Raw genomic sequence first — 288,358 nt, 5'->3', positions numbered from 1 at the left:
AACAAATTGACCCTGAAGCTCAACAAGTTATTTTAATCACATCCCTAAGAGTAAACCTTGGGATATAAAAAGATACAACATAAATTGGAAATATGGCAGCATTTAAAATAGCTTTTATGTTCTTCATAATGCTAAAGAAACTATGTCTGACATTTTATGGTGCCTTGTAGAGTCCATTTAACTTTATGAAGTGCTATTCTTTTATACATAAATGGCAGGACAACAAATTTGTTTTTATAATATATACATTTACCAATCACTTTTATACCAATTGGTTCCAGTGAACCAAGAATTCCTTCTGTGTGGATCCCAGTGATGTCAATTGGATTGTGTCTCTGGAGGGCAAAATACTTAGCTCACTATAGATTGATTCCCATGACCATTTCAAAGATGAAAAAGCAGAAGTGCCCATTGCAGGGAGGGAGTCATCCCAACAAAATTAAAAGACCAGTTTCTGAATATATACACTTTTAAATTGCCAAAAAGAACAAGTATCTGAAGAGAATTTGACTGGTGTTTTTTTTCTTTAGACAATCAACTAATCACTAAAGCACCTGTTTCTCCAACGTTTTGCTCCCCCCACCCAGTCAACATTTAGCAAAGGTTGGGAATTGCCACTAGGCTCCACAGCAGTACCAGATTCCCACCCCCTCCTTTTTTCCAAGGCTTGGCAATCATGTAACATCATCAGAAATCTCAGGTTGTTGAATGCATCTGACCTTTAAGTGCACACACAATTGTCTCCTGCTGTTCCTAAATGACCTCAAATGAACGTAACAAAATGAAACAAATTTTTTTCTGGATGATTCCAAAGAGGACAGGATCACTAGTTACCTTGTCCTGATTTTGAATGGTCTTCATGTCAAAACTGAGTCTTGCAGTAAAATCTTAAGCATGTCTACCCTGAAGTAAGTTCCATTGTATTCAATGTGGCTTACTCCCAGGAAAGTGGGTACAGGGTTGCAACCTTGTAGTGACCAACACAGTGATCATTTCGCAACAGAAATGTAGATGAAAATTGATGAGAAAAATAACCACATGGTCATTCTCCCTACTCAAAACAGTTTAATGAATTAATCTCAATTGTTCCCTCCCCCATGCCCTTTATAACTCCTCTAGGCCAGTGGTCCTCAAACTGGTGGGTTGTACACCTTTTCTCTTTAAGGGGCGGGGCAGGGGGAAACAATGACACGATCCCCATGATCACGCTGCTGCGGCAGAAGCAGGGCTTTGTTTAAACCTAACCTACCTGCTGCTGGGGTCTGGGGGATGCAGGGAACCCCGCGGAGCCCTCTGCAGGGCTTCCCACAGCTTGTAGACCACAACCCACTTCCTGGATGCGATTGCAAAACCGGAAGTGGGTCGCAATAATTACTTTCACTTTCTACAAACCATAGGGAGCCTTGCATGGGGCTCCCCATATCCCCAGGCCCCAGCAGTGGATCCTGGAGATCATGTCGCTGTCAATTTTCCTGCCCCTGCCAAAACTTATGTCAGAAGTTTTACTCCTGAGAAGTTTGAGTACCACTGCTATAGGTACACATGACTGTATGTGAACTAAAACAATACATAATTACAAGAGCAATTGCTCTGAAATATTAGAAGATTATATACAAATATTCCATCCAGGAACCATTTACTTAAATTATCACCACAACAAAACAATGATGTTGCTCGATGAAGCAATTTGGGCAATAACTAAGTAAATGTTACATTTATTTTCAATGGATCAAATTCACCAAAAGTCTATTGTAGCATGATTTCTTCCAAATGGCAGTGAATAGTAGTGATGATGCCTATATCTTGAGCTATGGCATATTCCAGTAGTTCTCACACATTTAACACCGGGACCCACTTTTTAGAATGAGAATTTGTCAGGACCCACCAGAAGTAATGTCATGACTGGAAGTGAAATAATCAAGCAGCAAAATTTTTATAATCCTAGGCTGCAATCCTACCCACACTTACCCAGGAGTAAGTCCCATTGACTATCATTGTTAAAAGAATAGCTTGTTAAAAGTACAGGTCTGAAACATTTTCCCAAATGCAGTCATATACCATAGTAGCATCAAGACTAATATATTAAAAATAAAAATTGAAATGAATGGGAACCCACCTGAAACTGGCTTGCCACCCACCTAGAGGGTCCCAACCCACTGTTTAAGAAACACTAAAGTTGTAATGACAGGGAGATCCATCCCCATGTTCATTTGTTGCTGCAGACACTTGCACATGCATCAAAGGGAACCAGTTCTAAGCAGATGCATTCCTAAGAAGCACCCACACATTTGTCTTGCCACAGAGTGAATGTTTGAATGCTATTGTTGTAGCTTAAACCCTACCAGTCAACAATCTGTTAATTGTAATAATTGTAATTATATTGTATATTGTAATTATAATTGTAATAATTGTAATAATATTTCTGTTATTTCCTTACCACAGACATAATTGCATATTAAATCTTGAAATACATATACTATAGCAAAAACAAGGCAATACTTTAAGAATCTAACACATAACCATGTGCATCAAATCTCGTACATTCCCTATCATTACAGAATCGATTATAGCTTTTGTTGACAACTAAAACAGGTTCTCTTATGCCCCTTCCACAATGACATAGACTTGGTGATTCCTCTCCCAAATACTCCCAGATCCTTAAAGAGCCATCAAAATTATGTATCTGCTTTTGGTGGGCCCTGCAATAGCTCCATCTCATACAGAGTCATCACTGGATGCAGTGGCACTCGGGACAATGTCTCAGTGTCATGACAACATGACACTGTCAGAGTCTTTGGATGCTGAGAGCCTCCGAAGGAGAAGGAACAGGTGGTGGCCAAATTGCGGGGTCACCTGCCACCAGTGCCACCTCCTCAGGTGGGTTTTTGTGCCCCAACCTTGGCTTAGGACCTGGGGCAAGTGCCCCTCAGCCTCAGCCCTTGTTAGAAGTACAGGTCTGATCACATACAACATTTTTTGCATACAATCAGTGGTGTTAAAACTCTTCATTTAAGCAACTATGCTTTAAGCCCATTTCAGAAGCTAGATGTACTATTCATAGTCACATTGCTTCCAATCACTTCCAGCTATCCTTATTATCAATGTTTATTAAAGTTAGTCCCAAAGTGGTTTTTCACCCAAGGTGCTCATACAAGCAGCTGCTTGCTCGGGCATGTTGGCATGGCCAAACGGCACACCATTTGCTGTTCCAAAACACCAAAACCAAACCTAAAAGAGCAACAAAACATGTCAAGGCCCCCCAAAACCCAGATTGGTAAAACAGCGAAAAGAGCTAAGTTAATGTTAGCACTGTTAATTTGTCACTTTGACTTTCCTTACCTTTTTATGTCCTCTTCTGTTCTCAAGTGAGCCACAATAATGGTAAGATGCATAGTCTGAACAGGAATTAGAGCTCTCAGTAAATTTGGCTCTTTAGTGAATATAAGTTCTTGAACATCTTCAATTTTGTCTAAAATCTAAAATATTTTTTTTTAAATTAACAGCTTCAGATTTGTTGACATGAATTCCAGATTAAGAGACAATTTACAGCCCAATACTAAGCTTCCCGCACCCAGAGAAACAGCGGCACCAAAATGAGACCACTGTATCCCACAGGAGTGGGGAAGCTGCCAGAGATCTCCTCAGGGGAAAGAGTAGTTTCATCCCATTCCCCTGAGGAAAGCCCCAGGCCCCACAATGGGACTTCTCACATCTGCACCAGCTGTTTTACCAGCGCAGACTTGAGAACTTCTGTGAGAACCATTTCAGCTCAGTATGGAAAATAGGATCTGGTGAAGGAGGCTTCCACCAGTCCCACCCCCCTCCCGGGCCAGTTCCAACCCCCACCCACTCTCTCCCCACCCCAGAACACCTTCCCCCTCCCTGAAAGGCTGCACCACTGCCCAGAGGTCTTTCTTACCTCTAGCATCCCCATGGCATCCTCCTCCCAGCTCTGAGCCCAGTACTTGCACTCCCTTCTCCCACAGTGCCAGAAACATGCTTTACAGCACATTTATAACAACTAGCGCTGGTGCTAGAGCTCAGTGCTGGCACTAATGACCCATAGGATCAGGACCTTAGTTGGCACCTGTCATTTAAGATTCTAAAGAAAGCCCAAGAAATGGGCTCCAGGAACACACATTCCATTCTCCAGGAATACACATTTTTGCCACCCAACTGTTTGTCTTCCTGGAAACTGGCTCAGACAGTAAATTTAACTTTGGAACACGGTTGTACCATTTTTCAGAAAACAAGATTTCGAATCCCTGCCTAACAAACACATTATTGAGAAATAAACACAATTCTTAGTGCAGCTTTCAAATCTCTAGTTAAGTTTTATAAACTTGACAGAATTCAGAACACATTTTCACAAGTCAGCCAGCATGACAATAAGATGCTTCCCTCAATTTTTAATACAAGGCCTAGGATCTGCTTGCATTGGCTCTGAATCTCAATTGCACAGCGAGTACAAAACCAAGAGAAGTGAGCAAGTATTAATACGATCTTTATGCAGTTGTCAAATTGTTAATAGACTGTGAAAATTGAAAAGCATTTGCATAATTAATCATGTGCTACTTTCTGATTACAGAAAGAAACTGATGTCTTTTCCCAAATGGGAAATTCTGGTGGAAAATAAATCTATTCAGATGACTACATTTGCCATTCTTAAAGACACTGTTTTACTGTTTTACTGAGCTGCATGGCCCATTTTTAGCTTTTTGGGAAGTCTGTTTCATCTACATGGTGCTGACTTACAGAAAAGCCAGAGGAAAAAATTATGCCTTTTGAAAGAAACTTCAGTAGTATATTTAGGATTAAGATGAATGAATTCAAATTCGGAGAAAGTCCCAACAGACAGATGCTTTAGCATACAAAGAAAACCATGTTATAATTCTGATGTGTGCAATGCAATGTTTTTCACTATCACAGGCCAAGTGAATTATGTTTTTGAAGAGTCAAAAAATGATCTAAATTTTCCATAATTTAAATCATTTTAAAGTTGCACACTTCCCATTCAGGGCTCTTGGGGTGACTTTGTGTATCATTGCACACATATATAATAGGTTAACACAGTAGATTAATCAATGACAGTTTTATAGCATAAACTATGCATGTTTAACATGGAAGAAAACCCCATTGAGTTAAATGAGGTTTATTTCTAAATAAGTGCGCATAGGACTGAATCTCAGCTTCATTAATTGGCAAGGACAAATTTTAACTGAGGAAAAAAAAGAGTTCAATTTTTTTTTTTTTTAGCAGATTTGGGTTCTGGTGAATTCCTTCAATACAGAATGAAAAAGATGGTATAGTATTTGACATGCCTTTCTTTATAAGAACGAATGGTGAAATTGGACTGTAAGTTTCCTTCGTTTAATATCCCAAAAAGGCACATATTTTGAGGCTTGTGTAATATGTAGTTTTTCCATTTAATTGGTTAAAAAGCAGATTCCCAATTCTTTAATCAATTATCAATCCTAATTAATATATATTTCATAACAGTTTATGTCAGTGCAGGTCTTAAATATTTTGCACCTGAAACGATATCCAACTTAATCCAAAATTGAATTCTTTTTGTAGAACTACAGAGATACATTTCTAGACCCTGGCATCAACATAGAAACATAGAAATTTCATGAAGGAAGCACATGTTGCATGGAATCTCTTTTCCTACAGCAGCTGTTTTATCTTATGTGACATGTCAGACACCACCCCTTTTTTCCTATCCTCCTTTCAATCTACAGTCATTCACGACATTTTGGGCCCTGATCAGTCAACGTACTTGATTTTGACAGATCAAAGTGTAATTTTTCAGAACAGCTCAAGTGAAGGATCATGTTGCTATTTGTTTTTGGTGCAAAAAATACCCAAGCCACAGAGTGTCCTAACATATAATTAGAACTGTTAATTGATTAGAGAATGCTGGCAAGTTGCCAGTGATTAGTTCCATATTGTGGAAGAAATAATAATAATAAATAATAATATACAGTATTTATATACCGCCTTTCTTGGTCTTTATTCAAGACTTTATTCAAGGCGGTTTACACAGGCAGGCTTATTAAATCCACGCAGGGATTTTTACAAATTGAAAGAAGGTTCTCTCTTTCAAGAACCACCACGTTCAAGCTGTTACACTCCGATCTGGTTTAACATTCTGGCCTCCATCCTCCCACGCTCCGAGCAGATGGAACAGCTCAGCTGCAGCTTGCCAGCTGCTTCAAGGTCGCACGGTGCCGGTGGCCTCGAACTGGCGACCTTGTGGATGTTAATCTTCAGGCAAATGGAGGCTCTACCCTCTAGACCAGACCTCCTGCCCATATATACTGCAGTCCACTGCAGTATACTGCAGTCCATATATCACTTCTTGTAGCATAGAGCCACAGCCTTTTTACAGGGAGGTCATTCTCAATGAATTATCCATTTATGGCTTACCAATACAATAATTTTTAGTTTCAAGAAAAAAACAGATGTATATTAAACGTGACAGAAAAAAATACAAGAATGTGTCCTTCCAGTGTCAATACTGGAAGCAGCTTCCAATCACATCTGGAAGGCCTTCAGAGCCCGCAGAAGTCAATGGAGTAGGTCATTGGCTAGCATGACCTGGAAGCAGCCTTATTTGGAAGGATGCCAAATAAGGTTTTGGGAGGCAGATCTGAGCATTGGGTCCTGATCCACCAGTGAATCACAATATACAGTTTAGGAAATGCTGGTTTATAGTATACAGTATATTCCAGAAATTAATAAATGCATTTTATGAAAGGACAAGTATGGGAAAACTCACCTATAACAAATTATGCAGAGGGTATGCTCTTCAACCATGTAAAATCATAAAGATTGCATACTCTGCTCAAAACATGGTCCACTCTAGACACAGATTTTATTACAGCCTAGAACAGGTACATGAATGTTGGGACCCCCTTTAATTGCAACCCAATAAGGATGACAACTTGGTCCAAATCCTGAAATTTCCCAAGCTAAGCAGCCTCAAATGTTCTGAAGACTGAGCACTAGACATTGGATGTCCATTAGTTTAACTACGTAAGATACTAACTGCATCAGTGTAGCTTCATTTTTAAACAAATATCAATTGCTGGTTGCAGGTATCCAGCTCAGGATGGGGGGGGGGGTGTAATCCTTTGTTCTCACCATGCTCCCAGTCCAGAACATTGTCTAGTTTTATAGAGGGAGTAGTATCAAGAATGTACTCTAACCTGGCACAGAGTGGGGGAAAAAAAAAAAGACATGAATGTTTTAAAACCTTAGCTAGACACCCTGCATTTTATCCCTGCGTTGTGGAGCTGTGGCGCCCAATGTGAAACATTTTGCATGGTCCCCCATAGGGCTTCTCTACTCACCAGAACCACCAGCAGCAGTGAACCAAGGGCCCACTGTGCCCTGTGCAAAGTGCAGCACCTGGAGGCAGGTGGCGGTGACATGATAACGTCACTGCCAACTGCTTCGGGGGGCTATTTTGAGCCACTGAAACCAGGGCAGTGGTGTAGCTAAGGGGGTGCAGGGGGTAGCAGTCACACCGGGGAACAAGCTTTGGGGGGGGGCAATAAGCTGAGCTTCACACTAGTGGCCAAAATTGTGAAAATCTTGGTAGGTACAAATAATGTCATCATGTTATATATCATTGAAAAGGTAATTTAATGCAGAATGCAATGAAACAAACCATATCAGAATATCTGTATTATATCAAAAGTTACGGCCAATTAACCAGAAAACAAAAACACAACTGCCTTAAGGAACAAAATGTGGATTTCTTTAATTCAAAACTGACCTATGAGACTGATTGTTCAGAGAGCCAATGACATGTTGTTGTGATACAGCATGGACCAATAAGGTTTTAATACAGAGGAGGCCGATTTCCCCCCCCAATTCACACTTTTTAAACAGCCCAGGTGTGATGTAACTTCTGGTTGTGACATCACTTCCGGGGCATCATTTTGCACTCCACACTGGGCTACACGTTCATTAGCTATGCCGCTGACTCAGGGTGAGAGGGATGTCCAGCAGCAGTGCTCCACTTGCTGCACTCTCCTCACAACACCCCTGCACAGAATATACCATGCCAGAGCATCAGCTGCAGAGCAAGGTGCCGACTGCAGGTGGTCTGTTCACTGCTCCACCATGGGGCTCCTCTAGGCGTGGGGTCAGATTCGCCCAAATTGCTGGGCACGGCTCTGAGACCAGATGGGACACATGTGCTTAACAAGTGCTCACTTTGGTCCAGGCAGTGTCTCTTCTGCCAGCTTGGCACGGTGTGCCTGGAAGTGACCTCTCAGACACAGAGAAGTGCCACAATCCATTGGCCTCATGTGGGAGGCCCTTGGGAGCGGGACCCAACGTGGCCCAAAGCCAGCCCTGATTGTGGGGAACAGAGTCTAGTCAAGTCTTTAAGGAGAGCTGCAGCCTCATTCACAGCTGATCATGAATTAAGTTAACTTTTGTATATATTAGCCAGGTACTAATCAGAAAGGAAGGTTTCATTTTTAACCCAAGTTATAACATTCTGTTATAATTCTGTTATAACATTCTGTTGTTAAAGCAACTTCCACCTACCTGATCATTTGTTATTGGGATTGCAACGAAGTAGTTGGGTGCCTCCCTCCTGTGTGTCTTAGATACTGGTTGCTCTTCTTGCCTTTCTTCCTCCGCCTGCTCCTCTGCAATCACCTTTGGGGTTCCTTCATCAGAACTGAGCCTTGTTTCTTTCCCTTCCTCGGTCACACTCAAGCGATAAAGAGTTGTTTGCTTTCCATCCTGGCTGACAGGATAAAGTGGATCTTCAGTCTTCACTGTCTTCTCTTCCAGCATATTTTCTTTTTGGTCACTTTGTACCAGGTTTAGCTGCTCTGAGTTTTGGCCCCACCTATACAGCTGTGGCAAGCTCTTCTCCACCAGTGAATCCTTTGCACCTGGCTGAAGAAGTTCTGAATCAATCACATTCATCCTTTCCTGGTTTTGTTGCTGAGGCTCCATTTCTGGGTCCATCATGCCTTCCTTGTTATGGGCCTGTTGCTGATCTTGTGTCCTGCAAGGTGCAGCCTCATAAGTTCTGGTTTGCTGCCAATTGACATTGTCATATGGAACATTTTCTTCGGGACTCTTATGCTGTACCTGCACAGTCACACATGAACATGGCAACTCCCTTTCTGCCCTCTGCTGCTGCACCTTCACAGTCACACATGGCACCTCCCTGGTACTCTCCCACTCCTGGTCCACCTGAACAGTTACGCATGGCACTTTTGTCATTTGTCCCTGCTGTTGAACTTGTACAATCACCTCTGGCACCTCTCCTCCTCTGTTCCACTGCTGTTGAACAGTAATAGTCACACATGATGCATTCTCTCTCATCCCCAGCTCCTGTTGTACCTGAACCATCACACACGGTGCCTTCCTTACTTTGGTTTGTTCATGTTCGGTCTGCACAGCTACATGGGAGGTGGGTCTTGTTTTGCCCTGTTGCAACTTGTCTACTGTCATTTTTTTACCTTCATCCAATTGTTGCTTTGGCAGCTTCTGACCCTGTTCTTTTTCTTCACATAGTAGCAACTGTTTTTGGTCCATTGCTTTTGATCTATGACACCAGCACTTCCTATTCCAAAACAGGTCTCTCCTTCACAGTCTCTTCCTTCTTTTTCTAGGCCTGAGATCAGTTTTGTAAGGAACTGGAAGAGATTGAGAAGATGACAGTTGCCAACATCAATATACCAAACACAAGGAATAATAAATCCCTCTGAATGTGTATCTGTAGTACATACTAAGAAAGACTAAACCCAAGAAAACAGTATGCTTGAAGTCAGTGCGGCTATGTTAGTCCACTACCATGGAATATACTTATTCTCTTCCAATGTCACACACTTGTTGAAAATTAAGTCCTAATAGTCAAGAGCTTATAGAGTCAATTGCAGCACAATCCCATGATATGTTTGCTCAGTAGTAAGTCCAATTGTGTTTAATGGGGAAAAGGGTGTATATAGGATTGCAGTTCCAGTCAAGCTCCAGGCAAAACTTTGAGCTATGATCACGAGAATATGCGATATGCATGAATTGGACCTTAACATGGTTTCTTAACCTAATGTAGTTAGAAAAAGAGGCCCTGTAAGAAAAAGCTGCACTTGAAAACTTCACAGGGGAGAAAAATACATGTAAATTAGCATGATACTTACTTTCAAATATTTTTCTGATGTCTGCTTCAATAAAGGGAATATCATCCAGGTCTATGTTCTTCTCACCCTTTGAGCTGGAAACTGAAAGAGAGAGTCACACCATCATCCTATAACCACAGCTTTCTTCAACTTGTGGGTTGTGACATCAATTGGGTCACGAAACCTCATGGAAGGGGTTGCTGCAACCTTTCTAAACCTGTGCAAGAGAGGGCATGGATCCAATTCAATCAGGGTACTGCCTTATCAAACTGAGTTCTTAATATAATCCTACAGAGCCTCTTATCACTGTCATGCCCTGCAGCTCCTATGGCTGGGCTTGCTTAGGCTTTTACCTCACAGGGTTATTGTAAAGACACAAGAAATAGGGGGGAAAAGGGAGGGTGGGAATGGGAGGCAGTGGGGTGGGCCCTGGGAAGGCAGATCAGTGGTGGGCTCCCAGTCTCATACATTATTTATTGGGGTTGTGGCATGAAAAAGGTTGAAGACACCTGCTATTACACACTACTAATCTATCAGAAACAATATCACCTGTGTGCAATCATCATCAGCGGTCCCTCATTCTACAGCCAGAAGGAAAAGCCTGCTTTACCTTGAAATATACCCTTAGAACAGTGTTCAATCTTATGGGTGCCGTGTAGCTGCTGCTGAAAACAGCAGGCCTGAGTCTTCTGCAATCATCTCAAGGTAACTTAAGATGAACCTATAAAACACAGGTTTTGCTGTTATTTTCCTAGCCCAGTTTTACTTCAGTTACTGCCCATTACAGGTCCAGAGAAACTTACAGTACAGTGAAATCGGTAACATCAACAGAGTTTGAGTCACCTGGTGCAGGAGGTCAGTACATCACCCCCATGATGGACCTCCTCCCTTGCAGTGGGCAGGGCAGTTCCCCAGGTGGTAGGTGTGGTGATGCCCACCCCTACTGGTTTTTTGGCTATAACTTGATGGAATAGAGATACTTCAATGTGGCTTGTTTCATTGCATTCTGCATTAAATTAAATTTTATATAGCATGATGGTGTTATTTGAAAATACCAAGATTTTAAAAATGTTGGCCAGTAGTGGTGTCACCCTCCCCCTGGTCCACATCACCCAGTGTGGACCGCACCCCCCTAGTGATGCCACCGAGTGAAATAACTTCCCATGTCTTATATTACTAGATATTATGAAGGGAAAGGAGGAGGAGATGATACAGAACCAATGCCTGCAAAGCCTTCATGCATCTTCTGTAATGTCTGAATCTGGTCTCGTGCTGTTTCCAGATTGCAGCTTGAAGCTGTACTAGGCAGTAACAAAAATCAATTATTCCTCCCCCGTCAATAGAAATGGGATCAGAGTATACTTGGAATGGCAGAGAACTTCCTAGCAGAATCTTTCCTGGGAAAGTATAAAGGAATCCAAAGGACCCTGACACACTTAATAAACATAAAGCACCTCTCCTACCTACATCTAAGGTTGTAATGTTACATACAGCAGCAGTTGCAGACTGCAAGAGTCACATTCTTGAGCTAGCCCACCTATTATGGGTTAAACTGTTATATAGGCCAGCATCTCTCATGAGCTAGAGAGCTAAAAGAAATTCTTCACACCCTAGATATGCAAGACAAAATTTCTTTTTTTCCAGATGGCAGGGAAGAGATACAGATATATGGAGTTTTTGATGTAGGAAATATCTCCTGTCTCTTGCCAGCTGTTTAAACATAACTAGTGAGCCTTTGCAAAGTTTCCAACAAATGAGAGATCTGAGAGTTTGTATGCTGAGAGGCAAGACTGTGTAGCATGCCAGAGATTTTAAAGGGAAATTTTTAAGGCAAGGCAGGCATCACTACTACTGTTTGGGCCTTGGAGAATCTCTGCCTAGTTATTTAAATATTCCAAACAGTGCCCTCTCAAATGAGCCATAGGATAATGGCACAACTAAAGTACAGGAATCCTTTTGCATCAGGCCCAGGCTCATTTTTTATGGCAATTATACAAGCTTCCTTAGTTTAGGACAGAATTCAAGTTAAAACTGAAAGGAACAAGTTGAAGTCTATGGGCAGAGTCTAGCCCTTGTTCGTAACAGAAGGTTCTAAAGTTTAAATAACTGATGGCCGCATTACTGCATCCTTCCTCCTTTTATCTTACAACTAAAATGTAGTATTTCTAAGACTTCATCTTTTTTTTCTTACTGTGTAATAGTTTTCTTAGAAATAGGCTCTGCTCTCACTTCAGAGATACATCCCACTTCTGACCACCTGGCTAACTAAACTGGTAGAAGGCTGCAAGTCACAAGTTTTTGATGCTGCAGTAAGACTGTACTACATGGACTCTATTGTTCTGGGCACTCATTTGTCTCAGCCAGTGATTCCAGCACATTGGTTCATATGCAGATGTCACCTGATCCCTCAGCTATCATCTAAACCAGGGATGGCCAGCCTTTCAACTTTAGGGCTCCTGGACCTTTAACAATTGTGTAGAGAAGGGAATTGCAGCTTATCATGACAAGCTGAACCTGCTGAAATACCCTCCTCTACACGATTGTTAAAGGTCCAGGAGCCCTAAAGTTGAAAGCCTGGCCACCCCAATCTAAACAGATTTTAAAAGAATATTTCATCTTAGTTAGATAAAGGTTGTTCCTGGATCCTACTCAAAATGCAAATTGGTTGGTGGATAATAATCCTTTTGGTACAGACCTGATCTTGTACCTACAAATCTCTTTCTCTCACTTGATACTCATAGTTGTGTGTTTAAAGAGCCTATTTCTTTTTTTTACTTCTTCCTCTATATTGGGACAAATTAAGTCCAGATGAGCCCTTATCTTCCTGCCCATCAATAATTGGTCTAGGCTTGCCTCTGTAATTGCTTATGGTGCAATTCTATATTTTAAAAGGAATCAGACCAGCTTTGTCTTCAAACTCAATTTTTTCCTGCAAGATTCTTTTCATCTTGTTTTCAAAGGTGCTTTCAGCATTTTCAACTAAGCCACTGGATGCTGGATAGTGTGGTGATGACGAGATGTGTTTAATTCCAGTTTTGCTCAGGAACTTTTAAAATTCCAAGCTGCTTGATCCATTATCTGTAACCAGAACTGTGGACAGTCCATGGGTAGTAAAGGTTTTTCAGAGTTTTTCCCACAGGTGGCTGCTGAAGTTGTTGAACCCATTGAGTGCACTTACAAACACTTTGAGTGGGTACCTACTATAATCAAATACCTGAAGCGTCCTGCAAAGTCTAGATGCAATCTAAACCATGGTTCTCCTGGCCACTCCCAAGAATAAAGTTTCCCAGTGCTCAGGTCTGTTGGTGCATCAGATATTGGAGACACTTCTTGACTACCTGTTCCAAATCTTCATTGAAGGGCGGCCACCGAACAGAGCTATGACCTAAAACTTTCATGCATGAAATTCCTGGATGGACTTCATAGAGCTCTGTCATAGAATAGTGTTGTCCTTGTGCAGAAACAACCACTCAGGAACCCAACAATACACAGTCATCCTCTATGCTCATTTGTGTTCTGCTGCTCCAAAACGGAAGGTGTTATTCTCCTGGATTGTTTTTTGACCAGTCCTAAAATGTATACTGCATTACATTATAGTACAGGATGAGACTATATTGGGCAAGAGGCACTTTTTCAAGTGGGTGCTCCTCTTTTTAGCAGGGGGAGAGTAACTGGCCCATCTCACCCCAGCAGTGTCTGTTCTAGTGGCTGTCTGCTGGTGTTCTTTTTGCATCTTTTTAGATTGTGAGCCCTTTTGGGACAGGGAGCCATTTAGTATTTGATTTTCTCTGTAAACCGCTTTGTGAACTTTTAGTTGAAAAGCGGTATATAAATACTGTTAATAATAATAATAATAATGAGACCTTGTCCAGTCCATATTCTCATCTGAGAAACCTTCACTGGGCTTTGAGCCGGATGTTCCACCAACTGTTGTCCAGCTTCCTTTGGCATCTCCTCAACTGGAGAGGAGACAGATGGCAGTCTGCTCAAGACATCAGTGTTGCCTTGCTGGTAGCATCCCCTGTAGATTGTCTTGCAATCATATGCGGCCAAGTCAATGTCCAATGATTCATTCTTCCTTAGTCTCATTTTTTGGGGCACAAAAATGACATTCTTCCATATGATGAAGAATCACAGGACAGTATTAATTCCTTTCTGGAGTCAAAATGAACCAAGAGCTCTGAGCATTTGAATAACATCTTAGAATACTTGTTTGTGTTTGCTTTCTCCAGTACTGCACAGTCCGTTTCCTCAAGAGCTCTAAAAGGGTTTAAATATGTGGGAAGAACAAATGATAATAGTTTAAGATAACCAAGTACACTCAGCATTCTGATGCATTTTGTGGAGCAGGTGCTTTTTCAATTGCTGTGAATGTATCTGCTATAGGATGAACTCTGTTCTTGTCAGTCTTGCAATCAAGTACTATATTGCTGGCTTCATAAAACAGAAGAAATGGTTTTTCAAGCATAATTCTTCTTTCTTTAGAGATTGAAGTAGCTTCTCCAGTGGTGAGAGATGTTCCTGATCACTTTTACCAGTGATGAGAATATCATGAATCCTCACCCTACTCCAGGAATCTCCTACAACAGAGTTCATGGCTCTCACGTGTCTCTCAAGTATTGAAGAAGCTCCACAGGATTGTATTGATATAAATTGTACTGATATAAATCCTTGTGGGTTTATTGTGGTAAATGTCTTACAGGCCCTCTCCATTTCCATATGCTGGAAGGCCAGGGATCTGTCCAGTTTGCTTTTAAAAAAAAAATGACACCTTCCAATCACTGCCAATAAGTCTTCTGTAAGTTGAAAGGGATAGTTGCCCAACTGTGCAATCCTATGCATGTTTGCTCAGAAACAAATCTAATTGAATTCAATGGGGCTTACTCTCAGGAAAATGTGTACAGGATTCTGCTTCAAAAACTCAATTTACTATGATTTTAGTTATTATTTAATTTCTGTCACTTTAACTTACTGTGATAAAAACTTACCATAATTTACTGTGATTAGTCCCTACAACTGTGGATTGTCTGGTCTAGCTTAGCCACTGGCTTCAGTGTTACCCATTCTTCTGTTGCTGTTGCTAATTTCACAGTTTTTGCTCAGGTCAAGTCTCTTTTTACTCACAACCACTGGCGTAGATAGGGGGTGGCGCACTAAGTTTTGCAGGGAACCTCCCCGCAGCATGCAAGCAGCTCCACCCCCTCACCTTGGGAGCTATTCCCCTCCATTTCCCCCCCAAGGGGAGGGGGAGGAGCCACTTGCATGCTGCAGGGAGGCTCCCTGCAAAACTTAGTGTGCCGTCCCCCAGCTATGCCAGCGCTCACAACTGCCTTGAATTTTCTCACTCCCCTCCCCCAACAAACCTCCTTCTGCATATCATCCAGATTCCAGTGCTCAGTTAGCTTTATGATCTCAGAGGCATATTTGGAGGTAGGATAAGGAAAGGAGAGCTTATTGTGGAATTTGAGTCCCACTATAAATGTTTGGTGTTGGAGAGAAAGTTCTGTTAAAATGGTTTGCAGAGCCTGGTGAACACAGAAAATGCACAACAGACTTGTCAGAGTACCATCATTTTGAGAGTTGCCTTTTCCCTTGCCAAGCGAGTGGAGGTGTGGGGTCAGGGAATCAGCTGTAATGGTTTTTTAAATTGCATGTTTCAGTTCAGGACTGAACTGAACAGCCTTGTATGAATCACCACAATCGGTCACAAAAGATATTCTGTTTTGTTTCCAATTAAAACTAAATGCAAGGATATGTCACTAATTCTAAAGACAGAATTTACTAGAATAGAGCTTTTAATGTGGGTCAGTTTTTTATTTCCCAGTGTGAAAAATAAAACTCATTGGATTTAATAAAAGATAGTAGAGAGGAGAACTTTAGAGATTCAAAATAAGCCAGCTACCCAGTAGTAGGGCAATTTAGAATCAGCAAAGATGACGGCAGTGCCCCACATCCATTATCATTTCTATTCTTACTGTATTGCTAACAGTTCAGTATCTGAGGTGTGGAGGAAAGTGGGGCTTTGTATGGACACTGAAAAGAAATTGACAAAGATCTAAAGCAAGTGGAGTGCAGAAAGCGCATCAAACACACAGTCAATGCATATGGGTTTGCTTACTCCTGCAGGCTTGGCTGTTCACACGCACAAAGGTTTCTGCACTTAGGATGCAAGCCTAACCTACTCTCCAGCACCACCATAAGGGCAATGCAGCTCCGAGGTAAGGGAACAGACATTCCCTTACTTTGAGGAAGCCTCCATGATTACCACCCAGCTGCAGGATGCAGTATACGCCCCATCGGCACAGCTATGCCAGTGCTGGAAAGTTGTTTAGGATTTGGGCCTTAGTAACATGGAAATTGGGGCAGCCATCCTTCTCTTCCCCCCCATTCAAAATGTGTGTGTCTTACATGACATGAATCTGATTTTCCATATCACATATGTGTTTTTGGACAAAATTAAATGAAGTGTTTCTCCAGTATTTGGGCCAATGGACCACCCAACCCAATAGCCTCCTATTTCGGAGGATGCCCTGATGCAAATTCCTGTGTACATAAAGTACAGGTTATGAACTGTCATCTATTGCCCACCATCTGTTCACACCCTCCCCTGCTAATACCTGCCAATGCTTATCTTCTATGAATTCCCATGCCTTATGGAAAAATTCAGTTCTGCCTGAGAGTTGCACCTTGTCCCTTATCTACATTTAAAAGAAAGCATGCAGCTGCTTGCGGTATGTTCATACATAGCTACTTTTCCTCCCGAAAGTCCGTAGGACATAGACTTGACAGCTGGGTTCTGTCATTAACATAGGCATGGTTGGCAACCTTCAGTCTTGAAAGACTATGGTATAAGCCTATAGCACCCGGTATTCCCAGGCAGTCTCCCATCCAAGTACTAACCAGGCCTGACCCTGCTTAGCTTCCAAGATCAGACAAGACCAGGCATTTGCAGGGTAACAGTTGCTGCTAACATAGGCATAGTTTCATAATTATCATAATTATGATAATTTCATAATTTCATAGTGTATCATAATTCAGACTTTTAGGGCCCAATCCTATTCTTTCCTGTCAATACAATGGTGCCAAAATGGCAACTGCTACATCCTGGGGGGGGGGGGGGGAAGGGGGCAGTTGCGTAGATCTCTTCTTGGTAAGGAAAAAATAGTTCCCTTACTCAGAGGTAAACCTCAGTAGTGCACAAGAGTCTATGCTGACCTACTACAACTATTTTGCTGGTTCAGGTCTGCATTGACCTGCACTATAGAATCGGGCCTGGGAATGGGTTAGGATATCAGCAGTGCAGATGTTGCCCTCCCACCCCCTTCCCAGAACAAAATCTGCCTGCCTTGCCCCCTCTCCATCTTTCCCTGCCCTGTTTCCCACCCTCCCCCACCTCCCCCATCATTTTACCTGCTCCAGTGATTGGGGGAATGGACAATGACACGGGCAGGAAGGCACAGGCCTTACCACCAGCACTGCAGGCACCACACTAAGGGTGCAATCTTAACCTGCACTGGAACAGACTGGGGCACAGCTTGGAGTAAGGGGAATCATTTCCCTTTACCCTGAGCAACTCCCCAGGTTGACCTATGGAGCTACCTAGATCTGCGCCGCCTAGATCAGTGACGTAGAATCAAGCCGCTTGGGAGCAGGGTTAAGATCAGGCCCAAGAGCTAGATCCTGGTCCTACCTCCCCAGGGCCTGGTCTGCCTGCCACCCACCCTCCACCCATCCCAGAACACACTCCTCATGCCCTCCCCAAACCCCTGTGCTGGTGGTGCACTGTTGGTGCAAGTTTACCCAGTTCCAGCACAGCTTTGACACAGCCAGGCTGTCACACATTTGTGCGCTGGCCTCACCTGCTCCTGAGTTGGCACAAACGTGCTTTAGGGTACGTTTGTGCCAGCTGGTGCCAGCTTGGGAAGGGTTAGGATTGCACTGCCCCTCACCTGCTGTTGGAGCATGTTTTGCAGCAGGTGCTTTGCAATCACAAGGGGGAACCAAGGACATGTGGTTCCCTGCTGCATGTGTAAGATTGGGCTGTCTGCCAATCATTGGAATTGTTTTTTTAAGTGGCTCTATGTGGTCACAACAATAACTAAGATCATGCAATATTTAGAGGGTATTGATGGATGAAAACTATTTTTTCCATAACTCAGGACTCTTTTATTTGCACAATCCTTTTAAATCGAATGTGGAAGTCCAGCACTTCTGCAACTAAAGAAATTGCTTGAGGAGCATGGTAAGTGTCTGCTGTTCTGTTTTTGTTTTTAATTGTGTAGAGGTAGTGGACCCAAGGTCCAATGCTGTATTGGGCAGCATTCCAGGTTGTGCTACTGCTGCCGGTAGGACCTCACCCAGGTCATTTCACTATACAGTACCAGAAGAGCACTGTAGTTTCTTAAGGACTTTCTTCCCACCCCCAAGTAATATTAGATTATACTCCCATTCTGCATATGATTGAAGGGAAAAAGAAATGGGGCTATATCTATTATAGGAAACATAATGTACAGCCAGGTAATAGATTATTCACAGTGCCAGGGTTTATTGTACTAATGTTCTATTTCAGCACTCTCCCCATTGTTTTGGACAAATTAATTTTGTCCAATGCATAAGTTTCTGCTTGTAGCTATATCACTTTTATACATACATTTCAAAAGAATTACTATGATAGCATATACATTTTTGTTGTATTGTATAATGAAAGAGTACATTAAATATTCATGTTGAGAAGAATGAACATTATCCAAATAAAATAACTTCCACTGTGACAAGTTCTTAGGATATTGGCAGGATGGAAAGAGACCAAGACAACTTTTGGGGTCATATGGGCTTGTTCAATTAAAACTGTCAACTACCATACCCACCTCATAATTGGGGGTGTGATTTATATGTTAAGAGCCGCAAAGCTTTAAAAATTTCTAACAATCTAATGAGTTTTCTTATTATTAAAATTTAAAATAACAGTACTGTCATTTTGTGCTTGTATGACAACATGTCTACACCTGTTGGGTATGTATCCCCAACAGGTATGCTGGGAATTGGGCAAAAGATGATGGCAAAATGCAAGTTTTATTCAAACAAAGATGACTACCAGCTTCAAGAGCTACATCTGGAAGAAGACTATGATGAGTGTCCATCACCTCACTAAGGAAGATCCAGCATTAAATTGAGGCACTTCTGTGTTAGAGTGTTACCCAAGACTCCTGCAACTTCGGTCCCAGCTATTGTGAAGACTTAACACACATTTCCCTTACCTGGAATAAAATGTTGTATGTTAATTCTTAGACTGGGAGTGGTGGACTATTTCCCCAGCCAAAAGAGGAAACAGACAGGATATTCACAACATGACTCAGGATGCAATCCTAACCCACTTTCCAGGATAAGGGCAATGCAGCTCCTAGGTAAGGAAACAAAATTCTCTTACTTTGAGGAGGCCTCCGTGAGTGCCCCCCAACAGCAGGATGCAGCACTTGTCCCATTGGCACAGCGATGCCAGTGCTGAAAAGTGAGTTAGGATTTGGGCCTCAGCCATGACAGAGAGGTTAGCATGTGCTTTAATTTCTTCCATATCAGCATCAATGCACCTTTGCCTTACTTCATCCCCTACATCTGTCATTAGGGAAAAGAGCTTTCAGAAGTCGTGTGTATTTCAGAAGACACCAACTGATCCACTGTGATCCTCTCCGATACAGTGTTCCATTCTACTGAACACAATGGGGCTTCTACCCAAGTAGGCAGTTCTTGCAGCACAAGCCTACGTGTATTTGTTACAAACTGTCAAACTGTTAACAAAAACATAGCCTGAAAGAGTACTGCAGAGTGTGTGTGTGTGTGTGTGTGTGTGTGTGCGCGTGTGTGTGAGCCCAGAAGATACAAAGATTATATATATCTTTAGATATAGATATCTTTAGAAGTATCTTTTTATATATAACTTTATCTATCTATTTATCTTCTGGGCTTATCTCACTCCTGAATCCTTGAGATGCTGATGTAGCAATTGGCTACTGCCTGAAAGCTGTGGGTACATTACAGACTTGAAGGGCTGCAATACTGCAGTAAAACTGCTTGAACTCAGTAGTCCTGGCATGAAGCTCCTGCTGAATCATGCTGTAAGACACAACAGGAAGAAGCTGCTTCCAGACAACCACTGGAAACCCCTATTTCCTTGTCAGCATTTAGACTGCCACTTCCACCCCTCCCTTTGCTCAGCTGCATCTGGACTTGTCTAACACAAACAGTGTTCTCTTCACACTGCCTATATTTCAAGGTTTCCTGCAGTTAGGAACACAGCCAATTTTAAACTATTTTGCAATGAAATGGAAGTCAATGAATTGTAACTTACATGCAATTTTAACAGAAGTGCGGTGTGGGGCTCAAGTAATTACACTCCATCCTGAGAAATGTCCAGGCCACTGCATGGTTGGAAGCTCTTCTGGTTTCAGTGGGACCCCAACTTGAGCATGTTTAGCATAATAGGTGACAAGCCAGCCTAATTACAGTCTGGCTACAGTTTGCCTTGGAGAAAAGTTAACCTTTTTACCTGTATAGAAAAGGCATACTGTTCATTTTGTTAAAGAATGCAACTTAATCCTCTTAGCTGTACACAAACAAAAATTGTTATTCAGATATAGACATATGATCCAAATTCCACATATAATTGGACATGCTATATTGGATACAGTCTTGGCAAGTGCTTTCGGGCATCTAAATTCCCAGCTCAATTTGGGCAGCTCAATTTTACAAGTAAATTTGAAACATTGCTGCGGCATCATGCTTTATCCACAATCAGCAAAAAGATTGACTTGGGAGATGAAATAAGTATAGCAAGTCCTACCAAATCAAAGAAAATGAAGAATCCTGACTTCCTTCAAATTCCACATGCAACAACTCAGGCTTCAAGATCTGCATCCAAAAATCTAACATCATGGGCTGAATCCAGCAGGATATTCTCTTGAACAAGTCCCACTGAGATGAACCAGAGGCTGCATGAAAACAGTCATTCTGCAGCTTCCCAGACAAGACAGCATACCCAGGAACCCCATGGCTTTACTCCCCCTCCTTACACATGCTTGATACAAATCATATAGTAAAAAAAAAAAAAAAACCAAAATCACCACAAGCAGCAAGCACTTTTACTAAAGCAAATGGAATCAAAACAGAGGAGATAACAACTAAACCAGGACAGCCCAGGAAATGACCATTGAAGAGCCAGCTCTTTGTCTCTGAAGGGAAACTGGCAGAGAGTAAGCCAGGTACACATTCGGTGGTAGGAAAGTCCAGAAGATGAGTGCCACCACTGAGAAGTCCCTCTACATGTTATTGCCAGCCTAGCCTCAGAAGGTTGCAGGACAAACAAGAGCACCTCCCTCTCTTATAAGAACATAAGAACAGCCCCACTGGATCAGGCCATAGGCCTATCTAGTCCAGCTTCATACACCTGAAAGAGTCTTATGACAGACTGAAAACCAGACAGGTGTTTCATTATCTCATGTTTTGTCTCCTCCCCCACCTGTTGATATGCCAGCTTCCCCCCCATCAAGAAAACAAAACCTATACCCTTCATAGATGCACTTCTAATGAAAATATTAGCAGTGTTCAGTCACATGAGATCTCCAGGGATTCATATTATGTAGCCATGGGATGTAATAACTCCAAGTTCAACAAGGATGTAATGCTGTTAGCTGAGCTAGTTCAGTGTACATGTGAAGCTAGTGACAATAATGGGCTTGGACATGCCTTGCCTTCTTACCATCAAAGAAAAAGACCTCTCAAAAACTGAAAACCATTATTTGGTACTGGAATACAAGTGATGAGATCCAAATCCACTGGGAAAATCTTGCACAAGTTTTACATGGGTCTTGGAAGTTATTTGTCATAGTAAATACCCATCTGAAAGACAAGTACAATGTCTCTGGGTGCATGCAAGCTGTCTTTGGCCTCTGTTCTCATATGATAGTTTGACTAATGTGCAGATATTACAATCTTTTAATGGTTTTCATATTTTGATGGATTTGATGCATCTTAAATCTTGCTCCAACAGCAGGGAGCAACAGAAAATTTGTGGATTGAATATAGCCAGACCACATAGTACAGAGTGGGGTAACAGAATGGACATCATAGCAAATCACAAAAAGAAGTCATTTAAAGCTATGCTAACTGCCAATTATGCAGTAACACATGTCAATATTCAAAACAAGGGGCTCTTTCCTGTCAACTTTTATTTCCCCCTTCCTGGCAATGAGGTTTATTAAAGTGATGGGAAGACCCTGTTTTGCTATCAACATAGCAGCATGGATTAAATTGTCCCCCTCAAATGAATATCTATTGATTTCTTATGAGACTGTAGCGAGAATGGCACCGATTTATGTGCCCAAGATAATCACACTATCTCAAAACAGAGACACGGACAGTATCCTACTGCTCTACCTGCATGAAGGAGACATAAAAGTGAAGCATCAGCAGTTTTTATAAAAAGCCAGGGAGACTTCTACAACAGAAGCATCCATCAAAGAGAGCTGAATGTTTCACACACACAGTGGGACTTGGAGGCACAGAAAACTACTCTAGGAATATAAACCTAGCACATTAAAAAGGTGGATGAGCCTTCTGTGGCCTTTGTTTTGTAGCAAGTATTGCAACATAGTGTTTCAGCATCTCAGACTATCTGCAATCAATCCAACAGGAAGACCTCAAAAGATTTCATCAAGACTCCAAGGTCTGATCTAGTCATCCATACATGCACCAGAATAAGGTGCTAGCAGGCTGAGGTGCTAGAATAGGCTGTACCACTTCAAACGGTGAGGGAAGAATCCCATTTGTTTTTAAACAAAACTCCATATTAACCTTGTCATGCAAAAAGAAAACCAGCACTGCAGGCAAAGGGCCAGAATAGAACCCATCTCACATGCAGTCATTTTCCATTTTATTTATTATTATTATTATTATTATTATTATTAGCCACTTTTCAGCAAACAGTTCACAAAGAGGTTTACAGACAAAGTCAGATAACTAAATGGCTCCCTTTCCCAAAAGGGCTCACAAGCTAAAAAGATGCAACACCAGCAGACGGCCACTAGAAAAGACACTGTGCTGGGTTGAAAATGGATAGTTACTCTGCCCCTGCTAAATGTAAGAGGAGTACCGCTTGAAAAAGTGTTTCTTGCCCAGTTAGTAGGGGAACTTTTATTTATAGGGAGGGTTGTACAGTAGTAGTTTTGTGTTTTTTTTTTAAATCTGGAGAAGCATTCAAAAGTGGCCATCCGAATTTATAATCCCAAATGGTACAGTTCATTCTCCCTATATCATTCTACTGCATCTGTAGTCCGAGCCTAAGTAAACCTCAAGAATTAAGGTTAAGAACTTTTCTACAGGTCATTATAGATGACATCTGAAGATTATGTTTCTGTTAAAGACCCAAAGGCAATCATGTTTATTGCCATGTGATCAAAGTTTCATTTGCTGATTTGTGCCTGTCTGGTTGTTGCAAGAAGAGCAGGTCATGGCCAATTAGTTGGCAACCTTACCAAGGGTGCAGAACAACAGAATGTGTTTGGGCATCTGTTGCAGGACCACATAGAAGGAGTGGCTTGGTCCACCAAGCAATCATTTCAGCAAGTACCCTGTAGTGAAATTGCCTAGTGTGCTTCACATCACAGAAATTTTCCCACTGATTGATAAATCTCACTTCAGGAACAGTCTCCTGCTGAGGCTGTTATTTCTGACCTCATTTGAGGAAAATGGTTCCTTAAGGCAGAGAGAATAACTCAGGGGCAGAGCATAGGTTTTGTATGCAGAAGGTTCCAGGTTCAGTCCCTAGTATCTCCATGCTAAAAGACCTCAGACAGTCTGATACTCTATTGATGGCAGTTCTGAATATTGATAACAGGTGGACAGAAGGAGCAGGCGATAGTCATGGTCATAGTCAAGACAATGTTCCTCTGCCTGAAAGCTCTGACCTAGACAGGCTTCCTAATCCCAGAATTTCAGCAGCACTGTTTGCTCCTCAGGAAGGAAATGCACACTGAAAGTTCTCAGAGTCTCTCTTCCTTGCTATTAATTATTATTATTATTATTACTATGCATGTTCCAGGATTGAAAGACATTAAAAACAAGTTCAGAGACAGAAAGGAACCTACAAAAGTATTGATGCATCATGATACACTGAGAAGGTGATAAAATCAGTTTTCCTGAGGCACACCATCAGTTTTTTGACAATTGACAAGGTACACCACTCTGCTGGTGGAGGGGCTCACATCCCCCAATGGCCCTACTAACACACAGCCCTCCCCAAACTCATGCAACACACCTGCAGACCATTCATGGCACACCAATGTACCATAGTACTGTGGTTGAAAATGGCTGCTCCACCCTTTCATTTGAGATGTCACTGGGTATAGAGCAGTGATTTCCACAGCCACAACAAGCTGTATGTTTACTAACAGTCCACCACCTCTCATGCTTACTGAGAATGAAGTTCCACAAAGTTCACTTGGCCTTAATCCCAGATATCACCCCATTTCTGATGGGTCATTTGCAGTTTTGTACGCAACAGCTACTTGCTTTATGCCAAGGAAGTAGGAAGATAAGAAACCAGTTACCAACATCCCAATCCTATCCACCAGCAGGAATGACATGGCCCCAGTGTTGGAAGTTATGCTCCACCCTTGTCACACCCAAGAAAGTTCTAGGGAACAGCCCTAGTGCCAATGAAGTAATGCTGGTGGTTGGTCTGCAGCTGATTTGCGTTGGCACTGGGTTTCAGGACCACTGCACCAGCAACTGGTTTCTGTCCATCGGCACAAGCCTTCTCCTGCCACCAGATCTCCAGTTGTACTGGCAGATCATATTTTCCACCAATGTTTCTCATGGATAAGATTGGACCGCTATGTAACCCATTTTTACCTGGCTCACAGGTGTACACATTTGGTCCCTGTTGAGCATATGAAATGTTGGGCATACATGGCTTAACTACCCACCCACCCACCCACCCACCCACTTCACTGCTGGAAGTGACATTTGAGTCGGATTCCTATGAAAGATATTCTGGAGATGGCATCGCTGATTACTAACCCTTATTGGTCCTATTAGGTTACCATTACTCCCTGAGGTAGGCTTTAATATCCAATCAATAACAAACTGCCTGAATGTTTCTTTTGTACCTTAAAAAGCCTGACAGTCCACATAAAGGAAGAAACTGAATCCATAATAATCTAATGCAGTGTTTCTCAAACTGTGGTTCAGAACCCACTAGGTGGATCGCGAGCCAATTTCAGGTGGGTTCCCATTCATTTTGATATATTAGGCTTGATGCTACCATGTTATGTGACTACATTTGGGGAAATGTTACAGACCTGTATTTTTAACAATCATTTTAACAATGATTGTAAATGGGATTTACTCCTGGGTAAGTGTGGGAAGGATTGCAGCCTAGGATTGTAAAAAATTTTCCTGCTTGATGATGTCACTTCTGGTCATGACATCACTTCAGGTCACAATATCACTTCCAGTGGGTCAGATTCTCATTCTAAAAAGTGGGTCCAGTGTGAGAACCACTGATCTAATGAAAAACATTTTTGTGTCAGTTGTAACAATATCACTCACACACAAGTTAGGGCAAATAGTAAAACCAGATTGGGGAGACAATTTTCACTGGGAAAATGGCATAGGAGAAAGAGTTAAATTATTTGAATCTCACCTCATAAAAATTTAAATTTACGGGAAATCCAATCACAGATCTCTGTTGTCTCATAGTTTGGCCCAATTTATGCTTTCATGAGCATGTGCGTTTGCAGATGATGTTTTTAATGCAAAGTCATTCCTAATTTGATGTTAGTTTAGTGGCTACAAATGCAGCCAGCTAATCATTAATGAACTTGAACCTGTTTGAACTGGGTTTAAAATAAAACAATGATCTGTTTCCTTTAAAAACCTCTTATCAGTTTGTACTTTTTTTCCTAAAGCAAATTTTGAGAACAGCCACTCCTCTGCCCAAAAAATTGTTCCTATTTTGATTTGCCTTATTAAGCTTGGGATATGAAATCAAGCTGAGAAAAGAGATGCTGTGTAGTAGAAAAATGCCAAGGAAGCTGCGTGACTGCGCTGCTGAGGGGTTTTTGCAAAAAAACTGTATTTCTCAATTACTGCTATTACTGACCATTGATGTGTAGTTAGCCTGTGAAACACAAGCTACATAATTACTTTGACCTTTCAGAATGGTCAGACTGTGTCCTGTAACAGTCTGTGTTCTTACTTACTGATGTCCTGACCCAGAACAAGCAATGCCAAGAAAAAAACAAAAAAACTCCATCACAATGGGGTCCAAAGCAGTGTTCTTTACTCCAGTATAGCACTATTATCCATTTTGACTTATTTCAATTAGCTTATGTCTAAGGAAGTTGGTTTAGAGCTACAGCCTTCCTGACAAACTGCACCTGAAATTCTACATATTTATTTCAATGATTTGATGACTTTCTGTCCCACTCAAGGGACCCTCACAGCAGCTTACAACGTAAATAACCATGAAAGATGGAGGATCCCCACCTTTCCTTGCATCAGATTGTATCTCAGTTGCATACCGACTCAGAAGTGTCTGCTTCTGTGTAACTCAAACCACATAAGGTGATCTCAATCATGGAGCCTGTTGACAGGAATCATTTTACATAAGCCCAGAAGAAACTTGGGTAGGCAACAATAACAAGTGCCAATAACAAGTGCCTTTAGGATTATGCACTATGACATATTTGTGTACAAGCCTATTTTTTCTTTCTCTAACCCTAACTTCTGCTCATCTTAGGAGATCAGAAAGACTTCTTGGTCTTCAAACCCCTTTGCTATGATCAAGTGGGACAAGAATAGGACTGATCATACTGATGTATCTCTGCTTAAGTCTATTCCCAGTTTGGTTGGTACATGACAAGCGATGTCAGCTGGTCGACGGAAATTAAATGCCTCTTGTTCTTTAAGTAATTTAACAGTGATAACAAGAAGTTACAGTATGCTGCAGTATATCCCAATGCCCCTGACAAGATCAACAGCCAATAAAACATAAATGAAACAGATTATTTTAACAAGTCATACAAGTGTCCCACCATACAACAGATAGCATTCAGTTTTGGGGTTGACAACCAGTCCCAAACCTTTGTATTATAGAGCACAGCAGGAAACAATTTACTTTACCCAGAAGTTCCCCCTCCAGTTTTTACTTTTCTCTAGATCTTCTAATATTCCATTGAGAGCCTAGAAGCTCATAGCACTTTTCTGGTTGAGAGTGTTATATAACCTTACAGCTCTGTTCTAGGTGCACTTACTTGTGAGAATAGACTATTGGATAGAATGTACTTATAAACAGACATGAATAGGATTAGTTTACAAAGCAATCCTGTGCAGATTTATTAAGTAGTAAACTTGAGTATGTTTTATGCAGTTTACTCCCTACTTTTTAGGATTGCAGCTATGCAGCCCAAGCCTCGATAGGTCTAAGTTCAAAGAGATTTACTTTCTAATAAGCATGCACAGAATTGCAACCTTGTAAGCAAGACTATGCATGTCTACTCAAAAGTAAGGTCCACTGAATTCAACAAAGTTTACTTTCAGGTGAGTATGAATTGGATTGCAATCCTAATCTCTTGTAAATCAATCATGAAAGGACTAGACTAGGTTTATATTCCCTTTGCTAGGCCTCAGATTCCATTAGAAGATTTTGATACTATCCATCTAGGTCTAGGATACCACTGAAAACCGATGCCAAGTGCAGAATAAGTCGATTTCTCAACTATTTGCAGCATATAGTTCTTAGAACTTGGAGTTAGCCATTTTAACATCTTCCTTGCTTACATTAGTTTCCTATTTCTGCCCAAGATAACTAGCAGCTAGAGACAGTGAAGTGTATAATTTCTGACAAAAATTCAGCGGATTTCTCATTAATGTTAATAATACACCGAAGAAATTACTACACTGTATTAGAAAGCAAAATAGGAGCTCCCAAATAAAGACAAAACCATGTCTTCTACAAAGAACCTATGGTTAAATTACGTAAAAACCAAGAAACTATACTAATTTGCCACAGAGGCCCACATTCCATTTCTTGAATAACAGTGAAATTAACATGAGAGTGTTACTGTTTTATCTTACCTATTTTATAGTTCTGCATGCCTGGGAAACTACAGGGGCAGTCTGTGCTTCCATATGTAGAAGGCTGCCATTTCTGACACACTTTTACTAATTGTTTCTTCTCATGAATAGTCTGGAACGCTAAACACTTAACTCTTCCCCTCCCTTTGAAATCGTAGCCCACTCTCCTTTTGGTTCAACTTTCAATGTCATTAACCCTTTGCTTGCCCTTCCCCATCTGTATTCTGAAAGAAAGTTATTTACTTAGATAATTTATTTTAGTCTTTTGCTGCTGCTTTCCCCATAGGATTTCCTGTGTTACCTTTAACAACTAGTCACTTAATAAGAGTGATATGCTAAGAAATCCCAGGCTAGAATGGCCCTTCTACCTTCTCTTCCCAAATTAAGTGTAGGTAAGAAATGTATGTCATTTTATAGTTCTTTACATCAAACGTAGCTTCCCTTTGTATCTCTTTCTTAAATTCACCTTGAGAGGCATGACATTTTCCTAACTTCTTTTGGTGCTTGTTATGGAACCTTTGGCATGAGCAGTTTGATATGATCCTGAAAGAGCATTGCTATTAATAAGCAAATTAATACCATTCACTAATGAGTGGTGATATTATTATTTTTCTCAGTAACATTAAGGCTATTCCAGATATTCAAGCTGAATTTGCAACATAGGATGTTGAAACTGGCTTGAAACTTATCCCAGGCATTTTCCATTAACATTGATCTGGCAGTCCAAGCTAATTTGCAACAATTAAGTAGTACACAACTTGTTTCCACTACCTTGAAATATCTAAGGGTTAGTATTCCCGAAAGCTGTTTTTAAGGAAGATAATGAGCTTGTCTTCTAGTGTGAAGAAGCGGGAACACATGAGCAGAGGCAAACCATGATGATCAACTGCCTGAGGGCCCAATCCTATCCAGTGCCAATGCAGCTGCAATGCTGCCCAATGGTAAGGAATGTTCCGTTACCCTGAGGAGGCCTCCATGACTGCCCCACTACTGGGTACAGTTCATGCCCTATTTGCATGATTGCTGCACCAGCACTGGAATGTTGGATAGGATTGGGCCCTGAAACAGTGACTGATTTGCCACTAGCACACCAATTCTACCACGCCCTTTCCACGCTAGCACCAGTCAGTTCCTCTTCTACCACCTCCTCTTCTTGTGATGTGTTGAACTGGAAGGATAGTCCCACCATGTTGTAAGAAATACAGTAAAGAGTTAAAGTTTAGGAGAGTGCTCAGAAAAATGATGGCAGGGCAGAGGATGAACTAGAATAGGAACTAACCTTCCCCCCATGTCACAAGTGCTCAAAGTCTGTGAGAAGAGAATTGGGCAGGCTGGTGGGTGGCACCCCTCCCACCAGCTTGCCATCTCCCTCAATTTGCCACTCAATGTGGCACTCAATGGCCACTCAATGTGGCCATTTCAGTGAGCTCCATGGCTGGGCTTCCTCTAAACATGAGTTTGGACAGGGGTACTTTTGTTTATTATCATCTAAAACATGGTTAATACATTTTTCTCAATCTACTGGGTAGCATTTTTAGATTGCAAGCTGGAAATCTGCACTGTACAGTTGGCCTGCATCTTCTGTGAGGATTTCATTCCAAGGTCAGCGCATAAAGTCAAAATCACATCTATAGTCGAAACTCCCTTAAAGCCAACAAATGTGCTATCTCTTTAAGAACTAAAAGCACAATTCAAGAGAGATGTGCAGGAACTGAAGGTTCATTCTCCCAGTTCAGAATCACTCCTGGGTGTAAACAGAGTAAGTGAAATGGCAGGCAGAGTCGCCCATACTATTTAAACTGTGGTTTTCTCTGGTGGATCAAACATTGAATTGTGTGAAAGATATGGGCTGACTGTATTTTCAAATTTTCCATTGTAGCTGAAAATACGGTTATTATGTCAAACTGGGATGAGGACAGAAGTCACAGTTCCACTTCTTCCAATGGGAGGCTGGGAGGAATGGATAGGATAAGCTGCAACTGCATCAGGGAATATAGAGGCATAGCACAAATCTTTGGCTTGTAATTTGGCAGCCATGCCAAACTTGCAGAAATTTGCAACAAAACATTTTTGGGGAAAGACTGCCTGTTCCATGGACACTATGACATCATGTACAACTTTTCAAAACTAATTAGCATGCCCAGCAGCTTTTGCCAGTCAAAATAGCAGCATTTGGCTGTTGGTGTTCAGGTCACACAGCCACAGATCTTAGCATAAAAGAGCCCCCATCTCAACAAGATCTCTTAAAGCCTAGTCAAGGTGTCCTGTGGGGCTCAGGAAATCAATTATGGGGATCTTTTGAAATCATCCTTTCAAACTTACTGAAAAATTGTAACCCTCTAAGACTAGAGTTAGTGGGATCAAGTTGTTCATTTACATCTGTGTAAATCATAGTTAGCAGTCTTACCTGTTAAAGGTACAGTACTCTAATTCATCTCAACATCTTGAGTACCTTATTTATATTTGTTGGTCATTTTCTATAGTTTAAATTGTCACCTGGTTGTAAAGCCTTCATGTATTCACACATAACTAGTTTCAACCCATTAAAGCAGTGGTTCTCAACCTTGTTAGAGGCTGCAGCCTGATTTATAAATGCCAAGGGGTATGGCTATAGTGGTGATTGGGCAGCAGTTCTCCCCCTCAAGTAGCAGCTTGTTTAACCCTTGATGCACATAGCCTCATCTGCCTTGTCAGTTTTGTGAACCACCAAAAATTGGGTCATGACCCACTGGTGGGTGCTAGACTCACAGTTTGAGAACAACTGCATAAGAGGGTTTGTGACAGTAAAGTAATATTTTCCTAGTGCAACAGGACATAATTTGTCTCTGCCCTGAGCCTAGAATAAAATGTAATATATTCAAAAGGAGAAATGGTTCAGTTTCCAAGTTCAGTTCTGAGCTTGACTAGTTCATTACGGGCACAATCCTAACCCCTTATGTCAGTGCTTTCCAGCTCTGGCATAGCGGTGCCAATGGGATGTGTGCTGCATCCTGCAGTTGGGTGTCACTCACGGAGGCCTCCTCAAAGTAAGGGAATGTTTGTTCCCTTACCTTGGAGCTGCATTGCCCTTAAGCCAGTGCTGGAAAGCACTGACATAAGGGGTTAGGATTGCGCCCTACATCAGACTGAAGCCCTCCCTCACAGCCCAATCCTATCCACACTTTCCTGGGAATAAGCCCCATTGACTCTAATGGGACTTACTTCTGAATAGACAGGCAGAGGGCTGGGCTGTGAGTCTTCAATTCTAATTCAAAATGTGGGGGCGAGCAGGAACCCCAATGGTTAGCCCATTTTGTTAACTTCAGTTGTTTGTGAGGGTCTCAAGTTCCTGGAAAATCATTTATCTGCCTCTGCTCAAGTCAGTTTCATGAGATTCCACAGCTGCAGAAGCCCATTGCTGCTTCATTGGGGAGGAAATCACTACATTATTTCAGAACTCAGCTGTTTGAAACATACTGAATGCAGATCCATTGGTAAGTTACAATGTGTTAAATTACCCTAATTAAACGCTTATGTAGCATGACAGGGTTCATGATATTTCATTGCAAATTACAGATCAAGCACCTACTCTTGTAAGCAAGTGTTGTATCTGTTATCTTTCTTCTTCTTGTTCTCTGCAGTAATGAAAAAGAATGGAAAGAATTAAACTTTTGAAATTAATTGCCTTCTAGAAAACATTTTTTTCCTGTTTTTGAAATATCTTTAGGCGTCTCTGAAGGAATCGGAGATGATAGGGAAAAATGATGCATAAGATCATGGTCTCTTCTGATGTACTTATTTATTTTATACTGCAGTGGTTCTCAAACTTTGAGGGAGCTTTACTCCCTCAGTAAGTTCTTGCAGGGGAGGGGCTGGGGGACGACGAAGGGGGGTACTTGTGACATGTTATGTAGGCAGGGCTGAAGCAGGCTGCAGGAGGTGTGGGGAGCCCTATGTAGTGCTCCCTGAGGCTTGGAACGTTCACTAAAAGTGGGCACAAAGCATGTCCTGCAAAACAGAAGTGCTTTGCGCCCATTTTTTCTGAAAGTTCCAAGCCTCAGAAAGCGCTGCAGAGGGCTGCGCAGGGCTCCCCGCATCTCCTGCTGCAGCCCTGCCTATGTAACATAAGTCACAGCTCCCCCCCATACGAACTCGATCCTGTGGATCGCTTCCCCTCCTCTCCCCTTCTCCCACCTCTTAAAGGGATGGGGGAACCTTTACACGAACTGGTGGGTCGTGACCCACCAGATTGAAAACCATTGTTATACTGCATCTCTGTGGAAGAGTAGACTGGGGCTTTTTATTTATTTAATAAATTTTAACCCTGCCTTTTCCCCACTGCTGTAGGCACCCAAGGCAGGTTACGTAACATCATAGGTAAAGCATAAAGGTAAAGCATCATAGGTAAAGCATAAAGCATCATAGGTAAAGCATAGGTAAAGAATATAGCTACTCTGAGCTATATTCCAGAGAAAATGTAGTCACCGAAGAAGCACTGAACAACATTGAGTGCCTGCCTGTGCTGGAAGAGCTTGACAGTGAACCAACCCTAGAAGAACTTCACGTGGCCCTGGACTCCCTTGCCTTTGGCAAGGCACCTGGAAAAGACAGCATCCCTGCTGAAGTCCTAAAATGCTGCAAAGAGATCATCGTCACTGAGCTGCATGAAATCCTCTGTCTCTGCTGGAGAGAAGGTGGAGTACCTCAAGACATGAGGGATGCAAACATCATCACGCTGTACAAGAACAAAGGTGACAGGGGTGACTGCAACAACTACCGCGGCATCTCTCTCCTTAGCGTTGTAGGAAAGCTGTTTGCCCGAGTTGTACTAAAGAGGCTCCAGGTACTTGCAGAGAGCGTCTATCCAGAATCGCAGTGTGGATTCCGAGCCAACAGGTCCACCACTGATATGGTATTCTCCCTTAGACAACTGCAGGAGAAATGCAGGGAACAACGACAGCCACTCTTTATAGCCTTCATAGATCTCACAAAGGCTTTCGACCTGGTCAGCAGAGACGGCCTCTTCAAGATTCTCCCCAAGATTGGATGTCCACCCAGGCTCCTCAGCATCATCAGATCTTTCCACAAGGACATGAAGGGCACTGTTGTCTTCGATGGCTCCACGTCAGACCCTTTTGACATCCGAAGCGGAGTGAAGCAGGGCTGTGTTCTTGCACCAACCTTGTTTGGGATTTTCTTCGCTGTCCTGCTGAAGCAGGCCTTTGGAACTGCAACAGAAGGCATCTATCTCCGGACCAGATCAGACGGAAAGCTCTTCAACCTCTCCAGACTGAGAGCAAAATCCAAAGTCCAGCTGAAATGTCTGCGTGACTTCCTCTTTGCCGACGATGCAGCTGTCACTACCCACTCTGCCAAAGATCTCCAGCAGCTCATGGATCGTTTTAGCAAGGCCTGCCAAGATTTTGGACTAACATTCAGCCTGAAGAAAACACAGGTCATGGTTCAGGATGTGGACTCACCTCCCTGCATTACAATCTCTGAGCATGAACTGGAGGTTGTCCATGACTTAGTGTACCTTGGCTCAACGATCTCCGACACACATTCTCTCGATACCGAGCTAAACAAACGCATTGGTAAAGCAGCTACCACGTTTTCCAGACTCACAAAGAGAGTCTGGTCCAACAAGAAGCTGACGGAACATACCAAGATCCAGGTCTACAGAGCTTGCGTCCTGAGTACACTTCTGTACTGCAGCGAGTCATGGACTCTTCGCTCACAACAGGAGAGGAAACTGAGCGCTTTCCACATGCGCTGCCTCCGACGCATCCTCGGCATCACCTGGCAGGACAAAGTTCCAAACAACACAGTCCTGGAACGTGCTGGAATCCCTAGCATGTATTCACTGCTGAAACAGAGACGCCTGCGTTGGCTTGGTCATGTCGTGAGAATGGATGATGGCCGGATCCCAAAGGATCTCCTCTATGGAGAACTCGTGCAAGGAAAGCACCCTATAGGTAGACCACAGCTGCGATACAAGGACATCTGCAAGAGGGATCTGAAGGCCTTAGGGATGGACCTCAACAAGTGGGAAACCCTGGCCTCTGAGCGGCCCGCTTGGAGGCAGGCTGTGCAGCATGGCCTTTCCCAGTTTGAAGAGACACTTTGCCAACAGTCTGAGGCTAAGAGGCAAAGAAGGAAGGCCCATAGCCAGGGAGACAGACCAGGGACAGACTGCACTTGCTCCCGGTGTGGAAGGGATTGTCACTCCCGGATTGGCCTTTTCAGCCACACTAGACGCTGTGCCAGAACCACCTTTCAGAGCGCGATACCATAGTCTTTCGAGACTGAAGGTTGCCAATACCAGGTAAAGCAATATAAAAACACTGCAGCAATAAAATAACGAAAAGCCAGATGTTTTTGCTAAATGGATTGACTGCTATTGGTAAGGCCTTAAGTACATTAGCAAGGCATTTGACTTACCATTACCCATGTGCAGAGTTGCCAGGTGTACCCATGGTATTCATGGGGGTCATAGTTAGTGCACTTGCCCAATTTCAACACTGCAGCCCACTGAGATGCATGAGGGCCATTCATGGGGACCACCTGCTAGCCTAACTTGCCCATCACTGGTTTAAAGGCTGTATGATTTCTATATCAGCACACAAGAGGGAGGTCATTCAATCTGCCTGAAAAGAGTTCATAACTCAGTGGGAGAGAACATGTTTTGCAGGCTGAAGCAGGCTGAAGTTGGCATCTTCATTTTTGGCACTTCCAGTTAAAACAGGGATGCTCAATAGGTGGATCGTGATCTACCGGTAGATCGCGAGGCAAAATGAGTAGATCGCGGAGTGCCGACCCCCCCCCTTTCAGGTGCCTCTGGGAGGAAACGCCGGGAGTAAGGCCCATTGTACTCAATGGGGCTTACTCCCAGGTAAGTGTGGCTAGGATTAGCCTCACAGCCTAATCCTAGGCATGTTTACTCAGGAGTAAGTCCTGTTATACCCAGTGGGGCTCAAGGCACACCAACATACATTGTACACATAAATGTTATATGTTATGATGGTGCGAACATTGTAAAAAAAACTCTGGTAGATCTCCGGGCCTTGCCGGGTTTCAAAGTAGCTCTCAAGCCAAAAAAGTGTGAGCACCCCTGAGTTAAAAGGATCCTAGAAAAATACATAAATTATGTTACATGCACAATTTGGTCTTGCATGCTTGTTTTCTGTTATGTAAATAGCAGAAACATCAGGACTGAGGGCTTAATCCTATCCAAGTTTCTGGCACTGATACAGCTGTGCATCCTTGGGGGAAGGGGTCACAGAGGCCTCCTCAAGGAAAGGGAACATTTGTTCCCTTGCTTTGGGGCTGCATTGCAGCTGCATCAGTGCCAGAAACTTGGATAGGATTGGATCCTAGACTGTGACATGGGGAAAAGGGAGAATAAACCTTTCTTTTCCCATGGTCCTGGCCCAGTGCAGTGACCCCGGTGCGATTTATTTGCTATTTTGGTATTAATGGGAGTTTCCATTCCAGAGACACAGCGGCTAAGGGGCTGTGATCCAGCTGAGGACTACAGTGTGGGGGTGGGGGAGAAAGGGGTAAAGTTCCACACTGTGGAATGTAAGCAAATTGCATCCATTCAAAGGGGAAAACCCCATCTGGATGAAAGACTATGCCATCCAATCTTCTGCCTTCAGTCATGGCAACCTGTGCCTCGGAGATGGCAATGTGGAGAGGCCCTTTTTTATTTCAAATAAGTCATGGGAGGAATAAGAATGAAAATTCCAAAATGCAGCATGGAAGTGGTTGAGTGATCCTCATTAAATCAACATACACAACAGGAGTGGGTGTGTTGTTCTTCCTAAATATATTGACCAGTTAATAATCAGTAGTAATGATCACAGATTACAGCTGTTAATTCACTGGCCCTTCACATCCTTCAAGCCAATTACACATTACTGTCCATGTTCTGTGGTAGCTCTTGTTGAGTCACGTTCTTTGTAGGACTTCCCATCACCTTCATTTTCTGCTGCTTCTTTTCCCACACAGCATCTCATAATGCTATTTATGTTAGCATACATAAAATAAATCAGAAATCAAATGTTGACAAAGATTAGGCTGAGTTATCCTATCGATTGCTGTGATACCACTTACAGGAACATGCATCATTTATTTGCTTGATAGGCGCTTAAGAGGATATTCAATTTTGCCTGTTTTCACATTTGTACTAAGTTCTTGGCAAGTTACCTCTTTGCTGGCGTTCCAGAGATGTCATCCATTTATGCATGACACTTCTTTGCCTAAGAATTTAGGAATAAATAGATGAGACACAAGATTCGGGGGTTAAATAAGGACTGCAGCTTTAGTAATTATAACAAGACTATAGTGTAGTCTTGTTAACTTGTATACTTGTTAATTTGTACTATGTATTGTATTGGCAACCTTCAGTCTCGAAAGACTATGGTATCGCGCTCTGAAAGGTGGTTCTGGCACAGCATCTAGTGTGGCTGAAAAGGCCAATCCGGGAGTGACAATCCCTTCCACACCGGGAGCAAGTGCAGTCTGTCTCCCTGGCTATGGGCCTTCCTTCTTTGCCTCTTAGCCTCAGACTGTTGGCAAAGTGTCTCTTCAAACTGGGAAAGGCCATGCTGCACAGCCTGCCTCCAAGCGGGCCGCTCAGAGGCCAGGGTTTCCCACTTGTTGAGGTCCATCCCTAAGGCCTTCAGATCCCTCTTGCAGATGTCCTTGTATCACAGCTGTGGTCTACCTGTAGGGCGCTTTCCTTGCACGAGTTCTCCATAGAGGAGATCCTTTGGGATCCGGCCATCATCCATTCTCACGACATGACCAAGCCAACGCAGGCATCTCTGTTTCAGCAGTGAATACATGCTAGGGATTCCAGCACGTTCCAGGACTGTGTTGTTTGGAACTTTGTCCTGCCAGGTGATGCCGAGGATGCGTCCGAGGCAGCGCATGTGGAAAGCGTTCAGTTTCCTCTCCTGTTGTGAGCGAAGAGTCCATGACTCGCTGCAGTACAGAAGTGTACTCAGGACGCAAGCTCTGTAGACCTGGATCTTGGTATGTTCCGTCAGCTTCTTGTTGGACCAGACTCTTTGTGAGTCTGGAAAACGTGGTAGCTGCTTTACCGATGCGCTTGTTTAGCTCGGTATCGAGAGAATGAGTGTCGGAGATCGTTGAGCCAAGGTACACAAAGTCATGGACAACCTCCAGTTCATGCTCAGAGATTGTAATGCAGGGAGGTGAGTCCACATCCTGAACCATGACCTGTGTTTTCTTCAGGCTGATTGTCAGTCCAAAATCTTGGCAGGCCTTGCTAAAACGATCCATGAGCTGCTGGAGATCTTTGGCAGAGTGGGTAGTGACAGCTGCATCGTCGGCAAAGAGGAAGTCACGCAGACATTTCAGCTGGACTTTGGATTTTGCTCTCAGTCTGGAGAGGTTGAAGAGCTTTCCGTCTGATCTGGTCCGGAGATAGATGCCTTCTGTTGCAGTTCCAAAGGCCTGCTTCAGCAGGACAGCGAAGAAAATCCCAAACAAGGTTGGTGCAAGAACACAGCCCTGCTTCACTCCGCTTCGGATGTCAAAAGGGTCTGATGTGGAGCCATCGAAGACAACAGTGCCCTTCATGTCCTTGTGGAAAGATCTGATGATGCTGAGGAGCCTGGGTGGACATCCAATCTTGGGGAGAATCTTGAAGAGGCCGTCTCTGCTGACCAGGTCGAAAGCCTTTGTGAGATCTATGAAGGCTATAAAGAGTGGCTGTCGTTGTTCCCTGCATTTCTCCTGCAGTTGTCTAAGGGAGAATACCATATCAGTGGTGGACCTGTTGGCTCGGAATCCACACTGCGATTCTGGATAGACGCTCTCTGCAAGTACCTGGAGCCTCTTTAGTACAACTCGGGCAAACAGCTTTCCTACAACGCTAAGGAGAGAGATGCCGCGGTAGTTGTTGCAGTCACCCCTGTCACCTTTGTTCTTGTACAGCGTGATGATGTTTGCATCCCTCATGTCTTGAGGTACTCCACCTTCTCTCCAGCAGAGACAGAGGATTTCATGCAGCTCAGTGACGATGATCTCTTTGCAGCATTTTAGGACTTCAGCAGGGATGCTGTCTTTTCCAGGTGCCTTGCCAAAGGCAAGGGAGTCCAGGGCCACGTGAAGTTCTTCTAGGGTTGGTTCACTGTCAAGCTCCTCCAGCACAGGCAGGCACTCAATGTTGTTCAGTGCTTCTTCGGTGACTACATTTTCTCTGGAATATAGCTCAGAATAGTGCTGCACCCAGCGTTCCATCTGCTGCGCCCGATCCTGGATGACCTCGCCTGTGGCAGACTTCAGAGGGGCAATTTTCTTCTGTGTTGGACCTAGGGCCTGCTTGATACCATCATACATCCCCTTGATGTTGCCCGTGTCAGCTGCTATCTGTATCTCGGAACAGAGCTGGAGCCAGTAGTCGTTAGCACATCTCCTGGCAGTCTGTTGGACTTTGCTGCGAGCAGTTCGGAGGACCTGCAGGTTGCGCTCACTGGGACAGGCTTTGTATGCTGCTTGAGCTCTCTTCTTTTCCTCAATGACTGGTGTCAACTCCTCAGAGTGGGCTTCAAACCAGTCTGCCGCCTTGTTGGTCTTTTTGCCGAATATGGACAAGGCGGTGTTGTAAACGGTATTCTTGAAATGTTCCCATCTGTTGGATGCGTTTGCGTCGGCCGGGCCTGGAAGAGATTCCTCAAGCGCTTGTGCAAATTCCTCCACTTTTCTCTGATCCCGGGTCTTGCTGGTATCAATGCGAGGTCTTCCTTCCTTTTTCGTGTGATACAGTTGCTTTGTTTGCAGTTTCACTCTGCTGCACACCAGGGAGTGGTCAGTGTCGCAGGCAGCACCATGATAACTGCGTGTGATCTTGATGCTGGGAAGGCTGGAGCGTCTGGTGAGGATCAGGTCGAGCTGGTGCCAGTGCTTTGATCTTGGGTGTCTCCAAGAGACTCTATGTTGGGGCTTTGTGTTGAAGAACGTGTTGCTGACACAGAGACCGTGATGACAGCAAAACTCTAGCAGGCGTTGGCCATTTTCGTTCATCCTCCCAGTGCCAAACTGACCTAAGCAAGTGGGCCATGAACTGTTATCAGCACCAACTCTAGCATTGAAATCGCCGAGGATGAACAATGGCTCTTTTACAGGGATTTTCTTGACAGTGGTGGCCAGGTCATCATAGAATTTGTCCTTGGCTTCTGCTGGAGACGACAGAGTCGGTGCATAAGCACTGGGGGCTGGGAGCTAAGAATAGGCCCTCAGTTTGGCTGTACTTGTCGTAAGAGGCGACTAAACAGCCACCGGGTAGATGGGACTCGTCAGCCTAGGAAGGCAGCTCATCTAAGAGAAGGAAACTCTGACCTCAAACCTCCACTGCCTTGTGGCTACATCCAGTTCTGGAAAAGGCTTCAGGAGTCAACCTCGAGGCAAAATCAGGAGCCGGAGTCCCTTAGGCAGTTCATGGCTGAACACAGTCACGTTCTGGCAACTCCTGCGACGCCGCTGGAACCAACCGTATTGGCTTCTGCCTTTCCATTGGACCATTCCAGCGACGTGGAGAGGGGGGATTTGCTGCATAGGTAACAGCCTATCCTCCATACCTTCTTTACCCAGGCTTCGCGCACTGGAGAGGACACTCCAACTTCGCCATACGGCGTTGGCACAACACGGGAAGCAGCAGTTTACCGGTTATAAGTCTTTGCTCGATTGGCGTAGAGCATGACGCCAGGGGCTGCTTCCGACGGTGGCAGAGATCATTGCATCTCATTGGGCAGCTACCGCCCGCCTTAAGCTGGGCAGTCCCCAGCCAGTAAGGTGTTGCCTCACCACGGTCCGTTAACCTCATGGGGTGCGTGGGGTTTAGGGTGAAAACCGACAAGCGGATCGACAACTCTGCACCATGCAACAGAAAACAGAAAACTACTGCCCTAAAGCTGGGCACCTGGAACGTTAGGACAATGACACCTGGCTTCTCTGATGACCTGCAAGAAATAGACGACGCACGCAAAACAGCTGTCATCGACATGGAGCTGAGCAGACTGCAGATGGACATCGTCGCCCTTCAAGAGACTAGGCTGCCAGATTCCGGATCTGTCAAGGAGAGAAATTTCTCATTTTTCTGGCAGGGAAAACCACCAAACGAAACCAGGGAACATGGCGTTGGCTTTGCGGTCAGAAATACCCTGCTGAAATCCATCATCCCACCTACTGTGGGAAGTGAAAGAATTTTGTCCCTGCAGCTCCAGTCATCAGCAGGACCTATCACTCTCATTTGTACTATAGTTATAGTGTAACATTACTATAATTTAGGAATTATAACAAGGGGGTAGCCTTGTTAGTCTTTTGCAGTATGGATGAACCAGTTTATTGTGGCATAATCTTTTGCTGGCTACAGTCCACATCATTCCAGAGATGATGATTCCAGACCACGTCAGATGATGATGCATGACCTGTCATCAGATAGCATGGATTGTGGTCCACCAAAGTTGATACTAAAATATAATGGTTAGTCCCTAAGGCAGCAATTTTCAATCACTGTGCCACAGCACATTGGTGCCATGAATGGTCTGCAGATGTACCGTCAGAATTTGGGGGAGGCTCATATATTGTGAAGGCCATTGGGGATGTGAGCCCCAAGTTGTCAGTGAGGTGTGCCTTGTCAATTGTCAATAAACCAATTGTCTGCCTTGACAATTTTAGTGCCCTCTCAGTATGCTGTGAGATGAAAAAGGTTGAAAATCACTGCTCTAAGGTGCTAAAAGATTCTGCTCCATTTATCTGAATCTTTATACTGAATGACCATCTTAAAGGATGACCTTCTCCAGTATGAATGGACCTGCACATTAAGATCTTCCCCAGGAATTTTTTCTGTGTGCTCTTGCCATCTGGCAGGTGATAAAGCTTTTTCAGCCATAACACCATACTTGGAACTTTTCCCCCTAGATCTCTTCTGCTTTTTCCCTTTTTCCCTTTAGGAATTTGACAAAAAAAAAAAAATTGGAGGGATTTTAAATTCTGTGACTCTTTAATTGGTATCTGTTTGCTGCCACTGATAGTTTTGATGATCTGCAGGACTATTGCTAATTATATTTTGCTGCAGTTCTGATTGTTGTTACTATTTTAAGGTTTCTATTGTGTTTGGTTTTTAAAAGAAATTATTAGCTGTCTTGTTGAATGAAATGATACAAATGGTTCCTGATGGATTATGCTGAAAGACTTTCACTCCCAGCAAACTTCAGTAACATAGGCCCAAATCCTAACCAGCTTTCCATCACTGGCATAGCTGTGCCAGCGGGACTTGTGCAGCATCCTACAGTTGGGTGGCACTCACAAAGGCCTCCTTAAAATAAAGGGATGTTTGTTCCCTTACCTCGGAGCTGCATTGCCCTTATGTTGGGGCTGGAAAGTGGGGCTTATGTCGGGGCTGCACCCATATTTACTTAATTTTCATTTACAAATCATTTTTACAGCTCATGAATACAAATCAGTGAAAGGCTGCATTTTTCCCCAGTGCAAAACACTTGCCAAGTTTTGTGCAAGAAAAGTGTTCAGGTTTGAGCTGACAAGAAAGCCACAACTTCCCAGGTATCCTTAAATTTATTTAGTACCTTTTGTAAAAAAAAAAAAAAAAAAAAGTTTTGATTAATGAATAAGCAACGTTAGCTTAAGCGGCAGCTGACTTTACAGTTTGCTGACTAATGCAAAGCTACATAATAAAAGCTACATAATAATTAAGTTATGGAAGAGAGGCCATAGAAAGAAAAATTTCCAACATTGTGCTGGCTTATATAAAGGGGCGGCGTCTATTTCCAGATCTGATTTTTTAACATTTCTCATTCTGGAGAGGTTGATGCCATTACATTTACATACCTAATTCCTCTCCATGCTGATTTTCTCCCTGAAAGTTCTCCAAATCCTGCTAATTTATTTGTCACATAGTATAGGTTGACAGAAATGGTGGGAGTGTGGGGACTGAATCAGTGAGCTGATGCACCTGGGAAACACAATCAAGCCAAGTTTCAGTTAAGCACAGGTGCACTGCCCTCATGCAGAGTCCCACCCACTCATGAGAGCATTTTTTTCCTGCTCCTCCAACAGTGTTAGGGGTACAAGGGGGCCATGGCCGGCAATGGTTGGCATGCATGCTTCCTCTATCCACGTCAACTATCCATCTCTGGCCATGCCAGTTACTTATGCTCTGTTTCCTGCAATGCTTACATGCACTTGTCTTCATGGGAAGGCTAAGGAAATCAGGGGTCCTCTGCATGCAGAATGCCCATGTTCAATTACACTGTGCCTGGAGTTTCTCATCCCTACTAAGTCAGCAAATTTTCTATTTGTCTTGCATTTAGTTTGGTTAACTTTGCTGTACTAGGTAAATAAGTATGCATTTCCAAGAAGAAAATCTGAATTTTCCCAAGAGATTATTCTGTTAGTTACATAGATAAAAATCTTGTAAATACGACTATCTTCTGTTGGCATAGGTATATATTCCTGACTGCTGCTGTCAATTCGTCCTCTTCCAATCCAAGGTTGACTCAACTGTAAATAATAGATGTATTGGCCGATAACAATTTAATATGGTTGGAAGAAGACTCATAGCCCATTTCGACCATATAAATTGAATTCTACCTTCAGATTTGTAAATTTTTGAGATAGTAATGCTATTTGATATAATAAACCACTCTTAAATCGTTCTCATGCAGTGCAACCATTGTTTACCCCAGCAAGCAAATTTATTTCCTTTGGTCTAAATGAGATGTCATTTAAAACTACTGCATTTTCAGTAGAGTTTGGCATTCTTTCTATACATCTAATGTTTTTTTTTCCCCAGCAGAGCAAAAGCAAACTGTAAAATTCCTCTTGCAATTCAGTAGAGTAATTGCAACGATAAAATAAAATAAAATGCCATTGTGCATTCTAAGTAGGGAACAAGACTTACCTTTACAAGCAAGGAAGTAGAGTTCCACACTGCAGGTTTTTTGTTCTCTTTATTGGTGAGGATGTAAATTCCCTATGCAAATTACATGACTGCCATTTAGATAAATGGTTAGAGAGAAGCAAGAAGGACAGCACCAAATTGCATTTGTCCATCTCAACAATCCTCTTAATGAATTTTACTTACAGAGGCCTTGTAAGTAAATCTTGCCGTGTTATATTATCACTTCAGCCACAATCCCATGGTTCTGAAATTAGTTTCCACCTAGTGCAGCAGGCTATGGTAACGAGGAGGGTTATAATAGAATGGCCATAGTGGAAACCCAGAGCTGTCTGAGCTGATATTGTTTTTGTTGCTAGTGACAGGCTGTTAAATACCTGAATTGTTTTATTTGTCCTTTCTGAATGTGTGCTTAGTTGCTAATGCCAGGAAACTAATGTAATAAGGTCCCTCACCAAAGGCTGGTGCCAAAGGGCTCACGGTCCCTGGTACAAAGCCAAAGGGCTCACGGTCCCTCACCAAAGGCTACTGAAAAAACTCCACAGTCAGGGAATTAGAGGACAGGTCCTCTCATGGATTGAGACCTGGTTGGAGGCCAGGAAGCAGAGAGTGGGTGTCAATGGGCAATTTTCACAATGGAGAGAGGTGAAAAGCGGTGTGCCCCAAGGATCTGTCCTGGGACCGGTGCTTTTCAACCTCTTCATAAATGACCTGGAGACAGGGGTGAGCAGTGAGGTGGCAAAGTTTGCAGACGACACCAAACTTTTCCGAGTGGTGAAGACCAGAAGTGATTGTGAGGAGCTCCAGAAGGATCTCTCCAGACTGGCAGAATGGGCAGCAAAATGGCAGATGCGCTTCAATGTAAGTAAGTGTAAAGTCATGCACATTGGGGCAAAAAATCAAAACTTTAGATATAGGCTGATGGGTTCTGAGCTGTCTGTGACAGATCAGGAGAGAGATCTTGGGGTGGTGGTGGACAGGTCATGAAAGTATCGATCCAATGTGCGGCGGCAGTGAAGAAGGCCAATTCTATGCTTGGGATCATTAGGAAGGGTATTGAGAACAAAACGGTTAGTATTATAATGCCGATGTACAAATCGATGGTAAGGCCACACCTGGAGTATTGTGTCCAGTTCTGGTCGCCGCATCTCAAAAAAGACATAGTGGAAATGGAAAAGGTGCAAAAGAGAGCGACTAAGATGATTACGGGGCTGGGGCACCTTCCTTATGAGGAAAGGCTACGGCGTTTGGGCCTCTTCAGCCTAGAAAAGAGACGCCTGAGGGGGGACATGATTGAGACATACAAAATTATGCAGGGCATTGACAGAGTGGATAGGGAGATGCTCTTTACACTCTCACATAATACCAGAACCAGGGGACATCCACTAAAATTGAGTGTTGGGAGGGTTAGGACAGACAAAAGAAAATATTTCTTTACTCAGCGTGTGGTTGGTCTGTGGAACTCCTTGCCACAGGATGTGGTGACGGCATCTGGCAGTCAGAACAGACAGTGCTGGGGTGAGGTGGGCCAGTTACTCTCCCCCTGCGAAAAAAGGAGCACCCACTTGAAAAAGTGCCTCTTACCCAATTAGCAGGGGTATGAGCAGACTTTAGTTCTCAAGAACTAACATCAGTCCATGCTCAGGTTGATGTTATGCAAGCCAATAAGGGAACAGGGAGAAAAAGATAGTTGAAACAAACAAACAAACAAACAAAAAAGTCTACTATTTGCAGCATGAACGGCAGGTGTCTCATATGAGGTAAGGATGTGGGCGCTATCTTTCTCTGTCACCCAGTGTGGGGGAAAATGCATATGCCAAGCACATGCACCAGGAAAAAAAATGGTGGCATAGACACATAGGAAACATATAGCCTTACTAATGTGCAGAAATGAGAACCAGATATCTCCTGGTAGAATATGCTACTGAGATCCTTTATTAGTTGTTGTAAGATACTCTTACCCGTCTTCTGACTTTTTAATGTTGAATACTGCAAATAGTGTTTAAGAGTTTTTGTCACCAGCAATGACAAAGCACTATACAGAAACCAAGCTGGCACCGTCACTGGATCATCCTACTGAATACCGTTCATGAAAAACGTTAACAAACCTGTCTCTAAATTTACCGAATATAAATTTGATATGAATGCCAGCTGGAAAGATTAAGCTTTGCAGTGACTGCCTGTTTTAAAACAACTTTCTTCTAGTCTCTTTTAGGACAATGGAAAACCAGCTACTTCCTCGCTTTATCAATGAATGGTTCCTATTCCTCTCATTATTTCTGTAAGGACACAGTATTATTTCTTATCTGTCTTAAAGAAGGATATGATCACATCAAAGGCATAATAAACTTCTTTGGTGCTGAATATTCTAAAAGTGCTATCTATAAGTACTCCTCCTTAACAACAAGTACTCCGGGTAAAGTTTGAATGTTTTCTCAAAACAAGGGCAGAGGGGTGTGTGTGAGGGGATGTTTAAGAGAGTGCAATTAATGATCTTACAATCCCAACTAATCAGATAGGATAATTTAGTTCTTTGGATACATTTATTTCTTCTGCCCTTCTGGCATTTGAAAAATGTTCAAAGCACATGATATCAGTTTATTTTCTGATAAATCAAACTAAACTCCGCTTCATTGTTATCCATAGCTAGTGAAATTTGAAATTAATTACTCAGATTTGGAAACCTCAGTGGCAGAATACAACTTTTTTTTACCACTAATTCGGAGCCCAATCCTATGCATGTCTGCTCAGAATTAAGTCCCACTATAGTCAATGGGTCTTACTTCCAGGAAAGTGTAGATAGGATTGTAGTCTCAGTGCATTCCCTAGGTGCCTCTGGTGTTGCGCTTTATCTTTCTACCTCTTTTAAATTGTGGCTGTCTTATTTGGCATGGGGGAGGGGGCCACTGTCCATATTCATCCCAGATTAGCATCCTTCTCCGCTGATGTTTCCGGGGGGAGGGGGTGTCTCGTGTTTTTGTTTTTTTTTAAGTTTGTAACTTGTTTGGACACGGAATGATCTTTTCATTTCTTCTGCCATGCAAACAACTTCATGAAATTTTTTTTTGTTGAAAAGGGGATAGAAATATGGCAAATAATAATAATGCATTTTCCCCAAGCTAAGCATGTCATGATCCCAAGTATAGATTTTCCTCAATATAGGATGAGAGATAAAATTCAGGGGACAGGCTGGAGGAAGGGGAATCTCTCAGATAAGAACCTTGGTCTCCCCCTGACCTCCTATTGGGAAGCCATAGTATGACAGGACCCACAGGAGCCTGAGTTACCTACCCTGTTATGTGAAAATCTCCTTTTCCCTTCCAAGTTGTGATTTTGTATGTATTATGGACTAAATTTCATGCAGGTCAAACCTCAGAATACAGGACACCCTTCCCCCAGTACACTTTTCCAAGGCCCTGGTAGAAGTCACAAGTTTGCACAACCTCTAGCAATGCAGGGATGCCTCCTGATCCAATCACTGTTATGCAAAACAAGCATGCACCTCCGAGGAAGAAGTCTATTGTTGTAGCTTTATCACTCTTAAGCACCTTATGCAAACTGCCTCCCTCCCCCAGGAGGCCAGTCATGGCTGATACCCAGTCATCCTTTTCTTGCATGCTCCACGTGTCCCACTGTGTGTAGTGAGCATGCGCATCCAGGAGGCCACATCCGGGTCATTCACATCCAGCTTCCAGGTCAGCAACAACCCTTTAAGAGAAAGCTCCGGCCACATGGTCTCTCTCTCTGGCTGCCTTCCAAGGCACAGGTCCTCCATAGGACTCTTCCACCCTCCCCCCCAACTGCTTCCCAGGACAGGTAACTATATCTTGCATCTGAACTATATCTTTTCCCTTCTCCCCCCCTTTTTCCTCCCATTCTCTCCCCATCTTAGTTAGCAACTGGGCTATACAGACCAGGGACCCCTAAAATCCTTCCCTATAACCTATCCTTTTCTGATTCCTTCTTGGATGCACCAAATACACAGCACATGCAACCACCATAAAGCTAGGTACACTAGACACAAGTACTAGAAACCTATACTTATCAATTCTCCATGAGCATTATGTTTACCTATGTGTTTTTGTAATAAAAATATAATCGTTGATTGAAAGTTATCTTTCTCCCAGTCTCCTCTTTAAGCTACAAGGGATTATCTCTGCATTACGCTGTCTTGTTATCTAGCCTGCGATCCTGAGGTTTCCAAAAGGGTAATATAATAATTCCCCTTAAAACATAACAGCCCTTTTTGGTAACAACCCCACTTTGAGGACATTGCTTTGCCCTTTTCATTGGATTGCAAGGATTCCCTAGAAGGCCCTGCATTTGAGTCAATATTCTTCCACCACTGTAGGTGCAAAATTGGACAAGAATCTTCTAACACAAAGTGTTTCTTGGAGAGAAGGAGTCGAGTCAACCACCTTGACAGATTGATATTCACAATAATACTCTCATACTGCAGTGGCTATGTTCTTGGAAAACAGAGCACTGTGTGAAACAGTGCTATTGGAGACATTGTTGAGGATAAAGCAGGAAATGGGCACTGATTGGTCTGTGCTTGTCACAATACATTGTTGCCATTGGCTGTAGTGGCTCTCAGTCATACTTAAGAGTACCATAATAAAACAGTGATAAAGGAGAGGTGAGCAGCATTTGGAGAGGTAAGCATCTGGGGCAACATCAGAACCTGCTTGAACAGCCAGTGTGATTGCTCATCTCCTCTTGGAGCTATCCAAGGTTCTGAGAACCTGTTTGGTCTCCTGTCTTAACCCTCCCCTTGGAGTTGTCTGAGGCTGGGATCCCCTGCCAGGCCTTCCCTCTCTGGACCTCTGCTCAGGCCATTTTGGCACTGATGGGAACAGGACAACATGTGTAGGTTCTCTCCCCACAATCTTTATTCTCAATTTTTGATCTGGTGCACACTACAAAATATAGGAACTGTTGCTAGGCTTTCAATGCTATTGCAACAGAACTGTTGGAGTGGTTGGTAAGCAGAGCACAGTGACACGAATAGAAGAAAGCTCCTCTTGTAATCAAAAATGACTTAATATCACCAGGCTGCTTGCTATTAAGACAGATGCGCATAAGGGATAAAAACGGAGGCTGAGGTAAAAGATAAAACAAATACTTTGAATCACAAATACTTATGGCATCTGGTTTAGGACTAGAGATTCTAATAGCATTGAACACGTAAACATAACCTAGTTTATCTGTCTTAGTTTGAGAGTACTAACTGCTGAAAAAAGCTCAGCAATGCATGTCCATCTCTCTCTAGAAGTTCAGGTAGAGACAGATAAATTGTCACAGATAATTGACAGGTTGGTATCTGTGGCCTCATGGAACACTCCAGCGCACAAAATGCTGTATCATTCTCTGCAGCTTCTATAGCTGATGTTGCTTTTATTTCTAACAAGAACTTACCACTTTTCCTGATATTTCAAGATATTTCTGCTCTGTGGTTGGGTAGCAGCACCCTTTCCCATTGGTTGCATCAGCGTACCAGCAAACCCTCTGTACAGGCAAGCCGTGCTGTTTCAGAGGCACATGAGCATGGGGAGGGACTGAGAAAGAAGCTGAATTTCTAGCTTCCCCTCTTGCAAACCAGGGCTAGGGAACTCATGTGCCCTTCGTGACAGCACAATGTTGTTGCAAGGAAGTTGAAAATGCTTTTGGATATAACTGAAGCAGAGATGAACAGCTGGGCCTCGTGTGCAAATCATGTTCAGGATGCTCTTTTATCAGCCAAGCAAAACAGGTGAATGGGCTGCCAATAGAGATTTAAGTTCCAAAAAATGTATATATTATAAATATTTTGTAAGGCTACAGAAAATAAAAGTGAGCACATATGTCAGTGATGGTACAAAGATATCCTCAGCCAATAAAACTATAATTAAGCCATTTCTGCCCAAAGCTGCTTACCTGCAACAGGAACCAAATGTGTACACCTGTGGGTTGGGCAAAAATGGGTTAATTAGCATATTCCCACTAAAAATCGCAGCTGAAAGTCATCTACCCATAACAGGATCCTTCTGACTCCCACCCATTGAACTCCCACCCATTCCAGTCATCTGCCACAAATCCCCCCATTTGCTGATATGTAGGGTGGGAGAAGGCACTGCCCACTCTTCTCACTACTAAGATGGGAGGGGGGGCAGTGCAGGCCCTTGCCCAAGAACACTGAGTAACCTAGCACCAGCACTGTATGTTAAGATTTCATTGCTTTTTTAATGGTTCATTAAAGGATACTTTTCTTGCTTTTTCTGCTAGCACAGGAAAACTCCTCCCATTTGTTTCCCTGCACACACAGTACTTTAAGCTGCCTGGTGGCCAATACATTGCAAACCTCGATTCATATATCTAAATTGCTCTCTGTTTTCTCATTATTTTAGCGTTCCATAAAAGCACAAACTTCCTAGTAGAAGGACTTTCTAAGGACATGGAAGTTTTATACAGATGTTTCTGCAGGAGAGAAGCAACTGCAGGTATACTAGCCTTTTTCTCTCCTAGGCATGCTTGCATTTTATTGCATTCATTTAATTCTGTTTCCTGGTGGAGGAGTGAACAAGAATTCTGTAAGCCACACCCAATTAACTTTAGCTACTATGCTGCTTATTGGATTAATTTGAAATACTCATTGCCTTTTTCAGCATGTACAAACCATTGAACAAAAGATGTCTCCATTTCTTTGTTGCCTTGCAGATGGCTGCTGCTTCTGTTGGAAGCACAGAAAGCATCTTAAGAGTTTTACTATGAAAGCAAAGTATCCATGATTCTCTGTGGAGTATTTTTTAAATAGATATAATTGTATTGCCAAGTGTTTGCATTAAGGTAGGCTGCTAAAGGGGGAAATATACATATGCCAGGAGATTCAGGCAGTTGATTATACTGTTTTATAAAATCATATTTCTCCAGCTCCTAGTAAACGATGGCATTGAAATCTCATATTGTTCCAGAAAAGCAAAGTCAACTTGGTGTTCTTTCCTATAACAGAACCTAAAGAGGATGTCAAACCAGAATACATTTTGTCTGTGACTAATGGTACAATTGTATCGTGTCTCTATGCCGGTGCAGCAATTGCCCCGACAGTACAGTCCGTCGCAAGCATGCCATAAAGCACACTGTGCAAGTGTGCCAGTTAGTAGAACTGGCAGGAAGTCCTGTGCCATCCCACCAGCACAGGGAACAGTATGTGCCAGACATGTTAAGTTCCATGCTGGTCAGTGCAGGGATGGGGAAGAAATGGAGTGTAATGGGGCAGAAGAGGGAAGGAGCAGGGTGGGCAGATCAGGCCTGGGAGGGGGTGGGACTGGCAGCAGTGGTGCATGCCATAACTAATCCCCCTTCCCAGGCCAACATGGGGCAACACAGTGATTGAGCAGGCTTAGATTTTCGTTGCTCCATTGCCGCTGCCTGGCGTTTCCCTGGGGTGAGGGAACAAATGCTCACTTACGTTGAGTAGCACTCCAGCACACAAAATTCCCCCACTGGATGCCATGCAAGCTGCACTGCTGCCGCTTGATCAGCCTGTGGGAAATAAATTAGGATTGGCTGTAACATGAAGAATCCTTTGAATTCTTCTTTGAATTCTTTGCTCAGTTCATGAAGAAGTTTGAACTTCTGCCATCATCCCAACTCAGGTCCTTACAACAAAACCATATTAATAATACCAGCAGCCTGATCCTGTCTGTTAAGGCTTGACAACTGCATTCCCTTACCTCAGAGCTGCATTGCCCTTAGGGCGGTGCTGGAAAGTGGGCTAGGATTGTACCCTTAGTTCTGCGGCTTTCAAACTCACAGGGAGTTTGGATCCCACAGTAAGTCTTTGTGGGAGCGGGGGCGGGAGGCAGCAGCGCGATCCCCAGGCTCACCCTGCTCAGGGGGCTGCAGGGGCTTGGTGCACTTTCCCAAGCCCCCTGCAGCCCCCCGGAGGTACGGGGAGCCCTGGGCGACCTTCAGCAGGGCTCCCTGGGTCAGGGAAGGTAACAGCGGAGTGTTCACTCCCAACTCCACTAAACCAGAAACGGTGCGCAATCGCTCCTCTTCCCCTTTTGACCAGGCTGCAGGGACTGGGGTGCACCCTCCAGTCCCTGCAGCAGCTGTCCCTGGCTGCAGGGAGCCGGGTGCGAGCGCCTACAGGGCTCCTCGGGTCAGGGAAAGTGAGAGTGGGGCGATCGTGCTCCGCCTCCACAGGAAGTGGAGCGCGATTGCCCCACACTTTCCCTGACCCAAGGAGCCCTGCAGGCGCTCGCGCCCGGCTCCCTGTAGCCAGGGGTGGCTGCTGCAGGGACTGGAGGGTGCACCCCAGTCCCTGCAGCCCGGTCAAAAGGGGAAGAGGAGTGATCGTGCTCCGCTTGGGGTGCGATCGCTCCGCTGTCACCTTCCCTGACCTGGGAAGCCCTGCCAAAGGTTGCACAAGGCTCCCCGTACCCTCCTCCCTGCCTCCTGGCTGCCTCTGTCCCTTAAGGGGAAAAGGATGAGGATCCTCAGGCTGGGGCGTCACGACGCCCCAGTTTGAATACCACTGCCTTAGTTGTTTCATGAAGGTTGACATGTTTATTAACTGAAATTCTCCTGTGAAGTAATCTTTCACATAGATCGTTTCTGCTACACAGTATTATGTTGATAATATTTTGATTTTGTCAGTGAAACCTGCATATATTGAATTATGCCCATCCACATAATTGGCATTCCAAAAAGCTGAGACATTCATGAAGGTATAACAAACGGTGCCACATCACTGGCTGAACATTCAGTTGCTGTAATGGTCTCTTGAGCGTCCGCTTTGCAGGATTTTTTTTTTTCTCTCCCCTCTTCTGCAGAAGAAGCACCTTAGATACCCTAGCTGGCCTGCATCAACTTTTTTCTATGCAGAGTGTACAGCTACTTAAATGTCACCTGCTGACTGAGACACGTCGGCAACCTCCAAAACCATTTCCTCTTGCAGATGATGCAAGATATGATTGCGGGAGAGTGAAATTTCTCTTCAAGATTGCATGCATTGCTGTTTCAAGTGGGGAGTAATCTTCTACTTACTCTGCCATAAGAGAATGCTATAAAATTCTGAGTGGTTGAGCTTGTATAAGTTATTGAGAGAGAGAGAGAGAGAGAGAGAGAGAGTAGTCTTTAGCTCAGATGATACTTTTCAGTTGACTCACTCGGCCCATCTTTACTTATTTGTACCCTCCAATTCATTTCAGCAGTGCTTGTTTTCAAATACCACTCAGAAGTTTTGCACTGGGGCCACTGAAAGAAAAACAATTTAAATTAAAATCCCTGAAATGTCAGCATCTTCATTATGAAGAACATTTAATTCCACTCTTTTTGCTCTACAGTGTTAGGCATTACAATGTAAATACTTTCTGGATTCTAAAAAGTTATCATGCTTCAGTAGCAATTTAATATCATTTGTGAACTGATAGTTCTCAGGTTTAATGTATTTCCTGGGGTTTGTGGGGCCAGAGTGGAGGGTTCTTTCTCATTTCGTTCTTGACTTTCCTGCTTCAGGTAGAATTTCTCTATGCACTTGGGAGACGGATGATAAATTTAACAGAACTGAAAGTGGTTTGAGAGTGATTTTATCATAGGCAGGGCCGAAGGGGAGTGAAGACGGGGACAAGTGCCTATCTTCTGCTATCAGTTTGATTGGATGACCCCTGTTTCTAATATTGTAAGAGAAGGCAAACAATTTATCACTCTCCACACTATCCGTGATGTTATACATCTCAATCAGATTCCTCCTAGTTGGCTTTTCTTCTAAAGTAGAGGAAAGAAAAAGAAAAGGCTCTTTTCATATACTCAGAGTGCTTTTCCTTGTTATCAATAAATATATATATCAACAGCATCACTGTATACTGTATATGTAAAGAATAGTTTCCCATAGGTTCACTTCTGTTTATGTTTAGGATGGGGAGCATTAATGTGAAGTACACTGCTGTTTTTCTTCCCAGAATCTAATATGTGGAACAAAGTTCACTCCCACAGAAATGCACTTTGCCCACCCTTTGTCCACCAATATGATTTTTTCCCATGCCACCAATGGGTACTGCTTCCTATGGTGTATTCACATATTTATTTTGTCCTTTGACTAGTAGTCAAGGATGATGATAATGGGATGAATGTACACACAGTACACCTTCAGCTTTTGGAGATAAAGAATAAGTATTTGGCCTTAGGCCCAGGGAGTCAACCTGAACCCTAGTCAAAAAAGTATACATTTTTTGACCTGAACCGGAACAGAACCTGAGCTATTACTTGGAAATATCTCTGGGTAATGGGAGTGGAAGATAACTTCAAATTAGTTTAAGGTCACTGGTTTAGAATAAGAGTTCTACGAGTTCTACGAGTTCTATGGTTTAGAATAAGAGTTCTCTCGTACTAAAAGAGAGAATAGCCTCAGCTGGAATGACTCATGAATACATAAAACCAGTATCTTAGAAGATGTGTACATGTTATTTTGTCTAGTTGACCAAGTTCAGGCACTGGGAACCAGCAGTCAGGCTAGTGGCTTGATGCTTTAAGGCCACCCCCCCTCCCCCTGCAGATGATAACGTTACTCTGGTAGAGAACAGAGAAGAAGGGAACATTTCTCTATACCTCAAGATTCTCCTTCCACATTGTAGCGCTCAGCCAGATGCTATCATTGTGAAAAGGTTAGGGGGAAAGATTTCAAACACAATTTTAATCTAAAAACCTTCAGAATGCATTTTCTTACATAGCTGCCCTTGGTACACATAGAGTGGGGGGGGAGCTGCTTCTCCATGGCACAATTGTATGTCATTGAAGAATGGGAATACGTGAAAACGGTCCCATGTAAATTTTGTGTGTCTTTCCCAAACTACAGCAGCCCAGATGTCAGTTGGATGAGAAAAACCAACAAATTAGCTACACTCTCACTAATGTGTTTGCATATAACATTTACTATTCTGTAAATAGCATTCACCAAAATATTACTTAACTTTCTTTCCTTTCTGTCAAAACATTTCAGTAATGAAGGGTAATGCAACTAGAGACACCACCTGATGTCACTGCTACCTTGAATCTGCTGCAGCCACTTCTGTTGTGGCATACTTAAAACACACACACACTCTTCCTTATATGCTCCATTGGGCGTATGCTCACAACCTAAGAAGTTCAGGATTTCTGGATACATTTAAAGGAACTGCACAAATGGAGATCTTTGTTCACGCAATCCCTAGTAAATCCCACATTTACAGCCTTGTGAATACCTACGATGGAGCACAGTAAGGAAGCAGATTACTCTAGTGAGCAGGAAATGGATCTGTGTGGCTCTCATCTGTGACAGGCTGGAGGGTGCCAAGGGCACACCAAATCTGCCCCCCACACCTGCCATCTCTTGTTGATGTAAGCCACATCAGGTTGCCTCATGGCTGGGCTAGCTGTGACAATACTGTACTTCAAAAAAAAGGTAAGAAAAACATCTGAAGAGATCAGATCTGCAATTGATCTTTATGGTTTGAAATACATCTCAGTTATTTAGATTGTGTCTAAATAAGTGTTTTTAGATTAAAAATTGGCATTCTTAATTCAATTTTCCCAATTTCAGTACAAGCAGCACAGCGGGTTCCTCTCATTTTCTTGTGTCTAAACTTACACTCCACCACACCATCCTGAATTTCAATTCAAAACACTCCAGTGTCTCATCTTATTGAAAATACGGCAGCAAAGCAGAATTTGGCAAGTTCTAACTTGCAAACAGCTGAAATGCTTAATATATCTACCTACCATGAGACCAAAAACAAAACAGAATCACAAACAGAACAGAATGGATTTTAGCTATTCAGGAAAGGAAGGGAGGGTTATCTATTGATCAAGGTCCTGTGCTCTAGGTGGGAAAGGAAGGCCATGAACTCTCCTTCTATCAGCATTACTGTATTAACTCTTGCACATGTTTTCACTCTGATTTTTCTGTAACATGTCCTGGTCTACACATGCAGCAGAATGAGGTTGCAGAAGTCTGAGAATGGTCTGTGCTGTTTCAGGTTAGGAACTGACAGCAGAACCCTATGTACATCTAGTCAGAAGTAAGTCACATGGTGCTCAATGATGCTTACTCTTAGGAAAGTGTGTGTAGGATATCAGTCTGAATTTATGAATGGGGAGGGGGGACCGACAGTGTGCAAGTGGAAACTACCACTGCAGAATAAAATCCTGTGGAATTCAAGACAGCTGCAGATAGTTCCTTCTGTGTTGGCATTCCAAAGGGAGAAGTTAATGGCCAACTCTCTTCCCATAGGGCAGGAGAGTTTGGACTGCTGTAAGTTGTTGTGGGGGAGTTGTTGTGGGGGAGGGGCAGCACCAGTGTTCCCAGGATTATGCCAATGCCAGGGGGGAAAAGTTCTGTTTTTAAACTTTAAACACTTATCAGGGTTCACTGCTGCTTCCCAAAATGTTATCAGGAGCTATTTCTGGTTTTTCAGATGGAAAGGGGGCAGTGTCAGAACTTCCTCGGCTGGGGTGTTGTGACTCCCAAGTTTGGGAACCACTGCAAGAGAGTTTTTGTCAATTTCTGTCCTGCTCCTGTTGTTGCTTGTGGATTTGGATTTTTATTTTTTTTTATATTGTGTTACTACTTTGTTTTGTTTTTAATTTTGTAAACAGGGTCTTGCTGGATTGAAAAGGTGGGGTTTAAACACTTTAAAATAAACAAAAATGTCTCCCTGTTGCAATATGTCTATTTGCATTGAGTCTTCTTACACTCAGGAGTATTAAGAAATGGATTCTCCCAGGGATCATCTCAGGGTTTAATCAGGCCTTGTACTGGCTGAGTGCCCACTCGATGAGGCTGACCCTGATCCCTCAGCAGGAGGTGACTGGACAGCCCATGGGGATATGGTGCAGGGTTTGGCCCCAGGACCCACAGCAATCTGATGTCAGCACTGGTATCTTCTCTTTCCCCCCCCCCCACATTTGAATTGGTGCACTCCATTCTACCAACTCAGCATCCTCCTACTTCATCCATTGCACATGGACTGTCGGATATCTGCTTCATCTTGTACATTTAACCTGCAAGGATGAACTACCAATCTGATGAACAGACTCAGTCAGTGCTTTTAATTCTAAACAGCTGTGAGGTTAAAAGCACATACAATTGTGGTCAGAAGCCCATCCAGATCTCATCTGTTTAGGCAAAACCAGAAAAAGAGAATTTCTTGTATTTGTCAGATGTTGAAAAAGAGAAGAGGAAATGGAAAGGAGGAGGGGAAGCTTTGATAGCTGCAATAAGGCAAGATCTAATTATAGCTGAGAGGAGAAAAGATCAATATTACATTGCTGTCTTTTGTTCTTTTTGCTCACAATAGCATTAGATTACCTCTTAAATAAGAATGGCTCTACAGACACAGTATGCCCCCCAAATCAACATTTCATCTGTCCCAGACTGATTCCAAGCCGTCAGGCACCAGTCTGGGTTGGAATTCCTCCCCACAGCCAATCTCTGGCAGCATCTTCCTCCCCTTTCCTTCCTTCAGATATTACTCACCTCTCTCCTGCCCCCTTTGCATCACTACTGCTGCACAACGTTCCTGCAAAAATAATCTTCTCAAAGCAGTGCTGTGGATCCCTGGCAGCTGGCTTTGGGGCATCTTCTTCAACAGTGGAGGCATTTCCATAGGATCAAATGAGGCTCAGCCCCTCCAAAAGAAAAGGAAAATGTGCATTTCAATACCCAAATGCATTAAATAAATCCGTTAAAGATCTCTGTGTGACATAGGGTAACCCCAGACTGGTGAGGGAGGGATGGTGTGTTTCGTAGGTTTCATGTTGTAAAAACTGGTCACTTGTGTTTAATAAATTGGCCCAAGTTAAAACCAAGTCATAGTCTGGAATTTTCATTGGGGGGTGCAAGGGTGAATAGAATGCCAGATGTAGGGGAATGGCAGAGAGATGCAGGTATCTTGTGGACTTGTGTGCTCCCTGAGGCATTTGGTGGGCCATTGTGAGATACAGGAAGCTATACTAGATGGGCTCTGGGCCTGATCCAGCAGGTCTCTAAATATGTTCTTACCTAAATCCCCACATGCTGATGCAGAGGTGCCAGTGTGGCCTCTGCTGCATCCCACAGGGGAGTTTTGGCTGCTGGAAGTTCTGCTCAGGGTAAGGGAACATTTATAAGCCCCAGAAGCTGCTATGGGTCAATGATATCACTAGCGCAAGTCCATGTTGACTTGTGCAGATGGGTCAGGCCCAGGCAGGGAGCTTGGATTTGGCAGATGCTATCAGCCCACTCCTCCCAGGCATAACCTGCCCATCCCCTGCTCCACCTCCTCCTTGTTCTGCCCACACCTGCAGAAGTCAGGAGGCATACTTCTGACTAAAGTGCCTTTCTGTCTTAAAAATGGCCATATATTGGATGGCAATCTCAGTTAGAGTTGTGGCACGTTCTCTCCTTGTGCTGTTTTTATCCTGAAAAGTGTCCTGCCAATGAAGGGATGTGCCCTTGATGGAGACAATCCCCAGCACTATGTGATCCTCCCCTTCTCTTGGAGAGCCCTGTGCCAAGAAGGGAAGATAAATTGCACTCTGAGGAAAAAGGCAGTTTTTTTCTACAGAGGCACTGTCTACAGAGAACACTTTCCTTCCCATGAAATCATACCTTGTACTAATGGTGTCACTAGGGGGTGCAGACCACACCAGGTGATGCACTCAGGGGGGTGACACCACAACTGGCTAAAATTGTGAAACTCTTGGTATTTTTTGAATAATACCATTATGTTAAATATAATTCAAAGGCTAAGTTAATACAGAATGAAATGAAACAAACAGCACTGAAATATCTATATCAGTGGTTCTCACACATTTAGCACCCGGACCCATTCTTTAGAATGAGAATCTATCAGGACCCACCGGAAGTTATGTCATGACCAGAAGTGACATCTTCAAGCAGGAAAATTTGTAACAATCCTAGGCTGCAATCCTACCCATACTTACCCAGGAGTCAGTCCCATTTACTATTATTGTTAAAAGAATATACATAAAAAGAATAGGTCTGTAACATTTCCCCAAATGCAGTCACATACATGGTAACATCAAGCCTAATATATTTAAAATTAAATATTGAAATGAATAGGCACCCACTTGAAATTGGCTTGTGACCCACCTAGTGGGTCCCGACCCACAGTCTGAGAAACACTGATCTATATTCTATCAAAAGGTATAACCAAATATCTAGAAAAGGAAAACAAAACTGCCCTAATGTAACAAAAAGTAGATTTTCTTTACTCAGAATTGACAAATAAGACTGAGTGCTGTTCCAAGAACCAATGGGGTGTTATTGCGACGCATCAGGGAACCAATAAATGTTAGTATGAGTCAGCTCTCATTTCTGTGTATCAGAGCAAATACTAGAACTCTTATTCCATTCTGTGAGTGTCATCAAGTTGGCCACTGATTTTGTTTTGGTTACTGATTTGTTGAGTAACCTCTACTGTTATATATTAAAATTAAGTTAATGGGGGTTACACCAAGTCATGCAGTGGTGCCACTGGATTTTGGCAGTGCAAATGATATTGTCATTTATTCTGTATGGTCTGGTGCAGGAGGAGGTCCATCATGGGCGGTGACACAATGAGCTATTGCAGTGGTTCTCAAACTCTCAGAGAGAGTTTGAGAGCCACTAAGTGTTTGCTGCAGGCAGCAGGTATGGGGGGAAGGTGGAGATGTGATGCCCATCATTGCGCCTCTGATCTGGGTGCAGGGGTGCACTGCAACTCACCGCCGCCTGCAGGAGCCTCCCGCGGGTCGGGGGAACCCGGCACCAGCCTCAGCAGAGCTTCCCACACAGCGCAGACCCTCCAGAAGGTAATCATGACCGCTTCCTGTTTTGCGATTGAGAAACAGGAAGTGGTCGCGATCGCCTTCTGGAAGGGTCTGCGCAGTGTGGGGAGCCCTGCTGAGGCTGGCGCCAGTCTCCCCCGACCCCCGGGAGGCTCCTGTAGGCAGTAGTGAGTGGCAGCGCACCCCTGCGCCCAGTTCAGAGGCGTGATACTGGGCATCGCGTCTCTGCCTTCCCCCTCTCCCCGCTCCTTAAGAGAGAATTGCCCAGGGCTCTCAGGCTGAGGAGTCGCAACGCCCCAGTTTGAAAATCACTGAGCTATTGCACTGGGTGACACAAACCCTAGTGGCACTTCTGCTTGCACTGTGAACAGCAAAATAGATGCTTGGAAATTTGGTTAAAAAGCTAGTTTAGAGTTGAGTAGGGCAAAGCACCAGAGTCTGGGAAGGAGCCTTGCATATGCTTTGTGCACAGCATCGAACTGCAGTCCCTGAAAATGAAAGTTTGCAAATCAGCAGGGTGAGATAAGACAGCACTGTCAACGTGCTACAAATATAGCCTACATTTTCATCAAGTCACCTAGACAGGAAAATAATAGAACTGAATCTCTGATTCAGTCAAAAGAATAATAGCTTAATTCTAGACTCTGCCGGCTATTGGGAATTCTGCAGATATTTAAAGAGACATAGATTGCACTCTGTAATGTCAGTTTTAAACACCATTTGTTTACAAGTAAATCCTTCTGATTTCTGTGGAATATATTTCCAAGTAACTTGATCCCATGCACATCAGTTCCACTGCATTCAGTTGAACTTGTCCTTTGCACAAGCACCCAAAGACCTTTGCATGGACTGCTTGCTATCTTCTGGTTTCATAGTGGCTTATAAATTCAGGGAAGGCAGTGGGGGGGGGGGAGCAACACAGATTCAAGTATCCCTTTTCCATGGCAGTCTAAGCAGTTCCATGTGTCCAAAAGGGTAAGCCCATTCCTTCTGTGACTGGAGGTCCTTTCCATGTGCTGGAATTAGGGAACAAGTTGAGGAGGGGTACAGAGGTTGGTCTTAGAAGAAGAAAGCAGGGGGCTGACCAAAAACCCACAAGAGCTCACCCTTGAGTGAGCTTCTGAAAGTTCCTAATGAGCTTTCCTAGAATAGTTTGTTCATGTCCTATAGTTCTGGGTTACTTTTAATGTAATAAATTCTACTGTTTTGTTATTTAAAACACACACACAAAACAAATCCAATCTAATAAAATCAAGCTGAATACTGTCTATGATGGCACATATTTGTAGAACTCTTTTCCTAGAGGCCTGCCTGGCACCTTCAACATTATCCTTTAGGTATCAGACTAAGCCCTTTCTGTTCTTCCAGGCCTTTTAAGATGTTTAACTGTTCCGAAATTGGCTGGGACCAGAGTTCAGTGTTGTTGTTTTAATGCTGTTGTCGTATGTCAGATTTTACCGCTACTGTTTTGTTCTGCTGTTGTGTTCATTAATGTGTCTATTTTAATTGTTGTAAATTTTGTATTCTTGTACACAGCCCTGACATAATATGTTAAATTTAAAAAGTCATGAAAGGCTAGTTCAGGTTCTCATCAATCTTCCTTCTTGGAAGGAAGGCCAAACTTTTAGCTTTAGGGCTCCTAGACATTTAACAATTGTGCAGAGGAGGGGATTTCACCTGTGAGATGACAAGCTGCACCAGTGGCGTCACTAGGATTCGCGTCCCCCGGTGCAGGAGACCTATGCATCATCCCATGTAGTGGGCGGGGTAACGCCCCAGGTGGGCATGGTGATGTACCATTGCCCCGCCCCCACTGGTTTTTTGGGTGTACCTTTTGTTAGAACACAGATATTTCAATGTGGCTTGTTTCATTGCATTCTGCATGAAATTACGCATTGATTGATATATAACATGATGGTTTTATTCCTCCAAATTCTGATTTTAGTGATTTCAAAAACTTGTAGAGTCTCACACACACACACTCTGTGCAAACTTACTAACACCTTATTGCAGCAATTCTCAAACTTTTAGCACTGGGACCCACTTTTTAGAATGACAATCTGTCCAGGAAATAATTAAAATAAAATAATTAAATAAGGGGGAGTCAGTCCTGTTCCACCAAGTGAATCTACTCTGAAGTAAGTCGTATTGTGGTCAATGGGGCTTACTCTAGGGAAGTGTGGGTAGGATTGCAGCCTGTGAGCCCAAGCCTATGCATGTCTACTCAGAAGTAAGTCGCATAGTGGTCAATGGAGCTTACTCTGTAGTCTACCTGCAATAACAACAGCCCAAAAAGAATCAGTGAGCTCTTCAGCCCTCCCAGTGCTCAGTTTAAAGTTCTTCTATTTCAGACACATCAGAATAAAGACCCACCTGGCTTCACAAGTGCAAAATAGAAAACTTTCCCCTTAGCATTCAAGTCTCTTTTTTGTTCTTTTTAGGGGGGATAGGCTGCCTTCTGGAGCTGCCTTCTGGAGCAGCTCCATCAGATCAGGATCCTTCTGGTGTCCTCACATTCCCCTTTGCCTGGCCTGACCACTACCCAAGGCACGTCTGCCTACTCATGAGTAAATGTGACTGTGAGGCTGCTTTGCTTTCCATAGGGCTCCATAGACTGGGAGGGAGGCAGCTGGGAGGGAGGAACCTCCTTCTCTGGTGTTTTGGGGGGCTGCACTCATTGAATGAGGACCATTCTGACGTCCTTGGAGCCTCTCCGCCAGCCTGAACCAAGGCAAGTTTGCCTACTCACGAGTAAAGGCGACCATGTGGCTTTGTTTCGGACTCAGACTTTCAGCTGGGAGGGGAGAGCTTCTCTGGTGTTTTGGGGGGGCTGCATTCATTGGATCAGGACCATTGTGGTGTCATTGGATTCCTCTCAGCCTGCCCTTTCTGACAGTCTATGGCAAGTATGCCTACTCGCGAGTAAACGCGCGATACAGCTCACTTTCACTTTCCATAGGGCTCCATGCATTTTTTCCTTCTGGTTTTTTGGCCATAACTTTTGAACCAAAGGGGCGATTTCAATTCTGTTTTTTGCACCGCACTCCACAGGCCATTCCACATCCAACGGTGTATGGCATGATGCAGTAACTCCTAACCCCACAATGTTAGCGTGTCCTCCCCCCAGGGTGCATCACCCCCCCAGCGCATCACCTGGTGCGGCCTGCACCCCCCACACCCCCTAGCGATGCCAGTGAGCTGCACCTGCTGAAATTCCCTCTTCTACACAATCATTAAAGGTCCAGGAGCCCTAAGGTTGAAAGGTTGACCACCCCTACTCTAAGGGATCTGTACTCGTGTGCAGACCCCTTCTTCTGGCACACAGCTTTGAAACTGGTCATGATGCCATCCCCAGACACTAGCAATGCTATCACATATTATCGCCAAACTTCCAGGTTGCCAAGCTCTGTGCTGCACAGACCTTCATTTGGAATTGTGCAGCCAAGCGGCCCTATAACTGGCAAGGAAACCCGGTTTTCATCAGAACGTGAACAACAGCTTATTGGCCTTGGAAGTATTGAGTTAAAATATGATGCTATTGTAAAAACTGAATCCCAGCATCAGCCCAGCTAGCCATTTTACTTTCAGTAGCAGAGACACTACAAGGTTTTTCCCATTCCTACTACCTGCTTGCTACAGGTTGCGAACTGGGAATCTTGCAGATCAGATGCTAGTCCCATGCTACCTGTGTTGCCAGGACTGTTGTCTGGAGGAGACAACTGCAGGCAGTACCTGATAGGAAGTTGTCATCATTGCACATACTATTCCTGACACTGAGAAACCAATCCAGAGTGCTAGTAGCAAGAATAAAGGCTCTCGGGTCTGCTAATTAACTCAGTATGTGCAACATATTGCTGTGGGAATATGCAGGATGGAAGCAGCCATCCTGACAGAATGGCACCACCACCACTAGGATCTCAGAGGCCAAGCAGTGAGCACTCCTTTCCATGGTTCCCTAGCCCTGTGGGTGGTGCTTGCATACACTGTGCCCTGATCATGCCCCAACACCAGAGGAAAGCAAATGGGGAACAAAAAGATACTATCTTTCTGCTCCCTTTTCTCTGGTGACTGGGGGACAACCCAGCAGGGATGGGAACGTATCACCTGGTAAGTCCAATGGGAGACTTACCAGGGGCTGGTGGGCAGCAAGCAGCCACCATCGGATACTTTTCCCTGTTTGTATCCTTTTACCACATGACAAACTGAGTTTTCTAAACTGGGGGTGCCAGGCATTTAACCTAGGACTTCATGCGTGCTAAGCATGTACATCACTGAGCAATGAGGTAACCTAACACCTAGCCGTTCCAGTTAAAATGTTAAGAGATTATTATTAAATAATTCTCTGCTGAATAAACAGCTAGTGTGATTATCCTTCACTCCAGCTGCCTCACGTGTCCCCAGTGAATGCTAGAAGCACCACCTGTCTCCCCTTGGAGGTTGCCAAATGAGTCCTTGTCAACTCATTGTGCAAGGTGGCACCTTGCAGGGTATATTAAAATAACCTGCCACACTGAAAATGGACTATTTAGCGAGGACAGCTAATTAGGCTAAATGCTGAATATTCAAGTCAATCAGACAAGAAATATTGCTTTGGATGGAAACTTTATCTTCTTCGTAAGGACTTTATTGAAACAAGCATTACTGAAATTGGTCTGTGGCTGCCATAAAATTGGCATCTGTTCCACCTGTGTAAACCAGGACAAACCTGGCTGTAGGGTTTTTAGCTTAGTTTGTCTCCGAATATGTTAACATGACGCCTAAAAATTAAAAATTGATACTGCTTTACAGTGCACCGTAGCCTGGATATTTATCTCAGAAAGAGACAGATTGCTCTTTTCATGGGTTTCCTTTAAACTACTTGGATGCAAATGTTGATTGAAATTCTTTTTCACCAAATAACAGTAAAAACAGTAACTTATTTTTTACTAATTTCAAATGCCATTTGTTGTGTCTTTTTTTTCCTAATCGTCTAAGGTGGAATCCTGCTCTGATTTTAAGTTCACAAATCTTTCAGTACCTCTGGAGTGTGATGGAATAGCATGTTCCCTGACAAAGATTTGCACATTAATTTGAGTATAGTTTTCCCAGAATGCACTGTTTGCCATTCCCATCACGCAAATGGTCAGTTGCACGTTTTAGCTATACAATACAGATATTGCTTACATCTCTATAGCTGCAATTTATTTCTACCTATTGTAGAAATAGAAATTTGCAATAGGAAATGAATCAAGATACAGTGGTATTTCATATAGTAGTAAAATTATGGTTTCCTGAACAAGCTTGGCCCTGTCCTGTATGGACTGAGCAAGTTCCAGGGTGTCATAAGGAAAAATGGAGTGCCTTGAAATACAGATGAACCAAGAATCTTGACTATAGCAATAAGAGCATGTGAACAGGTATCCTCAGTGCCAGATTCAAGAGTCAAACGTGCAATTCACTTCTTTTAAAAATTTGTCAAAGACACTGATGAATGGAGCCAGGGTTCAGATTTGAGGTCTACACACATCAAAAGTAATGTGTATTCTGGACATTACTCATATTAGTAAACTGGTGTATGTGTAACATACATGTAATCCTATTCATGTCTGGACATGTGTGTTCTGGACATTACTCATATTAGTAAACTGGTGTATGTGTAACATACATGTAATCCTATGCATGTCTACTCAGTCCCATTAGAGTAAATGGGGCTTAATCCCAGGTTAGTGTACATAGGATGGCAGCCTGACTGCCCAGTCCTGGCTGGCGCTGGGCTAGTGCCGAGCAGCCACCAGAGTTCTGCCACTCAGCGGTCATGCAGACTGCCGAGCAGTGGTGAGATAAGTGGGGGCGTGAGGGGAGGTGGGAAGGAGGCATTCCAGGGGGGAAAGAGCAGGGAGGGGGGAGGCGGGACGAGTGGAGCTTTGCTCCAAGGGTTCCAGAGCCTCCGTATTAGGCTCACTGCCCAACACAGAGGTTCTTGATTCACCACCGACCTTTGGGTTGGTGGTGGATCAAGTAGCCCCATTGCAGTGCTCCTCTCTTTACCCAGCAGAAGGGGACAAAAGTCCCCTTCTCCTGAGGAGCTGGTGCTGGCTGCTTGTAGCATGCAGCATGCATGTGGCGGCAGCCATTTTCAATGCCGCTGGAGCCCTGTGCCCCATGCAGCTCAGGATTGGGCTGTGAGTTTTTTGGTGGTCATCGATAATTTTGGTGGTCATCGATAAAATCACCTGCACAGAATGAGAGCCTTAGGGCGCAATCCTAACCAACTTTCCAGCACTGGCATAGCTGTGCCAGTGGGGCATGTGCTGCATCCTGCAGTTGTGGGGGCAATCACAGAGACCTCCTCAAGGTAAGGCAGTGTTTATTCCCTTACCCCGGAGTTGCATTGCCCTTACTTGGGTGCTGGAAAGTTGGTTAGGATTGCACCCTCGTTTAAATTTGAACATGAAAAATAAAGACTCCAGTTCAGCTAAGGAGCTCAGCTTCACTAAAAAGGTTTTCACACGTGTTGCTTGCTGAATTGGAAAGGACAGACATAAGCAAAAGTGTATCTAGTGTACATCCAACTATGGATGCCATCTATCAGCATTGCACTGCTTTGGTATTCAAATGTATATTCCTATCCACATTCTGGTTATACTAATCACACATGAACTCCTTTTACGCATGACCAAAGTTGAATATGGACAAGGTTTTTAATTTCAGAAAAGTCCAGATGTGAATAAAAATGCATCCATTCCTTTTTAATAGTGAACTTGAACTACACTTACATAAAATGTATCACCAATGTGAGGGATACGGTATGCCTTCTGTAATCTGGAATATATCTTAGCTATGATTTAAAAAATAATAACTCTTTTAAAGCAGGACTTGCTTTTTCCCCCAGAATATAGTGTAAGTTGTTTCTCTTGACAGGACTACCTCCATATGGTACGCCAAGCGCAATGGGTTAGATTTGTCATCGTTCCGAAATGTTCTGCTATAGAAGAATAACATTTAGGGCCGACAGTGCTGAGAATATTTCACAGTGTCACAGCTCCTTGTGCAATCAAGCCTTTGAGATAGTTTCGAGAATTCTATATCCCTGAAACCTGCTGAACCGTCATATATCAAGTTCATGGCTGAAAGCTACCTACCTCTGGTTCACCCTGCTGCTCAGCCATTGGTCTACAGAGATTAAAAGGTAGTGGAATTGACAGTGGCATCACACTTGCAAAATAAATGGGTATTTCTTAGTAATTCCAGTCTGATAGGCAGAAAGTTTAGGTTGCCAGAACAAAATTTAAAAATTAACTGTTATTTGGGAATTCTGTCTAAAGTAGATATATCCTTTATACCTCATAGATGTATAGAATAATGGAGTGTGTTCTGGAATAAGGAAGGATCCTTTAAAATAAGAGGCATTTGTAAAAATAGGGTAATCTGGCAAACTCACTTAGAAGAATTATAGTGCAAAGAGTGAGATGCTTTTCCAAATGGGCCTGTTTCTTTGTAGATCCAGTCAGAGGCATAGCTGACGGGGGCAAGGGGTGCAAATGTCCTAGGTGCCAGACTTGGGGGGGGAGTGCCATGCCACCATCCTCTCCTCCCAGTTGTGCCCCCTCACCCTGCAGCACACAATTGGCACATCAATCTGGGGGCACTTCCCTGAGAGGTTCTGAGGGCTGGGGAAGCCATCCATAGCCTCCCCAGCCCTCAGAAGGCCTTGAAAGGCCAAAAACGAGAAGTGAAAATTTTTGGGGAGGCTGCACACGATGAATGCCTGGGAGTGGGCATGGGGAGTGGTGCTTCCAGGTAGGGGGTGGCACCCTGAGGATGTGCCCCGGGTGGGGCCATGGCCAGGAATGCCACTGATACCTGTAAGACCACTCTTGTTCAAAATCCAGAAGGAACAGGGCAGATCAGAAGCAAGGAGGTGAAAACACTGCACAAGGTGGAAAGCAGAGGTCTGAATAGACTTGCTATGAGGCCACTCAGCTTCCCCTATGGGGCCTGGAGGCTGGGGTATCAACCTGCCCACATCGATTCCATGTGGATCTTTTACACATGTAAGACTAGATAACAGGACAATATAAGGGCTCTCTCAAAAAGAAAATTCTTATTCAAAAGACAAGTTGTATGACTAGCAAGCATTTAAGAAAAACCCCTGAGAAAAACATGTCAAAGTATGTGGTTCACAGTTGCTTCCTTGGTTATTGGTCAGTAAAGACAACAGCCACAGTATGAAGACACTGGAGGAGAATGCTCCATGCACTGTCCTGCAGGCCAGATCTGGTGGACTGCTAAATCTGTTCCCCGGAAGAGCGGAACGCTCAGTTCCACCAGTGAGCCTCCTCATTGCGCCAGCAGTCTCCCCCAAACTGCACACAAGCCAGCTGTTTCTGGGGTCCATTGCTTCAGTAGGTTTTGTACGTGGATTTCTGAGCAGAAGCAATTGGCCTGCATGCAGTTTGGGAGATCAGCAGCAGGGCAAGGAGGCTCCCGGGCAGAACGGAACGTTCCATACACACTGGCGATGCCTTTTTCAGGATGGAGACCACTGCACTAGAGGGACAAGACCTGCTTAGCTCATTAACTGTCAGTGTTCCAAAAAAAGACTATAAAGAAACCAATGTTTGTTCTATATCATCACTTAAGGTGCTGGTAGAGCTGACATTTTTACCCTGCCTTTACCCCCCACCAAAAGGGGTGCCCATATTATAAGAATAGTAAGAACATTCAAATAATACCTTAGGGTCTTTTTTTCCCTTGATAATAAGTGTAATGAGACCATATTAGGAGTGTCATCAGGATGTCAGGTTGCATGAAGTTCTAAACAGCTAGGGCTGCAATCTTGTACACTCTTACCTGGGCATACATTCCATTTAATTCAATAGGACTTACATTTGAGTAGACACATATAGGTTTACACTAAAAATGTATCTTTGTAGGTTTAGAATCTAAAACCATTAATAAACTATGGGCGCAATCCAAAGGTGCCCATGGGCCAATGCCAAGTCCCTTGTGCCAGCCCAAGAAGGTCGCAAATGTGCGCCAACACATGGAGGCTGAATCCAGCCTCCATGGCGGCTTCCTTCAAATGCCTTGTCGGCTTGGATGTGCTGACGCAAAGCTATGAGGTAGGTGGGGAGGAGGTGGGAGGGAGGCATTCCTGGGCAGGGGGAGGGCAGACGGTGGGCGGCCCCAGGGGTGGTAGGTGAGCGGGCGGGGAATGTGAGGCGGGACTTCAAGCCCCTCTGCTCTCCTCGAATTTGTGCCACTTCAAGAGGTGGCACAAGTCTGAGTAGACCCATAGGACCCGCAGCCCTTACCCGGAGGTATGGGGAACTGTTTCCCCTTGCCTCTGGCTGAGCTGCTTATGGCCACTATCCTGTGCTGGATACAGTGCAAGCCTCCTGGCTTGCCTGTTCCAGCGCATGATAGGATTGCGCCTTATGAAAAATATTTCTTCTGCTATTATAATTTTCATTTGGTTTCTTTTTTAGCAATAAAAGACCAAGGAAGTTATTTTTATTGTATTTGAACTGCTGTATTGCTGTATATCTAAGGTCTTTCCTCATCAAAATGCATTGAAGAGCTTAGCTTCTCACACTGTTCACTCATTGCAGTTAGTCCTAGGAAAGGTTTCTGTAGTCTAAAGACTATGAGAGAAAAAAGACATTTGTTTATAATTCTGTCTTTGGTGAGATTGTTCTTTCCTCTCTCACACACAGATACAAACAATAGTTCACAGTGGTCTTAACACACACACACACACACACACACACACACACACACACACACACCCCATCACAAGAAATGGCAAGCTACTTTTCAAATAATATCTTGAAAACAATAATCATGTTATTTAATGAACTTATAACGACAATTGGGAATGTACTTCTCTCTTCTACACTGAAAGGATATGTGTGTATAGTAATAATTCTCTCCATTATAGGTGTTGTCCAAAACAGGATCTCAGAATTTCACTTCTAATTATAGCAAATTATATCTTTTAGTATCTTTACCTGGTATGATTGTCTCAACAATTTAGTGTTTCACTGCACTGTGTTACACTCTATTGAAATGCCAAATCACAACGATAATTCATGATATGTTTTCTTAAGGTGTATAATTTTTCTTACATTAGTCATATTGGGGAGTTTACAGGTGAACCATTTTCAGTCTGGCTTCCAACCTAGTTCTGAGATAGATACAATTTTGATCACTGGAGTGGGTGACCTATGCTGGAACAAGGTGGCTGGAGAGGGATCTCTTGAACTTTGGGCAGCCCAATTCTAACCTGCACTGGAACAGGTGGTTAGGTGCACACTGGAGGCCACCTCAGGGTAAGGGGATGTTATTAGCAGGCACAAATCCGAGCAACCCATATGGGCCAGGGGGCTCAGCGGTCACTCTGGATTGCATTCTCAGTGGTTTTTAATATCTTCACTCATGACATCCTTCTAGATTGTGTTGGAGAAGCCAAGAAGGCACAGTTTTGCAGAGTCCGTGCTCTGGTTCCCACTGGAGGGTCAGTCACAGAAGGTGGTGGGAACTGGAGAGCTCCTCAAGCTAGGGAGCTCCAGCTTGATGCCATGACCTTTGGTTTACAGTGTCCTGCACAGTTCTTTATTATCCTCTATGCTGTTTTAACATCTAGTCGAAACCACTTGGGAAGGTTATCTAGGGCAGTGGTTCTCACTCATTTAGCACTGGGACCCACTTTTTTAGAATGAGAATCTGTCAGGACCCACCAGAAGTGATGCCATGACCGGAAGTGACATCATCAAGCAGGAAAATTTTAGCATTCCTAGGATGTAATCCTACCCTCACTTATCCAGGAGTCACTTATCCAGGAGTAAACTATTTACTATCATTGTTAAAAGAATATACATAGTAGCTTGTTAAAAGTATAGTTCTGTAACATTTTCCCAAATGCAGTCACATATCATGGCAGCATCAAGTCTAATATATTAAAAATAAAATATTTAAATGGATGGGGACCCACCTGAAATTGGCTCACGACCCACCTAGTGGGTCCCAACCCACAGTTTGAGAAACACTGATCTAGGGGTTATAATCAGTATGCTGATGACATCCAACTTTATCCATCGCATCACTAGCTGGGGAGGTTGTATCTGCAAACTGTATATCATTTTGTACTTGTTTTTCATCACAGACTCCATTTTAGTGTTTCATTTATAATTAAGACTCTTAAACTTTGATGGCCACAATAAATCTGTTAGTCTTTAAAGTTTCACAAACCTCCTCACTGCTTTTGCTGCAATAGGCTAACATACTTCTAGAACTTAAAAGAAATAATACAAAAGTGTTCTTACACAATGTCACAGGGGTAAATTTTGAAGTGCAAGAGCTCATCATGAGACTCCCATAGCTACACCCCACCAAGGGCCAATCCTATCCCATTTTCCAGTACCTGTGCAGTTGTGTCAGTGGGGTGTGTGCTGTGTTCTGTGGTGGAGGGACAGTCACTGGGGTCTTCTCAAAGTATGGAGACATTTGTTCCCTGACCACGGGGCTGCATTGTGGCTGCACCAGTGCTAGAAAGTTGGATAGGATTGGGCCCTAAGACAATGCAGCAAAAAACTCAACTTTAAATTTCCTTATTAGCATGTTTTCTGCTACTACCATTTATTTTTAGTTTGAAACTTATTATTTTTCATTTAAAGTCTAGCTTGTTTTATAAGAAATTCTACGAGTGAATTGCAATAATTTAAAACAAAATGAATAAACATTGAAAAACAAGATTTAAAAATATCCCACATAAATATAAAAGTTATGTTAGAGTGCTAGCCTATGCATGTTTATTCAGAAGTACATTTCAATGTGTTCAAGAAGACTCACCCCTAGGTCAAATTTCATAAAATTGTACTGTAGTTATACAGTGCTTCCTATGCGTGGCTATAAGGGAATAAGTTCTATTGCATTTAGTGGAACCTATCTCCCAGGTTAGCATAAAGGATTGTAAGTCCTATTGTAATATGAGTTACATACTGCCTCTCAGGTAGCCCTTAGAGAAGACAGCAGCTTAGCTGAGCCAGGTGCAGTGGTGTCACTAGGATTCAAGTCACCCCATGCAGTGGGCGGGGCAATGCCCCAGGTGGTGGGTGTGGTGATGTACCATCGCCCCCGCCCCCACAGGTTTTTTGGCTGTACCTTTTGTTAGAACACAGATATTTCAATGTGGCTTGTTTCATTGCATTCTGCATGAAATGACGCATTGATTGATATATAACATGATGGTCTTATTCCTCCAAACTCTGATTTTAGTGATTTTGAAAACTTGCAGAGTCACACACACACACACCCTGTGTCAACTTACTAACACCTTATTGCAGCAGTTCTCAAACTTTTAGCATTGGGACCCATTTTTTAGAATGACAATCTGTCCAGGACCCATTGGAAGTGATGTCATGGCCAGAAGTGACATAATCAAGCAAATTAAAATAAATAATTATAGATAAATTAAAATAAAATAAATAATTAAATAAGGGGGAGCCAGTCCTGTTCCACCAAGTGAATCCACTCTGAAGTAAGTCCTATTGTGGTCAATGGGGCTTACTCTCAGGAAAGTGTGGGTAGAATTGCAGCCTGTGAGCCCAATCCTATGCATGTCTACTCAGAAGTAAGTCCCATAGTGGTCAATGGAGCTTACTCTGTAGTCTGCCTGCAATAACAACCCCCAAAAAGAATCAATGAGATCTTCAGCCCTCTCCAGTGCCCAGTTTAAAGTTCTTCTGAAAACCCACCTGGCTTTGCAAGTGCAAAATAGAAAACTTTCCCGTTACCAGTTGAAGCCTCTTTTCTTTGTCCTTTTGGGGGGGGGGGGGAAGGCTGCCTTCTGGAGCATTTGTTGCACTCCAGCTCGATTGGATCGGTGCCATTCTGGTAGCCTCACATTCCCCTTTGCCTGGCCTGACCACCAGCCAAGGCACGCCTGCCTACTCACAAGTAAACACAACCGTGAGGCTGCTTCGTTTTCCATAGGGCTCAATAGACTCGCAGTTGGGAGGGAGGCAGGGACCTCCTTCTCCCTTTTGTGTTTTTGGGGGCCGCATTCATTGGATCGGGACCATTCTGGTGTCGTTGAATTCCTTTCAGCCTGCCCACAAGTAAATGCGTGTGATATGGCTCACTTTCCATAGGGATCGATGCATTTTTTCTTTCCAGTTTTTGGCCATAACTTTGAAGGAAAGGAGCTATTTCAATCCTGTTTCTTGCTTTGCATTCTGCTGGATATTCCGCATCCAACGGTGTATGGCATGATGCAGTAGCTCCTAAAATTGCAATTTTAGCGTGTCCTCTCCCGGCGCATCACCCAGTGCAGCCCGCACCCCCCTAGCAATGCCAGTGGCCTGGTGATTCTTCTCAAATAAGATACTTTGAAAGGGAAAAATGAATAAATAAAACTACCTAAATACTTCTGCTGACAGCATCACCACTCCTGCAGTGGAGTCTTGCAAATCTGGGCTCCACACTTCTGTTTGCAAGCACACATCTTCCTGAATAATACATAAAGCCTAGCTGCCCAGTGGCCAGTCCTTTCAAATCCCTTGTCAGAATGTCTCCCCTACCAACAACCTAAGCATAGGTGCCACACACACCCTGCCATACCTTTTGTCCATTCAAGAACCTCCTCAGCCAGCATTCAAGCAAGCCTTTTTTGCTTTGCTTGAAGGACACACCTTCACTCAGTCAAGCTCTGGAAACTCCTGGCTGCACGACCAAGAGGTGTTCAAGATACTATTATTTGTTCAAAAATGCTTTTTTATTCTTTGTTCAGACCTGAGACCCCTAATCTATAACTGCCCTTGTTCTGGAAGCAGCACATTATCATTTTCTTTCCTAATGAAAGTGCCCATGCTGTTCATTTTGGTAGTCTCTCTCTCTCTCTCTGCAGCAGAGACTACAACTCAGCCCATTTCATGGAGGTTTTTCCCCCTCTTGGAAAGCCTCTAACCATAGTGGTTGCCCTCACCTCTGGAAGAACATAGCTGTCAAGGGGCACCTTTTTGGCTGCATTTCTCCATTTTTCCCAGGACTTGAAGCTATGCAGCCTGACCTCACTCTGAAGAACAGCATTCCTAAGGGCCAGTAATTTCCCTTCCCTCTATTTCCTACAGTTTCTAGAATCTCAGCAAACTCCCTTCTTCCTAAAAACTCCATGAAATACTCTGCCCTCTACAACCTTGCCCCTTTGCTAAAACCCTCTCTGTGTCCTAAATCCCTTGTCTATCCTCCTTGCCCACTCTAGCTCTTGCTTTTGAACTTCCTGTCAGTCTCCTTCTCTCCTCCCATTGGGAAGCTCTGCCCATGTGGCAGACTCCCTTTCTTTCCCTCTACTCTGATTTGAACCCTTGCCTATCCTGATGAAACGATTGTCATATATCTTCTGCCCACAGCCATTAATACAGTTGGCAATTAGTCTTAAAAACAAAAATATGGCCTTTCTTTGTCCTCTATACCTTTTCCATAAAACCAACTGTCTTTGAAAACTCTGTCTCATGGTTACTGGTAGCCTAACTAGAGGCAGTTGGAGGTTGTTTGCTCTACTACCCAGCCAAGGGCCCAGCAACAGCCATTCACTGCTTCCCCAATGCATTGGCCACTCTGATTACTGAGCTGAAGTTTCCCCTATTTGGTCTTAGCTTTGGGGTGGACAAACCTGGACCAGATAGTAAATCTGCATATGCTGCAGGGGAGAGAGAGAGAGAGAGAGAGAGAGAGAGAGAGAGAGCAGTGTTGACGGCAACACCTTCAATCACATCCATGTTCTTATATCTAGGAATGAAAGTTAGGCATGAAGGTCTTGATGTATTTGATCACCTGATTAAATCCAGCCCTACCCAGGAAAACATGAAGATATCCTTAAACATTAGCTTAATTTTTTTTTGAACAGGAATTTTGCATTATCTAAATTGAAAGGCATAAAGCCCTCCTGTTATTTAATCAGCTTTTTAAACATGGTAAATATAAAATAATTAAAAAGCTATAAACCATAAAGTCAATTCCTTTGTATAAACTAATCCAGAGCCTACTCTAAGCAGAAAGTTAATGTTCATGTAAGTGTAAATCTATTGAAGACAGTGCCTGGAGCACAAAATACTGATGATCTTTACAAGACATTTACCCCTGCATGTGATAACCTGAATGGATCAATGCTCAGCTTGTATGTAAGTGGAAAACCAGAGAATTAAACTTAGAAAGAGGTCTAAAAATGTGTTCCATTCTCTCAAAGAGCTTACAGATGTTTAAAAAGAATGAGAAGCTATGTTCAAACAGTTGGTTAGGTGTTGGTCTGATATGAAAATTTTTACCAAATTTAAAATATTTGTGGTGCTTTATAACCAGGAAAAACAGCATTGTTTTAGTCATGAAGTGCCTCGCCAGAGGTGTGAGAATAGCCATTAACTGGTTGCATTTTTAATTACACTGCATTGTATTATATGTTGCATCTTACATTATAATATACTGTCAGATTAATAACCTTAAAATGATACATCTTGTGTGGTGTTCAAAGGTAATAACACTATATTGGGAGTGAACCCTAAGCTTTTACAAGGCATAACATTAAAGGCTGCGGTTATGCCATACAGTCAAGCTATGGATGCTGCCAGTGATTTAATGTTGCATTTCCTGGTGTCAGAGTAATTTAAACAAAGGGGTGAGAGCAGGCCTGCATTCTCTCTAGCTTAACTGTAAAAAAGAAATACAGCCACACTCATTTGCACAAAAGAGCTCACCACCTTTGTACTGCAGAAACACAACACCTGCTGCAGTGGATTCCACCCAGAGATCCTGTGGATTTGGTGACATTGCTGTAGTGAAATGAAAATGTTCAAAATAGGGCTGTTTAAAATGACTCCTATTCAAGCTGGGTATTTAGTAGCAAGAAGAACAGAGCAAAATTCAACCCAGAGGACCAGGAAACCAGGTGTAAATTTCAGATCCAGAGGGACAGCTGAGAGGGGTGACACTACATTCCCTCATTTTCCGAGCTTCCTCATGCATTTCACATTCACTGAATGCATGTATAATCTATATACAGTGTACCTAGATGCCCTGTACAGATGTGCATTAAGTATGTATTCCAACATGTGGTCGCATGGCAGTGAAAGTGCACTGGCTAGCCCCTTCTCTTTACTAACATGCTCAGAAGCCTCCCACCACCACCACCACCACAACTACACTACACAATCACTATACTGGGAGAAGTCTTCCCCTCCCTGACAATCACTGTACTCAGGGACAGATCTACGGATGCTACTCTTTCTCCCTGCTCCCCACCAACACATACCTTACAAATGTCTCTGCAAGGCTAGACTTGATCTGTACGTGCCTACACTCACACATTATTATTTAATGCACATACTGAACTACACACAATCTTTGCCCTGCATTTGGGGGGGGGGGTCCAGTCTCTTGTTATTAAAATGAATACAGTTATTCACATAAAAGCATGTATGCATATGTGGGCACTTGTACACCTGTACAATGTAATTGTCAGGGTGCCCTCCTCCCTGCCAGACCCAGACTTACCTTGCAAGGGGGCCAAGGAGACACAAGGGGAAGGTAGCTTGGCCAGGCAAGAGGGAGAGCTGCCTGGCTCAGGCAAGTCTGTCCAACAGCCTCCCACATCCCCACCTTGTGGGGAGAGACCTGCTGACAGGGCAGCTCTCCCTAACTGGAGCATCTGGTGTTGGGGAGAAGGTGGGAGGCCTGAAGGACCTGACCCAGTAAGAGGTCAGGGAGAAGGGAGAGACAAGGGAGGTAACACCAGAAAGAGAGGCCCTGGGCCAGGTCCCCTTTATGCCCTTCCCAGTAAGGAAGGGGGAGGCTGGAGGAGGAAGCAGCCTATATAACTGACAGGAGACCCATGATAAGGGCAGAAAGCAAGGACAGGAGAGGTAGAAGGTTGTGTCTCCAACAGCACCTGCCTAGGACTCAGTCTCTAGGACTATGCCAGGGAGGAGAACCAGGGTGACTTAACCCCCTCCCCCTGAGCCATCCTGAGGCCTCCTGAAAGGCCCCAAGGTCCCAAACTGGGACCATCCCCAAGCAGAAGCTGCCTTCTCCCCCAGCCTGCCTGACACCTCTACAATAATATATGAATAGTTCTTTAGAAAACCCTGTGTCAACAGTGTAATCCTATGGATATCTATTCTGAATCTCTTCTATTCAGTTCAATGGGACTTACTCTAAAGGAAGTGTATTTAGAATTGTATCCTAAGGAAGATTACAGTCAGACCTTTGTCCTGTTGGTCAAAAAGATAACAGGTAAGGCTGACTGAAGTTAGAGAGAGAGAAGCATTTGTAAGTTGCTGCTCTACTACTGATACATTGCAGGACTTGCTTTCTCCAGTGGTGGAGGGGAACACCTTTTGCCTTCCTTGCAGTATCCTTGTAGACTGCTCCAGGAAATCAAGCTGTCACGAGCATCTGGAGACCTCAGTTCACAAATGGTGACACATGTAATAACAGCAAGAGAAAAGCAGTGGCCCGTGCAAAGGACTGGCCTTGTAATCATCAGTTCAGAAGCCAAATGGGTGGATTAAGAGGATGAATTAAAGTGAGGATTTTCAGTCAGCAAATTCGTCTTCCCGTGCCACAAACAATTCAGCTGATAAAATGTACTCCTGAAAGCTGTTCTTTCTGAAGAGCAAGAGAGAGATACGGAAGATAACCAGTTGCATAGCGTGATGCTCTCTTTGCATTGAAATAACAGGTGTCTAAAATGATACATTCAAGAAATGAGACCACTTTAAAATCATCAGGCTGAGAATATTCATAAGGCTAAAATGCTATTCACACACACAAAAAGTAGATGTCTCTTTATTTCCTAAAGCAGGTCCAGATTGTTAGCAGAACTGCAGGAAAAAAAACATTCACAGCAGAGCTGAGTTGTACAAAGCGCTTTTATACTGTATTGTAAAACGTGGTTAGGCAGGAAGCACACTGTGGCTGCTGAGGGCTGTGGCTGCTTAGGCAGGAAGCCATAAGACAACAACAGCATTGGCGGGTGGTTCTCAAACTTTTAGCATGGGGACCCACTTTTTAGAATAAGAATTCGTCAGGATCCACGGAAATAATGTCATGACCGGAAGTGACATCATCAAGCAAGAAAATTTTTTACAATCCTAGGCTGCAATCCTACCCACACTTACCCAGGAGTAAGTAACATTGACTATCATTGTTAAAAGCATATACATAGTAGCCTGTTAAAAGTACAGACATTTAACATTTCCCCAAATGCAATCACATACCATGGTGGCATCAAGGCTAATATATTAAAAATAAAATATTGAAATGAATGGGAACCCATCTGAAATTGGTTGGTGACCCACCTAGTGGTTCCTGACCCAGTTTGAAAACACTGGCATATGAAAAGAGACTGAGAAGTCTAGTCAAAGTAGTAAAGAGCTATCAACAAATATCTCACAGCGGCCCATCAAATGCCCCAGGGAGCACACCAGATAACAAGAGACCTGCATGCTGGTGCCCTCCCTTGCATTGGCATTCTGACATAGTCCATTTCTAAAATCAGGAGGTTGCACATATACATCATGGCTTGTAACCCATAATGGATTTTTCCTCCAGAAACTTGTCCAATCCCCTTTTAAAGGCATCCAGGCCAGATGCTGTCACCACAAGGAGTTCCACAGACTGGCCACATGCTGAGTAAAGAAATATTTTCTTTTGTTTCTCCTAACCCTCCCAACACTTAATTTTAGTGAATGTCCCCTGGTTCTGGTGTTTTGTGAGAGTGTAAAGAGCATCTCCCTATCCACTTTATCTTTCCCATGCATAATTTTGTATGTCTCAATCATGTCCCCCCTCAGGCGTCTCTTTTCTAGGCTGAAGAGGCCCAAACACCATAGCCTTTCCTCATAAGGAAGGTGCCCCAGTCCAGTAATCATCTTAGTTGCTCTCTCTTGCACCTTTTCCATTTTCACTATGTCCTTTTTGAGATGTGGCGACCAGAACTGGACACACTACTCCAGGTGTGGCCTTACCATCAATTTGTACAACAGCATTATAATATTAGCTGTTTTGTTCTCAATACCTTTTCTAATGATCCCAAGCATAGAATTGGCCTTCTTCACTGCTGCCACACATTGGGTCGACACTTTCATCAACCTGTCCACCACCACCCCAAGATCTCTCTCCTGATCTGTCACAGACAGCTCAGAACCCACTAGCCTATATGTGAAGTTTTGATTTTTTGCCCCAATGTGCATGACTTTACACTTACTGACATTGAAGCGCATCTGCCATTTTGCTGCCCATTCTGCCAGTCTGGAGAGATCCTTCTGGAGCTTCACCACTCGGAAAAGTTTGGTGTCGTCTGCAAACTTAGCCACCTCACTGCTCAACCCTGTCTCCAGGTCATTTATGAAGAGGTTGAAAAGCACCAGTCCCAGGACAGATCCTTGGGGCACACTGCTTTTCTCCTCTCTCCACTGTGAAAATTGCCCATTGACACCCATTCTCTGTTTCCTGGTCTTCAAGCAGGTCTCAGTCCAGGAGAGGACCTGTCCTCTAATTCCCTGACTGTGGAGATTTTTCAGTAGCCTTTGGTGAGGGACCGTGTTGAACGCCTTCTGAAAGTCCAGATATATAATGTCCACGGGTTCTCCCGCATCCACATGCCTGTTGACCTTTTCAAAGAATTCTATAAGGTTTGTGAGGCAAGACTTACCCTTACAGAAGCCATGCTGATTCTCCCTCAGCAAAGCTTGCTCATCTATGTGTTTTGAGATTCTATCTTTGATGAGGTATTCCACCATCTTACCGGGTATAGATGTTAGGCTGACCAGCCTATAGTTTCCCAGGTTCCCCCTCTTTCCCTTTTTAAAGATTGATATGACATTTGCTATCCTTCAATCCTCTGGCACTGTGGCCGTTTTGAAGGACAAGTTGCATATTTTAGTCAAGAGATCAGCAACTTCATTCTTTAATTCCTTAATAACTCTTGGGTGGATGCCATCAGGGCCTGGTGACTTATGGATCTTTAATTTATCAAGTAGCCTTGATCAAATACACTTGATATCAAGTGTATATAGTGTGTAAGTGTGTGTGGTAAGTGTGTACAGAACCGCAGCCTAAACCAGCTAAACCAGCCTAAACCAGCTACAATGACATCATAAAACAACAACAATTAAGACAGCAGTCAAAATTGGGAGCTAAAAACTGAGTAGTGCTGGGGAGTCAGGTTTGGGAAGCTGGCTACTAGCCTCAAACCTGAGCATTTTATTGCTATACATAATGGGAGGATGGGCATTCTGCAGTGTGGGAAAAGGAAAAGGTTCCCCCATTCTTCTTAAAACATCTCTGTATGTTACAGGGGGGGGGGAATAACTTCATGGAGCACCTCCCCTGCAACTAATTCTCCTCTCCAAGAAACTTAATACAAGCACTTAGAGGCTTGATTTGACCAATTCCCTTTCTTCCTCTGCCCTTCTCCATAACCCTGTGTGTTTTTCTTCCAGTTTTCTGGCACCTTCAATTTCATACTGCTCTCAACCATACACTTAACTGCTGGACTCACACAGCCTGCCAGATTTTTGGTACCTTTAGGTTCATTTTTTCCCCTGGGGTGGAAGTAAGAACTGCCCATACAAAACATTCCTTCTTTCCTTCCCCTACTTTCTTTTGCTGTTTTCAGATCTTTATTTTTATCTTTATTTTTTTAATTGACACCTCAATGTTCCATGGTTACTGGGAACAGAGCATGCTCAGTTAACATCAGGCTGGGGTTTTGTTTTCTCTGTCTTTTAATTTACGAATTAATGTACTTCTCTGTACCTAAGGGTGTACCACTGCCCTATTTGGGATATTCCTTCTTTGCTTCCAATGTGATATGCACTCAAAGTCCTAAACTCACAGTTCGGATACACAGATGAGCATGTTTGATAATATGACCTTTTGTATTTCACATGTGAAAATACACTCATGTGCCTGTGACTTAGGACCAGTGAGATGCAAATTGGATTGCTCAATTTTGAAAATCTACACAAAAACAAAAACACTTCAACCCTATATTTTGTTTCAGGTACCTCATTCTTTTTACACTTCTTGAGAGTAAAAAAAAATATTCTCACTTTGTTTCCCAACATTTGTCTTATTTTCAACCAGTTAGTTCAACTAATTAATTGAACTAACATTTGTCCCAACATTTGTCTTATTTTCAACCAGTTAGTTCAACTAATTAATTAGTCTTTTTAATTAAAATTAACTAATTAATTAATTAGCTCAGCTAATTAATTTTAAAAGGCTAAAAAAGACTTTCATGTGTCATGTAGAAGATACTGAATTTTGAATGTGCATCACTGGTGGATCTCTGAGAGTCCAGAAACGTTGTGGACAAAATCCACCAAGATGCTGTCCCAGTGAAATTAATGGGAACTGCACAAGGTATCCTTAGCCACTCACAATTTGACATCTTTATTGAATCTAATGGAGTGGTAAAGAATGACTTCCCCATATATACTGGATGCTAATGCTTTTACACCCATTTAAAATGCCATCGTGATCAAATGGGACCATAACTGGCACCAAAAGTGAAAAGACAATTTGGCATCATCCAATTTAGGAGACTTCTTTCCCCAGACCAGCAGTTGGACATTTTATAATTTCTGCTCAGAAGTTTATATGAGGGTCAAATTAGAAATTACACTAACAGCCGGATCCAGACCTGTTGTTGTGCTGATACAGGCTCTCTGCGAAGGCCCAGGAGTGTAGCAGACATGCCATAAGTATGTTTGTGGCTACTCCGGAGCTGGCAGCGTCAGCGCAGAGGCCTGCACCAGCTCCTGGAGGTCAGATCCAACCTCAGGCAGGGTAAGTTTGCAATGGCCGAGGGAAGCTGGCATGGAGGTGGATGGGACAGGGTAGCAGGACGCAGGGCCTCTGAGATGAATTTTATCTGGGGTACAAAGTTTTGTTTGGGCTCCTTCCCAAAGGTGGAAGGAAGGGGATGAAACAGAGAAGGAGAGGATGGTGACAAGGGGAAGGGGCAGAACAGGGGTGGGGAGAAGGCAGAACAGGGCAGGGGGAGGGCAGCAATAGCCAGTAAAGTCTTTGGATCCCAGGTCTACCAGGCTTCCAATGCAGAGCCCGGGTCTACCCACTTGTGCAGCACCAGCAGGTAGATACAATTATATAGAAAACAAAACATACTCCTAAGTCTCTCTAAAAAATTTTAAATATTAAAAATCATTGCAGGAAATTAGCATAATCGTATTTCAGCTCACACTGAAATGGAAAGTGTCCTGTGCATCAAAATTTGCTTCTGCAGAGCTGTAGCCCCACAGCTGCATCCTTGAGCTCCTATACACACCTTCATAACAAGCGGATCCACAAGCCAAAGAGCTACTGTAGCCAATTTCCTCCAAGATTTGACACTGTGTTAAGGAGTGTCATGTATGCATTCCTTGTCCAGCTCATATGGCCTTTGGTAGCAGCAGCATCCCAGGTGGGCAGTGAGTCTGGGTGAGATTGGAAAATATACGGAACCCTGGGCCCGGGTACGAATTACCCCCTTTACCCCCCTCTCCTAGGCCCTGGCAGGAGGCTGTTCCAGGGGTGCGGTTGGAGCATTTTAGGGCAGGGAAGGGCAGAATGGGAGGTGAATTGGGCCTGGGAGGGAGGTGGGATCATCTGAGCAGAACAGGCGGAATCCTAGCCCCCACTTCCTGCCTGATCAGCCTTTCACAGCTCCTCAGATCCATATAGCCCCAGGTGTGCTGGGGCTCCACATATAGTAAGGGGGGAAAAAAAACCAAGATGACCTCCAGCCAGCACCTAACTTGCACTGTTTACAGTACTGGCCACTCAGCCTGGTTGTTCCGGTGCAAGTTAGGATTGTGCTCTAACAGCCCAATCCTATGTATGACAGTGACTTCTGCTGTCATAAAATGGCTGACAGTGGAGCACGCAGGGCTCTGTTGGTGGCCATTTTGCAAGTGCTGCCACCTGTTGTGGCACCACAGCTCTGCTGACAGATCCTATTACAGATCAACACAGATCTGCACAATTCAAATCAGTGGGTACTTCAGGAGAAGTATATATAGAGTTAGTTATATAAGAAACCTATAGCTGGAGTTCTGGACAATATATAAAGCATTAGCTATACCTTTACCCCTGCTAACTGGGCAGAGGCATCCTTTAAAGGGGTGTCTTATATTTAACAGGGGGAGAGTGACTGTCCCTATTCACCCACCCACCCAGCCACCCACACACTTTTCCAGTGGCTGTTGCTGGGGTCTCTTCTGAATTTATTTATTTTTTTAAGATTGTGACCATTTTGGTACAGGGAACTATTTGATTTATTTTGCTATGTAAAATGCTTTGTAAATTATTCTTGTTTAAAACTAGTATAGAACTATTCATAATAATTATAATTGTAATTATAAAACTTGTGAGCTATAGCCTCTCTTAAAATGTACAAGAGCAACATGGTTTTTACTGCCCTCTGACAGATATTTCAAATGTTAGAATCCAAGTTATAAAGGCTTGTGTATGCTTGAGGCACTGGGTACAGAGAATTCTCTCCCAATTCTGGTGGTTTGAACCAGATCACCATTAGATCCCATCCACCCCTGCAATGCTGTGAACCCATGAATATTCTTCAGGATGAAGCAGTAACTTTCCAAATTACAACAGTCTCTGGGCATTAGCAGGAGAGAAATAGCTAAAGGCCCCTATTGATGAAAGAGTGAAAGTACTGCAAAATGAATCCTCTCTCCCTCTTCCCATCCTCCTCCTGCTGCTCAGTGGCTATGGCATCATCTCTTGCTCCTTAACAATTGCAGAGTAGTCTGTGATGTTCTTTGTGGCCACTGTCTGAACAGATCAATTAATGGATACCCACTTAGTGTTTTTTCTTTGCAAAAGCAAACAAGAAAGCAAGACAGAATGTGTTTTGCTGCAGGGTGATTAGGCTGCTTCATTCAGTGCGGTACAGAAGGGACCTGAATACCCTGCTAAGGGGTATGACACTAGAATGATGTAGGAGGCATGAATATTGTCAGATGGTGATCCACCAAAGTGTTAATTGTGGATAAATTAAAAAATCACTCTGGTTTAATTAGTCCTTGATAGATCAGGTGAGGGTTTCCTCTAATTTATTTTGATAAGTGTCATGGAGGGAGAATCACTGAAAAACAGGTTGAGTAACATTCCTGGATCTGACTTATACATAAAACAGCTTCAGAATGACATGGTACTTGAACTAGGTTTTAAAAAGTTAAAGAAGTGCCTGGATCTTTAGATTTGCTAGTACAGCCTAGGATGAAATAAGACTGAAATGAGCCAACCATCCTAGCCAGTAGCCTCTATTTTATAAATCAAGAATGCTATCAGCAAGAAGTATGAGATAGCATGGAAGTGTGGGCAGAGGAAAATTAAATCCTCACCACTTTTCTAAAGTATCCTTTTTCTGTTGAGATGAGTTCCTGAAAAAGCTGCAAAGCTCTCTTAGCAACACAGAACAAAGTGCAAGCTAATTTCATCTGAGTAAGAATAAACCTGGAATAACTCCTTCCAACTATGGTTGCCTGAAACACATGGACTATTCAACATTGGTTATTTAATGACTAGGATACTCACTGCCAGACAAGAGGGGGGGAAGTGTTTTCTTCTTCCCATCCATTAAAAAATGTTCAAATATTTTATGAGCATTGCTCATGCACGTGCACTCAGATATGAGAGCGGGATAGGCCCAGAAGTATTTGTATCATGCATGCAAAATCTGAAGATACCATGTGCCATACCCATCTGCTGTCTAACTCTTAGAGACCAGGTCTCTTTAGTGGGACAGCAGTGACAGCCAAGAGGAGCCTGGTTGTTGGCTGGCTGACTAATTTGTCAACATGCTTGTTCCTAGTGTGTGTGGCAAGTAATGGCACCATAATAGTTAAAGGGAGAGGAGGGTGGGTAGGCAGCCATTGAGAGCCACTACATGCTCGCTTGCTGCATTCCTTTGGTGAGAGTCACCATAACTCAGCAGTAGAGCACACTTTGCATGCCAAAAGTCCACGTTCAAGAACCAGCATCTGGCTAAATGGATCCAGTGACAGTTCTGACATCTTGCCTGAAGCCCCTTGCCTGAGAATCTGGAAGATTTTTGCCACTCAGAGTAGCCAAAACTAGATAAACCAGGATAACTGGACCAGACGCTCCAACAGATAGCTTCACTGTTGTCATCAGAAAAACTTTTGGGTGGTGGTAAGCACTATGGCACCAAGGAACTGTGGAGGTCTAGGAATTTGGCAATGTTCTCAGCAGACCATTGGCCAAGGGGCCTAGCTGCTGGGATGCACAAGTTCAAAACTAGACTGAATCAACAGATGTGGACAGCTGTGCTCTTCTCTGTCAGGGAAAGGGCTTATCTTCAGTGTTATAGATTCACTGATTGGACTTGCTGCATCTGTAAAATGGATACATGTATTCTTCACTTTGATGTCTTGACCATATCCTGTATACATGTGACTTGACAGGTTGTCTGTAGCTTGGCTCATTGTCTTCAGTTTTCTGCTCTATGCTCTGCCGTAAATTCACTAATCAAGGCTAATCCTGAGTCTCAGGACTCAGGTCCAATGCATTCCACTTTTAAAATGAGTGTATTGTAAATATCTTCTAGATCAGTGATTTGCAACCTTTTTCATATCACAGCACACTAACGAGGTACTAAAATGGTCAAGATAGACCATCAGTTTTTCGACATCTGACAAAGTACACCATACTGTGTGTCCCCAATGGTGGGAGCTCACATTCCCCAATGACCCTACTAATAAATGACCTTCTCCTGTGGCACACCTGCGGACCACTCATGGCACACCAGTGCGCCACGGCTCAGTGGTTGAAAACGGCTGTTCTAGATGCTCAGTTCTTTTCCCTACAATACATATTTTTTGGGTTGATCAACAGTCTGTACATTTTCCGTCTGGTTCTTTGCTTTCCATATACAACAGGCCAGTGGTTCTCAAACTTTTTAGCCCAGGACCCACTTTTTAGAATGACAGCCTGTTGGGACCCACCAAAAGTGACGTCATTAACCTATCCTAGGCTGCAATCCTATACACACTGACCCAGGAGTAAGCCCCATTGACTACCATTGTTGAAAGCATATACATTGTAGCCTGTTAAAAGTAGAGATCTCCCCAAATGCAGTCACATACCATGTTGGCATCATGTCCAATATACTAAAAATAAAATACTGAAATGAATGAGGACCCACCATGTAGTGGGTCCCAACCCACAGTTTGAGTTACAGTGCAATAGGTTATTTCAGTGGTTCTCACACATTTAGCACCAGGATCCACTTTTTAGAATGAGAATCTGTCAGGACCCACTGGAAATGATGTCATGGATGGAAGTGACTCACCAAGCAGGAAAATTTTCAACAATTCTTGTTTGCAATCCTACCCACACTTACCCAGGAGTAAGTCCCATTGACTTGTTAAAAGCATATACAGAGTAGCCTGTAACATTTCCCCAAATGCAGTCACATACCACAGTAGAATCAGGTCTAATATATTAAAAATAAAATATTGAAATGAATGGGGACCCACCTGAAATTGGCTTGCGACCCACCTAGTGGGTCCCAAGCCACAGTTTGACAAACACTGGGTTATTTCATACTTTCTGGCTGTGGCCCAGCTCATTACGTTGTAGTAGATCATCATGTTGATCTGTGGAGGCTTTAAGATCCCGATCCTGTGCCTAGCTACTCCAAAGTAAGTCTCATCATAATCAGTGCTTACTCCCAGGTAAGTGTGGACAGGACTGCAGCCTGGGCGGGGAGTTACAAGCTGTGTGCGCTATGGAAGGGACTGCGCTTTCCTAGGGACTGTGCCCCGCAGATCTCCCTCCCCGAGAGCCACAGCCCAGATCTCCCCCCAGCCCCCGGATCGATTCTCTTCCGCAGACAGCAGCAGAGCCCCGACTGCGCACACGGGCGAAAGAGGGAGAGCGCGGCGGGATCGGGCGACGCACCAATGGGGAGGCTCTTGGAGAGAACGGGCGTGGCCACGGCGCTTGGGTCGGCCAGCCCGGCAGACTCGGAGGGCTGGGAGAGCTGCCGCTGCAGGTGGCGCCGCCGTCCGGGTTGGCCGTGCGTCAAGGCGCGCCCGGGAGGAGGCTGCTGCTGGCTGCCCACCCACCCGCGGACACTCTCCTCTTGCTCCTGGCACGACTTTTCCTGCGGGGAGCCCGGCTCGGTCGCGGACTGCGGAGGGCGCCTGTCCCGCTGCAGGTCCCTCAGGTGAGGCGCCCGGTCTTCGCCGCGCACGCAGAGAGCCCGGGCTGGCTCGGGGCTGCTGGGGCGATGCGCCCGGGGAAGCGCCGCGGTCCTGTCCTTGGTTTGAGGTCAGAGGGGAGGGCTGAGCAGGGACAGATGCCGCTCCTGCCTCCCGCTGGGCTCCTGCCGGCAGGAAGAGGCGCGCGGGGGGAAGGGACGTGCCGCGAGGGCTCCGCAGCCCGCGCTCTGCCCTGAAGCGCTGGCCGGAGCCCCAGAATGGGAGTGGCTTCCGAGTAGACCCGCCGAGGCTTGGGCTGCAGGGGGCTGGCGGGGGCGGGCTTGGCGTTGCCAGGCTTAGCAGCCCGTGAGCCCTTCTCGCGGCCGCCTCCCTGCCTGCCTGCCCGGGTCAGTGCTTAATCCTGTCGGAACCTTTCCCCGCAGCCAAGCCACAGCCAGCCAGCCCCGGAGGTTTCCAGTCCCTCCCTGGCTTCGTGGCTCCAGCCCCCTTTTCGCTCCGTGGTGTCCCGTCTCCGTCGCGGGCAGGCGCTTGGCTCCGGCTAAGCGGAGTTCAGCTGCGGGGGGGGACTTTGGGCTCCTCTCGCCTCGAAGTCCGGGACCAAACGCTTTGGGATCATTGCTTCGATCGACAGGGAGGCTGCAGGATCTTCGGGCTTCTGGTGCTGCCTCCTAAAGGCTGAGGGCTGCACCTTGAACTCGCCGGCCAGGCTTGCCATTCGCTCCCCCCCCCCAGCAGCCTCTCTCCAGCCCAGCAGCCTCTCGCGAATGGAGTGGACATGTGCGCGCGCGTGAAATGAGCTGGTATCTCTGTGTGTGTCCCTTCAGTTTTAAAAGAGAGATCTCCGGTTACAATCCTATCCACACTTTCCTGGGAGTAAGCCCCATTGACTAGAATGGGACTTACTTCTGAGTAGACATGCCTAAGATTGGGCACTTGGCCCAATCCTATCCAACTTTCCAACACCTGTATTGGTGCAGCTGTATTGCAGCCCTAAGGTAAAGGACAAATGACCGCTCTGGTCCCTTGAGGGCTCTGTGAATTCCTCCCCACTGCAGGATGCGGTGCCCGCCCCATTGGCAGGGCTGCATCGGCAGTGGAAAATTGGATAGGAGTGGGGCCCTTAGCCTGCAGACCACTAAATGCTGTAGTATTGTAGACGGCAACTAAAATTTCAGCACAAGGACCAAAAAGCAGAAAGGAATGGCTGCATGAGCAGAGGGTAGCAGCAGTACAGTACAGCCACTGAAATGATCAGGGAAAGATCCTAAACCCATGGGAGAGATGAATCTCAACATTTCCCTCCCTCTTCTCCACTCTGGTTGTACTCGCCTTCCCCCCCCCCCCCCCCCCAGTTTTCCTGTCTCAGGAACCCACATGCTGCTATGAGGTTATCTATTTTGCAGAATCTGGTTTTTTGTAGCATTTCAACAGGAGGAGACAATATGGACTGTATGCATTTGTTAGTTTCGCCATGTATGCTTTTGATTTTTAATTCTCCATCATGGGTGATGATGAGAATGAGGCAGGCTGGCTTCCTAGTTCCCTTTTAATGGCTCTTTGCTTTCTTTTGGCTTCTCCCCCCACCCCAGCTTTCTGTTAGAGCACAGCTGAATCTCTGTACAGTCAGATGACCCCAGAGCTCTGCATTCATGGCAAAGACACCCTAACAGAGAGGATGTAGGGCAGGGCAGGACACAGAAAGACAACCTCTTGTAAGTGCCTGTGTAGTCTCCTGCCTGCTTGAACAATTCTTGCTGTCTCTCACACACAGTGGTGGTGCATGCAGTCTGTAGAAGAGATCCTGGACACCCTGCAGTGCCACCTAAGGGACAATTTTGATTAGAAACTATAGGGAAGTTGGAAGCATTGTGAGCAGCAAGAACCAACTCCTCTGAATGTGCCCTGTAAAATATACCTTTTCAAGTTGAAACTACTCCTCTGTTGGTTTTTAGGAAGGCTAAACTTGTTGCTGACCTTATTTCTTTGCAACGTGAAAACATTTGTTCCAAACTTGCATTAGTGCTCTCTATTGCAGTATTGAATTTGTAGTAAATAGGAGAAGTTGTAATGTGATGATGTGCTGTTTTCTTCCTACCTGTGGAACAAACAAACCTCTTTCCATTGACCAAAATGCATAGTATAATATTTGTCTTTCAGGTGTTTAGTGATCTAGTTGTCATCATTGACTTTCCTTAACATTTCGTACCATAGCCCCTTCGTCCTAAGTTTTCACTTTGTTAAAGCTTTGGTGAATTGTTTCTTATTACTAAAAAGAAGTGCCTGGTAGCAGAAATTCCTTTTTCCTTCTTACCATTTTGCATTTCCATGCAAGGTCTGTCACTCTGAATCTTCATTTGACAGACTTTCCGTTGCAAATAAACAATGTAACAATTCTGATGCAAATAAACAATATTTGTACTGTTTTATACCTGTTTTGTAACTGGGAAACTGAAACGGAGTGGCTTGTCAAAGACCACTAAAGAGAATTTGTGGTAGAGGTGTGGGCTGACCCAGAGAAGATCTGATTTGCTGCTCACAGTGTGAATCGGAACTGTGCTAGTCTACAGAAGAAAGTCTTGTGTTCAGTGAGGCAAGAAGTTCAGTCCTAACTAAACTCCCTCGTGGCGATGCAGCAGCACTGGTGCAGGTTGTTCTGTATCCTACAGGGCAGTTTTGGCTGCTGGTTTCCTCAGGGTAAGGGGACATTTGTCCCTCTGCCCTGGCATAAGACCCATCAACCAGAATGGGTCAACTTGGATCTGTGCAGAGTTGATCTGTACAGGCAGTTGATCTGAGTTGATCTGTGAAGGGGGATAAGATATGGTGCACACTAGCTTCCTCCTGAGCCTAATACACCAACCCCTGCCCCGATAGCTGCCCTCCACTCACCTTCTTCCACCCCTCCCCATCCTTCCTTTACCCCTGCGCTGATCTGCCAGTGGGGTCTGCTGATGGCTGCTGGTAAATGCGGGAAGTCTCCAGCCTTCCCACCAGTGCACTGGCTAAGAACAATGTTGCAAAGTGCTTTATGGCATTTTTCAGCAGCGCGTGCTGGTGGAACACATGTTCTGCTGATGCACCACTTAGTCAGAATGAGGTCGGTTCCAGGGAAGTGCATACAGTATTGCAGCCTCACTCTTAGCCCTACACTATATAAGCTCAAATGAAAGTGAGGTCAGTGACCTACACAAACACAAATTATATTTGCCTGTAATCCTCTCTCTTTCATATATTGCTTCCTCACCTCCCACTGTCTACTAGCAATTGGAATCAAAGGAATGACAGACACTGGGCAAGCACTAACCAATAAACATAGCAGTGTCCATCTCAAGCTACTTTGGATGTGATAGAGCTGGAGAGTAAACTCTAAAGGGTATACTTTATCTCTACCAGTAATTGGGATCTTTTTTTAGTAAGCTCACTTTGGGGTCCTTTGAAAATTGGACTCTTTCCAAGAATGCCTGTGTTTATCTCTGTCTCTGTAGAACACAGTTATTTTACACACTGCATGTGTCTCCCCTGCCGTTCAGTGACATTACAGGGCAATCTGCCTAATTGCTGATTGTTCGAGTGTGTTGCTGAGATGATGAGACTTATGGTACTAATAGCATCTGGGCAGTTGCATTTCATTAGTCTAAAGGCAAGAGAAGTGAGGGGCTAGTGAGAGAGCAGTCAACTGGGCAGGTTAGTTGCATGCCTGGAAGAGGAAGGGCTGGGATTTTGCTGAAAGCTATGATTTTTGAAAGGCAACCCACAGCCTGGATAGGGTTATTGTTCAGTAATGGCTAATGATCAGAGTACAAACTTAAAGTCTGCATCAGCAGATTCAAGGTGAGTTTGGCAGTGTCAGGAATGTTCTAGAGGCTTCAGCAGTGTTTACACAAACTGATTGCTCTTATGGACAATGCTAAAGGTACTGCCTGCACTTAGATGCTGACTTTGATTAATGGGAGTGGTTTTGTAATTCTACATGGCACACATGTTTCTGAAATGTTAAGAACATGAACTCTGACATGAACTCTTAATCTCATTCCAAATATATTGGTGATTTAATGCACAAATTTAGAGGATGCAATTTATAAGGCTTTGAGGGATTCCTACAGTTTCATTTTTTGGGGAGCTCCATATTTAGTATAAATTTCAAGTGCCTGGATAAAACACTCTATACCAGGGGTGTCCAAAGTTTTTGGCAGGAGGGCCACATCATCTCTCTGACACTGTGTTGGGGGCCAGGGAAAAAAAAGAATTAATTTACATTTAAAATTTGAATAAATTTACATAAATGAATATATTAAAGATGAACTTATATGAATGAATAGATCAAGGCCTATAAAAGGCCTTGTACAAAGCAAGGCTGGCCTTTCCTTCACTGCTACTGCTGCATCACAGATGTAAAACAGCAAGCAGTGCCCTCATCCCACAGCTCATACAAGACGTCAAACAGTGGCTCTCATGCTGAGAGCAGTTGTGTTGAGCCAGTGTGGGCTCCAACAAATCTCTGGAGGGCCAGAGGCTCATTGGAGACTGGGAGCTCCCTGAGGGCCGCATTGAGAGGCCTTGAGGGCTGCAAGTGGCACCAGGGCTGGGGTTTGGGCGCCCCTGCTCTATACTGTAAATTTTAAAATAATTGCCTGTTGTGTTCTGTAAACCCAGACTCATCAGTAAACCTTTTTTAAGGAAATAGTTCTGAAATCTATAATTATACAACACACATTCACCTAGAGACTATTTTGTTCCAAAATGCTGCACAATCTTGCAAATAAGTTTAAAAAATTGCTAGCTTTATTAACCCACCTGCCAGCATGTTCTTGTGCTAGTGATTTAAGGCACAACAGTGGCCTGAATGGAAAAATTAAGAAACAACCTTCTCTTCCAGTTTTACAAAAGCTTCCATGCCTGGTTGCCTTGCCATGAAGACCCAGAAGTGGCTGGTCTAAAATTATGTTTAGAAATTCTAAAAAAACTTCAGGGAGAGAATCTTTTGAATAAATTGCATGAGGAAAGATTTGATATTTTGAAGTAAACTTTGGCAACTCAGAAAAGCAGCTCTTTTAAAAGGAACTCTGCATCCGGAAATCACAGAGGCTGAAGAACATGACTGGCAAAAATGACAAATGCATACTTTCTGCACTTGTTGGGACATTCTTCTTTGTGCTTGCAGGCATTCAAAGTTAGGAGAAGGGACCTGGGTTAGAGATAGAGAAACAGTCTGAAGGGAGATCTGTGCTAGAGGCAAGCCAGGAAAGACCTGATTGCTATCATGTCCTGAAAAGGTAGGGCCAGAACCATACATACATCTGGTTATTTGATGCTGGAGATAACTCAGACAAATAAGTCTTAATATTTAAATTTCTATCATTCAACTTAGACAGGACAGGAACAGTTCTGTCCGTGAACTTCCAACTGTTGGTATTTATTTATTTATTTTATTTATCCATCCTACCCTATCCTTCCTCCAAGAAGTTCAGAGCAGCATACATAGTTCTTCCCCACCACAAACCTGAGAGTGAGGATTAAAACCCAGTCCTAGTCTGGCAGTCTGCCTAGTCATGTTTGCTTTCTGTGGTTAGAGACTTGGGACCCGTTCCTACTGGGCCCGGCACCAGCTCTCTACCGGCACTGCTGGCCTGGCTGTGACAAGAAGTGCCATAAGGCTCTTTTGTGCCAGAGGAACAGGTGCACCTCTGGTGCCAGGCCCAGTGGTTGCAGATCTGAGCAGACCAACAGGGGCTGCCTGGCTCCTACATGGGGTAAGGAAACATGTTCCCTTACCCCAAGGAGACCTGGGAGTGCTTCCCTGGCTCCATTGGATGCAGCGGTTGCCATTTCAGTGCATCTGCATCCCTGGGTGGTAGGGAAGCTTAAGATTGGACTGCCTGTTAGACTGAGAGAATATGAATGATCCAAGATCACACAGAGTGAACTTCAGGCAACCAGGGTTTCAAACCCAAGTCGTCTTCATCCAAGTCCAATCAGGATCCTTAAAGTATTACTTGCCTTGTACCCCCTTACAAGGTAGCATAGCATGGACAGACAAATATACCCTCTCCGGATGAACATACAAATTATCGTGACATTGCACAAACAAAAGCAGATTTCATATTTAATCAGACATTTTACAGTCCTGCAATACAGTGTCCATTAGTTAATAGAAACCTCAGCCTCTGACTCTTTATGCTGCATTGTAATTATAATTGTAATTGTATAAATTTAATTGTAATTATAAATGTAATTATGAAACTAGGTAGGTGTACTATATAGAGAAATGGTTAATGAATCCTGATGGTTCTATTTTTAATTTTGCTGTAGTAACTAAAGCTTTATGTATGTACATGCTTTTCATTGCTCAAATACTCAGGAGGTTTTATAATAGGCTAAGAATAGCTTCATTATTTGCCAGTGAAATGCAGCCACATATGTTGATCCCTGTAAGTTGAACATAATAGCATCTTTAAAGATTATAGCATAAAAGCACTTTAGGGAAAAAAGAGGAGCAATGTTTTAATAACAACAGCTTCAAAACTTTAAATTATTGTGCATGATAAGGTTTTTAGCAAATCTGACAATTAAACTTTGTGCTCCAGATCATTTATGTGGTCTGAAGTTAGTGTTAAAAGGCTCTAGATACACCTAGTTTGCCAGAAATCCACCGAAAGTGTTTGGCTTTATTTAGTAGATGCCACTCTTCAATAATCCTGGTAACACTGATGCATAGATAAGTGGTTTAACAGCATAAAATCAAGCAAAGAACAGAAAAAATGACATTCATGTGTGTAGTACCGAATCAAAGCTGCAACTGGTGTTTTGATAGTCATGCTGTAGACAGTGCTCTAGTTTTCAAATGCATATTGGCTAGAATTGTTCCTATTTTTCTTTTGGAAAGCCAGTTTTGAATATCTGTTTATTCCTGAGGGTCACAATCTAGCACAGAATTTTCCTACTAAAGTCCATTGGAATCTATGTGTTCAAGTCTATTGGAGCATGGCTGAATTCCACAGTGGCTCAACGTATGTTGAATTTATTTGGGATAGTGATGGTAAATGAGAATATTTCAGACAATGTTTCTTTTTCAAACTTTGCTTTAAAAGCTATGTGGTTTCAAGGCTTTGATGCAGTTTAGATAACTATGCAGAAGCTGTATAAGAATCTGCCTTGCTGTATGAAATCAGGCTTTTGGTATTGCTGACACTGACTGATGATGGCTTTTCAAGGTTTCGGATATTTTTCTGCCCTGTGCAGAGGTGCTGGAGACTGGACCAGCATCTGCATGCATGGGCAGGTGCTTTTTCATTGAATTACAGCGACGGGTAGCCCATCCATTAGGTGAGGTGATGCAGGTTGCATCAGCAGCAACTTGTGGGGGTGCAAGAGGGAAGTGGTGATTTCAGGGTGCCATTTACCCTGAATCTACCATCACCACCACCTCCCTGACTCTCGCAGATGCAACCCACGCTCAAATGCTTTTTTGCCTGCTAGAGGACACCTATCCCTTTAAATTGCATGGTTCCTTCAGACCATGTAATTTTAAAGTTTAAATCAATCCAGAAGATCTGCATTTGAAGAAGCTTCACCAGTACCAAGGTAATAAGTGGCTGCCTTTTTAAAAAATTTTCTGGAGGTGGCGAGCCCAAGGCAGCATTGGGTGGGCTAGAATTGAATAGGTTCAATAGAATAGGTTGCATCGCTGCAGGGTATCGTCCCCCCACAAGTGAGAACTATAATACCCTGTTTATTGCTACAGCAAAAAAATTCTAAGAATACTGAAACTTTGGTTTAATTATTCTTACTCACTGTTGTGGCTCTATTTCCCCTTTCGTTTTTACTAGTGTGCCTATATGATGCTTTTGATGTTGTCATATGATTCATTTCTCTTTTAAACATTCTCACTTTTCTCATCCATTTTGGGTTGATACAATATGAGTCATAATGTTCTAAAAATGTCCAAAGCATTATTCACAGTTCTACCTGCGCTATTTGTATTCTGCTCACTGAGGAAGGAGCAACCAAATGCTATGATAAAAGTAACTCTTCCATGAAGTAGGGTAATATGCTGCTTCTCTGACCATCAAATAAGCTGGGAAGTAATAGATCTTGGGAAGTCAGCACTGTGTTGCGCTAATAGAAATCTCAGTAAAATAATGAAATGTGGGTTGATGAAGGTTTCTGCTATAAAAATAGAATATCCAGTGTGTTCCAAAATATCCACAGCTAACTTGGTGCCTGAAGAATTGTAATTTTAGTGTCTGCTGAAAAAGTAATTGTCCCTAAAATTGCTGCGTGGAGCAGAACCAACATTTTCAGCTTTGTACCTTTTGTCATACGCAAGTGGAGAGTGTATGAATTGATAGCGTATTAAATAAAGGTACTAAGAAGGTGTCATATACATTCTGTATGTTCCTAGCTAAGAAACAAACCAGGCATGATGGCAGCATGGAACTGTTCAGTCGTATGAAAAAAAGAGTGTAGGGACCTGCTTTTAACCACAAAGGGGGTGCATGGGAGAGGGTGTTGAAGTCTATTACTTACCTCTCCACATTGCCTCCTCACATTCTTTTCACTCAACCAGGATAATTTTTCTATCAAAGCATAACTGAGGAGAAATCACTCAGAGAGAAAATCTATATGGAGGCAATGCAGGGGTAGAATATGAGGGAAGGGTTTTTCCCTCTTCGCCCATAGAACCAGTTTACCATTTAAAATCATACTATTTGTCCTTTTTGAGGTAGATCCATATTTAAACACATGGCACTACCATTTTTTTGTCCGAAAGAGGTAGTATTTCATGCTTGGGATCAGTGTTAGGTCCCTAGGGCAGGTTACTAGAATCCCTAAGATTGTTGGGGTCTCTGCAGTGGGCTTCATGGTGCCTGTGCCTACTTCCTGATTATTTGCTGGGTGGTATTTTTGAAGTTTCAGAGATTGTTCTGTCCAGGTGGACTCTTTGATGCGCATGGATACTCCTCCACTTGACACTACCCCTGCATGGAACAAGTGGAGCAATGGTATAGGTATAGGTATATTTTTATCTTAGTATCCATCTGTGTTTAGTTAATGCCCTTTTTTTGAAACAAGTACATAGCTTCATTTAGATGTAATCTGTCAAAATTAAAATTTTATACTAAAAATTCAACGTAATATCACAAATATGGACTCCTCTGTTCCATACAAAGAACTGATAAATTATTTCTCCCTCCTGGCATGGATAGTGTATAGCAGGGATGTCAAACTCGTTTCATACAGAGGGCCAAAATTAGCATTCTTGGTGCCTGCTGAGGGCCGGAAATGACATCATTAAGCAGAAAATGATGTCATTAAGCAGATGATGGGCAGTAATAAGCACTTTGTTCTCACATAGAAACTCATTAGCTGCAAATGACAAAAGAGAAAATTTTATTATATTTTCAAGATATGAGGGAGCCCAATTATCATGCAGGGAGAGCCCAGTTATGATAGGGGCTGGATAAATTGTTTCCTGGAGTCACATTTGACCTGCGTGCCTTATGTTTGACACCCCTGGTGTGTAGCATTGCCTTTTGATTGTGCTAATTTTTGCCTAGAACTTGCAAAAAGGCAGGGCACTGGGAAGGGCTGAGTGTGTGCCATCCATGATGTGCTTTTTCTCTAAAAATAGGAGTTTCTATGTGAGAATACAGAATACTATTTCTACACATACAATTTCGAAACCTAGACAATAAATCCTTTCAGTTACTATAATGTTGCTTGTTTCTATTTAGTCTTTTCCTTTCAAGTGGAAAAAATTAAGTTATATCCAAAGAGTTCCACCAGAAGCATTGCTAGAGGCAGCTGTGCCCAAAGAGGTGGTGCGGTGACACTGCAACGCCTCATGACGTTGTGACAATCACTTCTGGGTTGTCCCAGACGAGAAGGAGGAAGCAGCGGTGGCAGCTTGGTGATCGCTGCCACCTCTTCAACGAGAGCCTCCAAAGGAGAAGGAATGGCGGCGGCAGCCAGATCACCAAACCGTCAAAACATGAGGAGGTGGCAGCGGAGTCCTAAGTACCTGTGACCACAGCTACTGCTGCTTTTACCACAGACACTATCCTGGCTGGAACTCACATGGCACCCTCTTCTAGACTGATACCAGGCCCCTTGCTTGCTGTGCCACTGAGTTCCTTATTTTGTTGTTCCATCTTTGTCTTGAATAGAAGTGGGACATTTGCACACATGAATCCAGGCTAGAATTCTGCTTCTGTGGTGAAAGTAGCATTTCCAGAAGGGGCCACAATATGCTGTTTTCTTGTGTGTGTTTTTTTGCCTACTCCATAAATTCAGTAATGAAAAACTGTTTTTTTAATCTTTCTATTCCCTTCTTTGGACACTTTGGGACACAAGGGGTAGAGCTCTAGTACACCTGGATTGTGGTCTATTCATGCCTTATAAAGATCTTAGATCAGCAACTAGGGACTGTTCCACTGACCTTTTGATGGATTGGAGACTTTTTGTCTCAAATATAGATGTAGTCAGGGAATAGTAAAACCATCATCCACTCACTGAACAGAAGACTCTCTGATATGTGCAGTGAATCTTAGCCATTCAGATCTCATTGTAAAATTGTAACATGGTTAAATGGAAGACTAAATTATGGGTCTGTTTAATGAAATCTAGAATTGTAACAGAGCACTTCTTCAACACTTCTAGTGATAAAACTATGTTGCCAAATAGATTGTACATGTACAATATAGCTATAACTCGGTGTTAGTGTTATGTATAGGTTTAGGTATTTGAGAGAGCACATTTGAGGTATTTTTCAGTAGCTCACAGCTAGTATTTTTCAGGACTTAGGAAGCAAACACTGTGACTACAATAGCAAGTTAATCCATTTAATCTCTTATTTTGACAGCTATTTCTGGAATGTAACATAGAAGCATAGTTTTGAACCTCCTCTAAATTTATATTTAGAATATGTGGTAGAAACGACACAGAACTGTTTCAGTCTCCCATAATACATTTAGCTACTTGCTATATGGAGAACAATTGGGCACTTTAGGCTGCAATCTTATACACGTTTAACTGGAAGTAAGCCCTATTGGACACACTGAGATGTACTTCTGATAGAGATGGGTAAGATTGTGCTGTTAGTTATTTAAACTGCTACTCTAGCCAGCATTGTGTTTCTCATCAAGAGATAATTTCTGCAGCATACCTTACCACCTGCCCAGAACTGGATGTACAGGAAGGTTCCCGTATTCGTGGATCCTGTATCCACGGATTCACTTACCTGCAGATCAGATCTGCAGCTCCCCCCCGCCTCCTACAGGGCTTCCCTGGGTCTCCTAATGCCTTATAAGGCATAGAAAATGTCACTTCCAGTTTCACAGACAAACTGTAAGTCACTCTTTTTTTTTTTGTGCTGGGCTGCGAGAACCACCCAGAGGAAGGAAAGTAAAGCTCCCCTCACCTCGGAGGGGGGGCAAAGGTGTTCACCTGTATCCTCAATTTCACATAACTGCGAGGGGTTCAGGAATGGAACCCCCATGGATAGGGGGACCTGCCTACATCTACAGAGTGATCACAATGATTCATTAATAACACAGGCTTCTCTTTTTCTTTGCATTTTGTCACAAATGTTGTCTTGAAAGTTCACTTCATTATCATGGGGCTCAGTAGACTTTGGTCTGGCCTACAGATAAAGCAGAATGAGGCTGTTGAGTTCCAAAGCGGGAATAATGGGACTGGACCACTTCAAACTGCATGGAGTTCACCACATTTTTAATGTCCCCATGTGTAAAAAAAATTCCTTGCAATTGGAAAACTAACAGCCCAAACCTGTCTACCCCCCCCCCCCCGATGTAGCTGCACTACTGGAGTGTGCACTGTATCCTGCAGTGGAAGGCAGTACTAGAGGTCTCCTTCAGGTAAGGGAACATGTGCTACCTTACCAGGGGGTAAGCCGCTGCTGCTGCGATGGGTCTACTAAGACCTGCACCAGCAATTTTGCTGTCCTAATTTAAAATTGATCCAGGGAGGTAGATTGAGCCTGGAAAGGGGGATAGGATACTGGTTGTATTGCCACTGCTGATACCATTGCCTTTCCATTCCTTGACACCCCTCCCTACCCTGTTCTCTCTCCTGTTCCCCCTCCCCATCCCATTCCGCCTGTTCACCACTCATGCCTCAAATCAACTTACAGGCACTGGGGCCCTCCTCTTGGCATGCTGCAGTTGCGTCCTGCCACTTGCAGTGGCAGCACAGCTGCATGGAGTAGTGGTGCACTTGGTGTCCTTTATAAAGCATGCTGCACTGCAGGAACATGAGGATTGCATGAGGCTGCAGTTCCATATGCACTTTCCTGGGAGTAAGTCCAATTTAACACAAGGGGTCATGCTTCTGAATGGACACACACAGGATTTCACTGTAACCCAGCAAGGCTAAATTAGTCCTTACTAGCCCTTCTAGTGGGGTAGGCTTAAAATAATGACCACCATGGGGAAACATTCAAAAATGGCATCCCCTACATGTGGTCTGAAGTAGGATAGTCATTAGGCCACCTAAGTCTGCTGCAGGTGCAGACCTGCTCCTGTCCTTTAACTTGTCTTGCATCCTCAATTAAAAACACAAGGTGCTCACACAGCACCCATTTTTACAGGTTGTCACTTCTGTTACGTGGATTTTATAGACTCATCTCTCAGTGGCATATGTAGAGCATCAACTATGATTGTATATAATCACAAGTACACATGGGCTGTAGGAATTAAATACCCAGTAGGTACAGATCTAGTTTCCTTTAAAAATGCTGTGTAGATGTGTTCTGAGTGGCTATAACATGCCCATCCTGGTTGTTTAGAGAGGATCACATTTGCTAAGCAGAAATGGTATGGGAAAATATGAAAAATGTCTCGTGTATCAATTTTTTGTCTTTGCTGTTGGATTTATATTTCTGCTTGAGGTCATGTAAAAACGTGAGAGAAACTATGATAGCTGTTTTATCAGAACTATTTCCTGAGTTGTTTGGAAATTTCTAAATACCTGAATAGTGATTAAACTGGATTAACTGATTAGTTAGACTGGAAGGTTTGATAAGACTTATTTTATACAGTGAGTCTCAAAATCTTCAATGAACAGTGTTATGTTTTCCAAGGTCAGCTAGTTTGGAGATTCCAGATTTTAGAACAGATGGGAAAACTGCCACATCAAGTGTGACAATTAATATAATCGTTTGGCTTGTTGGAACACTTTCAGTCTTGGCACTGTTGCATGCTACTATCTTGTCTGAAATATAGTCAAACTCTGTGACTTGAAAACAGTATTATAATACATTATCATATATTGAACTCCTATTTCATCTTCTTGTTTCCAGCATAGCTTTTAAGTTGCTTAGTAATTACTTCTCTCTTTGTCTTACCTTCTTCTTAAAAAGATGAAACCATGGCTAATAATCTCTCTGATGTTAATAACAGCACATGTAAAAATGTTATGGGCCATTGTGATCATTATTTGTAAGTCTGAACTTTGAATCTTCAGTTTGCCAGCTATCTAATCTCTTGGTGAAACCATCATATTGCAGAAGCAAATGAACTCCAGCTTCTATTGTTCAAAATACATAAATTTCTAAAGGCAGGAATCTTCTTCTGCACCTTTCTGGCATTTAGCCTTCCCCACTGTTTTAGTAGTGCACACATTTTTGCTTTATCTCTTGACCAGTTCTGCCTTCTCTATTCTCAGGTCATGATCATGGACTTGAGGATATCCCTCCCCTTCCTTCTCCCTCTGTGTGTGTTGCTCCTGCAAATGCTGTTTGTCTTGGTCTCCTTCCTTGACCCTCCATTTGAACCCTAATCCTATTGGAGTGCACTGCTGTTTTTTATTTCCATGTCCACAACATTGGTCCTGCTCCTTCACCAGTTCCAAGAGTTTTAAATATAAATATGAGTCTCTAGTTTCTCCCTCCCCCTTTCTAATGAATTGGCATTCCCTATCAACTGATATTGTCTTCTGACGGTAACTTTTTTGCCTGTTATGTCTCTGCTATTGAATGATTAACTTTTTCTTTTATTTCTTTTCATATATGCTGAAAATTATGACTGGCCACTACTACACAATATGGGCATGCTACAATGTGCTGGTGATGATCATCCTGTGGATACATTTTGGTAAGTTTTGAAATAGTTTAAAGATCTGAAGGTGTTTTCTGTTAATTTGAGATAAATAAAATACATGTATTTTTAATGGTTATAATTAAAAAGAAACTGTGATTTTCAGTGCTGCAGAAGGTTTTGTTTATATCTTTAGAAATGCAACATTTATCTGATTCTATATTACTTGGGTTTTGCTTTGTTTTTTCCCCAGAATCTGTGCTGTCATTGACATTATCTTGTCACTGATCACGTAGTTCCAATTCATATAGGAAGATTAGTGTGAGTAAGCAGGGCTACATGTTGCTTTCGCATGTTGGATAGGGAGCCACAAACATATATTAAATTATTTGGGTTTTACATCTGAATGTGCACTCTGGGGAGCATGCAGTTAATCTGTGCTCCACTGCTCTGAATAGACAGCACATTCCAAAATGTGTATCCCTGTCCACATTCTGGCATGAGTCACATATTGACACTTGTTACGAGTGACTAGAGATGAATGGGAGTAAGTTGTTTCAATCGAGCCATGTGATGTGCTTATGAAATGATTCAAATTCCATTTAATTGGGGATTCTTATTAACCCTAATGGCAGATACGGTGCTGCCGCAGTATCTCTTAACCATGTCAGGGAGGGAATTACTATCTCCACCAGCTTACTTTCAGTCTTAACCATGGTGAAGGGGGAACTAGTGTTCCATTTGCTTCAGTCTTTTGTGGAGTGAAAAAAAGATTTGGTGGGGAGTATTGTTGGGGAACCAACAATAAAAGTTTGAAAAAATGTGAGTGCATTTGAACATCTAGCATATGAATCACATCCAGTAATGTTCAATTATTAAAATAAAACCATTTTGATTTAGAAAACGTGTTATTAGAAAAATCTGGACTATACAGAAAACAACTTTTCCTAGATAAATTTTTTTTCCAGAGTTGATCTAAATGTTTGTATTAAAGTGTTTGGGTTCTGTTTGGGTTTATGATTCTGAAACAATATTTGATGTGAAATACTTTTGATGTTTCATGCAAGTCAACTTGTTGCCTCTGTGTTGAACCTCCTAAGTGTGTATGAGGGTGATTTGTTTGCATTAAAAAGGGCACCGTGTTTTTACACTGTGAAAGTATTTCTGTTTCAGCAATGCAGCAAATGAGATATTATACCATAAAATTGCATTGCTGTGTGTCCTTTTTTTTTTTTTTTAAAGATGATATGGCCCCTTTATCAGTCTACAACCTGCATTTAGAAAAATCATTGCTGGAGCAAAATTCACTGTCAACCTTGAAAGGAAGGAAGACTGGCATATCTGTCATTCAGAATAGCTGACATTCTTGAATGTGAGCGTTCTAGGACATAGTCTGGCAGGACTTGATACAGCTACCTTGCTGAGGTAGTAAGTCTAGGTCTAGTCAGTGCGTGGACAGGCAACCATGCAAGCTACTTCAAATTCCATGCTGGAACAAAGGTGGATATATTCATTAAAAGTAAATTCCTGATTCTAAACTCATTCATTCCACCTTGTCCTATTGAACAAGAGGTTTTTTTTCTGAATGGTCACGGGTTCAGTTCTTGCATCTACAGTTAAAGGACCTTAGGTAGCCATGCTAGGAATGACCTCTGTTTTAGACTGTGAAGCTGTTAGACTAGTTGGTACTGGTCTAGATGAACCTTAATACAAGGTTGTTATTCATATCCCTCCGTTAGTTTTATGACATATTCCTGTACAACAGTTCAGTCTCACTGTCTCAGACAGATCAATGTCCAACAACACAACTGCAGGCCTCTGATGTTCACTTCCAAGCAGAAACTGAATTTGTGCTTCTCTATTCAGTATTTATGAGGCACTCTTATCATAGATAATACTTTGGATGCAATGCAGAAAAGATCAAAATGTACTTAAGTTCCATTGATTTTGTCATGGAGTACAGTTTGCAAGGTCATTACACTGTCTCATTGTTAAAATTAACAACAGCACAATCCTATCCATGTCTATTCAGAAGTAACTCTCATTGGGTTCAGTGGGGCTTATTCCCAGGAAAGTGTATGTAGGATTGTAGCTCTAGTCCAGAGGTGTCCAAAGTTTTTGGCAGGTGGGCCACATCATCTCTCTGTGTTGGGGGCCAGGGAAAAAAAGAATTAATTTACATTTAAAATTTGAATAAATTTATATAAGTTTACATAAATGAATATATTAAAGATGAACTTATATGAATGAATGAAGGTCTTGCAATAGCTCAAGGCCCATAAAAGGCCTTGCACAAAGCAAAAATGTCCTTTCCTTTGCTGCTGCTACTGCATCACAGACATGAAACAGCAAGCAGTGGAGGGAGCCCTCATCCCACAGCTCACGCAAGAGGTCAAACAGTCACCCGCACGCTGAGAGCAGTTGCGTTGGGCCAGTGCAGGTGCCAACAATTCTCCAGAGGGCCAGGGGCTCTTTGGAGACTGGGGGCTCCCTGAGGGCCACATTGAGAGACCTCGAGGGCTGCATGTGGCCCCAAGGCCGGGGTTTGGGCACCCCTGCTCTAGTTCTATAATTCTGCTTGGGATATGTTACTTTTCTGTTATTTAAATACATGTGTTAGCACAGCTTTCTGGATTGCTGTTACGTTGAAATGTCATTGCATGTCAGCTTTGCCAATGTTCTTAAAAACATCTGTAAAATATGAATAGCCCCAATGTGTTGTTGTTTTAATTTTTTGTGATTGATAATAGATATTGCTAAAGGATGTTATCTATTATATTGAATTTAGCTAATTAATTGAAAAACTGGTCATGGTGCAAAAGTCAATTTTCTACAATAAGAGGTTTTCAATGAATTTTTAATACATAATTTTTTCAGATTGAAGACCTGCAAGGCTTCTCCATTCATACCCTAATTCTCATAACAGGACAGTTGTTTATCTTATGGCAATAATTTGAGGTCATAGTTCTGGAGTTTAATGATTCTCATCATTTTTCGTATGACCTTTCATGCTGGTTGAGCATATGTTTCTGCTTTAGGGCACAATCCAAGCCTATGAAAATCTATGGAACTTTTGCCATTGACTACAATAGGATCTTGTTGTACCCTTAATCTTCTCCCTGACCCCTTCAGTGGGATTCTTGTTGTATTTTTGAAATATGTTTAGAAATACAGTTTAAGTGATTTTGCTGCATGAGTGGTGTTAGGTAATTTCATAACTGAGTAGCTGTGAGCTCTGTGAGTGAACTGCTTTGGATTGTCCTTTGAAGCAAGGAAGGCTTGATCAGTCTGAGAGAAGAATGACTTTTGAACTTAGGAATGCACATCTTGCATATTACTCCACTAGATTAGCCTGAACAACATTTATTATGTCTAAAAGTGAGATTTCAGTGTTAAAACTCCAGCTGCCTGTTTTGTTTTGAAGTACATTAATATCCTTCAAGGGGATGAATAATTGACTGCTTTTCCTAAATTTACAGCATGTTTTTGCTAGACAATGCATGTATATAATGTTTCACTGAATTTTTTTTAGTGTCATATCTAGGAACTGGGCAAGGACTGGGCAATATAACTGTCTTATGTCCAACTATAATTAGACAGACCTAATGGCTATTGTGGTTTTATTTTATAAGCAAATGCACAATTTAATATTAAAATAGAGTGAGGTTGTCTTGCGTATGCTGTATGCGAATGATATTTCTGTCTCTCCACAAAATAATAGAAATATCTGTCTAGAGAAATAGGACAGAAATATTGAGATTAAAGGAGTCCCAGGCTTAGATAATAATAATAATAATAAACTTTATTTATATCCCGCCCTTCTCCCTAGATGACAAGCTAGGCAGCCAGAGTATGTTCTCTGTCTGATAACAATGACGTTCATTAGCAGAGCTGAAAGAGGTTAACTGTAATAAGCACATGCACTCAATGGAAATGTGATAAGGGCAGTTACGCAACAGAAATGTGGCTTGCTGCAATATCATTTCAAACCACCTGGAAATCTTGATTTATTTGACTGCACCTTTCCAAGTCCTACATGATGCAGGCCTACCTGTAGTCTGAAAGCCATTTGAAAAGCTTTGCATGCTGCCTGCGAAGCAAATAATCTGTGCTGTCCTCTTCATCTTGGATAGTAGCAGCCTTGCTTTGTCTGCTTTGACAGCCATAAAGCACAATGAGGAAAAAAGCTTTAACTGCTTTCTCGTTAAGAAATCTACTCCTTGAGTAGTCCTCTTAGTGTGAGAATCCACATACCACATCAATAAATTCCAAACATTGAGGTGATGCCTATTGGCAATACATAATGAATTCAGTCCAACAGAAATGCAATATTTTATAACCTGAAATGGAAAAACTGGCATCAAGAGCATCTTCATGCACTCTGAAAGTGCCTCTAAGCCTTTCTTTTTCAGAACGTTGTTAGTGTGAAGTCATGGTTAAGTCAAATATAAATTTGAGCCAAGATGGGTTTTGCATTTTGAATCACAAGATGCCGGAAAAATGAGTTATTTTAGCATCCATGTGAAAACTCCAAACTAATGAGTTATATAAGGTCAATTTTTATAAAAGAATCTTTGGCTCCTATCAGGCCCCACTTGGATGCCCTTGGTGTTTTAGCCCATCTATGTTTTTAAAAGGCCTGAGTTTCTTGTTTTGATTTTAATGCTATATCTACCACTAGCATAGGAATTTGAAGATAAGGGAGCCTTGATACTTATATGAAGTAAACATCTGGCAGCAAGAAGATGTGGTTATATTGCAGAGACAGAATAAAGAATAAAGGAAGTTGAGGAGGAATGAAAATAAATTCTAAAGGTCTAAATAAATGAAACAATAGAGCCATAGTTCATATTGAGATCCAAGCTAGATATACTAAATGTGTAAAATAGCCTAGTGAAGTGGATCCCCAACCTTTTCTACTGGTGGCTCCCTTAACCTCCTGGGCTATTGGCTGCAGCTCCCCATTAAGGTTACAATCCTATATATTGTATAGGGTGTCAGATTTTTGGGCTCCCCGGTGGGTTTTCGGTTGGTTTTCATGGCTCTCTACCCATCAAATGATGTGCAAATTTATGTGAGGATGAATTTATGTTTATATCCAGGGATGTGCAAATCCATTGCGGCTAGACTCGAGTCAAGTCAGGACTCCCCACACCCTTTGACTTGACTCATGCATAAGTCTTAATGGGTGGCCATGGGGACTTGTCCAGAGTGTTTTTGGGACTCTATTAGGATCAAGCCTGGAGTCTTTTTGATACATGTATCAGGCACGGCTCCACAGAGAAAAGGAGCTCTTGGTTGAGTGTGTATGTGTTGGAGTTCTCATTTAAAACTCCCCTGATGTCCTCATCCCTTCTGTAAACAAAAGGTCTGCTCTTCTTCTAGTGAAGGCAGTAGGGCAGAAAGCGCCAATTGATTCCTGACAAACCCCAGCAATGAAACACTTTCCCATGTCTGTTCACATCACGCCTTCAGAAGGAGCACCAGGCATGCCAGGGCACAGAGCAACAGGGACTGGGAGGTACCTGAGCTCAGCAAGGTGTGAGGGGATAAGATGGATTGTGTGAAAGCGGGGACAGAAGTGGCAAGCAGGAGGAAGATTGTGCACAGCTGCTGGGTGGCTTACCAGTATGACTCAATACTTTGCAGTTCTACTCAGAAGTAGTCCTATTGCAGACAATCATTCAATAAGCCTGCTGGAGCCATGACTTTATCTTTGATGGCTAGGAACTGCCTCCCTACCACCTTCTCCACTCACTTGATGGCTAGGAGCTGCCCCCCCTTCTCCCCTCACTTGTCCAGTGAAAAAATCTTTGTCCAATGATCAACGGTTCCTTCAGGACAAGAGAGCCTACTCTTGCCTCCCTGCACCACCTCCTGCTCGATGCAAAACCAAAACATTAACTGTTCCCTGACTCCTGGCTGTAACTTTGCTGCTGTGTGTCCAGTCTGAAAGATGGCCCTACGAGGTCTTTCTTGCCACAAAAAAGTAAGAAAGCAAACCCAGACACAGAAGTTGTTCTTATTCATGACCCATTTCAGAGTCAGTGGACCAAGACTCGAGTGAGTGACTGACCCACATGACTTGAGTGTACACAAGTCAGCAAAGCATGTGTTTTTGCAACTCAGGCTCAAGTCATCTGACTCAAGTTCCCATTGCTGTTATATTCTGCCCTCCTTGGAGGTCCCCCAGAACAGCTTTTCATCAACTTCCTGAGCAGGGGTCAGGTGGCCAACTGAAGCAGTAACCTCTGGCACCAGATTGGTGCGGGGCACTGTGATGTCCATCTTGCGGCAGAGTCAAGGGGTGCGGTGTCTACTGTGTGATTCAGGACTATCCAGTCCCTCCCTTGCCAGTGAGAAGAAAGGGGAGCAGCAAAAATGGGTTTTCTGACCCTTTTAAATTTAGTAAAAGACTTTACATTCATCTGGGGCCCTGTTCCGTCACAGGAATCCCCAGGGCATACCCCGTTTACAGTGTTAAATAAAGTCCAAAGCAAAGTTCACAAGAAGGGGCCAGTTACTTCACAGGTCCCCTCTCAATTACTTCTCATCATGAGTCATGCCGAGGACACCGTGTTCTCCTCTGGATGGTAGGTATGCCTTGGTGGTCCCCTTAGAACTGGGGCTGCCTTTGAGTGGTTTGGGGTTGTGCTCTTGCCCCCCTCTAGCTCTCACAGGTTGTCTCCGACCTGGGTGTCACCAGGTTCCTCGTCCCAACAGATGGGGAGTAATCCTCCCCCCAGGTAAGTAGGGTCAGACTGGATGTGCTCCAGGGGCTCCTTCCAACCGGGGCTCTCCAGTAGCCCTAGGATGGGTCTCCTGCCTTAGCAAGCCAGGTTGCATCTTGGGCAGGTTCCTCCTTCTCCTTCCCACTTCCTCTCCCTGGGCTGTAGTCTCTGGCCTCTCCCTTCCTGCAGCTGCTCCAGGCTATGTCTGCCCCCAGGCTGCAACCATTCCCTCCTCAGGAGGCCAGGCCTTCCTCCACTCTTCTGCCCTTCCTATCTCCTCCCTGACAGAGCTCAGAAAGGTGCTTCCTCCTCCTGTGGCTGTCAGGCTCCTCCTTATTCTCCTGGTCAGCCCTTCAAACCCCCAACTCTTTCTTATCTCGCCTGGGCCTGAGATCTCGTGGGATCTCAGGCCTTCCTGCAGCACACTCTGCCCTCCCTGTTAAAAAGGGTGGCTACAACTGGGCTACCAAGCTGCTTGGGCAGCTTGTGCCCTGCCCAATGGGGGAGTAGGCTGTGGCTATAGCCCTGGAGCATTCCACTCCCTGGGTGGCCCCTTGGGGGTTCCTTTGGGCTGGGCTCCTTCTGCCTCAGCTTGCTGTCTTTCTTCCCCCCCCCCCCACTGTGGATCGCTGTCCAGGGTAAGTTCCTGGGTGACAGGCACCCATCTCTGTCTACCTACTTGCCTCCATTGTCTCTGCTTCTCTTTCCACTCTCTGGATTAGAAAGGAAGAGGAGAACAGAGAGGAAGAGAAAATTGAAGGGGAGGAGAGTTCTGAGCTACAACACTGGAGAATGGCAGAGGCTGGCACATCATTGTAAGGGGGGGGGCAACATTTGGCAAACCATGTACTTGGGGGTGGCCAAGTCCTTGAGGTAGAAGCATCCAGTGAACCTCTAAGACGAGTAGGGCTTTGAATCTGACAGTTCAATAATCAGAGTTACAGATACGCACTTTAATAAATTTACCTCGGTGTTAAATCTAAGGCTGAAGTTCTACATGCACTTATATAAGAGTAAGGGCGCAATCCTAATCCCTTATGTCAGTGCTTTCCAGCACTGATATAAGGGCAATGTTGCTCTGAGGTAAGGGAACAAACATTCCCTTACTTTGAGGAGGCCTCCGTGAGTGACACCCAACTGCAGGATGCAGCACACGTCCCATTGGCACTGATGTGCCTGTGCTGGAAAGAACTGACAATAAGGGGTTAGGATTGTGCCCTAAGTCCCATTGAACATAGTGGGACTTACTTCTGAGTAAACATGTATAAGATTCCATTGTAAATGGATGATACAGTTACAAGGACTGTTGAAAAATCAAAATACCAATGAATGCTTTGAATTCAAACCAATACTCTAATAATAATCGAATGCATTCTGCAAGAAACATAGACCGGAAATTGTCCTAGCTCAGCGAAGAAGTAAGTATAAGGTCTAGAAGTCCCTGCTGAAGTTAGAAGCACCCACCATGCACTGTATTTTCTGCTTGTTAAACATGGTTCAAGAGACTGCATTTATTAGAAAACTATTGATAGGCAGTTTCAAAAGATAGGCTATTGATACATCTTTAAAATGAAGCAAACTAATGGACCTCGCTGATGGAAGAGAGTTTTATGCCTGAACTGAATGGAAAATTGAGAGAGAGCGCCATGCAGTGCCATCTAGAGAAGGGAGCAATATGACTGATATGCTGCTGCACCAATGTATCCAATCTCCTTATCTACTCACACTGAATTCCAACATTCTAACCCCTGCAATGGTTGTTATTCCAATCCTAATCTTGTTTGTTTTAAAACATGTTTGTATGAGGTTCAGCTTTACAGTAACCTTTTCCTTCTAAGTTTGTTTTCTTCCGTTTGTTTGAGTTTTGGTCTACTTCTTACTAATGCAGTGGCCTGAGAATAGATTAGCATCCCCAGTGGAATTTTGTGGTTCTCAACCCACCACTTCATTTGATGACTCTGTCTCATTTTCCATTATAATATCCCATCTGTTCCCACCCACACATCAAACGAATTTGCTGTGCTTGCCTTGTTGTGACCAGTTCTTGACCACATGTAATCAGTGGCTCAGTTAAAGACAAAAGCTGTAGGGATGTTACCTTGGAACCTTTCAAGATGCAGAAATTCTTACCTACTGGGAGGAAGTAAAGCCCATTCTTCTGCTTACACACTGGCCGCATTCTTATGCTTACTACATTGTTCATGGGCCTAGACTTAGATTTAGAGCAGGGGTGCCCAAACCCCGGCCCTGGGGCCACATGTGGCCCTCAAGGCCTCTCAACGCAGCCCTCAGGGAGCCCCCATTCTCCAATGAGCCTCTGGCCCTCCAGAGATTTGTTGGAGCCCGCACTGGCCCAACGCAACTGCTCTCAGCGTGAGGGCGACTGTTTGACCTTTCTCGTGAGCTGTGGGACGAGGGCTTCCTTCACTGCTTGCTGTTTCACGTCTGTGATGCAGCAGCAGCAGCAAAGGAAAGGACAGTTTTGCTTTATGCAAGGCCTTTTATGGGCCTTGAGCTATTGCAAGACCTTCATTCATTCATATAAGTTCATCTTTAATATATTCATTTATGTAAACTTATGTAAATTTATTCAAATTTTAAATGTAAATTAATTCTTTTTTCCCTCCCCCCCCCACACAGTGTCAGGGAAATGATGTTGCCCTCCTGCCAAAAAGTTTGGACACCCCTGATTTAGAGTACTTTAAAGTTTTTAAAGTGCTCACTGCTCTGTTAAGCCTCATATGGTATGTGGCAGATGAATCACATTTGCAGAGTTTTCATCGTTCTTATATAAACCAATTGTTTTCCCTTACTCATCTTTGTGTATGTATGTGAGTCAGTTGCAGGCTGCCCCTGTGCTGCCCCAGGGTACAGGACCACAACATGCTGTCCTCCTGACTTATCTCCGACCCAGAGCCTTATGCAAAGTCCACAGTTATTCTGAAAGCCTTCTGAAGCCTCTGGAGGACCATTAAACTGTACTTCCGGTTTTCAGAAGTACTGTTTAACAGCCCTCCAGAGGCCTCAGAAGGCTTTTGGAGCAGCTGTGGACGCAGCGTGGGGTCTTCCCAGTTCTCGAAACGACACAGGAGGGCAGGCGGAGGTGGTAGCAGCACAGCGGGTGTCCTTATGTGTCCTTATGCCCGCCTGACCTCCCCAGGACCACCACTTGTGTGTGTGTGTGTGTGTGTGTGTGTGTGTGTGTGTGTGTGTGTGTGTGTGTAAATCATAGATGTTCTTTTTGAATTGTTGGAGGGATAATACTGATGATAAGCACTGGTGTCACAAGGACGGTACAGTGGGTGCAGGCCACACTGGGTGATGCGCTGGGGGGAGGATGCACTAAAATCGCGGCATTAGGAGCTGGCCCATCATACCATACACTGTTGGATGCGGAATATCCAGCAGAATGCAAAGCAAGAAACAGGATTGAAATAGCTCCTTTCCTTCAAAAGTTATGGCCAAAAAACTGGAAAGAAAAAATGCATGGATCCCTATGGAAAGTGAAAGTGAGCTGTATTGCGCGTTTGCTTGTGAGTAGACATACTTGCCATAGTCCGCCGGAAAGGGCATGCTGAGAGGAATCCAACAATGCCAGTATGGTCCCGATCCATTGAATACAGTCCCCAAAAACACAAAAGGGAGAAGGAGGTCCCTCCCTCCCTCCCAGCTGCAGTCTATTGAGCCCTGTGGAAAGCGAAGCAGCGTTTACTCACGAGTAGGCAGACGTGCCTTGGCTGGTGGTCAGGCCAGGCAAAGGGGAATGTGAGGATACCAAAATGGTCCCAATCCGATGGAGCTGGAGTGCAACAAATGCTCCAGAAGGCAGCCTCCCCCCCCCCCAAAAGGACAAAGAAAAGACGCTTCAACTGGTAAGGGGAACGTTTTCTATTTTGCACTTGCAAAGCCAGGTAGGTCTTCAGAAGAACTTTAAACTGGGCACTGGGGAGGGCTGGAAATCTCACTGATTCTTTTTTTTGGGGGGGGGAGGGTTGTTATTGCAGGCAGACTACAGAGTAAGCTCCATTGACCACTATGGGACTTACTTCAGAGTAGACATGCATAGGATTGGGCTCACAGGCTGCAATTCTACCCACACTTTCCTGAGAGTAAGCCCCATTGACCACAATAGGACTTACTTCAGAGTAAATTCACTTGGTGGAACAGGACTGACTCCCCCTTATTTAATAATTTCTTTTATTTTAATTTATAATTATTTGTTTTAATTTGCTTGATGATGTCACTTCTGGCCATGACATCACTTCCAATGGGTCCTGGACAGATTGTCATTCTGAAAAGTATGTCCCGGTGCTAAAAGTTTGAGAACTGTTGCAATAAGGTGTTAGTAAGTTGACACGGGGGGGGGGGGGGTTGTGTGTGTGTGTGTGTGTGTGTGTGTGTGTGTGTGTGTGTGTGTGTGTGTGACTCTACAAGTTTTCAAAATCACTAAAATCAGTTTGGAGGAATAAGACCATCATGTTATATATCAATCAATGCGTCATTTCATGCAGAATGCAATGAAACAAACCACATTGAAATATCTGTGTTCTAACAAAAGGTACAGCCAAAAAACCAGTGGGGGTGGGGCAATGGTACATCACCATGCCCATCACCTGGGGTGTTGCCCCGCCTATTGCACGGGGTGATATACAGGCCTCCCGCATCGGGTGACGCGAATCCTAGTGACGCCACTGTTGATAAGTGAGTTTTTAGTCTGTTACATAAAGGCTTAGCTTTAAAGAAATGAAGCAAAGAAAACTACAGTAGCAAAGGTTTCTAAATTTACGCTTGCACTGGAAGACGTTCATGATAAGGAATTTGTTAACACGAATGATAATGCAAGCCACTGCCCACATTTTGTGTCAGCAGAAAAAGGAAACATTTGATTCATAAGGTCAGTGGAGCATTTGAGGTGCTAACAAAATAAGAAATCTCAAGAGTAAATTTAAAGACTGCTATCATTAAAATTTATCATTTTTCTCAAAAACCATAACCTTTTTTGGCTGTGGAGAAGGAAATTGAGCTGCCTTCAGCCCTTTGATGTTGTAGTGCCAAACAACATACAGACACATGCAACAGTGCCTTGACACATTGTATTTGTTTTGGGTTTTTAAAAGCAAAAGCTATTTTGGAAACCATGCAGCACTTGAACCCTGGGCAGGGGATAAAGGAAAACTGCTTGATGAGCAAACTGGAGCAAAAAATGGCAGAGAATTTTTTAAGCAGTTCCTCCCTCCCCTGCTGATTCTCTGCCCAGTTTCCTTTTCCTGAAGCATCTTTGGTTTTCAGATATTGGAACACTCTTAGCATTAAGAACACTGGAAAGCATTAATGGGTCACGTAGCTTCTATAAGCCTTGGTCAATGCACATTGTGCTATGCTAGCATGTGCTGAATTGGAGGTTCTGTATTGGAGGTTAAGAGATTTGACTGGATGTGCTGGATTGGATGTAACCTCCAGTGCGCTGGATTGGAGGTTAATAGATGTTTCCCCTCTATATTTCACAGTAGCTCTGTCCTAATTTGATCATGCAGAATGCCATTTTAACACCTGCAGTGCAAGTTTCTGCTTGTGCCATAGCAATGGACAGAAAAGGGTTGTATGTAAACTGCTTCTAGTATACCATCTTTCAAAGCTTACCTTGTGTTAGTGACAGAGAAAACTGGCATAGTGGCTAAAGTACAGTGCTGCTTCTGAAACTTGTGACATAAAATGCACTGGAAGTTTCCAAGGTATCACAGGAATTTCCTCCCCACTCCCCTACAGTTTTTTGGGATCTTTTGAATGCTTGCTGTATGGGGGATGACGATGTTCTAGTCTGCCTACCGTTGTTACTGGGGTAGATGAATTATTTGGAAATCCTAAGCACTTAAAAAGAAGTTATGCTTCATGTAGCAACAGGCTTTCTCCTTCTCCTAATAAGTGTTCTATAGGCCCTTTGAAAAGGAGCAAAGAGAGTGTCCTTAAATAAGGAGTAGTGAGGAAGACTCCTTGACAGCTTAAGGAACCTCTGTGTAACTATTTCTAGATTTTGTAACTTGCCTTTGTACCCTGTTAAGGGCACTCAAGGTGGTTTACAAATAAAATGTAAGGCCCTGTTTCTTGCCACCATCCCCCTCACCTCCGCTGGTGGTGGTACAGTTAGAAGGGGCTCCTCGGATGACCTGAGATGACAGGTTGGATTGTATGGAAGAAGGTGGTCTCTCTATCCTGGCCCCGAGCCATAAAGGGCACATATATCTGCACATATGTGTCAACAATCTGGGGGCAAAAATACACATTGTGTATTTTACTAATTGGATACTAGGTTAGCTTCATTTTCTTGGAGTTACACAAACCATAAGATCTAGTATCTGTATATTACTAAGCATGTTGTATATTATCTGTATATTACTAAGCAGCTTGGAGATAATGAAATTAATATTTCCAGATCAGATATCTGGTCTGATATGAAGGCATCACTTTCAGAGTCAACTGTAAGCCATGTGTGGTACTTAAAAATATGTATTACCACTACTTGGATTTATAGTATTGTGGCCTAAGGAGCACACTGAGAAATAAGGTGGCACTTTGTGCTGTTGTGAAAGCACATGTGGAATAAATTGAACAACTATGATGTCATATTTAAAAATCTTTTTAAAAATACTGACAACTTTGTGTGACATCTTCGTGCACAATTGCAATGCTACTTAGTGCGTGCTGGAATCCCTAGCATGTATGCACTACTGAAACAGAGACGCTTGCGTTGGCTCGGTCATGTCGTGAGAATGGATGATGGCCGGATCCCAAAGGATCTCCTCTATGGAGAACTCGTGCAAGGAAAGCGCCCTACAGGTAGACCACAGCTGCGATACAAGGACATCTGCAAGAGGGATCTGAAGGCCTTAGGAGTGGACCTCAACAAGTGGGAAACCCTGGCCTCTGAGCGGCCTGCTTGGAGGCAGGCTGTGCAACATGGCCTTTCCCAGTTTGAAGAGACACTTGGCCAACAGTCTGAGGCTAAGAGGCAAAGAAGGAAGGCCCATAGCCAGGGAGACAGGCCAGGGACAGACTGCACTTGCTCCCAGTGTGGAAGGGATTGTCACTCCCGAATCGGCCTTTTCAGCCACACTAGACGCTGTTCCAGAACCACCTTTCAGAGCGCGATACCATAGTCTTTCGAGACTGAAGGTTGCCAACTAACTTAGTGCAATCACTTACATGTGTGTAAGCCTCCTTATGTGGGTGGAAGGATAACTTGGGGCATAGTCTTGAGTCTGCATATTAGTCTGTACATTGTTGTGAAGGACTAAATTTTTTTGTTTTTAAATCACTTCAAAATGATAATCCAGTGGAATGATCTGCTAATAAACCTTCATATACAGTGGGCAGTTCACTTCAGATTATTCACTAATGCATAGCTTTAGTTCATCCATTTCTGTTGTGACTTTTTTCCACATTCCAGGAATGGGTAATTGAAAACCAGGTCTGCATGTTACTATTTCAGCATAATTATATTTAATGCCTTTGCCTCTTCCTCACTTCTGGAAATTCAAGTCTAGGTTTCATGGTGACTGCACATTAGGGTATTTCTTGGCGAATGAAAAATGCATCCTGATTGGCTACTTAAGAAAAGTGAAAACACAGGGTCTCCTAATTCAATGTTGTCTGTTTTGAAGGGGCCAGTAATGGTAAAGAGATGAAATCTATAAAGATATAGGCCTTATTATCCGCGAACCCGCGTCTGGGATATACTGCTTCAAACTGCAGTTGAAGATTGTTCCATAGGGAAAAAAAAGTATCTTCACATAGAAAACTAGCATGTAAGGCAAAATGGTTCTATGTTACCTTCACCCTTCACATTATGGTTCTGTGTTACCTATGTTATGGTTCTATGCTACCTGTTAAAAATGATTCTATGTTACCTTCTTGTACTAGTTTCCTATACAGAAAGAACACTCAGTCATGTGATTCTCTTCATCTGTAATCCGAGGTGGTATATGTCAGATACAGGTTTATGAGGCCAAAGAGAACTGCCTCTATGCTTATCTTTATCTTGATTGTATCAGTTTCACAGAGCTTTTGCAGAAAGTGCTGTTTCAGTCAGTGGTCCACAGGTTGAAGGAAACTGCAGTGGTATACTTGTCAGCAGAAGTGTAGCTTGCAAAGCTTATAGTAGCCATATAAGGCTTTCAACAATTTTATTGTCTTCTGAATGAACTTTGAATATGCTGAGAATCACACTATAATCATTACCATCTGAGTAATGAGCAAGAGTTATCTGTTACTGCTTTCCATTTATACTTTGCATTTTGCCATATGTTGTTTTGACATTTTCAAATATAAAAGGGGGTGGTCTAATATATCTTGAGATAAAACCAGTTATCTATTATTCCTGAATAATAGCCTTGTATTCTATTGCTATATCGGGCATTATTTTCAGCATTTCTGCCACAGAAGGAGTTATTAATTGTTGTGTCACATCATATTGAAAAAGAGAGAGATCTGTCATTAACTACAGTAGTGCACCCATATCCACAGGTGATACGTTCCAAGACCTTCTGCGGGTGCCCAAAACTGTGCATAGCAGTGAATCCTATATACAGTACAGTATTTTTAGATGATGGGTGCTAAGATCGAGGGTGTTCTGCCTGAGTAAAGGACTGATCGGCTGCTTCCATGTTGATATCCACCAAAGCGTTTTCAGACTGGAGGAGCTATCGATTGAGGTGCTGCAGGAAGCAGGGAGGGAAATGCGGCGGGCTGGGAAGGAAGGAAGGAAGGAAGGAGAACATTCTGTAATTTTTAAAAATACTTTTGGTCAGAGGATAACTGAAACCATGGATATGAAACCAGCTGATACGGAGGGGCCTCTATACTTGCCCAGAAGTCCTAAACAAATGGCTTTGGTGGCACCTTTCATTTAAGTATGCATAGGCCTTCTTTGTGTTCATGTGGATGAATTATTTTTAGCATACATCTTTTTACATATTTCATAGCTATAGTACCTATAGGTTCTAACATTCTTTTAGATGTTGGTTAGTATAATTTATCTTTATCCTGGTGCTCTGATATTTGCACTTACATATCTGCCTATGATAATGAAGTAATATCACACTTAATAACATTGTGCTGGCATCTCATTCTAAGTTGGATTGGTTGTTTGGCTTAGGCTGTAAAAGATTAAAATATTTACCTACTGAGTCATGAGTTGCATAAATACCTCATTCATTTTACTTACACAACTGTTTCAGTTTTATGTTATCATATGGCATTTCAAAAGTCTATGTTAAATACTCACTTCTCTGCTCTTTAAAAGATAATATGAAAAGGTTTAAAAAATATACACTTTCCATATGCAGTATTTCATTTCACTACTGCCTGGCATTTATAGTAACATCTAAAGCTTTAGGTAGTTGCTTTTATTGCCTACGTTTTTAATAATAGGCATCCGCCTGGATTATTTTTCTAGTTAAAAATTGACTAGATATAGTGTAATGGTACTAACTTGTACAGTACTTTGAAATTGTTTTATATTCAATTTTGGAAGATGGGCTCCACCTAGTGTTTAAACAGCAGAATTAAACTAGTTGCGTTAGGTTTTTCAAGGTAAAGTGAGCATATACATGCATGTGAAAGTAGTTATCTGTTTCAGTGGTGTAGCTATTGGAATTAGAGAGAGAGCAGTGTTGAGACAAACGAAGGATGCAGGGGGGACGGGGAAGAGAGGGGATTGTGGGTATCTGGAAATTGGAGAGAGAGCAGTGGTGAGACAAACGGAGGATGCAGGGGGAGGGGGAAGAGAGGGGATTGTGGGTTCCAAACAACACAGTCCTGGAACGTGCTGGAATCCCTAGCATGTATGCACTGCTGAAACAGAGACGCCTGCGTTGGCTCGGTCATGTCGTGAGAATGGATGATGGCCGGATCCCAAAGGATCTCCTCTATGGAGAACTCGTGCAAGGAAAGCACCCTACAGGTAGACCACAGCTGCGATACAAGGACATCTGCAAGAGGGATCTGAAGGCCTTAGGAGTGGACCTCAACAAGTGGGAAACCCTGGCCTCAGAGCGACCCGCTTGGAGGCAGGCTGTGCAACATGGCCTTTCCCAGTTTGAAGAGACACTTGGCCAACAGTCTGAGGCAAAGAGGCAAAGAAGGAAGGCCCATAGCCAGGGAGACAGACCAGGGACAGACTGCACTTGCTCCCAGTGTGGAAGGGATTATCACTCCCGAATTGGCCTTTTCAGCCACACTAGACACTGTTCCAGAACCACCTTTCAGAGCGTGATACCATAGTCTTTTGAGACTGAAGGTTGCCAACACACAGGTGTAGCTAAGAGGATGCAGGAGGTAGCAATTGCACTGAGCAACAAACTTAAGGGGGGCAACAAGCTCAGCTTGACACTAGTGGTCAAAATTGTGAAAACCTTGGTATGTATGAATAATACCATCATGTTATATATTGTTGGAAAGATAATTTAATGCAGAATGCAGTGAAACAAACTACATTGGAATATCTGTATTCGATCAAATGTTATGGCCATTTATCTAGAAAATGAAAACACAACTGCCTTATGGAATAAAAAGTGGATTTTTAAATCTCAGAATTGATCTACGAGACTGATTTGTTCTGAGCGCCAGTGAGATGCATGGAACCGGTAAGGTGTTAATAAAGTTCAGCTCTCATTTCCACTTATCATAACACAATTCCCTCTACTAACTGGGTAAAGAGATACTTTTTCTTATATTTATCAGGGAGAGAATAACTGTTTCCTTCATCCCAGCACAGTGTCTCTAACCAATAGGGGCACACTTTTATTTATTTATCTAATTTTATTTTGTCATGGGGGGCTACAAAATCTTCTTTGACCTCAGGTGGGAGATACCTTAGCTATGCCATTGGTTGGGGAGAGGTGGCAGAGCAAGTGGGTAGAGAACTGCTGGGGGGGAGGGGGCAGTTTTTCCCCGGATGTTCACTTTTTTAAAAGCCCAGGCATGGTGTCACTTCTGGTTGTGACGCCACTTTCTGGTCGTCATTTTGAGTTCTGCACTGGGCTACATGTTCATTAGCTATGCCACTGATCTGTTTAACTAAAAATGTAACAGAAAATTATTTTCTGCCATTGTCTGCTAAAGCTTAGCCTAAAATGAGACCAAGGTGTGTATCTATCCAGTTGAACTTGCTGTCCTTTTTAATACAGGTATTAGCATCTTGCATTCAATCTAACTTGAGAAATGTTTGGATTTCACTAGAATTTGGGGGGGAGGTGCATAGAAGAAAGCATTTGCTACACTGAGATTGCAACAGATGTCTCTTATAGTCTTTGATGGAGGACTTGGGAAAATCCCACATCATTTATATCACTCTAATTGTAATATAAATTGAGAGAGAATGCCAGAAGGTGTACTCTGTTACTTATCTGTCCTAAATGCACAAATTGTCTTTTCTCTTTGATCCTTTAATAAAAAAGGATCAAAAACACTGGACTAATTTCCAAAATGATTTTCTTTTGATAATTGATAATATGGAAGCAGAGTTACTTTGGTGGGTGTTTGGATAATTGAATTATCTATCAATGCATAGTTATTGATTTTTGTTATTATGCCATTAGTTATTGAGCCATTTAGTTATTTGATTTTTCTCTGTAAACCGCTTTGTGAACTTTTAGTTGAAAAGCGGTATATAAATACTGTTAATAATAATAATAATAAGTACAGTTGTTAATAGTAGTAATAGTAAAATTGTTTTGATTCACTATTGATATTGTGGTGTTTAGTTCAAACAAATAACTTGTGTTGTATATAATGTACAGTTGGTAATGCATGGTATCATAGCAATGATTTCCAATACTCATTTATTGTTGCATCATCTATACTTGTGAACTGTGTAGTAAGTTTGCAGTTGCTTTACCAAAGATTTCTCCTTTACTGCGGAAGTCTGCATGGGACTTGGTCAAAGTACTACCTTTCTCTCTGCTAACCTACCTGATGGAGGCCAGCAATAGCAGTCTTGGTAATCCCCATAGGCTCAAGAAATGAATGGTAAGGACTCTAACAGTCAGTGGCATTACTTTTTTTTTTTTAATTATTTTTATTTATTCATTACAGATACAGGAAAGGAAATAGGTTTAACCTTGGGTAGGGTACAACACAGGTTACACATAAGGTTTGGTCCCAGATTCCAACATACATCATTCAGTTAACACAGAAAAAACACAATAATCATCAATACAAAGGTTCGCATATTTATCAATATAAAAAATTGATTTTTACGAAACACTCCATTTTATCTAACTAAATTTATCTACCCAATCATAAAAAAACTTCCAATATTTTCTTACTCTATCTAAATCTCTTTCATTCTTTCTGTTAAAACTTCCATTTCTGCTACTTCATAAATTTTATCTATTAAATCTTCTTTAGTTGGCACATCTATAGATTTCCATTTTTGCGCAAACAATATTCTTGCCGCTGTAACAATATGTACAATAAGGTGTTTCTTAGATTGGTCTTTAATTTCTAACGTCACATTTAGGAGGAATATTTCTGGTTTGAATGGTAATACACAATGCAATATCTCTTGCAACACTTTATGTATCATTTTCCAATATTTCTTTGCTCTTTCGCATGTCCACCGCATATGATAAAAAGTTCCTTCTAGCTCATTACATTTCCAACACTTATTTGATAACCCAGAGTACATTTTTGATAACTTCTCTGGTGTTAAATACCATCTATAAAACATTTTATATAATTCTCTTTAAAAGACACTGCTTTAGTTATCTTAATATTTGTATTCCAAATTTGATTCCAAGCATCCATTGATATATTATATCCAAGTCAGTGGCATTGCTAAGAGGGTGCGAGCCACATTGGGTGACACTCATGAGGGGGTGATACCACTACTGGCCAAATTTTTAAAATCTTGGTATTTTTGAATAATACCATCATGTTATATATCAATCAATGCGTCATTTCATGCAGAATGCAATGAAACAAACCATGTTGAAATATCTCTATTCTATCAAAATTTATAGCCAAAAAACCAGTGGGGGCAGAGCAATGGTACCTCACCATGCCTACCACCTAGGGCATCGCTCTGCCCACTGCATGGGAGGAGGTCCATCATGTAGTTGAGCTGCTGGCCTCCCATATCGGGTGACACAAACCCTAGGGACACCATTTCTAACAGTGCAATCCAATGCATCTCTACTCAGAAGTGCATCCCATTGTGTTCAGTGGGACTTACTTTCAGGAAAATCTGTGTAGCAGTGGTTCCCAAACTGTGGGTTGTGGTGCCCTGCAGCTCCATGGCAAACTCACAGGGGCTCAGGCTCTTCTAGAGGGCCTGAAAGGCCAGAAAGGAGGTGGTATTCTTGGTGATGTCTTATTGTCCTTCAGCCTCAATCCACTTTCCTTTGTTCGCTTGGACTTACGCCAGCAAAATCTCTGATGCAGATCTGAGTACACACACCAGGGCAGCAAAAGCTTACCCCCAGGCAAGGAAACACATGTGGTTGTATTGGTGAGAGGGGGTGAGATAGGATTGGGCTGCTGGGTCCTCATATCACATACTTTAGGTTGAACATGTTTTGTGTAATGGAACAATAACTAGGAGCACTTATAAAACATACCATCCTAAAAGTAAAAACATTTTTATCATTGATACCTTGTCTTGTGCTGGTAGCTTGTTTCGTTGTCACATGATATGTTCAGGAAAACATTAATATTTTGTAAAAATAGTATCGCAATCAGGCACATATTTTGGCATGAAGTATTAACAACAAGACTGTATAAGGGTGCAATCTAGACTGGCAGATGGGCCGGCGCAAGTCCCTTACATTGGCCCAACAGTGTCGTGAAAGTGCTGTAAAGTACTTTCATGCCACCGGGAGAGGAGGGAGGTTGGTGCATGGATGTGTACTAGCCTCTGGACACTGGCCTAAGCTCTGTTGGGCCGGCACAAAAGTAACCCTGTGCTGGCAGGGTCAGGTTTGTGTCTGACAGAGTCAGGCTGGGCTTGGGGTAGCAGGCAGAGACTAGGATAGAGGCGTTTTGGGATGAGGGGAGGGTGATGGTGGGTGGGCTGGCCCATGGGCAGGCGGGGGTTGAGCGGGGGGCAGGGCCAGGATCCAGCACTTGTGCCAGATCCTAAACTTGACCTCAGGAGGCCCAAAGCAGCTCCGGGTTGCTCGGATTTGCGCCACCTACTGTGGTGGTGCAGATCCGAGTAACCCCAACAGGCTGCTGCGGCTTTACCCAGGGTAAGGGGAAGCGATTCCCCTTGCCCCAGGCTGAGCTACTTTTGTCCCCAACCCTGCTCTGAATGCAGGGCAGGTTAGGATTGGGCTCTCCAAGTATTATTGATCTTATCAGACAAATCCTTTAAAACGTTCTTACTGAATAATGTTTTTATACTTCTGAAAATGACTTTAGTGATATTAAAAAATATTTTCTGGGAAACTGACTGATCAGGACGGTTTTAAGACCATTATATCCATGCGGATCAATAGCTTTTTGTAAGTGTGGTTTCGTTAGAAAAGGACCATGCCTACTACAAAGGCGCGTTACTGCACATTGCTAAGATAGTTGGTCATCTGCCGCTCTTCATTATAAACAACTAACTTTGGTATACTGAATACATTCTATTACAAATTTGACCTCGGTTAGCTCCATTCATCCAATACTTACTTGTGGAATTTAACTTTGATCTGAAAAAAACAATTGTCCTACTTTGGCAATATATACCAATGTCTTGTGTTTGCTCCATTTTTCAAACTTCTAAAAATGATTACAAAACATCTCTCAATTTAAAACAGTTGGAGCATAATGATCCAGGAAGTTGGATTTCATGGCTTTGCCCTCTGTAGTGCGACTTGGATTTCTTGCTTGAGTGATTTGTAGACTGCTTGTTCTGCATGCACCTTTGCAGCGTTCCTGGCCTTTTCTGCTTGTATACTGTGGTCTGGATTGCATAGGTGATTAATCAGTGCCCAGTTGGCGGATGGCTGATCCTACCCGGGGCAAGGAGAGGTGCTCGATAATTTCAGCCGGAAGAGATATTGCATCAAATATGGACAGCTCTCTTACAGTGTATAGCATGGGCAAGATCAAGCTACCTGGAGTAGGAAAGTAGGTTAGAGGTACACATGTTTTAGTTTTTAGGCTGTTCACATGGGTTCAAGTATGCCTTTAATTTCAGCAAATTTGCACACAAATATGGACACACAGACAAATACACAATTTTAGGTACTAATAGTGCTGCCAGGTGAAGAAAAGGGACTACCTGTTCAAGTGATGTTATTCCATGAGGGAAAGAGAAATAAGGCAGTAGTTGTAATGATTATTGAGCAGTGAGTCTTTATGTACCTTTTGTGCAAAAGCATTATGTCCTGCCATAACTTTTGGATAAATTTATATGTCCTATTGGCTCTACAGGTTATTAACTCTGCCCTTCTGTACTCAGGAGATCTGAGCAAACCATGTTCTAATGAATAATTTAAAACGTGGACAGATATTTATTATGGTAAGGAATACATTAAAGCTGAAATATAATGACAAAGCAAACCTCTCATGAGTCATTTGTGCCTTTAGAATGAAATGGAAAGACAGAGGTATTGACTAAAATGGCACAGAGCTTTGGAAGAAAGTTTGGTGGGAATGTTGTTGCATGTGGGTGGTGGAGGTTGTATTTTTAATGGTATCTTTTCAAAACAAGGACTAAAAAAGAACCACACAATGCTTCAGGAGTTGTTTGTCTTGTTTACATTCCTTTCTCAGAAGCACAAAAGGAATGGAAAAAGGCTGTGTGTTTGGTAGATTGTTCCATTGTTCTCTCAAGTCATGATAAACAAAGTGTGGAAGTAAAATAGCAATCCATAGGTGAGCTGTTTGCACAGAGCTCCATCGCGTTATTCGAGTGTCAACAACCATAAATTAGGGGCATACTGGTGCAAACAGTCAGGGCCTTTCACCCCTCAAGCAGGGGTGGACAGAGGACAAGCAGGTCATCGAGGTAACCTGGGTTGCGAGCCTGCTGCTATTGGGGAAAAGAAGAAACTAAATTGTAGGCAGCGCTTGAGGAAGTTTTGTGGAAACATTTCCCTTCATCTGTAAGATCTTGTGACATCTGGTGGCTACAGTCAGGACCAGAATTAGAATAAATAGGCAGTGTTCTGAACCATGAGCTGGTGGTCCAGGAGAGAGATTGGGAGATGGATTGGTTGACTGAGAAACTTTAGGACTTATATTTTTACTGGAATACAAAAAATGTGCACACTGTATGAAATGCTGCATGTGACATGGGAAGAATTACAATTCCCAGAGTTCTTTGTTTCCTGCTGGCATTTTCTAAGCATAGGTGGGAGGAGCCAGCAAAGTGTGGCATCCATCTGGTAACAGAAGGGGAAGAATGAGTGCCATAATAATCAAGGACTCCAAAGGCCCAATCCTATCCAACTTACAGTGCAAATGCAGCTATGCCAGTGGGTCATGTGTCACATCCTGCAGTGGGGAGGAGGGGGGAGTCACGGAGGCCATGTCAAGGTAAGAGAACATTTGTTCTCTTACCTTGGGACTGTATTGCGGCTCTGTTGTTGCTGAAAAGTTTGGGCCCTGAGATTCCAAGGAAACTATAGGCAAACAATGCAACTCAGGGCCTCTGAAAGGAATTTTATCAGGGGATACAAATTTTTTTTGGGTCCCTTTCCAATAGGGGAGAGCTTGGGGGAGGGTGGTGATGGGTAAAGCCTTCTCAGCAGAAGGGGACATTCGTCTTTTTCCCCTGGGTAAGGTAAGGTAAGAAGCCCAGCAATGGGGCTACTTGACTCTGCGCTGGCTATTTAGCTGGTGCAGAGTAAAGCAGCCCCATGTTGGGCTAGGACAGGGGTGTCAAACTCATTTCATACAGAGGGCCGAAGTTAGCATTCAGGGCTCCAGCTGAGGGACACAAGTGATGTCATTAAGCAGAAAGTGACATTATTCAGCAGCTACCAGAAATCAGACCCTGTTCTCATATCGAAACTCATTAACTGTAAATGACAGAAGAGAAAGTAGGCAAATCTTGATCATATATCAAGATTTGGGAAAGCCCAATTTTCATGTGGGCTGCCATTTCAGCTGTAACACCTCAGCAGCTGAGAGCCTGAGGGCTGGATAAAAAGCTTCTGGGGGCCGTGTCCGGCCCCCAGGCCTTATGTTTGACACCCATGGGCTAGGAGGTCTGATGCAGGGCTCTGTATCCACCCCCTCCCCACCGCACTCTCTCCCCCTGCCCCAGAATGCCTCCCCCCACTAATTTCTCCGCTTCCCAGAGCTCACCTGGCGCTTGGTCAACATGGGTTCACGCCGGGCCAGATCCGGTGCTGGGCCAACGCTGTCTTACAGCACATTTGCAACAGTGTGTGCCAGTGGTGGGTCAGCGCAAGCCCGTCAGGATCAGGTTCTTAAAGAACCCTAAAGAATCTACAGGGCATCAATCAAATCTGCAGTTTTTCAAAATAGTCAGGGTCTTTCTTTGGAGGGGATGGAAAAGAACTAGTGTTATAACTTTGTATTAGGCCAAAAAAAATTATACTTGAGCCCATTGAGGAGTACCCAAGTGATCTAATTACTCACATAATGCAAGCATCCATATTTTTCTTATTGTAAGTTTTCTATATTGCTGTCTTTTAGTGGAAAAAAAGCATTTAAGGTGTTATACAATAATATAATTAAAACAATAAAAATCAATTTAAAATTCAATTACAATATAACCAACAGAACCAATTCAGCAAAAGCAGTCCCTCACAAATTGCAATACTACAGCAAGTTCTGAAATGCCGTAAGTTTGGAAAAAGATTATGATTGTCACAGATTATGATCTTCACAGGGTTTTCCAAAGTCTGGATACAACCACTATGAAGGTCCTTTTCAAATTCCTACCAATCTCACTTTGGGTTGCAGGTGAAACATGGAGCAGGTCTCCAGATGACTTCAGTGGAAAGGCAGATTCATATGGCTTAATATTTTTCAAGGGCAGCCCACCTTGAGCTTATGGCTGGGTTGTAATTTTACTTTTCCTGTTTTATCAAGTATGAAGAAATATTGCAGGTATTTCTAGGAGAGCAATGACGAAAAAATAAGGAAAACATATCTTGTATGGAAATCTCACAAGTAATTTGTTTTCACTTGTGGGAAAGTGATGGAGTTAGGCAAAGACTTGATAACACTTTTCAAGTATGTGAAAGTTTTTCCTTAAAAATGATAAAAACATCAGGTTTCTTGAATGTCTCTAAGCTCGTCACAGATCTAGTTGGCCTTGGTTACTCCTTCTTACTGCACCTACATGGTAGAAACAATGTTCCTGTTGTTTTCTTCTTGCCATGTTACTCGTATAGAGCGTTTCCTGAAATTATGCTTCTTCAGATAGCACTGACCACTTACTTAGGCATTCACTGCCCTAGCCAAGTGTACTAGTAGCTATTAATCAGTCATCTGAACATATTGCAACTCAAGTAACTAAGAGCCAAATTAGAAGTGATTATAAATCTTCCACACTCAAATTTTAACATACAAATTGTAACATACAACTGTCACTGGGGAAATGGTGGGTGGGTATTATTATTTATTATTAACAGTATTTATAAACCGCTTTACAACAGAAAATTCACAAAGTGGTTTACAGAGAAAATCAAACAAATGTCTCCCTGTCCCAAAAGGGCTCACAATCAAAAGGTTGCAAAAGAACATCAGTAGACAGCCACTTGAGAAGACAGTGCTGGGGTGATGAGGGCCAGTGAATACTTCCCCCCCCCCCCACTTCATGATTTCCCCAATTGAACCAATTTCCTAAAGCTGCTGCTGCTACTATTATTTCTGCAGGGAAAATCATACTCGGTTTTCCCCTGTGTAACTTATAGGAGCTTTGAGCAAATGCAATCTACAGTGCAATCCTGTGCATCTCTACTCAGAAATAAGTTCTGTGGAACTTACTCCAAGGGAAGCATGAATAGGATTTCAGCGTTAGGTTAACATGCATATCCCACAGGCCACTTCTGAGTCCTTAAAAAAGTTATGTAGAATTGCAACCTACTCTAAAATGTAGGGCAGTAATCATGGATCCCTTGCACCATGTGTCATGTGGCCTCAATGTCCCTGTGAGTGTAAAGATTACACTTTTATCATACTTTCTGAAAGAGTTGATTGACATCAAATCAAACGTCAAAAATTAGTTGGAGCCTTGCAACATCTGGAGTGTCCTTGGTGCCTAGAAATCCTTATGTGGATTCCTTTGGAAACTTTGACCTCCTACCAAGGAGAAACTGTAGTACAACCTATAGAAATTAAAGAGATAAAAGTGGCCACAGCTTTTAATAGATTTCCTAGGAAACGGGCAGTTCTCAAAATGTGCATCAAAGTTTGTGTGCAGAGTTCTTGACAGGAATAACCTTTTGTATCCTCTCTTTCGAAGTCAATCAAGCGCCAGACAAGCATACCTGGATATAATTTTTTTAGCCTCTTACCTCTGAACTCTGAAGAATGGGAAGCATCTATAGAGCTGAAAAAAAATCTGCTTGAAGTTAGTAATATACAGAGATGGTCTTGACTACTGGAATGAATTTAATTTTACTATATCTCTAAAATTTATTGTGGCTTTTCTGGCAAAAAGGTGAAAAATTGTCGCTATAGCTCCTTAGAAATAGGATGTATTGACACAGTTTACTCCTAGCCCTGATCTGTTGCATCTGTGAAGGGGAAGGGTCACCCTCTCTGGCTTGACTCTTCCCAGCTTCTGTTTTTAAAAAAGAAGGAACAGGTTGCTTGACAGCAGTTTTGTAGTTCTGTGTTACTTGGTGCATGCCCCCCAATGAACACATGAGAATTCTGATTGTGTACTCCATTGTGCAATGTCACCTTTACCCTCCCTCCATCCAGGCTCCAGAGGTATGAAAATGGTAGCCTCTAATTGGCTAATGGGGCCTCTTGGGGGGGGGGGCAAGCTGCATACTGTTGCTGGGGCTCTGTTCCAGTGGTGTAGTTTGCTGTTGACTCCCTGCCTGCCCACCCGCCCATGGTACAGTCTGAGATTAGCTGGTTGCTAGTAAAGTGGGGCTCGGCAGGAATTTTTTGCTGTTAGCAAAATTGGCTTAATGTTGTCAGTTTTTTTGCCTACCCCAGACTGGCTATGGGTTGGGCAAAGACTTTTTGCCATTAATGTTTAATTGCTGCTTTGTTTAAATGCTGCTTAATGTTTAAATACTGCTTTGGTCACTTTGGCAGGTATCATATGGGCCAGGTAGTTAGATTTGTCTAAATAGTGTCCATGCTAAGGTGAGCAAAGTCAAGGGAATGGCCAGAACCACTCATACATGATTCCCACCGGATCGGTGAGGCTGGCTGGTAGTTCCCTTGGCTGGGGAAGCTTTATTCCCTTTGGGCTTTACCTGAGGGGCACTGATGCTGTCCTGCTGTCTTGACCCTTCAGGGTTGATGGGGATAAGCCCGAGTCTGGCTTGGAGTCAGATGGCTACGCCCATTTTCAGGGTGATAATGGTTAGCTCTTTCCCAGCCTTAATACCCACACGAGGGGTAGTTCATTCATTCATTCCACCTTTACTGGTATAAAGTGAGGGGTAGTTTAGATTAATCCCTGCTGCAGTTTTTGATTGTGATAGCTTAATAAAGTGGCCATGATATCCAAGCTTTAGTCTCTAGTGCTTATTGGTGTGTGTGTGTGTGAGAGAGAGAGAGAGAGACAACATAGTAAGTACTGCGGGTGCTGCAGTGCACCCTATGAGCAGCCACTTCCACTTGCCATCAGAGCCATTCCAGGAAGTGATGGCAATGCACAGGATACGCTGTTTGGTTCGGCAGTTGCATGTGCATGGCTGTCACTGCCTGGAATGGCTCAGATGGTGAGTGGAAGGGACTGCCATTACAGTATTAGTTATCCAACAATTTGGGCAAAAAATCTCTTCAAGAAACCCACTAATGCAGAGACAAAATCTCTGTAAGGATCCAGTTTCTTTCTTTGGCGATTATGATCTTCAAGCAAAAATTTATAATGAGTTCATGAGCCATCATCTGGATTCTGTTAAAGGAAATGTGGTTGATGTGTATGCTCACACAAAAGCACACACATGAATGCTGATTGGGAAAGAGTGTTTTTCCCATTTGGGATGGGCTTCCACTATCCCTGAAGAATCAGGTTTGCAATCTGGGGTTGTTCCTTGAGCAGGTGCTTCTTTAAGGGTGCAGTGGTGATTAGAAGCGCCTTTCTGAGCTATGGCTAGTTTAGTAACTGGTGTTGTTCCTGAATGAGTTTGATCTGCCCACAGCTATCCATGCCCAGATTGTATTATGTAACACATGCAATTGGGACTGCCCTTTAAAAGCATCTGAAGTCTTCAGCCAGTGCAAACTGCTGCTATTTGAGTGCCAGCTGCAATGACTCACTGGGACAACATCAGCCTGGTTTCTAAAATATTTTACAATGCATAGTGCAAGTTGCTATTTTATTAGACCAGTCGTTATCACTATTAAGTAGATGTCCCTGAGAAGGCACTGAGTGCTTCAGTTTCATTGCTGGTCCCCTCTAAATACAGGTGGAGCCTGTTCGTTCACAGAATTTCTATCCATGAATAGAATCAGTGTGGGTCCCCAGTACTTCAGTTGCCTGCAGAAGCTCTTCTGAGACCCGTGGAGGCAGCGCGCAGCCTCCAGCCTCCATGGGCCTCAAAATGGCCTTCGGAGGTCCTTTAGGAAAAAACTGGAAACTAGGACTTCCGGAGGCCTTTCGGAGGCCCATGGAGGCTGTGTGCAGCCTCCACGGGCCTCAGAACAGCTCTGGGCATGACTGAAGGAAGACTCTGATCGCTTTTGGAGTTTGGTGGACCCCATATTTCGTGTGACTTGGTTTCACATGAATTTTGGTATCCCCAAGGTTCCAGGAATGGGAACCCTTGCGAATAACAAGGGTCCACCTGTATATGACTTGATTGAGCTGCTTAGTGCAAAGTAAATCTTTCTTCTGGAGAAGGGAATGCCAATTTTTCCTCAAAGTTTCTTGCATTGGCTCCTTAAAACAAGCTGAGGACCCATGTAGATCTGTTCCTCCCTCTTCCCCCCTTCCCACTCTCAAAGTAAATCTTTGAGGTGTTTGTTCTCAGTACAAAGGTTATATTGCCAGCTGAACTTTACATTTGCTTTAAGCTTTGTGAGGCATATGTAGTTTCCTTGACATGGGAAGGGCAACACTTTAGGCTAACAATAATTTTCTCTTCCCAGCAAACTTTGGAAACTATAGATTCTCAGTTCCCAAGCCAAATTTAGGATTATTTTCAAGAGCCATGACAGTTAAACTGGTATACAAGAAATAAATATTTATATTGCAAACATATCCCACATTGGATTTATGAACTAATTAAATTCTAATTAATATCGGTTAATAAAGTCAATTATAGATAAACTAGATTAAACGTTTAGTTCTCTGACCACCAATAGAATTACTCCATTACTTCTTTTGTTGGCATCTCTTCCAATAGCCTTCATTATGTTGTTTTGCATTTGTCACGCTTTGTAGAAACATTATTCTTTGGAACTGTGATGGCCTTCCTTTTATTTTCTGAGGCCGGAGGGCAGTCATGCCTAACAAGTTACAGGATATGCTGTCATTTAAACTATTTAGCTCTTTCAAACAAACAGCCCTCTAGTCTTGGTATTAGATCCCAGGGTAATGGTGAATTTCAAACTTGCATAATGAATATGCCATAGTGAACTCGAACTTGTTTGTCTTGGCAAACTTGCATAGATAGCTGCAGACCATAAAGCTATAGATTTTATAGTTTTTTTAATCAGTTACTTTTTAAAAAATCAGTTGCTTAGGGCACAATCCTAAGTAGACCTAAACCAGGTCTACTCAGGTCTACTCAGAAGTAAGTCCTATTTTGTTCAATGGGGCTTACTCTCAGAAAAGTGTGGTTAGGATTGTAGCCTTAATTCAGTAAGGGTGCAAACCTAACCCTTTATGTCAGTGCTTTCCAGCACTGGCATAGCAGTGCCAATGGGATGTGTGCTGCATCATGCAGTTGGGTGTCACTCACGGAGGTCTCCTCAAAGTAAGGGAATGTTTGTTCCCTTACCTCGGAGCTGCATTGCCCTTATGTCAGTGCTGGAAAGTACTGACTTAAGGGATTAGGATTGCGTCCTTAGTTACTTGAATATCCTTAAATTATGTATTGTTTACATAGACCAATCAGAAAGTTCAGAATAGACATCAAAGTCACAAGCAAACTTTTAAATTCCATGGAAGTCAATGAGACTTATTTGCAGGTGATTAATAGGATAGGGTAATTTAAGCTATTTTTTTTAAACTAGGCCACAAGTAAAAATGCTTCATAATGTCCTTGTCTTGTCAAAGAATACAATAGCATGGACATACAAAGCAAAATATACAAAGGAGAGAGATCATCCATAACCACAGTGTAGCCATAACATAAAATGGCATTAAGGGAAGGACCCTGCTGGTTTATGAGTGATCTTCAAGATTGTTGGAACGTGGAGTGCCCATTATCTTGACGATACCAAGAACGTTCTTCAGCAGGGGCCTTGAAATAAAAGTATTGTGAAAAAGAAAGAAAAAAATATGTACAATATATCAGTTTTGTAGTGGACTGTCTTTTTATTGTACCATCTATAATTCCGATCATCCAGTTTTAAAGGTACTTGCCTCCCCAGGATAAAAATGATTTCAAAGGTAATCAGAATTTAGGCACACATCTTATGTTTTGAAAATTTTCTCAGAAGTTGCTGAGTTTTTTTTTTTTTTGCAAGTGTGGATTCAAGTTCTGCTCAAGACCCATTCCCTCCACTTATAAAAAGTAGGCCTTCAGGAAGTGGGTGATGAGTGGCTTCTACATTCACTATCTGGTGAAATGGAACCATAGTGATACAAAGGTGAAGAATTGTATAAAGCAAGTATAGGTATTGCACTAGTCTAGCCAAGAACTCAGACTTGCATTAGGATATCGGTAACTGACAATAAAACATTTGCTTTAAATACTCTTATGTGGAGATTACTGAGTAAAACAATAAGAGGAGGAATCTGGACTTTTAAAATAAAACAATTATACAAATAAATTTAACAGTCCAATTCCATAAAGAGTTAGGCATACCTATACATCCATCCACTTTCAATGGACTTGGGATGCAACTCTCTACATGCTTTATGGCAGTCAGCATCAGTGGATGCGAGCTCCGCTGCCACCAAAGCCCATTAGGATTGAATCGTCAATCTCATTGCATTGGAACTTATTTCTGAGTAAATCTGTATAGGAATGGGCTGTTAGGTATGCTTAACTCTGCATAGTATCATGCTGTATGGCTACAATGCTCATTAGAAGTTCAGTTGGGTTGTGGCACGTCTAGAAACAGAATTTCCTCTCAGATCTGTTAATTAATGAATATGAGGTGGAAGAGGGGTGGGCATGTTTATTTTGTGATGCTGTAAAATGAAACACCTGAAGTGTGTGTGTGTGTAGTCAGCCCACGTATTATGCACAAATGACTTGCACTAATTCAGTGTATACAGGTCCAGCCTATTTATACAGGGATTTTTTTATACACAGATTTGACTCAACACGAATGGCCACTGCAAATGAGAAGGAATGTGCTGATCCCTGGAGAAGGGGGAAAATGCATCCCTTTAAAATCAGTTTAAAAAACTGAACAGTCCTTTAACAACAGCCTCCTTAATGAGCAAGAGAGGGGGCAGCTGGCTGACAATCCATCAATCCTTCTCTCTCCAGTGGCCCTTCCCTTCCCCCTGAGCATATTTCCATTGGTGAAGGGAGGGGCTGAGTGAAGCAGTTGGAGGAGGACTGATTGATGGATTGTCTTCTTAATGACTCTTATCTTAGAGTCAAAAGGTCAGCAAGGCTGTTTTTCAATCACCAAAGCAAAGAAACTTTGTTTTTTAAATTGATTTGCTATAGTGCGTTTTTTTTTTGCCACCCATGTGAGTGCTTGGAATGGAACCCAAACAAATAATTAGTCTCAACCTGTATGCTTCTTTCCCCCAAAAGGATAATGAGAGACAACAGTTTAAATAGTGTAGGTGACTGTATTTGCCATGGCGTGAGCCTGAAATGGGAGAATGAGGCTGCTGTTACCCCAGTTGCCACATGTTTCTCATACTGTACTTTTACAGTGACAGTACATATTTGCTGGCTTTAAGGACGTTTTGACTATATGTATTTATGACTTTAAGTGCTGCCCTGAGAATACAACTCTTGTATAAGATGAGGACTGACTGTGTATGTGTGTGAATTAAGATTAATTAACACACATGTCATGGATGACATACAGATGTCATGGGTGATAACATAAAGGAGCTGCATGTTGTATTTCTCCTTCTTACCTGGAAGTAGCCATTTTATTGATGACTTCTTTTTCACATTATACACATTTAATGTTTTTTTTTCTCTTTTTGGGCTTTCAAAAGCTCTGTAAGGCAATATCACTGCTTAAAGTGGAAACCTGAGCTGAGCCGACCCAACTAAGCGAAGTCCTGCAGTTCATTGCTGAGCATTCATCAGCCTTGTCACATTCCAGATGATACAAAGTTTTCTAAAAAAGGGGTGGCAGGATCTGATACTGCTCATAGCCAAAGAAAGAAGACCCACGCTGGGAATTTCTTTAACTCCTTGTGAGTCACCTTATTCAAACATAAATTGCATAAAGCAATAAGAAGTGAATTATATTTCAACTTAGTAAATGTATAAACAATACATTATCCTTTTCCTTTCTTTTTTGAAGAGTTCCTTTTTTTGAATATGTAATATTTGCATATTGATGAACATGGTGAAGAAAACAGCTATGTGTTCTATCTCGTTAATTACCAGCTCCTACATTTGTCTTTTACCTCTTCACTGAAGTTCACAAGGAGAATAGTTACTGTTTTAGGTTGCACCAAATAATTATATGTTCAGGGGGGTGGTTTTTCCAGGCAGGCTTCTGCTTGTGTTCATGTTCAATATGATACTTAGAGAAGATTTCCTGTGGCTCTTCCATGTAGCCCAGGATCTATTTTGTAATATACGCTTAAGATTAACTTTACAGTTATGAGCAAGGATGAAGCTTTCCGAGGGTGTAGGAAGCTGTACAAAGCTTTCTAGAAGCAGATTTTGTTGAAAAACTAATGAGTAACACAAGAGAATGACTCTTACACTTAAAAAATTATCTACATACAGGGATTTTATTTTCATTTTGAGAAATGGTGTCAAAGACAATTACAACTGAAAGTAAATTGCATTAACTTTCCCTCTGTTTCATCAAGCAAAGAACTTTAATATTACTGTTGCTTCATATAATGTTGAAGTGGTTAAAGGTATTAGAGGCTACAATTAACTCCCTCTTCCCACACACAAGGCTATAATCCTGCACTGATTTAAAGTGCGTTTCTTGTGATATAAGGTTGAGGGGTTGTGTGAGAAACGGAGAGAACGAGAACTGTGATAGAATTTATTATCCTTTTAAAATGTATTTGTCATTTTTATATGGAAAAGTGCAGTGGATAGCAAGATAACAAAATACATAGTAAACTAAGGAGAATACCTTGCATATATAACTAATTTGGGGAAAAAGATAAGCAATGTAATTACAAGTAAATTTGAGAATCAATTGACTCTCTTACTGCCCAGTCATATGCATGTGCATAAATAGCTGGCGCAAGTCCAAGGAGAGAAAGGGAGCGTGGAGGCTGCTGAGGGAGGGGATAGGATCTGGTGTGTGTCATCACCACCAAATCATCCCCTCCTACAGCCTCCCTGCTCCCATTCCTCTCCCTTCCCAGCCCAATTTCATTCACTCCCCACCACTGTTCCACCCTCTCCTGCCCCTACCTCCCCTCCCATCTTGCCTGTCTCACCAGATCCTTTTGGGTCCATTGATAGAGGGGAAGTGCTTTGGCCTTTCTGCTGGGCTTGGGCAGGGCACTACTCAGCACACTGCCAGTGTGTGCTTTATGGTCATTTTTCAGAAGTTGCTGTCAGTGTAACACATGTTATGTGTAAACACCAAGCATCAGACAGGCGTTGGACATATGTGCAAGAAACCTGGTCCTAAGTGTATCTATTCATTTATTATTCTGAGTTCAGTGGCATGTGCTTCCTAGTAAATGTTTACAGAAGTGCAGCCTTAGGTGGGTAATTCGCTTAGGGCACAATCCTAAACTTTTATGTCAGTGCTTTCCAGCACCGACACAAGGGCAATGCAGCTTTGAGGCAAGGGAACAAACATTCCCTTACTTTGAGGAGGTCTCCGTGAGTGATACCCAACTGCAGGATGCAGCACATGTCCCATTGGCACTGCTATGCCAGTGCTGGAAAGCACTGACATAAGAGGTTAGGATTGCACCCTTACTGCACAATTCTATGCTTTTCCCCACCACAGCATGCTGCTGCACCAAAATGGTCTCCAGTACATTTTTTTGGTGTGTGTGTGGGGGGGGGGGAGGGTACTGATTGGGAAACTTGAAAGGGTAAAAGGAAAATATTTTCTCTTACACCTCTATAAGTCGAGGGACTGCCAATAGGTTTCCTTGGACCTGCGCCAGCTGATTAGCTACAATATGAGTTATAAAACAGCTCTTTAGCTCTTGGCCTAAGTCCAATAAGACAAAGTGGGTGTGTTAAGTCGCTCCAGAGAAGATAGCATCTGGCATAAGTCGCCCATACCTGGTGCCAGCCCCCTACCCAATGGCACAGCTAGGTCATTTGATACTCAGGGCCCATAAATTTTTGTCAACCCCCCATATGACAAAATTAATTTGTCAGCAGGTATGGGTGCCTGCCAGAACGGGGAGCGGAATGGGAGCCCAAGTCTACCTGGCTCCCAGTCATGATCTGGGCTCCGTCCATACAGGAGCCCAGGTCTACCTGCCAAGAAGAGTGCTCCAGAGGGTAGTTGAAATGGGAAGTCTGAACAGGAGCCCAGGTCTACCTGCCTGGAAGAGGTATCTCCAGAAGGCAGTCAATGGGAGCCCAAGTCTACCTGGCAGGTAGATCTGGGCTCCAAGTCCAGAGGAGAGCCCAGCTCTACCTGCCCAGCATACCTTGGCCACAGAGACAGTTCAGCCAGGAGTCCAGGTTTACTGGCCTGGTTGACCTGGGCTCTGGAGTTAAGATAGTGCCCGTCCCATCTCCCCAATTATGTTACAAATCATTTGATGCATAACGTCATGCAGAATGCAATGAAACAAACCATGTCGAAATATGTCTATTCTATCAAAAGTTATAGCAAAAAAACTCAGTGTGGGCAGGGTGATAGTACATTACCACACCTACTGCCAGGGTGTTTCCCTGCCCACTGCATGGGAGGAGGTCCATTATAGGGGTGTCACACTGGCCTTCCCCTTGTGATGCCACTGGCCAGCAATGAGATTGCACAGATGCTCAGCTTGGCTGGCTGAGCTCCTGCATTCCATTTTTGCACACTGCGAAAGGCCCTCCCGCCCACCTTGAGCCTCTTACCGGCCTTTGCAGCATCCTGTGTGGTCTCCAAACCTGGAAGTGACTTGTGATATCATCATCGCCAGTCACTTCTAGGAGCCGCATGCTGAGGCATTGTAGGATCCCAAAGACTGAGAAGCACAGTCTTAAAGGTTTAGGACTGTTAGTTGAAGACCACTGCCCAGCTTAGAAAGCAGTAAGAATAATATGGAAAATATCAGTCAATTACTACAAGGTTATGGTGGTCAAATCAATACCTAATGATCATTTGGAACATTATATCCTGATCAGTGATTTTAAATTAGAAAAAAAAGAATAAAATTCAGGAATGGAAAACAAAGATGACATTATTTACCTCTGGAAAGGAGGTGTATTGTACTACAAGGGACAGTAAAGGGAATAAATATAATGTTCACCTTGTGTATAATACAAGAACCGGGAACATGCTATGACTTCAACAACAAGGGAATGTTATGTTTGTCATAATGTCATTCATAAATATACTGAGATTCAAAGGGCCATGCACACAATGCATTGCTATATAGTGCCGTGCAAATAACTTCAGGTTGTGACACTGGTCAAGATTGCTTCTCACCAGCTGCCTCTTCTAGAAAAATGTTGTGACCTTTACTGTGCCACTCACATTTCTGAAAACCTGCAGATAGATACTATAAAGCAGCAGTTCTCAAACTCTCTGGGACTTTGAGCCCCACTGTAAGTTCTTGTAGGGGAGGGGGGAGGCAGTGACTCAGTTGCCAGAATCGCATCATTGTTGAGGGGCGCAGGGGCTCGTTTAGACTTACCAGAGACTGGATCAGGCTTTCCGGGGCTGTGGGGAGCCCCGTGTCAGTCTCTGCAGGGCCCCCTGAAGCGTGCAAACTGTCAAAATAACTATCACCACCCACTTCCAGTTTCGCGACCAAAAACCGGAAGTGGGTCACGATCATTGAGTGTCTGTGCACTTCGGGGGAGCCTGCGGAGGCTGATACAGGGTTCCCCGCACCCTCTTGAGTCTGCTCCAACCTTTGGTAACTCTAAGCAAGCCCCTGTGCCCTCAACAGTGACACAATTCTGGCAATTGCATTGCTGCCTCTTCCCCTCCCCGCCCCTTAAATGTGCAGAGGCCAGGGCTCTCTGGCTGCTGCGTTGCAACACCCTAGTTTTAGAGCCACTGCTATAAAGTATTTTGCATGGAGTTTTTTGTAAAATTCTTTACAATTTTACAAAATTCTTCTGGGTCCCTTTAGGGAGAAGGGCGGGATATAAATAAAGTTTATTATTATTATTTATTATTATTATTAAAATCATGAAGGTTTATGCTTTACACAGACTGCAGTGTTTTGATTTTTTAAAAGCAGGGGAAGTAATAATAATAATAATAATAATAACTACTTATATACCGCTTTTTAATAATAATATAATAATAATATACAGTATTTATATACCGCCTTTCTTGGTCTTTATTCAAGACTTTATTCAAGGCGGTTTACACAGGCAGGCTTATTAAATCCACGCAGGGATTTTTACAAATTGAAAGAAGGTTCTCTCTTTCAAGAACCACCACATTCAAGATGTTACACTCCGATCTGGTTTAACATTCTGGCCTCCATCCTCCCACGCTCCGAGCAGATGGAACAGCTCAGCTGCAGCTTGCCAGCTGCTTCAAGGTCGCACGGTGCCGGTGGCCTCGAACTAGCGACCTTGTGGATGTTAATCTTCAGGCAAATGGAGGCTCTACCCTCTAGACCAGACCTCCTGCCCTCCTTTTTAACAAGAAGTTCCCAAAGCGGTTTACAGAAAAAAAAAATCAAATAACTAATGGCTTAAGTGGGCAAAAGGTGGTTTGGAACTAGTAGTGAACCTCTGGGAATATTTGCCATAGATAAGCAAGGGTTGCTGATTTCCAATTTTTCAAGAATAGCACCCTCTTCTTATGCTCAAACAAATGAAACTTGGAGTGGGGGCAACTTGGAGTGGAGTTTTGTGTGAAAGAACATAGTTAGGACCTTTACTCATTAGTGTTCTAGGTTTTCAGTGACTAGATATAGGCATGAGGCTATGTTAAATCTTTATATTTTGTGTGCATAAATTTAGTAATTGTTTTTATATGCATTATATTAGATATGATTGTCACTCACCCATAGACTGAAGCAGGGTTGTCAAACTCATTTCATATTATGTTTTCATGGCGACTGCTGAGGGCCAGGAGTTATATCATTAAGCAGAAAGTGACATCATTAAGCAGATGATGGCCAGAAATAAACACTTTGTTCTCACACACAAACTCATTAGCTGCTAATGTCAGAAGAGAAAATATGCAAATCTTGATCATATTTTCAGCAGCTGAGAGGTGGTCTGAAGTGATGCCTTGGCAGGTGTAGCATTGCTGAAAGGGCAGCCCATGTGATAATTGGGCTCCCCCAGCACCTTGGCAGCATCTCCTTCTCTTGCCCCTCTTGCTCTTCCCCTTATCTCATAGCATACCTTGCCTTCTGACGCCTCCTTCCATCTCTTCCTCCCAGAGCATCAGCAGAAATGGCACTGCTGAAAGGACAGTGCTGGGAGAGCCCAACTTTCACCAAGGCTAGATAAACAGCTTCTGAGGGCAGCACCTGGCCTGTAAGCCTGCACTAAAAATTAGGCAGGTTAGAGATTCTTGAAAAATAATCAGTTCAAAAACCCAACGTGAATTAGTCATGCAAAAGGAAAAAAACTTGCTTTTAATAAGCTATATATGACAACAAAAAATGTGCATAGCTAAGTGGAATCTATTGCCACATAGTTTCTTATTGCAGTACTCTTAAATTTTATTGTTTTTGAGCCTGGTATCTGTTGTCAGTATTTCCAAAATGCTACACCCAGTTTAATTTGCTATTTTAGCAGTTTATTTTAAAACCCAGTCTTCCTTTCAGAAACTTCAGAGCAACTTAACCTGGGACTCTCAATGGTATCTTATTGATTGATCATTTGCATACAGTACTAACTGTGTTTCAACAATCCTACATTACCAGGTACTTTTGAACCATTTGTATCACTAAGCGATTTTGACTTAACACGAATACCCAACTTAGGGTCCAGTCCTATACTATCTCAGAGCTGGCGCTGAGCTCTAGCACCAGCACTGAGTGCTGTAAAAGTGCTGTAAAACATATTTACGGCACCAGGAGAGCAAGGAGCGCCAGTGCTGGGCCTGCGTCAGTTGGCACTAGGCCCAGTGCTGGGAGGCCCACACTGGGGAAGCACTTGTGGTAAGCGCCTTCATTCGTGAGGTCAAACCAGAAGTCCTGCACTTCCGTGTTAGAAGCAGTGTTACCATGCCAAGAGCAAGGTAAGGAGACAGGTCATCCACTTCCTGCTTTGCTTTAGCAGGTAAAAAGTGAATCAGTGTTGCAGCCCAATCCTGTCTAAACTACCCCCAATGCAGCCATACCACCAGAGTACACATTGCATTCTGGGAGGGGGGAGTCCTGGAACCAACCCTGCCCCAGAGGACTGAACAAGCTTTTCAGTCTTTGGACTAGGGTACACTCTCAACCCCTAAGGGCCAATTAAAAGGGCCACTGGTTCAAGATGTGGTGTGTTGTTCCAGCCCTTGCAGAATTCATTGCAAATTGTTCTCGTGCCCTTCAAGGTCAGGAAGCAAACAAGGGAACTGCAACTGGAATAAGTCCTCTAGAGAAGTACAAGTCCAGTTAATCTTTGTATTAGGACTTTGGTGCTTTAGGACTTTGTTGAAAGTACCACTACTTTCAAACTTGAATATAAATTGGGCCCAATCCTATCCAACTTTCTAGCAATGATGCAGCCATTCCAATGGGATATGTGCTGTATCCTGCAATGGGGGGGGGGGGATAGTCATGGACACTTCCTCAAGGTAAAGGAATGTTTGTTCCCTTACTTCAGGGCTGCAGTGTGGCTGCATTGGCTCTGGAAATCTGGATAGGATTGGGTCCTTCTGTCTATTTTTCCTATTCTATTTTTCCTGTCTATTCTTGCCTATTCCCTTTTTTCTTTTACAAACCATTTCTATTTTTCAGATGTATCTGCTTGTCTCTTTTAGGCAAGAGCTCAAAGTCATTTGCCTCCTCATTCTTTGCTTTGCTAAATGCTGGATAGCCTGTCAAGTGGATTATCTTTTTCCCTTTCTTACAGACAGCTTCAGTGCTAGGAGGTGCCAAGGTTGCAGGGTTACCCCCAGGTCAGCCCAGCCATGAGGCTGACTGAGGGCCCAATCCTGTCCAACTTTCCAGCACTGGAGCTGCCATAATGCAACCCAAGGTAAGGAAACAAATGTTCCCTTACGTTGAGGAGGCCTTTGTGACCGTGCCTCCACCACAGGATGCAGTGCATGCCCCATTGGCACTGCTGCACCAGCACTGGAAAACTGGATAGGATTGGGCCCTCAAGCAGCTGCTTTAAGTGGCTGGTTAGGAGGGGATGACAAACTGACAAGGGGTAACCCATACTCCACATCTGCCCACCCCACCCCACCTGCTGCTTCAATTGGCACCCTGATCCTCTTCTCACTTGTGGCAAGTGAATGAGAGAGGGTCCCAGTAGCAAGATCCCGCCTGTTCCTCTGATGTTGCTACAGTATGCAATTGTGGCAGCAAAGCTGTGTAGTAGGGATAAGCAGCAAATAGAGCTTATTTGAATTGCTTCCAGAAGTGATCAAAACAGGATAGTTTTGTGTTTTCCCCCTCCTCACCTGCCCTGCAAGTAGGCCAAGGTGGGAAAGAATAAGGAGGAAGCAAAGCACCCTGTTGCCTACTTACTTTTACTGGATTGAATTTGGCCATGCATGCTCTCAGGTTGGACTGAGCATACTGACAGTGGCAGAGGACTCCACTCCCAGCAAGCTCTGCCCAGCTTGTTTGTTTCAATGTGGCTGGGTGGAAACAAATGACATACTATGGCAGGAGAAGAAAAGGTGAAGAGGAGGATGACTCCAGGATCACCATTCTCCCATCTCCTTGCCCATCTGGCTGCTTCCTTAAGCAGTGGTGGCAGTTGTTTCACCGAAAAAGGGGGGACACTCATTGGAGGATATTAGCAGAGTTGGCAAATCTGTGCCAATTCAGGCAGCACCTGAACCCAAGGGAGTGCTTGGGAGGCACTGAAACCTTTATAAAACTCCTCTGGAATCTACCCTGGCCCCTGGGGGAGGGGGGGGCTAGGCTGGGACAGGGCAATGACAGCCAGGACAAGTTGTCAAGTCTTCTCTTGAGAAAGCTAAGAGTGCATGGGGGGGGGCAGCCTGGCACATGAGGTGTGTGTGTGTGGGATCTACCCCCACCCAGTTTTCAGTGGTTTAATTCAAGCCCCTCCTTGCTCCCCTCCCCCAATTAGGGAATAAAAATACCGACCCACCTTCCAGAATTGTAGCAAGCATGACCATAGTGTTTGCAGTGTGCTTTGGAGCGTTTGAAGTGCCTGATCAGTGCTCAGTATTGTATTCTGACATTTGCCTGGCTATACATTCCCTGGAAGTCAAACGTGACCTACTTGGGAGTAACTGTGTGTTAAGGGCAGAAGTGCTTGTGGGGACAGATTTCGGGGCTTGCCGTGTAACCAGTGCTCGTCCAGGTCCTGGTGCTGTGCTGCACTCGGCTAGGTATCGGAGGATTGTGCTGAGTAACTGCCCTGGTATGATGGCCCCATCGGAGTCCAGCAGCATTGAAGTTGAGCTGGGATGTGGCTGCGAGAGCCGGGCATCTGCACTGCACTTGGCTGTTCATGGAGGTGGGATTTGCCGAGGGAGAGTCAGTGGAAGAGCCCCCCCCCCCGCCGCTACCTCTTTCCGCCCTCGGGGTCTGGAGCGGGCGCCTGCACGGTTCTGATTTGCTGGGAATCGCGGAGGGCTCGTCCTGGGCAGAGCCTGGCTGCGCTGCTGCTGCTGACGCGTGGCTCTTGCCTCTGCAGCTGCCGCACGGCCCTGTGACGTGCTGGAGGCTGCCTTCCATCCCGAGCCGGGCTCCTTCTCGCTGCCGCCGCCGCCGCCGCCGCGCCTTTCTGGACAAGGTACGCGGAGCTCCCTCGGTGGGTCGCCTGCTGCCAGGGCTGGGGGCGAGGAGAGGTCTGGGGAAGGGGCCTCTGCAGCCTGTCCTAGAAGCCATTTTTAAGCGAGCAGTGGTCGGGGGAGAGGGAAGACTGAGGAGGGGTCCCTGGGCACGGCTGTCCTCTGCGTGCACTCCCGGCTCTCCTTCCTCTTGCGGCGGTGCCGCGGCCTCACTGCTGCTCTGGGGAGCGGAGCGCGGGCGTCCGCTGCCTTCCTCCTGGCCAAGGGCTTCCTACTGCTGACACGGGAGGGGGGAACCAGCGTGTCCTCCAGCGCTCTGCCCTGGAGATGGAATGCCCGGCGTCGGAGGCTGCCTGCGCCCCCCTGCTGGCGCTGTCAGTTGGCAGGGGCCGAGGGGAAAGTGCCGCTTCTCCTTGCAGCTGGGGGTGCAGGCGGAGCGGCTGTGACTCTGCAGTGCTTCCCCTTCTGCGGAGGCCTTGGAGGGCAGTGGCCTCCATCCTGATTCTGAGAAGGAGAGCCCCAGACGTGGTGGAGCCGGCCCGGCCGGCCCAAGGCTGTCTTGCACCCTTGGCTACTCATTGCCAAGGGGCCCCCAGCACGGGTGTACCTCTGTACCTGACAGCTGCAGCTGTGAGTGGCTGCAGGGGGGCGTTTGGTGGAGGCGCCCACTCTAGTAGAGGCTGCCGGCAGGTGGGTGGCTGTTTTGGTGGTGGCTGAAGTGAGGTGCTTGGCAGCAGCTGCCCTCTGGCAAATGCTGAGGATGGGTGGGCAGCCAGCTGCTCAGGTGGCCGCTGCAGGGCTCTGGCAGTGTGGCTGCTCTGGGGCAACTGCCTCCACTGCAGTTGTGCAAGCAGGAGGGTGCTTTCTCTGGGGGTGGCAGCTTCTCCCTGCTGGTTGCTCTTCTAGGGGTCTTATCAAACCTGCCCCCCCCCAAAGTAGGCAGTCCTCTCTGTTTCCTTTTCAGGCAGGACATGTCACTTCCACAAAGTGCATGCTGTCCTGCTGATGGGCCACCATTGATCACAGGCCAGAGGTTCACTGTTGGGCCAGAGAATGGAACAGCTCTGGTGTATGGTTGCCAATTCCCAACATCACTGGTGTGGCACTTCAGATAAGAGGAGTGCCAAGGGGAACCAGCCCCAGACTGGTGGCTGGCTAGAGATCTGCATGGTTTGCATGCTTACCAAGAGCCTCATAGTCCTCTGCTCTGCCCTCCCCACCATTCCCCCTTCTTTTGAGTCTTGTCATCTCCTTCCTTGCAGCATTTCACTTTCTCTTTCAGGAGGGTTTTCATTCCTAAGTCATTCTATATTATCCTATTATCAACCACTTGGCAACATGCATACTCCAGCTCTTGTCTGCTCCCAACCATAGCCGGGTCACCAAGGAGCCCTGGTGAGGCCATTGGTTTACAGCTGTCCCTTGCCGTGGTCAAGTGACAGCTGATTTTAGAAATGGGCTACGTCAGAATGCCAGATGCAAGGGAGGGCACCAGGATGCAGGTGTCTCTTGTGCTCCCTGAGGCATTTGGTGGGCCACTGTGAGGTACAGGAAGCTGGACTAGATGGGCCTGTGGCCTGATCCAGCAGGGCTGTTCTTATTGTGGTGTGACTAAACACCATTCTCCTTGCACAGGAAAAAGGGAGTGGGGAGCACTTCCTGCTGCCTTTCTCTGGTCTCCACAGGCCTGCATGCTCCTCTTGAAAAAGCAGCACAAAGAGTGACTGGCCAGGGAGAAGTTGCCACAGCCACCAGAGGGAGCAGCTGACTCCCCGTCTGCTGTGGCCACCACAGCATCCACTGCCAAGCAGCCTCCTGTAGCAGCATGCAGGCTCTGCCAGAGTGCTAATCACCATTGGAGTAGCCACCCACCTGACCAGTGACACATTCAGAGCATCAGCAGCTGCTGAGCAGTCACTAGTGGCCACCACCAAGCAGCCCCTGCAGCAGCTGCCCAAAGCCCCTGCTCCATGCAGCCACCTGCAGTTGCAGCTTCAAGCAAGTAGACTAGGGAGCACTAGAGGGAGAAAGTTGGGGGGGCCAGGAGGAAAGACACTACACACATTGTGCACTGCAGCCAGAACAGCAGAACTCAGGATACTAGCAGCCATGCAGCTCTCTCCCTGGTTGGCTTGAAGGATATTCCAGGGCACTCTCCTCCAAGACCTTACACGTGACGGCTAGGTGTCTGTTGCCTGAGTGTGTATTGTTCATCAACTTTCCACCCATTCAGTGGGGGGGGGGGATTGTGATGACATGAAGTGGATATGATGTGAAAAAGTTTTTTGAAGGAAAAAAAATCCCAATAGAACTTGTGTGATTTTCTGAGAGAGTTTGGGAGCGAGCGACAGGATGATGCCCCCAAAGTGCCAAAGGGGCCCCACAGGGGCTTCATTTGCCCAAAGGGGCTTCATTTCTCCCTGTCTGAAACTCCACCTGACCTTACAGAGTTGCTTTTCTCCCAGCCCTTCACTTAAACATCGCTGTGTGTGCTTTGGTTTCTCTGCTGCCCACCTGCTGGGTTTCAGGCCGGCTGCTCCTTTGCAGAGCCTGCTGCGTCTTTGCTTGTTTAGGCTCTGTCTGGAAACTCGGGCTGGGTCTCTGGCTAGTGCTGTGTGTCTCTCCTCGTCTGTGGGATCCTGCTCGCTCCTTCCCTCCCCACCTCGCCTCTCCCCTGCTCGTGGCTTCTGCAATGCGGTGGGTGTGGCTACGTAGTAAATTGTAGATCTGGACCTCTGCAGTGGCAGCGCTGCCTGCCTCCTCTTGCTTCTTGCCTTGCCAGTCCCAGGTTCCCCTACGGCTGGAGCTTGGCTGCTGCTGCTGCAGACTGGAGTGTAAAGTTTGCAAAGAAGAGGCTCCTGCGGGCTGAAAGGGAAGGATCGAGGGAAACGGATGGTATTGATCAGACCTATGGGGAGGGGAAGGGGGGCGCTTGGAAAGGCAGGAATCCGAGTGATGCGCATCTATCCCGGGTCCTGCTTGCAAGTGTGACTTTTCTGGTGCCAAAGTAAAGTGCTACTTTGAAGTGCGACTTGGGCAGCCCAGAGAAGAGGGTGCAGGGACTCCGAGGCGCACAGGACCCCGCGTGGTGGAGTGAATTCCACGCGGTGGAGCGCTTGGGTGGGCTGCTGGTTGAAAGCGAGCCACGTTTTGCCGAGGGTGTGGTCCTGCCGTCAAACTTTGGCGGAGCTTCAGGTCACCTCGAAACCTTTGGCTTTTCTATCCACTTTCAGCCCTTTAAAAGCAGTGAAATGATCCACCTTCTCAGTTGTGTCGCGGGACTCCAGCCCGTTCCTATTACTCAGAAGTAAGCCCCATTGAGTTCAGTGGGGCTGACTCCCAGGAAAGCATGCTTAGGACTGCAGCCTTCATCACTCTCCATCAAACATGGGCTTGCTCGATTGGTATTGCTTAGCTGATTTACAGCCCAATGCTATCCACACTTTGATGGGAGTAGGTGCCATTGACTCTAATGGGACTTACTTTTGAGTAGATATGCATAGGATTGGGCTGTTAGCCTGAAAATTTGCATGTACAGGACTGATGGTGTCCTCACTTGGCAGTAGCAGCTCAAAACACTATATTCTCCTGTCGTGTGGTCTTGTTCTAGACAACATTTTGTACATTTTGCATTTTGTAAAGCGTTTCAACTTCATATGCAGTTGTTGTTGATGTCATGTAATAACTTGATGAAAATGGAATAGAGAGTGAATAGATCTTTGTGGTCCTGCATGGTTGCATGCAACACTTGGAAGGAAGTCTCATTGAACTTGCGTCAGAGAAACTTGCTTATGGTTGAAGTCTCTTGGTGTTGTACTTCAGTTATATTAAACTTAATTGGTGGTTTGGCTCAAAATATAATAGTTGCAACACATGTCAATCTACTCTGAAAAGTTTTGTGTGTTAAGTGTTTAACTTGGAGGTATGGAGGCTAAAAGGCAGACATTGCCTGCTACATTGCTCCATACCGGTTAACTTCTTTTTAAACATTTTGCATTTGCAGGTAATCATGGTCTTAATTACCTCACCGAAGGGAAACTTGGAGCTCTGAATTCGAGTAAAATTGATAAGTCACGATGTAGAGACAGACTGTCTTGAATAGAATGAAAAGGAATTGTTCCACGTTGATTGTGCTAGTTTCCACTGGAAAAGGATGGTTGTCAGGTTTTGTTGCTGTTATGGTTGTTGTTCCGACTGCAGGGGTAAATACATTGTGAATAATTAAACATTTATCATGTTTTTAATTAGAATGATGCCACCAACACTGATGTCACTTCTAGTGGATCAGTTTTAAAGCGTATCATTATTTTGAAAGCTTGTGACTTGAAAAATTAGCTGTTATTTTAGAAAATGTTTACTACACTGTACGGTTACCCTGATGGAATCTTAGTAGTTTCTGAAATTCCATGTTGTACCAGGGTGGGGATGGGAAGGAGGCATAGAAACAACTAGAATTGTAGCAATGTCATGCTGTCTTGGGCATGACATCACTTTGGCTGAAGGAAATGAGGGTGGGGCAGTGAGACAGTCTGAGCCATCTTTTTAGCATCTTAAATAATCTCATCAATAAATAAGGCTGCTGTTGCCTCATTGGGTACTCATTTGAAGGAAGAACACTTTGAGATTAATCAAGGCTTGTGTATGTGCAGATAGATCAAGACGAAATACAGATAACAGGCAAAGATACTGTTTGTTGCCTGTCTTCTTCCACCATCAGATTCCAGTCTTAGATCTTTGTCATCTGACAACATCATTGTTTGATAAAGGATGTGAATATGGATGAATGTTTTGCTGTCCTCCAAGAATAAATCAGACACAATATTAAGTGTATTCCTCTTAAAATTAGCGTGATTGTGCTGATTATCTGTTTAACAAAAGTAGTTTTGAAATGTATTATTCCTTCAGCAAGAAACATGATATGGAAACTTGTGCACAAAAGTGAAAGAGTAGAGAGAGGGAAGGATGCTCATGAAGACCATTGAGAGGATAAAGTTCATTGTACAAGACTATGTTGTTGTATATAACTGTTATGTGGATTATTGTGAATGAAGAGCTAACATGATGAAGTCAGTGTATGTTTCGGATTCTGGATGGATTGTGGTGGATAGCCAAAGTGATGTATGCATTGTTAAAATTATACATACAGGGTTGTCTCTTAATATAGAATTGTCATTGTTTTGCAAATACATGGCAACTTTGGTTGTGAAACCAGTCCAAGTAAGTCAAGTGAACCCACTTCCTTCCATAATGTTTTTTATGCAGAATGTCAAGCCTGTGCCCTAAGTTAAACTAGAGGATACAAGTTTTACCTATTTTTCTTCCTAACTACTAATTGTGTATAAATTAAGCAAGACACCATGTGATTTTTTTCTTTACATCCATAGGTATTTCAAAATATTCTCCCATGGTCTTAGCTGTTGTTTACTGCTTAGTTTGGTGATAACTATAAGACTATAACTGAAAATATGATTATGTTCCATTTGTGCCTAGAACTAAGCAGCAATTATTTTACTAGAATGCATTTGTAGCTTGGTAATATTGATCAATTGCTTCACCAAAGCCATACAAGCTGTAAAAAACACCAAGAAATAGATAAGGTGAGAGAAATGCAAACTGGACAATCATTCCATGACCGGCGGTTAATGATGGGCAGCCCAATCCTGAGCTGCCTGGCACCTAGAGGAGCCTCGGTGCTGAAATGTCTGTTGCTGCATCCTGTGGCCACCAGGCAGCCACTGGCTGCTCCTTGGGGGAAGGGGGCATTTGTTCCCTTTCTTTGTGTAAAGGAGGAGGCCCTGCAGTGGAGCTATGCGACTGTGGGCCAGCTATTTAAACAGTGCAGAGTAAAGTAACCTCGAGTCAGGCCAGGAGGCCCTACATGGGCCGTTTGCTAGAAAGGAGATATTTCACTTGGGTTTTTTGCATTGCATTCCGCCCGAAATTCCGCATCCAACAGTATATAATATGATGGGGTTACTCCTAACCACCGTGATTTTAGTGCGTCACCCCCCCGTGTGCGTCACCGGGTGCGAACTGTACCCCCCCCCCGCACCTCCCTAGCGACGCCACTGATTGGACCCTAAAATCCCGATCCTGCTCATGGCCTACTCAGAAGTATGTCCTATTGAATTCAGTGAAACTTGTTCCCAGGTAAGCATGTATAAGACTACAACCTAAGTTTATTTCTCCAGATTTCAGAGTTTAGATATTATTATATTAACAGTTAAATAGAATCCTGAATGCACCTATTATTACATTCTTTTTTAACCCTTTCCTTATGGTAGGAAGGGTTACCATTTTCAGTGCCTTATGTTAGGAGATAAATGTTGATTGAATAATATGTAAGAGGTATTTTCATTGATAAATATGAGGTCTAACATCTGTGAGTGAAAAAAAGTTTTTCAGTGTGAACATAAAAGTTCAGTCTTTTGGGAGGAGAAATCAGATATTTATCTAGAAAACATAAATCATCAGAGAGCATAACTTCTTAGGGTCATGGTACCATATATTGCTTTTGTGATGCTAAGATGCGCTTTGCAGATGTATGATGGCAAATGTCAGTAGGTTTTTTTCTAGCATTCTTGACCTCTTGCAAACCTAGCAGAGTAGGTTGTATGTAGGAAGACATAATCTTACTTATCCTTTGATTTTGGCTAGAGAAATCCTGCAGGCTTTAGCTCCTGCCATTACTAATGGTTGTCACTCTGGGCATCAGGGCAGAGAAGCCTCAGGAGAAATGTAATGCACTGGATGTCTGAGGAGCTGAAATTGGGTCATCATGTGAGCTGTTTTTGAAACTGTTCTTGCAGATACAGCCATTTTTGTTGTGTCTCCTTACAAGTAGTTGCGCATCTTCAACACAGTCAGTTGATGTGAGTGCTATCACAAAAGTCCTGCCTACTTAACTTTTTTTTTTTGTCTGTACCAGCAAAGTCTGTTCACAGTTCAGGCTGAGCAATTCAAGTTATTGAGATAAAGAGGTTATAAGGCACTTTCTACAAATGGCATCAGTCAAAGGATTTTATCATTTCACTAAAACATTAACTTCTCTGGCCCCTTGGATAAGGTTTCTGTCTGTGGTTTGCGGTGGGCATCTGAAGCTAAAATCCTAGTGAAGTCTCTAGGAGGTTCTTGGCTCATATGTTAGCCTTGAATTCTAATTTCCTAAATCAAGCAGAGGGTTAGACTAGACTAGACTATCTTCAAAGACCTCTTCTAGCTATCGTTCTAAGTGCTTAAGTACTGTATATCCAATACTAATAAAATATAGCAAGATTCATAGTTCCTGGGAGAAAACTAGTCTTCGGATACTAATATGCTATATAAAGTAAAACATTGTATGAAGTATTGTATGTATTTCTCCTGTGTTCATCCAATATTGGAAGAGGGAAAAAAAGTCATCACCTGATCAGAAATGTAAGTAGCCATTTTTTCTTTGAATCTCAGCTCAAGATCTAGTTTTATGCCACCCTGCTTGTGTCTGTTAAGAGGATAATGTGGATTATTCAGTTGATTGAATAATGTGTTTTTCTCCATACTATATGGTTTACTAGTTTGGCAACCTAACTGGCTTGTCTGTGTTAATTATCCCAATTTAAAAATGAAATGGTTACAATCTTAAGCAGTGAACACTATGGGACTTACTTTTGAGAAAACCTGCTTAGGCTCACACTGTAAAGCTAAATTATTTACATCTTTTGTAGTAAACTCTGATAAAATATTTTGCAATAATCACAAATATCAATGCAAATTGTAATATTGCTGGAATTGGGAAGACGCAGTGAATTGCACTTGCTAAGTTTTTTTGTACACGGAGTGCACAATATATGGAGTGAAATATATGTAATGTGTGTAGCTGTGATAATTGTTTTTAGGAAAACGTTTTCGATTTGGAAAACTGAAAATGTTTTCATGCTTTTTCTGTTGTAACTTTTTGAAGCAAGTCTCAATGTGTTTCACAGAAGGGTGTGAAGTACTGTATTGAAACAATATTTAGAAGTAAGCTAGCCAAGCATTTAAGGAAGATATTTTAGAAGATTTAAAAAGAATCTGATGAGTGGGTGGTTGGATGTTAAGTATGAAAACCACATATATAAAAGTTTTGATCTGACCCAAACCTTTCGGGATTAGCAGACCTAGAGTATAATGTATGAAGTATTTTATTTTTTTAGAAAATGCATTCTATATACTCAGCTAATTATATTGATGCATCATAAGTCTGAAATCATACATAAAGTGCAGGAAGAATCGTTTTGTGTTAGCTTTGATTTAAAATTAAAACCTAATGAGCGAGAATTGTTGCAGTTTGCTTAACATAGCAGGATGACATAACAATCTTGTAGAAGTTTGAAATAAGTTATATCGTGTTTAGTGGAACTTACTCTCGCCAGCTGGACACGTGTGTGCATTTTTGCAAACGTGCCATAAAACACATTATAGCAGTGTGAAGGATGGTCGTACTGACGGTAAGGCTGAGGCTGGCACTGGCCTATTGCTGCCAGTCAGAGACCTGTGCCCACTGGAACAGATTTGTTCTCCCCTGGCTGGCAGGAGGTGAGGGAGTGCGGAACAGGGCAGGGGGAGGGCAGGGATGGGGCTGATCAGGCCCAGGAAAGGATGGGAATGGTGACCATGGCTACTGCAGTATCCTATCCCCCTCTTTGAGCTTGGAAACCTGGCACAGGGCAGCTCAGATTTGTACCAGTGATATAGCTGGCACGCATCCAAATAACCCCATTGTGGCTGCTCGGGTTTTACCGGGGCAAGGGGACAAATGTCCCCTTATCCCAAGGAGACTTCCAGCAGCTGCAATTCCCAACATGAGACTTTTGTTAATATTGGGCTGCCAGAACACTGTTTTCAAAGTAAAAAAAAAAAAAGTAGAAATCTGCAGTCTAACAGCCCAATCCTGAACACCTCAGCACTCAGAGCTGCAGCAGTGCCAAAATGGCAACCACTGCATCCTGTGGAGGATGCTACCACTGGTGTCTCCTTGGGATACGGGAGCATTTACTCCTTTACCACGGGTAACTCCACTGCAGCACCAATGGATCTTCTTGCCTCTGGGCCTGCGTTTGAGTGGGTGTAGAGCCGAGAAGACTCATGTTGGGTCTCCCAGCTTGGGAGGGAGTTCGGGATTTAGCACAGACTCTGCCGCCATCTCCACCTCCTCGCAAGCCTGATCTTCCCCTTCCTCTGCCCTCTCCCTATCCTGTTCAGATCACTCCCCAGCTCCCCCTCCCCTGAAAATAGTCACTGCTGGCCGGTGCTGGTAGAGTGTTGGCTGGCCGTCCACGCAGCACTGAGGCTAAGTGCCTACTGTCGGTGTGCCAACGCTGGTGCTTCCTCCTCCCCTGGTGCTGCAAACATGCTTTACGTCCATGACACTTAGAATCAATGGTACATGCATACTGCCAGCGATGGCTCCCTCACAATCGGTCTGTAAATGCTGTTGAGAAGGCCCTTTGGCAGTGGCTGTGTGGCAGAGGAAAAGAATGGGTTGGAACCACACTGTGCAGATGCTACAGTGTGACACCTTATAACTTAAGAGGTCATAAGTCCTTCATAGCATTAAGCCTGGGCTAGTGGTATCCCTAAGTCCATGCTAGATGTTGCTAACCATTCTCCAGGTACTTCATTGTAGCACCAGCCCAGTTCCCTTTCCTGTTTCGCCAACCAAACAGCTCTTGCCATGCATTACAGAGCCACTTACCTTCTCCTGCCCACTGCCACTGCAACATGGAAGGGATTTGATGCTTGATTAGAAAATGAGAAGCACGGTGGTTCATGTATTCTGAACATAGAAAAACTGAAGGTTGCTTCAGGTGTTACTCATAGGTATTCCATGAATAACGTTGTTACTGTTTTGATTTTACCATGACAGCTGTTAGTCATACCTGAGACTGCACATTCGTTTGCCTATAATTCCTGCTAACCATTTCACATCTATCCTTCTCCACAATCTACACATTTCTCATTAATTAATCTCAGAAGTACCTTCTGTCTACCTTCTCTGTTTCTCTTGAAATTCCTTGAATCGTTCCACTTAATATGCCAAAAATCTGTGGTCTTTACTCCATCATGTGTAGAGCCTTCTAATGTAGTCCTACCCACATTTTCATCAACCTAGTAGCTAATGGTTAAATTTTTGTCTATATAAACAGTTGAGATTTATTTAGAAGTAATCTAAAAAAATGCAATATCAACATATGTTATACTTCTATTTTAAATGTTTTGCTGGGCAATAAATTTCTGTGAAATCATAGTTTTGCTGTTCACACTAATCTGTGAATACTCTAATGTGTAAAATGCTGTAAATAGAGAACATCATAGTACCTGCGTTAAAGAGGTTTACTATAAAAATAGATTGTAGACAAAGGGATGAAGGGGGGGGGAAGAGCACTGAATGAGGTAACCCACTCAAGGTCATTCAGCAGTGCAGACCAAGAATAGAAAGACTATTCTACTGCTCTCTATTGAACCTTGTGTGCAAAGTGTTTGCATTTTATTTTGTTACTCCAGTGTTGTTCAATTGGAATTTAATGGAAGTAAATGAATATCTATATTCATTGAATGAGAGATTAATAGTATGTGTGTAAAATTTGAAATAAAAACAAATGAGAGAATGTAGCATACACACAAAAATGCTATTGATAATTCTTTCTGAATGTCTTTCTCCAAGGTGATTACATAGAATGGGAATGGTCACAGAGGACAGCAACTCAAATAGCTGGAGGTGCAGACTTGCTAATGTATTGAGTAAGGATTGTTAGTTTGGCTTAGCAGAGTTGACTGAAGGGAGAATGACAGCAGTACCAGATAAGATCAGTCATGGTGCAAGAGAAAGATAGCTGTTGCCTTACTGTATCTCACAGAGCAAAAACCAAGTTTTAGTTAATGGTCCTAAATGGCAATCAATTCAGAATAGACAAGAGGAAGTGCACTTTTATGTGCACTATGCTATGTTGCTGTAAGGCATGAATTTGTAGGGAATGTTGTAATAAATATATCTAAAGCAGGACCACAAGGTGCATATGCAGAGAACTGTTGTTGGTTACAGGCTGAACAGGACTATAGATAAAATAGAATGCTCATAATGTTTGCAATTTCAGATCTGATTGGAAGAGTTGGGTAAAGAGGCATGCAATGGAGGAGGTGTTGTGGCAATGGCTGTATGGCAGGGGTACTCACACTTTTTTGGCTCCAGAGCTACTTTGAAACCCAGCAAGGCCCGGAGATCTACCAGAGTTTTTTTACAATGTTCATGCCATCATAACATATAACATTTATGTGTACAATGTATGTTGGTGTACTTTGCATAACCGCATGAGCCAATATTGCACAACACAACATAATTAACTATAAACATTTTTTGTAATTACTTGAGTTTACTTTGATGACTTGCACTGAAGTGAATCAGCCAAGGATGCATAGCCCGGACAGTAGCTGCTGACAGCCAGCTTCAAGCACACTTCCAAATGTTCATCAGTTATGGTGGAACGGTACTTGGACTTAAAGATCTTCATGTAGGAAAAGGCTGACTCACATAAATAAGTGGAGCCCTTCCTGCCTCAGGTGCTCTTATATCCCTGAGGGCCCTATTGCCTTCAAGTGGCTGAAGCTGTGCAGCACACTCTGCTGGATGCCCAGGCCTTACCCTTAAAGGGGCCACTGCTGACACCACATCTACCTCCTCACCAGATCTTCCTTGATTCCAATACAAGTGGGGGGGGGGGAGCAGATCTCTATACACTCCAGTGCAAAAACAAGGGAAAGGTGTGGGGGAGGGAAGATCTCTATATAGACATCACAGCAAGACCAGTGCAAAACCCCTTGCACACAGAACCAACAGATGGAATTTGGGGGCGGGGGCAGATCTCCATACATACCAGTGCAAAAACAGGGGAAAGGTAAGTCATCCCCAGGAGAGTCAACGGGGCTCACTCCCAGGGATTTGTGGACAGGAGAGAAGCCTGCCAGCGGCTCCTCTCCAGGTCTACTCACGAGTCATCCCAGTAGAGTCAACGGGCTCACTCCCAGGGATGCTTCACTCCCAGGGCGGGGCTCACTCCAAGGAATGCGTGGACGGGAGAGAAGCCTGCGATCTACTCATTTTGCCTGGCGATCGACTGGTAGATCGGGATCGACTTATTGAGCACCCCTGCTGTATGGTAACAGAGGAACAATGTGGATGTCAGAGGGTTGTGCAGCTTGTAATGGTTGATAATTTACACTTCAAATAGTTAATGTAGTATGGTACTTTTATGGGGGACAAACGCAGTAATTTTCTTAGGATTAAAGTGTATTTGCTCTTTTCTGTTTTTCTTTATATTCACTTATAAAGAATATCAATAGCATTTGATATTTCTGTGCAGCAAGGTTCTGGAATTTTCTGTATCCTAAGTCCTCTAATGCTGTATGTTGTAGCTGGCGTATTTCATATATCCTTCATCACATCCCCCAAAATAGCAAGATTACAGAAGAGGCAGAATTGGTTTTGTTTGAAGATAAGCAAGTATTAAGAACAGAATTAGAATTATCTGAAGGAATGAAACAAGTGTAATGCAAATTATTATAAATGTCTCCAAACTGGTTAGCTAGCAGGAATTTTTCCAGAAAGAGCTACTGAACTATGGGATAGTTTCCCCAGGGAGCTGGTAAAAATCCCATCACTTGAATCATTTACTAGTTGACTAGACAGAGTATGCAACAGTACAATAGAAAATGTCAGTTTACAATGTTGGGGGCTGGACAAGATGACCTAATTTCCCCCCTCTGGTTGTATGATTTATTAAAGAGTTTTGCAGCCTCTTTGCTAGGGGCTGACTAAATGGAATTTAAAACATGGCAATTATAAGGGCCCTTTAGTTTTGTGCCAGCACATTGCTGTTTTTGATCACTTTGCTGTAGCAGTAGTGTGCATAATGTGGCTAATTCTTTCCACTGCCACAGACTAAATGTACTGTCATTGCAGACAGGGGTTTCAGTTCTTCTGAACTACTGTGATTCAGATTCTGTGTGCAGGTCAGTAAATCTATTTTGTATAAAAGGCCAAAATAAAGCACAGTTAATTTGATTAAGAACATGATGAGTCACAGCCTTCAGTTAAGGGATAATGATTCAGATCAAAAGTTTTAAGTTGCTAAGCTACAGTGCCACAACTTTAATCAACCATTTTTCTAAACTTCATTATGCAGTTTCCTAAAGAAATATAGGGTTTTACACTTCCTAGCCAGGAAGAAGCATTGTAATTCTAACCATTTTTATATTTATATAATTGTAAGTTTATATAATCTCATCTGATCTCGGAAGCTAAGCAGGGTCAGACCTGGTTAGTACTTGGATGGGAGACCGCTTGGGAATACCCGGTGCTGTAGGCTTATAGTCAGTGGTGGGATTCAAATAAATTAACAACAGGTTCTATGTCCTAATGAGCAACTCAGCTTCAATTGTCTGCTGCAAAGGAAGTTGTAAGACTACGGCTGCACTCCTATACTGTACAGTACACACTTTCCTGGGAGCAAGTCCCATTGAACATAATGGGACTTACTTCTGAGTAGACAGTCATAGGTTTGCACTGTAACTTTAACCAAGTTACTGTAACTTTAACCCAATGTCTAAATCCAAATTGCAAGGCTGCAATTCTGTCCTCTATAGTCATACTTACAGGCCTCTGGCCACTAGTTTCCAAGGAGGATAAACATGCGGCTGAAATGCACACTTCAAATGGACATTTTTTCTTGAATTCTCAGGCAGTTGTATAATGAAATAAGGAAGGCACCAAGAAGAGGAGGTGGAAACTGCCAGGGCTCCAGGTTACCAACCTCTGGAGACACCACAGCAGCATAGCACCTTCACATCTGCACAAACCATCTTGCTGCACTGGGCTTTGAGCTGGGCCACCTTCCTTCTCAGTGGGAACCTGGTGATTTTTACCAGAGCAGTCAATCCTCTCAAGGATCTGGTTCACTTTTAGTGGTGAACATCTGGTCAGCAAGTGCACTGAGCACATAGTCTGACACCTCACCATCAACCAAAAGCAACAACAGCATAGTAACATCTTTACATCTACCCTTCTTTTTTGTTCTATTACAGCATTCCTCAGCATCTGCCTCTCGCCCACTGTACCATTTTGCATGGCCCACCTCTGGGAAGTACAACTGGAAGTAACTGGAATGACTTTATCACCAGTTATTTCCATACTAAGAGGCCAGACATGATGCAACAAACCACGGTAAGAGGCTCAGGCTTCAATCCTATCCACTTTTTCCTGGTAGTAAGTCCCATTGACTATAATGGAACTTACCTCTGAGTAGACATGCATAGGATTGGGTTCCCAGGGTAGATGAGAGGGCTTTTTTGAGTGCAAGAAAAGCAGAACTGAGCCTCCTACCACTGTTTGTTGCATCGTACTGCTGGTCTCACTGCCAGGCAGTGGAGGTCGGGGGGGGGGGGTCCTGCCATGAGTACCACTGGGCACCACCTCAAGTACCACTGGTGGTATGAGAACTACTGGTTGAGAAATGCTGCTCTATTGCTTTTACCACCCAGCCCCAAAAAGAATTCCAGTGAACTCTAAAGCTTCCCCCTCCAACTCTGCAATCCAATGCACATCTACTCAGAAGCCCAACAAGTTCAAGGGGAGTTGTTGACTTCCAGGGTTTGAGAGAGAATGGCAGCCTTGAAGGACAGTTTCACTAATGAGCAAAAAAGTACTATGAGGGGACTGTTTTTCTAGGTTGCTTTCAGGCAACAGCAGATACCCATCACTTTGGTCTACTCTAGTGGCGAGTCTCCCACAAGTTTGAGGGCTGCTACTGACCAGGTAGTGCAAAGCAGGGGCCTGCAGTGGCTGGGGAGGCAGGTGAGGCAGAACCTCCCCACCACAGTCCTTCAAAAGTGTTGCAGCTGTGTAGGTGCCCAAGCACCCACAACCCAGCCTAAAAATGAAAATTAACAGCACATGTAACAAGCCTTGCAGGTTTTGAGGTTCACCCTGATTACAAGTTCATCCCAGTGCTTCTCCAGTTCTTCTTCATTAGGTGATAAAACCTAAACCCAATTTGCAAACTTGTTCAAAAAATCTTCAATTTCTAGTCAGCCTGCCATTTCACTTGGGGGGGGGGGGAGAGAATAACCTAAAGGAACTTTTCTGCTAGAGAAGGAGCAATGCTAACTGTACCATCCTCAGCACACTTACCTGGGATTAGCAGCCCAATCCTATGCAAGCCTACACAGGAGTAAATCATATTATATAGTCAATTGGGCTTGCTTCCCAGGTGTGAGTAGGATTGCAGCCTAAGGGCTATCCAACTTTCCAGAGCCAATGCAGCCACATTGTAGTCCCGAGGTAAGGGAACAAACATTCCCTTGTCACAAGAAGACCTCCAGGACTTGGTGCTGGAAAGTTACAGTTAAGAGGACTTAGGACCCAATCCTATCCAATTTTCCAGTGCCAGTGCAGCTGTACCAATAGCACATGCACTGCATCCTGTGGTGGGGGGCAGGGAACATTTGTTCCCTTACCTCAGGGCTGCATTGTGACTGCAAGGGTGCTAGAAGAAAGCCTCACTGAGCACAATAGGACTTACTTCTGAGTAGACATGCATAGGATTGTGCCCTAAGGCTGCAATCCTACTTCCACTTTCCTGGGAATAAGCCCCATTGGCTATAATGAGATTTACTTCTGAGTAGATATGCATAGGATTCTGGTCAAAGGCTGCAATCCTATCCACACTTTCCTGGGAGTAAGACCAATTGAACTCTTTGGGCAGGAGCTGCTCTGGTGCCCTCCTCTTTGTCCCGCCTGTGCCCCTGACACACCGGGAGAGCTGAGCCCAAGGAGCCTCCAGGCGGAGGAGCAGTCTACTCGCCAGTCGGCCAGCTTGGCCAGGGAGGAGAGGCGCGGGGCGGCCAGCTGGGCTGCTTCTCTCGCCTTCGTCAGCAGGCTGCATCTGCGGGCGCGCCAGCCGTTTGCGCCCTTTTGCAGGAGCTGTGAAAGCGAGCTCGCAAGGGCTGGTGAGCGGCAGCCGCGTCGCGGGAGACTCCAGTTGGCCGCGTCTGGCTCGCCCCTTCAGCCCCAGCAGCCTCGGCACCCGCTGGGAGCGACCCCCTTTCCCCGGGACGGGTTGGCCCCGCATGGCTGCTGCCCCCAGGAGGGTTAGCCCTGACATTTCAAGGCGCAAGCTCCCTGGCCAGCAAACGGTTCTTAGAACCAACAGCTGGTTGGGGTTCTATAGAATAGGTGAGAACCTGCTGAATCCCACCACTGCTTATAGTCTTTCTAGACTGAAGGTTGCCAACCATCAAACATTTAATTAGGAAATTTAGTTTATCATTTTATATTATGTATAATATTATAGGCTACTCATTATTTAATATATGGACACACATTTTGAGATACAGTAAGCAGAGGGAAAGAATCATGAACTTCTTTAGAGTGATATCAGTTAAAGGGATCATAGGGCACCAATTGGAGTTTGAAGCCCTTTTTGAAATGTAAAGATACAGTTTAAACACACCTCTATAATAAAACTGAGAGGCTTATTTTATTCTTCCAACTTACTAAAAAGGACACAGATATATTCATAATTTGTAACAGCTCAATTCTATCCAGGCCAACCACTGTCAGAGCATCTCCTCTGCTGGAGCTGACTACTCTAAAGTAATCAGTACCAGTCATAAAAGATGCACTGGAAGCAAACTTAGTAGTTTGCAGCTGGGGATGCTGGCAGGAAGGCTGGCGGGAAGGCCGGAATCTTCCCCCACATATTGTTGGCTCTTCTGCCACCTGCCAGAACAAGTAAGTCAGTGGGAGGAGGGCGGAACAGGGAGTGGACAAAACTGGCCAGGGAGGAGTGTGTAATGGGACGGGAGGTTACAGGAGGGGGTAGATCCAGCGGTGATGGTGTACTCTGCCCCCTGTCTCCCTTTCCTGCAGACTCCCTGCTCTTTCTCTCCTTGGATTTATGCTAGCAAAATTACTAGCGCAGGTCCGAGGAGACCCATTGTGGAATGGGGGGCTTACAGAGGTGTGAGGGGATTTAAATCCAGTTTTGCCTCCGAGGCCTCCTGGTCCTCCCCCTCCCCCCGTGCCCACTTTTGATGCAGCTGCACCAGAGGGGGTGGAAAAAATTGGATTGGGCTCTCCAATCCATGGTATGAGCTTCTCTAAATACAGGTATAAAAAATCTAGTTTGCTTCATAATTGGAAGCCCCACTTCATGTTGCACTGCTGCTGGACCTATGGTTGGTTGGACAGGATCTTCTTAGTGACAACACCTAACTTTGGAATTCCTTCTCCCAGGCTGTACAGTGAGTGAGTTCGCTAGGCTGTCCACCTTCTGTCAGGCAGTAAAGATTTTCTTAGTCAGCTCTCTCTAGAGCAGCATTTCTTAAACTGTGGGTCTTGACTCCCTTGGTGGGTCTGGACCTGATTATTGGTAGATCGCGAAACTGAAACTGACAAGCTGATAACAGAAAAAGAAAATGCATGGAGCCCTATGGAAAATGAAACTGAGCAGCACTGTGATTACTCATGAGTAGGTAAATGTGCCTTGGTCCTTTGTGAAGGACAGGCCAAGAAGAATCCAATGCCACCAGAATGGTCTCCCTCTGATAAATGCAGGTCCCCAAAACCCTTGAGAAGGAAGCCTTTCCCTCGAAGCTGACGAAAGCAAAACTAAGCTACACGTTCATGTTTACTTGCAAGTAAGCAAACGTGCTTTGGCTTGTGTTGAACATTTTGAAAGTCAGGTGAAGGGGAATGCAAGACCATCAGAATGGTCCTGATTTGAAGAATGTAGAGTTCAATAAATGCTCCAAAAGGCAGATCCCCACCTCTACCATAAAAATCAGAGGCTTCAGCTGGGAAGGTGAAACTTTCTTTTTTAGTCTTTCAAAACTAAGTGGGTCCTAATAGTTTGCCATTTTAAAAAGTTGTTTCTGGTGGTTTGGGAACCACTGCTTTATAGGAAAGGGTTCCTGTATTTTCAAACTCCCCTTCCCCCCGTGGAGTCTCAGTTCCTCTCCTCATCACTCTGGGGTTTCAGTGGTGTGAAAAGGAAAGTTTGAGTCTCAATCTAGCCTAAACAAAAAACATGTTGGATTTAAAACTGTTTTTTGTCCCAAATCACACTGAACTGGTTTAAATGTAAGAACTTAAATTGAACTGGGCACTGGGTAGGGTTGAAAATCTTACTGTTTTGGGGGGTGGGGGGTTTGAGGTTATTGCAGGCAGGCTACATATAGAATTAACTTGGTGGATCAGGACTTCCTGGTGTAGGCTTCCATGGTGTAGGCTTCCTCACGAGGAAGCTGCTTGAACCATTCACTAATGAGGCTATACTATATCTCCAAAACTAGACGTGATAGGGCAAAACGGATGCCATTTTTGGAATCAGCACCCCAAATATACCCAGGAATTGGTGTAACGTTTAAGGAAGCAAAATGTGTGCTGGCCTGTGTAACCAGATGAACCCATGACTTGAATCTGAGAGGCTGCACAGTTGCATTCTTCAGTCAGTGCAGAGCATCAGGAACTTAAATGGTGTTGGGAAAGCTACTAAGAAGGTGTTGTGCTGGAATCTCGCAATGTCTCTGACTAGGTGAATGTGGAGGAGCTTCTGTATGAATTACCGTACTGGACAGAACTTTAAAAAATACAAAGTTCTAGAAAGGAGCCAAGAAACACTCTTACAGATAGATATTTGTTTAATTATCTTGTGAATTTGGCTGTAAATGGTTTTACAATACTGTCCTGTGTATGTTGTTGACTCAGAAATCGGCCCCACTACCTCCATGCAAGTGTTCACATGATTAAAGCCTCAGCATTTTCAGTTCATGGCACTCTAATTGGCACGTAGCTAGTTAAGGAAACGATTGGCTCCTGCATCAAGTACAACTCTGTCAAAGTGGAATTGTTGCTCATCCTGGCTCTCAGCTCCTACTTTAATTCTGTGTTCTCTTTAATTATCTCGTGTGCGAAAGAAATGTTTTTCTTCACTCAGCCCCTTATTGTTCTGAGAAACATCACTGTCATTGTGCAGCAGAAATTGTACCGCTCTACTTTGTTATGCTGTTTTCCTTTCACCAGCCCTTCTCTCTTTGCACAAGCAGTCTTTTAAAAAGATAAAAGAAGCCCTTCTCGTCTCTACACTACGTGGTAGTCGAGTCAGTTTTTTTAAAATTAGGGTTCCGTAACATACCGATATGACAGGGTGGGAATGTATTTTAAAATGAAGGTATGTTTGTTTTCTCTGCCAATGGGTGACCCAATCCTCGACTCTACTCTCCCCACAGGTGCAGCCACACAAAAGAGTGTGCTGTATCCAGCAGATGGGTGGATCGGGTAGATCAGGAGTTTTCAGAAGAGAAATTGGATTTTAATCCCCTTTCCCCTCTGTAAGCCTCCCGGTCCACAATCAGTCTTCTCAGACCTGCACCAGCTCTTTAGCTAGTGCAGGTTCACTGACAGAAAGGGTATGGGGAGGTTCGAGAAAGCGGTGATAGGTTCCGGCATGTGCCATCATTGCCAGATCCACCACCTCCTGCAGCCTCCCCTGCCCAGTTTCACTCCCTTCCTGCCCACGCCACTGCCTTGCCTGCTCCAGTGGGCCCAGGGAGGTCTGCTGACAGATGAGGAGCACTGCTGCCTTTTGCAGCAGCACTCCCACAATGCCTGCCAACAGAGTGCTGCAGCCATTTTACAACAGAAGAACTCTGTTCGACTGTCATAAATGACTGGAACTAGTCTGTCAATATTTTTTCTGTCTGGTTTATTTATTTATTTATATTTTCTGACTGATTATGTAGTAGTCTGATTATTTTTTCTACTACATATTACACATCAAAACAACAATCTTCTATGTGAAGCATGATATGCAAAGTTTATTTGTAAAAATATAAGAACATAAGAACAGCACCACTGGATCAGGCCATAGGCCCATCTAGTCCAGCTTCCTGTATCTCACAGTGGCCCACCAAATGCTCCAGGGAACACACCAGATAACAAGAGACTTCATCCTGGTGTATATATAATTATAAGCTGTTTACAATTCTGATTATAGATTACACAGGTCTACACACATTTTGTTGTCATAAAAATTGAGACCTATTCTTGGTGCTGAATCAAAAAATGGCATCGGTTTAGCCCAATTAACTCTAGTATGGCGTAGTCACCTTATATGGGGATTCAAGCAGCTTCCTCTTGAAGCTCAAGCCATGGCGTCGGCTTCCTCCATGAGACAGCTGTTTTAATCTGCTTATAAGGTGGCTATGCCATACCCAAGGCTGGATTAATATAGTAACAAAATTAGCATATGGTACGGGCTCCACAATTTTGAGGGCCCTATACTAAATGCTTGCAAGCTGTCTATGGTGAAATTGGCATCTAATGATATGGCAAGTCTGCTGATTACACTGTTGGGGGAGCTGCATAGTACGTAATAATAAGTATAGACTTTTTAATAACTTGATATGAATAAATTCATTCAAATTTCATGTCACTGTGGGCACAATCCTGTTGTGACTCAGCACTGGTAGAGCACTTGCTCTGCCAGCACTGGCTGTTGCAAGCATGCTAGAAAGCATGTTGAGAGAGCAGAAGAGTTTGAGGCACTGTTGGGAAGGCCTATGCCAGCCTGCTGGCACCCATGGATAACCAGTGCATGCCATAGCTGGTACGCTCAGCATGGGCTGGCAGAGGGGCAGGGGAAGACATAATGTGGCAGGGAGGGTGGCGATTAGAGCCCCTTTATAACATATGCCACAGGCCCTACACTAGGTTCTGACCCTGGCCATTCACCCAGAGCTAAAGCAAATTTGGCAAAACTGATGCCTTTTTTGGATTCATCACCCCAATACTACTTCTGAGCTTCCGTTCTGTGTCTTGTGTATGATTTTCTGTTCAGAGATGATCTGTATATAGCCCCAGACTGGTTACAATTACAGAGGGGAGGAGGAGGTGGACTGGATTGAAGACTGCCACTCTGAGGTTCTCCACCTCCAAAGCCTGTTAAGTGCTGTGTGCAAAAGAGAGTGCCAAGTACAAAAGCTGGCTATAAATAGAAGCTGCTCTCAGCCTTTGGGATTCCTTGGAGCTTTGGAGTTCTTGAATGTGGTCGGTGGGAGAGCTCCGAATCCCAGGGTTCCAGGTTCTCAAGTTCCAGATAAAAGATAATCTTTAGTAATATCTTGGGCTTGCCTTGGTAAATAGCATCTGTTTGGGTCAGATATAGCACGGATAGTGTAGAAGGGGGAGATTCTAAGGGAAATCTACGTACTTACTTGTTTTTATTCTATTTATTGCATATGCTTGTATTCTCTGATTTGAGTGCCTAAAATAAACAAAGTGTTCTGTTAGAACTTACCTGGGTCTCCTTGTATGTGTTTTCTCTCTGGGTACTGCCAAAGGCCAGCCTGAATTGCTGCTGGGGCTGGACAATTTGGGCAACACTGGCCATGAAAGCCTTAGATTATATGTCATTACTGTAGTTCTTGGCTGCTCTCACCTGTGCTCCATGTTTGTATCTGCATTTGTGCCTTCATGCCCTTTGGTGACTGTTTTACTGATATAGCTTTTTTTGAGTCTGGTGTTGATTTAGACACCGGTCCTCACAGTTTGGCTTCCTTGAAGTCATGAGTCCAGAAATTCATTTCTCAGCTCCTTTATTACACAAATTGTTTACTTTTGTTGTCTTGGTAGCAGTAAATTTGCTGAGATATAAATTGGAGAGCTTCAAAAACACTGTTTTCCATTCCTATATGTAACATTTCCACTGTAACTGTTAAGCAGTTGGACTGCTGTGCAAAATGGAAGGTATACTTTCATAAAATATAAATAATCCTTCTTCCTTTTCAGTTCTTAATGTAACTGATAAATCATTCCCCTTGATATGTAAAAGAAATAAATTTTTAAAGTTTTAACACCTGATCATAATGACCTTTTGGTAATCCAGTAAGTTAAGGATAAGAATATTTAGGCATTTTGTAAACTGGCAAAATTAAATATGTGATCAATTTTCATGCTATATTTTTGAAATTGCAGATTTGTCTGAGTGGGTTGCTGTATATGAGCAGCAATTGTTATTGTAGGGAGCAATGCTCTTCTTGCAGTTTTTTAACCATATTTCATATTTATTGTATGTAGACATATTTTATTTAATAATCCTAAATAATTACTAACCTAGTAACAGAACCTGGAGCTATATTTTTAAAAATATTACAAATAGGTAGATATTTTAAAGATGCTTTTTAAAAAATGTACAAGCATAGCAGTCTCATCAGTAAGCTTGTTGATTTCTTTTCACCATCACCACCTCCCTTAAAAATAGTAGATAACTTTTCTGGAAGGCTGCAGACTTAATCTTGTTTTAAACCATTCAGCACTTTCAACATGAAAGTGAAGGTACTAGAGTACTTGATTTATCTCTGTTTGCAATACAAAGTGGAAAACCAAAGCATGTTGTGACTTCTAAATATTTTAAGGGGAGACAAAAAAAGTAAGTGACCTAGAATGTTCCAGGGACTGTGTGTATGTGTGTTATTTTCCAGCAGCAGGCTAAACAATTGCTTCAGGGAAATGCTTTATTGAGATTACTGATGGACCCTTGCCAGTCTTGCTCTGAATGAAGTTCACAATTTTGAGGGGCAAGTTTCTTTGATTTGTTTTTTTGAAAACTATTTCATTCTGATTCATATTTGTATAGGAAAGTCAATTCTCCTGCTTCTTAATTTCTTATTGTATATATTTGTATTGTATTGGCAACCTTCAGTCTCGAAAGACTATGGTATCGCGCTCTGAAAGGTGGTTCTGGCACAGCGTCTAGTGTGGCTGAAAAGGCCAATCCGGGAGTGACAATCCCTTCCACACCGGGAGCAAGTGCAGTCTGTCCCTGGTCTGTCTCCCTGGCTATGGGCCTTCCTTCTTTGCCTCTTAGCCTCAGACTGTTGGCAAAGTGTCTCATTAAAGTCTGCCATTCCCATCCAGATCTCATGGCTTACATCAGCAATTAAAACAATTACAAAAATTACAATAACCACAATAACAATTTTAAAAAAGGAGGAACTCTAAGTCAAAAATTAAACAGAACCAAAAAGGGAAAGAAGCTCACCCTACATCTGGTGAGGCACTGGAAACAAAAACTTTTTAAAGTATCACTAAAACACTTGCAAGGAGAGGGTTAATGTAAGTTCAAGAGGACCATTGAGAAAATCCTCTCTTGCATTGCCTTTGCCCTTGATAATGCAGCCCCTGCAGGAAGGCCTTTCTAGCTGACCAATGGTGGCAAGCTGTTTCATATGGGGAAGGTAGTCCTTCAAATAGACTAGCCTTTAAGCTGTGCAGAACTTTAAACACCTAGCAGATGAGTTTGTCCTTTAAGTGTCCTATTATATTTGTATTGTTGGTACCTGAAATGTGTGAGGAGAGGCATCAATGTACGATAAATGTTTTTAACATATATTTGAGAAATGCAGCCTTCCTTGTCATCCCTTCCAGGTGATACTTAAGACTCATAGCAGCCTCTCTCTTCTGCAGAAGTGATAGACCTGTTAGAGTGTTCTGCCAGCAGAGGCTGAAAGATGAGTCACTCATCAACCATATTATGCATCAGTCACATTAACTGAAAGCCCACTGAGAGCTTCCAGAAATCCAACAAGATCTATTAGTGCCCTGATTGTTTTGTGGGATATGGAGATGGCTCAGATGGTGGTTGTGGTCATTCCTAAGTACTCTCTTCCACTGAAGAGATTGTTCAGGTGTCTGGTTTTCCTGGAAGCGATGAGAGCAGATAGGAGAATGAGTAGACCCAGATGGTGGAAAAAGCAATATGATTCTGATCTTTTAAAAATTCATGTAGCCCTGGCTCCTTAATTGCGGTGGAGGAATACACTGTACCTCCCAGGTTGGCATGTAAATCAACTTCAGAATGTTGGTAAGCAGAATAATAACATCCCTAGTACCTTTTTTTAAAGAAGTGACGGCAGAAAGGCTTTGTCCTTTGCTTGGCAAAATCATGCTTTGTAGTGATTGTTTGCTCTACCAAAACAGATGCTGCTACCAGTTGGAACTGTGAGAAGACTTCTGGCTTCTTAGATCCAGTTATAGAAATTGACATGAGACTTAAAAACTAATGCTACCATAAGTAGCTAGGGCTATTCTGAGAGTATAAAGAGTGTTTTGTTGCCCTTAGTACTGCATCCATTTCAACTCCAGGTTTAACTGGTTTCTAGCCCAATATCAGGAATGAAACCACCTGATTGAAATGATTGTCTTTGTTGAAAGATGGTCAGGGGAATGCAACCCTACTGTGATTCTGGTAGCTCACTCAGTGGCTTTTGATATCAATGACCATATGGTTCTTTCTACCATTTCTGAAATCTGAGCCTAGGGAGGCAATTGATACCCTTAACCCAGCGGTTCCCGAAGTTCCACTTAGAGCCCTGACGGCGCCGCACCAATTTCAGCACTGCAGGGACCCAGGGATATTCCCATGTACCTGGGGGTGTCCTGTAGCTTCCCAGAGGGTTCTGGAGGCTTACAGCTGCCTCCATGACCCTCTGCACAGCTGCAGTTAGCTCCTTTCTGCATGGTTTCATGTGTGGTTTGCAATTGCGCAAATCGAAAGTGAGCTCTGAGAGCAGAATGAAGCTTGTTGCAGCTGCGCAGAGGGTCATGGAGGCAGCTGCAAACCTCTAGGACCCCCAGGAGGCTGCAGGCCACGCCCAGGTACATGGGGATGTCCCTGGGTCCCACAGCGCCACAATCAGTGTGACACTGTCAGTTTTGGTTCCCAGTGGTGGGTTGCAACCCACTGTCTTAACCAGTGTGAGTTAAGTTCCAATCCAGAGGAAGTTGATCTGTATGGCAGTGAATGAACTGAAACTCCATCCAGATAAGACAGAGGTTCAGTGAGTCTGTGGTTCTGTTGATCTGATTAGAGGAATTCAAATTGTGTGTGTTTGTGTGTGAGTGAGTGAGAGAGAGAGAGACTCCGATTGAAATGCCAAGTATACAATTTGGAGGGTCCATTGGAGGCTGTCCTAGGATGTTCAGGTGGTGGCTGTCTGCAGCCAGGAGGTAATTTACCTCTCTTTTGGCCACATTGGTGAACCAATCTAGACTCTGCAGACCCAACTTCAGTTATCCATATCCTGGTTACCACCACACTTAAGTGTTTTTGTCACAGAACTGGAAGTGGGTTTCCCCCTTTTTACAGTACTGTGGAGGCATGGGACGGGCTGCAGAGGGGGATTGCATGTTCCCCAGACCCTCCAGAGAGCCATAGCATGCCCAGGTAAGTTTAAAAATCCTTTCCTTCTTGGCAGCAACATGATCGTGGTGATCATGTCGCTGTCAATTTGTTGGCCATTTCCCTTGAGGTGGAATGGACCTCTTACAGTTCCCCTGGTGCATCATGACCCACCAGTTTGGGAACCACTGAATTAAACCTTTCCTCCCAAGACTAGTGTCTCATCAATGCGTTGAACTTTATCTGTCCTGCCTTTCTATCTGTTCTTACACGTGGAAAGAGTAGCATTTTTTTGAAAATGCTGTCGTATAAGAAATAAGAGAGTCAGACTGTTTGTACAGCCTCATACAGGCAATGTTTCTCAAACTGTTGGTTAGGACCCACAAGGTGGGTCACGAGCCAGTTTCGGGTGGGTCCTCATTCATTCCAATATTATATTTTTAATACATTAGACCTGATGCTACCATGGTATGTGACTGCATTTGGGGAAATGTTACAGACCTGTACTTTTAACAAGTTACAATCTATATTATTTTAGTAAATGGAACTTTACTGGGTAAGTGTGGGTGGGATTACAGCCTAGAATTATTAAAATTTCCTCCTTGATGATGTCACTTCTGGTTATGACATCACTTCCAGTGGGTCCTGACAGATTTTCATTCTAAAAAGTGGGTCCTGGTGCGAAATGTGTGAGAATCACTGCTTTAGGGAATAGGAAATTCTTGGTACAGTGTGACATAAATCAGGAGAAATAAGAGTTATTGAACAAACCATGACACTTGAAAATGTTTCTCAGAATCCATCCTCAGAATAGTGAAGAGAGCTTTATATGAATAGTTTTAAAACAAACAATCCATTTGGGTTCTGTCTAGGAGTGCAGCAGCTGGAAAGTTTAATTATAGGCTGGGAAGCCTTGCTGGGATTAAGGAAAGTGTTAGCAGAAGGGGTGAATATTAATGACAGCTGTTTGCCACAGGCCTCAAGAAGCAGAGAGTATGTGGAGAAAAGTGTAATGTCCAACATATGTGCTTTAAGCATTTAAAACCCCGTTTGTTCCTGAAGTCATGGAGTGGGTTTCCATGGAATGATTTTCGGAGCTTAGATTATAATGGAGCACCCAAAAAGTGTGCATTTACAACCCATAGAATTTTCCATATTATTCAAGAAAAAGATTACATGCCAGCATCTGCATGTGGCCCCATTTAAATATATACACCAATGAATCAATCACATTGTGCTCACATTCTGGGAAACAGGTTAAATGACAGTTACAGAGGGCTGTAGTGTCCTATTGCATTACTTTAGAGCAATGTCATTGATTTCAAGAGCCATTCTTTAGAGCAGGGGTATTAGGGTGTGTAGCAGTTGGCCATTATTCAAAGGATCACATAGATAGCTAGGCATCTTTCTAATTTTCTGGACAGCTGCTTCTTGGGGTGCAGTAATGCAAACGGCTATCTACATTCAAGTTTAATGAATTTCAGGGAAAGAAACATGAAAGTGTCACTGTGATATCTGAGCTTATACATGTCCATGAAAGGGATTACTACAAATGCAGTTGTAGGTCCCAATCTAGAGGAAGTTAGTCACACTTAAGTGTCTCTGCTTTCAGTGACATTTAAGTTGGTCACAATTTAGTTTTCTTATGGATTTCAGTGGAACTTCAATGGAACTTAACCTAATTAGAACAAGGTTACAGATTTTGAATAATAATTATGCATATTTAACTTAAGAGTAAGTCATATTGAACTCAATAGAATTTCTGAATAAACATGCACTGTGTAAGTGTACCTTTGTTAACCATTACATACTTTACATCTTTTTAAGTTAGGTTGTTAACTGTAGCCTGTAGTTCTTATATCTGATCTTGTTTGAAAATGGATTTTCTTCCATCATTGAAGCACATCTTTCTGTTATATGATAAATTACAGTAAATTACAATATAAAAATGTCCAGTAGAGGGTATATCCTTCTGAGTTTAAATGGGAGGCAAAACAGTTGTTTCAGTAGGAGTAGACTGACAGCATAATCCTATGCATGCCTTCTCAGAAGTAAGTCCCATTGTACTCAGTGCAGCTTACTCCCAGGAAAGTGGGCAAGTTCACAGAAGTTTGGCTGGTACCCAAACTCCTCTTCCCTCTCCTCTTTTTCAGCAGTTTAGTGTGGTACAAATAAAACCTGTCTTCTCCAATCAGCAGCAATGTAATGTGATGTCTTCTCCAGTGATTCAGTGGAGTGCAAGCAAATGCTATCTAATAATTTCTGCATGGGTAACAATAAGCATGTAGCATCACAGAAATACTGGTGTATTGAGAGTTTCATTTTAAAGCTAAAACTTTAAGGAGTAGCAGGACCTTAAAGACCACCCCTTATGATAGTAACATAAGCTTTCTCAGACTATGGTCAACTTCATCAGATGCATGAAGCCCATGAAAATTTCATATATTTGAGGAAGTGGACTGCAGTTCATGAGAGCTTCTGTTACAAATGGGATAATTTGGAGGTACATTAGCCTTTGTTGCATTTTTACTGTACAGGTCCAGCCTATTTATACACGGATTTGACTCAACACGAATGGCCCCTGCAAATGAGAAGGAATGTGCTGATCCCTGGAGAAGGGGGAAAATGCATCCCTTTAAAATCAGTGTAAAAAACTGAACAGTCCTTTAACAATAACCTCGTTAATGAGAGAGAGAGAGAAAGAGAGAGAGAGGGCAGCTGGTTGACAATCCATCAATCCATCTCTCTCCAGGCGACCCCTCCCTTCCCCCTGAGCAGGTGAAAGAAAGGTGATCACTTTGCATTGGTGAAGGGAGGAGCTAAGTGAAGCTCCTTTCTAAGCTCTTGGAGGATGACTGATTGATGGATTGTCTTCTTAATGACTCTTATCTTACATCGCGAAGGTCAGCAAGGCTGTTTTTAAATCATAAAGAAACTTTGTTTTTTAAATTGATTTGCTGTAGTGCGTTTTTACCATCCATGTGAGTGCTTGGAACAGAACCCACTCGAATAATGAGGTTCAACCTGTAATGTATTGAAACTGACTCTGAAAACATTAAAGCTTAGAGAATTTTGAGCATCAAATCCTTTCCAACCTCTCCCACACCAACGCAGCGGCACCAGCATATGCATCCTATGGGGGAAGTTGCATTGGTGGCAGGCTCCTCGACATAAGGAGATGTTCATCCCATTACCTCAAGGTAAGAACCAATGAGCTGCAATGAGGCATTTCCTTTTCTCGAGGTAAGCCCCAATGGGCCTCGATGATGCTGCAGTGAGGCAACTCAGACCTGCACCTGCTAAATAGCTGGCGGAATTCCATGTTGCCTCTTATTAGCGTATCTGGTCTAGGAAGGGAAATAGGATGCAGTGTGTACTGCTGCCACTGATCCCAGGCCTGATTCACTCTCCCTACCCTATTCTGCCCATCCCCACCCTTCCCCCCAGCCCTGCGCTGCTTGGAGCAGCTCTTATCTGCTCCAGTGTGTATTCTATCTGGATCTGGTGGGACAGCGAAGGTCTTCCTGTCATCACCACTAACTTCTGTGCTGTCATAATGTGCTTTATGGCATGTTTGTGACAGCTAGGATCATGCGCTCTGCTGGAACGGCAGGGGATAGGACTGTGCTGTAAGGCATTTCTTGGCTTACAGAACCTTTAGCCCCTTTATTGCAAGAAAGCATTAAACCAGTTTTTTTCAAAAGTGGTACAGGTACCACCAGTGGGACTTGAGGTAGTGTCTAGTGGTACACGCAGGACCCCTAGACACCTACCACACAGGAGAAAGACCACGAATGCAGCACAACAAAGAGTGGTAGGAGGCTCAACTTGGCAGGCAGAGCTCCAAAAAAGCCCTCCCATCCATCCTTGACCTTCTACTAGTGTTTGTCGTATCACATCTGACCTTTCAACTCAGGAGCAACTGGTGATGCTGTCATCACCAGTTACTTACAGTGGTACTTCTGATAGGTGGACCATGTGAAATTGTACAGTGGAGGACAGACATTGAGAAAGACTGCATTAGACATATCCCACAGGCAGGAACGTCCCACTCTCTTTGGGGAAGGCAGTTTTCTTAAGAAAATATGAGCTATTGCTAGGGGCTGCAGAATATTTTCCTTGGCCTTGGCACAGTTTGCATCTGTGTGTGTGTATTTGTGAGTGTTCTGATGGGCAGTGTCTATCTCTCATATCCAGTATAACATATGACTATGTGGTTTCTATATCCTCTCAAATGGTAGTATGCTATGTTGTAGGTGACCTCTTTTGCTGCACCATACTGCTATGAAAGTCCTGAATGAAAGTAAGCATCTTCTGGTATCTATATCTGGTATCTAGTATAGTTTGTTTTTATATTTAGGGACACACCAGAGAGCTTTTTCTTGGCATTGTAGGGTCACCACGTCAAAGCCAGAGAATTCTTGACTCTTGTCCTAAGCTAAAGCTTCCTTGTTGCTGGCTCTAAGTGCAGTTTAACTTTTTCTGGCTTGTCAGCAAAGGACAAAAAGGTATTTGCACCTCTCTGTTTAAAGTGCAAATGTTCTTCAGTAAACTTACTGGCATGAGGAACAAAACACTTCATGAAGTACTTAAAATGCAGGACAAGAATTCACCACAGGAGTTTCCTGTCTTTCTGCAGTGAAAACGAGCCAAAAGCAAACAAAATGGGGCAAAAGGTTGCAAGTGTCATAGAAGGAATGCACTATACGTTCTTGAGACCAATAGTTTAAATGACTTGGAACTTTGACTGTAGACTGAGCAAGCTTTTCTGGGTGGGTGGGTGGGGGGCCCGATTGGCAACTTACTCAGTTTGTACTGGCATGCAAAGTAGTGAAAGTTCTACACTGTGGAGTCGGGATGGTGTTCATGTGTGTTGCATTTGGCTATCTCACTTAATGACTACAATTTTTTTCTCTCTCGATGCTTTTTTCTCCCCTCCTTAAACCTTTATTGGAAAACCTGTTTAACTGTAACTCTAGCAGTAAGTAAATTGGTTACCAAAGATTTTGCAGTGCTGGTGTTTGCTAATGAACCCTGCTCCATGCCATAAAAACTGCAACTAAGAGCAAATAATCATACATATCTGTAATAATAACTATTTAGGACAGCATGAGTAAACTTCAGTGCAGACACCAGAGAGTCCTTTGTTTCTTGCTTTTGTCTAGTAACTGGTGTTTTAGCGAACTGGAACAGTTTTACATGACATTGTGTTGAGCCATTCTCTGGACTGTAGCCCAGATGAGGTACCCACAGTAATTACTGCAGAGCAACTGTGGGTTGATCTGCACAACAGATTAGGAGGTATGGAAAAAGTGCTCTCTTCAGCAGATGTTAAACAAACAGGTAAGCTAATATTTTAAATTGCTCACATAAACCGGCAGTCAAGTGTTTTAAGAATTGTCCCAAGTCAATGGATTCAAAATGTAGTGTGTGTACAATAGTAATCTATTACTGTGAGCCTTTGAGTTGAGCCTCTGCCAAAGTACATTTCAAAAGCCTCCACCTAAGTAAAGATACTGACTTTGTTGTAATATGTAGATGCTGCTGCTTCTTTTGTTCCTCAAGAAAAATAATTATTACAGTATATGCTTGTAATTAAGATATACAAATAAAAATGAAAAAAGTGAAAAGGTGGGTAATATTATATGACACACTCTATTATTGTGTCCCTCACATTGTAATTTGTGTTTTGATTTTATGAACATGTATTTGGAAGGACTTTCACAAAGCTGAAGATTCAATTAACTTCTCCTTGAACTCCTTAAAATCCCCTATTTTCATGTTGGCAAGATCTTTGTGCCATGGCTAATTACTAATGTCTGTGTATGCATGTTAGCAGAAGTGACAGGTAGACAGACGCAGTTCCTATTAATGTACTTGACTTCAGGAGAGGCCGGTGGATTGAATAGATGCAACTACACTTTGCTCTCCCAATGGACGTGAGTTTGCTCTCAACATATTAATAAATTATACTATTGCCTGTGCTACATCTGGGAGCTCCTCATGTCTCTAGAGCTTTTGAAGCCAGACTACTTCATCTACTAGTTACCCCAGTGTCATATTAATATTTATTTAGAACTTTTAGTAAAACACATTTTTATATATGTACAAATCTTCTTAAAATGCTAGGAAAATGGATTTTGCCTTCATGTAGTATAAATTACAGTGCAATATAAATCTAAAGTCTGTTCAAATACTGAATGTCATGTATCAAAAGAGTGCCTCAATATCCTCATGTATTTTGTGATTCAGATGCCTTGAACTGTCAAACCTTTCCTCTTATCCTAGAGAGTTTCTTGTAAAGACACTTAAGAAAATGGCCAAGCACAACTCTATTTCTATTTCTTACTTGACTCCCAGTGCAACTTTCAGGAATGTAGAAATGGTAGCTGGAAGTTACAAATAATTCATGTGATTTTTCTGTTGCTTTAAAATAAATACATGTTGAGTATCCCTTATCTGGAATGCCTGGAACCAGAAATGTTTTGTATTTTTTTTATTTTGAAATATTTGCATATACGTAATGAGATATCTTAGATGGGACCCAAGTCTAAACATGAATTCATATATTGCATATACACCTTATACACACAGTCTAAAAGTAATCCTTTATCTTGGGGGCAGTGAATAAAATATCTGTTGTGTACCTTCATTTTTTTCTGCAACCCATCATATGAGGTCAGGTGTGGAATTTTCCATTTCATGTCCACGCTCAAAGTTTCAGGTTTGGAACTGAAATTCAGATTTTTGGATTTGTAAATGATCAGGTTTGGGATTTTAGGATAAGGGATACTCATCCTTTATACAGGTGCAGCCTATTTATCCACAGATTTTTTATCTGCTGATTTGTCTCAACGAGAATAGGGTGGGGGTACTGAAAGTCACACACACCTTTGCCTCCTTTGGCCTGCGCTGGCTCCATTTCCAGGCAGCCCAAAACACTGCAAAAAGGCTCGCCCAGGCAGGGAATAGCCCTGGAGCCATGGAAGAGGTTCCCCTTTCGAAGGAACAGTAACATTCCTGGAGCCCCTGAGTCAGCCGAGGCTGAAGAGGGGGGCGGAAAACCCTGTGTAACCAGAACATGTGCAGCGAGGTGGAGCGCTCTCTCTCTCTCTCTCACACACACACACACACACACACACACAGGGGCAGGTGTGGTAGCAACAGTTTTTTGTTAATCGTGCCGAGTCACGGAACGGAACTAACGTGGATAAATAGGCACCACCTGTACATAACAAAACAACTATGAATAGAGGTGTTTGAATATCGTGTTATTTGTTTTTCTCAGAAGTAAACCCATTGTGTACAGTAAAACATACAGTCTGATCCTGAGCCAGGGCAGCACTGCTCACTCTTGCGCTGCCCAGACAATGGCCGTCACAAATATGTGACAAGCACAGACAAGCGGCGCTGGTGGGGGAGGCTCATGCCACTCTGTGCTGGGCTTCCCGGTCAGCAGCACATGGTAAGATCTGAGTAGATCCATCATGGCTGCAGAGGCGCTGCACAGGGTAAGGGAACCAATGTTTTCTACCCCAAGGACACCACGGGCTGCTTCTCCTGTCCCACAGGACACAGTGGCAGCCATTTTGGTGCCACTGTGCTGAGAGACAGGCAAGCAGCATAGGATAGTGGCCTTAAGCTGTAATCCTGTCTTACTCACTGGAAACAAATACCTCTAGCTATGAAGTATTACCACTATAATGCAATCGGGCATCATATTGCAGTTGTGTAATACAGCAGAATAGAAATTGGGAGAATCTGACACAGAAACACGTGGAGAAAGATTGTTCTTAAAAGCCTTTTTTAAAAGTTCTAATGGCCAGGTGTAAAAGTGAGGGTTTGTTTACTTTGCTTACCTCAGGTCACTGTTCAGATGCAGCTGATTGAAATAGCAGCTGCAACACCAGTCTTGAAAACCTTTTGAAATTGATGGTCACCTGGAAGATGTTTTCATGGGTAGGCTCTACAACTTTGAAGAGAAACCAGTGTTCATTGTTTAAATTCCAACAGGGTTAAAAAAAGAAAAATTTGAAGAGAAAAACAAGAGAGTGCTTTTAACTTTGCATTTAGCCATGGTGATTGACAGTTGGTGGTAGAACAAAGCTGTCCATTGCCTTTGACTGTGCTGTCTTCGTATATTTCACCTGGCCCAGAAGGTGAAAACATACCAAGCAATTCCTTTTTCATGAATTTTGTTTTTGTTGGAGAGTAAGGAATTTTGAATAATGGCAAATTTTCATTTTAATTGACTGGACTTAAAAGGCAGTCTATTAGCAATAATGAAATAGAGCAGCATTTTTCAGACTGGGTAGGACCCAGTAGGTGGATCACCAGCCAGTTTCAGGTGAGTCACGTAACACCTAGCTCAGCCTTCATTGAAAATACCAAGCAGAAAATACAGGGTACAAGAGCTGCTGGTTAGGGTAGGCTCTTGCTGAGAGGAAGAGGCATGTTTCCACCTGAATAGGTGGCAAGATGGGATGTTGGAAAGGGGGAGGTAGTGCTATGTGGTTGGAGAAGGATCTAAGTCCGTGTTCTGCTTTGATTTCTGAGCTGGAATGTTTGCATTCCAAGCTATGCAAAACAACATGAGTGCGCTGTGTAATGGGATCTTTGGCTGATTGGGGCTTATGTTGAAGCCTAAATTGATTATGTCCTTTCAGCCATGACATCACTTCCAGATTAATGACATCACTTCTGGTGGGTCCCAACAGATTGTCAATGTAAAAAGTGTGTCCTGAAGCTAAAAAGTTTGAAAATCGCTGAAATACAGGTTGAGACTAATTATTCGCATGGGTTCCATTCCAAGCACTCATGTGGATAAAAAAAAACAACGCACTATAGCAAATCAATTTTAAAAACAAAGTTTCTTTGCTCCAGTGATTGAAAAACAGCCTTGCTGACCTTTTGACTCTAAGATAAGAGTCATTAAGAAGACAATCCATCAGCACTTCACTCAGCCCCTCCCTTCACCAATGCAAAATGATCACCTTTCTTTCAAGTGCTGGGGGAAGGGAGGGGTCTGCAGGAGAGAGAAGGATTGATGGATTGTTAGCCTGCTACCCCCCCTCTCTCATTAAGAAGGCTGTTGTTAAAGGACTGTTAAATAAAAATAATAACTAACTAGGTATTTATATACTGCCTTTCTGGTCATCGGATTACTCCTCTGACTTTATTCAAGGTGGTTTACATAGGCAGGCGTTTCTAAATCCCTCAAGGGGATTTTTACAATTTTCAGGCTAACTGAGGCTCTACCCTCTAGACCAGACCTCCTGCCCAGTTTCAGTCACAGACTGTTCAGTTTTTAAAACTGATTTTAAAGGGATATATTTTTCCCCTTCTCCAGGGATCAACACATTCTTTCTCATTTGCAGGGGCCATTTGTGTTGAGTCAAATCTGTGTATAAAAAAATCTGTGTATAAATAGGCTGGACCTGTAGGAGCTTCTGATCCAGCAAGTCACTGCAAGCTGCTGCTATATCCCACAGAGCCAGAGCAGCTGCCTGAGTCTCCTCAGGGTAGAATGCCACTGGCCCCAATGGGTCTTCTCAGATCTGCATCTGCTATTTAGCAGGCACAGAACTGAGGAGGCCTGTATCGGGCTCCGCAGCTCCAAAGAAGGGATAGGATCTGGCAGCAATCTCTGCCCCCTTCCTGGGCCCGATCCACCTTCTGGCCTTCTCTCTCTCTCTCTCTCTCTTTCTCTCTCTCTCTCTGCCCTGTTCTGCGCCTCCCTGCTGCTTGGTGGGGATATTTACTGCCCAGCTATCCTGTTCCGTGTCTTGCCAGTGCTGAGGCCTAGGCCTAGAGTTGACTGGTGCTGGCATCACTGCCTGCACTTGGTGTCTCTTGCCAGCGTCTGAGTGCCTTTTAGCACTTTTGTGATCCTCAGCACCAGCACTGCACCCAGTAGGATCAGGCTCTAAGGCAATATTTAGCCTCTGTGTATGTTAATGGAATTTTAAGCATTATTGAAATGCTTGCTGTGTAGAACAAACAATTGCCTAAATTTTTAAAGAAAATAGTTGATGCTAGGAGAAGGGCCTGGGCAGCATTGGTGGGTTCAGCACTGCCTCTGTCTCTCCTTAGCCAGTGGCTTCTCAGGGCAAGGCGAGCAGAGCTTCCCCAGTAGGTGGATGGCTTGGCTCTGACAGTGGTTGCTGTGAGCAGAGGGCATTTGTCCACACCTTGGTGCAGCACCTGCTGTTGAAGTTGGGCACCTGTGACTGACCTGGAGCTGTGTGCACCTCTCTCCAGGCTGCAAAGGTGGCAACATCTGCTGCTGGGGACAGGGGGGAGGGCAAATGAAACAGCATAGTTGTATTTGAATAAAAACACAAAACACCACATTTTACATTTTAATACAAGAAATTTTCTTTTTTTAAATTTTAAAATACCAAAATTTAACAAATACAAACTCAAAAAGTTAGAAATAAAAAATAAAAATTAAAAAGCAGATATTGAAAGTTGTGTGGCAAATGCAGAATTCTAAATTTACATTTCTTTGTTGTTCTACATAATCATATAATTTACTAGGTATTGTATCTTAGTCTATTAATTATTCTAAAACAATAACAAAGAAACAAAAAATTCCAAGAACAAAGAAACAAAAAATTATATGTCCATTATCCGCTCAGTGAATCCGTAACTCATTTGACCCATTTTCCCCTTCCCGCACAGGAAGTCCATGAATGGTTTCCAATTGTCCATATAAGTCTTTACTGGCTTTTCTTTAAGAAAAGTCATAAGTTTGTCCATTTCAGCAATGTCCAATATCTTTACCCACCATTCTTCAACTAAAGGTATCTCTGAAAGCTCCCAGTACTTAGCATATAAGAAATTTTCAAAGAAGGCACACTATTTTCAAACAACCTAACCATAAATATATGAGGCCTGAAAATATTAAAATCCAGCCATTCATCTGTCCAGTAATTATAACACTTAAAACACCCATCATGCAATCTTTTGATATTTTGGGAAATAGTAACAAAGGCTTCTATCCTGTGCACAGTTTGGCTGCTTAAATCCCATTGAAGTATGGGATTTAAGAGCCCTACCTCTTTGTAAGATGGGGGGATGTGAACCCCCCACTGGTAGCATGGTGTGCCTTGGCAATTATCAAAAACCTGATGGTGTGCCTTGACAATTTTAGCGCCTTGTCAGTGTGCCATGAGATGAAAAAGGTTGAAAATCACTGCCTTATTCCATCAGGAGCAATGAAAGGACAAGAAGCTTGAAGTGGGTCTTTAAATCTATTTTTCCACTTTTTTTTAATCCATGGATTTTTTTATCCACTAGAGGTTCTGGAACAGAACCTCAGTGGATAATGAGGGACAATCTGTACCTTAAAACTATTTAAAGTTATGATTTAAATGAAGATTAGCTATTATGGTTATCAACAAGGTTAAGTTCTAATGAAGAAGTGAATAATGAACCTGAAAACAGGAAGTTCTTTAGTACAGTTTTGCTGTAATCCTAAACCAGAAAGCAGGGGCTTGTGGTTGCTTAGTGGAATTTTACAGGTGTGATAGTACTGTATATTTAAGGTAAGTCAAAACAAACAAACAAAAAAACCCACAGCACTCTACTCTTCTGGGTCCTGAATGTTCAGACAATGTTTTCAACTCATAAGTATTGGGCATGGAGAATCTACCTTGTGAAGAGGTATAATCTAACCAAATTTCAGAAAATTCTGATGAAAAATGATTAGGGCCATATTCTATCCAATTTTCTGGTGCTGGTGCAGCTGTGCCCATGAGATGTGCACTGCCTCCTATGGTGGGGAGGCAGTCACAGAGGCTGCCTCAAGGTGTGGGAACATGTCCTCCCTTACCTCAGGGCTGCATTGCAGCTGCACCAATGCTGAAAAGTTGGATAGGATTGGGCCCTGAGTTATTGCAGCTTTAAATTTTTACTCTGAACCTGATGCCTCCCTGTGGTTGCAACCTGTTTTTTGCTCCCCAAAACTGTTTTGTTGTCTGTTTAGATTATAAATGCCCTACTCTTGGATCCTATTTGGGAAAGTGTGTGTGTGAGTGTGTGTTAAAGTTAAGAGGCTTTAAATCACTATTTCACTAAGGGCACATTTATGCAACATATGTCTGTTTCAGGGATTGAAGCTGTCCTTCTAGGGCAGACTCCCTCCCCCCCATGAGAGAGCTACAGGACTGTTTATTGGTAGATGGGGAAAGGGGAGCAGCTGCAAATGTGTGTGTTTGTGTTGTGTGTGCTCCTATATGTGCTGCAGCATGTGTTTGTGTATGATGTTCAATCAATGTGTTTTTCAATTTAAAGATCTGGTATTTGTACAGCACATTGTGATGACTATTTGCATATGATATGGAACAGCATTTATTTTCACGTGGGGTGCAGTGGCGATGCGGTTGCAGCATGTGTGCAGCTTAAGTGAATTCTTGCCTGTGTGGGGTGACTTGTGTGGCAGTTTTCATATGATGCATTATGGTATTTTTGTTCTGGTGTGTCTGAGGTGTGGCAGTATGTTTCAGCAATGGCATGTCATGGCTCCCATTTGGATGTGACATGATGCAGGTTGCATGGTATGCTGCTGCATCGATTTCTGAGTAGTGCGATGTGTTGTGCAAATTTGCATGTGGCACACTGTGATGAGCTGTTTATATGTTGTAACGGTTATCACAGGCCATTCTTTCTCAGCTTTCCATCTTTCTCTGTATCTTAAAAAAGCATAAACTACGTACATAGCATGGCTAGTACAGTTTTTGAACTACTGGACAAATTATGATTTAACAGGGGAATATTTTTTATTTTAGGGGAATAACGGGAATATTTTTTAAATATTAAAAAATCTATTTTATAATTTTAATATTAAAAAATCTAAAAAATATGGGCAGGAGGTCTGGTCTAGAGGGTAGAGCCTCCATTTGCCTGAAGATTAACATCCACAAGGTCGCCAGTTCGAGGCCACCGGCACCGTGCGACCTTGAAGCAGCTGACAAGCTGCAGCTGAGCTGTTCCATCTGCTCGGAGCGTGGGAGGATGGAGGCCAGAATGTTAAACCAGATCGGAGTGTAACACCTTGAATGTGGTGGTTCTTGAAAGAGAGAACCTTCTTTCAATTTGTAAAAATCCTTGCGTGGATTTAATAAGCCTGCCTGTGTAAACCGCCTTGAATAAAGTCTTGAATAAAGACCAAGAAAGGCGGTATATAAATACTGTATATTATTATATTATTATTATTAAATGACCAACATTACATACAGTACAAAAGTACTAAGGCGACATGCATAATGTGCTTGCAGTAACTTAAGGCATAGATGCAGAATATTATAGAGGAACAGTGAAGTTAATCCTCCCATCTAGTTGGTTTCAAAAACAAAAACAATAAAGGTGTGTGGCATGTATATCTATATAAAAGAGCAGCTGTCTGAGCGACAGTTAGCACTGAGTTTCGGCATTGCGTGGAGTGCTGGCCGGCACTCTTGCAGCGCCAGCTGGTGGTAAATACCTTCGGGGAGGCAGGGAGTTGGCAGAATGGGACGGAGGAATGAACGGGGCGGAGGGAGGGGGTGGGACTGGCAAAGCCCTGCTCCACTGGATTCTATGTTCTGTGTCAGGCTGAAAAGCCTGACACAGAGCTCCTCTAGTCTGTGCTGGCAAAATAGCTGGGGCAGACTGGAGGAGACCCATTGTGGGCCCTGTGCCCTACTGGAGACTCCAGTGGCTGCCGTGGCGCCCTTAGGATGCAGCAATAGCCATTTCGGTACTGCTGCTCTTCTGGGTGCCGGGCAGCTTAGGATTGTGGGTGGGTTGGTCGCTGCTCGTGTTTTGTGGTTATGCAAACACTTTGTATATCGGAGTAAATCTGACTGAACTCAGTGGGAGTTACTTCCACAGAAACACACATAAGATTGTGTATAGGATCCAGGCGAACGTTCTATGGGTGCATTGCAGTTGCTTTCCTATTCATCCCACCAGGGAGAGTGAGATCTGTTGGTTTTTTTAAAATTAAGCATTTTTTAAAATAACGTGAGTTGAGTGGAGTAACTGCAAAAAACTGAGGGTGACTAGCAATGCTTGAAGTGTATGTAAGTGATACGTGTGATCTGTTTTTGGATTGTTGCTTTGCTTTCACTACATTGTGATATTTTAGGGAAACTCTAAGCTTTGTAGAGACGCATCAGACATACATTGAATTAATGTATCTCTAGCCAGTGATTAGGGAAACTGAATTTCTGCCTGGTTTTACCAACCCAATGTCAAGCTGAAGGATCCAGGCAAAATATGGATGCATACTTTGGGTATTGGGTACAGAGCCTATTTTGCAAAGCCAACATAATATATGAGACTAAACAACATCTTTATTGCTTACATGGCATGGGGTTGAAGTTGACCACCTTAAATTCCAATTTCCATACTTTTTGGAGTACAAGTGAAAATAGAAAGCACCATAAATGTCATTTTAAATTGACAGATTTTTGATGTTTGAATTTCGTAATATTCAGGACACTTCTCAAGTTGGATGGGCAGCTGTACAGACCTTTATTCCATTTATCACCTCATGTTTCCATGCAGTATTAAGCCTGCATACTGACTATTAAGGGTGGTATTGCTTACCATGCCAGCAAAATCACATTAGATCCGGAAGTGGTAGGTGCCTTGTGGAACACTTGCATCAGCTGAAATATTTAGTAGCCAGTAGCAGTTTTTTATAAAGAGAAGAATATAATATTAGTAATTTCAGTTTCATTTGGTCATGACAGGTCTTATTTTTATTCCAAAGCCATTCCTGTCTTATACTAATATAACTGCCACACATATCAAATATAGGAAAATGGGGGGTGGGTGTTCAGAATTTTTGAAATTCTGGGCATATCCCAAGATAAATAAAAACTGAAAATGTCTGCCTGAAGCAGGTTTGCTTGCAACCTTCTAAAGCATTTAAATTATGTTGTTGCCTGGTGAATGATGTGTGCTTTGCAAGTAAAATGGTCTGCAGCCACTATAGAAGCAATGGGTTGGTACTAATGTTCCTCTGACAAGAAAGTGATGAGGCACTAAGTTGGGCTCTTCCAAGAAAACGCATCTTCACCAGTGATGCCTTCACAAAGTGCATGGTAGCCGTCATCAATCACAAGGATGGAGAGTGAGCAGATGCAGGGCAATGAAGTCCTGTTAAAAACACTTGGCCTTATAATGGTTTAAAGAGATGGGAGAGGGGGAGGAAAACTCCAAGGAAATTAGACCGGAATAATGAAAAAATTTTGATGCTGCTGTGGACTATGAGTCATTTAAGGGAATCTGTTTTCCCTTCTTAATTGTTTGATGAAATATTTAACATCCATTTGTAATTCATTTCTGGAACTATCCAGCTGTAGTGCTGTCCAGTACAAAATCTTTTGCTTTATTTATGTGAGAATGAATATATTATCTAAAATACTTCTTGGCTGCCTTTTCGTCCTGTTAAAATGACTATCAAGCTTACGAACCTTCAGTAAAACATTATAACCAATTTACAAACAATATTCAAAACTACCACATTAACAGAGGTGAGCAAACAATGAATAGACTGGATAACAATAAAGCATAAACAACGAAGGGAAATCAAGAGGTCACCTGAAACTAAAAGGTTCTCACGTTCCTCTTGAAAATGGAGATTGAGAATCCTGGGATTCTCTTGGGTTTGTTTTTCCTGAGTCCAGAAACTGTGTGTATGATGTATTTGCCTTTATTTGTGGTTGGATCCTTGTCTAAATACTATATATTGAAAATAGTTAGAGTGAAAAACAGTTTTCCTAAGTTTTGACATAAAGAAGAGCTGTGGTCTTTTTCAGAAAGGAAAGTGTAATCTTTCAGTTCTATCCCCTAATGCAGTGGTTCCCAAACTGTGAGCCACAGCACCTGGAGACACCATGGTGAACGCACAGGGGCACCATGGGATGTCCCCAGCAACCTCTTCTGGCAATCCTGGTTGCTGCATCATGTTGAGATATTACATGATTCTCTCAAGATTGTGTGTGATCTGACATGGCGGTGCCCAGGAGATCTGGGAAGGGCGTTGTAACTCTGGTAAGTTTGGAATCCGCTGCCCTACTGGATAGAAGAGTGGGTCCCATAATGAGCGCCTCCTCATTATGAAGAAGAACAGAGCCATACAGATCATCCCTTGGGCTTGCATGTTCCCCCTCTCTTCCATCCATTAGAATAGATTTACATATCATTACGTTTACATGTGGCCTAGAAATTTATCTCGGCTGAGTGGAGATTTTAAGTTGTTATTGCATGGTGACATCATAGTAAAAAATAAAGCAGGTATCAATGGTAACTTATTGGACAGGTCTTGATCAGCAAGATGTCTGGTTTTCTACAGCAAATTTTTGGTAATTGCATGGTTACTGTGATCGCTAATATAGTAATTTTATGCATGTCTTACTCAGTACTAAGCCCACTGAGTTTAATTGGGTCTTATTCTCAGGTACGTGGGTATAGGATTGCAGCCTATACACAAAATTGCATCTTGAGAAATTACAAAAATTTTGCCTGTCAGGTTTTTGCTTCAGACTGGCACATACTGATGTATGTTAGTGGCATGATGAACGAAATTCAAATTGTGACTGTGCTATAAGAACAGCCCCACTGGATCAGGCCATAGGCCCATCTAGTCCAGCTTCCTGTATCTCACAGCGGCCCACCAAATGCCCCAGGGAGCACACCAGATAACAAGAGACCTCATCCTGGTGCCCTCCCTATGCCCTCCCTGGTGCCTCTTATGTTTATTTAATTTGAGCGCTTAAGTTGATTTTTAAGATTATATAAAGTTGCATGCTTTCAGGATTCAAAGTAGCCTGTGAATGAGCCACTATGAGACTCACATTGGCTTGACCAGGACAAAGATTTTGCACAGAGCTACCAAATGGGGACAAGACACTTCCAATCTAATCTCCAAGGACAGTCATTCCCAGGTTTGGGACACTGTGAGTGCTTGCAAAGGAGGAGAGGGGGTGGTGACATGATTGCCACAATCACACTGCCAGCAGGGACAAAAGGTGTTTTTCACATACCTACAGGTCACTGTAGCTCTCTAGGGAGCCTGTGACTCCCTCTTTACGCCTTCCCATGCCTCTAAACCAGGGGTCTCCAAACCCCAACCCGGGGGCCAGATGCGGCCCGCAGCAAGCCTCTATCCAGCCCGTGGCCAGCCTCTTGTCCCCTGAAAGCCTCTGGCCCACTCGACTGAACATGACCAGAGCTGTGCTCTGATTGCATCTGGAGGGTGTTCTGAGGCCCAGAGAGGCTGAGTGAATGAGCCCATTCATTCATTTATTCATTCACCTAGGTTCCATCTCTTATTTATTTATTTAAATTTAATATTTAAATTTTTTCCGGCCCTCAGCACTGCACCAGATATTTCATGTGGCCCTCCTGCCAAAAAGTTTGGAGACCCCTGCTCTAAACTACTGTAAATAGTGAAAAAGGCAACTTCCGGTTTCACGATGAAAACCAGAAGTAGCCTTTTTCACCGTTTACAGCAGTATGGAGGCATGGAGAGGCCTGCAGAGGGGGTTTCAGGCTCCGCAGGGCCTCTATAGAGCCATAGCGACCCCCAAGTCAATGAAAAAACCCTTTTGTCCCTGGGTGGTGCTGCGATCATGTAGCTGACGCCCTTCTCTTTAAAGGGGAAGCCAGAAGTTCCCTGGCTTGGATGTTGCAACACCCCAGTTTGGGAACCTTTTGCCGTTAGGTTTCTGCCTGAAGGGTTGAGTACAAAGGTTGCTTGATCACCTGACTGCTTAGGAATCCTGTACAACCTTAGCAAATATAAAGTCCTTAAGGACAACCACTTTCTATCTACTCTAGTGGGTTCATTGTCCAGAGAGTACATCCCACATTCAACCAAATGTAGTAACTTCTTGTTCAGATGTTACCTTCTACATACGATAAAGAGATCAGGGGAGAAAGTATATGAACCCAGGAATCTCTTCCAATCCTATCATGTGCTGAAAGAAGAGGGCATGATGAACTCTGTAGTATCTGTGGCTATCTTCCTCATCTTGTAAGTTTAATTTATTCATACTCCAATGGGCTTTTTAATGATACTTGCCTTATTTTTGTTGCAGAATAATCAACCATGACTACAGAATCTGGATCAGACTCTGAATCTAAGGATCAGGATCAAGAGCAAACAGAAGCTTCTAGTCAACAAGGAACAGGAGGGACAGTGTCCCAAGAGCAGCAGCAGCAGCAGCTTGCCGAGGAGCACCAAAATGCTTTAGAACAATTTTCTGCCGTAGCAGCTCACAGCACCCCTGTGAAGAAGGAGCAGGCAAGTTATTAATGGGACAACGCTTAATTATAAAAAATTCTAATATATGCTAGTAAACCAAAACATGGTTTTACTCAGACACAAATATCCATCTAATTCAGTGTTTTGTTTCCTATAAGACTTTTTTTATTTTGGCATAATGAAGAAATAAAAATTATTCATCTGCTTGGGGGTTTAGAAACTATTTTTTCAGTTCGTCATGTAATACCACTATAATTTGTGTCAGATTGTCCTCCCTGCTGGGCTTCAGAGACCTCTGCTCTTGTTAAAGGAGAAAAAAGTCTTTCGCTATTTTATCTCTAGATCACACCAAGTTTTAAAGAAGCTTGAGAATGGTGGAGGCACATTTCTGACACCTGCTGAAATCTAATTACATCCAGGATTGTGTGATGTTTGAAGCTAACACAATCTCAGGTTTATTAAGACCTGACAGTTCTGAAATGACTACACTGTAACTATTTCTTCATATGGTTTACTTCTGAACTTTCCAAATTATTCCATATGGTGTTGTTTCCTCGCATGATTCTGCTGCATGTGTAGCTAGGTAGAACTGTGTTCACTTTACCCTTGAAAGAACATCCATCTATGTTTGTCATATGGGTGACATGCTTTTGTAACAGACATTGAATGCAATCCTATACACACTTTCCTGGGAGTAAGCCCAATTGAACACAGTGTGTCTTACTCATAAGTAGACATGCATAGGATTGCGCTGATTGTGTGTTTTTTCTTGAATTAAATCCTTCCATACTTGTAAACGGAAAAAAAAAAATCATGATTGTTACTGTTGTGTAGTGAATAGGAGTTTTTGTGATGTCTGACAGTGGGGCATTTTGCCTTGCTCCAAGAAACTCACATTCAGCATCAATGATGTATGTTTTTTGTGGCGATCTTGAACAGATTCCATACAATATGGTTGACTTGAACAGATCTTTTCCACTACGAGTTTTGTGACACAGTTGTTTGAGGACTGTTTACTTCAGCTGAGATTTTAAAAAAATATATTAATTTCTTAAAGCATTTCCAGTCATTCGTTGGAAGTGACTTGTTGCAGTTTTTGATTCCCATAAAATGTTTTTCACACCTCTGGTATTTAGATCAGTGGTAAACTACTCAGGTGACCAAAAAAGTGTGATGCTTATTGTGATGAATGTGTATTTCGCTACCACCATGTGTTCAGGATGCTACCTAGTGATCTTAAACAACTCTCTTGGACATTAAAACAGCATACATGATACATAAACAAGAATAAAAACACTACATAAACAATTCAGCTTAATTTAAGGGTAGATTCAAAGTTAGCATTGTCAAAGCGTCATCTCAGTTTGATCTACCTATAGGTGCTATAAACTGCCCATGTTGTGGCAGGAATTAGCTGTTCCTCAGAGACAGAATGAGAAGGGATAAGATGTGTCATTCAAACCTGTTCACTGAGCATCACAGTCTAACAGTGCAATCCTATGTGTGTCTATACTGAAGCAAACCCCATTGCATTCAGGGAGGTTTACTCTCATGCAGGTGTGTACAGCATTGCAGCCTAAATGTATATATACTTTTTTCTCATGACAGAACATGACAAAATTAAATAAATGAGATTAAAAATATGTCTCAGCAGCAACCCAAAATTATTTCATCCTAACTCAGAGGTAATAACTACTTTCTTCACTTTGATCTAAAATCAGTTTCATTATTGACTCTTGAGCTACATACATTTCAATCACTGTCTTAAAACAAAACAAGTTCTCTCAATAGCTAACTACCCTTCTTCCTGATTCCAAAACATTATCTTGTTACCAGGATTAAAACCTTATTTACTCCCAGTAACAAGGGAACAAATAAACCTGTTTTGCTACCTGATGCTCTGAGGTTTTGTTTTCTAGTTGGGAGAAAGCTAGTTTGAGATTAAAAATTGAAGGATTAAATTAAAGGGAATGGGTGAGACTTGAAATAAGATCCTTAACAGAGTCAAACGCATTTCTTCATGGCCAAAATCATTTTTTTCATAATATCCATGATGGTTTATAACCATAATGTAATAAAATCAAAGCAAACAGACAAAAATGCAGCAGCAAATATAAATAATTTATAAGCATAAGTCAAACTCCAAAAGGTTGCCTGACAAGTTATGTCTTATAATATTTTCTAACATTAGCAGAAACCTACATTGACTTGCTTCATTATGTAATATATATGCCTCTATATTGAAAGGTAGTGCATGTGAATTTCAGATTAGGTCTGCAGGAGTTACCTCCCCCCTTAGTAAAGGGAAGGAGCAGTCCACTCATGCAGGGATCCCTAGTGCTAGCTGAACAGTCCTGTTCTTAAAGATGTTGTTACCTGCCACAGCTTAATGCTAAGTCCTGAGGCTGATAATGGACTTTGTCCTTTTGGGGAATAGTACGTGATTTTTAAAAATCATAACTGATGTTTAATATAGTTTTGTACTTTCTGTAGCCAAAATGATATGGTTAGTTCTCTCAGTTTGCAGATTTGCTACCTGCGGCTATGCTTATATGCAGGCAGCAGAATTGCTACCTACCTCTCATGATTTTCAGTCTGCTCCCAGCTATCCATGGAATTCAGGTCTCCCCAGCACTCGTGATCATCCTGATGCTATTCATGGGAACAATTTAAGTGTCTCTGCTGCCTTCAGAATGCAGCAGAGATCTTCAAAATTGTGCCTGTGAGTAGTATGGAGTCCTTTAAAATGAATGTAGGAAGCTTCAGAATTCCAGCAGAGAATTTTCCATGCCAGAGAAGCTATCCTTGCCATTGAAGCTTCCCATGGCCATTTTAAAGGGTTCTGCGCTATTCACAAGAGCCATCTACTCTGCCATCCTGCCATTTTCCTGCTGGCAGGTTAGTTAGCATCTGGTCTCCTGCTGGCACTTTCCCCTAACTGCATTGATCCCATAGGATCAATGATTTGCTATCCATGGATTCAACATCTGTTGGGATTTTAAGGAACCTAACCCAAGTTATGAGAACTGACAGGTGGGGAGGGGATTGAATGGAATAAGTTACCTTTTTCACAAAATATTTAGGTTACAAAGGTATTTTTCATTTATTTCTTCCTAGTTCTTTAGGTTTTCTTCCACTGATCAGACTTCTCTAACTACAAATATTCAAACACCATCCACATTATATGGGCTTGAGGGAACACAAGTTCTGCTGTTGTCAAGAATTCAGCAAGTTTGATGTGGCTCCAGCAGTAACTATCTTGGTCCAAAAAGAGCTGTCTCATACTTTTTCTTCTTTGTCAGACAATGAAATTGCTTAGAGCATTAATCACAAATGAGAATGCCCTTTTGCATGTAAAATGCAAAATATTATGCCAAATTCATGTCTTGATGGTCACTCCTGCCCTAGATAACTGCATGAAGTGGATGTCAGGCTTCTTTAGGAAGATGAGCCTTAATTCCCTGTGAAATGATCTTGCTGCATGAACATGTCTTGACAGTTTTGAGTTCTGCTCTAATAGTTCCTGGCATGTTTTTGTGAGCGGTGCAAATTAATACAAGGTATTCCTGTGACAGTTTAACCTAGAAAAATTCTGTTCCACTGTGCTGCTTCTTGAAATTAGCAGCAGCAATAGTACCATTTTGCTTATAAAGTTCATGCTCATAGGCCAAACTACATCCTGCCCAACAGGTTATCTGTTCAATTACTCAATACTTTTATGTGCTTTTTATAAAAAATGAAAAGCAGTCACAAAAACGTATGATCAGTAGCGGGAGAGAGGAGCTGCTGAACTTTCTTCGCCTCCAGCAATTCTGCTTGAAATCACTTCTGAGAAGGAAGGATGCCCAGGCTGAACTGCTTTCAGCGCAGTGCAGAACAACCATGCATAGGTGTGATGGACCATTTGTAGGTTACTTGCAAGAAGGTACTGCTGCTGCTGCTAATTTCAAGTAGCAGCAAAGTGGGACAGAATTGTGGAGCAGCTCACAGCAGGCCCTTTTGGTTGTGCTGCCATTAAGAGAGGTCCGGGTGGTGGTGGTCAGAAATTGGGCCTTCTTGGTGGAGGCACTTGTACTATGAAATTCCCTCCCCTTTGAGATGAGAACAGCTTCCTCAGTATGGTTTTTATGCTGCTGCTTGCCACTGGCTGGTTTTTAATGTGTATTTTATAGTTTTATTTGTATTTTAAAATTTATGTATTTTATTATGTGTTTTAATTGGTTGTGAGTCGCCTTGTGTGTCCTTCAGGGAGAAAGGCAGGGCAAAAAAAAATCAAATAAAAGTTTCCCCATCTGCTGCTAGATTTTGCAGGGTATAGGTATAGTTCTACCTTCCACTCCTAGCTAAAATAGGAAACGGGGAGAAAAGAATCTGGGCTGCAGCTTTTCTTCACAACCTATAATGAGTTGCCTTCATTTCAGAAATTTCTAACCACTGTCATGTTAAGAACTTTGTTTGACTGATTCCCCTACTCCTATTACTTTGTCCTTTGGAGTACAGATAGTTATCTTCTCCTTAGCAGAAAAATATAGGGCTTATTAGTGAAAATTAGATTAGCAATTGGAACCATCTGAAAACTTGAATGAGTATGTTTTGGTTTGGTGCAAACTGTAAGAACATAAGAACCACCCTGCTGGCTCAGTCCAAAGACCCATCTAGTCCAACTTCTTATACCTCACAGTAGCAGGTGAGATGCCTGAGGATCAAGGTAACAGCTGTATCCTGCTGTCACTCCCTTGCATCTGGCATTCAGAGACAGGCTACTTCTAAAACCCAGAGGTTGCATACAGTCGTCATGGCTTGTAACCTGTGATAGACTTTTCATCCATAAATCTGTCCAATCTCCTTTTAAAGACGTCTAAACCAGGTGCTGTCACAACAACCTGTGGCAAGAAGTTCTACATATTACACTCTGGGTTTAAAAAAAAACAACTTTCCTGCCAGTCAATTTTAGTGGATGACTCCTGGCTCTGGTATTGTGTGAGAAGGTAAAGAACTTCCCTCTATCCATCTCATGCATAATTTTATGTCTCAATCATGTCTCCCCTTGGGCACCTTCTAGAGACTGAAGAGCTGTGAATGCTGTAGCCTTTTTTTGTTAGGAAGGTGTCTTAGCCCACTAATCATTTTGGTCATCTTCTGCACCTTTTCCATTTCCGCTGTATCCTTTTTCAGACGTAGTGACCAGAACTGGGCACAACACTCCCAATATGGCATTACCATAAATTTGTACAATGGCAGTATTTAGCTACTCGTAAATACTGTATCTCTTGAAACCTCCCAAAATGCTTTGTGGTTAGTGTTTTGGAATCAGATACCTTAGTATTGCATAAAACAGTCCTGTTAGCACAATGTGATTCTGTTTAGAGTGTCAGATGAAAAACTCCAACTGGGCTTGGTGAGTTAGTTGGAAGGGTCAAGTATTATGTAGGTTGTGGAGAAAAGAGATGGAGCTGTTCTATCCATTTATCTGGTGAGAAAATGAGTGTAGGGCATGGGGACCCACTTCATATGAGCAGCATAAAGGACTAGGTGAGAAAACACATTTTGAAGGTTAGGATGGAGATAGGTGGGTCCTATTATTCTCTTTTCAAGCGTGAACATTTACTGCTACCTTCTGCATCTTAGTAGTATTACATTATTTTCTTAAAATGTACTTATTCTAAATGAGTTTTTTCTATTATATGGTACTGAAAAAAGATACAGCAGTTACAATAGAAAAATTTGTCTCCATCTCCCTGTATTCTACTATGTGCTGTAGAGCTATGCACTTTGCTACATATTTGTACGACACATGGCTCTTTGGGTCTGAAAGCAGATTAAAGCTTTTGGCCAGATTTGATTCATTCTCATGGAGACTTGTTACAATCAAGGAAACAGACTTGGAGGATTAATTTGTGATGTATGTCAGGACTATAGGCTGCTGACTTATTCTGGTCATTTTGAACTAAATCAGATATATTTTGATGCTGGTCAGATGAAAATAAGATTAGTATTCTAAGCTTTATCTGAAATATTACTATGTTTTTGTTGCTACTGAAAATTTGCTTTAAAATGAAAGAACAGTGCATGAAGGTAGCCCACATTAAAACGCTGTAGCCATTGTAATGCAACTGCTGTGTGGGTGAAGCACACCATTGTTAGACTTCTATAGCAGCCACCTGGTCTACTGAAAAGAGACATGGTGTATTAAATCATCCTGCAGCATGCTGGATCTTTCAAATTTCAACTCTTGCAAATGACTGATTGTAATGATTCTTCTAATTTCTGTGCTCTGAAGTAGTATTTATACAACTGAGCAGCATTTTCATTGACTAGAAAAGCTTTTCAGTACATTGAATGACGTTTATCTCTGCTGCACTGCAGTTATGTAGTAATTTTAAAATTTGGTTCTGAACAAGTCCTCTGTAAAGGGATATCTGATTGTGCTTTGTGATTCTGAAAGCTTGCTGTGATCAGCCACATCTTTTTTAATCTGAAATTGGAACTTAATCTCCCTCTTTTCTCTTTGCAGACTACTGACAAAGAACGGGAATTTGCTGCAGCAGCAGCAAAACAGCTGGAATATCAGCAGTTTGAAGACGACAAGCTTTCGCAAAAATCGTCCTCAAGCAAACTCTCCAGATCTCCTTTGAAGATTGTCAAAAAACCAAAAAGTATGCAGTGCAAAGTGATTCTTTTGGATGGCTCAGAGTACGGCTTGGAAGTGGAGGTAAGATATTTACAGAGGTGGAGTGATGGATTGTAACTATGCGATATCAACGGTTTAGTAAATTATGCTTGGTTGGAGGCCAGTCACAATGGAGTTTGCTTCTTCCCTTTTATTTCAAAAGGAGACTGTTTCTAGGAAGAAATTAATGCTTCTAAATGCACGTGGTTGTCATTGTCTATTCAGTCTGGAACGTTTGAAGCAGGAGACAAAAAAAGAAATGGTAGTTCTGCTCCAAGAGTTTCCTTTGATTCTGCATCTGTGTGATGACTCACCTAGCAATTTAGTATTTCCCGCAAATAAAATCATCTCTCAAGATGTTGGAGAGTGGGGAGAGTAGAGCAGCAGGGCACACCAGCAAGAAAAACAATAACAAAACGGAGGAAAAACTAGTCACAGTTATTCCACATTGAAGTCAGGTTCTCTAGCTGTGTCTATTGTGAGAGTGCAGTATTGGGACTTCTTTCAGTCAAGGTTTTTGCTTCATGTACTTTGCAAAGAATAGCTTGTCCACAACTTTTCCTCAGGGTGTAGACCTTCTTGGTAAATGTTGAGAAGGAGCAAGCAATTTATTTAGCACCAAGGACTACTGGTATGTTGTTTATTGGGGATGAAAGCAGCAAATTCTGTGCTAGGGATTATTAGAAAAGACACCGAAAATAGAACTGCCATTGTTGTAATGCCTGTATATAAATCTGTGTTGTGACTACATTTGTAATACTGTGTATAGTTTTGGTCTCCTCTTTTCAAAAGGAATGTTGGAGAACAGAAAAAGGCAAAGAAAAGGAAAAACCAAATGATCATTGGTTTGGAGCACCTGCCCTTCCAGGGGAGGCTAATGTGTCTGGGCGCTTTTAACTTAGGAAATAAGATGTCTGGAGGGGATGAAGCACAATAAGGTCTTATAAAATTATGCATAGTGTGGAGAAAGTGGAGAAAGATTATTTTTTTCTTTCTCCTTTGTTATACTAGAGTTTGGGTCACCCAGTAAAATTGGTTGGCTGTAGATTTACATCAGGCAGAAGAATGCAATGCATAATTAACTTATGACATTTACTATCGCAAGATGTGATGGTAGCTGATTGCTTGAACAATGGAGGGTAGGTCTATGAGTGAATATTAGCTACAATAGCTAAATAAAGTATTCAGAACTGATGTGCCACAGAATGCCAGTTGCTTGAGGAAGGGTAGGAGAAACAGGAGACACTTGTTACCTTTGTGGCCTGTTTTGGGGCTTCCTGAAGGTATCTAACCACTGGTGCAAGCAGGATGCTGGACTAGATGGACCCTTGAAGCCCAATCCTATCCAGTGCCAATGCAGCCTTAGTGCACCCCTGAGGTAAGGGATCGAATGTTTCCTTACCTTGAGGAGGTGCGCACCCAGTTGGTACAGTTGCATTGGTGCTGGAAAGTTGGATAGGATTGGATCCTCAGTCTGTTCAAACAAGTTCTGGTGTGAGTTCAGAAGTAGTGTCAATAGCGTGTTGTGGAAATGACAGATCTGTTTTCCTGATAACTTTTTTCAAATGATAAAATGTGTGTGCAGTGAGACAGATTAGTTTAAATGTGCGCTTGTACGTTGCAGTGTTTTGCAAAATATCTTGTAGTGAGTTGTTTGAAGGTAAGTAAGTTTTCTGCAGAAAATATTTTATTTGTGAACACTGTTAGCAGCAGAAGGTAATAGGCTCCACTAAGGATAAAATAAGTCTAGTATCTCTCCCTTCTTCTCCTCTGGGGCAGGCCTCTCCTGCCATTTCCCAAGCTGGTAGAGGAGATGTAGTGAAGTGACCCAATTTATTCAGTGCTCTGAGTTATGAAGGCCCTGATGTGATCAGTCAGAGATGAGGAAATAGAAGATTTTAAAAGGCCCGTGTTCAACCTTCCTCAGGGCAACCCACAATCACTTCTTTAGCATGCAGCTTAGGTTTAGTGGTCTGTCACATGGTGGCAGGTTAAAAAAAAATTAGTCTAGTTTAGAATTGGCTGATTTTGCTTCATACTCTGGCAGAAATAGCTCCTTCCTCTGACATAAAGAAGGATATACCATTTAGCCACATTTTGCTATAAATAGATGTTGCAGAACTAGCTAATACAGCATAGGCAGAAAGGGAAGTATCACAGGAGCCACAGTAGTGAAGGAGTGTCTTTGCTTAAGCTCGTTGGGGGCTTACATATTTGGGTGCTTCCCTGCACATATGTGACAAACCTCTGGCACACTGTAGTGCAGATGTATCAAACTATCTGCCTATCAATGACTTAGCGTCCAATCCTGAACTCTTAGCGCCGGCCCTCTGCCGACGCTGAGCGTCACAAACGTACCACAAGGCATGCTCGTGACGCTCGGCACCAAGTCAGTGCAGGCGCCGGCTCTGCGCTAGTCTGTGCTGAACCAGTGCCAGCCAGAGGCCTGTTGCACACACCCCAGAGCAAGGGATGAGGTGAGTCAGGACAGGGGGAGGGCGCGGAGGAGGGAGAGAGAGAGGGAGGGGAGAGCTTCGCTGGATCCAGGACCCCTTGTCAGGCCTCCTGGCCTGACATGGAGCCTTTCAACTCTGCACCAGCAAAATAGCTGATTCAGACTTGAGTAGCCCCATTGCAGGATTTGGGCCTGCCCCTAAGGAGACGTTGGCAGCTGCCTGAAGTCCATAGGATGTAGCAGCAGCCATTTTGACACTGCTGCTCCTCTGGGCACCAGTCAGCTCAGAATTGGGTTACTACTCTGCAAATACAGGTGCAGCCTATTTATCCATGGATTTTTTTATCTGCAGATTTGTCTCAACACTAATGGGGTGGGGGAACTGAAGGTCACAGACACCTTTGCCCTGCGCTGGCATCTCGATCCATTTCCAGGCAGCCCAAAACACTGCAAAAAGGCTCTGCCTTGCCCAGGCAGGGAAATAGTCCTGGAAGAGGTTCCCCTTGCAAGGAACAGTAACGTTTCTGGAGCTCCTGAGCCAGCAAAGAGGCTGAAGAGGGGAAGGGGGGGGCGAAAAACCTCTGTAGCCAGAATAATTGCGGCAAGGTGGAGCTCACTCTCACACACACAGGGGCATGTGTGGTAGCAACAGAGGGGATTACTTTAAAAAACCGAGGGGGTTGAGGGTCTGCCTCCTGCTCCTCCTCCCCGCCTATCTCCCTGCCGCCCTGCTCCTGGCTGAGCCCCCCCGTGGGGCAAGAAGACCTGGCAGCCTCCATGGGGGGAGGCACCCTCCCTGGGGGCGCCGCTTGCGGGCCAGTGTGTTTCCCCGCTCGTCCTCCCCTACCAGACCCAGCCGCAGGGCTCCCTTCCCCAGGCTCCTCTTCCTGGTCGTGCCTGGTCATCTGTAGGGGTTGCTGGGGGTTTGCGCCCACTGCTGGCTGGGGCTCTCCCCCGTCCGTCCCTCGGCACCCCTGCATTTCAGGGAGGAGTGCCTCCCTGGGCTGCTCCTCCTCCCACCCACGGCTTCCCGCCAGCCCTGGCAGCCCGCAGGGGTGACTGGTGGGGTCTGCCCTCCACCTCCTGTGGCTCTCTCCCACCTGTCCTCTGCCCTTCCTGTACCTCCAGGTAAGGCAGGGGCTTGCCAGGCAGCGAGCATCTGACAGGAGTGTTTGCCGAATCCCCCCCCCCCCGTGGTGCAGGCAATCACCGACACAAGCAAGCCTTCCCAGCAAGCAGAGCATGAGATTTAGCCTACAATCCTCTCCACACTTTCCTGGGAGTAAGTCCCATTGACTACAATGGGGCTTACTTCTGAGTAGAAACGCATAGGGCTGGACTCTTAAAAGCTCAGCATTCCAACTGTGAAAGAAGCTAGGCAGCTGGCAAAGGGGAGGGCTTAGGAGAGGGAGGAGAGGGGATTGCTTTAAAAAACCCAGGGAGTGTTTGCCGAATCTCTCCCCCCCCCCCCCCGATGATGCAGGCTCTCCTGCTCCAGCAAGCCTTCCCAAGCAAGCCTTGGGAAGCCTTGGAGAGACAGGTGAGGGTGAGCAGAGAGCTGGACTACAAGTCCCAGAATGCTCTGGGGCAGAGGAGCTTCCATGATGGCAGTGGCCAGGGAGGGCTGCAGGGGTGGCAGCAGCGAAGAGGAAGAGGAGAACCTGCAGCGCTGTTGGGAGGCCTCCTGGGACGCAGAGGACGAGGCTTCCTAAGCAAGCTCACCATTCCAACTGTGAAAGAAGCAGGACAGCTGGCAACAGGAGGGCTGAGTACGGAGCGGAGCGGAAGGGAGGGGATTGATAACAACTGCCTTAGTTTCCTTCCATCCGGAAGTGTTAGGCTGCAGTGTATTTGCGTAACTCTATGGAATTTAGCACAAAGCGTTTTTTGTTAATCACACGGAGTCACAGAACAGAACTAACGCAGATAAATAGGCTCCGCCTGTAGAGACCATTGGAAGACACTTGCTGTTTGTTTTTCCTATGGTTGCCATAGGAAAAGGAAAGACCTCTAGCAAATGTCATAAAATTGACTCTATTGAATTTTTTTGTTGAAAGAATCAATGTAGTATCAACATCCTATGAAAGACAACAGAATGGGGAACAACAAAAAAAGTACAGATTGTGAGTAATCCTCTTGAAAGCAGAAATTACCTATGAATGTACAGGTTGAACCTCAGTATTCGCAGGGGATCCTTCCCGGACCAGTACAGATATCAAACCTGCAGATACTGAGATCTGTAAGTGGACCCACAGAGGACCTTTGTATGTGACCAGAAGTGCTTTTCGGATGTGTTCCGAAGTTCAGGGAGGTTGTGCGTGGCCTCCCCACCTTTCAGAAGACCTCTGAAAAGCACTTCCAGTTTCTTGGGAAACTGAATTCTTCAGGTACTGCCAAACCTGTCCGTTTCCTGACCTGTTCCGCCTGCTCCTGTCCTCTCCCTCATCCTCCTTCCCTCCAACCTGCCCCAACTCCCCCACCAAACTACCTGCCTTGGCAGGTCCAAGGGGATCTACCAATGCTCATGGGAAGGCTCCAGCCTTCCCGCTGGTGTTCTGACAGTGCGTGTCTCTGCATGCTGGTGGAGTGGTGTTTACAACTGCCATAAGACAGTTAGTTCTGGCATAATGCTCGTTCTGCCAGTGGGGCAGCCCAATTAGGCTGCATGCTTCAAATCTAGTATGTCTTGTGTGAAGCTCCTTCAAGCTTGCACACTGGTTATAAGGTTCTTAGAACCCTGGCCTCTCTTCTCATCTCTAGCCATTCTAATTCTTAACAAATAATTGATGATTTGTTTGAAATGGTGATTCCATAGAACTGTGGTTTTGGAGCAGAAATCCTAGTCCTCTTATAGGCGGGTAGATTGCTGGGTGGCTGGTAAGACTCTCCATGTGCTTATTTCTTCCTAGTGTGATCGTATAGCATTCTTATAGATATAAATACAGACATTAATATTTTAAACTTTATAACTTTCTTCAGATAGCATTCAAAAGGCTGTTTATCATAACTGCTGTTTAGAAGCTGGTATCCATTGCAAACTACCTATTTTTAGGTATTGCTTTCTGTTTGGCATTCGAATAAGACATCCTTTTTGAATTATTTTGATTTAATCTTTCACATCTCTTAAGGCACTTGAACAGGAGGTTGTTTTCGTTCACCAATTTCTAATTTTATTTAAGTGAAATGCTGTGATTCTTGCAGAGCAATCAAGTTGCATAGGCAGAGCAATCAAGATGTGGTCTGATAGTTGTAATGCCTGAAGAGCTAAGCAGGAGAATCCATGATCATGTTTCTGGATGGGAGATGGAATGCCAGGCTATGATAAGCTGCTATACCCGTTGTGAGGACAGAGTAGCTAATGAACTGATTACTGCAATGACAGTATGGGAGTTTTCAACTACCCTGGCTGCTGGTTTGTTTCCAGGACCGATTCAAAGTGCTAGTGATGACCTTTAAGGCCTGTCAAAGCTTGGAGACAGGGTACTGAGGGACCACTTCCTTCCATATGGGATGGCCCATACCTGAGGGTCATCGGGAGCATTTGTGGGGGAACTACAGTTGGCAGCAACAAAGGAGGAAAGTCTTTTCTATAGTGGCACCGCAGTTAATGGAGTACCTTCCCGGCTGAATTAAGAACTGAAAGTTACCTATTGGCCTTCTGGCAGATAATCAAAATATTTTTTATTCCTTACTGTCCTTTTCTTTTTTTGCCTATTGTTTTTATTTATTTTTATTTTATATGTTTAAAATATTTTTATACCACTTTTCTGGTGTTCAAAGTGGTTCACAAAAAATAAGAAATAAAATACAGTACTAAAACAGTTAAATAAAAACATGAAAAGCAATTAATAAAAACATTTAAAAAACCAATAACAATGATACAGATGCTATTAAAAATATAAAAACAGCAACAATGTTTTATGTGTTGATTTATTTTATTAGATTGTATTTTACAGATTTTACTGTGTTTTATACTCTATTAGCTACCTTGGGCCTTTTACTGTAAAAGGGACTGGCAGGATAGAAATATATTTACAGTGCAATCCTTACTTGCACTGGAATGGAGAAGCTGGCAGTCCCCCCCCCCCCATATCCAGCATGAATTTGGGGCTGAAAGTGGCTCAGCCTGGGGCAAGCGAATTGCTTACCCTTACCCCAGGGAGAGCCACTGCAGCCCCAGTGGGTCTACTTGGATTTGCGCCACTTAAAGAGCTAGCATAGATCTGAGCAGCCCAGAGCTGCCCCGGGCTGCTCAGGAACAGGGTCAGGATCCAGCATAACTGCCGAGTTCTGGCCCCATCTCCTCACTCTCCCACCACCTGCCTCATGGGCCCGCCTGCCGCCCACCCTCCCCCCGCCCTGGAATGCCTCCTCCCCATGCCCTCAACCCCCTGAGCAGGGCGGGCATGGATCTAACTTCCTCCATTGACACAGAGGTTGGATAAAGCTTCTGCAGGCTGACCCACGTCCTTGCACCAGCCCAGCTGACATTCGAGGAAGTGCAAACATGCTTTACGGCACATTTGTGACCCTCCTGGGCCAGTGCAAGGGACCTGCACTGGCACAGCATAATGTTAGGATTGTGCTTTTATTTAAATAAATAAATATTGGGAGTAGATTTTGACAGATTCCGCTAGAATGACAAAAGTTCCAAGTTGTGTATATTCCATATATCTTTTGTACAGATTTACATGATTAACATTCAGAGCTTTCTCCACCCCAGAGGTATATAAAAGGTGATCCAAAGGACATCAGAGAGTTTTGATGGTGCCTCTTTTATTTAGAATGATACTCCAGCAAGGGAAAGATCAAACAAGAACAAAATGTGAGGCTGAAACATACCCTGAAAGAGGCATTGAGTGGAAACTAGAGGTATTTGCAAATTTGTCATGTCAGAAATAAATATCAAGAAGCATACCTTAAATAATTAAGGGTTTGAACCTGTTGCAATTAAGTAGAGTAATTTAAAAAAACCTATCTATACAGTCATGCACCACTTAACGACAGGGATTGGGACCGTGATCCCTGTCGTCAGGTGGAGCTTGATGCAGTGTGAACCCTCTGCGGGGAAGGGAATGCTCTGCTCCCCTCCCCTCCTAAGGGTTGTCGGAGCCTCCCAGAGGCAGCACACGACCATGCACTGCCTCTGCACGGGTCCGACTGAGGGAAATCACGTCCCTTGTGCGACTTCTGGGTTCATGGAGGAACCCGGAAATTGCATGAGAGACGCAATTTCCTTCAGTCCGAGCCTTGCAGAGGTAGCATGCAGACATGCCTCAGGAGGGGAGCGGAACAGAGCTCCGCTCGCATTTGGAGGGTGGGGGTGTGCACCCCCAACAACCGTGTAACCAGATGTGATTGTCGGATATGCGATCCCAGTATTAACTGGCTCATTGCTAAGGGACACACAACTGGATTTATACAGGTCGTCCTTAGTTATCCACTGGAGTTCCATTCTAGAACCCCTCATGGATTAAAAAAATCAGTGGATATAAAAACAGTGGAAAAATAGATTTAAAAACCCACTTCCAGGTTTCTTGTCCTTCCATTACCCCTAATAGAATAAGGTTGTGCCTCAACATCCCCAGGGGTGTGGGACTCTGGGATTCTGGGGTGATACCATAAAATGTGTTAAATAAAAGCAGTTAAAAAAAAATATGTATCTTTTCTATTGTGGTTTAAGAACAGCTTTTCTTACTAGTATAGAGAGGCCGTCAGCAATTAGAAATGCAAAGGTCCCCCTGAAGAACAGAATGATCACTTGCATGACTGTCTCTCTACAACAGGAGTCTCCAAACCCCGGCCCGGGGTTCCAGATGTAGCCCATAGCAAGCCTCTGTCCCCTGAGAGCCTCTGGCCTAGTTTACCAAACACAACCAGAGTTGTGTTTGTGGGGTGGGGAAATCGGGGTTCACTGGTGCTTGGAGAAATCCTTGACATTTGAGTCCATTCATTCATTCATTAATTCATCTAAGTTCCATCTCTAATGTATTGATTTAAATTTTATATTTTTTCCCCAGCCCTCAACACTGTGCTAGATATTTGATGTGGCCCTTCGACCAAAAAGTTTAGAAACCCCTGCTCTACAACAGTAAGAAAAGCAGTTTTTAAAACTGTGATTTTAAAGGGATTAATTTTTTCCCTTCTCCAGGGATCAGCACATTTCTTCTCATTTGCAGTGGCCGTTCATGTTGAGTCAAATCCGAGTATAAAAAATCTGTTTAGCAAGGTTGAACCTGTATTTTATTTATATGTTGTTTGTACAACTGCTATCCCTGAACCCAACTTTTTTTTTAAGGAGGGCTTTGCACACAGCCCCATCATTTGTTCTCTCCATTCAAATCGTGTTAAAATCACCATATAGCAACTATTATTCTTCTCACCATAAGACCCTGAACTTCAGCATTCTTAGTACATTTATCAGTCTTATAGTGTGATATATTAGGATTGAATGTGTGATAGACTGGAAATAGTGATGACAGGTATAATGTCCTTAGAGCAGTGATGTTCAACCTTTTTCATCTCGCAGCACATTGGCAAGGCACTAAAATGGTCAAGGCACACCATCAGCTTTTTGACAATTGACAAGGCACACTGTGCTGTCAATGGGGGCTCACATCCCCCAATGGTCCTATTGATAAATGACCCTCTCCTAAATTCCCATGGCACACTTGGGGACCATTCGCGACACACCAGTGTGCCACAGCACAGTGGTTGAAAATGGCTGCCTTAGAGGAATGAGAGGCATGCACTGTGTGTACAGAATATGTAGAGAGAGAGAGAGGAAGAGAAAGATTTCTAGGTATATTCATAAGACTGCTAGCAATAAGTATTATCTTTCATTCATTTTCCCATGTCAATATGACATTTTTCATAGCGATGGTCTTCGCTAACAGTTTGCATAATTAATTACAGATATATTTGGCAATGATTTATTAACATTCATGTGTATTTCATAAACACACACTGTTGTCAAACATTTCATTAGTCAATTATGCAAGTCGTTGGGTCCTAAAGAATTTCATGGCTGTGAAATGAAATACATATTAATATGAAAAATGATGTTCAGCTAAACCACCATAGAACTATAAATGTTCTCTATCATTTTTTTTTCTATATTAGCATCAATACCTAAAGCAGTATTTCACATTGCAAAAACTTGTAGTCCCATAGGGCCAAGTTGATGTTGCAAGCAGTGGCATTGCCAGTGCAGGTTACACCCAAGGTGGACGTCACCCCCTCCGCTAAGTGACATCCTCCCCCCCCCATTATGCACTCATAATGACCAGAGGGAGACAAGCAGTGAGTGCTGCTGGCAGGGGCAGGTGCTGTGTTGATTTCACCTGGCATGCAGGAACGAAGCAGAGCACCCCAGAATTAGGTTTCTGTGACAGGATGATGTCTTTGCATCACCACTAGTTGCTTCTGGTGTGCCCCAATTGCAGATGGGCCCTTACGAATCTGCATGTGAAGGTCTACTCACCGCTTCAGATGAAGTCCCAACACTCAGGCAGTGATGGTGCTGCTCCCCCCAGCCCCACACCAGCCTCGCAATGCCGCTGATTGCAGGCTTGAGTCTGTTATAGGTCCATTTGCCTTGGTCTGCAGATAAAACTGCATGTGATTGTGTGTGGTTTGTATGCCCATGTCAGAGCCAGGGAAGAGGGATATATATCTGTATATCTGCATATGTGTAAATTCATGACACTTTTAGAAATTCATCCCTAAACAATGTAGACTGAGTGCATGTAGTAGACTTGTCCTATAGCAATCTCTGTTGCTGATGCCACAAGCAGAGGCCCTAATTCAGTCCAATTCCAGAATGAGGACTAGGTCACCAATCTTCTTAGTAGGATTTAGCAGTCCTTCAGGGTTTTTTTTAGATTAGTGGCTTTTTAGGATTGTGAGCTCAACGAGTATTAAAAAAAGGTTGGCTCCAATAGAAAGCATGCTGAATTATACAATGTCACTGACACTTGATGTATACATATTACAATAACATAAGAAGCGTGAGCTATTGATTGACATGCTGTTAAGCTTACTAACAATAGATAGTTTAAAAACGAATATGTAATGCAATCATATTTGCTGGATACATTGTTGATCATGCCATTTATTTTGCAATATTTTTCTTTGTATAAAATTATGCAAAAATTAAAAACCCTTAATTGGGCTTTGACAATATTTTCTTATCAGTTATAAGAGGATTATATTTCTCATGAAGCTCTCATTGTGTATTATGTCATATATGTAACACAGAAGCAGTGTGAGGTGGTTTGGAGACTGTACTTTCTCTTTGGATTATGTATGCATGGGCATTATGCTTTTCAGCAACTTTGAAAATGGCAGAGCAAGGAGTGTTTTAATGTAGACAAATCTACATTAAAGATTAGTATATGATTAAAGAAACAGAAATAGTTTTTGGAACTGTAGTAGAGTAGCCAAGAAAAAATGTGCTTAAAATATCTACATTTGTAGTTTAATCTGTAGTAATTTAGTTTTACTAAATTAACAGCCCAGTCATGAGCTGCCCACAGCGCCCAGGCTCTGTGGCTCCAAGGCGGGCTCCCGCTGAATCTTGCACCTCCTGCGCTACCGCGGGAGGCAACTCGGGAGAAGGGGACGTTTGTCCCCTTCCCCCGAGTAAGGGAAGCAGCCCCGCAATGCGGCTACTCTCTTTAGCGCCGACCAAAAGGTCAGTACTAAAGTAAAGGCACTTGTGTAGGGCGCACAGCCCTGCACGAGGGCCCTGGATCCTGCGGAGCACAGCTCCGCGGATCCAACTCTCTCCCTTCCCCAGCACGCCTCTCGCCCACCCCTTGGCACACCTCCCCCTCCCTGGAACGCCTCATCCACGCCCCCACCTCCTGTTCCGCACCCCTCCTCCCTCCGCACCCCACGCCCCCACCTCCCTCCCGGTGGTCTGGGAGATCGCGGAACCTGGGCCACCACCCAGCGCTAGCCCAGCACCAGCTGGCGCTAGACTAGCACTGGTGGGAGCCTGTCGGTGAGCCCCACGTTTGCATGTTTGCGACTGTGGTCCACAGCACGGAGCCATGCCGCGGACCACAGGATTGGGCTCTAAGCTCTTTATTTGAAAAAGAAAAGCTTCTCACAACTTCACAGATATATTACTACAGGCAAGTATTCAATAATTTTGGATAACTGATCAGGCCTGGGCCATTTGGAACTCTAGCCTTTGAAAATGGTTTTAAATTTTTCAGATTTAGTGATTTGAAAAAAAGGGGAAGAAAAGGCAGAAAGCAGTGTTATGTGTTTTTATTCCCATTTGTATTAATTTTAAACACTTTAAAAGTGTACTAGGTAGGTGATATAGTGTCAGCAGATACAGCATTATTTCTAACTGGAAATGTAATCTATTTTAATTTCTGGAAAATATCATAAACACCAAAATGCAGGGTTTTGTGTTTTTATTCATGCATTTTAAACACAAAATGCAGTGTTTTAATGTGTTTTTAACAAAACAAAACAAAACCAAAAAACCACCTCTACCTATGACATTTTAGGTAACTGATTTTTATTGAGTGTACTGTTTTCTGAATTGATCTCTTGTCAAATGTGCAGTAGAGGACAACGCCAGGAAACTCTTGTTGTGAGCTTTCACGTGTGTTGCATAGCTGTTTTTGTAAACTGAATCCACAACAACTTGTGGGACCAAGATAGATAATTCCAGAAGTTGCTTTCTTTGGTGTTTGTGCACACGTGCATTAAAAGAACGTTGTATATATTCATTTTATACAGGAACAATTTATGTATTCAGGACAATCTGTTTCTTGAAATCTTTCATGCGTGGTGTGATTTCTTATGTTGCTAAAGGTGGAAGGGTAGATAGTGTGACTTTCCAGGATACTCTTTTCCTCTCTTCTGAAATACACGATACAACCAATAGCAGGTGTATTATTTGTCTTTGTTACACAGGACGGAAACACGGTAGCCTGTGAATGATCTGAGGTCAAGAGAAAACACTGGTAGAAAGTGACTGGTGAGCCTGGCTGTGACCTGGTGGATTTAATGTGTCTGCCAGGGTTTCAGTGCATGCACTGAGCCTGCATGTGTTCTTTGGATTGTGCTCCTTGGGTTAAGAATGTTGGGAAGAATTTCAAAGGTAACTCTGGCTGTATAAATGCGTTCCAAATATGGCGCACCAGTAGTGCTTGTGCTGATAAAGCCATTGGGAACTTGGATTAAGATGGTGTGGATGAGGATATTGCACTATTGTTGCAGAAGGATATGGAGTAAGAAACTTGTACAGTTCCATTACATCGGTTGTGACACAAATGTTGATGATTCGGAGACTGACCTACTGCAAACAATGGAATTAGTCAGCTAGGAAGAGTGAGCATGTGCTATTGCTGTACTATAGACAAAATGTTTCTGACAACCACATACCTCTAGGCCTGTCTGTCCTACAGAGATAATTACACAGGCCTACAAAATTGAGGGTCAGAAAAGTTTTTCCCAAACTTTATGGTGGTTTGATATGAATTTGGGGTGCCGATACAAAAAATGGCATCCGTTTTGTCCTATCAGGTCTAGTTTTAGAGATATAGTACAGCCTCTTTAGTGAATGGTTCAAGTAGCTTCCTCATGAGGAAGCCATGGTGTAGGCCTCCTCATGATGAAGCTTCTTGAACCATTCACTAATGAGGCTATACTATATCTCCAAAACTAGGCGTGAGAGGGCAAAACGGATGCCGTTTTTTGAATCGGCACCCCAAATATACCCAGGAACTGGTGTAATGTTTAAGGAAGCAAAACGTGTGTTGGCCTGTGTTATGGAAGGTGCAGGATAGGGTGAAATAATGTTTCATGTTTACAGACATATTATTTTACTCTAAGGTTTAAGTAAGCAGAACTCTGTGTACTTTTCCTCTTAAAAACGTCTACTAATTTTATTTTAAAAATTAGTGTGGTTGATGCAATGCAGTTATGTATTTCAAAACTAACTGGCAAAAATTGGAACCCCTGCTAATTGGGTAAGAGGCACTTTTTCAAGTGGGTGCTGCTTTTTTTAGCAGGGGGAGAGTAACTGGCCCACCTCACCCCAGCACTGTCTGTTCTAGTGGCTGTCTGCTGGTGTTCTTTTTGCATCTTTTTAGATTGTGATCCCTTTTGGGACAGGGAGCCATTTAGTTATTTGATTTTTCTCTGTAAACCGCTTTGTGAACTTTTAGTTGAAAAGCGGTATATAAATACTATTAATAATAATAATAATAAAATCATGTAACCGAATTATCTTTGTTTTATCCAGTCAAAATCTTAGAATGAATGATAAATTGGGTTTAATACCATTAGCACCAGTTTTTTCTGTAAGAATATAAAAAGAGCCCTGCTGGATCAGGCCCAGGGCCCATCTAGTCCAGCTTCCTGTATCTCTCAGCGGCCTACCAGATGCCTCAGGGAGCACCCAAGTTACCTGCCCAAGTTACCTGCCGCTCCCCTGCTGCATCTGGCATTCTATTTACCTCGCACTCCCCTGTATCATGGCAACAGATTTGCTCTGAAAAGTACAGTCGGACCCAGGTATCTGTGGATTTGACTCTTCAAGGATGCCAGCGGATACCGGGGCCCAATTTTAAATCCCACCTTTTCGCAGCCAAACTATGTGATTTCACAGCTGTTTTTAGACCTGAAAGACCCACTTCCAGGTTGCGCAAAAAAAAACTACATATCTTTTTCCGCTGTTTATTCCATATGTACCTGTTTTTCCTTGTACAGAACCTGCTGTGGAAGATTTGTATACAGTAGAAAAGTCTGATTTTTTTTTTGATTTTTTTTTTTGGCTGCCTGCAGAATTCGGAGAGATTTCTTGCCTTTTGCAGTAAGCTGTAGCTTTTTGTTCTTGTTCAGCATTTCTTTTACACTGGAGACTGCAGTGTTGCATACAAAAATAGCTTTGCTGTAAAATGTGGCGGCTGAGTCACTATAATGGTTTTCTTCATTTCTAAAGAGGAATACTTTTTTTGCCCCATACTTGTTCACCTTATTTCTAATACTATATATTAGTAAGGTGAGGCTAGCTTGAAAATAGAGTAGATTGGAAGTAAATGAATTAAAAAAGAGGAAGGAAAGAGTGAATCATTAAGCTGGAGTCCAAAGAGGTGTAGTCAACATCTTTCCTCCATCTATCCTTTTCCTGAGGTCTTTTGGGGAGGCCTTCTTGCAGATTCCATTGCAGTCTGAGGTGCAGTTTTGAGGCCTTCTAGGTAGCAGCCCCTTCCATTTAGAATTCTTTCCTGCATGAGGTACCTCCTTGCCAATTGGTCAGAGGACTGATTCCAGCAAGCCTTCTCTGATACCTTTGATTGTGGTTTTCTGATCCCTTTGACTGCTCTAATTTTATATTTGTACCTTTCCTTTGTCCTCTGTTTTTTTAATTGCTTATTTAGCTTTTTTGTCTTGTAAATTTTTCATATTGAATTTTTTTAATTTTGATAAAAGCAGGAAATAAATAACTGCTCATGGCCTTTGTGCAACCTGACAACCAAAGGTGACTGTCAATCTCAAATTCCGTATACAGAATTCCGTATATGGCTCAAGTCTCAAATACAGAAGATATGACAAGAAACACCTTTGTTTTCAGAACTTATCAGTCCTTTGACCGGTTCTGTGGACACCTCCTATCTTGAAAAGCATAGTGTTTTGGGTGACCCCTGCACTTGCTTGGCTACTTCTGCCTTTGGGGGCTGGGAGAAAGACATATTCAAGGTGGTGGTCTTTCAAGAATGACCGACTTGTAGTAGTACTCTCTGGAATAAGAAATAGATGGTTAACTAGGGAATATCAACAATTTTAAAAGAGGGAGGTTTTCTTTCTCAGCCCCTCTCTTCTACCCCTGTGATTTCTTGTCTTCATGACAGAGCGCTTAGTCTGCTTCTTCCGCTGTCTCTGACTTTAAGAAGTTACACCCGATATCATAATGCCTACATCTTTTGGTTTAGAGAAGCTCACACTCTACTTAATCTGGAAGATTTTGTTAAGTATATTACTAATATGTAGAATAAAAGAAACTGTAAGATTCTTTGGGCACTTCTGATGGGGAGGAGAAAGGCACCCAATCCCACCCCCTTCCGGGCCCAATCCTCCCCCATTCCACCCAAAACACCCTCCCAGCACCATCTCCCACACTTCATGCCACTCAACACAAACCTACCTGTGCCAGCCAGTGCTGTGTTCAGATATTGCGCATGTCTTTGTGCTGGCATTGCTGGCTCAGAAGTAGTCACAGATGTGCCTTATGGGTTGTTTGCAACACTCAGAGCTGGTGCAGGGAGGGCTGTGCCAGCTCACAGGCAGCTTTAGATTATGTTGTAAGTTCCTCATTTCTTTGAAAGGCACTTCAGCTGCATCTGAAAGCCACATCTTCTGTCTCATGTGGCAGTCATTTAATACAGATCTTTGCTTTTATCTAGTTACCTTTACATTGAAACTGCAGGTACTAATCACATAAGTTATTCAGGTAGCCTGCCCTGGGGGGAGGAGGAGGAGAAGGGGGGAAAAAATCACTATAAGCTGCTCTGGGAACCTGTTGGCTGAAGAGTGGAGTGCTTAAATGCTTAAAATACATAAACATAGTCATTTCGTAGCTCATAGATCATTTTGTAGCTCTCTATATTTAGCCTTACTATTCCCCCAGCCACAGTGCTGAATCTAGGCCTGTTGAAGATTATGACAAAGATTGGCAAAAGCAGAAATGGATTTCTCACAATAGTGCCTGTTGATAGGTTTTAGTCTGAGTATACCAAGATGAAAGATTTAGTTATTGCTAGTCTTCTCTCCCTAAAGGTAAAAAAAAAAATATTCTGCTTGCCATTCTTCAAATCCATCTCCAGGATATATATTCATAGTGGAGTCTTTATTAGGGCTATGTTTTCTTTGTCGGATCTGTTATCCATAATTGCATTTGTGACTGAAAATCACTTTGTGGAAATTGACATAACCAACTGTAGTCTCAGCTTTGTACTTGATTAAACATTTCCCTACTGTAAAATAGTGGCACCCGGACGAACAACTCTCTGACCAGGACAATTGATGTGTAAAATTGCTTTTTCTCTTTTATGTGCAAGATATAATTAATGCTTAAGTGATGGAAACATCTTCATTATTTTTTTTACTTTAAGAGTGTCCCACACTGTACCCTTGTGTTGAGTCAGAATAATTGACTTTATAATAATCCAGCATGTCTAATTTTCAGCCTGCTTCTTCAGATCTCTACAGTTTTAGTCACTAATGATTGCTTGAATGTGTAAGTACAACATAATAGACAGTTTTCGAACTGATACATATCACCTCCAGTAGAATAGGAAAACAATGAAAACTTTATTCTGGCATTTTGACATTGGTATTGGAATAATTTGAAACTGCATTAATGTGCATGACTTTATCTACTTCATGCCTAACATCATTCTAGTACTTTGGAGTGAAGTTAGTTATCTGAAGTCATAACAAATGCAACAGTCAGGACTGTGTCTGTGCATGGACACCAGTGCCTGGGTAAAACAAGCCGCTTGATACGATTGGGCCTTAAGAGTAATAGGATACAGGCAAGACTGTGTGGGCAGAGAGAATATAGAATATTAAATAAGTTTTCATTTAAGATACTGAAGAAGTAACTCGTAAGGCCAAGAGCCTTTCCTAGTCCACTGAGAAGATGAGAAAAAGGCAGCATGAGATTATGGAGTAGTAAAGAAATTCAAAGTGCTAGTTTTAACTTTTAAAGCCCTGTAGGCTTTAAAAGTCCAGAGTATTTGAGGAACCACCTCCTTTCATACAATCCGACCCATCCTCTAAGGTCATCAGAGGGGGCCCTTCTGACTATGCCGCCACCAGTGGAGGTGAGGGGGATGGCAGCAAGAAAGAGGGCCTTCTCAGTGGTGGCTCCCTGTGTGTGGAACTCCCTCCCCCTGGAACCAAAAACAGTTCCCTCTTTAGACTCCTTTCAGCGGGGGCGTAAGACCTTTTTATTTAAAGAAACCTTTTAATGCTGACACAAGGGGGCATGGCTTTTTATTATTTTTTATTTTTATTTATTTATTTACTTTAATTTTGGGTTCCAAGTTTTATTGTGTTTTGTTGTTTTTAAATGTTTTATTTTTATACATATTTATATATATTATGTTTTTTATATGATTTCTTTTGTAAGCCGCCTTGAGTGCCCTTTACTGGGACAGAAAGGCAGGATATAAATTCTATAAATAAATAAATGACATAGTTCCATTGCTTTTTGAATCATAGGCTGGTGGAGTGTAGCCAAATGCTAAAGCTTTCAGACTTTGATTTTATTTGTGATGCTAGAAGTGAAGGGAAGCACTGATTGAAATTCAAAAACTTATTCTTTTCTTACATCCTTCATAGAATCTCCTGTTGTAAAAAACATATGCATATTAGATGAATGACTGTCTGCAACAGCTTTTGCTTGCTAGATCCTATTCAAAGACTGATGGACAGAGTATAAACTGCATTTGTGTAAAATGTATGGAAAGTACATTTACAAATACACATTTTAACAGGTGTTTTTTAAACTGTTTAGCCACTGTTGTGTCACCGTTAGGACCATGCCACCTAACACAGTGACTTTTTGATGATAATTTGAGTGTTCATGTTGGGTCACTTTCTGCATGTTAAAGAACAGCTATTAGCTATTAACGAATGTCTGTTTCTTAAAATAGAGTTTAAAGGTAGCACCTGGCCCCTACAGGCCTCCTCTAAAGCACCTTAGCCCACAGCTGTTCATTGTTGTTTATCAAAGTAGACAGATGTGTGCAGGTACAGAAATCTGCCTGCTAAAACATTTTTGATTTTTGCCCTTGCCTGACTTTTAAATGACAGGACATTGTATTGCCGTAATAAAATGCAAATGCATGCAAATTGCACAATTGAGCCTTAATATAATTCTGAACCCAGCAATTTTGTTGATATAAATCTCCCAGCCATCTTTCTCCTTTCACACATTTTGTTTTTGTCTGAACTGTTACAAAAATGGAAAGCAACAGGCACCTGAATCCTGAGCTTCCCAGCACATGCTGGAGCAGTGGTGCCAAAGCGGCTACCGCTGAATCCAGTAAGCACCAGGAAGCAGCCAAGGTCTCCCTGGGGAGACCTCTTGCCCTGAGAAAAGCCCCAGGCCCCGCAATGGGGCTTCTCAGGTCTGCGCCAGCTATTTTGCCAGCACAGACTTGAAAGACTCTGTGTTGGGCCAGAATGCCCAACACAGAGTTCACGATATGGCAGAACAGAGCACCCTGCAGTTGCACTTACCCCTGGTGGTGGTGCATTCTCTTCCTGCTGTCGCTGGGCCTGGCGCCTGACTGGCACAGGTCTAGCACCTGCACTCTCTACTCACTGGATGCCATAAAAGTGCTTTACAGCACATTTACGGCACCCAACAGTGGTGCTGGGCCAGTTTAGAATTGGACCCTAAGTGCAGACAATCTGGTTATGTATCACTTATTCCAATTTGTCTGGCAGATTGAAGTAAGTAGAGCATAATAAAAGCAAGTACTGGCTGAAGAATCTGGCTCCATCTTGAAAGCACATAATTCTGGAAATGTTATCAAAATTCATTGTTCTTACCATTTGCAGTGATCTAATGCAGCGTTTCTCAATCTGTGGGTTGCAGTCCAGTTCCTGGTTTGTCCCACAGAGCCTCCAATCAAAAGAGGTGTGATGGAAAGATCAGATAACTAACTGTCTCAATCCCTGAGGCTGTTCATTTGGGCTGCCTCTTTATGAAAAATGAATTGAGTTTTTAGAAATAAACAAATAAAAATATTATTTCTTTCTAGATCACCTTTTTAAAAGTCTCATAAAACTAGGTGGGTCCCATTTAGTGTCATTTTAAAAATTGAGCCCTGGTGCTAAAACATTTGGGAACCACTGATCTAATGAATGTGATTTAGATCCACATACTGGTGCTGAATTGAGCTCTATATATACACAAGGCTGCAGCTCAGGATTTCGAGCACGAACCAAAACCATAACCACAGATACTTAAAGCGATCTGTCTGCATTAGTTCCATGAACCTTCGTGATAATTTATCAGTGAGGACAGTTTTTCCAGTGCCTTCTATAGGGGGACAGCCCAATCCTATCCTTCCCCCTCCCTGCTGGTGCAGCAGTGCCAAAAACAGGCTAACTGTATCCAGCGGGGGGATCGGGAGGCTTTGGAGGCGAAAGGGGATTTAAATCCCTTAGACTTCCATAAACCTCCCATTCCACAATGGGTCTTCTCAGACTGCGCTAGTGATTTTGTTAGTACATACAAGTGTGAGGAAAGAGTTGGGGAGGCTGCAGAAAAGGGGGCTAGGATCTGGCATGCACTATCACCACCAGCTCTAACCATTCCCTCAACCTCCACTCTCCCATTCCTGCCCCTTTCCTTCCCATTTCATCTTCCCCTGCCCCTTTCAATTTATCATCTTACTGTCATGAGTAGGTGGCCAGGGATCTGCTGGAGCACGTAAGAAGGCTCCGGACTTCCTGGTAGTGCTCTGGCCATGTGCTACTCAGCAACTTTGCCATTTTGCAGCAGTTGCTGCCAGTGAAATACAAGTTCCACTGACAGCCCCAATAAGATTGAGGCGTGAATGTTGTGCATTTGAGGATGGAGCCAGTGTAGGAGTAAAAGTGGGTATCTTGCCTGTTTGTTTTTACCTTGGAGAATGCTATTAGCTTTTATTAATTGTATACATGGCGCTCTCTCTCTCTCTCTCTCTCTCTCTCTCTCTCTCTCTCTCTCTCTCTCTCTTTGCATAATAACCTGAAAAAATTCTGGTAAAATGGGAAATGTAGTACATAGCAAAAGAGAGTTATTTCAGTGCACTGCTTCTATCATACTAAATGTTTTCTCAAGGACTTTCTAGTCAATTTCACAGAAACTTTCTGAGGAACCAAAATAATTTGGGATTAAACCTCTAGCCTTTGGGAGAAGCAGAATGAAATGAATTTGCATAGCACAATTTATTACAACAGTAAAATTTAGATTGAAAGTAGTACTTCTACTGATGTAGGGTAATACTCATTATTTCTAAAGCAGGTAAGTTTGACATCTACTCCTGTTCCATTTTGTATGTCAATGATATTTAGTTGTTTGTTTATATAGTTTCATCTACTAACCAATAGTAGATTGTTGAGAAGATTTTGTTCAGAAATCACAGACTCTGCAGGATGCACTGTCCTAATACTACTAGATTGTCTAGAGCAGGGGTGTCAAACTCTTTTCATACAGTGGGCCAAAAAGCATTCATGCTACCTGCTGAGGCCTGGAAGTGATGTCATTAAACAGGAAGTGATGTCATTAAGCAAGTTATTACCAGAAATAAACACTTTGAAGATATACAAATCTTGATATTTTCAAGATATGTGAGAGCCCAATTGTCATGTGGACTGCCTTTTCAGCAGTGACACCATGGCATAGCTGAGCAGCTGGTGGTGGTACTGGGAGACCATGAGGGCTGAATAAAGAGTTTCCGCAGACTGAATTCAGCCCCTGAGCCTTATATTTGACACCCCTGGTCTAGAATGTGCAATCCAGATATGTTAAGAGGTCACAGAGTAATATACAGTGACTGTCTAACACAGAGTTACTGTATATTGTGATTAATCTAATAAATATATCTCCAAAGAGAGAATCTCCATTTTGTGGATATAGATTCACCAAAAGAAAAATCACTGAACTCACTCGGAGGAATGTTGTATTCTATTGACCATGTAAAGTTTCTAAACTTGTGTGTTGTCTCATGAGCAATAACAATTGTAAAGATGAAAACAATGGAACATAACATTGAGGAACAATTGCTATGCATTAGCACAGGTGCAGTTCAGCAAGTACAGAATAAACTTCTTCAAATTTTGGATAAATCTTCTGAAAGCATAAGAAAACACCTTATCAAGGTCAAAAGAAGGGCCGCCACTGGGCTGTAGGGCCCAGTGGGTAGCATACTCACTCCCTTCCTGCTCCTTCTGTCTCCTGTTTGGACATGCAGCTTACCAGGGAGAAGCCTTGGTAGACTGAATGTGCTGCCACAAACCCAGGAGATCAGACTAGCCAGAGGGGCTCCCTGGGCAGAACCCTCCTCCTACAACAATACTGAACCTCAGGCTTTCCTATCAAAACCACTCTCACAATAGCACTTGCAGAGTGAGAAGATGTGATAATCCACTGAATTTCTTATACCAGGGAACAGGCAGGCTCAAGGTTAAAGGTAAAAGATTTATTAAAAGTCCAGTAAAGGAAAAGGGGGATAATAAAACCAAATGAATAAGAAAAGAAATTAAGGAGAATTTAATTTGGTTAAAAAATACTAATTGCTAGCAGATTTCACAGAAGCACTACAGTGAATTAATCATGCATTGTTTAACTCAGAGCTTCATTGTGACTTTGAAAGAGGCTGGTTTGAAATGGATAGAGAAGACAACTCTAAAATCAACATAGATCCTTATAGTTTTTTATGTAATAAACTGCTTCTTATCTGGTCTCATCTGATCTTACCAGAATGATGGAACCACCATCTCTTTCCACTTGCATCCTGTGAGGGGTCTGTCCTGGGAGCAGATGTAGTGAGGTTCCCAGGCTATTGAAACAAGAAGCCTCTACTGCCCCACCGATAGAACTATTTGTGTTGTAGAAGATTTTGGGCACAATCCTAACCCTGCACCAATACAGCCTGTATCCTCTACAGCAGGGCTGCCCAAACCCAGGCCTACGGGCTATTTGTGGCCCTCAGGGACCCCCAATCCGGCCCCCAGGGAGCCCCTGGTCTCCAACGAGCCTCTGGCCCGCTGGAGACTTGCCGGAGCCCTCACATGCCCGACCTGGCTGCTCTTCGCACTGAGAGCGAGGAAAAGGCTAAGCACTCACAGCAGAGCAGGAGCCCTGCCCATCCACAATACTCCTATTAGGTTGGGGAGGCTGCAGCTTGAGTCCAGGTGTCGGATGGGGGTGAGAAGTTCTGGATCTGTTTGTCCTGCTTGAGTTTGGCTTGGGGGCGGGGCGGAGGGTAGGCACTGAGGAAGAACAGTAAACTGTGTGTTATGTCTATTTGTGCTGCTTGAGTGTGCTTGGGGTGGGGGGAGGGCGCTGCAAAGGAGAAATCACAGGATGTTTGAATGCCGCTGGAGAGCATGTCTACTCAGCAGTAAATCCCATCAGAGTCAGTGGGGTTTATTCCAAGGAAAGTGTGGATCCAATTGGGCTGTGAGTGCTTGGTGTTGGAGGTGGATGCTGGAGGGGAGAACTCATGGGATGTTTGAATGGGGAGGAAACCTACTGCTTTTGCTTGTTGGGGTTGCTGGCAGAGAGGGAGGAAGATGAGAGGTCTGTTTGTGAATGGGGAAATACACACAGCTCTCTGCCTGCTTCTAAGTTTGTTTGGTGCTAGGTACGGGCTAGGGGAGGGGGTGGGACTGAGAGAGGGAGACAGGCAGCTCCCTTCTCTGTGTGAATGAGGAGAAACAAACTCCTGTCCTGAGGGGGCAGGTGCCCACCAGTTCTCTGACTGATTGTGATCCTTTGCTGCTGCTTGTTGCCAGGATGGGGGGAGGGGAGAGACAGAGTAAAAACCTGCTCCTACGGGGGGGGGGGGAGAAAGGAGCCCATGCTGACTCCTCTTAAGTTTGTTCTGTACTTTTTCCCTAGGAAGAAGTGTGTTATATGTGTCAGAAATTACTTTAACAACACCCCTTTTCTGGATCTCATGTGTATTATAAATAAGCTCAGTAAAATTCATTCATTCCTATAAGTTCCATCTCTAATATACAGCAGAACCTCTTTAAGTTGACCACCCAAGGGACTGGAGGAAGGGAGGTGGTTAACATATGGAAAAAAGGCATGTAAATATTATCATGTTTAGCTCCCAGGACAGCAAATTAAAGCCCAAGTTATTATTTAGATTGGATTTTTAAAAAGTTTTATTGCAAATATCAATGAGAAGTTATCCTCTTGTGATGCTTACTATTTATATCATCTATATCAAGAGACAGAGAATAAACAGCCCACAATCAGTGTTTTTAAAAACCCCTGAAAATTCATAAGCTTAAAAAAAATTGTATGTTAAAAAAAATACTTGGTTTCATAGCAGACAGGCAGACCAATGCTATCCCTTGCCAGCCCATAGCATGCAGCATGTTACATAGCCCAACAGCTAAAAAAAACAACAACCTTTTTGCTTAGGCTGCCTGGCCTCCACTGGGTCTCCTCAGATTCTCTAAATGCCAGAAGGTGTTTGGTACAGTCCCTCACTAAAAGCTGTTGAGAAAACTCCACAGTCAGGGAATAAGAGGACAGGTTCTCTCATGAATTGGGAACTGGTTAAGGACCAGGAAACAGAGAGTGGGTGTCAATGGGCAATTGACAAAAAAAGTGGAGAGAGGTGGAAAGTGGAGTGCCTCAAGGATCTGTTCTGGGACTGGTGCTTTTCAACATCTTAAATGACCTAGAAACAGGGATAAGCAGGGAGGTGGACAAGTTTGTGGATGACACTGAACTTTTCTGAGTGGTGAAGACCAGAAGGCATTGTGAAGTGCTCCAGAAGGATCTCTCCAAACCGGGAGAATAGGAAGCAAAATAGCAGTTGTGTTTCAATATAAGTGTAAAGTAATGCACTGGTGTTGGAAACCAAAGTGAAAGGACAGTGGCTTCACTATGCACAAGCAACCTCATGTCCCTCACAACTTGGTACATGTCCAGATACAATTGGCAGCCGGTGCAGCTCTGTCGGCTATGTGCAGTGTGCCCACCTATAAAAACCGTTTTGCACACGCGCTAGCAGGCGTAGGGAAGGGATTGTCACGTGGCTTCTTGCTTTTCCAAGATGGGACAAACCAGACAAAACACAGGCCCACAGTATCGCATTCAGTGGGCAACTTACGGAGGGTAAATTAATACTCTGTGCAATAGTTGAAGTGGTCAAGATACAACTTGCGGAGGTGGTCAATATAGAGAGGTTGGTCTCCCATAGTGTATATGCATTGTCCATACTGTGAACATTAGGTCAACTTAAGGAAGTGGTCATTATAGAGAGGTGGTCAACTTTGGAGGTTCTACTGTATTCATTTATGTAAATTTATTCAAATTTGAAATGTAAATTTCCCCCATCCCCCAACACAGTGTCAGAGAGATGATGTGGCCCTCCTGCCAAAATGTTTGGACACCCCTGCTCTACAGGTTAGGAGTAGGTTGGAGGTCCTTTGGAGTAAGGATATTTTCCTCTTACTCTGTGTTGAGGCCCAAACTGTCCTATGGGGCTACTCAGATAAGAAAGAGCTATTTTAGCTGGTGCAAATCCGAGCAGCACAGGGTATTGCCAGGCTGCCTTGGGGAAGGAGGATGTAGTGTGCGTTGCTGCCACCTATCCCTCCTCCTCCCTGATCCACCCTCCCCTGCCTAGAAATGCTCAGTCCCCACCTGGAATATCTCCCTGCCATCCTCTCACCCCATCACACGGAGTGCACGGCCCGTCACAGCATTCCCCTGTACCAGTCTGCGCAGGGATCGGTGTAGGCAGACTGGTGCTAATCATTATGCTGGCATGGCCTACTCCCGAGTTGGCACAAACTTGTGTTAAGGCACACTTGCAGCATTCGGGAGCAGGCCCAGGGTGCCTGCACTGGCTCAAGTCAGTGTTTGGATTGGGCTGTTTTTATGAATGTCTTACTCAATAATAAACTGAGTATCGGTATAACTGAAACAGAAATTTCTGTCAGAATTTTTCTGATCTCAGCAACATTAGCTATATGTTCATGCTGACATCTTTCAGCTACATGTGTATGTTGCATATCTCCCTAAAAACAGGTTGTGAAAGAGACATTATTATTTTCATAAATTATTGTCTGACTGATTCTTGGGAATTGTCTTTATTTTTGATGGGTTATGTGTTTTTAAACTCTAAAATGTTTCCTCTCCTGCATTTCCATAGAAACGCTCAAAGGGCCAGGTGCTGTTTGACAAAGTTTGCGAACACCTGAATCTCTTGGAGAAAGACTATTTTGGGCTAACATACCAAGACATGGAAAACCAAAAGGTAAAGTTAACCAATAATTTAGGAAATTCATTAAATAAGAATGAAATGGAGGAAAGCTGTGAATAATTGAAGCTTATCAACCTAGTTACATAAGACTATGACTGTGAAGGTGTGTGATTTTTTAGAAAATTCAATTCAGGAGTTACGACTACTTGGAGGATATTGCTTTATTTACATCTTCTCATGTTACTGAAGAGGCAGAAGTTGTCTATTGTCTTATACGTATATTCCAGGTGTGTCTGATTTATTTCAGTGCCCACATGGATGTTTAAAAAATATCTCACCTTGATTTTTTACATTATATTGCTTCATATGAATGTTGTGACACACAAGCTGATTTATTATCGCTACTAGTTTCCTTCAAGACTCATGTTATGTTGACAGTACTTTTAAGTAGGTGCTGCCACACAAAAGTTTAGAGTCCTCTGGGTATGTTTTATCCATTGCAAAACAGCCCAAAAACATATTTAGAGTTTGGAAAAAATGAGCAGTTATCCTCTGCAGTTGAAGCACAAAATTAGGAACAGATTGCCCAGACGTGGTATATGCTTTGGGGAGGGTGATTTTGGGAAGGAACTTAGGCTTCTGTGGGGAAGTTCTACTCTGAGCATTGCAGATTTGTGACCAGTATGTTGTGAAACGGGGAAATGAGAGAGGACAAAGGCAAAGGTCACCTTCACTTTGGTTGATACTATGCAGTGATATGTAAATCCTCATGGACATGTTCCAAAAAAGCACATATGCCATGTCCTCAATGAAACTGATCCCTCCTCTTGAGAAACAGAAATGGCAGTTTCCCCTCTGTGCCCCCAGTCAAAGATGGCTTTTAATAAATACTAAAGGGTGTCAGATTTTTTCAAACATTTTCTGAACCAAATCCTCAAAGAGCTGCAATACACATATGCATAAATGGGCTTTTTGATTAACAGCCTTAAGGATAATACTTAGCGTGTTTCAAATGCACACTGTAGTACATGCAGGCATCTTGTAAAGTGCTCCATTTTTATTAGTCTCATATTTGATGTTAACTGAGAGAATAGTAGCTTGTTTAACTAGTGAGATCATGGTGGAGGTAACATGAGACTTCACAGATCACATCACATAGCCGATACAGCCGATCTCTGTTTCTTTTGGAAACCAAGCACATATTGGGCATGCTTCACCCAATGTTAAACACTTTTGGTCCTTACACTTAAAAGTATATTCAACCTCAGGTGGATAAACTGTATTTTACTTTGCTTCATTTCCTAATATGAAAATTAAGATGCAGTGTTTGAACATCTTGTTGAAATATTTAAAATTCTTCTTTTCAGAATTGGTTGGACCCAGCCAAGGAAATAAAAAAGCAAATCCGAAGTAAGTTGTGACCATTCATTTATTAGTGAAGTGTGAGTTACAGGATTTTCTCACTACATGAATTTTAGATGATTGTTTGCTACATTTCAAGTACAGCGGTGCCTCGCAAGACGAATGCCTCGCACACCGAAAAACTCGCAAGACGAAAGCGTTTTTGCGATTTTTCCTGGTGACTCGCAAGACGAATTTTTCTATGCCGTGCTTCGCAAGACGAATTTTTTCTATGGCCGTGCTTCGCAAGACGAATTTTTAAAATTAAAAAGTTGAGGTTTTTGTGCTTGAAATTTTTGAAATCCTCTGTACAGTATGTATGCCTTTAAAGAGCACTTAATAAACACTTTGTAAACCAAATTTGACTTTGTTCTGACTTTTTTTGCCCATAGGAACACATTAATTAAATTTCAATGCATTCCTATGGGAAACCGCGCTTCGCAATAGGAAACGACTTGCGGAACGAATTAATTTCGTCTTGCGAGGCACCACTGTATTATAAAGCATTGTTTAAATAAACCTTTGAGGGTTCATGGACAGATAATACCTATTACTATAAGGCGGGGTCTCAAACTTGTTTCGTATAGTGGGCCAAATAGTATTCATGATTCCTGCTGGAAGTCAGATGTCTGGAAGTCAGTGGCGGACTTGCCTGCAAAGGTCTGTAATGCTGATCTTGCCCACGCTTTGCCCCCCCACCTCCAAAGTGTGTTGGAGCCTCTTGTGACTGTAACACTGGTTGGGGAAGCATTCTGAGGCTTTCCCACAATCTTAAACTGTACTTCCGGAAAACCAGAACCAACATCCAACCATGTTGGGATGTTCAGTGAAGCTTCCCATGCTGACCTAGCGTCATGCGGACTCTGCCTGGGGCATTTGCATCATTTGCCCAGCACTAGGTCCCTTGCTGCTGGAGTGTCATCATTAAATAGGAAGTGATGTCATTAAGCAGGTGGTCAGAAATAAAGCCCTTTGTTATCACATTGAAACTCATTAGCTACAAATAGCAGAAGAGAAGATGTGCAAAACAGCAGAGAAGATGTGCAAATCCTTATCATATATTCACGGTATGGAAGTGCCAATTATCTATCAGGCCTCCCATTGGCAACGCTGCTTCTGCCACATCACTTCTGCCGCAGCATCACTCGGCAGCTGAGAGGTGGTCTGCGAAGTGACACCTGGGGAGAACTGGCACTGCTGAAAGGGCAGCCCACATGATAATTGGTCTCTCCCAGCACTTGGGCAGAATCTCCCTCTCACCCCCTTTGGTCTGCCCCTTCCTCTGTAGCGTTCCTTGCCTTCTGCAGCCTCCTTCCATCTCTCCCACCCAGAGCCTCAGCAGAAGTAGCACTGCTGAAAAGGCAGAACTGGAACAATTATCACAGGGGGCAGATGAAGACCTTCCAGGGGGTGTTTCTGGCCCACAGGCATTACATTTAACATCCCTGTTATAAAGGCTTAGCCACACATTCATTTTTGAATCATGGAAACAGCATGGGTTGGTGTACTTTAACTGTAACTTACAACCTATAGTTTCTTCCTGTATTGGTTTCATTTCTTCCTTGTGTGTGCAAGATTCTTTGTATTCTAGTTATTGGTATAGTGCAGCATTTTTCAAACTGTGGGTTGTGACACAATTTTTGGTGGGTCGCATAGTGCTGCCTGCTGCCCCGCCAATACTTCCTGGTAGCCAAGCTTTCTCTTTTTAAAAAAATATGTGTAGAAATTTTGACCCACTCTGGGCCTCATTCTGTTGTGTTCTCACTGATGAAAATATGCTTGTTAGCAAGAATACAATGAGATGAGGGCCAGAAGGGGGTCAACGACAGCCATGCATTGCTTTCAGTGGCACTCTTCGCATTTTAAAAATGTGAAAGTTCAGCAGCCTGGAAGCTTTGCTGTTGATCACAGCAACAATGTTTTATTCAACTGTATTAGAACAGTTTGACTATTAGTGCACACACCAATTCCCAGTTGAGGCACTTACAGCCCCCAAAAATTCCTGTACCAAACTTCAAAAGTGCTTCCATATAGCCAAGCTGTAATGTGAGAATCATCTCCATTGTAGGCTTTCAGCTGTATTTTAAATCTCTGTAGGCTTGTTACATCTCTTTATCTTTTTGTTGTTTGGTATAAAAATGATTTAAAATCAGTACATTTTGTGAGAATAAAACAGTGTTACATTTTCAGGGGTATGCAGTGTGCAAAAGCTCACAAGGAAGCTTTTCAGGCCAATGCAAAAATCAACAAAAGACTGTGCCTTTAGAATTCTTCATCTTTTCCTTGCACTTTAAAATTGATCTTTCTAGAAGTATTTTCTATAAGAAATTTTGGTATCGAAGTTAGTCCACAAAATAGATACATAATTGCAGACGTTTCTGTCACCAGTGCCTACCTTTTAAAAGAACCTGTGCCCTCTTTGAAAATCTGAAAGTGCCTTGAACAAACCAGGTATCAGGGCAACCAAGTTTAAGATGTAAGAATGTTTTTGTGGGTTTGATGAAATTCTTATGCAATGCAGTTTCTATAGCAAACAGATGTCCATGTTCTTTCTCAATAACACTTCACAAATAAAACATTTCCAATGCCCAAGTGTATGCAAGCAGTTACATTTTGTAGCAAGCATTCTCCATCTGGGATTAAAATATTGTTTCAGTTTCACAAATGTTAATTTATAAGCGGAGTGGCATACGTCTTGTAAAGAAAACATTTAATAAAATCTAGATGCAAAAATATCTCCTGCACTACAAAATTTCTGCTGCCTTTTTAGAGTTATGTGAAAACAGCTTCTTTCAGCAGTATATATAGATCCTTTAATTCAAGGGATTGCCAGTTACACTGGATAGCTTGAAGAGCCACTTTTTGTATCTTCAGCCTTTGAGTATGCCTGCTACAGCAGCAGGTGAAATGTTGGGTATTGGCTGTTTTATTTGACCGCAGCCTATTATCTAAACTAGTAAGTTTTGATGCTATGAATGCCGGCCGTGAAAGCCTCAGGATTTACAGAATTTACCAGTTTGGACGAAAATGATTAGCCTCAATCCTGATTTTAGGGAAGAGAATCACATGCATAATGGGAATGGAAGATCCCGAGGCTTCTGACTATTTTTCTTGTAATGTCAAATTACCTTCCTACATTCATTCCAGTTTTATTGTTCATACTAAAAGTTATTTAAAATCTTCAGAAACTCTTATATTAAAATGATTAAATTCATAAGCCTCCCATTTCCAAGCTGTGACTCAACGGAGTCATATATGAACTAAGAAGGGAATTACTGTCACAGCTGGAGCTCTCTTTTTAGTTTTCAATGTTGCAGATGAGGTAACACACTTATAAAACTTACGGTCCAATCCTATTGAGCTGGTGTGTCTGCAGAACGTGCATTCTGCTGTTGCAAAGGTTCCACGAAGCACTTTGGCATACCTGCAGGAAGGCCAGAGCCTTTCCCTGACACTCATGGGGATGCCTTCCTGACCAGATAAGTTCAGGTTAGGTGCAAGGTGGGAGGGGTGGCACAGGGCAGGATGGTTATAGGCTGGGGTGAGTGGATTAGGCCCAGGAAGGGTGCAGAATCAGCAGTGCCATGGACTCTGTACTCTATCCCCCTTCTTGGGCCTGATCTTCTGACACAGATCAACTCAAACGTGCACCAGAATCCTAACCCCGTTTCTTCCCCATTCCCTCTCTTTTACTCTCCTCAGAATGCAGTGCCCACTCCACTGCTGCAGCTGCATTGGCAGGGATTAGTTAGAATTGGTCTGCTAGTCAAGTAAACAGTGCCTACAGTTTTATGGACACCACAAGTCAATTACTATTTGCTGAGAGCCAAATCAGTTCCCTGGCAGAGAAATGTTATTAATGGTTGTGAGTTGTGTAATGAAAAAACTGAAGAAACAGACTTTATATTTCTTATTCAATCCACATAGATAGCCATAACTGGACACAGTGCACAAAGAATCCCAACAATCCTTTGTTTTCTTCCAGGTGGTGCGTGGCATTTCTCATTTAATGTGAAATTCTACCCTCCTGACCCTGCCCAGCTTTCTGAAGATATTACCAGGTATTTCAACATGGACGCTCTTCCTTAATTGTGTTTTAAAATAGTTATTGTGAATGAAATTAACTGCCATTTACCCAACACTTATAACTGCATTGTCAGGTGATCATTATTTACCATTATGTTAACCCTAACTGGTAGTAGACAAAGGTGTTGTAGATATTGGAACTTCTCCTCCTCCCTCAACTGAAAGTCAGGCCTCATTCATAACTGGCTTGATTTCAGTTGACTCTTGACTCTTACCCTTGCTGCCTAGGGGAGTAGTGTTGCAATGACTGTGCAGCAGCAGCAGAGGCCTCAATTTTAAGGCATCTGCCACAGGGAGGTCTGGAAACTGTGATGTGCCACTTCTGATTCAGCTGAGCCAGAAACAAACTATAGTTTTGCAGTTTTGTCAACAGCAAGGGAGGTTTCAGGCATGTTAGTCTCTGTTGCTGCTAAACTGCTGGAAATTTGTCTCTAGCCTGCCTCACTGTTGTTTTTCCCCTCTGTTTCAAGGTAAGTTTGGGAAAATGACAACAGCATTTCCCTCTGAACAGCATTTCCCCCCCAATAGCACTGATAACAGTGGAGGATAAATAGGATGTTCCCTAGGCTTGGTCTTTCTGAGCTTTCTCTCTGAGCTTTTCTCCAAAAAAGACCCCTGAAAAAACTGAGACAAGGAGAGCATAAAAAGAGCAGCAGCATTAAAGTGTTTGCTACACCAAAATAACACTTATGAACTGATAAAGGTAAACTCAGAGAGTAGTTTGTCTGGTGCAACAAGCGAACAGTACAAACTTTGATTGTCCCTTTCAGTTAGTGTTAACTAAAAAGTAGACAGAAGAGGAAACATGACTACAATTCAAATGCAGTGACTTGTCTCTCTTCAGAAATAGTAACTGCTGTGCCCAAAATAGAAAACATGGTCTTGCATACAAGATCATTTTCTGTCTCACACATCCACATGCCCAATCCTATGGAGTCACTGTGCCACCAGAACTTGCAGTCCAGCAGCGCAAGTGCTTTACAGCTGTCACAAAAGGCAACATGCCATAGAGAGCAGCCAGGCCACCACAGCAAGAGGCCACGGCTATGTCCCAGTGGAACCAAGTCCAGTGCTGGCAAGTGCAGGGGCAGCCGGATCAGGGTGAGGAGAAATGGGGCAGACTGGGGCAGGAAAGGTGTGATCAAGGCTGGGAAGGGGGGTGGTATCTGCAGCAGCACCACCAATATCCTATCCACCTTCTGGTTTCACTCGCACTTCTGCCAACAAAATCACTGGCACATGTTTCGAGTAGACCTATTTGAGCAGTGGATGCTTACCCCCAAGCAAGGGACTGCTCCCCCTTCCAGGACTGCCCCCTTCCATAGGGGGCAGCATGTAATCCAGTGGTACAGTTGCATCAGCCATGTGGGTTTTAGCTAGGATTGGGTAGTGAGTCATAACAATCCATGGAATCAGATAAGAAAAGAATGATTTTGTGCCTCTCCTCTCTTCCCTTTCTCTTCCTCACCCCCAGAATCACAGCAACCTGCCCTGCTTCCTCTTACTGCATTTAATTTAACAGATGCTGTTTCATCATGGATGAATTGATTAAGCAAAGTCATAAAGAAATCTTTTGGTTCAAAAGACATTGTGTGGCAGATTTTAAGATGATGTACAGCTGGTTATAAAATTATATACTCTCTGTGCTTATTTCTGAAGGTGTTTGTGTCTTTTTTTCTTTCTTTTTGCAGGTACTACCTCTGCTTGCAGTTGAGAGATGACATCGTCTCTGGACGGCTGCCATGTTCTTTTGTTACACTTGCGCTGTTGGGCTCCTACACTGTTCAGTCAGAACTTGGAGATTATGATCCTGATGAATATGGAAGCGATTATGTCAGCGATTTTCGTTTTGCACCAAATCATACAAAAGAACTGGAAGACAAAGTAATAGAGCTTCACAAAAGCCACAGGTGAGATAAGCAGAGGAAGATGAATGTGCATAGGACAGTTCTTTTTGAATTTGACACTTATTCATGAAAAGTGTGCTGAATTTGCACTGAGGAAAAATAAAATCAGTGACAATTTGACAATACAATAATATTGTACTTCAGTCTAAAGGTAGAAAATAAGAAATTTTATGATGTTTAAATTTTTATATTAAAAATGTTTCCTGGGAAATGCACAAGTTCATTTTATATATTTTCACTCATGCTGATCATCTTTAGGGGAATGACACCTGCAGAGGCTGAAATGCATTTCTTGGAGAATGCAAAAAAGTTATCCATGTATGGAGTAGATCTTCACCATGCAAAGGTACAGATTGTAGACAGAGCTCACGTTCACAATGCAGCCTGATTATGTTGCATTTTTCAAATGAAGTGTTTCAGTATAAAAGTCTAGTGACTTTTATTTCACATCAGTGAGTTTTCCAGCATTATATTATGGTGCACAGATGATAAAATAAAAATGCTAAAGTACTTTTAACTAAAGTAAGTCCTACTCTGATTTCTGCTAAAAGCAAATTACTCAGTTACCCCACTATGGCAATTCCCAGCTCCAGCCTTTTTTGTTTTCAACACCCAGTTAAGAAAAAGCACTTCTGATTCTGACAAATTGCTTATACACCTACCCCTTCTGGACCTGGGCAGATCAAACCTTCAACTACTGTTTCTGGAATCCCTACAGAGGAATCCAAGACATTTCTGCTCCGAAATAAGGCTCATTAAATTCATTGAGGAGTGGTATAGGATTGTAGCCTTACTATTCAAACCTATAAGGTTTACTCAAAAGTTCCACTGTGTTCAGTGGGGCTTACTCTTAGGTAAATGTGTATAGGATACACCTGAGAGTAAGCCCCATTGAACTTAGTGGGACTTACTTCTGAGTAAGCATATATAGAATTGCGTTGTTACAACCCAATCCTAAGCTTCCCAGTGGCCAGAGGAACAGTGGTGCCAAAATGACAACTGCTGTATCTTGCAGGCACCAGGAAGCTGCCAGAGGTCTCCTCGGGGAAAGGGGACAGTAGTTCCCTTCCCCGAGTAAGGGTGCAGGCCCCATAATGGGCTTCCTTGAGTCTGTGCTGGCTTTTTTGGCTTTTCAGCCCGACAGGGAAGATAGGATCCAGTGGAAGAAGCCACTGCCGGTCCTAGCCCCCTCCCGGAACAGTTTCTCCCCCCACCCTCCTCCCACCACAGAATGCCTTGCCTCTTCCCCCTACCCTCGAAAGCTAACACCACTGCCTGGCAGTTTCACTAACTCCTGGCATCGTCCTTCTGGTGCTGGCCCAGAGCCAACTAGCACTGGCCTGGCACCTGCACTCCTTCCTCCCTTTGTGTGTAAAGGTGCTTTGCAGCACATTTACCACACCTGGAGCTCAGCGCTAGCACTAATGCTCATAGGATTGGGCCCTTAGTCTCTGGTCTCTCTCTCTCTCTCTCTCTCTCTTGCCATTTCATTGCATGTGCCCTAGGGATGCAAAGGGATTAGTATTTTCTGGCATACATAGGGTTGCTTAGTACTCTGGCAGAAAAAGGAAAGCTAATTTGATCCGTGTCCTGTTCATCAAACTGAACAAAAAAATTCATATTTTGTTATTGATATTGATATCAATATTGAAATATTGATAATGCTGTTATGAAACTAAAGGCCTATGACTTTTCTATTGCGCTTGACTCTGAAATTGAAACATGGCATCTCTAAAAACATTAAACAATGATACAGGCAACTCACTTTATTTTATTGATATACTTATTTATAGGATTCTGAAGGAGTTGAAATTATGTTAGGGGTTTGTGCAAGTGGTCTCTTGATATATCGGGACAGACTCAGAATAAACAGGTTTGCCTGGCCGAAGGTTCTCAAAATTTCATACAAGAGAAACAACTTCTATATCAAAATTCGACCAGGGGAGGTAAGTTGACTTCAGTGAACTGAACATCTACAATATTTCTTGCTTCAAAGTCTTGCTTATATTTATTTTTTTCTTGTTATACTCACACATACACCTTACTATTAAAAATTGTCAAGGCAGTTTCCAACAAAAAACAATAAAATAAAATAAAAACAGTTGCAGGAGACAGGAATTGCAGGCACAGTCTGATCCAGTAAAATTAGTTTTAAAGCAACCAGCACCTGTTGAAACTAAAGATGCTGTGAAACAAAGGCATGTTTAAGCAGCAAGGTCTTTGCCTGGCAGCAGAAGGCCAACTGAGAGAAAGTATGAAAAGGCCTGCCTTCCGAAGCCAGTATTCAGACACGAGAAGACCCTCTTCCACATCCCAACAATTTGGATATCAGTGTGACATAGAGGAGGGCCTCTGCAGAGGATCTTTATAAGTGGGCAGGCTCCTATGGATAAAGGCAAGCCTTACCTGTTCATGCCTGCTTGCCTATTGTGTTTGATTTCATGGTAGAAATTAGTGCAGTACGAATATATAGTAATATTCTTTGGATCTCAGACTTACTGCTTAAACTTAATGTGGCTTGTCCATGAGCTCAGTACAACTTTTTATTAGTGTTAGCAGGTTTTAGAAATCTAAAGCATATATGGAAATCTACTTTAGTAACTGAGCATTGATCTCAGTAAATACGCCTTCCAAAATAGTTGTGGAGTACATACTCTAGCTTATCTGTCCATACAAGAGTCAGTTTCTTAACTAGCTATTAGTCTTCACAGAGCATTGTTGAAAGATTGCCCTCTGGTAGCATGATTAGGGTCATAGCTAAGGTTGACACCATAAGATAGCAATAGCTGTTGCTGTTTCTTCCTGGAACATTTCCTCTCCTCCCATAATTGCACCCTCACATGCCCCTTTCTCTTTTAATAATTTCCTCTAGGTCTTCTCCCTCTTCAGTGTATATGTGAATGGCTAAGAGACATATAAGTTGCTTTTATTTTGATTCTCCTTCCCTGCATTTATAAAATAATCCCCACAATGGTTGGCATCCTTCAGTCTCGGAAGACTATGGTATTGCGCTCTGAATAGTGGTTCTGGAACAGTGTCCTCTCCAGTGCGCAAAGCCTGGGTAGAGTAGATATGGAGGATAGACTGTTACCCATGTAGCAAATCCCCCCTCTCCACATTGCTGAAATGGTCTAGTGGAAAGGCAGAGGCCAATATGGTTGGTTCCAGCAGCGTCACAGGAGTTGCCAGAACGTGACTGTGTTCAGCCATGTTCAGTCCTCAGGGACTCTGGTTCTGGATTTTGCCTCGAGGTTGACTCCTGAAGCGTTTTCCATAACTGGATGTAGCCACAAGGCAGTGGAGGTTTGGGATCAGAGTTTTCCTTCTCTCAGATGAGCTGCCTTCCCAGGCTAATGAGTCCCATCTACCCAGTGACTGTTTAGTCGCCTCTTATGACAAGTACAGCCAAACTGAGGGCCTATTCTTATCCCCCAGCCCCCAGGGATGAAGGGAATGGAGGTGGTTCCACTGGGGCAATAAAAACGTTCCCCACAATAAAAACATGCGTATTGCACTTTCAGCCTTTCCTCCCTCTTCCTTCCATGCTAAACCATGGGGTTGTGCCTTTGTCCACTGTACAGGGTCATAGAACACAAAATAGATTTTCCCCTGAATGCAAGTTAATGCATCTGTGGAACGCTTACCTGGTAACAGTTCCCAACCATAGGTCATAAACCAGGTCAATCCAGACTATTTCAGTTCCACAACTGGACCTGAAAGCAGACTGGAAAGGATCAAAATGATCAGTATCATCCAGGGAAAGCTGCTTGCTCCATCATTTTCGCAATAATGGCAAATGTAGCCATAGCTAATTTTTGCCTTGGGTAGTGTGATCCAAAAATGACTTTTTAAGCAACAAGAGCTGCCTTGACCACTAGTGATACTTCACCTGTCTCAAGGAGGCATTCACCACTTCCACCCAGATGATCACTGTAACTTTAAAAAAAAATGTATGTAAGTCAGAGGTTTTCAAACTTTGAGGGACCTTTACTCCCTCAGTAAGTTCTTGCGGGGAAGGGGCTAGGGCAGCGACACGATCCCCAGGATTGTGCCAGTGAGGGGGGTGCTTTGCACTTCAAGAAGACAGGGCTGCAGCAGGCTGCAAGAGGTGCAGGGAGCCCTGCACAGCACTCCCCGCACCTCCTGCAGCCTGCTGCAGCCCTGCCTTCTTGAACTAAGTGCAAAGCGCCCCCCCTTAGTGATGTGATCCTGGGGATCTTGTCGCTGCCTCCCACCCCTTACAGGGACAGGGGAAGTGTTACACGAACTGGTGGGTCACGACCCACCAATTTGAGAACCACTGATGTAAGTAACAAATGTTTGTATGTCTTTCAGTAGATACTTCTAAGGTAGGTTGCTTAAAAACTAACCTACTACAATCATACATCATGACCCTATAGGTAAACAGTTTGAAGCAGGTGTTTGGGCCAGCTTCCTGTATAAAGTTCACCTGTGCTTATAGCTGGTACCCATTCTCAGTCCGCTTTGGATTATGGTAAAGGAAAGTTCGCTGTTTATGAAACAAGAGCATTCATTGAATTATGATTGCATTAGATCAGGTGTGGGGAAACATTTTGGCAAGAGGGCCACATCATCTCTTTGACACTGTGTCAGGAGCCAGGAATAAAAAGAATTCATTTACATTTCAAATTTGAATACATAAATGAATTCATTAGAGATGGAATTTATATGAATGAATGAATTTTACTGAGCTTATTTATAATACACATGAGAACTATAATACAGGCATGTAGAACAGATGCAAACTATGAACTGTTTGCCACATACCTCTTGCACAGTGAGAACATACAGACCAAGCCAGAAACACATGGAGACGTAAGTTGTTCAGAGGCAATGCGGGGTGTTAAAATAATGCCCAGGAAAAAGCAGAGAGCACATGGAGACGTGACTGATGCACAATTATAGATGTGCTTTCGCCAGACATTCAGACCAAGCCAGAAAAGTGAGGGGGGGGGTGTAAATAACTCTTGAGCACACACCTCTAACATAAAGCATAGTCGCAAGCCAGCACAAACTCCAACAGTCTCCAACAGGCCAGAAGCTCACTGGAACATAAAAACATTTGTTCTCCCTGAGAGTTGCAAATGCCTGTAGGCCAAGGTTTGCCCACTTGTGCACTATCAGATCTTCGTGTCTTATTGGTTTCATTTGCTATTAAGACCCATCAAGAAGTAGAAATCCCCATGTCCCAGGACTGGATGAAGAAAGGGCTATTCTCACAGTGCTTCATCTTTTCAACAGGTGGTGCCAGGCACTCATGTCTTTCATTTAGACTTTGGCACTGATCCTTGAAGGATGCTAGTGCAGTTAACCTATCAACTTAAAATGCAGATCTATATTCTGAAATAATAATGTTTCAGGATAACAGTGTACATATCATACATGATGGAAAGATGGTTGCAGTAACACGCAACAGTGCTAAAATGAAAAATGCATATATGGTTAAATAGAATGTTCCCCGTTAAAAGTGATTTAATTTGAAATTTGATGTAGGGCACAATCCTAACCAGATCTATTCAGAAGTAAATCCTATTGTGTTCAATAGGACTTACACCCAGGAAAGTGAAGTTAGGATTGCAGCCGTAGGTAAATTACCTCAGGCTTCTCAGAAACTAAGGTTTGCAATTCAGGTAGTAAAATGCATCTTGTTCTTGCAATATGGATATTAAATATTTTTAAATGATTTTTCTTGTGAAATCTGATATAATCTGTAATGTATGTGAACCTAAAATTTTCCAAATAATATCTTTCATTCATTCAGTTTTTGACCTGCTTTTCTCCCAGATGGGCCCAAAGCGGCTTACAAAACTGTATAAAAATATATAAAACAATTGAAACATAACTAAAAACATTTTGTAGTGCAAGTTTGCTTTCTTTAGCTTTTCACTTTCCAAAATGTTGTGTGATCATATTTGTGTTTTTAGTTTTAACAAATGAAATATTTTTTACACAGATTGCACCACTGTGGCACGTAATAGAATGACCTGTCAATGTTATCCCTGAAAAAGAATATTAAGTGGTTGCATCAAAACCCTAAAACCATTAGGAAATCCCAGAGTACGTTTGTTGTTTTTACCTTAGTCCTACCTTTGTGTTTTCTTTATGGCATGATGCTTAATTGCATTACGTACTCCTCCAGGAATATTCTTGCATTCAACCCAGAGGTTGGTCTCTCCCTGTTGACCAAATTAAGGTTTCATGGGCAACTATAAATCTCTAATACCCTGAGTGGTGTTTGCTTAAGTCGGCAACCCAAAGTGGTCTCCCAGGCAGTTTTGTATGTAATATGTTTATACAGATGTGAAATATGTATTACCTGAAATAATAATCTGTGCCATAATCTATTCAATACATCTTAAGTGGAATTAAATGAAATGTTCTTTTTCTCTCCTAGTTTGAGCAGTTTGAAAGCACGATTGGGTTTAAATTACCAAATCATCGTGCTGCAAAACGCCTGTGGAAAGTATGTGTTGAACATCATACATTTTTCAGGTACATACTCTTTTTAAAGGTTAATGTTAAAATATGACCCAGAAAAATAAATATTTAAAAATGAATTTATGCAGGCTCCTTCAGGTTTAGAAAACTTTGTTATATGGTTTATCAATAAGACTGAACATGTAAAGAAAACATTAGAGGTCACATCTAGAGTAAGGCCTCTGTGAACGCAAGCTCCCACTGAGGAGAAGAGCGTTCCATTCACGCAAATGGGCACTGCTCAAGTAGAATACTCCTGTTCATGGACTGCATTTCTGTTTACAGAAGTATTACTCTGGATGTGACCTGAAGAAAAGCATACCATGTACAATTGTGCTTTTCTTTCACAGTATGAAAGTCTGTGGGGCTCAGTCATTGTAATTTTTGTCCCAAGTGATATTTTGGCAATTAATTGTGGTTGAATAAACTGGAACGAAAAAGATCCATTTTTCCGACCTAATTGATGTCAGGTCCTTTTTCATGTACTTTCTTAAACAGAGAGCTATAATGTGAGATGCTGTACATCTAATGTTATAACACTGAGACCATTATATGAATCAATGAAAAAATTTTTATTCATTTCATAAAGAGGAGTGGTAGATTTACAACTGATGTTATCATTACAACTGTCACCACTTTCGCATTTGAAAAGGGGAGTCATGTAGAAGGGAAGACTCAACTAGAAAACATTTCAGTTATCTAAAATAGGAGCTAACCATGGACTAATTGTTTTAACTGTTGGAGACACTGAAGAATAAATGTGATGACTTAATATGCCCCTATGAGAGTGAAGAATAAAGGGACCGGGTATAAGTGAAATCAGGATTATGCACTTGAGAGATGGGGGAGACAACATTCCCTCTGATTATGACACTAATATGGAGGAAGAGCTATTACAATTAGCTGTTCAATGATTCCCCCCCCCCCATGGATACCGAAATCCACAGAAAAAGAAATCTGTGGGGAACAGTATGGCAATAATTTACCTGGGGGCCATGACCAGCCCTCTTGAAATGCCTCCTGGGTGTGACTGGAACTTACTTCCAGTTGCATCTGGATGGCCTTCCAATGCAACTGGAATTTGCGCTTCCGGTGAGAACCAGAAACCACTTGTGGTCGTGTCTGGGAGATCCTCTGAGGCCCTCCAGCCGCAGGCTCAGCATCTATCAATGCCAAGTCCATGGATAAGAAGCGCCCACTGTGCACCATTGATTGTTATAATCTAATGATTTTTAAAATGTGGTGGATTAGAGAACCCGGCTCTATGATGTGGAGTGAATTATATGTCAGATCTCATGTTTGTAATAATACTGGATGAATAGGGGTATAGCTTAGAGCAGGGGTGCCCAATATGTCGATCGCGAGCTACCAGTCAATCTCGAGGTGAAATGAGTCGATCTCAGGCTTCTCTCCCATCCACGCATCCCTAGGAGTGAGCCCCTGGCAGGCTTGTGAGCCTAGGGAGTGAGCCCAGAGAGTGAGCACCTGGCAGGCTCCTCCCTGGGAGAGGAGCCGCTGGCAGGCTTCTCTCCCATCCACGCATCCCTGGGAGTGAGCCCCATTGACTCTACTGGGGCTGACTTACCTTTCCCCTGTTTTTGCACTGGTATGTATGGAGATCTGCCCCCCCCCAACTTCCATCTGTTGGTTCTGTGTGCAAGGGGTTTTGCACTGGTCTTGCTGTGATGTCTATACAGAGATCTTCCCTCCCCCACACCTGTCCCCAGCTTTTGCACTGGTATGTATGGAGATCTGCCCCCCCCCCCAACTTCCATCTGTTGGTTCTGTGTGCAAGGGGTTTTGTACAGGTCTTGCTGTGATGTCTATACAGAGATCTTCCCTCCCCCACACCTTTCCCCTGTTTTTGCACTGGTCTGTATAGAGATCTGCTCCCTCCCCCCTTGTACTGGAATCCAGGAAGATCTGGTGAGGAGGTAGATGTGGTGTCAGCAGTGGCCCCTTTAAGGGTAAGGCCTGGGCATCCAGCAGAGTGTGCTGCACAGCTGCAGCCACTTGAAGGCAATAGGTGCCCTCAGAGCACCTGAGGCAGGAAGAGCTCCACTTATGTATGTGAGTCAGCCTTTTCCTACATGAAGATCATTAAGTCCAAGTACCATTCCACCATGACTGATGAACATTTGGAAGTGTGCTTGAGGCTGGCTGTCAGCAGCTACTGTCCGACTATGCATCCTTGGCTGATTCACTTCAGTGCAAGTCATCAAAGTAAACTCAAGTAATTACAAAAAAATGTTTATAGTTAATTATGTTGTGTTGTGCAATATTGGCTCATGTGGTTATGCCAGGTACACCAACATACATTGTACACATAAATGTTATATGTTATGATGGCGCGAACATTGTAAAAAAACTGGCAGATCTCCGGGCCTTGCTGGGTTTCAAAGTAGCTCTCGAGCCAAAAAAGTGTGAGCACCCCTGGCTTAGAGAGTGCCCAGAGTCTATGCAGCTGCACCAGCATGAATCTTACTTATAATTAAAATTGGTATCACATTCAGTTGCCAAGAAAAAAAATAGTTGTTTTCCTCTTTGACTACATGAAGAACCAGATGCTGACAGATGTCTTTCTTTGCAACAATAACTGACATAATTATAGGGCCCTCTGTATCCACAGATCCTGTATCCACGGATTCCTTTTTTCGTGAATTCAGTTCACAGGTCCTCAGTATGTGCACCCTTGGTGCACGCCCTCTTCAGAGATGAGGGGAGCTCCTCACCCCTCGACTCTGGAGGGTCCTCTGAGCCTGTCTGCCATGGCCTCTGCCAGGCTCAGATTGAGCCCTGGAATGCAAAGAAGTCACATCCGGTTTCACAAAAAACCTGGAAGTGACTTTTTAATGCCATAAGGCATTAAGAGGCCCAGGGAAGCCCCCAGGGATTTCCCTGGGACACGTAATACCTTATAAGGCATTAAAAACATCACTTCTGATTTTATGGAAAAACCAAAAGTGACTTTTTTTCATTCTAGGGCTCAGTCTGAGCCCGGCAGAGGCCGCAGATAGATATCTTTGCTTTCTGCTGGGCTCAGAGGACCCTCTGGAGGGTGGGGGCATACACCGATATCCGTGGTTTCAGTCAACTGCGAGGGGTTCTATAACAGAACCCCCGCAGATAAAGGGGCATGCCTATATTGTTCCACAGATTTTGAAATACACAGCTACTTCATCATACTATTTAACTAAATATAGTTTTCATGTAATACTGAGTGCCACATCCATATCCCTTCAACTCAAGGCTTACAAAATGTAGATGTAAATTAAATGCACATAATTTTTTTGCATTCAGAAACAACTATTTATAATCTTGTTTCTTCTGCTTGATACATTCTAGGCTCTTACTCCCTGAGGCCCCTCCAAAGAAATTCCTTACATTGGGTTCCAAGTTTCGCTATAGTGGAAGGACGCAAGCCCAAACAAGGAGAGCCAGTGCATTGATAGACCGTCCTGCACCTTATTTTGAACGTTCATCAAGCAAACGCTATACTATGTCTCGCAGCTTAGATGGGGGTAAGATACTCCTTGATTATTTTTATTTGGTGTTTTCAATATACTTTTTTTAATTTTGAAAAAGGATCTCACTGGAGAACAGATTTAAGCAGCTTGTAATCTCATGTCCCTTGAACTTCTGCTGGAAAACACTTGTAAGTATATGCATGGTATTTCATTTGTTATAAGAAGGTGCCCATTTAATAAATATTATTCATCTGCTTTTCCTGGGTCTGTACATATGGCAGTACACGCAAGCTGTGGAAAGAGAAACAACCAGAGTTCAATCTCTTCCCACTTATTTCTTCTTTTGCTACTGGGATTCCTTACTATCTTTCTCAGCTTTTCAGAGTATCCCAGTGAAGGATATCTTTGTATTCAGTGGCCTGGTTCTGTGTAGTCAGAAAAAACTTCCTGTTTAGATCCCAAAACATAGACTAGCATGCATTCATATTAGTAACCAAAAGGAAAGGTCAAATAGTCATCCTTATCATGTACAACTGGCATCAGAATTCTATTTCATTTGGTTGCACATTGATATAAGTAATCTACATTTTTGTATTGGCAACCTTCAGTCTTAAAAGACTATGGTATCGCACTCTGAAAGGTGGTTCTGGCACAGCGTCTAGTGTGGCTGAAAAGGCCAGTCCGGGAGTGACAATCCCTTCCACACATGATGATGATGAAAAGTAAAGAAATAAAGTTGTTACTGTGGGATAGTGAAGTGCTTAACCCACATTCGGTTGAGCTACATGGTACAACAGAGGTTAGCTTTATTTATAAGAAGCAAGCAAGGAAGGCAAAAAAACTATGGTGGGAAACTGAGTACTGTGCCTCTGCAGTAGTTTTGATCTTGATTGCATGCCTCCCATGCTGTTGTTAATAAGAAAAAAAAACTTTCATTGGCTTTTAGTGGAAAAGGACTGTAACAGAGATCCATAAATAATTAGACCACATATCTGGTTTGACCATAACTAGGCCTGGGAATGAAGGAACTGTTGCTGTGGAACCAGAAATTATATAGATGGCTAATCTCATATCCTTTGAGAAGCTGTACTCCTAGTGAATAGTTATAATAAGGTATACATTCAATTAAATTTTAGAGATACTTTTCAACTTTTATATAAATAATGCTTTCCAAGATAATGTTGACACATTCCTACCAGAGATTACTGTATATCACAATAACTTTAAACTGCCTTTCCAAATCTTTCGCGCAACGAATTTGCAAACTTACATTCCAATCCTAATAGGGCAGTGGTTCCCAAACTTTAGGAGCCCGCAAACTACTGAGGCAAAAATTGGAATTGGTAAAATCTCATGCCTTCTTTCTGTACTTGTCCTGTTTCTCTCAGAAATCAGGACCTTAAAGTTCTTTTAAAACTAACCAAGCATTGACAAAATGTGCTCAGAAACGTAAATGAACATAACAAGTTTTCAGTACAATACTGTTTATTTGCATGTAGATAATGATACGTACTTTTATTCTTTTAAAATGAATGAAACTGGAAATATTTAATTAATATGGAGAAAAGCAGATACTGAAGGTTGTTGAAAGTCAATGAAAGAATCTGTGATCAAATAAATTAGTTCTTGTTGCTCCCTGCTGAAATTGGTAACATGGTGTTTATCACTCATTAATGCTGATCCCTTGATTACTAACATGCTTTCTGCAGGTTACCAAGCAACTCATGAGCTTACTGCTATGCATGCATCTCAAAGTACAAATGGTTCTCAACATTATTTTTCTTCTGATTAATTTGTAATAAGCAAGTTGATCTCTACAGAAGGTTTTGGTATAAGAGCTTTGGAATAATTGTTATGCTGCATTTCGCAGCACATTTAGCTAGATAGTTAGTCAATATGAGTAGTTAATATTGAATAGTCAATATTATCTATGGTCTATTTATCCACTGTTAGATTCTTGTTGTTATTCTTATGAATTGTTTTTAGCCACACATTAGACATAAGTGTACAATTACCTGATGGTCAGTGTGACAGCTATCCTCTTGGTACAGTAACCAACAAGCAAAGCAGTATGGTCTGAATCGAGTGAGGTGTTGTTTTGTATGTACAAACAACGTTATCACTTGGCTTATTGGGAAGGGTTTTTTTCTCCTTTGGACAGAGCACTTTTAAACACAGTGAACATAAAAAGTGATTTGGGGATTTAGTGAGGTGAGCCACTGGAAGGAGAGATGGTCTAATAAATGTTGGTGTGCGTGTGAGTTTGATGTGCACGCATCTAGGAATCACAGATAATGTATAATAATCCAGAAAAATTAAAAATGATAAAAGACTTTTTCTAGAAATTAGTTGCAAAATCACTATGAACAAGGCGTATAATGGATAAATGGGCAATTGGCAATATTTTGTATTATCATTTAATAGTCATCATTGAAAAGTTTTATATTTAAACTTTTATCTAGCACACCCTTACACACATAAGCAAGTTTATTCAACTGAATATTAAACTTCAATTACTAAGGTGTAAAATTACCAACATCTGGCTTCTATTTATTTATTCCATTTGTATCCTCTATTTCCTCCAAGGAGCTCAGAATGAAGGTTTGTCCAACAACCTTGCAAGGTAGTTAGGCTGAGACTTGCCCAAGAACATGTTTCAAGAATTGAACCTTGATTTTCTAGATTCAAGCAAACCCTGAGTCTAGCTACTACACTTCCTTTTACACACACATGAGTAGTCTCATGATTTCAGCATTATATTTAGGAAACATAAAACTTGGAAAATTGACATGTATAGTTGTAATTATTCCAACTCTTAAAGTTGTTGCTCAATTCTCAGCTGGTGTGCATGTGCTTCACTACAATTAAATTATAGCCTGTAGAATGGTACAGCCAGAAATAGTTTGTTTGGCATGCATCTGATTCAGATCCAAAGAAGGTTCGTTTGTTCATTCATTCATTCATTCATTCATTCATTCATTCACTGGAAAGAAAAATTTTAAAGAGTTGTATATGTTAAAAAGGAAACTTACAAAGGCACTAAGCCTCTTCTTTCAGGAGACATCATTGAATGCTCATTTTGGTGTAGATTTGAGCACATTTAGGGCGCAATCCTAACTGGCAGTTATGCTGGCATAGGAGGACCTGGAGTGTCGCAAGCGTGCCGTAAAGCACGTTTGCACCTCCATGGGTGGGAGCCGCATCGATGCATTCAGATGTGCTGACACGCGGAGGCAGGCAGAAGCCTCTGCAGCTGCTCCCGCGCCGCCGCTTGTGTTGGCATGCATGCACCTGCACAAGTGTCAAAGATAGGCGTGCGGGAGGGGGTGTCTCTGGGCTGGGGGAGGGCAGGTGATGGGCAGCCCTGGGAGCGGGCACCCAGGGAGTCGGGGGTAGGGCTGGGACCTAGCGGTTATGCCAGATCCCAACCCCTGTCCCCGGAGAGAATGGAGCAGCTTCCAGTCGCTCCGGTCTCCTCAGACCTGCGCCACCTCCAGAGGTGGCGCAGGTCTGAGGAGACCCACTGGGGTGCGCAGCCCTTACCCCAGGGTTAGGAAAAGAGCTTCCCCTTGCCCCTGGCTGGGCCGCTGTAGCCAACAAATCTGTGTTGGATGCAGTGCAAGCCTCCTGGCTTGCCTGCTCCAGTGCAGGTTTGGATTGTGCTCTTAGAGCTACAAAGAGTAGAAGAGTCTACTTCAGTTCAGGAGGAAGAACGATTTAGGATGTTTTCTCAGTCATTGGAAAAAATGTCACACTTTGAATGGATATTGATTAGAAATTTCTGGGTGTTTTTGTTTTTTTTAAATTTGAGTTCATGGATTGTAACCAGGACATTGTATCATATCCAGGACATTCACAGATCTGTAACTCATGATTAAGATGTAAGTAGCAAAATTTTTAGGCTGCCATAGAGTGAAGAAGGAAATGTCCTATGTGAGAAGTATACTGTACAGAATTATTTTTTAGATAACGTATAACTTTTGGAAAGTGGATGATGTCATTTGATTATATATTCACTCTCATGTGTACTTAGTATATTTGGCTTGTTTTACAGTTGCATTCACCAATGCAATAAATAATTCTTTACGTATTCAGCTTTCTAAACCTTTATTTTTTCTTTGAAGTGAATCTTGTGATTCACAAGAACCAGTGTGAATGAATTAGTGAATCTTCTTTGAACCTGTATTGGCTTTTAGGTTCATAGTATCCTTAATTTTCCATCTTTGTTTTGGGCTGCTTTGGTTATATTATATTGAAAATGTTAAACATTTTGTTTCTTGCTCTACTTGCTGCTTATTTATTTCTTCCATTCTTTAACAGAAGAATATTGCTGTGTATTCAGCTCATGTCTGTATTTTGATGCTAAGCATTCTTAACAGCTAACATATTTAAAAGTATTCTAAATATGTGTTATACAGCATCTGCATGTGTGTGAATTAGTTATAAATCCTCAATAGGATGTGTGTGTGCATATACACACATATATTTAATCCCTTAGCAAATATACTTAGCATTAAAACATGTTTCTGCATGTTTTTGAAACATGACATTTTTAGCTCCTTTTGGCAAGTTGCTTTAATTCACAATATCATAATTTAGCTTTGCAGAACAATTTATTTCAGACTTTACCTCTTCAAATTATATTTGCTTTTAGCATCAGTGAATGAAAACCATGAAATGTACATGAAGGATTCTATGTCTGCTGCAGAGGTTGGTACTGGCCAGTATGCCACGACAAAAGGCATCTCTCAAACCAACTTGATAACCACTGTGACTCCAGAAAAAAAGGCAGAAGAAGAGAAGGATGAGGATCAGAATAAGAAAATGAAAGCAGAGCAAGTCACTCCAGTATCAGCTATACGCCATGATACAAAGGTACAGCTTTCAGGTTTCTGTTTAACTTGACTCATTAAACAGTATTGTAAATGCTACAGTAGATAGAAATAGAACGGCCATAGTATAAATTAAGTATACAATGGTAAATATATTATAATTTGGCATATCTTATTTCTCTTACATGAATTTTAATTCAAGGACTTGTACTGTTTGCAAAGTTAACATATTTGATTTTATAGAAAAAGAGTTCACTTTTCAACAATAGGAGAAATTCTGTACAAATGTAATGATTTTGTAGTTACAGGCTGAGATATGCCTTCCCCCCTTTTTTAACAAGAATTTTTATTTTTTGAACATCTTGGTTATTTTTTCCGTTCACTTTTGCTTTATCTTAGTACTCTTGAGAAGTGTGTTCTAATAGTTCATTGTTCCTGTTCTTCATTTTCTGACTTGAACAGCTATTCACTTCCTTTTTCTGACTAATCTTTGAATCGGTTTTACTGATTTGCCTCTAAAGCATGTGTGTCGAACTAATTTCATACTGTGGGCCAAATAGCATTCATGGTGCTTGCTGAGGGCCAGAAGTGATGTTATTAAGCCATTTCAGCCCAACACATTTATGCAGTAGGGATCAAACGTGTACATCTGTGGGCCAGGCAGAAATGGATTAAGCAGGAATTGATGTCATTAAGCAAGAGCTGAGAGGTGCTCAGCAAAATGATGTATTGGCGTAAGTAGCACTGCTGAAAGGACAACCTGCATGATCATTAGACTCTCCCAACACTTTGGAGCTTCTTCCCTTCTAATTCCTCTTGGTATGCCTGTTCTACCATGCCATTCCCCATGTTCTAAGGTCTCCTTCCTTCTCACCCTCCCAGCACCTTGGCAGAAGTGCTGCTACTGAAATGGGTATGCTGGGAGAGCCCAATTGTAATGCAGGCTGCGCTTTCATCAGTGACATCTCAGCAAAAGTGGCATTGCTGAAAGGGTGGCCCACATGATAATTGGGGTCATCTAGTGCCATCCTTTCAGTAGTGCAGCTTCTGCCAATGCGCCACTTCTCAGCTCATCTGTTCAGAGCAGCTGATGATGGTGCTGGGGAGGCCAAATGTTATGGGAAGGAACTGAATTCCTTTCTGCGGGCCATATCTGGCCTGCAGGCCTTATGTTTGACACTCCTACTCTAAATCATAGTACATAATATAGGTATTGGCATTCATCTCATTCCATCTTCCTACCACAATAAATGTTGAATTATGTCAACTCTATTCTTACTCTAAAGTAAATCAAGTAAGGTGGCAATCATGAACCACCCATTGAACAAAATAGGATTTACATCTGAGTAGATCTGGTTAGGATTGTGCCCTGAGTTTTTTAGCAGCACACCTGGAGGATTTTGGAAAGGGAGGGGGGAAGTGATGAATTTGCAGGAGGGGAAGACTTTGTTTTGTGTGTATCTGCTAATTGCAAACTGAGACCTAGAGACTGTTTGGCTGGAATCCTAACCCCACTTTCCTGGGAGTAAGTCCCATTGAACACAGTAGGACTTACTTCTGAGTAGACCTAGCTAGGATTGTGCCTTTTGTCTTACAATAGCAACCAACAGAGTACCCCCCCCCCCAAAAAAAAAAAAAAGGAGGCAGGAGGAAAAAGGGATGGCTGAAAAGGAATGGGGATTTTTTTTATTTTGAACAATTTTTGGAGACAAAGCCATCAAGAGTGGCTTTTTTTCTTTTTTGAAGGGGGAGGAAAAAGAGAAAGGTGAGGATCCTTCGTTAAGCTGACATAGACCCCAAGCCTATGTAGGTCTACTCAGAAGTAAGTTCCATTTGAGTCAATGGGGCTTACTCCAGGAAAGTGTGGAAAGGATTGCAGCCACGCCCAGCAAGATTACAACTCACCCCAAAGTAGATGGGAGCTGCTCACACACACACACCCAACATGCAGATGCCACCCCTGTTCCCCCCAGGCAAGATGGAGGGATGCAGGCTGGGGCATTTGGACACCACCACCCCCACTAGGAGCAGGCTGGTTCCTTTCTTCCCAAGCAGCCTGACCAATCCCAGGATGCCCAGGGCAAGGGGCACACTGGGAAATGTAGTCCTTGGGGTGAGGTTGCACATGGAGAGAGCTCCATGATGAGATGCGGCACCTCTGTCTGCCTGCCCAGCCAGCCTTCTCTCCCACCTCCCCCCACCATGTTTCACACGCCCTCCCAGCCTCACGCTGCCCCAGCCACCTTGTTCAGAGCTGCAGAAAAGCAGCAAGGCAGCATGTAGAGCAGAGCAGCCTCTCTCTCCGAGATGCCTGGCAATGCCCCTGGAGGCTAGCCACGCCTCACTAGGGAGGTGGGCTGCACAGATTGAATACCTCAGGGGTAAGGGAACATGGTTTCCATTACCCTGTGTAATGGAGGTCCAGCAACCCCAATGGGTCTACTTGGATCCATGCCAGCTATTTAGCTGGTGCAGAACTGAGAAGACCTATGTCAGGTTCTGAGGCTCAGGAGGATGATTAGGATTCGGCAACAGCCTCTGCCACTGTCCTTCTTCCCCTCCCAGGCCTCAACGGCCCCTGGCCACACTCCCTGTCCAGTTTTACCCCCTCCCCACCTTCCCCTGCCCTCCCTCCACTCCACTCCCTCCTTCCTGAGTGGCAGAGCACTCAGCACCACACTCTCCTCTTCAGCATCCTGCTGGCACAGAGGACCAGCACTGACTGGCACTGGCCTCTCTGCCAGTGCTGCTCATTGCCTGCCATTTGTGACAACCATTGCCAGCTCAGTGTGAAGGCTGCTGGCTCTGCCCCTGCATTGGATCAGGCTGCTCATGGGACTAACTTCTGAGTAGACATACGTTGGATTGCACTGTAAGACTTTTCTTGCAGTGAGGCACTGCATGCATCCCACCGATCAGCATTTTCTCTGTGCATGTTTAAAGGATTTGCTCTGTGAACATATGGAATCCAGAGGAACATATGACTTACAATGTTACACAAGCAGTTGTGTAAATGGAAGAATATCCCTGGACTTCATTTCATTAAAGTAGTGTGGAAGCAGCATGTCTGTGAGTGGAAGAAGTTTTCCATAAGCAGAAGAGACCTCTTGATTCAAGTCTATGTATTTAGATTTATCTCTCATTAAAGAAATCTAAACCATGAGGAAGTTAAGCCACACAAGAGGGGAACAAGAGGACCTGAGATTACTATCATAGGGTAGCAATGGCCAAAAAAAAATTATCTGTGAAGATAAAGTTTTAGATTTTTCATCTTAGGCCCTAATGCTCAGATGTCCATGTACAACTCTGGGCTCTATATAAACTTCTCCAGATATTAATCTATTGAACTAATGGCCAGTCACCTGCTGGGGGCAAGGGAAGTGCAGACTGAATTTTGTACTACTCACCCGTTCAAACAAGTCGTCAAAGTTGATGTGAAGCAGTCAGAGTTGATAACCACAGAGGATGCACGCCTCAATCTGTTTGATCAAGAACCACTGGCAGTGCATACCTAGTACTAGAAGCTGGGTGGAGCTTTTTAACCTATATGCAAAACCAGTGTACACTGGAGTTGACAGTTGATTTATTTATTTTTAATGAAATTGGATTGCACCCATCAACTTGAAAAAGCTGTGTTTTTCAAAATGCTTTGTATCTTTGGAAAGATGGCTATATTTTAAATTATTACTATTATAATAGTTATTATTACTAGTAAGTTATTACTATTGTTAATGATTTTATGTCAATTTGACTATATTAATGAATGCTTCTGGTAACCCAGGGAATTTCTGGAAACTTTTGAACAGTTTGCTTAGTAAGAAGATCTCAAGTTAGCTGAAAGACAGTTTTATCAATGCCTTGACATAAATACAATTTAAACGACTGGAAATTATCACAGAGCATCTATGATGCTGGATATGTACTAGAATATGCTATCAGACCATGTGTGGTTATGGCTGATACCCCGTGTAAACTAAGTATGCCCTAACATATCTCAGAATCTTTTGTAGAATATGACTGTGCTTTATTAGAAACAGCATGTGGCTGTGATTTATTAGAAAAATAAATGTGACTATTCCTTGAGGATAAAAATACTTTGAAAACCATGGGACTATATTATAATAGTAATGAAAATATGTCAAATTGGATATCATAGCATTTGCCTTTGGGTGCCCTAGATAAGCTCTGTGTGATAGTCTGCATCTCCCTGCAGTAGTAACCTGCTAATATGTTAGTAGCCCCCAAACCAGCTAATATGACACATTTCCTCATGCTAACTTACATCCTTTACCACATTTTTTATTGGATTTCCAGTTTTTTTAATTGTATTTATGTCAAGGCTTAATGAGAAGGTACTAAAACAGTGCAATGGTATATTCCACAGTTTCAGTGGAACCTTTTTCTGCACAAGTTCCATTGATGACATGTGACAGGGGCACATAAAGTTACGAATGGTGTGGGTAGTTGAGTGGTTTTAAAAATTATGTAGCATATTGGTTAGGAGATACCCATTATTATACTATGGCTTTAAGCATCTGGGACTGGGGAAGTCACTGGTGGAAATAGGAAACTTGATCTGACTGAGGAAAGCAATTCCTAGGCTGACACTCTGTTTCAGTCACACTGCAGAAGCTGGAACATGGGCATATCAATTTTTTATCTGATTCTCCGAAAACAACACAGTATATGAAAATGATTTCAATGATTGAAGACAAGCCTTTCTTGCTTTGTAATTTGTGCTTGCACTAGGTGAATATACCAGGCCAAGATCTTTTTTTCTTCAGGTTGATGAGTCTTTCCTAACCCCTTCTGAAAGTTTATTTTATTTATTATTATTCTGAAAGTTATTTGGAACGAGCCTAATTATTAGACACAGTAACCTTTACACAACTGAAGGGAGGCCAAGAGTAAGACCTAAATCTTGAAATGCAAGTTTCTAAAGTTATGTCAAATCTTGCTGAGTCATACTCATCCCACTTATGCTGTTTGACCAATCATACACTTGGGTCCACTTTTGCCATCAGTTCAATCAGAACCCCTGCACGTCTTCTTTTTCCTGGCGTGATTTCATCATTTGCACCTGTGTGTTATCTCCTCGCCCTGGTGTTATCCTTCGTATTCCTCAAGGCCATCTGGCTCTCTGAATTTCTTTTACTTTCCACTTCAAAGTTAACTCTTCCTCCCCCTTCCTGCTGCTTCACACCTTTTCCCTCTCACTTTGCCTAATCCTGCAGTTCTAACTTCAAAGGTTCTCACTTTCTTTCCCATGCTTTCCCTCTCTGTTTTGTAATTTCCCCCAGCTACTTCATACTAACCTACCCCCTCCTTTATTTTATGAATTGAATCATCCCCCTGTAATTCTTTACCCCTAAAACTCCCCACACCTTCTTCACAGCCCTATTTTTGGCAATCCACCTCACTTCAGTTCATAAGGGAGTAGTTCTGTGTAATACCTTAGTCCTACACAAAAGGTTAACAATATTACTTTGAATGTGTCCAAAGATAGGCAGGCAGATATTTCAGTCCTGGCAAAATAGGCTGATTTTCTGATTACTTGACCCGCCTGTAAATTCTGACCTGTTTGCAGTTTCCACACAGTCTTTTGAAGCAGCTTTATGCAAGTACACTGCAGTTGTAATAAGACACATAGTTACATAGTTACAACCCTCACATAGTTACCAGGAGATTAATAGGTCTGTTATCAAAGAAGGATTCTAACATCAGCTTAAACCACCTTCTGGCATGTCTTGTATGAAATTCTTCAGAGATTATCATCATCTCTCTGACACTGTGCTGGGGACCAGGAAAAAAGAATTAATTTACATTTCAAATTTAAATAAATTTACATACATTTGAATAAATGAATATATTAGAGATGGAATTTATATGAATGAATGAAGGTTTTACAATAGCTCAAGGTCTATAAAAGGCCTTGCACAAAGCAAGGCTGGCCTTTGCTGCTGCAGCTGCATCACAGACGTGAAACAGCAAGCAGTGGAAGGAGTCCTCTACCCGCAGCTCACGCAAGAGGTCAGACAGTTGCCCTCACACTGAGAGCAGTTGCATCAGGCCTGCATGGGCTCCAGCAAGTCTCCGGAGGCCAGAGATTCATTGGAGACAATGGGCCAGATTGGGAGTCCCCAAGGGCCATAAGTGGCCCCCAGGCCAGGGTTTGGGCACCCCTGGTCTAACAGAAAACACTATCACCACCCCCAAACAACAATTTCCAGAGGCAGCATCTTGGTTTAGAATATTGGGAATACAGACTATGGTTAGAGCAATCTAGAAACTAAGGAGTGGACAGCAGTGGGAGCAAACATGTCTGCAACATGTTCCCAATCTGTTCAAACCATGGTTTGGAGGAACACCTGAATTGAGCCTTTGTGTTTGAGAGTTTTTAGGCTGTGAACCAAATCTAAATTTTAAAACATGAGATGTCTAATAGTATATTTTAAAAGACAGGTTGACATTCAGATTTGCTTGATTGTGCTGCTTCTTTTCATTTGAGTAATTATGGCACGTAGCATGGGATTTGGTATATTTTAATCCAGTGATTAAATTTGGGTTTTTTAACCTTGTGTAATTAACTTTTTATATATAGAGAAAATAAACTAATTGCAATTTTCTTTTTGTCCTTTTGCTCTTGCACTTTGTTTGCTGCTCTTTCTTCTCTTTCATCAGCCACCTTTGCTTTGCACTGATTCATCACACCCCTCACCATCCTCACAGCCTGGTCCCCCTGCATCTTCAACAGTGCTCCGTAGGAGATGTAAGGAGAGCGAGTCATCCAAAAACACTGTTCAAAAGCACAGCGAGTCTGACCTGGACTCTGATAGACAAGGAAGAGTTTGCTCGATTGAACAGGATATAGCATTTAGCTATAAGCAAAAAGCTGGCAAAGGTGGAACACTGTTTTCCTTCTCCTTGCAACTTCCAGAATCATTCCCCTCTCTCCTAGATGATGATGGCTACTTGTCTTTTCCTAACCTTTCTGAAACCAACTTCCTGCCAGCAAGTGTGCAGCATTTTCTTCCCATTCGCTCACCATCCCTTGTGCCTTGTTTCCTGTTCATCTTTTTCTTTCTGCTCTCTGCCTCTTTCTCAGTGCCATATGCTCTCACTCTCTCCTTTCCTCTGGCTATGTGCCTCTGCTACCTTGAGCCCAAGGCGGCCTCCTTGAGTGCTTCACTTGACACTGACCTGAGTGACAGTTCAGAGGAAGAGGTGTGTACCTCGGCACCGAACACACTTTTTTTGTGTTCATTGCTTCAGTCCTAACAAGTGTTAGAATGCTGCAATAGTGGTCCTACTTTCAGAGCCTCATTTCTGTCTGTGCTGATATGTTACAAATTTTTTAATTGTTGTTGTGTTGAGACTGTAGCTTGAGCCCCAGGGTTAGGCACAATGCTCACATGTGTGGTCTTTACAGATTGCTGCAAATCAACTTTAAAGTACCATACTTAGATATTTCATCTAACTGCATTTTTAAAAACTGAACAGTGCTATCTGAGAACACATAATTAGGAGAGGAAATCTATACTCACATTTTATATGTTGTAAAAGTTCAAAATTAAAATGAGGTTTAGAATTTGTTTATATAGCACAATCCTATGTGTGTTTACTCAGAAGTAAGTCCCACTATATTCAGTGGGATTTATGACCAAGTAAGTGTGTATAGGATTGCAGTCCCTAGTCAAAATTTATCCAGTCTTTGAAGTGTGTGTTATTTAGATGCAAGTATATAAATCCAGTGCAAATCCAGTTGGTGTTTGAATAAGCCAACTGATTGAAAATTTCTCAATGAATTTTCATTTGGATGCCATTTCTTGCAAAGTACCAAATGCTGTACTGCACTTCCACTACCAAAATTAAGAGCTTCCTATAGTTAGTGTGAAAGGCTACAACAGTTCTGTATGTTTGACAAGAAAGTGTTGTGGACTGGCAACAAATTATCCATGAGATTGATTTTAAAAAACAAAAAAAGGAAATGCCATCAGAGAAAAGACAATTTATTATGCACAGATCCTTTCAATTTTTTCCACGTTATAAAATCTGAATTAAAATTTGTCCTTCTATAGTAACTTTTCCATTGCCATCAATAGGGATAACTGTATTAATGTTTTATACCGTCAAAAAAGATATAATATTTAGGTAGTTCTAACTGCAATCCTGAACTTAAACATAATCCCTTTTAGGCATCTGTATATTTGAGACATTAGGATAAGTAATGTAGGCAATTTGTTAAAAGGAATTTAGACTGTGATCAAAAGCAAACTTACTTGGAAGTAAACTCAATGTGACTTGTTTCTGTGTGGAAATGGATAGAATTAGCCTGATATCTTTTTGAGATTATGGCTTGGTTCAGTCATGACACTGAACCATAGATTGATGCTACAAGACAGAGCCTTGTGCTTCTATGCTCCTCCTCCTGTCTTCCTTCTCTCCTCACATGCTCCAAATCAATTAGTTCATGGTCTGAAGCTGGTTAGCAATTTTGGTTTGGAAGGCAAGTGCAACCCATTGTGTATGCCAGTTCAGATGGAATATATACTACAGTTTGCACGAAAGTGGAAGTAACTAGTGAAACTGGAGCACGTAAAGGGAAGGAGGATTGTACACGTCCAAGGATTGTTCATGTAATGCTAACTCGTGGCTTGGCATTATACATGAATCAACCCCAGGACTAGTACTTCAGTAGTAGATTATTCAGACCTGTGCCTAATCCAGGGTGCTTCTTTTGTTTGGACATACTGCATGAAAGTTTACTTCATTTTAAATTTGGGCATGTCTGCATTACATCAGCAAAACAAAACACAGCAGTTATTGTAGACCAACTGGAAGACATGTAGCTGAAATTCTTTTATTTTCATTTAAAGTTATTTTAACACTTTCTTTCTCTGCCTTTTGGCTCTATCATAGTACATAGTTGAGAAATTAAAGACAGCCAATTACAACCTACTCATCCCTTTAATTTCCTGTTCCTGGGCAAACACACTCTCCCTTAAAATGGCTAGTAGTCCTTGAGCATGGTTGATCCATGTGACTTGTAGTTAAATATTACATATTTTTATGAGACAGTTAATAGTAGCCGTCAATTTAACTGTACAGTTTGGGCCATTTTAAGGAATTTTTGAGAAGGGATGACTCTATGCTGAATAATGTTCTGGTGCCCTCATAGCTGACACTATACTATTCAGGATGATTAATCTTTCATATTTAAGAAAAATCTTTACATGTAGAAAGAATGAGAGATGTAATGCAGGTGGGAAATTTAATAATAAACTTATATCCCAATAAAGGGATCAGGACATGTGAGATGTTTCTAAGATTAGGGGCTACTGAAAGGCAAAACTGTTGTCTGCATCCCTGTGACAAATATGAGGTATCAGAAGAGACTTGCAAGCTACACTGGAAACATTGTACCCCATGATCCCATGAGAGGTCATTACCATAGTTTAGGACTCTGTGGTATAGCGCACTTATATAAAGACTAGTTCAATCATGGTAAAGATAAAGCTAATTAAGTCATGATAGAAGCAAGCCCACATAATGCAGGGCTTATTTAAGATTTGAAAGGATAAATTTATGTCTTGAAAGTTGACCACTGTTCCAAATGTAAACATAGACAGTCATTGTCAAATTAACTTTGTTTTATAATATTAAATACAAAAAGTTGCCCAAAATAAATGGGTTTAAACCAGAATAGCTGACTTCATAACATTTGTAGTTACTTTAATGAATACTCTTTTAGTGTTATAAAATACGTAAATACAAATCTAAGCTGCTAAATACAATTCAGTACAAATGTGTTCATTCAAAAAGTAGCTACTGAACTTTGCCTTGCTAAAGAACCCAAACTACAGAATGTACAGCTTGATGGAACTGACAGTGTAACCAAAATCTGAATAGGTCTCCATTTGCTGTGGTTTTCTGGACTATGCAGGGAGAGAGCTGAAGCCCCACTCCTCTCCCCAGTGTTTGCCATAGCTTTTGCCTGTGATTAAATGTGGGGAGATTCTCACACTATGTAGCACCATAGAATTAAGGGATAAACAGCTTCCCCTTCTGTGGATGTAGCAAACCTCTCAGGCCCAATTTTGCAGTCATAAGAACATAAGAAAAGCCTTGCTGGAACAGTCACTGTGGTAGACAGAACTGCATTTGAAAAATATAGCTTTTGCAACTTTGTTGTTGTTCTATGAAACAAAGTGATGGTTTGTGAAAAGATGCTAGAAAAATGTTAGAAAAACTTTAGGCTACTTCTCATGAGACCATTCGTACTCTAATATGAATTACTAAGTACAAAATCTAGCTGCCAAAAATTAAAGGTACATGTAAACTGCTTTTGGCAGGGTGGGGTGTATTCCTTTAAAACGCATGAATTCCAATCCAGACCAAGTCACTTTTCACACAAATTTTAAAATATAAGACAGTAAATCTATGCATCATTCACCCTTCATTCTAGATTGTGATTTAATGTTTTCAGATATTTATACCCAGGAAGCAAGTCCTTCCAGGCTGGGTAACAAAAGGAATAAAACGATAAAATATCATGTTTATTTTGTACTCTAGTAACCATTCCCAAACACCAAGGATCCCATAAGAAGCACCACTTAAAATAACAAAGATAGAAGAGAAATAACAGATCATTTGTATTTGAAATAAAAACTTTTAAAAGCTTTAACAGTATCAGATCTTCTATCCATATTTGGCAAATAACATTTTAAAAATGTGGAAAATTTGAATCTCTATCCAGATTTCACATGGACCTGGTTTAACACAGGCAGCAGAATGTGGTAGATGTCTGCAGGTGGGTGTGTAAAACTCTTTTTAATGCTCCCTGCATTAAAAAAAAAAAATCTTGTAAGTTATACTCAGCACAGCAAATATGAGCCTTTCTAATGGTAAGATTTTTGTGGATTTTTTTAAGTTCAGGAATTTTTTGTTTAATAGAGAAGCATTCAAAAATGGAATCCCACACCTGCACTCTTAATGAATGCCATTCTGCTGCATTCATGGAGCAAGCCCCATGGGCACTATTGTCCAATATCTTGTTCGACCCCTTTTTTTGTGTGACAACAGAAACCCATGTTTAGGTGTATTTCGGGTGGTATAGAAACTCTTAGATTCTATCTATGACATCTGCATCATACTTGCCATGAGCTGCTGTGTTAAATTTTAAAAAGTTGCATCAGCCTACCAACCTGCTGTAGTAATTTGACTGTTGAAAATTACCACACTTTTCCAGAGTACATTACAGTCTGACTCTGGACTATTGCACCATCATTTAAGCCCAGATAGTATTCCCTAAACCTATAGATAGGCAGAGATCACATGGTGTCATCAAAAGATATTCTGATATATTAAACTTACAACAATTGTTGTCTGTGACTTGAACATGTCACTAATACAGAACCTTCGTCATTGAGACCTGAGGCTGTAATCCCATACATGCATAGCTGGGAGTAAGTCCCATTGAACTCAATGAAACTGACTTCTGAGAAGACATGCATAGGATTGGGCTGTAAGGCTACAATACACTTACCTGGGAGTAAGTCCTATTGACTATAATGGGACTTGCTTCTGAGTAGACATGCATAGTATTGGGCTATGACACTGAACTGCCTTTAAATGTTACTCTTACAAGACTATTTGTTAAATCTCAGAGATTTCAGCCTCCCTGCATAAACCCCATCAGTTTTCAAAATCAATTTTCTTTCTGTATAGTAATTGCTTTCAGACAGTTTTACCAAAGGTATTGATACATTCTAAATCATCAGCAGATTAGGATGGATAATGCTGTGCTTTGTTTCACTTTAATCATGTGTACCTGGTAAATGTCATTTATTTTCTTTAAGTGATATTTTTGTCATGTTTTGTAAACTGGATGAAAAGTATTGCTTTTTTTTTTTTAATATTCCCTACAATTTAGAATTAATACCAGATTATCTGCCTTGACATAATAGTTTATCTATTGTTATTCTTTCAGAGGCAGAATGTATCATATTCTGTTAACGTTTCACATATTGGTTGAAAGTAGTTGGTAATGCAGACAGCCGTGTAGACTTCTTATATGTGAGGAAAATAAAATCTGTACAAATGAGGGGCTGAAAGTCAGGTGACTGTTAAAGTAGCTTTTAAGTAATATATATTACACAATTTCTCTTTTCTCTTTTTAAATTTGAACTGAAACTCCATTAAGATTTTTATTTTTTTATTAAAAGTGTACACTTTTTGTGCTTTATAGTAGGAAGAATCTGCTTTTGCAAGTTTTAGTTCTTGTATAAAAGCCACCTGGCTTTCCTAAGAGGAATTTTAAGTTTACATATCATTTTTTCCCTGGTCTTTTTATTAATAAAGCTTTAACACAATAGCCATATGCTTTGTACAGTATGCCTTGAGCCTTCCTCTGAGTCTGGTCTATGATTTTGCTTCTTTAAATTGTCTGTAGTTTGAAAAGCAATTCAAGTGCGGTTCACAGGGATGTAGACTTGTTAAATTAACCTGTGACTTGTTTTTACTGATGAATTGGGTTTATTCTTTATTCCTGCTTCCGTGTTGGAACCTGGTTATTTGTATAACAATACAGACTGACAGTGAAAGGACAGATACTGCAGCTGATGGTGAAACCACTGCCACAGAGGTTTGTACAGATGCTATCGCTATGTTAGCCAAAGAATGTAGCATAGTCCTACATGTACATTCTATAGACATTAACACATTGTGCACATTTATTAGTGCAACTGGGGTTGGTTCTTGCAATATGCTTCAAATTAGGTTCTGATACCCAGGTTTAAAATACACACGCATTCGGACGGCATGAAGGGTCCACATGTGATTTACTCACAAGTGCTGACTAGAAAGCTATCAGGCCTCATTATTTAATCTCAACATTGCATTTTATATATGTGTACCTTTTGTAGTTGAAGGTGTATGCATGTATTCTGCTATTGGAATATCATCCTAATAGCCACATTATGGAGGGTACAGGTGTGCATTGCTCAAGCACCATTCCACTAACAACTGATCGAATATACAGTGCTACAGATGTTGTATTATAGGCTAGTCAATTTCATTCAGTTGCAGGCTCCAGATGCTACAGACCTTATACCACATTCAGCCACTCTAGGAGGCTGAACATCTGATTAACAACAGAATCATTTAACAATAGGGTTTGGAAAGCGTATCCCTGTTGTTAAGCAATGCACATCTGTACATCTTTTAAATAAATGTTTAAATAAAAGTAAGTTAGACTACAAGTGTAAAATGTCTGCATATAATGTAGTAGGAAAGTGCCTGCCATAATGGGCAGAGTGTGTGTGGAGGAAGTCATGTATACTAGATTAACCCCAGAGCCCACAATGCATCTTTGTAAGCTTTAAACACCCAGTTGTACTGAATCCTGTTGTGGGATTCCTGTCCAAGAGGACCAGGCCACTCAGTATCAAGATGGTGGACAGGTTTTTGTCTTCTAGTGAATGACAACCATTCAGTTACATAAGAGAAAGTAAAAGAGTGCACTTTGGGTGGACGCTAAACCATCTATCCCCCTCTGATAAGCCTGGTGACCCAGTCATTAAGAATCAAACATGCTCCTGTCCTGTTTCTGGTCCGCATAGAATGTAAAGTACGTTTCATAATTCAGTGTTTCAAATATTCATTGTTCCATATTACTTGTATATAGTTTTTAAGAAATTGTGCTAAATTAACAACCCAGTCCTATCCCCCTGCTGTGCCAGGAGGGTGCAAACTGTGCCAGTGCACACAGTCACAAAAGTGCTGTAAAGCGCTTTGTGATAGCATGAAGGCCAGGTGCACTGGTGGGAAGACCAAATCCTTCCCACTGGCACAGGTAGTCACACGAATGCCCACTAGGGCAGGTATGTTTGGTGCTGGTGGGAGTGGGGAAGAGATGGAACCAGGTGGTGGAGAGCAGCGATTGGGGTGGGGTGGGCAGATTTGGCTGCGGAGGGTGTGAGATTGGCAGTGGCAGCTAACCCTTTCCTGGGTAAGATCTGCCTACATGAATGAACTTGCACCTTTCACCCGCGATATCACCAGTGCATGTCTGAGTTGACCCATTGCGGCTGCTGCGGCTTACCCTGGGGCAAGGGGACAAATGTCCCCTTACCCCAAGGAGACCTCCCACAGCCAAAATTCCCTGCAGGATGCATCAGAACCTGTGCTAGTGCTACTGCATCACCATGCAGGAATTTAGTTAGAATTGGGCTGTAATTTCTAAAAATGGCTTCTCTTATGGAATTTAATATGTAACAAAATCAAAAACAACCACCCCAGTCTCTCATTTTACACAGCTTCCTGATTCAGGAATATATAGTGCAATTCAAGTACCTTCAACCTGTTGTATAATCACTTTGATATATATTTTGTCTTATTATTATCTTAATATTATTGAAACCTATAATCAATATTTTCCTGCATAAAAATCTATAAAGCAGAGAGAACTTCTTCGTTGAAGTCTATTCAAAACGTGTTGTACTGTACTATATTCTGTACAGTCTTGTACAAATTTTGGACTTGTCTTATTAGAAGTATTTAAAACATAAACACCTTATTTCGGTGTTCTGCATGCACGGCAGTGTGCACTTCTGTTCTGTTCTGTTATAGGCCACTGTTTTTCATGTACTTGAATTGACTGGGTATCTTTACATATACTTCCATTTTTCTTGTGGAGGTGACAGGGGAACAAGGAGCGGTAGTCCAGTGGAAGAGCGTCCCTTTTGCAGGCAGAAGGTTCCAAGTTCAGTTCCAAGCATCTCTTTAATGAGAGAAAAAGTAGAACCAATTAAGAACATAAGAACAGCCCCACTGGATCAGGCCATAGGCCCATCTAGTCCAGCTTCCTGTATCTCACAGCAGCCCACCAAATGTCCCAGGGAGCACACCAGATAACAAGAGACCTGCATCCTGGTGCCCTCCCTTGCATCTGGCATTCTGACATAGCCCATTTCTAAAATCAGGAGGTTGCACATGCACATCATGGCTTGTAACCCGTAATGGAGTTTTCCTCCAGAAACTTGTCCAATCCCTGGAGAGCTGCTGTTGGTCAGCTTTGAGAAGACTAGAATTCAGGGATGGGCAAGCTTTCAACTTTAGGGATCCTAGACCTTTAACAATTGTGTAGGAGAGAGAATTTTAGCAGGTGCAGCTTGTTGTCTTACAGATGGCATCTCTCCTACACAATTATTAAAGGTCCAGGATCCCTAAAGTTGAAAGTTTGCCCACCCCTGGACTAGATGGACAAAGGATCTGACTCAGGATAAGGCAGCTTTCTCTGCTGTTATTCATTATTTGTTCTGGAGGATTTTTAACCACTGAAATCAGGGTGTTTGTAAGCATTTCTGAGATTATGTATATAAAGTACTTGAAATGTTGCTGTAAGGAGTTATTTTTCTTTGTAAGAATTTTTTTTATCTTTCCTATGCTAACAGTCAGATCAGGAAGAAGAAGGTGATCTCAAGGCACAGGTAGGTGGAAGAATGGTCTGTGTGTGTCCATGTGTATCTGTCTTTCCAAACTGTCTGCAGAAGTCTTTTCCTCACAGCATGACATTTAGCAGTTTTGCCTCAAACATTTTGTATCCTTTGAGTATTATGGGCCTTAATTTTCCCTTTCTCTTTTTTCAGAATAGTCTGATTAAGCGCATAAAGGGTGAAAATGTGTATGTCAAACATAGTAATCTTATGTTAGAGGTTGGTATTGGTATATACCAATGCATGTATTGTACATGTGTTTTGAACGTAGTGGTTAAGCTGTGGATCTGCACTACGATGCATGAGATGTGTTTTTTCACCTGTTAATACATTTAACAGCTATTTTTCCTCTAAGATTAGGATTTTCTCCTACACTGTTCATTAGGGGAGAGAGAGAGGGAGAGAGACAGTGGTATATGTATACAGATTTTTTTTAAGTCTATTAGATAGAATGTGTGTGGAACCTGACTATCCTATGAGTCTTTAATAATCATACAAATGAGGACCACTTTATGCATGGACTTTCACAGTGTGCCTATAAAATATACATGTACAATGGAAAAATTAATGTATAAATATGATAAACATATGTTTGTGAATGAATATTTTATGAAGGTAAACTTATTAGGGAATGGGGATTGGCCATAACTCCCTGACAAGTGTATACTTGGTGGCAAATACTGGTTTGTCCCAGTGTAATGCGTGAAGCGTTCCTCTGAGTTTTATGCAATTATTGTTCAAACTCCACAGTTTCACAGAGTGTTGTGTTAGTGGTGCAAAATCTAACTCCCTCAATAATTCTTTTGCTGACTGATTTACAGAGTTTGATTTTTTTTCATATCTTGTAAATGTAGATAACCAGATAAAATACTGCCTTTTCCCCCTCCAGGAACTAGATAAAAACCAAGAAGACCTGATGAAACACCAGACTAATATAAGTGAGTTGAAACGGACATTCTTGGAAACATCCGCAGATACCTCAGGGACCAATGAATGGGAAAAGAGGCTTTCTACATCCCCTGTCCGACTTGCTGCAAGACAAGAGGAAGCTCCTATGATTGAACCACTTGTGCCTGAAGAGGCAAGTGTTTATCTTTTGGCTTAGCATTTTCCTTAGCCCAGCATACATTTTATGTGTATTAGGGCACAATTCTAAGAGTGGGCCAGTCCAAGTCTCTTGTACCTACCCAGAGGATCGCAAATGTACCATAAAGCACATTTGCACCTCTCTCACAGTAAGTTGAGCTCGGCCGTCACTGAAGTCTGGGGGGTGTTGAGAGGGTGGGGAGGAGGCAATTCGGGGCAGGGGAAGGACAGGCAGTGGGCCATTCTGTGGGCAGGCGGGAGACAGGGCCAGGATCTGGCAGTTATGCTGGATCCTAGCCATGTTTTCAGGCAGCGCAAAATGGCTTCAGGCTGCTCTATTCTACTTAGATCTACACCACCTCTTTAGGTGGCACAGATCCAAGTAGACCCACTGAGGCTGCTATAGCGCAACACGGAGTAGCGAGTCTCCTTGCCCCAGGCTGCGCTGCTTTTGGCCCCAAACCCTGCTCTGGATGTGGGGCAGGCCAACAGGTCTGCCTGCTCCAGGGCATGTTAGGATTGCGCCCTTAATGAGTTACCAACTGATTTCACTTTTGATTTTAATGAAAGATGAGGTTGTCATAAATAATACAGGATTATTCTTTATTATAACATATTGGGGAAATTTGATCATTCTGCTTAACTATTAATACACATGAGATCCTGAGAGGTAAATTGCGGCTTCCTCAGTGGCTTCCCCTGCCCTCATAATACCTATTAAAGACATAAAAATGTCACTTCCGGTTTTATGAAAAAATCATTAGTAGCATTTTTTTTACCTAAATGGTCATTCTGAGGCCCACAGAGGTTGCCAGCGGACACACTCCCCTGACCTCCAGAGGGCCGATGTGTCCCCAGTATTCATGGTTTCAGGCATCTGTGGGGGTTCTGGAACAGAAACCCTGTGGATACCAGGGCACACCTGTAGTCGTTCTCTCCACCCCTATTGCCTATAATAAAATGTACTAAGTAAAACAGTAATTTTATCTACTTAAGATGTACAAGAGAAAGCATACTATAAATTATGCAAAATTTATGTGCATACACCCCAGCGCAGTGTGTCTTCTAGTGGCTGTTTGCTGGTGTTTCTTTTGCATCTTTTTGGACTACAAGCCCTTTTGGAGTAGAGGCTTTTTTTTTAAATCTGTAAACCACTTTGTGAACATTTTGTTGAAAGGGGGTACATAGAAGATGATGGTGATAATGATAAAACAGGTTTTTGGAAAAAAAAATGGACACTTCTTTCATTCCCTCTCATTCATTAGACCAAAGAAGAAAGAGAAAAATCAGAAAAACGTATATTTTTGCAGAAGGAAAGCACTACATACCTTGATTCTCAGGTAAAAATCAAAACTTACTTATTATTCCAAAACAACTATTCTGTGACACTTACTTGCTCAATTTGCTTTTGAAAAGCACTGTTATGTGGTAAGTAGGATCATGGTACAAAATAGTGGAAAAGTCAAATGAATACCTTGCAAAGATCCAGGAAAACTTGTTGAGATTTATTCCCCTTTTGACTAGATGGGGGGCAACTCTGAATCACTTGTTCTCTGGGCATGCATATGTTTGCTTATTGAATATCTCACTGAAAACACTGTGCTAAGTAATGCACTATTGTCATTAAAATGAATTCCCTGTATGGTGTCAAAACCACTTGGGTCACACACTGCAGTAAATTCACTCTGATATGGAGTCGTGTTCAGTCCTTGCTTCCTCATGCACATATGTAGAATGCTGCTTTGGAAGCCCTTCAGGGAGATAAAGCGGGGTAGAAATTTTGAAAATGTCTATCTTACACCCAGGTTTCAAAATGTATTCATTTTTGTGGGCATAACCTTTCATTGTGTAGGCACATAGAGATCTTCATAGGAATAGAATCTCATTTCACTCATTCCTCCACTCCCTACATAGATGTGTGCTCAAGTAGCACAACAGGCTGATATCAGGAACAAGAGGTCTGTGCACACCAATCATCCCTGCTCAGCCCTCCTTCTCTGCTTGCTCGTTATGCAAGTTCCAAAGATTGCACAACAAAATTGAGTGAATGTATAGAGCTGGTTAGAGAGACCCTTCCAGTGAAGAGGGCTCACTCCAGGCAGGACAGCAACATTGGGTTGTCTAGAATAGCTACTTCTGGACAATGAAGTACTTTTCCAGGACTGCCCACGGATACAAGAGAATGACAGCAGAAGCAGCATGGATCATCTCTTAAGAGAGGTGGTTCTGGACACCTGCCTCTCACAGCATCAGTGGCACTGTGAGGAAGGGGATCTTGTGTGGCTTAATTGTGATATAGTCTATGTTTTAATATATGTTTAAACCTTTTTTGATTGCCTTAGGGCATGTAACAGTGGGACGTAAATTGAAAAATAAATAAAATACTGGAGGTGCACACAGACTTATATTCCCTGGGTTGCAGTGGTGTGCTGGGTGTGCAAAGGAAGGTACAAAAAGTTCTATAGGGATCTTTCCTGTGTCTTGATGAAGAAGAATCATACCTTTGAATATACTCTTCTAAAAACACATAGAGCTACCTTCAGACTTCCTTGAGTGCTACTGAAATTAAATTTTGTACAGAGTTTTTCTGTAGCCAGTAAAAATGTAGGCAAAAATGCAAGGGTAATTAGTTGGCAGCGAGACCACATCTCATCAATCTTATTCAGCAAATTGTCTCATTTTCCTGCAAATTCATGTAATTGAATACTGAATGTGCTTCTTAACTAAAGTTCCACAGCATATCTCTATAGTAGGAAAAAAGATTGCATTAATAATTAATTGCATTAAGTAAAAAAGAGGTATTAATTCTACAATTCTTTCACCCATTCATCAGCATGTTTAATGTAAGCATGATTTCTTTTATTAGGATATACTTCTAAGTATCCTTGGGATAAAATTCTTTTACTATAATAGACAACTAGTTAATAATGAAATAGTTAATAATGCTATTTCAATAAAATAAAGGCACTTCTGATAAGACCATACTCTGTACCAGTATATACTTTCAGGGGTCAATGAGGTTTTTAAAAAATGTGTTTAGGAAAGAAAATTGCAAAGACATTGTGATGTTCCTCCTTATATGTGATAGTTTAGTGTCTATGTGTTGAAATGTTTAGTGTCTACAGCAGTGGTTCTCAAACTTTTGGGGAGATTTGCTTCGAAAGTAAGTCTTTGCCAGGGAAGGGAGCAACGCAATCGCTTTTACTTACTGTGGGCTTGGGCAAGCAGCAGAGGGTGTGGGGTTTGCGAATGCAGCCAGGTGGTTAGCCCTCACTATTTTTGAACATTATAAGCCTCGAGGAGCTGTGTGGGGTTCTCCGCACCTCCTGCTGCTTGTCCAAGCCCACAGTAAATAAAACCATCCCCCTTGTCCCCCTTAGCAAGGCAATCCTGGGAATCACGTCACATCAGTGCCTCCCCCTTTCCCCTGCCTCTTGAAGGCTTGGAGAAACTTTATACAAACTGCTGGGTCACGACCCACCAGTTTGAGAACCACTGGTCTACAGGCTTTTAAAAAACTACACAAGGACAGGATATAAAAATGTGTATGTTCTCTACATGCCTATCATAAATTTCCTATAAGGTATTATAGGTATTATATTTTGAGTTTCCTAGCACAGAGGTAAACAATTAGTTGTTCTAATTTAGCTTTTATATTTCAAATATAGGGCACTGAGGATTGGGTTATTGTAGACAAAGTCCCCACTGAGGTAGTTGATGGTGAATCGAAAACCATTGTGACGTACAAAGTAGTGACTGTGAGCAGTAAAACTGGTGACATCCCAGCCGGGCCTTTAAAACCCAGTGCCACTGACATACAGAGCTTTGAGGACTTGGAAAGTGAATTGCAGTCGAAAGATGACAATAAACAGAAAATGTACACCTTAGGAAAATCCTACGATACTGTCTCTGGGAAAATTGTAACCATGACCAGTAAAGTAAAAGAGGGAGAAAAATCTGTGCCTTCATCACTCGACGCGTTTCAAAAAATGGAAAGGGCAGTACCAGAATCTGTGAAAATCATTCCAGTAGTAGCAGAATATGAAATTCTAGAACCAGTTGCTGATGAAAAAGCCAGACGGTTATCTGATGCAAAAAGAAGGGTATCTGAATCACTGACACCCATTAAAGAGGCAGACTCCCGGCTGCAGAGTCCCGAAGAGGAAAGTTTGAAGAAGACACAAAAGATGGATCCGGATTTGCAGTTGCGCGATACACTGGGGAGCATGCAAATTGCCAGAGCTGAAAAACCTCTTGACAGTGAAAGACTAAAAGGAGAGGCATTTGGTCGGAAAGATAAAAGTGTATCTGAGCGGAAGTATACCAAAGAACCACCCTTTACCATTGCTACTGCTCACTATGTTACTGAATCATCAGCATCAAGAGTAGTGGTAACATGCAACTTTGCCACAGTTTAAAGATAAAAGCATGACTTTTTTAGGCAATTACCCTCACTACCCTGCTTTTTGGTCCTTTTGCTGCTTGGCTTTATGTTGACAACAGCCAACCCAGCTTCTTATTATTTCCTCATGGTTTCCGTCAATTAACACAGTACAAAGCAGGCATTTTTAGGCTTTTCAATGATTAAAAAGAATGTTACTGAAATGTAGAATGCTGCTATGGCTTGTTTTGAAGGGAAAAAATGCTTCACAAGACCAGTAAATCTTAGTGCTAACAACTTTGCTTTTTAGATTACTGCTTATAGTCATTACAGATTTGTGCTAATTTATTTTCCATTATTTTCCTCTCTGTACCCTGCCACTTTTCCTCCTCTCCTTTGTCTTTGTCTCTATTTTTGTCAATTAACATAATCTGTATGCTGTCTGTCCACTTCTCTTCTTGTGTGTGTATGTGTGACTCTACATTTCTCTGTCTGTTTAGACAAAACAACTCTCCGGTGAAAAAACTTTGGATGGTTCAGATATCTTCACTTTAATAGAGTCTGCAAGAAAACCAACTGAGTTCATAGGAGGGGTTACTTCTACTTCACATAGCTGGGCGCAGGTGGCCATTTGATTCCATCTTTAGATTTTAATTATTTTACTCTGATAGGTCTGGGCATTATTTTGGTGGTGGTGGGGTGTTCTACTTTACACATAAGAATGTGCCCTAACTGTGCATAACTACCTTAAGAATCTGCATGGAAGAATATTGATGCACGTGCTAGGTAGGCTTTCCTTCTTCCAGGTTTGGATCATATATTAAAACTTCATTTAAAAATCAGTTTTAGTTTTTGTTGTGCTTGCATATATTCATTGCAAAGAGGGTGATTGTTCCAACTCTCCAAAACTGAAGCAGTGATACAAGTGAACAGAATTTCTTCTGTCCGTGCATTTTCCATAAAATATAACCAAGTCATCATCAAAACCTATACAGCTCAGGAAGAAACAATTGGCCAACTTCGACATTAGTTAGTGATGTATTTGTACACCACATTGGCTTCTGACATGAACTCTTTTTCCCTGCAGAGAACAGATGCAAAGACTGATCAGGAGGTACATTCTAGTGAAAAGAAGACAAAAGAGAAGGAGCAACCCCAACAGGAGGCTGTGCAGAAGGTTGTGCGGGAAGCTGTAATGGTGGAGGAGAGACATGTGATGAATGTGCATGCGAGTGGGGATGCTGCTCAGTTGGCTGAAATGCAGTTGGATGCTGCAGCACAGGCAATATCTCTTGTGGCTTCTAGCATCAAAGGGAAAGAGGGCTCTGCTGTGACTGAGGGGGCTAAAGAGGAAAAAAGGCAGGCATCTGAAAAAGCAGTAACCAGACAGGAAGAAACTGCTACTATTTCTGATGATCAGGAGGAAGAGCGGAGTGCAACAGCCCATGCTTTGGATGCACTGGAGAGAAAACCTCTTTTTGAGGTAATTTCTAATCCGTCAATTCTGCATAAAAACAGAAATTGAAGTGGTTAAAAAAATAAATTCATGGAGCATTAAATACATGCTACATCTAGTGAGCAGTTTGTTTCTACTCCTAGGGCTGCTTTGTGTGCAGTGGTTTCATACTGTATGGCTTCCACTTAGACAAGCCGTGTTTTCACCACATGTACATTATCGCATGTGATATGATGTGTAATGTGTATTTAACTGCCTTTTATGAGGTAAAATATACATGACAACATTTGCCTAGTGTGCAGTCCGTTTCTCTACACGGAGATGCAAGTTCTGTGTAAGAAATAACAGATGTGCAGCATTCCATATTCTCTCTTTTGCATGGCAGTCTCGAAGCTTGTTGCTGATTTTAGGTTTTTGGTTTTGGCATCTGCATCATGTAGGTCACAGAAAAGAAGGCAAAATGTTAAGCTCCAGTGCCTAACCATCTTTGTGTTGCCAACAGATATTGCCAGAGCATAAGTATGCAATGCATTATTTCATGGAAAGATCAAAAACTATTGCTTTATCTTATCTAGGCAATAGGCTTTCTCCCTATAAGTATAGTAATGGGAATAATTTTTTGTACTGTGCAGGTTTCTCAGTTCCTAATTCTTTTTCTTTTCTTAAAATTGCCATGTATGTATGTATAACTAAGTCTAACCTTGACATAGTTGTGTTTTTTGTTTTTTTAATAATCTCTGACCAATTGGGAAAAGGGAAAAAAAAGATTAAGGGTAGCATCCCAGCAAGGACTTCTGCTACCAGGAGCTCACTGAACAAATGGAAGTTAGTGGAAGAAGCATTTGTGCAATGAGCTACCAATGGTAGAAGCACTAGTTGGGATGACACCAAATGCAAGTCTGGTCTACAACAAAATGAGAATTAAGCTGAAAATATTGCACAGCAGCCTTCTTTCTACAAGTAGCTCAAAATGCGATCTTAGTTTAGATATTAAGGGCCTGATCCTAAACTGTCAGCACCAGCCATCCTCTGTTGCTGAGTGTCACAAACGTGCCATAAGGCATGCCCTTAAGGCACGCCCAACACAGTGCCAGATCAACTGGTGCTGGGTCATCATCAGTCCACCCTAAACCAGCACCAGCTGGTTCACTGCATGCTGCTTGGAGCAAAGAATGAGCTCCAGGTGGTGGAAAGGTATGTCAGGAATGGGGGAGGTGTTCCAGGGAGGGAAAAGGAACCAGGGTAAGAGAGAAGTGGAGCTCCACCAAATCCAGAACTGTGTGTCAGTCTTACCAGCCCAACACAACTCTCAACTCTATACCGGCAAAATAGCTGGCGCAGACTTGAGTAGCCCCATTGCAGGGCTTGGGTGATATCCCCTTTCCTCTGTTCCTCTGGGTGCCGGGCAGCTCAGGATTGGACTGTAATATACTAAAGTGCTGGTGATGTGTATATGATTGTTTCTTTTTATAATGGAAGTATTTGTTTTCTTTGTGCAGTAACAGTGTCCATTCATTTTATCTCTTCCATTACTACAAAACCCAACAACTTTAATGTATCCTACTATTACCTTTTTCATTAAAACAGTCACCAATTGTGAAGACTGAAACAATCAGTTTTGGCAGTATGTCTTCAGGTGGGGAAAAGTTGGAAATTTCTATGAAGGAAGTGCCCGTTGTTCATACAGAAACAAAAACCATTACATATGAGTCATCCGAGGTAAGAAGTGGCACAAAATACTAAGATGAAATGTGACATAGCAAAGGGTTGGGAACAGTGAAGAACAACCAATGCTTTGGAGTAGTATACTCAATGCCAAGGAAAACTGTGTATATAACCACATTGAATCTGAAGAGCTGCCAATGTAACTTTTGCCTGGTTGCCTGCATGTTCATTCTTAAAACAAAAGCAACTACACTGCAAGCCCTACTACAGTAAAACAAAGGTAATTATAACTAGCCCACGGGGGTACTCCGGATCTGCAGATAAATAAAACTATATAGATCAGACCTGCAGATACAGGGGCCCTACTGTACTATATATAAAATCACTTTAAATAAGGGTCTTCTAATGGAAATATAAACAATGTTCATAGGGGGACCAGACAGATCTCCTGGAGCAGGGAGTTTCACAGTCTCAATGCTATCACAGAGAATGCCCTTTCCCACATACCCATCACTTGCACATGAAATACATGGGATCCCCAAGTTACAGACATGCGTTTCAGATGACTGTGTTGGGACCTTTGTGTAGGTGTAGTACAACGTCCTATGGTAGTGCTTTCATGCAGGCATGATAGTCCTGGACCAGCAAGAACTGGATGCTTCACCTTCAGTACACTTTGATGTAAACACAGACCTCCCCCTGGAACTTAACCTCATACTTTAGTATATAGGCAGAACACGTAAGACAACCACTCTAAAAAAAAGTGAGATATTTTTCAGTTTTCATAGTTTCATATCAAGTATTTCAATTCCTAAGTGAAATTTTCAAATATGTATAATAAAACCTTTTGTAGTTTGGTAGTGTATTTGTTCATGAATAAAAGATGAATAATATGTTTGTTACATCAAATACTTACAAAGTCCTTTGTTTCATGTTACATTTCTAATTTGATTCTCATTTCTAAACAATTTACCACTCTTTCTGTCTTTGAATATTTGAGCCTTTATGTCAAGAATTTTTAACATTTTTATAATTACAAATCCCCAGTGGATTGTTCAATATGCCCCTCCATACCCCTTTTGCCAGACTGTCAAAATTATCATCATCACATGTCCTGTTAGGTATCAGTATAGCTTCCAAAGATGGCAGTAGTGGAAAGTGGGAATCTTTGCTGCCTCAATCCATATTCATAATGGTAATAATTAATCTAACTACAAGTTATGAAAACATTCAGAGATTGAGTTGCATGCCCCCATCATTTGGTTCACATACATCGAAGAGTATGGATACCCCCGTTAAGAATCCCTGCTTTGTCCTATGTTAAAGTGAAATACCTGCCAACTTTATATTTGTATCACCAAGGCCATAACATATTTTTCAGAATATAGGAACCTTTTTTGGTTTGTGTTTCTTAGGTGGATCCTGGTGCTGACTCAGAGCCAGGAGTTCTGATGAGTGCACAGACCATCACATCTGAAACTACCAGCACTACAACTACGACACATATCACCAAAGTAAGTTTCTGAGAAGTCTGCTTCTCGTATTCAGATTAAATTTTACCTAATGTTTAAAAATGAGCAATATGGCAAAGGAAACATCAGCCATTGTAATTAACCAATAATCTCTATAATGTATTAATAAAACTAACAGTAAATCCTACTGCTGTAAACAAATGAGAAGTTTTTTCTTATAGCCCCATCTATTTTCCCCATCTATATACTTTAACAGCCCAATCTTATGGGTCTGGCTGACAGTGGAACACAGGTTCTGCTGCCAGCCACTGTACCAGATCATTTTTGCTGCCTCTCCATCCCCTTTCTCTTCTCAGACTTGCACTAGTGAAATAGTTAGCGTTGGTTCAAAGAGACCTATTTAGCTTGTGCGGCTTACATGGGCATAAGAGGCTTTGCTGAAGCCCCTTTGCTGAAGCCTCCTGATCTGCACCCCCACCGGCTGGATACAGCATGCATGTTTTTGGCACAATTACATCAGCAAAGGGGGAAGGTTAGAATTAGCAATCACACCCATTATCAATACTGACTTACTAGGTAGGACGTATCTTACTCGTATCACATGCGGCTCCTCGCCAACATTCTAGAAGGGGTAGGCCCTAGGGCAGTGTTTCCCAACCTGAGGATCATGACCTCCAGGGCAGAGATTCCCAACTTTCCTTTGGAATGCTACCTCCTTAAGGAGGTAGTGACCTGATTGGGGACCTGTAGTGCCATCAGAACAGCACTTCTGGGTTTCATTGCCACCACCAAACACAAGTAAGTAAAAAGGGGTGTTGTTGTTTTTTTTTAATTTATATGTGTTCAGTGGTGGCAGCAGCAAAATCCGGAAGTGCCATTCTAATAGTACTACAGGTCCCCAGCTGGGTCACTCCCCCCCTGAAGGGAATAGTGTCCCAAAAGAAAGGTGGGAATACCTGCCCTGGGTGGTCCTGGGAAGTGCAGATACTACATATACACTGGTTCCACCAAATATATTTTACAATTTCTTCCAAACATTTGAAACACTTAATGCATGACAACACTGAAATACAGAATTGTCCTTTCTTTGAATTACAAAAAAACAAACATCGTTTTACTTGAGGCTGGCATTTATTTTTTTTCCCTTTAGACAGTGAAAGGAGGCATATCAGAGACAAGAATTGAAAAGCGAATAGTCATCACAGGAGATGCAGACATCGACCATGATCAGGTATAATTATAAGCTATTAAAAAATTTCTGAGTTAGTCTGCTGTATTTTAACTGTAAAGTCTAAAGACAGTGCTAGTACAGGCATGCCTTTAAAATAAACTGGTTTAATATTTAGATCAAAGATGATATTCCTATTTTGAATCACTTTTCCTCATTTGCAAACTGTGTAATTTATCATGAATCTCTTTTCACCTTGCTACTGATCATGCATGTTCCACCTCCTTCTTGTTTTTGCCCTTCTGTGGTTTCCTTGGGCTAGGCGCTGGCTCAGGCAATTAAAGAAGCCAAAGAGCAGCACCCTGACATGTCAGTGACCAAAGTAGTGGTACATAAAGAGACAGAAATCACACCAGAAGATGGGGAGGATTGACCACAGGTAAGAGGATGAGATTTTTCCCAGGCATTTGCTGGGCTGGCATGTGACAAAGAGCATTTCTTCTTTCATAGCTCATCTGTAACCCTCTCTGTTCTCTCTGGCATTTGTGCTGCATTTTCTGAAAACACGAATTCCTAAACTTGACTTCAGTTTATGGGATAGGATGTATTTTTTTCCTTTTTGTGATAATGCCAGTTAGAGAAATAGAAACAAAAAACTCATTTGCTTTGTGTCTGCTTGCTAGTTGCTGTGCATTTTCCATGATCCATTATGTCCCTCTCTGATTTCACAACCTGAAGATTGTTTACACATATGGCTTGTGGGGGAAGTGAAGCATTTTCTTTCATTAAATTTCTTTAAGCATCTGAAAATGCTTGCAAAAATATTGGCTGCAACCTTTCCTATAATGAGCAAAGATATCACAACTTTAGGTTTTAATGAAAAGTAGTTTGGGCATGGTTGAAATTTCATTTTAATTATATCTTTTGCTCAGTTTACTGAGTAATGTGCCGATTTGGATGCATCTGTCTCCTGTTTTTACATGGCTGCTTTTGTGTCTAACGATTTCATTGTTTCTTGAAGGGAGACAATAATATAACTTCTCTTGTCCACTGCGATTCAATAAAGGCATGCTGACAAATTCAGACCACATAGGCATCTTGGTGATATTGCAGTTACTGTATGCATGTGCTAGAGTGTTTTATGCATACTAACATGCTATGCAAGAGCTCTTAATACTACAAGCATCATTTGTAGGTGGCTTTGAATGTGGTGTGCAAAAAAGATGGCTTTTCATTGTTTGAACTGACAGTCTTAATTTCAAGCAAACATTTTAAAAAAATTGTATGTTCTCATATGGAAGCTTGGCTCTCAGCTATGAATTATTAGAGCCTTATTGATAGTTTCAGACCACTAGCAATGTATGGGATAAATAGCAGATGACTTTCAGAAGCAGAACCAAGAGATCAGTTCTCGATAGTGCAGATATTTCATTCCCTTCAGCAAAACATTTGGGAATAACAGATATAAATAACTGCCTTGCTGTACAGACAGAATATCCTGCTGTAATTGCTTCCATGCTTTGCATAATAGTATTATGAAAATAAGTTGCTACCTTATACTGAATCAAACAATTGGTCCACTTGGCCCAGTACAGTATACTCTGGTGGACAGTACCTCTCCCAAGATCTCAGGCAGAATTCTTTCCTACTTGAGGTTCTTTAACTGGAGATTCTTCATCTGGGGATTAAACCTGAGGATCTTCTGTATGCACAGTATGGGCTTTACTACCAAGGTGTAGTCTTCATCCTACAATATTTAATTTCTTAAGAACCCATGTTTGATTACTCTCTAAATTTCACAATTTGAAAATCTGCTTAGTGATGTACAGCTCACACTACTGGTCTAGCTACTTCCATAATATACAGTACTGCATTTCAACAACAAAAAACTCACTAAATGGTTTATATGGCAAAATAAATGAAAAATGGTTTCCTGCTCCAAATGGTTCACAGTCTAAAAGCATTTTATACTAGTACCAGTATAACTTTATGGTATTTCACTTAGTGATATAGAAAAATCATTTATGCCTGACGAACATCATATATGCTATTGGACTCCCACTAACACCAGTGAGTTATGAATAAGCCCTGCTATGAACAATTAATTATACTGGAGCCATATAGATATACTACTTCTTGTGGTGCATAAAGTAGTCATTTTATCTACTACGGTTGTAAATCACTTTTCCCAAAGAATTTAACTACACTCTCTCTACTGCAGGAATAATGTAGCTTTCATATGAATTCAGTCATGTACGCCATTGGGGATACCTGAGCCCACATGGAATCTTGGTTCTAACCCAGCAGGCTTGCATCTCTCCAGAGAAATTTTCAGTGCAGAAGAATCTACTTTGATTGCTACTAAGGACACTGGCAGAAATATCGTCCCATTTACAGCAATCTGATTCAGCATTAGTAACCCAATATTTGCATGAAGCAATGAACAAATTACAAAAAAGCATTTAATTTTCCTAAACTAAGTTTCCATCTATACCTGCACGTTCATCAGAAATATAAAACAGTGATCTCATTCTATCCATAAAACTGTTCATGCCTTCACACAATTACTGAAAGTCTAAACAAACCACAGTTTCTTAGGTGGCAAATCTTATGTTTAGGGTATCTGAAGATTACCCTAAAATGCTAGAAGCTGTATAGATACTGTGTTCAATGTTTTATCACGTTAGATGTGCCAATAACACACTTTATTCAGTAAACAACTTGAATCATATATTTGTTTCATCTGGTTTTATTACTCTTGTCCAATAAACAATGCTGAATCTCTAACCTTATTTAAATGCTTACAGATGTACTTTGTTTACCTGAGTTGAAACCTTTAATTGGTAGTAATAATTTTAGCACTGTTCGGAGTTAAAGTTAGAAATTCTCCAGTCACTCTTCACAAGTCCTCATCCTATAAATTCCATTGTGATTATTTTAAAGGAAGTGTGTGTGTTTCGTAGCATTACAAAATATTATTCTGAAATCTTGATTTTTTTTTTAAATTGATTTTTCTTCTAAGATAAAATGTTTCTTTTCAGAATCTGGTCAGTATTTCCTATTTAGGTCAGAGTTAAGCCTTAAACTGTACAGAACACCTGCTTGGTATACATTCTTTGGTATTGGTTATCACATCCATTAAAGGGATTCTGTCTGTCGCATTACAGCATATGGTGAATGTATGTTTCTGCATAGTGAAATAAAAGTGGTAAATGCACCTAAATTTGTATTGGTCTGTGTCTAAAAAACATGTTTTCTGTATTCAAATCTTCAATACTATTTGTATGATATCAAAAGTATTTTAAAGTGGATAAAAGATGTTCTTCCAAGGGGCCACAGTATCATATTTAAATAGGTACAAATAGAAGAACAAAAAGCCTGAAGTAATATTTTGTAAACAAATTCCTTCTGTACAATTGTGTACATATGATACGTGCCCTTTAGTTTTTTTCTGTATCATATAGTTGTGCAATGTGTTTCACATAAGCTAAATGAAGAGTACGATCAGCTATTTTTAAGTATCAGCTTAGACAAAGAATACTTTTGTATTTTCCATTCTAAATCATGAGAGAATTATCTGTGGTCACAGTTAAGCACTTTAAGCTCCATTTCAACAGTAGAAAAATGTGGTTAGTTGAAATCAATGGGACTTAAATGTGCTTAACTTTGGCTGCTATTTTGATTTGGCTGCTCATTCAGTTTGCTCATGATACTTTCTTTGAAGAGAAAATGTAGAAGTGCATTTTGTAGGCTTGTCAAAAAGGTACTATATAGGAGGCTATTTTCTTGCTGTTCACGTCCAAGTGCACTCACAGCAGTTCCAACTGAATTGAGTAGCAGGAGCTTCTGTGAAGTAAAACTGACTCCTTAGAGGAAATTTAAAGGGATTAATATTTTTAGAGTGTGTAATGAGATAATCTATATAGAACCTACAGAAAAAATAAGAGTCATGGTCCAGTAGTCTTTTGTATAAAACATCAAACCCAGTTCAGATGCTCAGAGCTCTCCCTGTGATTATGTGACTTGTGAACCCATCATGATTATATGGATGCTGATAGTATGAACAGGCAATTCTGTGTAGTGGCTAAATATGTCACAATTGCCACAGTGTTAAAACAGTTCAAGAGAAGAGCAGAGTGTTCACAGAGTGTTGTGGAGTGGCTGATTCTCGACATTGGCATCTCCATGCAATGTCAGCTGGATCAGAAGTCTGCTAGTGGTCTATGTATTCCCTCAGAACTGAGGATCACTGAACAATTGAATCAGACATAATGATGGAGATAGTTCCATATGTGCAACACCCTTGTTCATTGGAATTCTTGCAGAGTTTTGAATTAGACTGATTTGTCTATCTTGTGTCTGAAAATGTTTCTCAGGACCATTTCTTGTAAAGTAACAATGCAGATATGTTCTGATAAGTAACTCACTCATATTTAAAGTTCACACAGGAATAGTTAATACACTTTGATAGCTCAAGACACTACTGAACCACAAATAGCTCTGCAACATATGCCATCTTTTGATGAGCTAGTTATATGTACAAATATATGTTTTATTCTAACTGTACTTGTCAACTGGTGCACCATCTACTCTCCTACATGATGACTGCAGGTATATTACTATGTAGTGTTTATGTTCCTACCTGACTCACAGAAGCACTTTTGCCATTTATAAAGCAGGAAGCAAGCAGCCCTCACTCAATCATCCTTAATTTCTTTCTTGTTACTTTTTACACAGCTTGTTTGTCTCAGTGCAACTACCACTTTCTGTTACTTAAATATGTATCACTTTTTGTCAAGTGTTAGATTACGTGCTTCTTGTCTTAATCAAATCTATTCCAAAATACTACAAAATATAATCACTTCATTCTTGTGACGGTCAAAAACAGCTTTTTGTTTTTACTTGTGGCAGCTACTGATGGGATAGGTGTGCCATGTTTCTCAGAAGACTAACTCCAATATATCTAGTTAAGGTCTAAAGAATTTACTAATTCTGAAACCATACCATTAATCCATCCAGACAATACTTGCTTTGTCAACCAAAAAATAAGTACTTCTACATGAATTCAACTGACAGTACCTCCTGAAATTGTATGTTCTCATGAACATATACTTCATTCATATGTAAGAGAACTATGTATTTTTATAGCTGATCACACGGTAAAGTGTTAAAATTGCTGATAAAATGTGGGAAATGTCACCCAGCTGAAAGAGAAGATTTTCAAAATCATTTCAAGTGGTAGTGATAAGCATATCAGAGATCAGCTTCTTTCAGACAATCAGCAAATCATGGTTTATATGATAAAGCTCTATCTGTAGTAGCCACTTCACAAGTAAAGCAATAGTATTATAATTGTTGTTATGAAGCATGGCATCAGGATCCACTCTTGAGATTAATGGAATAGATAGAATTTTCTGTCCAAGGCTACTGCTACGTTGCTGACATTTTAGCATGGCGTATCAGAACAAGAATGCTATCAAAAGCTTCTCGTTGTTTCTAAGAATTGTCTATTTAGAATGGGTGCTCACTGCTAGTATAAGAATTAAGTGCACAATAATGGATCATTGTTAGTGAACATTGTCAGAGGGTACTTCCTGGGAAATAAATGTTGCTTTTTTATTGTTTTTTTGGGTTGAATGCCTAATTCTGTGCCAGATGAAATAAAAAAAGCTTTTGCCTCTTTCTAACAGCTGCCTTTTGTCTTAGTCTTTTCTTGTTTATGGTTCTTATCTAGTTCTTATGTATGTAGTTGCCCATACAAGTTAACTGTAACAGCACCAGGCTTGTTTGAAGATAATCATTTTTAAACAGAACTATACACCAACAAATCTTCCCATTAGAACAGGAGTCATAATTTCAGACAAGGCAGCAACTGAGATCTGGTGTTTCTGCATCATTAAAAATGCCAATGTTAGCTCAATGGTGAAAATAAAACACGTCAATAAATAACTACTGTAAATAAAACAGTAGTGGCTGGAATCCACAGAAACACATGGGCAAAGCTCACTTGCGCACACATGAAAAAAAGGAATTTCTGATATTTCCTTGTAGCAGTAGATCCACAGTGCCTCAGAAATGGTGTCCAAGAGGTATTTTGAGCAGCAAGAGAGTAGGTTTCTGCCATGAGTTGGACATCCCCCACACACACATAGCAAACTTGCATGTAGCATTTGGATTGCAGTCCGCATATATTCCAACACATATTTTAATCCTGAAAGTGATTCTTGTTCTTGGAAATAATTTAATATTTATTTTTCTCCTGCTTTTTAGACAAATCATGTCTGATACCAAAGGGAGAGGGAATGGAGTGGGGATTTAGGGGATCACCTTGAACCTAAGAACACTGCCGGATAGAAGAAAAGGTTCATCTACCAGTAGCATACCTGGTGGGGTCCATATATGCAAATGCTCCCAGACAGCATGACTGGGGGGGCACTACCACCCCCAGTCATGATGCCGCAAGGGCTGACCGCGCCTTCTCTCTCCAGAGGTGTTCTGAAGGCCTTCTAAGGCCTCTGAAAGGCCTTAAAACATCTGGGGGGGAACCCAGATATGCTTAAATTCTGCAAAAAAACAAACAAACAGATGTGACATGTTAAGGCATTCTATAGGCCTTACAAGACCTTCTGAGGGCTGGGGAGGCCACGCACAGTCTCTCTGGCCCTCAGAAGGCCTCCAGACACAACCAGTGGGGGGGCATTTTGCAATCCTGGTCCTAGGTGGCACAGAGGGCAGGATCGCCACTGCCATCTACTGCAGCATCCTGTTTCCTACAATGGTCAATCAGTTGCCTTTGGGAAGCAACAAACACTAAGTTGAAGGCAGGCTGATTTTCCCTTGCTAGAATTCTTGCTGGACAGGGTGGTGCATCTATCCAGTGAGCCCTTTTCCTCTGACAGGAAGCAGGAACAAGATTATGCTTCTTTTTATTTCTGCAGTTCCTAGGCAACTGAAATTTGGAAAAGAGTTATTTCTAAAAGAGATAGGAAAAGCAATCTCCATGACACTGATCCTTCTCTGGCTGATTACTGGGGCCAGTCTGGTAGCAGTTCAAACTCCTAGTGGCCCTTATTCCTCAATAAGGTGGAAATTTCCAATAAGGTAGAAATAAGGTGCCAGAGGCCCTCATTCATGTCTCTAATTATTCTGAGACAATTTCACCAAGTGACAGCAACTAATTTTAATTTTTATAAACATTTCTAATGTGCTTTTCTATTTTGAGGGTCAGTTTCAATAACTGTTCTAGCACATTAGTCCACTTCTCATCTATAATTTACCAAATTCGCTGATTTAGATGAAATGTGTTTTGAGTTATGTTACCTTCTCTGAGTCAGGCCCTAATCCTTTATATACACAGTACTTCACAAGCTACAACCAATACTGCCAAGACCTATTCTGTGTACTAGTCTACATTGTCCTTCCTACAGCCTCCCTTGACTTGAATATGTTCCCTTTCTCCTTTGCCTATGGTCTCAAATCCTTGTGCTTCCAATGCCACTTCTGTACAGATACCTACCCTGCCTATTCCCACACAATTAATCTTTAACATCACTTATGTTTTATTGTTTTATAAAGGTTACTTTTTCACCTTCAGTCTTCTGTCCAAAGTTCCTACCTCTATGTTTTTTGTGTTTTTTTTTTCTCCAATCTGGTTTACTGTGTATCTTGACTTTTGCTCTCAGATAAAGCATTGATTCTGCACTTGTTCCAGGTTCTGAATTGAGTTAGTATATATCAGTTCAATATACAGGGAAATCCTCCCTGCTGAAAATTTCACCATGCATTTTGATAAAATATACTGTGTAATCCATGAATGTTTAATAAAAGCATTAATCTTCATGGTGCCATAGGACCTTTGGCTGTTTTTGATACTTGTGTATATAACCTTTTATAAACACCTACAAATTAAGGCAGAAGGACAGTGAACATACAGATGTTTTAGAAAACTAGTTATTTGTAAAATAAAAGTCAACTTTGTCAAATCTTTGAAGACACTTATTATGAAGAGATTAATGTGATATCAAATTAAAGCACAGATAGTTCAATAAAATAGTGCTAATTTACCCCAGATAAATTCAAATTATGTAAATACAGGATGCAATCCTTAAAACTTCTGTAGCTACAGGCTAAAAAAATTCTCGCTTCAGTATATATGAGATCTCCCTAGAAATTGGGTCATTACAGTACATTTATGAACATTTAAATTGCTCACAACGATCTAAATAAGTGTCAATATTCATTGCATCAACAGATCAATAAGGTTCTGTGCTATAAATGGGAAAGAAGTTCAGTAGAGAAAATACTGGAGGTAGAGAAGGGGTGTTTTTGGGTGGGGGAGAGCACAACAGGACTGGTCTGGGAGGAGGCAGGAACTACAGAGGCCTCCTTTCCCATATCCTATCATCCCTCCTTGGCAACCAGGCTTGCCAGATTTGTGCCAGCTAAATAGCTGACACAGGTCTGAGATGCCCCGTAGTGCAGGCTAAGGCTTTACCTGGCGTAAGAAGAAAAATATCCTCTTACCCTGAGTAGGCCTCCAGCCTCCTAATCTCTGCTGGTACAGCCAGGCCACTATTGGTCAATTGTTAAGGCCCTGTGCATGAGAGTTATAAGAATGACAAGCGCTAGTACAGCCAGGCCACATTGCCTGCACTGTATCCAGCCAGATTAGGAGGAGGCTGACTTGGGGTAAAGGGATATTTTTCCCCTAAAGCTTCAGCCTGCCCTATGGAGCTCCTCAGATCTGTGCTAGCTATTTAGTTGGGTGCAAATCTGGTAAGCCTAGTGTAATGCCACAAGCCCAAAGATGGAGGATAGGGTACCGCAGAGGAGGCATCTGCCGTTCCTGCCCCCTCCCAGGCTGCCCCCTGTTGGAGCTTCCCCTACCCAAAAGCACCCCCTCACCACCTCCAAAAGTCCCTCCCGCCCTCTCCTTGCCTATGCCACTTGGCACAAAACTCACCTCCACCTGCATCCAGGGGTCTAGTTGTAGAACTGACGAGGCAGTGCAGGTCATCCTGCCAGTGCTGTTTGGATTTATCACAAACATGTTTTATGGCATGTTTGTGACACTCTAGGCCAGTGCAGGGACCGCAGTAAACAAATTTGCCAGTCTCCATTTGTAAAACAGCCTTAAATGGGTAGGTTCACAATTAAGATTCAGAAATAAGGTAACAAGTTTATCCAAAACACAAAGATACGGATGCATACAGAAGCATGCTTGAATCATAAAGTGGTAGACCACAAATCAGCTTTAACTGTACCAACCTAGGTAATATGGCAAGATAGGTTCCAAACCACCAAAATGAATATTGCTGGAAGTGAATCACAGACTTTTGCTGAGGAATGTGACCTCTGCACCACTCAGCGGTGTCTTCCGGAGGTGCAATAGTGACTTACAGGGCTCCTTGCGGCTGCTATGCAGGGGGAGTGGTTTCAGAAACTAAGCTTCCAATTCGGCTGGGACTCTTACCACCATAAGAGCAAGGCAAGCACTAAAAATAATAAAAATATAAGTGGGAAGCATGGCATTAGCAAAGCATCATAAAGCGAGGTATGCCCATATACCATATATTCTGGTCCTTAAAAGGCATTCTGTAATTCATAAAACAAGATATGTATGCTTAAGGCTCTCTTATTGTCTGCAGGAGAAAAAGAAATTACGTACTTTGTGCATACTCATGCAATAGACCAGGGCTTTCTGAACTTTGCCTGGGAGTCAGATCTGGAAGTTGGGGAAAGCCCTCCGCTCTGTGAGCAGAGTTTACCATTCTGCCTCCACGCCATGTTATTTGTAGTAGATCTGGGCACCGGGACATTCTGAGCAGTCATGTCTGCCCAGATGTCCTGTTGCACAGCCTTTTGGGATGCCGAGCAACAGATGTGACTGCCCAAAGCATGTCGGTGCCCAGTTCCATTGGACATACTCAGCACAGAGGCAGAACGGTAAGATCCAGTCTGAATGGGGACAGCACTTTAGTTGTACAGTGGTCATGAGTTTGGTGACCACTGCTATAGACAACAAGTGTCTTACAAATAGGTGAGACTTCAAAGTGCCAGTGATATTTGGTTTGATAAATTCCACTGTGTTCAATGGGGGTTACTCCCAGTTAAGTGTTTGTAAGACCAAATCAGTACGAGAGCCCATTTCAGCACCTGCAGTTAAATATTTCACATAGCTACAAAAGACAGGCTACATTTCTACCACAGATGTTTGGGACTTAACAGATGTTAACACTTAAAAGTGATTTTCTTGTTATAAAACTCACAGTAAACTCCTAGTGCCTGGGGGAGGTTCATCATATATCTTTCCCTCTGTATACGTACCTAATCTGTTCCTGAAACAGCCCATGTAGTAAAAATCTAGATAATATGGAAAATTACTACATTAATTTCAATGAGAAAATTTTTTAATTCACTCAAAAGCCATTCCACGTTCACCCCAAAATCACCCTAAAAGCCTAATGACAGAATAAAATGTAGTGTGACACAGTAAAATAGAATACATAACCTTAAAGACATTATACAGCATCAGTGATGTTAAAGTCAACAGTGAAAATGTTTCAGAAGTTCTAGCATCATTCAATGAGGTTTAGCACCTCAAGCTTTAATTGCAAACTGTTTAAATTTTAAAAGATTTCTACACCACCTTTTGAAGGATACAAGCCTGGTGTTCAAGGTGGTTTAGAACAAGGTTAAAACATACATAATAAAACATACTGAAAAACAGTACTTAAAACCACAGTAGCCTAAAAATAGCAGATTAAAATATAAAAGCATGAGGGAAACAGATTTTTTTTAAACCAGATCAAAAAGTCCAGCAGATCCCCCAGTATCTTCAACTATCAAAACTTCCCCCCACCCTACCCACCACCAAAAGCCATTTGAAATAAAGTTTTCAGGCCCCTTTGAAAAGTGTCCAAGGAGGAGACTGATTATAATTCACCTGGAGAGAATTCCACATTCAGGGAGCCATTACTGAGGCTATTCCTCTCAATACTGCCCCCTTGCTTGTCAAGGAGGCACACAAAGAAGGGTGTCCTCTGAAGATTTTAGGGCATGAGCAGGTCTATATACAAAAGGCCATCCATCAGATACTCTGGTCCCAAACTGTTAAGTGCTTTAAAGGTTAAAACCAGGACCTTGAATTTTGTCCAGAAACTGATAGCCAAATTAGGGCCCAATCCTATCCAAATTTCCAGCACCAATGCAACCACACTGCAGCCCCGAGATTTATTTATATTTTTCACATTTTTATACTGCACTTCCTCCAAAGAGCTCAGAGCGGTATACACAGCTGCTCTCCTCCTTTTGTCCTCACAACAACCCTGTGAGGTAGGTGAGGCTGAGAAAGTGGCTGGTCAAGGTCACCCAGGAAGCTTCATGGCTGAGAGGATTCCCTTACCTTGAGGAGGCCTTCATGACAGCCTCTCCACCACAGGAAGCAGTGCACACCCCATTGGCACAGCTGCACTAGCACTGGAAAATAGGATTGGGACCTTAGCCACCAGAGCAATGGTCTAACACAGTGATTTTCAACCTTTTCCATCTCACGGCACACTGACAAGGCACTAAAATGGTCAAGGCACACCACCAGATTTTTGACAATTGACAAGGCACACCATGCTGCCAGTGGGGGCTCACATCTCCCATTTGCCCTATTAATAAATGACCTTCCCCCAAATTTCTGTGGCACACCTGTGGACTACGCATGGCACACCAGTGTGCCACGACACAGTAGTTGAAAATGGCTGTTCTAACAGTAGAATTGTCAAGCTCCCACAATGACATGGGCTATCACATTCTGTACCAGCTGCAGTTTCTGGAGTGTCTTCAAAGGCAGTCCTACAAAGTGTGTGTTGCTAAATGTGATGTGACCAAGTCATGGACCACTGTGGCCACGTTAGAACAGCACTGATATGGTCACAGCTGGTGCACCAGGCAAACCTGGGCAAAGGCCTTCCTGGCAGCAGCTGCCACTTGCTCATTAACAGCTGCAAAGGGATTAGCTCAGTGTTTCTCAACCAGTGGTATGGATACCACCAGTGGTACTTAAGGTGGTTTCTGGTGGTACTTTCGGGACCCCTGCTACCCAGCAGCAAGTCAAGGAACATGACACTACAAACAGTAGTAGGAGGCTTGGCTCAATGAGCAGAGCTCCAAAACATGCTTTTCCATGCTCTAAAAAGCCCTCCCATCTACCCTGAGGACAAACCTTGAGAAACACTGGATTAGCCAATTGTTCTGCCATATAGCGCAAGTGAGGCTAATTTCTGTATAGCTCTATCAAGCCAGATCCCTTTCCCACGTGCAGGTGGAATCAAGATTTTTGTTGTTGTTGTTGGCATCCTTCAGTTTCTGAAGACTATGGTATCACGCTCTGAATGGTGGTTCTGGAACAGTGTCCTCTCCAGTGCGTGAAGCCTGGGTAAAGTAGATATGCAGGATAGACTGTTTCCCAGGCAGCAAATCCCCCCTCTCCATGTCGCTGAAATGGTCCAATGGAAAGGCAGAGGCCAAAACAGTTGGTTCCAGTGGCATCGCAGGAGTTGCCAGAACGTGACTATGTTCAGCCATGAACTGCCTCAGGGACTCAGGTTCCAGATTTTGCCTCAAGGTTGACTCCTGAAGCCTTTTCCATAACTGGATGTAGCCACAAGGCAGTGGAGGTTTGGGATCAGAGTTTTCCTTCTCTCAGATGAGCTGCCTTCCCAGGCTGACGAGTTCCATCTACCTGGTGGCTGTTTAGTCACCTCTTAAGACAAGTACAGCCAAACTGAGGGCCTATTCTTATTCCCAGCCCCCAGGCATAAATCAAGATATTAACTACTATACTCTAGGGCGAACTGCATTGCTCACTAAAATGAGCAGTACCTCCTGAGGGCTGATTTGGTGTCACTTGAACTTGTTTTTGGATTAAAATTACCTTCAATGGTGCTTACTCCCAGGAAAGTGCGTCTAGGGTTGCAGCCTAGGAAAAGAAGCTAAACAGCCTTCTGTTCACATAAAAATAAAAATGTTTAATTTTTTTTTTTAGTACAGTGATTTTCAGCCTTTTCCGTCTCATAGCACACTGACAAGGTGCTAAAATGGTCAAGGCACACCATCTGTTTTTTGACCATTGACAAGGCACACCATGCCGTTGGTGGGGGCTCACATCCCCATTGGCCCTACTAATAAATGACCCTCCCCCCAACCCCCACGGCACACCTGGAGCCCATTCGCGGCACACCAGTGTGCCACAGCACAGAGGTTGAAAATGGCTGATAGATTAGCTGGGTGGCTCCCAGTTTTGTAAATACTGTGCATGGCAGCCATTTTCAACCGCCGTGCCATGGCACACTGGGAGTTTGGGAGAGGGTCATTCATCAGCAGGGCAATTGGGGGATGTGAGGCCCCCCATTGGCAGCACAGTTGCCAAAGCACTGATGGTGCGTCTTGAACACTTTAGTGCCTCACCAGTGTGCAGTGAGGGTGGAAGTCACTGGCACGTGGACACACGCAGACCCTCCTCGTGAGGAATTCACACTAGACCGTTGCTATCAGAGCTTTCAACAGCGCCCTTTCCTGTCCGCCTCTTCCCTCAGCCAGGAGCGCCCTCAGTACTGGCGCGAGGCTGCAGGGTGCGCGCAGCGAGCGCCCTGTCAGCTCAGGCGGCTGGAGCCCTAAGGCTCCTCCTCGCTGAGGGGAGAGGCGCTCCCTGGTGAGCGCGGGCGGGAAAGAGCGCTGGAGAGTGCAGGAGTCGGGGGGGATGAAGCTTTCTTTCCCCCCCCCGCTTCACCACCCGTTGTGCTCCTGAGGGAAGCAACGGCGCGCCCGCGCCCCCAACGAATGAAAACGGGGGGGCGAGAGAGAGACACACACACAAGGTTTCTCTTTATGGTATGGTGTGGGGTACTGTATTTCCTCGTCACATATTCGAATGCGAGACCCGTAACGGTTCTTTATTGAGTAACGGACAGTATTGATTTGGACGAAGGGGTGTCTGTGTGAGAAGAGTCCGTTCCCCTTTCTGGCGCGCGCACGAGCGAGTCGCAGCCAGCCCGCTGGGATCGCCCACACGCACACTGAGCCTGACGGGAGGAGGGAGGGAGGGAAACGGTCACGCGGACGCCCGCGCGAACCCTGCCGCAGTTCTAGAGCGCGTGAGGCCGCTCGGCCCGCCTCCGAGCGCGAGCCCGCTCAGATCGACAGATAACGAACACTCCCCCAACACACACACACAGCGACCCGCCTCCGAGCGCGAGCCCGGTCACCACACACACGACCTCTCCGAGCGCGAGCCCGCTCAGATAGACAAATAACGATCACTCCCGCCCACATACCCTCCCCTCCTCCGAACCCGTCTCCACAGCGACCGCCCTCTTCCCTGCGGGGGGCGCGCCCTGCTTGTATCGCGCATGCACGTTCCCGCCTCCGGCGCGCCGGGCGCGCCCCCAGCCAATGCTCGTGCAGGAAGGAGCGTTAACAGTCCAGAGAGACGCGCGCCATTTCCCTCACAACCCCCCCTCGCCGCCACCCCCCAAGCCTTCCTCCTCACAGCCAGCACTCCTTCCCTCCCCCCGCCCCCCGGGAGCCGTGGCACCCAACGGCAGGTAAGCGCGAGGGGCGGCGAGCGCGCGCTCGCCCGCGGCAAAGCTGCGGCGGAACCGGGGCGGGGAGGCGCACTCGGGAGGTTCCGCCGCGCGCCGCCCTTTGCAGGCGCCTCTGCGCGCGCCGCTCTTCTCGGGCCTAGCAGGCTGCCTCGCGCGGGGCGAGCGGCGCCGCCGCCGCGCCGCGCCACTCCCTCCTCCACCCCTCCTTCCCCTGCTCGGGCTGGCGGCGAGAGCGGCGCGGTCCCGCGGGCTCGCTCTGGAGGAGGCAGCGGCAGACCGTTCCGCGCCCGGGACTGCCGCGGCGCCCTCCGCCCGGCGGGCAAGCGCGAGGGAGGCCGAGGAGGAGCGGCGATGGCGGGGGGCGGGCGCCGCGGCGGGAGCCCGTCTTCTCTCCCGCGCGCGACAGAACGGAGGAGCGGCGCGTATCTGCGTGCGAGGTACGTTGTGCACTCCGCTCCGCGGCGGCCGCCTCCGCGGGGCACAGGCACGGAGAGGCCCGCGCGGGCACCAGCACGCATGCCCCGGCCGTGCACTCCCGCCTCTGCCGCACGGCTGCTTGCCTGCTGCTCGTTCCACGGGCGCGCACCGAAGGGATGCTCGTTCCTGCCCGCGCAGGGCCAGAAGCCTCGCCGCTCGCTTCTGCAGCGCCTGAGGTGGCGCGCTCAGCGCCCCCCCATCCAGCTCTGGAGGGCTCCGTTCAGCAACACTGCTTAGGATATTACAAAATAGAATACTTTTTTATCAAAAAAAACTTATGATATTAAAACAATAAAAAAGTAATTATGTTTTCGTGTAATTTGGATTTTTCACAATTCTAGAGTTTTTTCTAAGTCAAAGAATTGGTTGCTCTCAAACGCCATGAAAGCAAAAATCTTGTTTTGCAGCACAGTCCTCTGCCTGTCTACTCAGAAGCTCCATTGTGTTCAGTGGGGCTTCCTCCCAGGAAAGCGTATAGGATTGTAGCTGTGGAGCCGAATCCTAGGCATGCCTACTTGGAATAAGTCCCATTAGAGCCAATGAGGCTTCCTCCCAGGAAAGTGTGGATAGGATTGTAGTCATGGAGTCAATCCTATGCATGTCTGCTCAGAAGTAAGTCCCATTATAGCTAATCCAGGATTGTATGGATAGAATTGTAGCCTTAGGGCCCAATCCTATCCAATTTTCCAGGACCAGTGCAGCGGTGTCAGTGGGATGTATACTGCATCCTTTGATGGGAAGGCTGTCATAGAGGCCTTCTCAAGGTAAGGAAACATTTGCTCCCTTACCTCTGGTGCTCCATTGCGGCTGCACCAGTGCTGGAAGGTTGGATAGGATTGGGCCCTCAGTCAGAAGTAATGATCTTTTCCTAATGTTATTTTGGATTGTAGCCTTCATTGGACTGAATATATGCTTGCTCAATTACATATGTATTTGAAAACACTTTTAGACTATCTGCTCCATCAAAATGACCACCACAATAGTTTACAGCAATATAATGCAGCAAAAACATTATGAAAACACATTTTAAAAATTATTTACTGAGGCTTTCCTGACCAAATTCTATAGTTAAATAAATATTTATCAGGTTAAAAAACCAAGGTAAACTTAAAAACAGGAAGAAGAATTCTTGTTTTTAACTTGACCTTGGCTTTTTAACTAGATAAATGTTTATTTAATTACATTTTAAAACTAACCAAAATAATGCTAGTGAGCAGATAAAAAATATCAATAAGCAATAGAGCTAAAAAGACTCAGGAAAAGGTTGAACAAAATAGAAAAGTCTTCACTTTCCATTTGAAAATGAACCTCCAAGGGGAGGAAAATACATATAATTGAGTTAGGCTGCCACTGAGACCATAATCCTAAATTTGTTCATGTGGAAGAAAGTTCTATTGATTGCAACAGAATTTCCACATAAATATGTTTAGAACCACAATCTACAACTGAAAAATCATAGTCATTCATTATTTTAAATCCTTTCATAATATAATGTGGTGTTCTATTTAAGGTTGTATCTGTTTGCAGTATTTTCCAATATGTGATACATGTTTTTAAACCCTATGTGTAAATATGTGAGATTAGGCTGATTAATCTATTCTTTAACAATAGAGGTGGAGCTGATTTGACTCACCAGTGATACTAAGGTTCACCTCTTAATGCCTTGTAACAAAGAAAAAAGCATCAAAATGTAATTTCCTACCTTTGCGCTGTTAAATGATTATAATTTCATTCCACTAAATTCCATTATTCACCCCATCTAGTGGCTGAATGTGGCATAGCTTCCATACCAATGCATTCTGGGGTAACAATGGAGGAGCAAGAAACCTGGAAGTGGGTCTTCAAAGTTATTTTTCCACTGATTTGGTATCCACTGATTTTTTTTAATCCACTGAGAGTTACGGAACAGAACCCAAGTGGATAACGAGGCATGACCTATACATAGATCTAGCTTATCATTTTTTGGAATATATCAGTAAGGCAGTAAAACTCTTTATTATAATAATTTTGTTTAAGGGCAGTGGAATTTATGTCACTCTTTTGATATGAATCACTAGGTGGTTACGTGTTCTCTTTTAGATAAAATTCAGATTAAATCAAACCTTCAGAAATAATATCTACATACTTTTTTTGTATAGCCTGTTGCCTTGCTTTGGCAATAAGAAAAGGTTAGTATGATTCCATGTTGTTTTTAATTTCACATTTACTTAAACTAAAGCAGTGAAACTAGCAGTTCCCAAACTTTTTAGCACCATGACCCACCTCTTCTTCCACGGTGCGTCATGATGTGACCTGTAGTGCCACAGTGCCCTATTGGGAGCCCTTGGAGTCTGCTTCCAGGTTGCACCAGGCCAGCAACCCCCTCCAACTGGAAATTGCATCCACAAACCAGAAGTGACATCCAGTTGCTTCTGTGGGGAATTTTGGGGTCCACAGAGGTCAGTGGAGTGGGTCACTGGCCTGGTGCTCCCAAAACTGAGATTCCCAATAAGCCAATATGGGGATCATTGTGTTGCAGTCCACAGTTTGGGAAACGCTGAACTAAACAAGTATATATAATTTGCATACATGTTTTATGTTCTGAATCCATAATCCACAACTGTCATTCCTCTCCTCCTGAGTTGCTTCAATAGTCCAGGCAACAATCAAAGCCAGGTAAAGAATTTCTTCCAGTTTCAAATCCAGCATTATATCAACTGGCCTCTCATGCACTGTACTGGATAATTCTATATTATCCAAGATTCCCATCCCTAGTGACTGCAATAGAGAGAACTCCAGCAAGGTCAATATCGTGTGTGTGCACACATACATAGGCTTTAGTTCCTTTCTGAGATCAGTAGTTCAGTCTCTTTTTCTTTCCGCAATTGTTTGCATGATTACAATAAACATACATCAGATCTAACATGTATGTAAACGTATTTCTTATTTTGTTTTTTGAAGAGAGTACTGGACTGCACATCAGTGTAAGCAACTTGCTTCTGCTGAGACACAGCATCACCTACAGCAGCCACCAGAATTACAACATTATTCATAGGGGAAGATTTACCCAGGATATTTATTAGGATATTTATTTGGCAAAAAGTATGCCAGGACTACCAATGAGAGTGTGCAATAGAGCCACAGTAAATTAAATAATTCTTAAATTCTTAGAAACATAAAAGATGTAAAAAGATGTTCAAATGTTTGCATAAGCATTTCTGTATACTTAAGTTCTATTTGTAGGGCTTTGCACTAGTTAAAAATGCAAGTCAGAGAAATGGAATATAATAAAGGGTCCACACCATTGCAGTTTTACTAAGTTTTGTAACCTGACTTTTTTTAAATAGATACAAATGATTTACTGAATTAGAAGGATGTATTTTTAACAATCCTCATCGTTACATGGGCTACAATGCCATAACCTCCTCACACACAAAAACATGTACCTCTTGTCTTTCCCCAAGCCTCTATCAAGCCAGCTACTAGAAAATTTAAAGGGGTCTATGGCAACCAGAAGCTAGCAGACACTGACTCAGGGCCCAATCCTATCCAGTTTTCCAGTGCCGGTGCAGCTGTGCCAATGGGACGTGCACTGCATCCTGTGATGGGGAGGCAGTCACAGAGGCCTCCTCAAGGTATGGGAATGTTTGTTCCCTTACCTTGAGGTTGCATTGTGGCTGCACCGGTGCTGGAAAGTTGGATAGGATTGGGCCCTCAGTAGTTGTGGAGGGGCCTCATGTGAAAGTTAGTGGTGTGGTTGCTCACAGCATTACAAGAATCATGGTTAGCCATGTGGGGTGTGTGTGTTATAGTGGAGAGGGCTATACAGGAAGTATAGGTTATCGTTGCACACAGGATCCTCCATATCCTCCACACAGGATATGGCTTCTTGATTTTAATGAAGTTTCTGTATAGATACACTGAAGACCACATCTTTGTAAACAATAGTATAATTAGTTGTATTGTTAACAGTTTTGTGAAATGGCAAAAAAAAAAATTTATATTTGACCTTCATATGTGATAGAATTTTGTTAGGACTTTTTTCTACAAGTTTTCTTACTACAAGTTAACTTGAAATGCATCATTGAAAAGTCACTTTCTCTCAGACTCACCTACCTCACAGGGTTGTTGTGAGGAAAAAAGGAGGGGAACAGGTCTGTACACTGCCCTGAGCTCTTTGGAGAAAGGGCGGTATAAAAATGTGAAAAATAAATAAATAAAAGATATTGGTGAAGACGTAGTATGCCTTTAAAAACTCCTCATCGTTTTCTCTTTCAGGTTCAGGGCACCCAGGATAAGGGTTAATCTGCTATCAAAAATTTGTTCAATTATTAAGAAAAGAACCTTCATTGTTCATGGTACAGTCTCAGCATGTATTTTTTGCACGTATAATCTCTTTCAGTAAATTATTTTAGGTAATTGCATGTGAAGTTTTAGAGATATATTGTGGCAAAGGGAGGATAGAGTTTCTGTTTCTCTTGTGTCCATTTCTGCCCCCTCAATGTCTTCCTTTTCTTGAGGATCAGTTCCAGATTTGAGGGGGCTCTGGGCATAGTAACTCAAGGTGAACCCCAGTGATGTTCAGAACTCCAGCCAGCCTGGAAAAGGAGCCTTGTGGTAATGTTTGGGGCTTGAAGAGGGCACCTTTTTTTTTCTTTCCCACCCTCCCTTTGCAAAAGGCTTCAGAATGTTAACTGTCTGCCTGCCTCAAATCCGCTATAATATGCATATATACATCCCCCTTTTCATTACTTTACTTTGCTCTCTTCTAGACCTCTGCAAGTTGGTAGGAGCTCCAATATGCCAGTTCCTTTTATTTTCCCTTTTTCTCCCAACATTCCTTCAACATTACATGGCTCCTATCCACAATAGATTGAACCAATAGATTCTCATAGTGTGCCTGGTTTCTGATGCCTTAAACCTTCACTTTTTTTTCCTCTAGTGGGCAGAAAAAAGTGAAAAAGAACCGCCCATAAAAAATAGAGAAATCCAGGATTTGAAGCATAGCTGTGACTGCCAACAGCATGTGTCTCTCCAACAACCTCCTTTTGTGTCTTTTGTGTTCAGTGTGAACCTGGAAGTTTGTTTACAAAATATTACAATGAATGGCTAGTATTTTTGTCACATTAAGCTCTCAATGTACCATAAATACTGAATGTTCTTACGGTACATAACAACATAAGAACAGCCCCACTGGATCAGGCCATAGGCCCATCTAGTCCAGCTTCCTGTATCTCACAGTGGCCCACCAAATGCCCCAGGGAGCACACCAGATAACAAGAGCCCTGCATCCTGGTGCCCTCCCTTGCATCTGGCATTCTGACATAGCCCATTTCTAAAATCAGGAGGTTGTACATGCACATCATGGCTTGTAACCCATAATGGATTTTTCCTCCAGAAACTTGTCCAATCCCCTTTTAAAGGCGTCCAGGCCAGACGCCATCACCACATCCTGTGGCAAGGAGTTCCACAGACCAACCACACGCTGAGTAAAGAAATATTTTCTTTTGTCTGTTCTAACTCTCCCAACACTCAATTTTAGTGGATGTCCCCTGGTTCTGGTGTTATGTGAGAGTGTAAAGAGCATCTCTCTATCCACTCTGTCTATCCCCTGCATAATTTTGTATGTCTCAATCATGTCCCCCTCAGGTGCCTCTTCTAGGCTGAAGAGGCCCAAAAGCCATAGCCTTTCCTCATAAGGAAGGTGCCCCAGCCCAGTAATCATCTTAGTCGCTCTCTTTTGCACCTTTTCCATTTCCGCTATGTCTTTTTTGAGATGCAGCGACCAGAACTGGACACAATACTCCAGGTGTGGCCTTACCATAGATTTGTACAACGGCATTATAATATTAGCCGTTTTGTTCTCAATACCTTTTCTAATGACCCCAAGCATAGAATTGGCCTTCTTTACTGCCACTGCACATTGAGTCGACACTTTCATCGACCTGTCCACCACCACCACCCCAAGATCTCTCTCCTGATCTGTCACAGACTGCTCAGAACCCATTAGCCTTTAACCAATTAGCCCATTAGCAGTATCTGCCCGCTGTCTTCTGCCATGTCTCCTTTTATCTCCCCTTTCCTTCCCTCACCATCCAGAGGGCCAACCGCTTCTCTGGTGGGTTTCCTGCTTCTAACATATTTGAAGAAGCTTTTATTATTCCCCTTAATGTTGCTGGCCATGCGTTCCTCATAGTCTCTCTTGGCCTCCCATATCACCTTCTTACATTTCTTTTGTCACAGTTTATGTTCCTTTTTATTCTCCTCATTAGGGCAAGACTTCCATTTACGGAAGGAAGCTTTCTTGCGCTTTACGGCCTCTAACTTGGCTCGTTAGCCATGCGGGCACCCTCCTGGATTTAGTGGAACCCTTCTTTCTTTGTGGTATACACCACTGCTGGGCCTCTATTACTGTTGTTTTAAGCAGCCTCCGTGCACTCTGGAGAGATTGAACTCTTTTTACCTTCCCTTTCAACCTCCTTCTAACCAGCCTCCTCATTTGAGAGAATTTTGCCCGTCAGAAGTCAAGGGTTTTTGTGAGATTTGCCCGGTATTCTTTCCCTGACGTGCACGTCGAAACAGATCGCAGCATGATCGCTGTTCCCCAATGGCTCCATAACATTGACATCTCTAACCAGGTCCTGTGTACTGCACAATATTAAATCCAGAGTCACCTGTCCTCTGGTGGGCTCCATGACTAGCTGCTCTAAGGCACAGTCATTTAGCATGCCAAGGAATCCGGTCTCCTTTTCGTGTCCAGAACACAAATTGACCAGTCAATATGAGGATAATTGAAGTCCCCCATGATTACAACCCTGTTCCTCCTTGTCACCTCCCTGATCTGTTTCCTCATTTCAAGGTCCCCATCAGATTTCTGGTCTGGAGGACGATAGCACGCCCCCAGTATTACATAGATCCACAAGCCTGGCAATTTAACCCACAGTGATTCTATGGTGGAGTTGGACCTGCCTTCAATCTCTACTTTGCTGGATTCTATCCCTTCCTTAACATAAACGGCCACCCCACCTCCAACACGCCCCTGCCTGTCCCTCCTGTAGAGTTTATAGCCTGGGATTGCAGTATCCCACTGATTCTCTGCATTCCACCAGGTTTCCGTTATGCCCACTATCTCAATGTTTTTCCTAGTCACCAGACATTCCAGTTCTCCCATCTTTGCTCTGAGACTTTGGGCATTCACATAAAAAAATTTGTACACGAAATGCCCCAGGACGGGCTGCTTATTCGCTCCTT

At 42.7% G+C, this 288,358-nt stretch overlaps 2 protein-coding genes across 11 annotated transcripts in view; both read left to right on the top strand.

The window, feature by feature from the left end:
* Window positions 1-100,332: 100,332 nt before the first annotated feature.
* EPB41L3 (erythrocyte membrane protein band 4.1 like 3) lies at window positions 100,333-268,391 on the top strand. Of its 8 annotated transcripts, XM_066623672.1 has the most exons (26): window positions 141,438-141,524; window positions 184,868-185,073; window positions 191,549-191,746; window positions 217,094-217,198; window positions 218,512-218,554; window positions 222,531-222,606; window positions 224,323-224,541; window positions 224,797-224,884; window positions 226,332-226,484; window positions 230,954-231,051; window positions 234,382-234,557; window positions 239,158-239,378; window positions 246,017-246,559; window positions 251,925-251,978; window positions 254,788-254,823; window positions 254,983-255,048; window positions 255,719-255,910; window positions 257,181-257,255; window positions 259,584-260,306; window positions 260,797-260,919; window positions 261,384-261,779; window positions 263,340-263,471; window positions 264,833-264,931; window positions 266,040-266,120; window positions 266,380-266,496; window positions 268,279-268,391. In XM_066623672.1, exons 2-25 carry the CDS (start codon window positions 184,879-184,881, stop codon window positions 266,488-266,490), a joined length of 4,203 nt encoding a protein of 1,400 aa, XP_066479769.1. In that variant the 5' UTR covers window positions 141,438-141,524; window positions 184,868-184,878; the 3' UTR covers window positions 266,491-266,496; window positions 268,279-268,391. The 8 variants fall into 8 exon arrangements, with proteins under 8 accessions (XP_066479763.1, XP_066479769.1, XP_066479766.1 ...); XM_066623666.1 differs by lacking the exons at window positions 141,438-141,524; window positions 246,017-246,559; window positions 260,797-260,919 and adding an exon at window positions 100,333-100,360; XM_066623668.1 differs by lacking the exons at window positions 246,017-246,559; window positions 260,797-260,919 and having other exon boundaries at window positions 141,440-141,524; window positions 239,212-239,378.
* A 12,183-nt stretch (window positions 268,392-280,574) lies between these two features.
* The window catches only part of ZBTB14 (zinc finger and BTB domain containing 14), a 13,050-nt gene continuing 5,266 nt past the window's right edge, over window positions 280,575-288,358 (top strand). Inside the window, exons 1-2 of one of the 3 annotated variants that reach the window (XM_066625166.1) lie at window positions 280,575-280,651; window positions 285,386-285,465. In XM_066625166.1, the coding sequence (XP_066481263.1) occupies window positions 285,463-285,465 (3 nt within the window). In that variant the 5' untranslated portion in view covers window positions 280,575-280,651; window positions 285,386-285,462. Of the gene's footprint in view, window positions 280,652-280,779; window positions 281,089-281,651; window positions 281,741-285,385; window positions 285,466-288,358 lie in introns of those variants that run through there. The other 2 variants (XM_066625165.1, XM_066625167.1) reach the window with 2 other exon arrangements.

Source organism: Tiliqua scincoides, chromosome 4, assembly GCF_035046505.1.
Source record: "Tiliqua scincoides isolate rTilSci1 chromosome 4, rTilSci1.hap2, whole genome shotgun sequence".
Classification (NCBI taxonomy): Eukaryota; Metazoa; Chordata; class Lepidosauria; order Squamata; family Scincidae; genus Tiliqua; species Tiliqua scincoides.
This window is presented reverse-complemented; position numbering and strand designations above follow the sequence as displayed.

Excerpts from the sequence above, each read along its gene's own strand:
- EPB41L3 (XM_066623672.1), top strand. The coding sequence starts at position 184,879 with ATGACTACAGAATCTGGATCAGACTCTGAATCTAAGGATCAGGATCAA. Across the intron at positions 217,199-218,511 it reads AAGACATGGAAAACCAAAAG|AATTGGTTGGACCCAGCCAA; the intron begins GTAAAGTTAACC and ends TCTTCTTTTCAG. Across the intron at positions 246,560-251,924 it reads GTGACAGTTCAGAGGAAGAG|ACTGACAGTGAAAGGACAGA; the intron begins GTGTGTACCTCG and ends ATAACAATACAG.